General features: G+C 40.8%; 4 protein-coding genes across 7 annotated transcripts; 1 reads left to right on the top strand and 3 right to left on the bottom strand.

The window, feature by feature from the left end:
- The first annotated feature begins 7,740 nt into the window (after positions 1-7,740).
- lancl2 (LanC lantibiotic synthetase component C-like 2 (bacterial)) lies at positions 7,741-30,676 on the top strand. Its single transcript, XM_026180132.1, has 10 exons — positions 7,741-8,204; positions 8,973-9,175; positions 12,233-12,350; positions 13,115-13,322; positions 15,397-15,544; positions 20,758-20,904; positions 23,206-23,388; positions 25,618-25,794; positions 26,796-26,868; positions 28,196-30,676. Exons 2-10 carry the CDS (start codon positions 9,011-9,013, stop codon positions 28,270-28,272), a joined length of 1,296 nt encoding a protein of 431 aa, XP_026035917.1. The 5' UTR covers positions 7,741-8,204; positions 8,973-9,010; the 3' UTR covers positions 28,273-30,676.
- A 5,521-nt stretch (positions 30,677-36,197) lies between these two features.
- On the bottom strand, positions 36,198-55,223 carry vopp1b (VOPP1 WW domain binding protein b). Its single transcript, XM_026179886.1, has 5 exons — positions 54,937-55,223; positions 48,318-48,376; positions 45,924-46,001; positions 43,610-43,743; positions 36,198-40,733 (listed from the first exon to the last, which is right to left on the bottom strand). Exons 1-5 carry the CDS (start codon positions 54,985-54,987, stop codon positions 40,528-40,530), a joined length of 528 nt encoding a protein of 175 aa, XP_026035671.1. The 5' UTR covers positions 54,988-55,223; the 3' UTR covers positions 36,198-40,527.
- A 12,206-nt stretch (positions 55,224-67,429) lies between these two features.
- stk17a (serine/threonine kinase 17a) lies at positions 67,430-117,478 on the bottom strand. Its single transcript, XM_026180291.1, has 7 exons — positions 116,963-117,478; positions 89,901-90,113; positions 73,773-73,920; positions 73,152-73,278; positions 73,013-73,061; positions 70,382-70,561; positions 67,430-69,356 (listed from the first exon to the last, which is right to left on the bottom strand). The coding sequence occupies exons 1-7, from the start codon at positions 117,142-117,144 to the stop codon at positions 68,984-68,986; spliced, it is 1,272 nt and encodes a 423-aa protein (XP_026036076.1). The 5' UTR covers positions 117,145-117,478; the 3' UTR covers positions 67,430-68,983.
- A 755-nt stretch (positions 117,479-118,233) lies between these two features.
- On the bottom strand, positions 118,234-209,797 carry hecw1a (HECT, C2 and WW domain containing E3 ubiquitin protein ligase 1a). Of its 4 annotated transcripts, XM_026179143.1 has the most exons (30): positions 207,888-209,797; positions 197,534-197,591; positions 193,651-193,972; positions 192,349-192,456; positions 176,502-176,596; positions 171,282-171,357; positions 169,084-169,253; positions 155,667-155,809; positions 155,252-155,352; positions 153,468-154,429; positions 152,424-152,994; positions 146,325-146,423; positions 141,348-141,501; positions 140,337-140,440; positions 139,691-139,797; positions 139,292-139,477; positions 138,267-138,401; positions 136,410-136,524; positions 136,226-136,322; positions 135,789-135,872; positions 135,586-135,692; positions 132,628-132,742; positions 132,019-132,132; positions 131,266-131,418; positions 129,874-129,972; positions 129,582-129,711; positions 129,178-129,324; positions 128,918-129,032; positions 128,233-128,431; positions 118,234-125,001 (listed from the first exon to the last, which is right to left on the bottom strand). In XM_026179143.1, exons 2-30 carry the CDS (start codon positions 197,558-197,560, stop codon positions 124,890-124,892), a joined length of 4,947 nt encoding a protein of 1,648 aa, XP_026034928.1. In that variant the 5' UTR covers positions 197,561-197,591; positions 207,888-209,797; the 3' UTR covers positions 118,234-124,889. The 4 variants fall into 4 exon arrangements, with proteins under 4 accessions (XP_026034928.1, XP_026034930.1, XP_026034927.1 ...); XM_026179145.1 differs by lacking the exon at positions 146,325-146,423; XM_026179142.1 differs by lacking the exon at positions 197,534-197,591.
- Between the last annotated feature and the right edge of the window lie 23,414 nt (positions 209,798-233,211).

Raw genomic sequence — 233,211 nt, 5'->3', positions numbered from 1 at the left:
ATGAAATTAATAGAAATCTTCCTTTGGTATTCCAATGTTTGTTCAATGATCATGCGAGGGTGAAGATTTGCTCGACGCATGACCGGCCACTCCGAAACCCAGCCTGCTCTTCTCGCAATCGTTCGTTCACTGCGTGTCGTAGCCGATTCAAAAGAGCGAGGCAAAACACTTTCCCGGGTACCGACAGCAACGTAATGCCCCGCCAGTTGTTACAGTCACCCAAATCACCGTTAGCCGATAATGAGATTCACTTGCTGTTTCCGTAGCAGTTGGAGTTTTTACAGGGTGGGGTTGCTAGCCCCACGCCCAACCCTCCTCCTTTCTCATCTTGGGCTTGGGACCGGCAATGGCAGAGTTAGTCTTTATTGAGTCTTTATTGTTCCAATATTCTCATGAGATGCATTGTGCTCTGAATGCTCTGCATATGAGAAAGATGGGAAAACTCTCACATTGACAGTGGATCAAAAACATTGCAGAAATATATAAATTTAAGGCATATCCTAGTAGCAGACAGACAGGCAAAGCCATGTCCCATGGTTCCAAAACAGGGCACCAAGGTTGAAAAACAGCTTGCACTTAAAGATGGACAACTACTGACCCAAAGAGAGCACCATAAAAGACTGGAATGTCAGTTTGGGAAAGCACAGCGCAACCAATTCAGAGGGTGCAGTACTTAAGTTAAATATCAAAAGACCTAGAAGAGAGAAAGCCAGATCTCTCATTACCACCATTACATGTTCCAGTCCAATTAAACCACCTTTTGAAATTTGAATGTGAGATAAAAGTTTTAAAGGTCACCTCAAAATATTTACAAAAACTTGATCAATGTCCCAGAAATTTAAATAATATGTATTTTGTTGGTTTTTTTTAATCTATCAGCTAAACATCAGAAGTTTAAAAGAAGAAAAGCAAGAGTCTCCTAAAGTATTTTATTTCCCTTTTTTTATGGTAGTACTTGTATTCACTGAAGTGAAAAATTAAGTACAGAGTAATTTGGACACTGCAACTTAGTGTGACTGGGGACTAACGCTTTAGTGGGAAATTTACACCATAGCTACACTGTAACCGCAACCCCCTCTAAAACCCTGAGGCGAAACTTGACGTGGACCTCCCTGGAAATCTCCAAGTCTACAAATATAGTGACTGTGTAGTACCGTCTATTCCTCCTGTGTAGGTCTGACTACCTTCTCCCATGCAATTTATTGACATTTTAATAACATGCAAATATTTCATAAAGCTTAAATTTGAAATATGTTGGTGTTGGGAAAAATTATTTATTAGACATTGTACATTTATTGCGAAGTGAAGCTCAATAAAAGCTTATTGTTGTTAGTTTTAGCAATATTCATTCACTCCTTCATTTTTTTTTATTTTGGTCTGGTCATAGCAAAACAAGGCATATTAAAATAGAAAAAACTGTATTTCAGGCAAAAAGGGTGTAGGCAGAAATTATGCTTACATGAGTTATGAGTCAGCATCACCTATTTTAACATAATGTCCACAACAACAGCACCCCCCAGCGGTCATAGTAAACACAGCAGAGAAAAATATCTTGAGTGTGTGACGCTGTAACGGTGCCATGAGGTAAGTCTGTAATTTACCTGATAAACCAGGATAAATTTCCTGTTTTTTGTTTGTTTTTTAAGATCACATAGTGACATTCTAGCCACTAATGGAACTTGTTTCTAATTAATTATTATAGTGACAGATGGTAGCTCTGCCGTTTTTCTAGAGTAATTCAAATGAATGCTGTAAATAGAGGTGTAATTACTGTTTGGTGTCCATCCGTGCATTCTCTTCCAATTCAGGGTTGGAGCCTGTCCAGCTACCACACACACCCTGGACAGGACAGGGCTAATACATAGAGACTGACAACCATTCATACTCACACCTATGGGCAATTTAGAATCACCATTTAATCTAAACCCGTTAACTAATTGATATTTTCACCAAATGGTCTTTTCTGTCTGCCAGTGTGTCATGCAGTTTTCAAGATTAAAGACCTTTGCAAAGAAAAAAAGTTGCCTGCTCCAGCTCCTGGAAATGCATATAACCTTCTTATCAATAATATTTTCAGACAGCAATTAATTATTAAAATTTTTAATAAAAAGCCTTCTGCCTGGTTTTATACCTTTGTCTTTCTGTAACATAGGCCGCAAACCGACATTTTCCCCACAACTCCACCCATCAGCTCGTCTCAATCTGGAGTCGACCTGCATACATCCTGTTCAGTCTGTCAGTTCTTTCGCACTTACTGCTGTTGAGGAAACACTCCCAGGTTACCTGGTGATAGTCACAGTTTAGCGTGGGCAGCCGGATGCTCAATATAAGACAACATCATTATCTTATAATTACATTAATGTACTTTGTTTCCTTAGCTCAGAACTGCTGGAGATTGTGTTCACCCTCAGAGGGACATATCTGAATTAGAACTGATAAACGGGCTTTAAAAGGAGGGAGCGATGGACACTGAGCATCATATCAGTCAGTGTAGAAACAGGCCATAAGTTTCAGGACCAGGGGTAATTATTTGCTTGTCATCATTTTTGATCTGACTCAGGGGTGCTGGCTTAACTTCTCTTCTGGATACATCTCTCCTTTACATGTAGGTCACAGGTGTAGAATTGAATCGAATCGAATCGAATTGAGTACTGTGGCTTTATTGTCTGATTGTCTGGGTGTCATAGCGGAGACAAAAACTGATGCCCAGATAAAGACACCCAAGGACCCAAAGGAAGGATGCAGCAGCAGGTCTCTCTCTTAAAGATCTAACACATGATGAGCGCATACAGTGGCAATTTAACGTTATTAAAACAGCAAATAGCTTTTATAGGTGTGGTTAATTTTAAGGTTGACTTTCAAAAATGGCACTCTTTTCTAAACACAGAAGAAGCTCATTTCAATATCAAGCAGAAAAAAAACGAAGACATACGTTTTGTTTTTTTATTTTATTTTAAAAATCAACACAGTTAGAACTAACCGTGTGTCGCAAACATTTATAGATCATTCCACCTGCTTGTTTTAACTATTCTCCTTTCTGCCTTATAGGTAAGCCATAGGGACAGACAGAAAATCTCAGATTTCCCACCTCGTACACCTGCGTGACACGTTCATATTGACCCACAGTTGTGTGAAGCTGTAAAGTCTGAGTCTTTAATGAGGGTCTGTCCAGCTTTGGATTCTGTTAGTATGTGTTTGAACTGACCTGAACCTCCTCTCTGTGGGCAGAAGGTAAAAAGGGTGATAAAGTCGTGCGTGCATCAATCTTGCAGAGGGTCTGTGTAGCAAATAGTCAGCAAGAAGAGGTGAAAGAGGCTGATGGCAGTGAAGAGAACGTGGAAAATAAAGGTTTTCTACCACTTTTGTGTGAAAATGGTTTTAGGGTAAATGTAGAAGAGGGATGAATCATAAAACATTTAAATCAATAGCCCACATAGCAAGGAGGTCTGGCCCGGATCTGGTGTCAAACCGGCACAACACAGCTGGCTGACTTCTGGCATGATAAGACGTATGTCATCAGGATATGGGCCAGGTGGCATTGATGGCACTGTTTATGTGATGGCATGCCATATCTGGCTCGATTGTGGTTTGGTGTATGTGGCCCAGGCTCATAGAAAACAGGTCTGGCCCGGATCCGGCATCAAGCTAGCACTTCTGACTGACTGGTGTCATGGCAGAGTGTATGTCAGCCAGATGTGGACCAGGTCTGGCATGATGGCACTATTTATGTTCCTATTTTCCTATTTTAGTTAGAAGATCCAAATGCCATGTTGCAATACTATACTGCTATGGTAGCCAACGTTTCAAATGCAGGTTTGACAGGTTTGTTAGTGTACACTTTATCCAAAACCTGGTGACGGTTTACTCATTGTTACCAGTGGGTGGCTGTAGCTCAGGAGGTGGAGCAGGTCACCTACTGATCAGAAGGTTAGTGGTTCCGATCCCTGGTCTGCATGTCAAGACTGTGAATGTGTTTGAATGTAGTTAGGAAGCACTCAATTTAGAGAAAGTATGTGATTGGATGAATGTGGCATGTTGTATAGAGCACTTTGAGTAATCTGTTAGACTAGAACAGGGTTATATAAGAGTCAGTCCATTCACTGTCTGAACAGAGTTTTCTTATGTTACTTTTGCACTGTTTTGCGTGTTCTGGCACATGTTGTTATTACATGGCTTGATTAAGGTACACATTAGGCTGACATCTGGGGCCAGAGCTGAAACTGTTCTGGGCCAGCACAGGGCCAGCAATGTGTCTACAACTGGCCCGTGGCTGCACACAACTTACACATGGCCCACATAACGCAAAGAATGATGGCCCTTTGGTGGCCCAGATCAGATTTGCCAGATGTGGCCCACACATGGGCCAGCACAGGATCACCAGTGTGTCTGCAACTGGCCTTGTGCTGGCCCATGTGTGGGCCACATCTGGCAAACCTGATCTGGGCCACCAAAGGGCCGTCATTCTTTGCGGTATGTGGAGAAGGACAGTCTGTCTGCAGAGCTCGCTCAGCTTCAGAGAAAACTAAATTTGTGTGCACTCTGCCAAAAAGTACAGTGGACGACCTTATTCATGTTAGGACAGCCTGCCTAAACACTGTGTGAAAATCAACTTTTGAAACAGGATGCAAAGACAGCCAGACAGCAAATCAAACAGCTGATGGCCCAAATTTCACTGATGCGCACCAAGTTGGACTAATGTGAGATCCAAGCTGGAGAACTCACTGACGAAACAGTGTCACACAAAGTGCAAACGAGCAGCGCCACCAAAGAATAAGGGCTTGTTCAGATCAGGAAAAGACCAGCAACTTTGAGATGAGCCGTCTGAAAGAGCAGCTTCAGCAGAGGGACAGCGAAATCCTGATCCTGAAATGGGAGAAGGACAGTCTGTCTGCCGAGCTCGCGCAGCTTCAGAAACATGAGCCCTCTCTGAAACAAACTATGTGGAATGAGAAAACACAGAGAGGGAATCTGGAGCAGGAGAATTAAGTCCTGGAAGAGCAGAAAGTGGTGAAGGGCACAAAAGAAATGCAGAAAAAACTGGATGAGCAGAGGAAACAATTAGCGGAGGCTAAGACAGAGACAGAAGAGGCGGCAACCCCAGATTCCTCCTCATCAGAAAGCCTCAAGTTGTGTTAGAGCGCAGAGAAGAGCAGTCTCAAAACACCACCAACAACAGATAACCACGTGAAAAAGGCACTCAAAGAAGAGACAAAATATATTGAACTCGCAAAGAAAGTACGAAAAGGCAAGACAACAACTGAATGAAGCGCAGACAGCACTGTCGAAGGAGAAAAAATATTTTAAAGACACAGAGAAGCAAATTCAACAGTCAAAACAAGTGTGAGAAGAAGTGCCGATAGTATTTAAAGGTGAGGTCAATCAAATACTGGAGACAAAGGCTGAAATATTAGGACTGGGGAAAACACTGAAAGTGGGGGGAAAGTTGTGTGTCAACAGAGTTATTCAGTTGGTACAAAATGTCCTTAGAGAACATTGAACAACTCAGCCTGACAGTATACAATGAACTCCATGACAGGTGGCCTCCTCCAATACTCTTAATGAAGTCAAGTGACCCAATGGTTGATTAAGTATCATCAAAACCTTTAAAAAACATGCCAAATTTGTCACGGTTCTGGGTCCGTTGGACCCAGTATTTTGAGTTCATTATGTTTTGGTACTTTTGCATCATGGATTTTCCTTTATGTTTCTCTGGTACTTGGTGTTTCAGTTATCTTGGTGTTTTTCTATATTATGATTTATGATCTGATACTGTTGTGATTATGATTATCATTTAGTAGCCTTTGGTCAGTGTCAAGTCTGTCTCTGTCTAGTCTGTGTCTTAGTAAAGTGTGTTTTGTTTCCTGTTTTACTTTGAAGGTTCTTGTTCCTGTCTGATGTTAGTATGTGCAGCTTTGTTCCCCCTGTCTCGTTAGCCCTGATCTCTCCCAGCTGTGTCTCCCTCCTGTTGCCGATTTCCCCGTTACTACCCTGTGTATATAAGCCCTGTGTTTTCCCATGCTCAGTGTCGTGTCGTACCATCAGTTTATGCCTGTGTGTTCTTGGTCTCAGTGTTCCATCCGCACTTTATGTTTGTTTTCCTGCCAGCAATAAAGCTGAGGTTTTTTGAGTTACATTCCATTTTCCGAGTCCTGCATTTGGATCCTCATCTCTGCCTGCCCGCACACAGAGCCTTGACAAAATTGAAGAGACAAAATATGATCACGCTAAAATTTAACTGACACGCGCACGCGATTATGTGACAAAACTCTTAAACTGGCTTAAAATATTAATTTAAATTGTGCATCTAAATTGAATTTTAAAACTAGAGTGGTTGAAAATAACCACTCTTCTTCTCCCATCTTCCTTTCCTCATCGCCAAGTGGCCATGGCAGATGCCACCCCGTCCTAGAGCCTGATTCTGCCGGAGGTTTCTCTCTTTTAAAAGGGAGTTTTTCCTTCCCACTGTCACCAAAGTGCTTGCTCTTAGGGGGTTGGAGTTTTTGTGTATTTTTGTAGGGTCTTGACCTTACAATATAAAGCACAATATAAAGGAAGTGTTGTTGTTGTTTGGCGCTGTTTCTTAACTTAAAATGTCCAATTACAACAGGACATTTTAAGTTAAGAAATAGCGCCAAACCACAAAATTAAATTAAATTAAATGAAAAAAGCTTTGAATTTGTGCTTCGTTTCATTTGCTATAAATTTGCTAAAAATGTAATATCAGATTAGAATAGTGTGTCTCAATATAATGTATCATTGGTCTACAGGATGATGCTGTGATACATGATACATTTGAAGTAGATGTCATAGTAATGTCTTTCTGTATGTGTGAACAAACCAGTGGTGAAAAGACACCAGAGATACGCAAAGAATAACTGATGTTTGAGGTTAGCTGGTTAGATTCGTCTAGATATTCTACTTTCTGTGTTCTATTGGAAAGGACCGATTGTATGCTTTGCTAACAACTGCAAATGTGACAAATGTGTTACAATAACTATGTGTGTTGTTTTAGCAGCAATAATATTAAATGAAAAAACGCTGAGAATGACTAGTAGTAGGTGACACTGAATGCTTGCCGTGTGATGAACTGTTACTACCATTGATTGTGTGTTTTCTACCATAAACTGAGAAGCTACACTTTGTATATTCACCAGAATAGAGGAAATAAAGTACCCAGCGTTCAAAATTCTCCTAAACTCAATTTAACCTGTCCATGGTGCTCAAAAAGACGTTTACTCCCATGGATGACTCTTATTCAGAAAAATCTTTTAGTGATCATCAGTTTCTTTGGCTGAAGAGACTGAAAGGTTCCCTGGAAAGCAGTTTCAAACTGCTTTAGAGGTCCTGCAGGATATTGGGATGAAGCGGTGCTCTGGAGATACAAGGGAAAAGACAGATGTGGAAACAGCTGAATCAAAGAGCCATTAGTGCTCTGATTGCACTAATAGTTATAGCTTGTGGTCAGCTAATTCAAAAATGGAATCCAAAAAGCATTTGTATCTCTTAAAGTGCAACCGAGATGCAGATAAAATGTGAATCCTTAGAAGAGCGACAAAGTTTTGTCTTCTGTTGGAGGTAGAGCCTTTTCTCTAATGTGTTTCCTTTCAAATCTTAAAAAAAAGAAAAAGAAAAAAGGAAAGAGGAAACAGGATGAATAGACGAAAGAGGGTTGTGTGTGGAATTTGTTAGGAGGGAGAAAGGGAGGGGTGGTGGTTTGTTATATTGCTTAATCCGGGCAGCACGGTATCACACACTAACACCATCTGTCACCATTTACATAGGAGTCAGCTACCGAACTGGGCTGCTGGGTACTGACGGGCACCGGGCGGCTGCTGGAGGGGAAGTCTGTGTCAGTGAGGTGGTTACGCCCGTGGTCTGTGTACAAACCGTCGGGGTGTGCGTGTGTGTGTAGGGGTGGGGGGTGAGTGTTACTGATTTGGCATCGGCAGCAATCCGATGTGCGCTCAGTGAGGAGGATGCTGAGGAAGGAGAGGCAGGGCGAGACACGGTGATGCGGTGACACATGGCTGCCTGCCGGTGCACTTAGACTGCGGCTCACACTTCTTTCCATTCACCGAAAAATAGGAGAGGCTGGACTCCGGGTTGCCTAGAGACGCTGCTCGGAGGCTGGAGGCTGCCGCAACCGACAAACGAGCTGTGGAAGCCCCGCACACTGCTGATCGGACAGCCTGCTGATCCCTTTGGTAAGCCCAATTTTGGCTCCACCTGGCAGTACCTGCAGCATTTTAGCATCGCAGCTGCTGTTGCTAATATAACGACCTGCTGTTTGGGCTACCACAGTAATGCCAGTGTAGCAACAATTGTTCTCCTTTTCCATTCAGACGTCTCATTGCGCAAACTTAAGCGTCACACTTGGTTCCAAAGAAGGTGTATTACTCATGGCATTATTTATTAATCTCTCAATTTAACAACAGTCCAAGGTGACATTCATTAAAGTTTTTTTTACCCTCGGATGTTAAATGCAATACTTCGTGTTTGTAAAACTTGATTTTGAACGTGTTCAATTTGTTTGTGCTCTATTTCTAACTTTCAGCTGAAGTTACATTCAGTATTCTTTTGGTCTGTGCGATGCAAAGCAAAATATATTTCTGGGGAATAACAGAAACAGCAGTGAAGAATATGCCTTTAAAAGTACTCAAGGAAACCGAGACTGAATGAAAAACGAGGACTTTTAATGTAAAATGAGTAACTCCAAGCTTTAAACGTCATTTTGTGTGAATCAAAATAACTTTTAAAGGGTAGCTTTGCATGCTTTTTTAATTTCGATTAATAAAGGCATGTTGTCCTGTGGCTTCTTTTGTATGTCAATGGCATTAGACAAAACATAAATACACTACTCGATCCTTTTAATGATTACATTCCATTTACATATTATTTCATGTCACTTTAGTGTGGTTTAAAACAATATTTCTGTAAGGCGATTTTTTATTTCCACTATATTGGCTCTACAGCGTACTGAGATATTTGGCCTTGCCGAGCCGCCGTAGAGATGGGAGATAACATGTCCAAGCGACTGAAGCTGATCTCGGCTACAGACGCAGAGATGGAGGAGCGCTCTTTTTCAAACCCATATCCCGACTGGGACCAAGGAGTCCTCACCTCCAACTCTGGAGCGGATGTAGTTTGCAATGACTCCCTTGATTCGGAAGGAAAGGTGAGATGTTTTCCCTCACTTTGGTTTTCACATCTGCTAACAGAAAGTAAAGCTAGCGTAGCCCAGGCTTGTTGTTGATACTACGGGACTGTTACGGTGTGGGAGTACCTGACATTGAAAGGGGTTCGTTTATGTTAGCGCATATAATTTCTTAGCTGTGGTTTGCGTCTGTCATCAGTCTAAATGCAATAATATTACAAAGCTAGTCACGTTTTGTCAAAGTAAGTAAAAAATACAGTTGTTTTTTGTTTGTTTTTTTTAGTCTGGGTCCTCTGGGTACACATATTACAGTACAGTAATAATCGGTGAAGCTGGTGTTATGGTCTGAAATGACAGTCAGATCTTGGAGGTTTCTTTCACATAAACAAAAAATAAATAAATCTGCAATTAAATTCCACATATTTTTTCCCACTGACAGGTATGCTTCACCAAATATAATCGTATCGTAAGTTTGGTAGTCAAAGTCTAATTTTAGGCTGTTTTTGAATCCTGCAAGTGAAAGTAACTAATTTTTTCATTGGCTCATATGAAGATGGTTTTACCCAACAAAATAACTCATCTCCAGTGTTTTTAGGAAGGTCATAGAACAGAATATAGAACATTCAACGTTACGTCGTCTGTTTTTAAGTTATTCAAGTTAATATCTTTACATCTTTATACATTTTATTAAATTTATACCTTTAATATAATTTACCTCTGCACTCTTATTCCTGTCTTTTAAAAACAAGAAAAATATTAAGAGTTTGGAGTTGGTTACAAAAAGAGAGAGAGAGGAGCTTCGGAAAATACCTGGATTTCAATTTTCTGGTCGTCAATGAATTTTCAAGAAGGCTCGTTTGCTGTTATGTTGAGCTTTTTGTATTTTCACACAAAGCTTGGCTGCTGTAAATGTTACAGACATATAGTTGACCTGTTATAACACATTTCTCTCTCTGTATTTTGCATCTGTAATGTTGTTGTATTATTTCGCAACCATGTCATGAATTCAGTAAGACTTATTAGATACCCAAAGACTGCCCAAAGACTTTATGATTCTGTGAAACAGAATTTAACAGCTCCAGAAGATCAAGAACGTAGCAACTTATCAATTTGTTGCGGTAATTGTGAAACTATGTTCAGAATATGTGCATGAACATACTCGCACAGGATTGGCTGAGACGCTGTACACAGCCGTTTGCTGACTGGCAGTGCCTGAAATTAGATGGAAAGCTCAGGAGCTAACACTATAGCACTGTATAATTGTTGGCTGTTGAGGTATATCAGCAGCCCCCCTTCTTTTCTTTTATTGTATTGAAAGTTTATTCGCCAAATCAATACAAATCACAACAACAGTCTCCAAGGCGACTGTTGTTGTGATTTGGCGTTATATAAATAAAAGTGAATTGAATTGAATATTCACTGCTAACACCAGGTGCACTCGCTCCTTGTGTTTCTTACCTTTACTCATGTTGTGGTCCATGATATCATTCAGCTGTCTCCTCAGTAAGTATTTTGACCCACAATAAGACAAAAATTCAAGTCCAGCATCGTGGACTGCAGCAGTTGGAATGCGCTTCGTGTTCATTGAAATTCAACAACAGGAAGAAGCTCATCAGGCAGGCTTAAATATGCTCAAGTATTTTTTTTTAATTTAATGGCATTTGCCAAAAAATCTCCAGATATAGAAATTTACAAATATTTGCTAAAGTGGATCCATTACAGATGTTTGCTAATGAATTGTAAACACTGTTATATTGTGTTGAAGTCAGAGCTGTAGATTTTTGTGTCACCGTCATTAAAGGCCTCATTCTCCTCTTTGGCTGTTCTGAAGATTTCATTGTTATGCAGAACAGCACCATCTATTCATGTGTCTGTCACTGTGTTCTTTTCCTTCACCATCGAGCTCCTCGTCGAACTGTTGCAGAGCAGAGAGAACAGACAGCCTTGGTCACAGTTCTCTCTGGTCAGGCTCTGACGCTCAAAGCCTCACCAAATATTGACTTTCAATCTTTTTTGTTGCACTTAAATGTTTCAGTTCATCAAACAAATTTAAATGTTAGACAAAGATAACACGAATAAACATAAAATATAGTTTCTAAATGAAGGTGTTTGTTATTAAGGGGGGAAAAATCCAAACCTACATGGCCTTGTGTGAAAAAGCAGTTTGATTCAGAATTTTGCCCTGCCCTACTTTTCAGCGCATTCACGCTGTAGGTGATTCTGTGTGAATGGATTCTGTAGAGAATTAGTTCATTTCACATCCACAAGCAAATCAGCCTTTAAAGCATGGCCTGACCCATGATGTTAAATTAGTAAAAAATTGGGCCTTGTGGAAAACAACCTAATTAACATTTGCTTAAATGATTCCTAATGATAAGAAGATTGGACCATGAACTTATATCTGAGCATTTATTAGATTTGCCACTGCTGCTATTAGCAGATCACATATAGACATTGAGCTTGCTCAACCTATGTGGATGAAAACATTAGATATTGTTCTAATCCTGACTTGGGAAACTGAATTGGGTGTTTGTGATCGATTCAACTTGGTGTCAACAGCAGAGAAAGGAGAAAATGGCACGACTGTGAGCATATTCAAAATAAAAAGTTACTCATCTGAAATGAAACTAAGCTGAACAACATACTGGTTTTTTTTCACTTCTCATTTTATTTATTTTACCAAGACATTCAAATTCAGTAAATGTAAATGTATGATCTTGGTACATTTATTTGTTCCATTTTCTTTTACAGCATCAGGAAAGCAATGTTTATGTCCAGCCTAATGTTTCTTTACTGTCCCAGTCTCTGCGATTCGTATCAAATCAGTACTCAGCAAAAGCCGATACCCATACATTTATGTCCTTGACTCAAGACAGCCTAACTCATTCATTGCTGTGTATAAACAAGCTTAAATATGATTCTGTCTCCCAGTGCATGTTACTTAACTTCCTGCTGCTCCCTCCCTCCTCTGTTGTTCCATCTGTGCTACCACAGAATCAGCATTTAGCTTTATAGCTGATGGATAGTGCAGCTCTTGAGTCTGACAACTTGGAGTTTATAAATGTATTCTCTCTTCAGGTTAGCACATCCTTTCAGAAGAAGGTCCAGAGTAAGATCAAAGATCTCCTCCAGCAGATGGAGGAAGGCCTAAAGACAGCCGACCCCCATGACTTCTCCACCTACACCGGCTGGACAGGTGTGTCCCTGACTACTCTAAAAATGTGAAGAGAGCACAGTTCTGTTATCCATCCACCCAAAAATATTCTCTATTTTATACGCTTAGGTCCATAAGTATTTGGACAACGACAAACACTAATGTTCTCTCTGTACACAATTAATAGATATTAAATTAACAGTTAACACTGAACTGAAATGCAGACCTTGAACTTTGATTTAGGGATTTAACAAAAGTATTGCAATAAAGGAATTGCAGATATTTTTTGTACATAGTCCCCCATTTACAGAGAAAAGTTTAGAGGTTTAGTCTAAAGTTCAAATTAATAATGACACAAAATATGTTTCAAAAGCAACCCAAGAGTTTATTAAGGCAAATAAAAAAAAATCAGTAATTACCAGATGTAAATCATTGACCTTATCTATGGTTTACATGATTTACAGTAGAGAGAGCATTTTAGTTAATGAAGATAAAACTGGAGCCAGAGAGAGGATGTGCTGCAGTGTTTGGTGGCACGTTTGGTGATTTCTAGACTTCGGGCAGTCACTGGCTGCAAAAAAAAATAAAATCATCCAAGCATTAAGAACAGGGCTTACATTTGTCCTGTAACTGAAAATTAGGGACTACGTACAAAAATGTCTGTGGTTAGTGGAATACATCTGAATTAAAACTCAAAGTTGCTACTCAGTCACATCTAGACTGTTTGATTTAAAATCCACAGTGGTGGTGTGCAGTCATTGTCCAAATACTTATGGACCTAACTGTGTCTTTTCTTTTCACTGCAGGCATTGCATTGCTGTACCTTCAACTGCACCGGGTCTCAAATGAGGCCTCCTACCTGCATAGAGCCCTAGACTACGTAAAGAGGACCATGAGGATCCTGAATGGGCGCAAAGTGACATTTCTATGTGGTGACGCGGGGCCTCTGGCAGTGGGTGCGGTGGTCCACCACAAACTGAATAACACGACTGACAGCAAAGAGTGTCTGTCCAGGTTAGACGGATTGCTTGAGATGCTCGATCTTTATCTGAAAGAGTAGCAGAGTCTCTGGTGAAATCGTACTGCTACTGTGCACTATATAAACCCCATATATACAATGAAGATTTAGTCAGTGACATAAGTGTAATTTGGCATCCATACAGACAGGATAGCTTTCCCATCCCCATGTAGGCTTTGATGGTAGGCTATTTCCAGTTTTGCTTTGGAGTGTGTTTGTTTTTGGGTCACCCCACTGGGCGGGCAGTGTGAACAAGCAAGTTTGTGAAGGCAATGACTTCAGAACGAAGCAATAAAGAAGCAATGGAAGCTGCCAGTATTTTTTTTTAATTGACAGCACATTCCCTGAAAGGCCCGTGTGGTAGAAAGGACCTGAAGCCCACAGTGTTATGGACACCTGACTGACTTTATTTACGATTTGTTTCTTACTCATGCAGCTGCTCTTCCAGCTGCCTCATTCCATGCGGCACAGCTCTCCCATCAGGTCCCAGTATCCTACTGAAGTAGGGCAGGCATGGTCAGGTGATGGAGAACAGCTTTGTGGGCCAGCCTCCCCTGACACAACAACCTGAACCTACTTCTTTACTCCTGCCACCTCATACCCCCATTGCCCGACTCAGGGCGCCATCCAGCTTAGCCTTTGAAGAGGGAGTCGACCCTCCTCAGGCACTCCTTCTCCACCGTGCTGTACTTGGCCTCCTGTTCCGTTTCCTGGTGATGTATACAACTGGGCGGTCGGGCCCTTCTTTACCTACTGGGACAAAACTACCCCCAGCTCTCCGTTTGAAGCTGAATAAAAGGGAGAGACAAGTTAGGAGTGTGAAGCAGGGGTTTGTTTATCTGTACGACCACCCCCTCGCACTGCTATAGCCACTGGACCAGTTCTGGGGCTTCCTTTCGGGTGAGATCAATCAAGGAAATGATCGGGTCCACAAAGCCAGGCACAAACCGATGGTAGTAACCAGCCAGCCCCAAGAACTGTCTCACCAGGATACGATGGCTATTTTTTGAGGCGGAAATGTTGGAATTTGGCACCTCCAGCCCCAACTCATCTCTTTTGTTCACCAGGCTCACCATTGTAGCAGTTTCAGCCTCTCTCCATGCTTGGAGGAGTTTGAGGTGATATATCTGTGGGGCTCCTCCCCTGTCTGATTGTACCACCTCATAGTCAGCGTCCCCCGCTCACCGCGAAGGAGGGAGTGATACAAGCCCTTTATCTGCTGGTGGAAATTGAGTCTAGCCCTTCTGTTGCACAAGTGGTGCGACTGTTGTTGTGATTTGGCACTGTAATAAAATTGAATTGACTTGAATTAAGGGATGCGTCAGGCATGGGATTTTTGCGTATGTCTGCATGCACACACGACAGTTGATACTCCGCTAGTGTCACTGCTGCCTCCAATCTTGTGGGCTGGTGGCGACGCATCCACTCTGCCATTCTGGCTGGGAGCCCCTTCACAAACTGCTTAAGCACCAACCGCCTCCACCAGGCGCTCCTTCCCCTCCTCAGGGCTGGGCCACAGCCACCTGGACACCGTGTCACTGCCTGGCATAGGCGAACGGCTAGTCATCCGATCCCCTATGAAGCTTTGATGGTGGTCCTCCAAGGCGAGCTTCATCCGATCTACAATTATATGCCGGACATCCACAAAATGGCCCCGTGCCGTCGCAGGCAAGCTGAGAGCCGCCAGCTGAGCCTCCCCCCACGGTCTTGGTCATGGCATGAAAAACCTCCAAGAAGGCTAAATCTTAACTGCACTTAGGATATTTCATCTTTGATCGTATGCTCACATTGGAGAGCTATGTTGAAATTGTAATCCTGAGGTAAAATCCGATATCATGGATACTAGAAGACCACCAAGATAAAATAATGAGTGTGTCAGTAAGAATAATACGGGGTTTTTAAAATTCCTCAACCAGTGTATTAATCCACATTTGCTGGTGCTGTGAGGAGCTGCAGTATTTGCGGTCAGGATAGTGAATGAATATTATCCCCCATGGCTCAGGTGGAAAACAAATCTGTGCTTGATCCGTACCCCAGCCTCATGCAGTGATTGTTGTGTTTTTCCATCAGGCTTCTTCAGCTTCAGCGGTCTGTGCTGAGCCCAGACTCTGATATACCAGATGAGCTGCTGTATGGTCGTGCTGGATACCTTTATGCTTTGCTGTACGTTAACAAAGAGATCGGCACTGACGCTGTGGATGAGGACACCATTACAAAGGTGAGACTTGCACATGTCATATGTGCTTTTTCAGATTAATAATGATAAAGACATGTCTGACAATGTTATGTCACGTTGTTTGTTAACATTCTCCATGTTTTGCGAGGGTATTCTGCTCGTGTATGGTGTTGTAAGCAACACTGTACTGAAGTGTTCAGCCCTGAATTGGCTCATTGTCACCAATATCTGATCCAGCTTTTTGAGGGAGGATAGGATTCATATTAATGCTCCAGATACCTGATCTATGCAAATCAGGATAAATTCCTTATTTGTCCTTAAACTTCATTTTGAGACAGAAATCTTCATAATGCTGCATTTTGTTTACGCCACATAAACGTAGTCACCATGCTGTCACTTAGGTCGCACACAACCCTTTAGTTACTGGCCTGTTGAATTTTTGGAGCCACAAGTAACCATAGTTAGACTGAAAGGTGAAGTACTGAGTTATCAGTTTGACCAGTGATGTACCAACACCTGTAGAATTAAATGATTCCCAACAGAGGGTTTAATACCAGAACAAAAATGGTCAACTCAATTACTTCAACTCCTTTAATAAAAGTTGCTTTAAAACACTGACACCGTAGCAGATCATTCAAATCGTAGTGTGACAAGACTGATACTGAAGTGTTAGGATAGTTGCAGAGTAGCCTAGTATTGTTGCCGTTACATTAAGTTAGTATAAGTATTTAATGACAGCCATGCCACCTTTTACTCTATGCAACAAAGGTGATGTCTCAAACAAAGTGGTGAGGTGCAGTTCAGGATAAGGTAAAAATAATAATACTTTGGAAGTTGTTCCTGACTCTGACCTTCTTATTAGCAAAGACTTCTTGGAGAGGGTTGGCAGTGGACGGTATCAGAGCACAGAGGACATGGGACCCAAAAACACAACATGCAAACTCAAACACACTGTGACTAATAATCTCTCATATTTTTTGGTTATTTATTTAGGAACACACAGTCACTGCAGGACCAGCTGTCACCATTTGGTGTAGCGCCAGACTGAAATACATATACTGTGCCCGATTTCTCACTCGCTTTCTCACAAATACACACACAAAGTGAGGAAAGGGGTGAGAGAGTGGGCAGTAGCGGACGCACACAAGCTATCGTTGTTTTCAGAACCGGTAGATAAAAGTACTTTCATGGCCAAATAAGGAATAGAAATCGGATGCCCCAAAGCACCCAGTTTCCTGCAGTGCTGCACTGCTGTTCATCTCATTGTCAGCTGTGCTCGTATACCTGTCACCACACAACAACACTCAGCACTCTGGAGGCTTTACCAAACAGTGGCTCTCCTCCAGGACCCGCTTTATAGATGCTTTTATTTCTTTTTCTCGTGCTCAGATCTTTGCTCTCTGTTTTCAATCTTGTTCTGCTGCATTGTTGTCTCTGTGTGTATCAGTTATTAGAGAGATCTCTGTGGTTTGCTAGTTATGCGTTTTTTCCCCTTACTGATTCCCTGAGTAAATGTGTGTGTGTGTGTGTGTGAGCGAGCATGTATTCATATCTTTGTGGGGACCAAAGTTCAAAGTTTACTATACTTGTGTGGACCAGCAGCCCTTATGGGGACCAGAATCCTGGTCCCCACAAGTTTGAAGGCATTTTTAAGACTCAAAATGTGTTTTTAGTGACAGGGTTACAGTTGGGTTATGGTAAGGGTTAGGCATTCATTTTTCTGGGTTAGGGTAAGCAGCTAGGGAAAGCATTATGTCCCCACAAGATATGAATACCCAACAGTGTGCATGTGTTTGTGTTTCAAATGCCAGCCTGTCAGGGTTTTCTGTTCTTTATAGTGCGATGTTAAAATAATTTAAATTACAAGATGGGTTGAGAACCCTGTTAGAGTAGCAGTGGTAAATTATTAAGCTAAACCAGTCAGTCGTAAGGTCAGCTCCATAATAGGAAGGATTCTGCCACAGGGAAATGGACAGCTGCAGACATGACACACATGAGTGGTATAGATCTTCATGGAGCTTCATAGATCTGTGTAATGTATAACACATTCCCTGTGTAATGAACAGGGGATGTAAATCTGTCCTGCCATGATGGAGGCAGTGCTGCTGCTGCAGAACTGTTTTTCTTCACTCTGTCTTGCTTGGGGACATGATATACTGCTGACTCAGAACCCCGAGCCCCTTCAGTTCCACATATAGGCTACTGTGTATTACTGCATATATCTAAGCAGAATGTCCAGAAAACATGACTATAGAAAAACACAGTAGCTTGTCAAATATCCTCAGCACAATTTTGGGATGTGATTATTACCATGAGGAGAAATCGTCATCTCTAAGCAGTTTAGACCATTTGTGTTGGTGCAGCTTGGTGCAGGCATTTGAATATTACGATGGTTATGATAAAGCTGCAATTTTGAACTGTGAAGTTTGAGTACAAGCTCCAGGTTCCTTCCCCATGCTTTTTTGCTGTTTTCGTCCTATCAAGCAGAAGTGTAGCTAACTTGGGATCCATCTTCAATTCTAAATATGGAAGCGCTTCCCTGAAAAACACATCATCTGGATGGGATCCACTACAGAGGATGTTGTGTCCATGTTTTCAAAAAGAACTTCAGATTTGGGATTGTCGTCTACTTTGTCTCAGTCCATTTTAAATGAGCTTTGGCCCCGAGGAGGTGGCTGTGTTTCTGTGTTTCATACACAATGGAGTGATCTCCATGACAGGATCATGCTTGTTTTTAGGCAGACCACCTGAAGTTCCAGAGATCGCAAGCAACCAGTACTGATTTCAGCCTCCTCTGCAGAAATGTTGCTGTTTTGATGATATTATGCACCGTAGCTACTGACATATTCAGTCTTCACAGTTTTATGTTGAGGAACATAAACAATAAGTCCCAGTTGTCTCAGTTTAAACATTTGATATGGTTTCTATGTTTGGTAGTGAATTAAACAAGGCTTTATGAGCTTTGCAAATCACAGCATGCTGTTTTAAATTGTAACTCTTCCTCTGCCAGGGTGTCCAGACGTAAAAAAAAAGAGCCAGTACACCTAAAGGTGGAAGATTAACACATAGGTGTTCATGTTAGTGTAAATGTGTCTTCTCTCCTTTAAAGAAAGTAAACAGAAACATATCTGAGGCTGATCGAGCAGCCACGTGTCATCCTAATCACCTGCTCGACCAATCAGTGGAAGACAAACTTCTGCTCCTTCCACATGGCAACGCCTCAGTTTAATCCAGGTTGTTTGGCTTTGGAGAAAGTGTTCCAGCTTATAGCTGTTCCTAAATGGAAGAGCATAAAGAAATCCCTCGTATAACACCCTGCTGCACATAAAGCTTAGTAGCTGGTGTGCAGCAGTCTCATTGAATTTAAATCCCTCAACCTCTTAATCTAACCCAGATTTAATGTTATGGATAATTCTTTAGCTCTCAGAGGTTTGTGTCATATTAGTGAGCTGATAAATGATGTTGTCTTTCTGTTCAGAAGGAAGTATTTGCAGACAAGACATAAGATGCAACACCCACAGTCATAATGTCAGGCATGCAATGTTGTTGTCATAGACACACTGAGAGCGGTGGCCAGAATTAGTTATACAAGCATAGTTAGATGAAATATTCCAGGGTTTCTGATTGTGTAGTGTAACTGACACCACTAACGCACAAACGCACGTTTCCAAAAAAGTGATCCTAATATTCTAAAATAAGAAGCTAACAAAGGCTTGTTGTGTTCTACGATTTTCTATTTTCAGACTGTGATTTTTATTCTTTTATTCTCTCTTTTCTCTTGACAAGACACTCTGACAAGAAATAGCAGTAAAAAGCTTCCTGTCATCGGAATCATTTAGCCATCCATTGCCCATCCTCATCTGTGCCCTGTAGGCTGATGTGTGTGTCGTTTTGTATGTCTGTCTGCTTTTTGCTTGTCCTATTTAAAGTATTATTTTGTGTTATGTTTTATTGTGATGAAAGATTGTCCTATATGCATCAAATGATTTTAAATGGATCCGTACTTTATTGTGAAGGAGGCTAATCGTCTAATAAAAGGGAATTTTGTTAAGTGACGTGAGATGGTTGTTGTAAATTGGCACAGTGTAAATTAGACCACATTTATCTAGATTTTTATCATATGGGAGGCTCTGTGATCAAAGCATTTAAAATCGAGAGAATTTAGTCATGTTTGTTTCCTACGTTTGATTAGAAATGAAGATGAGAGGTTTGCCTGAAGTTTAACCTGCCTACCATCTCACATGGGAGACATGTAAAAATTTTCCAACTGACGACAGGTGATATATCCACGCAGGTGACCCTTTGATGGGCGGAGCAATGTGATCATCCACAGACTGATTTGCGGGTTTAGAATTTATACAGTTTTTTTTGGAGGGAATATTTGAGCTTCTTGTCTTGTTTGTTTCATTATTAATATAGCTACTTTTTGTGGATTAATCATTTATTTATTTGAGATGTGCCAAATCGCACAAAAAACAACATTACATCAGAGTTTTTCTTTTGTTTTGTTTTGGGGTTTTTAACGTTCGCTGGAAGAGAAAGTTTGATTTTAAACTTACTTTTTGTTCAATTATGTATTTGTTGTTTTGTCGAGTGTTTAAGACAGATAAACACTGGAACAGCCTGTAAACACGGTGGGAAAAAGAAGCCAGTGTCTCTGTTTCCCTCCCCACCATTATTTTTTTAAATTTATTTTATTTAAATAAAATGTTTTCGTTTTTTCCTGAATGTAGGCTGCTGCCTTTCTTTCTTTCTGTTATGAGTTTGAGAAAACAAATCGCTGCACTGTGAGGAGGGTGTCATTAAAACAGCGCTATTATTTTTCCGTTGACCACTTCTCTTTCTTCAACCAACATTATTAGCAAACTTACCCAGGGGCAAAAAAATGAATCACTCTTGTAAAAACGATCGGTAAAAGGCTCAGCCTATCGTTCATAGTCGATACATTCATCCAGTCGCCTACTGTGCCCTCTCTCTGCCGTCGTTCTATCCATGAGGCTGTCAGACAAATAATAAAGCAAAAGTATAGTTTTGCACCAGTAGAAATGGTGTCTCCCAGGTCATGTTGTTCTTATAGTTTTATAATGAAACTGTAGGTTTCTCACTTTGTCATTTTGAACCGAATGCTAACACTCCACTCTCTCAGCTCTGTAGTAAAGATGTTATATCAGTTTCTGCCAAACTGTGTGTTTGGATTCAAATGTGAGCTCAAAGGTTCCTTTATTTTTCCCACTCTTTCTCTCTCCAAACGTCAGGTGGTCACAGCCATTGTGGAATCTGGTAAGAACATGTCAGCAGAGCAGAAGAAGACTGATCGCTGTCCACTCCTCTATGAGTGGCACAAGAAGCAGTACATCGGCGCTGCCCACGGCCTGGCCGGCATCTATTACATGCTGATGCAGGTAGGAGAAAACAGAACGCGGTCTGTTTAAAGTCAGTGGGTTTTTAAAAACGAAAGATTATTTTATTCCTCTATATAAATAAGTTCGAAAGTATTGCTAAAGCTAATGTTATCTGTCATGTAGTTATTTATGGAGAAACACTCGAAGCTTCTGATCTTCTGGTTGATGATGCACAATAAATTGTGTCATTTTGCTACATCAGAGAAATGAAAGTATTTCTTATTGATGTTTTTTTCCAAATAGACTGACTTTCATTCTAGAGTAACATTTAATATCACTTGTATATAAGATCACGCATTTATATACTGTAGCCACAAACACACACGCATAAATGCACAAAGTGACATCCATGTAAGTGAATCCAGGTAATGTGCTTGCAGTGTCAGCGTTGTTGAATCTGTATTTTTGCTGACAGCTCTCGCCTGCAGCCCGTGCTGCAAGCCACCTGCCACCTTCTTTGTGAGCACTGCAATCTAATTATTGAGGAAAAAACAATGAAGAGAGGCCAGAGACTGGATCCAGATTTCTCTGTACTCATTTTTTATGTATATGTTTACTGAAAAAAATATATAATAAAAGCACCAAGTATGAATTTTACTTTACCTGAAAGAATGAAGGATTATTAGCTGGAGGATTATGTTTTCCTTAGTGCTGTTATATCAGAATGGGCTGAAATCTGTTATTGATTATAGATTTGGGCAGATAGACTCTTTATCAGTATTCGGCATTTGGAAGAAGAACTGTTTGATTAGTGGTGTTGGCAATCAGTAAGTCATTGATTTAAGGTTTGCTTAATGTCTGTTGTTTCTTACTGTTCTGGGCTTAAAGCCAGTAGAGGAGCTGAGACTTTCTGCAGGCAGACATCCTGTAAGTGTTGTTGGCGGCTAAGATGAAGCAGTTTTGTGTGAAATCCTGCCGAAGCATGGCCTACAAAGAACGACCAAAGTGTTCCCACTGTGCATTCAAATGCTACTGGGTATTGTTAGCAGCTAGAAATGTGTTTTAGATATATTCATATATGCACGCATGTCAAATTCATGGTCACAGAAGGACTCGAGCTTATCCCAGCTGTCACATGCATACAGTATGTTACTGTGTGCATGTACCATTATGGGAAAAGTCATCATTTATCAATTTTCAAGCAATGTAATTCTGAAAATAGTCACAACAAATACATTACTTAACAGGGCAGCCACACTCCTCAGTTCAGATGTGTCTTGAGATTGTATTGTGTGTGTGTGTGTGTGTGTATGGGCTATAAATGCTTACTTAAACCTTGACTTATTAGGCTTATTAGACTTATTAGACGTTGGCAGTCAGAAGTTTAAAGTAACCTAATGAAACATGTTTGACCAGAAGACAAGAATTCATACTCTAATTATGATAAAAGTTGACACTAATGTCAGCACAATAAAAGGTCAAAGATACAGATAAGGTCTGGACCGTAGAGAGACATGAGCGACCAGCCAGGGACTGGAATCACATGATTTTCAGCATTTCTGGTGCTGGCCAGGGATTGGCACACACCGACAAAAAGTCGTACGCACCCTGACGGCCGCACACTAACATGTCCTTGTAGTGAAGGTATAAACTGTTCCAGCTAGTTATATAAATCTATTGGACGTGCTGTTGTTTGAAAATTCATTGCTGTACACTCACCTTTACCTCAAATTGTTTCCCTTACAATGTAATTGTTTGTACCTGTGGGGTGCCAGTTTAGCTCAAGGGGTGAGCCATGTGCCGTTTGGCAGGGGAGCAGCGCTTTGCCCCCCTCTCCCTCTTCCAGTTTTTCTGTCACTCTTTGCTTTCACTGTCAGATAAAGGCAAAACATTTCATATGGCCAAAATAAATCAGAAAAAACTGTAAGTAGCAAAATCTGACTGAGTAAGAATACAAAAAGATGGGTGGCAACACAGCAGATCGCCATGGCAACAAAGATGATTCCATTATTCATCTTGTGATTTATAACAACAGCAAAAGCCTGATTTAAAGTAGCTCACTGAAATCTGTCCACAGACTTTTGTGTTTTCTCTGCTGTTCACTGATGTTCTCATTAACACATGAGAATCCATCTTTCTCTGTATGAATAATTCATGACTGTAGCAATCAAAGTATGTGTTGAGTCCGTTTAGATCTTATAAACATCTGCTCTGAAACATCTGCTCTGAAAAGCTGTGTTTCACCAGCTTTTCTGCTGCCATTAGGAAAGGTGATAGTCACCTCCTTTTGGGGCATTTAAAGAGAATTCTGTAAATGTAGAGCTGAACAGTACAATTGAAATTAAACACTGTCCCTTTCAGTCTGGAGCAAAAGTCCATCCAGACATCCTGTCAGAGTTGGTTCGCCCCAGCATCGACTACGTCCGCCACAAGAGGTTTCGTTCAGGAAACTTCCCTTCATCCCTGAGCAACGAGAGCGACCGGCTGGTCCACTGGTGCCACGGAGCGCCCGGTGTTATCCATATGCTTATCATGGCCCATAAGGTGAGAGTTCTGCGGTCAGCAGCCACCCTCTCTGTCTAACACGCACAAACAACACTGTCACCTTGTGGCACAGCTCTACACTGCATGAACAGTTTATTGTGTTAAACATATTTGTGAAGCATGTATTATTTGACACGTCAAAGAAAAATCATGTTGTTGATGGGATGTTGTTTCGCCTGGCGTCTAACACTTTGGCTAATTTCGTTTTTTTTCTTGGTCCATTAGGAAGCTACATCACAGCCAACATGCTGCCATTCTGGCATTTTGCTCTTACTAATGAGACTCTGCTTTTTATTTTTTGCTGTTGTTTTGGCACAGTGAACAAAGCACTGCACTTAACAATGTTCCGCTATTAACAGAACACAACAACTGTGCCGTTTGTGTCACGCGTTTAAACATTTAAACTGCCACATGTTTTGTTAGTGGCAGATTTCAGGTCGGCTGTTGAAACTATGCTGCATGCACACGTTGTGCTCCCACTGATGGAGTTGTGTTTTTACAATAATGGACGGCAAGTTGAATGATTTCAGAAAATACGATCCTGTTCATGAGGCAGAATAATGGTGATGTATTATCACAGAGGGATGCTCCATTATTAGGGCTTGAAGTTCTCTTTCACTGTGCTGGATCTCCATAAATGTGATGTTTGGACTAATTTCGCAATTATTTGACAACAGTAGGCATACTGTGTCATATTCATAGTCTCAACCAAGACCTATTACATTATTTTATGGCTCTGACAGTGTTGCTTGAATGCAAAGAAGCAGCCATACATCAAAATGATCCAGAAAACACTGCTTTGTTCTGCAGTCTGATGACTGAAAAAAATGGATGTCACATCCTTTAGACTAAAGAAGAGAGGTACCTCCGACATGCATCACTGCCTCTGATGGAGGGCTGCGTTAGCGCCTATGGAACCGGCACGTTGGCAAGCCACCATCAGCGGCTTTTAAAGGAACAGATGCTGCCATACAGAAAACATCGTGTTCATGGACAGCCTTCCATATTCGATGATATCAACTGATATCACTAAATCCATACAGACATTAAGTTGTTTTCAGACAGTCAGGGGTCACTGCTTCCTAAAATAGCCGGTATTTTCCAGCTTGTTATCACCCCTAGTGGAGTGTTGGTGAGCACCCCTGCAGGTTACAGTGGAAGAATACATCATGAGTTAATTTTAGCAGCATCAGAGTTCACCACAGAGACATGAGCTCGTATAAAATCAACATGGCTGAAGTTACTTTAACCATGTAGCTAAGGATTCGTCTGCATGTCATATATGGTCGGGTTGTAGGAGTGGATCTAGTTGGTAGCTGTAATAGGTGACTTGTGCCTTGCTGTGTGAGAGGAATTCTCGGGATAAGTAGGAAAGGCGAGGGTACATGGTTCTGCTTTCAAAGGAAAAGGAGAATTCTGAAACAGAACGTGAGCTGCTGGTGTGTTTGAAATGAGAGCGCAGCAGCAGTTTATAAGATTGGCTGGTTCCGTGTATTCAGGTGGAAACAGAAGGAACTGTCACTGGGACGAGTTTTTAAAAAGCGCAGGTTCTTAATAGTGGATTGTTTCTTTCCTGCTCCTTTCCTGTAGCTGATGTTTCTGTGTTACAGCTAAAAGCTAATAATAATAACAGAGAGAGGTGGGGCCGGATACAATTTCTTCTACATTACATGGCAGCTCTGTAGAATGCAGCTTTTCAAAGCGCTCCCTGCTTGACGCCATCACGGACCTCACACAGCTGTGGGAGACTGGCTTATATAATCACATCCAATCAGGCACACTATCAGGTCTGCACTGTACTCCTACTGTGTCCTGTCAGCTTCATACCTGTCTGATAGGTCGTCTGTCACCTCAGTTATGAGTTCAAGTCGCTTCGCTTTAGATTAATTTATTTCTTTGAAATGAGATCTGGATGAGTGGTTTAGTTTTCATGTAGGCAGAGTCTTTATCTCTTCTGCGAGGACCATACAGCGTCAGGTTTGTAGATATTATATGGGCTGTCTGATACAGGGGTTACATTTACTGCTGGTTGCCTTGAGTTGACGATGCTTTCAGCTTATGAAGTGTTTTCACATACAGAATGCAGTTTGGGTTTTGTTTTTTTTTAATTGCTACGATATTTAACAAAAAATGTCAAAATGCTGACTGCATCTGTTACGAGTTGGCAGTAGCTGTTGAAAGGCTGACAAGGTTTGACTATCCTGTCGGCTTCATCCTGTGCCTTGCCAGATTTTTAAAGAAGAAAAGTACCTGAAGGAGGCTGTAGACTGCGGCGAGGTGATATGGCAGCGGGGCCTGCTCAGAAAAGGCTACGGTATTTGCCATGGAACCGCTGGCAACGGATACGCCTTCCTGTCTCTCTACAAACTCACCAAGGAGAAGAAATACCTGCACCGCGCCTGCAAGGTAAGACCGAGGGTAAACAAAACAAGATTCTCAGTAGTAGACTAAATATGCACAAGCAAGAAGTGGCTCTAAAGATGCCGTGGTTAAAACTGTTGTGGATTCATGCATGATATGATTTTTTCTGAATAATTTAAGCTGCCCTGTTTAACAGACATAACGTTGGTCATGGCATTAAATGTATGTTCGTATTGGACACCAGAGCACCGTGAAGCCTGTTGAGAGGAGACCTGTAATGTACAGTCTTCTTACTCGTGTTTCTAATCATATGACACAGCAGCTTTTCAATGTGTGTAGTTGTGGTAAACGTATACGCTTTGAAACACCAGTAACTGCAAATGTAAAAAAGTACACACCAGGCAGCATGGTGGTATAATAGACTGTTAACAGCTGATCTGTGGCTAAGAGACGAGCTGCGTCTCCTTTCTGGAGGTTTTGGTTTCTTAAAAATAAGAGGGAACTGGGTGGCCTCAAGCTGACATGTTTTGCCTTAAAAGGAAATCTTGTGCCACTATCTTTGAAAAAACAAGTCCAAATTGAGTTTTTTTATTCCTGGTTTCTTATATTACGGCTCACTATATGTCATGATGTACTGGGGAACTACAGGACTCTTTAACAATGCCATGGAAATGTTACCATACAGATTTTTGGTCATACTGCACTGTCTTTGTCTCACGTGAGCTTTTTCTAACAGAGATCCAGCATGGGATTTATCATGTAGTCTTTCCACTCTTACCTAGCTTGGTTAGCTCAGTGCATCTGTCATTACTATAGCAACCAGACTGTAAACATGTTTGTTTGCACTGTGAAAGTTGGGCTTTTTGACATGTTTTTAAAGTGACTTGTTGACAACCAACTTAATGAGCCAATTTTATTACATGATTCATGTGTGCCCCTCACATTTGGCAGAAGGTTGAACACTGAAGACTTATAAAAGGAAGTCTATTTTGTTGTTTTTAAGAAAGAATGATGTTCGCGTGTGCTCTGTTTTTATATTCTAACAGTTTGCTGAGTGGTGTTTGGACTACGGGACACATGGGTGTCGTATCCCAGACAGACCATACTCCCTTTTTGAAGGTACTTAATTCGTATTGATTTAATATTTCACATATCGTCTGTGTCATATTCGTCTGCATCTTCTTCTGTCTGTGTAGCAGCTACTCAGCTGTAATGGGTGAAATTTTCCTTACATTTCCACACATGTGTAATGTTACATCAGGAATGATGGAATATGACTTTATTTCAACCATTCACCCCTGTAGCACAGTGTGGAAGTGGTTAGCACTATGGCCTCATATCAAAAAGGTTCCTGTGTGGAGATGTGGTGCTTCTTCCTGTGCCTGCACAGGTGCTATAGATTCATCCCACAGTCCAAAGACAGTGGTTTTATTTGTGAATCTAAACTGCCCATGGATGAGAGGTAGATGAAGTGCTTAAAGTAGATAAAATAAATATAAAATACATATAAAATAATATAAAGTATATAAATAAAAATATAAATAAATTCAATATTATGAATTATGCTTAAATGTGACTTGTAATCTGAAGTGCTTTGCATAGTCAGTAAGAATAGAAAAGAATAAATGCAGTATATGAATAAAAGTTCCTCAGTAGATAAGCCTTTGTGTTTACCTAATAAACATTTTCTGTTGCTTGGAGGTCTGTAATTTAGTAGATGTCTGACACGTAGCCACATGCAGTTGGTTGGTTATTTGGTTGTGAAACAGTTATGATTAGATCACAACATCCACTCTAGGTACCAGGTGATGTACAGTATATGATGCTTCTCATTAAACTCCGTCTCATCGTGTGTTGCATGTTAAGCTTATTTCTACGAGCCTCTGGTCGATCAGAAGTTACTGTGATCTATTGCAGCGTGTTAGCACAGCTGCATTATAACAAAAGGTTTTAATCTGTTGGCTGTCTGTGGAGCTTTCAGAGGTCTGAAGGCAGAAGAGCACTCTTTTGCTCTCCAACCAAAAATAGGTGTAGAGGACACGGCTTTTTCAGTAACTTCAGCAGATTGCTTTTCACCTTTCACTTAAACAGCAAAAATGGCAATTTCAGCTCACTCTTCTTAGCAGAAGATTTTTAATTCAGCTACATCGGACGGTTTTCAAGCATGAACAGTATGTTTAAGGTCAAGTCAAAGCATCTCGACCTGATTTAAGTCACTTGATTGGTCACTTCAACTTGCTGGTGTGTTTTGGATTGCCGCATAAGTCGAGTGAGCTTGAGCTCAGGGGAACGGACTGATGGCCGGGCATTGCCCTTGTGGATTTTTGGTAGAGAGCAAAGAAGAGAAAAAGAGATAAAGAGAAGAAAAAAAAGAAAGAAAAGGAAAAAAAAAAAAAGGCATACGGTGAAATGTGTATCCAGCAGTAATGACTGTTTCTCCACTTAGGTATGGCAGGAGCCCTCCACTACATATCAGAGATGGAAAACCCCGAAGCTTCGTGTTTCCCTGCCTTTGAACTTTGACCTGACAGCCCCTGACTTTGGATTACGAAGGGGAGGCTTAATATTTTCAAGTTAACTTTCCTTTAAAAGTACGCTGCTCCAAAAAAAATGAGGGGAACGTTTAAATCACACATTGGATCTTGATAAATGAAATACTCACTCTGAAAATCTTTAGTGTCATAAATTTTGTAATTATCTTGAGAACAAAATGATCTACTAACAGTGAGAACCAATATCATCCACCCTTTAAGGGTTTGAATTTAGAAACCACACCAAAAATCCAAGTTAAAAATAGGCTCGTCTGACCTGCATCATAGTGTGGCTCAGCAGTATGTGTGGTCCCCATGACCCTACATGCGCTCTTAGCTGATGTCTTTAAATCTTGTTCTGGACTTGGATCAAGGCACCAGTAAACTTCTGGACAGTGTGTGGCACTGTTTGGTGGGTTTCGATGGACCAGTGCATAATTTTCCTGAGAATCTTCATATCTTCATAACTGGCGTCAGTGCCTTCATCATCCAGGAACTGCCTTCATTCTCGCCAGCGGAGGACAGACATTGTTGTGCACCAAGAGGATCCCAGGGCTTGCTCCAGCATGAAGTCTGACATTAGATATGTGGATTTCATCCTGATACCAAACATGCAGGTCTGTTTCACTATTTCCCATGTGAACATGCTGTCATCATAGGGCACTAGTGTGAGACCTCCCAGTTTCGGTGGTATCTGAGAAAAATCAGTCATGAGGATTAAGAGGAGAGCATTGGTCTGTGGCTGCAACCTGCAAAACCATTCCCATTTGGGAGTTGTCTTCTTGTTGCTTTTCCATTGTTGCCACATTCATGGCACCAAAACAGGTGAAATTAGTTGACCATAGTTTATGCTTCCAAGAATCCTTGAAGCTTAATTGACTGTTTTATTCTGAGATCATAAAGTGTTCCCCTAATTTTTTGAGCAGTGTATTTTGATAAAACTTTCAGCCTTGGTCATGCGTAAGTAGTGACCAATATTAGACATTCAAACTGGAAATAAGTGCAACTGATTAATTATTTGTTGGATTAAAGACATGGTTAGCTTTTCTGTGATTAAAAATGTACAGAGAATGTTTTTGGACAAAACTACACATTCATTTATGGAGGTGTAGTAAAAATAAAAGAAGCAGTAGATCGATGGAGCGCGACCATCGTATTGCCTCTTTTTCTCTTGCTGAAGATAGACACTGGATCTGATGTTGGAACGCTGTCAGAACTCGCCTATAATGTGCTGAGAAAAAGACATGGACCTCATGGCTCCCCATCAACACATTATTGCCAGCTGGGCTTGGTCACAGGAGCACATTCTAAGCACTCAGCCTTTAATATTGTAGCACTTAGGCCAAGAGAGCAAGTGTGGGTGTGTGTGTATGTGTGAAGATGTGCATCTCTGTCAAATGAACTAAAGCTGTTGTGGCATGCTCACTGTTATTGGCTTTTGGTGCCTCATTGTGTGTCAGTGTAGTAGTTATTCTTCCTGTATTTAGGTGTGCTGTTTCAGTTCTTCATGTGTTGATCGCATAGTAGGCAACATGTTTCTTTGCCCTCTTTTATTTTATTAACAAGTATAAAGTAGCTCCGTGCTCTCAAGCTGACCGTCAGCTGTAAAGTCTGTCTGCAGCTTTTCTGTTATAAAAATACATGTTCCAATTATTGCAGTGATTCACAGTTTTAGTGTCAACTTTGCAATAGATGTCATAACATGTACTGTATATTTCGGCAATACTGGGCTTTGACTAATTTCGATCTTTTTAAAGGCTGAATAATTGCCTAGCATACATCTCAAAGAGGGAAAAAACATGAGCCAAGTGCAAAACTGAATCAATTTGGTTTTTGTGAAATAAAAACAGGGTCAAACTTGTATGTACTGGCTCAAAAATGTTCAAACATCTGCTTGGATTATTCAGCCCAGTGCTAATGAAAGTGTCAAAACCTCTTCAATTCCTCTTAGTGACTGGCTGTATGTGGTTTCTTCTTTTTGTCTGGTTTTGTTTGACACCACTGAACAACTTAGTAGTCTGTGTTCAGGAAAAAGTGTATTTCGGATCTGAGTTATACAAGTCAGGTATATTTATTAAAGAACTATAGATTCAAAAATCAGCTCAAACAATTGGACTACATCACATCCACTTTGCTATGGTCTTAAAAACCTTTCTTTTCTTTTTTTTTTTTGCATTTTGAACCAATTGCGGATGAAAATTACTTCTTCATTTATACAAGAAAAAATGATTTGCAGTTCCTGGTCACAATTCTTTCAGCACTGGTTTCATTTTGGTAATGGATCTGTTGGAAGAAGCATGACTATAAGGTTCAAATGGTTGAAAGTTGAACAACATATAATTCAGTCCATCTTCTTCTGCTGATCCAGGGTTGTGCTAAAGCAGAGAAGCCCAGACCTCCCTCTCCCCGGCCACCTCCTCCAACTTGTTGGGGGAACACCAAGGCGCTCTCAGGCCAGCTGAGAGATATAATCTCTCCAGCGTGTCCTGGGTCTGTCCTGGGGCCTCCTCCCGGTGGCACATGCCCAGAACACCTCACCTAGGAGGCGCCCTCGAGGCATCCTTGTCAGATGCCCGAATCACCTCAACTGGCTCCTTTTGATGTGGAGGTGCAGCGGCTCTACTCTGAATCCCTCCCAAATGGCCGTACTTCTCAACCTATCTCTAAGGGAGAGGTCAGCTACCCTTCAGAGAAACCTCATTTCCGCCACTTGTAACGCGTTCTTGTTCTTTTGGTCACTATCTACAGCTCCTGGCCGTAGGTGAAGGTAGAGACGTAGACCAACCGGTAAATCGAGGGCTTCACTTTTACACTCAACTCTCTCTTCACCACAACGGACCGGTGCGCCGTCTGCATCACTGCAACCGCAGCTCCAATCCGTCTGTCGATCTCCCGCTCCCTTCCCGTCACTTGTGAACAAGACCCACGAGATAGTTAAACTCCTCCACTTGGGATAAGAACTCATCCCTGACCTGGAGTGGGCACTCCACCCTTTTCCAGCTGAGGACACATGGCCTCAGATTTGGAGGTGCTGATTCTCATTCCCACTGCTTCACAGCTGCAAACCATTCAAGTGCTAGCTGGAGGCCATCACCCGATGAAGCCAACAGAGCCACATAATCTGCGAAAAGCAGAAATGAGATTCTGAGACCACCCAAGTGAAAGCCTTTCGCCACTTGGCTACTCCTAGAAATTCTGTCCATAAAAATTATGAACAGAATCGTTGACAAAAGGCAGCCCTGGCGGAGTCCATCACCCACCAGAACCAAGTCCGAATTATTGCTCGCTATGCAGACCAAGCAGCAGTTGTATAAGGCTCAAATGGCCCGTAGGAGTGGGCCAGACTCCCCATACTCCCAAAGCACCTCCCACAGGACACTCTGAGGGACACGGTTGAGTGCCTTCTCCAGGTCATCAAAACACATGTAGACTGGTTGGGCAAACTCCCATGAACCCTCAAGTGTCCTCTAGAGGGCAAAGAGCTGGTCCAGTGAACCACTACTTTATCGTGGTGGAGGGGTGTGTCCCAGGGATCCTAGGGGCTATGTTGTCGGGGGGCTTTTGCTCCCTGGTAGGGTCTCGCATAACATATTGGTCCTGGGTGAAGGACCAGACAAAGAGCGATTCAGAATACCCCAATAAGTATAAAATCAAGGGAACAGTTCACCCTGCCCGGGATAGGGTTGGTGTTGGTGTGTCTATGGCGTTATTTTTGTGCCACTATTCTGAGCGCACGTTTAAAAAAAAATATTGTAGGTGCAAGTGTTGCACTTTGAGGAGAAATTTATTTTGAGCGAAGAAAAGAAAAATTTGAACAAAATTCATTGCTGCATGCAAAAACTGTATTTCAGTGTTTGCTATTATCCACACACACACACACACACACACACACACACACACACACACACACACACAATAGCAGCCCCTCTCGCTCTGGTTTTGCATTTGCGCTTGCTGTTGCTCGCGCTCTCAACATTTCTGCCCGTGCGCGCTCAACTCTTTCTCTACGCTGGTTTTGTGGCACAATCTGATTGGCTGTTCTGGTCTCCATTTCGGAATCCATTTCGTCCAAAACTCAAACAAGGCAGTGGCGGAGGAACACAGAGTGGCGGAGTTTGAAATATTATTCTTTCTGGGTCACAAAACAAACTTTTAAGATATTTTCATGCCAGAATGGTGCTGTGTAAACTTCAAATATCTGCTCGATTTATCAAGACATCACATATTTGCATATTTGCAGGAGTAAGGCATGAGACTTCTTCTGAAAGTCTCATGCCTTAAACCCTCTAGTAAACAATCTACAGTGCATCTGGGAAGTATTTACTTTGTCCACATTTTGTGATTTGATAGCCTTATTCCAAAATTAATTCAGTTCATTTTTTACCTCAGGTTTACACACAATAACCCATATTGACAAATGAAAAAAGTTTTCTTGAAATTCTTGCAAATGTATTTAAAATAAAAAACTAAAATTTAACATAACTTTTCACAACATTTGCCATGACACTCAGAACTGAGCTCAGGTACATCCTGTTTCCTCTGATCATCTCTCAGATGGTATGGTATGTCATGTTACAGAATAAGGCTGTAACATGACAAAATGTGGAACAAGTGAAGTGCCGTGAACACTTTCCCAATGCACTGTAGGTGCTGCAGTTCTGAAGTACAACGAGAGAGAGAAGGGTGTGGCTTGCCCTGAGGTGTTCGTATGGGACAACAAGAACAAAGACTGCAGGGGGGGAAAAAGTCGTCATTCAAGCAACAAAGTTGTTAAGTACCAGTAAAGTGTGGTGATCATAATAATAATAATGGATTGGATTTCTATAGCGCTTTTCAAGGCACCCAAAGCGCTTTACAATGCCACTATTCATTCTCTCTCACATTCACACACTGGTGGAGGCAGCTACAGTTGTAGCCACAGCTGCCCTGGGGCAGACTGATAGAAGCGAGGCTGCCATATCGCGCCATCGGCCCCTCTGGCCAACACCAGTAGGCGGTAGGGTAAAGTGTCTTGCCCAAGGACACAACGACCAGGACAGAGAGCCCAGGGATCGAACCGGCGACCTTCCGGTTACAGATACGCTTCCCAACCCCCTGAGCCACGGTCGCCCCACAATCTGTGACCACTGATGTGGGTCAATCAGACCCACATCAGTGGTCTGATTGAGGAATGTCAGGAACCCAGGCTGAGGTGGTTTATATTTGTACGTTTTATAAAAACAGCAGAATTATGAAATTGAAACATGAATACCCGCACAATCACTAAATATCCAAGAAGTTGAATATATGGGTCCGTAGTGATTCCCAGTGTATTAAAAATCTTTCATTACAACTTGATCTACATCATGTCACAAAAGTAGAAAACAAAACGTTGCACATCAAGTGTTGAGATCAGACTGAGGCCTGCATCTCCCGGCCCACAAATCAGTGAATATGTGTACTTAAAAATGAACATTGGAAATTAATATTTTTTTAAATATATCTGGATAAAAGTGATGTAGATCTCTAACTTTGTCTCTAAAGTCCTTAACGAGCTCAGGTTTTTTGTTTTCCTCACCGTTCTTTAAGTCTCGGGCTGTGTGGTACCAACATGGAGTTACACTGATACTTTTTTGACAAATTGACAAATTTTTTCATTTGTCAATATGGGTTATTGTGTGTAAACCTGAGGTAAAAAATGAACTGAATTAATTTTGGAATAAGGCATCCAGTGATCCCGACAGCACATGAATGCACATAAAATGCCTCATTTTTCGCAGAGATCTGTAAATGAATGTCATTGCATGAAAATCTGACTTGTAACAATGTTTGTGTTGATGTGTCAGTGTGTGTCTGCACTCACTGGCTCCTATGTCTAGGCTCATTATGTGTGTGCTGAAGACTGGACATTGAAAGAGACAAAGTTTTAGACACGTGTTTGTGATTTATTTGCCCTCGTTCTAATTAGTGTTCATATGAGTGTCTGTGTTTATTTTTCCTCATTAAACTCCAGGACTTCAGTGACTTAGCAGCAAGTCAAATGTCTTAAATGTTTTAATCTGCTTAAAGTTATTGCTTACAAAGTGACAGAATTGTCTGTGATTTTGTTTAAAATAAAGCTGAATAGAGCTTGTGTACCTCCTTTTTAAAATTTTCCTTGGTTTTTTTTACACATTTAGTCATATATATGTATATATATTTTGGATCTGATAAAGGGAGAAATTTACATTACACTTTAGCTAGTAATGACTTCATGAACTTTTTCACGAATAATTTTTAACCATTAGAGAAAAAAATGCTCAATCATCTCACAGATGTAACATTATCTACAGCTACTTTCAGTACCATTGATATTCATTTTTTCTTTTGTCTTTTTCTCCAATTGATCTTTCTGAGTTAACTTCAGTAATTCCTCCAAACCATCAACGTGTCTTTTAGACCACGTTCCTGCAAGAATGCTCAAAGAAGTCCTGCCATTAATTAATGATTCAATCTTAAATATGATCAACCTGTCTCTAATAATCGGCTATGTACCACAGGCCTGTGCTAATGCTCAAATGTAGAGTCTGACACAACACAAAGATGTGTGTCACATGTGTTGGCAACCTTATAATACACTACTTATAAAGGCACCAGGAGAGTGGCCTACAGCTGAGAGCATTTCCTGTGGAGGGTAGGAAATGTAGGGAAAACCCTAGTGATTGCACAGTGGTTGCCCATCTTTTATATGTACAGTTATGTGCAAAATTATAGCAGTTTAACATTACTAATGTGTTTAAGCACTGATTTTGGCAGAAATGATGAAACAACATGGGAACAAATTCATGACTAGGTGTAGCAGAGTAATAGCCAACCAACAGACTTAACGCACATGGCATGCATGCTGCTAATTGGGGATGTATTCAAATTAATAGCAGTGTGGAGCTAAGTTAGGGAGGTCATTCAATCTGTGAAGAAATGGGTGTCAGTTATGGCCCTTATTTAAGAAAGGAAGGCAGCAGATGCTGTACCTGCTGGTTTTAGCCCTTTGCTCAGTGAGTAAAATGGGTCGTTCCAGTTGCACTGAGGGAAGAAGAACTTTGATCAAAAGGTTGATTGGAAACAGCAAAGTGCCTCATTTCATTTTCAGTTTATACTGTAAATGTTCCAGAAAGGAAAAACAGTTCATGTTTACATTTGGGATTGAATGTGCACAGCTCCCAGTGCCTTTGTACTGTGAGATTATTATATTATCTTATGCCACGTTATACCCCTAATTAAAGATTGTGAAATTATTATGTAGTTTTAGTTCCCATTATTTTACTGAAGAGGTGATAACTATTAGATTTATTAGACTGATTTGTATTATATTAGACTGCTGGTTTATGGTGAATGAATGATATTGTTTTATGATGCATGATACTGCTGAGTTATAAGAAATACTGTTTTCAGAGAATCATGGCCTTATTTTTCTGATTACAAAGAGAACAGAACATACCGTAGAGGTTTTCTGCCCCATCTCATCAGGAGAAGGCCGTCACTTAGGCGCCATAATAGAGAAAGCATGTGGATGCTTAGTTTGGAGGGGGGCTGAAGCTATAAGAATGTGAGAAACGGTCAGACACGTTGAGATCAGGCGGACACCGTGCTCATTTCCCCTCCAGATGGTTAATGCTCAAAAGTGTTTGTATGGAATAATAAGAATTGTATGAATGAAAGTAATTGTTGATTGAGCATTTATACACCGAGTGTTGCTCATCCTTTAGCCCAAAGATCAAAGAATTGGATTATTTAACAGTATATATGGAAATAGGTGCTATTAGTAACATCTGTTGCTTTAACACACTGCTATTATTTTGCACATAACTGTATATATTCTGTTATTGGAGTCATCACCTTCAGCGATGTCACTGTGGTATATAACAAGAAAGATTCAAAGAAACAGGTCAGTATACCATCTCATTAGAAGTGACCTTTATTTACATATTTCACAATGTACAATGTACGTCTGAAAGCAGATGAAAAAGAGGTAAATGTGGGAGGAGAAAAGCAGGATCAAAATGCTTCACCTATTTCAGTATCTATTGCATAGTTTGAGATGATTGAACTGAATACCTTTCTAATATTGTGCTCCCTATTCCCAGCCCAACTGCTCGACACCAGAAACAACCCAGAGTCAATCTAAAACCTGCTCCCGGTTACCTGTGGGAGCCCAACACTCCCAGAATCACACATGGCCTCTAACTTCACACAAGTGTGTGTGTGCACATTGCAGAGGTTAACAGTGTGACAGCTCTCAGAAATCTCATGAAACAGTATTCACGATGTTGTCTTCGTGTATGTTGTGCAAACATAAATCCAATGGCAGTTTGGGCTCTGCTATTCAGCTGTACAATTGTTTCATGTCTGCTGTCAACCCAGAGGGTATCACATTGTTCTGTGTGATCGAAACGCATGGTGCGAAATTATAAATATAACTTATCTTAAAAGCATAATTCAGTTCTTTTAAAAGCACCACCAATGGTTGAAATACAATATCGATGAAATGTTGATCTCAAGTCAGATTACACACACACGGTTTCTAATTTCGCACAAACATACAATGCTTTATTCAAGTGATGAGTTGCTGGTTAACCATGTTTAAAAATGTCTTTATGTGCAGATTTTTGACCAATTTCATAAACAGCAAGGACTGGTAACGCCTGTCTAGGGATCAAACCTTGCTACCTTATGCTGGTATGATTATCTAGGAGGGGGACAAAATATCAGCAGCTACGAGTACTTACTGTACTGCAGTAATTTTGTTCTCAGACCTGCCCCCCTTCAGAAGCTAAAGAAAGATCCCACACTACAATTTTTATCAGTCATCACAAATAACAAAGGATCCACATTGTAAAAGTGAGAGTGTAGCATGACAATAGACACAGTAAAATCACAGTGATTCACTTTAGTTTCATGTCATATTTTTCACCTGGTGGGCCACACATCACTTATCGTCATCGATTGATATTTATTATATCTTTAAGGACAATTTTACATTAAAGCAAGCAAGTCCTGTGGATCTGTGCCTCTCCTCGCTTTATTTGTAATTCCACATGCATGAACTTTCAGATTTTGTAGCAACTATCATAATTTTGAGAAGCTGAATCGCTTAAACACTAGATTCAGTACCTGGTCCAAAATAGGCCACACCTGTTAATGTTTGAATTCAGGTGAAAGAACAGGTTGATCTAAAGAGCTCCCGAATTCAAGCATTGTACTGCAATGGGATGCCAGCGCAACAAGTCAGTTTGTGAAATGTCTTCCCTCTTAAAAATTCCACGAACAACTCTAACTCGTAGAATTCTGACTTAACACTCAGAATTCTGAATACTGAGTTTAAACTCAGAATTTCGAGTTTGAGGACAGAATTCTGACTTTTTTCAGAATTCTAGTTCCACTATAACCAGTTATAGTGGCTCCATGTCAAAGTGGTTTACGCATCTGTCTGTCAAGCAAAAGTTTGATCCTGGGAGAAAATACACAAAACTGTTTGGGGCCCACCAAATCAAATGTGTGTCGCTACCTGAAACAACCTAAAGTAGATTACTGCAGTTTTTGCTGTGCTTGTGGGTTTCCTGCTTCTTCAGCAGTGAATGAGCTACAGCCTCAGTACATACTCTGCTGAGAGTACCTACAATACCAAAAAGGGGGGGGGGGGGAAATCACCTTTTCCAAATTTTCGTTATATTCAGCCATAATTACTCAGAGTATGTGTCAGAATATGTATACAGTGAGTCTGGAATATCATTAGCATACCGAACAGTGAATGGTTTGACAAAAGGCAATAAGGAAAGGTTCTTATCCTTGTAAATGTACAATATGTCTTTGATGTCATCACAAATCATGAATTAGTGCTGTGACACTGTGTGTTACACTGAACATGACTTTGGACAGATAATATTGTAGATCAAATCGTGGTGCCCTGCTCAGTGCTGACACTGATGGGCAAACCATATTATGCTCACAGACAGGTTCATGTGAACTAATGAGCATGTCCCAGTGTTCAAAACACTACTTAGAGCATCACTTGTTTTATGTTCTTTGTGTGCAGATTGTGCTGCTGCTGGCTCTGAGGTTTACTGACCATCGTGGTTTTAGCTCGATGCATTCTACAGCATATAATGTTGCATGGTTCCTGTACACTGTGCCCCAATACTGCTAACGTCCCATTTTAGCGTGCACTTACTGTCACATACAACCTTTAAAGGAACATCACTCAGTGTGAAATAACCAGATAAAACACAGTGTCCAGATCCCCTGCCTGATTAAAAAAATATAACACTAGCAGGGCATGCATGCTTCAACATGTAGGACTGATGGACATTCGGCAGCATTTAACTATTTAACACTCAGAGACAGCCTGAGATCTGCCCGCCACTCTCATGCAAACACACTGAGCCAGTAAATAAATTAAAACCACAGCATCAATAATACATAATTCCATTTATCTTCATCATCAGGTACCAGAGGTTGTGCAAGAATAAATCATTTGAACAAGCATCAAATCAAATTTTACTGCGCATAAATAATCAAGAATTGCTAAATAATAATTTAGGTCCATGTATTTTATAAATCTGCAGCTCTAATTTTAGGGGTTTTAATAAAAATGTGCAAACTAAGGATTGATGCATGTTGCAGCAATGTTATGGAAAAATGAGCATCGTAGCAAAAAGCTTGTTAAATAGAGGAAGGTCACATTTGCAGAGTATATGGACCATTAACATCCTCAAATAAGATGAATGCAAGTGATGGTTTCCTAGATGTGCCTGTGCTCTGCACACACAGTGACTCAGCAGGTCTGACAGAGGATAGAAGAGCATCGCTGCTGCATCTCCGACGCTGCACCATCCGTCACACAGCCATGGAAAATGCTACCATCCACATCCTGCATTCAGCAGTTCTGAACTGGCATATGTTGTTGCAGTGGTTATGTTAGTGTTCTGGTGTGCTGCTGTGTCTTCTGAATAAGTTTTTCTGCTTTCACTGATACACTGTTAAATCTGCCTTTGTGTTGTCTGACAACCTGACAGTCTGTAAGAAATCAGGCTAGACTGAATTTTACGAGGATGGAAAAGACATATCACTGCTGTCCCACAGACACACACAGTACTTTCACTTTAAACTGGGATGTAACTGTTTTAATTACCTGACAAAGAAAGGCCAATAAATGTAGTCAAAACAACAGAACCCAGAATGATGTAAAACTGAACGCATACTGACCCCAACCAAGCTTGACTTTTGACTTCGACAAAAGCACAGACGAGCAGTCAGACACAACAAAAAAACACCTTGTGTGTTCTTGTGTCAGTGGGACTGCGGGCTAAGGTATATATATAGGTATAAAGGTATATATGTTAACTTAATGGTGTACTACAGGCCATGTTGGTGAGTAATGCAAAATTAATGTAGCGAGTAGCATGACAAATGATGTGATGCATGACTTTTTTGAATGAGTACACAAACACTGCTCCCAAAACAACAGTAGGTGTTCCTGTTCTTACACATGTGCTGCCTCTCAGGCACACACATGTACCCAAAGAGCTCATCTCAGTGAAACTCAGAGAAGTGACACGCCCTCTCGTTTGTCCTCGCACTAAGAATCAAAATCTGACGCTGATGAAAAGAGTGACAATATAAATTGTGTTGAGGCGAAACTGTCACTGCTTTCAGGAAAATGAGCCACTGCCTGCTCGTTATGTCTTTACATGACTGGGAAAAACATCTGTAACATAAAATGGATCGTGATCTCATCGTTATGTAAAGAGCTGTTGCACTAAAATGCTGGCTACAGAAGGCATTTTCTAACTGACCTTTTTATAATTATGGAGCTCGCTGTCAGTATTTTCAGTTTTCCTAATAGAAGAAGAACCTTTAAAAATCAAAATGTTGAATGCACATGGCAGTTTCTTTTTCTGAGCGAGATACTGAATGAAACCTCCGACTTACTCCGTCCATCCTCACTTATCGTCAGTTCAGAAAGCTGGTACATACATGTGGATTCAGAAAAAGGAGGCCTCAGATGAATGTGTTTGTGTGTAGTGTGAGCTAGAAAGGAAATGGTGAATGAGTGACTGGTTACTGTGCTTTTTCAGTCTTTTCCACATGGGAGGAGAGTGTGTGTCTTCCAGTTTTTACATCAAAAAACCGCTGTCCACTGGCACGTGTCCCTGTGTGTCTAAACATCCTGATGATTCAGCCTCAGTGCCACATTCCCTTATTTCGTTTCATCCTCGAGTCCTTGCAGACATCACTTCTTGTCGCTGTTTTTAAATATTTGTTCGTAGGATGGTGGAGGATGGTTGCAGTACGACGGAGGTGGCGGATAGGAACCCATCATCATGTGGGTGGAGCCAGGCTGTGGCGGGTACGGCGGGTGTGTCATGGTAACCCCTGGGTCACCTCCTGCCAATCCATTCACCCCGAAGCCCTGCATGCTCCCTGGCTGCTGGGAAACTGCAGGAAAAGAGAAAAGAAATGATTCAAATGCTTTTCCTTTAAAATCTCAAGTTTAAAAATAGGCTGTTACGACAGCATTCACATGAGCGATTTCATTCTGGTATTCATATGTTAAATATTCAAAACCTTTTTCACATTTACTATAAACAGTAGAGCTCAGCCATCAAAGAACACAGTGCATCTATCCATGCCCCATAATCATGGTAAGAAAGTGACTTTTTTTTTTTTTTGAAATTCTTGAAAATTTGTTAAAAATCAAAACTAAAATATAACAGGTACAAGTACATAAACTGGTCTCATGTTTATAGTAAAAATCTTCAGTGTTATTGTTATTCCTAAAACTCTCTGATAATCAGTAAGGATAGACTGCCAGTACCTCTGAATACCACTTTATTACTCACTGAGCAGAAATCCTCTCCATCGATCGTTTTTCACTACCACAGTTATATCACTGATTCCTTATTTATCTTTCTGCCTTCAACCCAAAGCCTTAAACAAACAGGGTGTCAGAGAAGATTAGAACAAGCAGGCTGAGATGCTGACTTTACTTTGGAGTTCATCAGAGAGAAAAACGAGTAAAAACGTCCTCCTCCGGGTCACCTTTTCAGAGAGTTTGACGCTGTGCTATTATTGGAATGTTCCACTTAAGTTTCTGCTTGGTTGACTGACACAAAGTAAATTTCCATCCATCCATCCATCCATCTTCATCCGCTTTGTCCGGGGCCGGGTCGCGGGGGCAGCAGCCTAAGCAAAGAGGCCCAGACCTCCCTCTCCCCAGCCACCTCCTCCAGCTTGTCCGGGGGAATACCAAGGCGTTCCCAGGCCAGCCGAGAGATATAATCTCTCCAGCGTGTCCTGGGTCTGCCCCGGGGCCTCCTCCCAGTGGGACATGCCTGGAACACCTCACCCAGGAGGCGCCCAGGGGGCATCCTTGTCAGATGCCCGAACCACCTCAGCTGGCTCCTTTCGATGTGGAGCAGCAGCTGCTCTACTCTGAGCCCCTCCCGGATGGCCAAACTTCTCACCCTATCTCTAAGGGAGGGGCCAGCCACCCTTCGGAGGAAGCTCATTTCTGCTGCTTGTATCCGCGATCTCGTTCTTTCGGTCACTACCCACAGCTCGTGGCCATAGGTGAGGGTAGGGACGTAGATCGACCGGTAAATTGAGAGCTTCGCTTTTACACTCAGCTCCCTCTTCACCACGACGGACCGGTGCAGCGTCTGCATCACTGCAGCCGCAGCACCAATCCGTCTGTCGATCTCCAGCTCCCTTCTCCCATCACTCGCGAACAAGACCCCGAGATACTTGAACTCCTCCACTTGGGGCAGGAACTCATCCCCGACCCGGAGTGGGCACTCCACCCTTTTCCGGCTGAGAACCATGGCCTCAGATTTGGAGGTGCTGATCCTCATTCCCGCTGCTTCACACTCGGCTGCGAACCGTTCCAGTGCGAGCTGGAGGCCCTCACCTGATGAAGCCAACAGAACCACATCATCTGCAAAAATCAGAGATGAGATTCTGAGGCCACCAAAGTGAAAGCCCGCTGCATCTGACAAGGATGCCTCCAGGGCGCCTCCTAGGTGAGGTGTTCTGGGCATGTGCCACCGGGAGGAGGCCCCGGAGCAGATCCAGGACACGCTGGAGAGATTATATCTCTCAGCTGGCCTGGGAATGCCTTGGTATTCCCCCGGACAAGCTGGAGAAGGTGGCTGGGGAGAGGGAGGTCTGGGCTTCTCTGCTTAGGCTGTTGCCCCCTCGACCTGGTCCCGGATTGATCTTCTTTCGATGTAAAGGAGACCAAAAAGATGCTTCAAAGAGATGCATAAGAGGCCAGCTAGCATGCATCCAGCAAGCCAGCAAGCATCCATCCTTGAACACCATGCCGATGTGGTGAAGGAGTGAGTACAAGTACCTGGACGCTCACTGGAAGACCAGCGCAGACTGCATACAAGAAGGAGATCAGCAGACTCTCTTTGCTAAGGAAGCTGAGGTACTTCAACATGTGCAGTAAAATGTTGGAGATTTTCTATCAGTCTGTTGTGTCTAGCATCACAGCTGGCAGCACCCAGAGACTGAATGAACTAATCAGGAAGGATGATTCGCTGTAAACGGTGGTGAGGAGGGCAAAACTGTTAGCTTGGACAAGCTTGACCACCCACGGCACGTTTTCTAACAGAGTGATTCTGGACAAGATAAGGACAGATATCAGAAACGTTCCTCCACTGTGCAGCACATCAGTGTTAACATTTTATTTCTACTTTACTTTGTTGATTTTTAAAATATTCCACATACAAATGAATTTCTCTATATCTTGTTATTATTATTTTATTAATAATGACAATAATAATAATAACATACTGTGTGATGTCTGCCTGAATAGCTTTTAAAAAGGAAACCATGTTTGTGCCTGTTTGTCTCTTATGCAAACATTCAGTTCTTAGGGTGCCTGTCATATCCACTTCCCTCATATCGGACTATAAAGCATACTTCGGCAGTCCAGATGGCTTTTATCTACGATGGCCTTTAGAGCTCATAGAGTAATACAGTTACATGTTAGCATAAGTACATGTTAGTCACACCACCGCGTTCATAAACAGAGCCACACGGCTGCCAAACTTTAATAAAAGAAACATGTGCAGAATGTTTGAGTTAAGTGTGCTGGTCCTCAAAACGTGGGCCTTGTACTTTGGAGTACGTTTGATGCAACCATGTCTTCTTCTTCTGACTTCACTTTCTTACACTGTTCAACTCAACGGTTTTCCATGGTAAACACAAATCTCACACTGTTTTAATTTTTCTTTTTATTTAATATGAAGTTTTACTGCATCTTAGTTTGTCACTCTTGTCTGTGCACCTGTCACAGCCTACTGTACCTGGTGTGGTAACAGGGTGCCTAGTGAAGGAGACATTGAAGGCTGGCTCGTCTCTCAAAGGAGACGGGTACATCCTTCTGCGAATGAAGAAGCCTGCACCACAGCAGAACAACACTCCCATCATCAGCAGCACCCTGAGAAGAAAACAAAACATATCACTGTAACTACAGGAGTTCCGGCTAAAATCAGAATGATGACGTTATGTGGCAAACTATCCAGCTAGCATGTCAACACTGACATGACTTTGCTACCAAAAAATGTTATTAAGCATGAAAGCTACATTTGCTGTTTCTAAAAGACATCTCTGATGTTATGAATATGTTGTCGGTCATCATTCCATTTATTCACTTTCTGCTGATTCGGGTTGGAGGCTGGAGTCTGAGTAGACAAACCCAGACTCCCTTCACCCCACCCACCTCTTGCAGCTCATCCGGGGGGGACATCGAGTTGTTTACTGTCGTGATTTAGCTGATGGTGGCGATTAGGACCCACGAGCAGACTCACAGACTCCCACAGGCAGACAAGATTAAACAGGAGACAAATAAAGGCTGATGCAAGGATACAAAATAACTCCAAAATACAAAGGAAACAATAACTTCACTAACAGAAATCTATAATGAAAAAAAAAAAACCAATAGAGACACTAGCAAATAGATATTCGGAGGCTAGGAGACAGAATATTTAAATAACCACTAAAGGTCCAAAATCATAGAGGCACTAGGAACACAAAACACAGGCAGACTGGTTAGGAAAACACCCTCAAATATCCTTGAGCTGGTCCAGTCCTCCTGACTCCTACGTTCAATTAACTCATGGACTCTCCTCTCCTGTATCCTGGCACAGACCAGAGAGGCTGAGAAGTGCGACTCCCCCTATAGATAGAGCACACCTTCCATCCCCCCTTCTAATAAGGGGGGGCACCACCTCAGTCTGCCAAACCAGAGGTGCTGAGACTTGTCAGCCAAAATAAAGCCACAACACCCAAAGCCTCAAGGGACTAAGGGAGAACCACCTCCCCCACCCCGGGGTGTCTGCCACCAAGCAGTTTTTAACTACATTAGTGACCTCACCCCCAGTGACAGGCAAGTCATCCCCCTCATCCCCAGTCTCTGCTTCCATTACAGAAGGTATGGAAGTGGGATTAAGGAGATCCTCAAAGTGGACTCTCCACACCCGACAGAGTAATACAGAAAGTGCGGCTGGTCCTTTTTCTGTTTGCTTTGTTGTTGCTGGGCCTCCCAACTCTGTTACTTATGTTCGTTCTTTATAAGTAATCACACTTTCATGAATAAAAGTTTGTTGAACCAGAACAGCATTTTGGCATCTTGTGTGTTAGGTCCTTTCGAGCCATGAATTTAGGAACTGTAACTATTATCACTGTGGACATTAAGGGGGTCATAATGTAAACAATTATCATGTTGTATTTAATAAGAAAACACCATAAATTTGTCAGTAAAACTGAGGAAACTGATCCTATGAACTAAGAGCTGTTTTATAATAGCCAGATTTTTTTAGCCACTGGAAAAACATCTAGTTAAGTCTCTTAGCATCCACCAATCACTTAGGGGTAGAGTTAATAGATGGAAGTCTAAACAGCTCGCCAGCAATCAGGCAGATGTTAAGAAGTCAAATTTCAGAATGGGAAGCTATTTTTAACTTTTATTTAAAAAATGATTTCTTTCTCCTAAAAAGTTTGTAGCGAGACCTTTGATCTTTTCTCATTTTCAAAAACCTTGGAGCTAAACACATCTTTGCAAAGCAGTTGCTGCAACATTATGCTAACAGAATAGCCACTGAAATGGTTGCTGAATGAGACCAGCATGCAGTATATTTGTACACATAAGTGGTGTTTATATGTGCAAAAGTTAAAAACAGACTTTTTTTTTACCAGTGTAGAAGAAATTACTCTAACAGTGATGAGTACCTGCTGAATTTTGCTTGATAATTAAATAACTACACAGTCTACTGTAGTCTGTAAATGACACAAACCCAGTGTGAAGTTCTACCCACTGTGCTCAATAAAAGCAGAGGACACAAAATGATGCTAAAAACAAATTACAGCCTCTTGTTTTGCCTGTAATTCAGTCAGCCCTATGTCGAATGTGTGCGCCAGAAGTCACCACTGAAAGAAAGCTCAGTCCACATATGCTGCACATTCAGTGTAACCACAAGGTAAAGCTCTTTAATGTAGCTACACCTGCAAAACAAAATGGTAAAAATGTGCACAAGTTTATGATTGTGTTATTTGTTTGTTTGGTCTTTGCTCGTTTTCACAGCTGTGCACACATAGTAAACCCAACACACAGTAACTCACCAGAAGTACCATAGTCTTTGGATGGACAGGGCTCTCACACAGCAGCGAGTCCCACAGCAGTCCTCGTAGGAACGGCATCTGCAGCAAGTCACACGGCAATGAGTCAGCAACAGCATGGAGCAGTTAGCCTCTGTTATTGTTTTACTGTTTAGCTACTTGGGAGTGGTGAATTATTGTTAACGTTTTAAGAACATTATCCTATTCCTTCTTTTCTGCACCTGCGAGCTGCTTTGCAACCCACCTCTTTCTTTCTTGCTGTATCTGACCTCAGATATATATCTGCTGTCATCTGTTCCAGGATTTTACTGCAGCTCTCCCAGACTCTGGCTTTCCATGGAAGGGTGAGAAGAAGAACTCTACATTTCATTTACGGCCTCGGTAGAGTGTAGAACCATGCCACCAAATATAAATTACTACAGATGGAAATATCATTCTTAACTTATTATTAACTTCCAGTCAATTTTTTTTATATAGCAACAGATTACAACAACAGTTGCCTCAACCGTTAGGTAAAGACCTTACAATAATACAGAGAATGCCCCAACAATCCAAGGACCTCCTATGAGCAAGAACTTGGTGACAGTGGGAAGGAAAATCTTCCTTTTAACAGGAAGAAGAGATCGCTCCGATACATATTTTGGCGTCATGAACAACAACTCGAGTTATAAGATAAATACGATTTAGCCAGCTCACATTCTTTCTTCTCAACAGGTGAGTGAGTCCATAGTTTTCAGTCTGACACTGGTGGAGCCCATCAGCAAAAAAGAAAAGTCTCCTCTTACAGACAGATTTCACCTCTTTGAAATCAATTATTTATTCAGACTTAGAAGCCAAGCAGTTGCTTTCAAGGGTAAAAGCTCTGCAAGTACAGAAGGAAGTTGATGATGGATGGAATGTCTTCCTTTTTATTGTAATGGTTTTGTGTTGAACTTGTGTGTTTTTGAGCTTATTGTCTCCAGTAATTAGGACATCAGAGAAACTCCATATAACTCCAGAGAAAAAACATCTGTGCCAGATATTTTAGTTGTTCAACTGCAAGACAGTTAAACACTGTTTTTACCTCAGTGTACTACAGAGCTGAGGAAAAACTGTCCTGCCACACACAGTAAATTACATTAGTCTGTATGTACAGTAACATACTTTTTTTATTGCAGTACAGAGAGTCTCGCTACAGTTCCCTGACATTTCCACCATAATTTGCAATACACACAGGTGTATTTTTGCATTAATCACACTTTCTGCTTGGTAAACAAAATTTAAAGAAGTTTCCCTTTAACTGACAACCCAGCAGCCTGGGAACAGTCAGGACAGAGGCCAACTGTGGTTGACCAGTCTGAGAAGTGCAGCAGGAAACTGGAATTAATGCAGCTGGGAAAAAAAAGTTGTCTGCAGTGCGTGTGTGTGCATGTGTGTGTGCGATAGATGACTATGGACAAATCAGCATGACTTCTCATGCTGGGCTCTCCCATTCCTAGCCCTTCTAGCATTTCAGCGCTAGAGCTGGGAGGCTAATCAATGTCCGCAGGTGCTGCAAAGCATGCAGCGAGCAGTGTTTGCATCACACCAGATAAAGTTGATGCCAGTTTCTGTCACACTCCTTGTGTGTAGGTAGCATAATATTTATACTCTCTATGCATTGGCACAAAACATTTTACCTAAAAAAGGGTTTTTGCATCACTACTTACAAAAATACTGATTCCATCACATATAAAAATTATATGTTATCATTCTGTTAAGGTTTGAGGGATATTACAGTTTCCACAAAGATTTAAGAGGTGCGAACAGGAAACATAACATCAGGATCAAATCTGTAGGCCAGAGCCGGTCTGAGAGAGGCAGTTCATTTACAATTAATCCCACTGTATAGAAATTAGTGGCTGTTAAACGATGACAGTACATCATTAAACATAATAAGATAGCATTCGATGAACAGAAATTAATGGAGTGAACAGCCCAGGTAATAAATGATTGCAAAGCTGCAGCGAGGTGCTCGGGCTGCATGCACAGCCACTGCAGCCGTTACTGCTTCTCTGCTGAACAGTCAAATCGCTTGGATTTCCACAGTTTTTAGGACATCAGCAAGAACTAGTCACCACATGCCACGCCTCTGCCTCATGCTTCTCCATGCACGCCATGACTTGTGATGTAAAAGTGGAGTTTTAGTTTTGAAGTCCTAATTGTCAAATATTCTCCCAAAGTCATTTTCATTTTTTATTATATAAAAACAGTAATGCATGAGAAACTCATTTTAGGGTAACACATTTAATCTACTAACATGTTTTCATCTCATTCTTTTACAAACATCTCAGACCTACAAAACGTTTACACATGAAAAGGATGGTCAGTGACCACAGTGGACATCCAAGGGTTGAGCTCATTGGTTTAAAAACTTACATGAAGTAGATGGGGTATCCACCTTCGAAATACCAGCAGTACTTTTTCGCCTCTACACACTGTAAAAGAGAAAAAGGTGATGATTAAAAACTTGCAACTCTTTCCAACTCACAAAATGAAGCTCAGTTAGCAGCAGCAGCTCTTGCTGGGTTCTCAATTTTTCAAATGGTCTTAAACCTTTGATCGGGAGTGTATTATGTGTGGTGTCGAGCAGGGGGGTAATTAATGTTGCCTGAGCAGTACAAAGAAGTTTGTAGCTGGGACATTCCAGCCAATAGCTGACAAATGAGGGCTTAGTAACATAAAAAATCAAAAGGTAATAAAATGATTTATAATGAACTCCATTTACTGCAAAGTAAAATGGGTTCTAGTATACAGATTCACTGACTGGTGCTTTACTCGTGGAATATTCCACTCTCATGCTAGGGTAAAACTTCTTACCCCTAGAAAAGATCCAGTGTGTTCATGGACTCATTTCCTGCTCTTCCCATGAGAATAAAACCATTTTAAATTGTATTGGAAAGAGAGAGCCTCGGAGGGTTTTAAAAATATCTTTAGCCTTTGCATATCCCTTCCAAAGAAAACCTCAAATAGAGTCCAGGAAACTGCTTCTCAAAAACAGCTTAAGAAAGTCACTCTGTGTATACACATTGTGGATGAAAGATGCAGAGACATTTTCACTGTGACTAAAAACCTGAAACACGGGCGCCAGCTTGGCTCACTGGGAGGGGCGGGTGGCAACGTGCCGTATGGCTGAGATCGGTCGGACCTGTTAAAAGGGATTTTTTCCTTCCCACTGTCGCCAAAATGCTTGCTCATAGGATGATTGTTGTTTTTTCTGTATTCTCTGTATCATTGTATGGTTATTACCTTACAATACAAAGTGCCTTGATGCAATTGTTGTTGTGATTTGGTGTCATATAAATAAAACTGTCTCTTATCTCACATTCATCTAGACAACATAAGCCTTTATGACTCAGTAAGCAATGTCAGTCACCTCTGGCATGAGGGATATGAGTGTGAAATAACAGAACTATTCCACTGTTATATCCTGTACAATGGAAGAAACAGGAGAAAACTACAGTACAATTTATGACATTATCAATCTGAAAGTGTATTTAAGATATTGCTGGAAAAGGAAATGCGCAATTTCACAATTTTTAACTTTGTTACCATCTATTCACTTGTATTTGGACCTAATTCTCATCCTGTCTTCAACCCTCTGCCAGCCATGAATACAATCCAGCTCTGTTCATTGTCTTTCTCTAATTAGAGCTGGTTGGAAAAGCTGACAGTGGAGAAAAGAGTCCCTCTGTGCTCCCACAGGACAAAAATGACCATTACGCAACCAGAGGATGTGTTTTCTTGCTTTAAAAGCAGCTCAGATGGCTTTTGGATTGAGGACGCCGGGAAGGATGAATAGTTCAAATGGTTGCATGCTGCACTGAAAGCTTTTAGAAGCAGCGAAAGTGTTCGGGATGATCAGGAAGGGAAGAGCTCTGCAACAGTCGGACATCCGAGAACACCACTTTGCTCCAACACAGAGCCATCAATCTCATTTGAATTTTGCTCACTCGGACTGTGTTGCAAAAATTTCCTGATTAGACATAAAGCAAGAAAAACTTTCTTCCAGTACTGATATGAAAATAGCCACAGAGAGCTTATGAATGTTGTTGCAATACTCATACTTGTCTTCAGTTTTTCAACTATTTAATTAAATCTAATATTTTGTTCCATCTCTTCTAATCCTCTATGTCCTCGGTCATGGTCCAGACCCAGGCTTCTTTGTGGAACCAGACCTTTTACTAGGTTTTGATAAACCTAAATTTCTATATTACTCTGCACAACTTTTCCTGTATATACACAGGATACTAAGTCAAGCTTGTCAGCCATCCAAAGCATTTATTCAGAGCACATGGGAAAGCAGAAAACTCCACAAGGACACGAGATACTGAAGTCCGATGAAGTCAGGGAACCAGGAAGATTAAAGCTGAGATGGTTTCCATGTGAAATGTAGAAAAAGAACATTTCAAACTTCACCTTTTCCAGCGCCACTTCACATTGGGGTCCACATATCATTCACCGCATGACACACTTGAGGACTTTTACTGTTTTAGTCTGTACTAAGCTCTTTGCACCCATCTCCATCATATACCCAAAACTATAAGGAGCCATCATTTCTACACTCACTAACCACTTTATTAGGTACACCAGTTGAACTGTTCCCTAATCCAATGCACCAACATGAAACTCAACATGTCAACAAATTTGGAGCAACTGAGTGATGCTATCATGTCATATAAAGTAAAATCTCTGAGGAATCTTTTTAAATCTATGCTATGAAGCCAATTCTAAAGACAAAAAGGGGGCTCCAACTAACTACTATTAAAGTGTGCCTAAAAGTGCCAGGTTAGCAAACCTGGGGTTGAAGTACTTATCTTTGTCAGTTTATTGTGAACAACTAGCAACAATCAGAACGCTAAGTCTAGGATCTGGTTGCAGTCCTATTACATCAATCAACAGTATTGACCCCACGGGTGTTTCCTTAACTGTGCCAGTTCAAAGTTGATATTTGCAGAACCTGGTACCACCCATTTGGTTGTTCCCAAATTCCAACAACTGCTCATACCTAACACCTGTTTAACTTCTTCTTTATGTTTATGTCAATAAAGGCCGTGAAGCCCACTCAAATCTGAACATCATACAACAATAGAGGTCACAATTAGTTTCTAAGCATTTCCTGAATATAGAAGAAAGGTGAAATTACCATGTGTCACACAACTGAGTGGCAGTGCCTTCATATTGTTATTATAGCCACAGATAAATCCTTTTCTGATCAACACGTGGTCTCTTTCTAAAACAAACTTGGAAATTTGCCTATTAATTGAAAAACTAGATGGTGTAGAGATGCTCCAGGATAGGCAGAGATATGGAGACACGAGCAGAATTGTCAGTTTTTTGTTAAAGACGATGCTTATGTCGCCCCACCAAATAAAACTGAGGTATGAGTAAACACATGGCCAAAGAAGTTAAGCTATGAGCCATAATGGGAATATGGAGAATTTTTGCATCCATAAACTTTTGAGTTTGGCAAGAAATTACAGTATGTTAGTTTCTACAATTATTTGTATGACTTGCAATATTGTTGATGGTTTACAAGGGCAACATGAGGAAACTTCTACGGTCCAAATACTCTACATAGACTAATATAGTCTATTTGGAGCTCGAGGTTTTCCCAGAAATCCACAAAACAAACTCAACTCAAAGCAAGAAGTTTTCAATCCGTTAGGTAATACTGAGCTTAACTACAGGAGTATGAAAAGAAAAAAAGTGATGACCAGGCTTTTGCTTACTTATTATTACCCTGCTGCTGTAGTTCTTAAAAAGCTGATAGTCTCAGGGATGTTTTTGCTGCATCGACAGATTCCAGATGTGTGAAGAAGGTGCTGTATCTAACCAGCTGTTTACCTGATGGCACCACAGTTACAGTAATAATAATTTGAAGAACTGTGGACAGATTATTCTACTGCAAGCAAATCACAGCAATATCAATCAAAGGGTGGCAGATGAACACACAGAACTTCCACGTTACACAGTCAGTAACTACCAACCTGATGAGAAAACCCAGACTCGAGACAACAAATAAAACAAATGTGTAATATTACTGGAAACCCATAATATATTAATTTTAATAGAGAAAACAACATTCAAAGTGAGCTTTCAGATTTAAGAATATGCCCCCAAACCCCACCCTGTTAGCATTTAAGGAGACAACAGCACTTATCAATTAACCTCAAAGACAAACTGTAGCTTCTATTTTATTGCTCTATTGCCTCTGAGTATCATGCCAAACATTTTAAACCAGATGAACCATACAAAATACCAACCTCTTTATATTTACCCTGAGGCCACTATCAAATTGACTCCAATGTTTCAGTTGTCTGTCATGCATAGTACTGCATGTGATATTATTGAAAACCTCAGTCATAGGACTTTGAGAAGCTCTGTGTTTTTAATTAATTAACTCAGCGTTTGTTTTGCTGCCGTTTTAATGCCAACTTAACCTTTGTGCTACACTGACACCACGGTGTAGAGGCTGGAACACTCACTTCAGAGGGTTCTCGGGCTGGATCACTTGGTTAGCTGAGGCCTGCCTGTGTGTACACTGAGGCTTCTCTTCCTGTCTTGGTTTCTAAACTAAATTCATTAGTGATTCTAAACTGCCAATTAGTGTAATTCATTTACATAGAAAGAGCTTACTGTAAAGTCAGAAATTTGAGCTTTGCCAGACTTCAAGTACTTCCATGAAAGGGCATGCACTGAAATAATGAATCTTTCTCCACAAATATGCAAACCAGAAGATGGAGCATGTTTAGGAAGAATGGGGTCTCTGCCCATGATGGAGTCAGCTCAGAGATGGAGGAAATGTCACATAGCCCATTGTGTTGTTGGATGGTGTCCTCACGTTTGGTGTCAAGAATACAACAGGTCCAGTTCCCACAAAGTGTTTTAGAGTACTATGCAATGCCTCTCTAGAAATTTTAAGTGTAGCCATGATTTGACGATTGCTTCAATCACATTTCTGAAGACATGTTTTCCATTGTCAGTAAGTAATGTCCTCTTGGAAACTTAAGGCAATATATGACAACTAGACAGGAAAACTCAGCAGTTAATTTGCTTGAACAAGCCTCTGATGGGTCCACTAATCAGTTTTAATCTGACTATTTGTTAATCTTGATATAGTCAGTAAAAGGCACATTAAAATCAGTTTGGTACTTGCACTGCTATAATTCACTTCACTGGGTTTGAGTCTGCCCTGGAACATATTCTGTACATCGTACCCTTCACTCTGGCCTTTCTATTAAAGTAAAAAAAATTAAAATGTCATAATAAAGAACCAGTTAGAACTGGTTTGACTGCCAAAGCACCACTATAATGTTAATCAACAGTCCCTGATAATGGTAAATATAATTTATTGCAGGCTTCATAGCTCATACAGAAAGTTTAAACCCCCTACAAGCACTGATCATGCAAAAAAGAGAAAAAAGCCCTGAAGCAGAGCCTTGTTTAACTGTTGTCATCTGGTGTGCATATATCAGTAGCTACCATCCAACAGAGAGCACATGAGTGAGGCCCCACAGGCCACGATGAGAGAATGAATTCGTTTCCGCTTTAAGGACATTTTAATATCTCTTCAGGTGAATTTACACAGTGTCAAAGTGTGAGTCTCACACTGTGTGAGTCTGTGTTTTACTAGTGTTTTCAGGCCCAGCAAACAGTGAAAGGGTGACTCCTCCTAATCTGCTTTCATCTAACAGAAAGCCGATAAGATAACAGGATTCATTAGTTGCTGCTTCTGTTGCAAAACAGTGCTTCAAACCCACTAAACAGTACTTAATATAGCTTACTGCTGCCTAATATTTATTTTATAAATGTTTCCCAATGCTGCCATTTCCGGTTCCCAATGTCAATCAAACACTGGCATCACTGGGAGCTAAAAACAGCCCAATTTCTTCTTCTTAATGATGCGTGCATCCATGAAAAAGACGTTTTATTGAATTAGAAATCAGCAGGAAGTTAGCTTGCTTTTCAGGGATTTCGTAAAAACCAAAATGTTACAGCTCTGCTATCACTTTGTACATAAGTGAAGAAAACTAAACAGCACCACTGTTTGTAGGATTATTATTCCCCCCTGAGGAAGCATGTCCCAGGGTCTAAAGCGTGCTTTCTGTGAGTCAACGCTGTTATAAGTGACACTAAATATCTAAGCTGTCAGGACCCGTCCTCAAAGCGGACACTGCAGGAGCAGCACAAGGTCTGAGGGCTTGACTCCTTCTAGGCAGCCTGCTTGAATTCAAAATGAATGTGTGCTCACTACATCTGCTGAATGAAATAAAATAGTAATGATGAGGGTTAATATTACATGAATAGACAGGAGTGTCAGCAGTGCACGGCTGATAGAAAGAGTGAGCTACATTTAGAGGCTGTAAAATTAAACTGGAGCTCGTTTTCACCTCTTTTTAAATGATTATATCCCCAACAAGTGCAGAAGGGTACATCAGAGGAAAAGACCAACACCACAAAAAAGAAATGTGACTGCGTGCACACTGATTCAGACTGCTGCCGTGTGTCCTACAGGCCCAGTAACCTACTGAGGAGTTATGGGGTCTGAGCACAAAGACAAAGGATGGCAGAATCACAGGTAGCTCACCCACTCAAACAATCCGATGTGGGGGTAAAAGCCATATTACTGTTCCACACTCTTTTATTCTGCACGAACACAATCCCACCAGCTTCGCATTTCTCCACATTTCTGATTTTGTTGCCATATCCCAGCTTAACGTTGAGCTTTTACAGATATTCGAGCGTCTCTCGCTGTGACGTTCATGAAGTTGACAAAGAGTGCCGCACGTACAGCGGAGGTCCTTTCTCACTGAGCCGGGCATGCCGGGTTCTGTTAGGTCTGATCTGTCTGTATCGGAACTACAGCACAGTCAGCCCCGGCACAACAAGGCACGAGCGAAAGCCTTATAAAGGTACAGCCAGCGGCGTCACCCAGAACCCGCGCCTGTCCGTCACAGCTCTATTAATACCACAGTAACACCGGAGGACACCTCACCTCTACAAATAGCCACAATGTCAGGGCTGCATCGAGCAGTGGATGTCTCATATCTCCGTCGGTAGGAGAGTGGGAGCAAAGCTCCGCTCGTGGACAGGAGGACGCGGGGGGGATGCTCCGTTATCACTATGTCGGTTTCATCCCGCTGGCGGACACAGACAGCAGATCCAGTCGGTTTGACAGGACGGATGAAGGCAAACCGGGCGACGGTCAAACAGACCAAAAAGGGAGATTAAATGGCATGATGGGAAGCTGCATTAGCCTGTGATGTTGGTTTATTCCACGCCCCTTTCCCAGCCCCCCACCCCCTACTCTGCCTTACAAACACACACACAAACACACACGCACACACACACAGTTTCCTCATTTCATAGGACATTACACTTCCCCGGAGAATATTAGAACAATGGCTATGACTTCATATCCAACACATGTACAGTACAGTGCAAAAGCTTCGAGTCACCTTCATACTTTACTAGAGAAATAGATGCAGTACTCTAAAACATCTGCAAATATACATCAAAAGCCGGAACTGTCTTGAGCAAGCTTTCTGGTGATTTCTTTAAGCAGGAACAGTTCTCCAGGCTTCTTGAAGAACAGTTCTTTGGAGCTGTCTTGTTTTCTGTTCTCTGTCGAGATGATCCCACACTTACACAATGATTAGGGCAGTGCATGAGTGATGGTGTTCAGTTGTGTGTCTTTCACTCCACCGGCAGTGTGTTTAGGATCACCGTCATGATGAAAAACAAAGTCTGTCTTCCAGAAGTGATTACATGGAGGATCGACATCTTCTCCCGAGCTAACTAAAGGCGTCTCACAGGGTTCTATTCTGGGACCTATTTGATTTTCAGAAAAGGGTGGGTGCGACTCCGGATTAGGGATGTTACTGCCCCAGGTGGAGAAGTTCAAGTGGCGTTTATTAGTATGGCTTGAATGGAACATGAGATTGACAGCTGGACTGGGATGGTGTCCATAGTCATGTAAATACTGTACTGATCTGTTGTAGTGAGGAGAAAGCTGAGCATAAAAGCAAAGCTGTAAAGTTACTGGTCACACTTGCACAGTGGGACAGGGTTAAAAAGACTCAGATCAGGTCCAGGTCCTATTCAGTTCATTTCCATCAGGATCTGATTTTGGATCCATTCACAGTGGCTTTTTTTGTCCCCGACAATCTGCATCTGTATTCAAAATAGCTAATTTTTTCAAAATTATACTGAAATACCTCACTAATAGTTGACCAACATATAGATTGCTTATTTCTTATTACATGTTTCCCTTAACTGATTAAACTTCAACATTCAAAAAAGACAGTTACCCTGCATTTCTGATTTAAATATGAAACAGGTACTCTAACGTAACTCAGTAAAGATCTGCTCTGGCTGTAAGAGAGCCATCATCAATCAGTGAAGGCTTGTTTTCAGTCCCACAGAAAAACTTGTCTGTAAACAATGTAACAGACGGTATTCTGAGACATCTAATATACCACTGCGGCTCATTGTGAAGTCAAGATTTTTTCTTACTTGAAGGCAAACTTCAGTGGTAACAGAATTCCTGACAAGGTCAGAGCACAGCCATAGTCTTTATATAAAGAAAAAGCATGCTTCTCATTTTAAAAAATGAAGTCTATGTAAAAGTGTCTTTTACCTGCATCAGCTCCAGTGGCCAACAGGAACTTCTGTGGTTGTAGAGAAAACCCAAAGAAAATGATTCCACTGCTCCCTTAATCTCGACGAACTCTGGTAAGTAAAGTATGGCCCAATTACACAACAGACAGTAAAATGATGTATGATTGAAGGTGCTTTGTGATTGACAAGTCACTAATGCATGCTAATGTTAAGTTCTTAAAATTGGACTTAATGCACAAAGTAGAGTGGGAGAAATATGCTTTTGTTCCCACCAGACGCAGTGAAGATGTAGTCTGTAGACAAAAGGGTGTAATAATGTAACTCTGTGGCACTTATCTGAAGAAAGTTATTGGATTTTTACATGCATGTTAATTTTGGCTCGAGTTTACTTCTGTATCAGTCTCATAGTTGCTGCTGAGATCCGTCATATTCTGCAGGTAATCTGCACGTTTTAGTCAGGCAGTGGTGATTTATCACTGTCAGAACCTTTTATTACTTTGCCTCCCATTCCTCTCCTCTCTGTCTGTAGCTACTTGCAGTTTGTTCATACTTAAAGCTTCGAGTACCAAATAAAGTACCTCTACACTTACAAAGCAACGATGTCATTTCACATTTCACATAGAGATATAATACATTTAATATTAAATAACAAGCATAGTTTATTCTGCTTCTTTTTACCAAAACAATGGTGCTATCAGAAGAGATGCAAAGGTTCCAAGCATTTCATTGGTGTAAGTTATACGTCACAGTACTATTACAGGTCATAGTGAAAATTGGAAGAAAAAAACCACATCACAGACCAAAAAATCCAACATCATAACAGAGGTCAAATAGAAATAATATCATTGGATATGAAATTTGACAATTGTAGTTTATAATTTATACAGGTCCAGTTTTTATGAGCATGTAAATTTCCCATGTAAAAGTGTGTTTTAATCTGTAACTGTTGGACTGTTTTTCGTTCAGCTGTGGCTGAATAGTTTAGGGAGTAGGGCCGGGTGGCATTACTTGGATTTTTACAGAGTATTTGATAGTTTTTTGCTCGAAATCTCAATATGAGGTCCAAAGAGATGTTAAAGCAAGTGAAGGAACCCATCAGTAGGCTGAAAAAACAAAATAAACCTATCAGAAATTGGCACATTCAGCAAAGGAAGGAATACAGCTCAGCAATTTTAAAAGGCTTGAAAGACCACAGAAGAAAATTAAGCTTGATGATTGCAGAAAAATTTCCAAGGTGGTATGCATGTCATGGTTTTTATGCAACACCTGACTACATTTATGTGTTGTCAAAGTAGGGGAAAATAATCTAGCATTGAGTCCTAAAGGGTAATAGTTATCACGAGGATAAAACAGTAGTTGAAAAATCTCAATTACACAAATTTATTAAGTTTATCAACAAACATGCTAATATTTCAGGCTTGTGGCATTCGTCAGAGCAAACTGGAGGTCATATCATGTATATCAACCCAGTATCACTGCAAAGCGTGTAATAGACACAGCGGTCCATCATGTCCATTTCACGCTTTGTCTCTCCAGAACATAAAATAGACGCACATGCACAAGTTGCAGTAAATTGCATTAATCTGCAGTGCCAGCAGAGGGAGATATTTTATTTCAAGTCAACATGAAAATAATCACAGGACGTGTTTAAACAGACATTATTAACACATTTACATGTAAATACATATTAGCCATCTAACTTAATTGCTTCTAGGTGTGAATGCAGCATCACGCCAGGGTGCATCTCAAAATGGTGCTTATGAGATTGGTACAAGGGGGGCGGACCACATCTGCAAAATGTGTCAATGCATGCTCAATCATCCAGGAAATGAAATTCTGTTCATCTGGACGTAGCGTTTTCAGTGGGAGAAACGTCTCGTCACTCATCCAAGAGACTTCTTCAATCTCCAGCTGACTGCAGCTTTCCCCAACATTATAAACAGTACGTTTGCATAATGACCGAAATTAGCACCATTGGTGAACAAAGGGCTCTGAAGTCAGTTTCTTGATCAACAATATGCAAATTATCATGACCATTAGTCAACAACCACTGATCAAAGACAATTGATTAATAATAATTGATCATGAGTACCATTCACAGAGATTTGGGGAATGGCTGCACTGTAAGATGATGAAAAATGTGTCCTTAGGCCCCTTCCACAATTCACAGATGGTTTCCCTTTTCGTGTAAATGGCCTCCTTGACTCCCAAACCATCAATATTATTTTGCTTTGTTTCTTCCAGTGTGGAGGTCTTAACCACAATCAGTTGTTACCAGTGTTGGGAAGGTTACTTTTAAAATGTATTCCACTACAGATTACAGATTACATGCCCCAAAATGTATTTTGTAACGTATTCCGTTACGTTCAATGAGAGTAACGTGGTTACAGTGGTTATTATTATATTTACATGCTTCCAGCTCCCGTTTCTGCTCGATGATAACTCTACTTTTTCACTCTCCTTTTTCTCCCTCCTCGCGCTCACAGACACATAACGGGTCCATTCTCCCTGCAGCACGACTACACTGCCCATCAGGCTACATTCTTTAGGGAGATGCCTGTAGCATTCTGCCTATTAGCTTAGCACAACAACAAAAAGGCGCTCTCTCACCCAGGAAACACACAGTGGCAGAGAGAGCGTCACCCTGTAACCATGGCAACCGTAACGCTGCAACAGAACAGATCAAACATAACCCGAACAGTCCTGACCCCCGACAATATGAAACAGGAAAATACCGCCATGTAATCCATTTATTTCAACAAAGTAACTGTATTCTAAATACCACCTTTTTAAACGGTAACTGTAACAGGATACAGTTACTTGTATTTTGTATTTTAAATACCTAACGGTGGTACATGTATTCCGTTACTCCCCAACACTGGTTGTTACTGCCTGGTCCAGCCTTGAATCTCTTTCTTCTGGCTGTAGCCTTCCAACATTGTCATCTTTTGAGATATACACACTAGGGCTGGGTATCGTCACTGATTTCTAGAATCGATTCGATTCCGATTCACAAGGTCCCGAAACGATTCGATCCACAATGCGATTCAATTTGATTTGTATCTGGGAAATTTTGCCTCAGACAGTCAGAAATATTCTAATTCAGATCAGTACATTTACATTTTCTTGTATCTATAAAAAGGAAGCTGACACTCGCAAGACTTTATCAAAGGTGTGAGCATCACAGCAGATGCCTTTGTGTCAAAGTAGCTGAAGATAAAACACAGAAAAACATGAAGGTGATTTTCCAGGGATTTTATAAAAATATTCTGCAGTAGATCAAAAACGAAAGAAAACCATTAATCAACATATGAACATTGCCTCTGACGTTACAGCGGTTTTATTAGAGACAGGGCTGAGCGTTTTGCATTTTGCATAATTTTTCCTTTCCAGTCACCTTTCTCACTCACTATGTATTAATAGACCTCTCTGCATTGAATCATATCTGTTATTAACCTCTGTCTCTCTTCCACAGCATGTCTTTTATCCTGTCTTCCTTCTCTCACCCCAACCAATCACAGCAGATGGCCCCGCCCCTCCCTGAGCCTGGTTCTGCCGGAGGTTTCTTCCTGTTAAAAGGGAGTTTTTCCTTCCCACTGTCGCCAAAGTGCTTGCTCATAGGGGGTCATATGATTGTTGGGTTTTTCTCTGTATCTATGAAGTGCCTTGAGGTGACTTTTGTTGTGATTTGGCGCTATATAAATAAAATTGAATTGAATTGAATTAAAAAGTTTCAATTTGTTCAGAAGCCCACTGAACAGCAGAAATTAGGTTTTCTTTTCGGAAGTAAGTAAAAGGAAAAAACAGTGGCCGACAGCCTGTAAACAACGGTAAACTTGTGCGTAACAAGCAAGCGAATAATGCAGAAAACTGATTTTTAGACAGGAAACTGTTCTTGAAGTACAGAGAAGGAGAGGGAGAGAGAGAGAGCTGTGCATGACATGTGATTTTTATCGTGTTGAAAGCAAAACAGCAAAAGTCAGAGTGAATCCATGATGATGTTTATGTGAAGCGTAGTTTGGATCTTCTTTTGCTGCTGTTCGGTCAATATTGTTTGGAGAGAGATAAAACTAACAGCTTTAGAATTAGCGCAAAAAGGGCATGAACACAAAGCTCAGACCGCCGAAACATCAGAATCAGCAGCTGTCAGCTTTCAGCCGCGACCGTGTCCGTGCCGTCGGGTGAGAAAGGCGACATCTCACTGATTCTGATGCGTCGGCGGGTCGGCGCTTTGTGTTTACCTCTTTGTGCAGAATCCGTGTTCCTGCTCTCATTCACTGTTTTAGCTGTTTGGTGGTTGTTGAAATTTTGTGAGGTTTCACCTGAGATTCTGGCATTTCGGGCAAAATAAATTTATATTAAAACATCGATTCAGGGTTTTAATGAATTGATATCACGTTATCCAAGCCAGAATCGATTTTAATCGATAAATCGATTATCAAAACCCACCCCTAATACACACCATGTTTCACCAGGAGCTACTCTAGCCACAGGATAAACCTCTTTCACTGTTCCTGTGGTGCAACAAGAGGAGCATAAAAGAAACCTAGGGTTGTTCTTATTTTTTTCAGTCACTGATTAATGGTTAGATATACCAGATTTATGGAGGGCTTTTTATTATAGAGCAACAAACTATTCCAGTAAAAAAACGTTAAATGCAGATCTACTAGATTCGTGAGACGCCATGTCCTCTCCAGCTTATGACTTATCTGCTTTAAGCTGCACGTTTTAGAGATATACCAGGGAGTCAAGTAATTCAGGTAGCTGGTAAATGTTGAGGCTGTCATTTTCAGTGTCTATGGATGATAAAATCACAAACAATAATTCTTTTTCCTGATCTCAGCACAAAATCACATAAAAGTCTGAGAAATCTGATAGAAACTCTGAACTAGTTCCAGGTGGAAGATAGATAACAACAAATAAAACAGGTTTTTGAGTTATCGGGATACTTTGCAACATGTGTTTCCATGTTTCCAAGGCACAGATTCTTTAGGGGCCTGGAAGCAGAAAAAGCCCTCCTTGTGCAGTACTGGTGTAGCGAAGGATAATACTGACCCCTATCCTGCTCGTCTTGGCCTCCAGAAGGTTGATGGCTTCTTGATCCTCTCTGGTTCTGGTTACTTGTTCTCACAGTACATAAGGAAGGTAAAAAATCAGGCTGCCATAGTTTTTCCACAATTTGTTTCAGTTCTAGCTCTGCCAGGCACTGTTATGGACAAGCCGAGTTGGTCCATCCAATGTGAATCTTCATGGCAGCCGGACATGCTGGTGGCTCAAGAATTACTGGTGCAATAGGTTTTATAACATGGCTTTGATCAGCACCAACAAAGGATGGAAATGTTCCAAGGACTGCAAGGGAAGATCTTTGAGGTGCTTATATTTTGTCAGAATGGCAGCAGGATAGGAATGGTCATTCAGGCCAAGGAATTTAGCTGTGAAAGCTGCAGTGTCTGGAAGGTCTTATGAGACTTGGCTGCAGGAGATATCTGGAACGATAGAGACGGGCTGCTAATAGTTTGGACATCTTGGTGGCTCATGCTTAAGGCCAAGCTGTTTTCTGCACCTTAGATACCAAGTGTCAGTGTAGCATTGGAGAGGAGCATGGTAAGCTCATCATGCTGATAGATGTGTACTTTAGTTGTGGAGCAAGTCTCTGAGTATCTTAAGGAGGACTCCTTTGTAATCTGTGGGCTTGTCCAGATATGTTCTACAGACCTTTAGAATTTGTATGAGCTTTCCTCATGTAAGATGTGAAGGTGATGGACCTTGCAGATACTGCATGGCTTCTTCAGTCTGCACTGGGTTGCCTGGTGACTCGGCAATCTGATCCCTATTGAATACCTTAAGCTGGTGCATTGACTGAGGTAGTGGCCATCTTTGTTGCAACAGGGTAGAAGGTCTTGGATGTTCTTTTCTTGCTGACTGACTGATTAAGCTTAGTGGACCAAGACTTTGAGACAAGCTGGGAGGCTGCAGGAAAGGTTGACAAGCTGGGTCTGGTGTGCAGTGGAGCTGAGGTGAATACTGATCCAGTGATACCGATGTTCCAGTGGTAAAAGTTCTTAGAGGTGTCTGAGCTCCTGAGTAGAGGAAGATGGATTTATTCACAGGAGCTTCCAGCTGATTTTAAACAGAAACTTGGAACACAACCTGCTGCCGACAGTTTTAGTCTTCATTCTCTCAACTGCAGAATCTTCTTCTGCCTAAAAGAAAAAAAAAATCAAGGAATAAAGTTGTGTCTAAGAATCTATATTTATTTCTTCCAGGACTTCCAGGAACTGAAGACCTCTACAGGGAGCCTTCCAGTTGGAGAATTGACTGGACAGTAGGTGGTGATTTCATACCTGTCCATCTGTAATCTGTGAATTGAATGTGTTCTGGAGCAGGTTAGATTCCTGATTAAGAAGTGAAACACTTTTGTAATGCAGAAAACCCAAGGCTAACCTCAAAGTTACCTGGATAAGATGAAACCCTGCCTTGTTAGCCTCTGATATGGGTTGAATGGGTTGTAGTGCTAATAGGAAAAACAGTTCTGGGTCAAAACAATCAGAGACAGACAGAGATATCTCCTCACGGATTTCCTGTCTTTCATTTCCGGCGTTTCCATTACATGACTGAACCGTGATGCAGTAATTACTGGGACTCAGAGGATGTAAACACTCCAGTGTTATAGTTAACCCCATAAAGGATCCCACAGGAGCACAAATGCAAAACAGAAAGAGGAGGAAATAGAGGAGGATAGAGAGAGCAAGAGAGAATGAATTATGAGATTCAGCTCAGACAGCAGAGATCTGCAGAGAAAGAATTAATGGTAATGTATAAGTCTAATGAGGGAGAGAAAGGAAAGAAAAGCATAAAATGAAACACAGACAGCGCTGCATTGATGTGATACTAAAGTAAACATATATCTCCATAATCTCCATTTGGCTGTGACAGTGATTTATGAGTCTGGCGTGACAGGCAGTTGCAGCAGTCGAGGGTTTACGGATGATTGCACTCTTGAAGATGATTTTGTCACTTGAGATTATTTGGGCTCTTTGTCACAACCTTCACGTTGTTATTTGATTTATGTGCTTCGGTCTTGGGGAATGTAACTTTTTGCTGTCAGGAGAAATATAAATAACTGCTGATAACAGCCCGACTGTCTTTTTACTACCTTTATTTAGATGCTCGATACTTTACGTGCCTTATCAGAGAGACTTATGTTTGATAAAAGTGTCCCTTGTAAGCAAAAGAAAAAGAACCTTTTTTAAATTGTACTTATTTGCAGCCCCTCTCTTCAAAGGTGAGGATTGATGTCACACAAATCTTTGTTTTTCTTGCTGGTCCAGTGCAAATTACTCAAGTAGTGAATTTTCTTTTTCTTTAACTTATTATGTTTTATATCCTATGTCCAAGACAATCAAATGATTGGACAGACAGGTTCCATGGTTTATCACATGTTAAGAGCTTTTAAAGCTTTGGGTAGATGTCTGAATGATTTCTGTGTACTAATGCATTTAGCACAGCATTTTTATACATAGCAACAGAAATATAACAATAAGAAAGAACACCAATACCCAGTAACATCGAAGACATTTAGCAATTGAGGGTTTTTTTTTTGCCATGCAAGATTTCCAGTACAAGACATTATCTTGGCACATCTACTGCTCCAAGCAGCATTATGTTCTCTTTTTATTTGATAACTGTAGTTATTAGCTGCTTTTCAATTTAGAATGACATCTAAAGGACACATTTATAGTGTCCAGAGATTCGAGCCTTTTCATCTGGCCTTTACTGCACTTTTACAAGGTCTGTGACCCTTTTGAGGAAGATTTACAAACCATTTAGAACCACAGATAATCTGCCACAGAAACATGCATTTGTGTGTTCACCATCAGTTTTCCTGCAATGCTGACCTGATGCTGCAGGCATGGAGACTGTGAGCAGGCGTTGGAAGAGATTCAGGAATCTGGTGCCTTTTGCAGCATTTCTCGTGGAAATATCTTATAAATAATATTACCTGCTCTGAGCTGCAGACTTGAGTGAAGTTCTAATACATTATTAGTCTCTTACTCAGCACTAAGTAGCAAATACTGAACTTTTCCTTTGTTTCTGCACAACAACAGCATAGTTGCCATTATTGTTAACCCAGGCCTTGAACAACCCAGTGTGGAAATCTCACTTTTGATGATTTACATATTTGGTTTGGCAAAGATTTTATGCTCTTTCTAATGCAAGCCTCCTCATTCATCTGGGCTTAAGTCTGGCACTAGGAGCGCACTAGCTTGTGGCAAATGCATTTGTCTGTAAATTGCACACCTTCACGTGTGTGCGCTTGCTAACTAAGCCTGTCCCTTTAGCATGTTTTTCAACATGTAGGGTAGTGCCATAAGCTTCCATGGATGTCCTTAAAAGTCTGAAACACACACTATGAGACCATGTCCCGATTTTCTCTACCAGAGTTGTCAGCAGGAGTGAAAATGGAGAAGCCTGCTGGATGCAGTTATCAAATAGAAATCACTCAGTGCTTTATGTCAATGAAGAAAAGAAAACAACTCGTAGAGAGAAACTCTACTGTAATCAAACATTAAGTCAAACGCATGCAACAAAATAATCAGCATTACATTAAAGATCCATGCAGTATTGTTGTGGGTGGCTATAGCTCAGTCAGTAGAGTGGATCATCTACTAATCAGACAGATTGAATGTTAGATCCCCAGCTACTCCACCATGCATGTCAAAGTGTTACCGGATAAGATGGAGAACTCTGTGTTGCCCTGATGCGTCTGCTGGTGCATGTTTGTCTGGGAGTGTTAAACAAGGTGCTTAGGTGGGGGGGGAAAGCACATTTGTGTGCAACTGGGTGGATGAGGATTATAGCAAAAAGTGCTTCGAGTGCTCACTTAGAGTAGAAAAGTGTTATTTAAGTACTGGTCCATTCACTATTTACTAATGAACAGCAGCGTAGTAAGGAGACAGAAGCTGACTAGAGCTCAGCATCATCCTGCTAACACTGGGACCAGCTGAGAACACACTCTGTGTGTGTGTGTGTGTGTGTGTGTGTGTGTGTGTGTGTGTGTGTGTGTGTGTGTGTGTGTGTGTGTGTGTGTGTGTGTGTGTGTGTTGCAGGGTAATTGGTGTCAGCTTTAATTAGCGGCTCCGTGCCTGACACCATATAGAGCTGCTGAACTGGTGACACTATAAAACCAACATTTATACATTAACTCTGAACATGTGGAAGCTGAAGAAGGATGGATGTTATGCAGAGTTCAGGGTGGAGTGGGTGGAGATGGGGGGTGATATGTGACAAAAGGATGGCAGAAAGAGTGAAAGAAAGGGTTATGCGATGATAGTGACACCTGCTATGACGTGACACGTGAGGCTGAGCTGCAGGTATAAAGATTTTTACTGGGAGTGTCCGGGACGGACGGGATTAGAAACAAATAGATCAGAAATATGTCGGAGTGTGTCAGAGCAGGCAAGGCTGAGATGGTTTGGACATGTGCAGATGAGGAACGGTGGAGAGGAGTATGGAGCTGCCAGGCAGGAGCAAAAGAGGAACACCATGAATGTAAAAGATTCATGAATGCAATGAAGGAGGACATGCAGAAGGTTGGTGTGACAGAGGAGGATGCTGGGGATAGGCTGAGATGGCGGCAGATGATTTAGATCCCTAAAGGAAGTAGACAAAAAAAGATTTAAGGGGGAATGCAAGTGACGCTTGCATTTTTAGTATTTTAGTTTATGTGGAACTGTCCTTGAATTTTCAGATTTAAATAAAGACAATTCCACTATAAACAAAACCCATGCTCATGAAATTTGGTAGTAATAGAAAAATATATACAATTAAAATGAGATTATCATTACAGGTAAAAATACGTTTTTAATCTTACCTGCCACAATATATGGACCATGTCAAATAGAGACTTCTGCTTCCATCTTGTGGCCGTTGGGGGAAATGCTCCAGCTCAAGACATGAAAATGAGAATTCTGCATCAAGATGATGGGAGAAGTAGGATTGTTTGCAAACGGCTACAGTCATTCAACAGTTTATACACATTTGAACATTACTGCACATAATTCATGACACACATGCGTGCTTCTGTTTTTGCTGACAAATAGCACCCTGCTTCAACAGTGTTGAGTTCTGGGCTGTGGGGAGGCCTCACCATGGCTCGCTGTCTTTCATTGTGTGTGCGTTTTAATCCAAGTATGCTTTTACTATTTGGGATCATTATGCTGAAAAACAAAGCCGCTGCCAATCAGACATTTGCTCCAGTGTCACAAAACAATAAACATCTGGCCAATAGAAAGTGGACCCGTGACAGTCACAGCTACAGTTGTGGGCCACACACCCACTTCTAACTGGGCGAGTATAATGCTGTCTCTTTTGTCTTGTACATGCAGTACAGTCTATGCTCTGATTGGCTGGATTATCTTCTGACTCAGTGCATTCCCATGATGCACGAGTATTTCTTGTTCACTCACCTGTCTGTGCTGAATCATACTTGTTATTAATCTCTGTCTCTCTTCCACAGCATGTCTTCCTGTCTTCCTTCTCTCACTGAGCCTGGTTCTGCTGGAGGTTTCTTCCTGTTAAAAGGGAGTTTTTCCTTCCCACTGTTGCCAAAGTGCTTGCTCATAGGGGGTCATGAGATTGTTGGGTTTTTCCCTGTATGTATTATTGTAGGGTCTACCTTACAATATGAAGCGCTTTGAGGCGACTGTTGTTGTGATTTGGTGCTGTGTAAATAACATTGAATTTGGAGTACAGAGCATTTTATCTGGATCTTTGCATTTCCACAAGCTTTTAAAATACAGTGCAAAAACTACAGAGCACTCTCCACAGAACACTTATTGGTTTAATCAGTAAACAAGACAACTTTCAGCACTTTTGTAGTGTTTATTTACAGCACAGCACATTCATGTACAAATCTGTTTAGCTTAGAATTTCACAGGACAGACCCAATTGAAGCCTGGAGAGTTCATCGCTTCCATGTCCAAGCTGGAAATGATCCGTGTCCACATCAGGAAGGACTGAACCCTGAGGAGACCAGTCTGTTTTCTAAAAGGAAGGTTTTCTATGTGACGTGGGTCTTTAAATCATATTGTTTTACACTAACACAAATTTTTGAAAAAATCTCAGTAATATTTGTAACATTATACAGAAATACTACTACTGCTGATAATAACCATGAAAAACAGCAAGAAGTGAGGCCATCGTTCTCTGCGCATGGCACTAAATACAAATACACACAGGAGGCTCAGTGAAATGCAAACATGCCAACAGAGATTTGATCGCTGGCAACTGCACATCGCTTATGTGTGTGCTTTATTTAGCCACCACCCTCCTGCTGAGGTCATGAGTCCAGGCTGCTCTGAGGGTGCAACACATTTCCTGTCAGTCACTCTGCATGCTCCAACTTTTCTGAAATATTTTGCTGGCATCAAATTAAAAATCTTAAATATTAATAAAATGAGCGGAAATAGAAACCAGAGATCATATGTTTGAGTAATCTTTATCTGAGAGCTAAGGTGAAATAAATAAAGCTTGCAGAGTCATACAGTGGCACTCATACTCAAACCCCATTGGCTCACAGGGGGCCTAAGAGGAAGGACCACAGCACGTGTCTTCAGATGCTTCTTGTCTGATGGCTCACACGGAAACTCTGTTTGAATCCAGATATATAAACTACACTGCATTACTTCTAGAGAGCCAGCTGCAAGCGTACAAGGACTTTTATTAGTCATATTAATAAGAGAGCAGGAACAATAATGGCTGCATTTAGAAATAATTTAGAAGCATAGCACCAGCATTTTATATCTTTCCTTTATTATGCAAGCAGTTCTTTAAATTGCATTTAACTAAATAACAATAAAAAAGCTGTTCTGTAGCTTTTTCTCATATGACAGTCTCTCGTGTTTATGCCCACTGTTTGTGATCCAGAACTACAAAACAGGCGTGGCAATCGGTGTTCTGTCATCTTAAGCCAAAAATGAACTTTCAGTTTGAATCAGTGTTGGAAACGTTTGTGTACAGGTCTGCGTGTACGTATCTGTGCTGGTCTTTGACAGCTTTTACAGCTCCTATTCCCAGAATGTGAATTCTGCTCAAACACACTGAGGCGGAGGTCTCTCTTTTGGTATCAAATGGGAGCAAACAGTGTGTCATGCTGCCGCTACACTCTGTCAGTCATTACAACAGCAAACCAAATAAAATGCAACATCAAGCTACAGTAGTTACTTTAGGAGGTGTTGAGGAGGAGGAGGGTAAAGTGAAGTTGGCTTTGCAGGTTCTTAAAAAGTTCCAACAGTTGAAATAAGAGACTGACTGTGCAACAGTATCTGATTATATACTTACAGTATATATTTAAGAGGGTTTGTGTGGTAATGTGACAGCACTAAGTTGTCCTCGGTGAGATTGCTGGTGCGTGTAATGGGTCAGTAGATGAACTCTCCAGGGACTTCCTGCAGAGCACTGAAGGGCTCCTCGAACTTGAAGCGTTTGGAAATGGCTTTCTGCTCAGCAGTCAGGGCCGCCTCCTCCACGCTGGAGGCGGAGGACTGACGGCACTGACCCAGGGTGTAGGCTGCCATGACTATCAGCTCCTCTGTCAGCGGGCCATGAACTTCCCCTGCATCCTCTTCCTCAGCTGAGCTTGTACTTGTGGGAGGTTCGGGACTGCTGGTGGAGCTGCTGGTGGAGCTGGGCTCTTCCTCCACAGAGAGGATCTCCTCCACTGTCTGGTTGTCCTGAGGCTCAGTGGGCTGAAGCCACGGATGTGTGAGACAGTGCTCGGCTGTGGCCCGCTCCCTGGATACAAACACAGACCCACACGTGAAACAGTTATCCATGTCATACTCTCCAAAAGTTGATTCTGTTCATCTGGACGTAGCGTTTTGTGGGAGAAATGTTTCGTCACTCATCCAGGTGACTTCTTCAGTCTCAGCTGACTGCAGGTTTCCCCAAATCTTATAAACAGGACATTTGCATAATGACTGGGAAAAAAAAAAGAAAAAGGTCCACCCCTAAAGATCGGGTCCCCCGACACAAACAGAGTATTGTTGTTTACGCTGTTAAGTGCCAGGATTTATACATCAGGTAAACCAAACAACCTCTGGTGAAGCGGATGGCACAACACAGAAGAGCCACCTGGTCAGGCCAGGACTCTGCAGTCTATTTACACCTACAGGCCAGTGGACACTCTTTCAAGGATGAGGATGTAACATCCTGAAAAGGGAGGAACGCTGGTTTGAGCGCGGAGTCAAGGAGGCCATTTACGTGAAAAGGGAAAGACCATCTCTGAATGGAGGAGGGGGCCTAAGGGTGCATCTGTCACCATCTTACAGTGCTGTGATTGCAGCCATTCCCCAACTCTGTGAATGGTACTCATGGCCATTGATCAGTGGGTTTTGATCAATGGTCATGAGAATTTGCATAATTATGATTAAGGAACTGACCTCCCAGCCCATTGTTCCTTCAGTGGGCTGGTTTCAGTCATTATGCAAATGTACTGTTTATAAGATTGAAACCTGCAGTCAGCTGAGACTGAAGACGTCACCTGGATGAGTGACGAAACATTTCTCCAACAAATGCTACGTCCAGATGAACAGAATCAACTTTTGGAGATTTACTTACCTGGATGATTGAGCGTGCATCAAGACATGTCATACTCTGTTTCAGCGGCAGTCAGCCATTTATCTTAAACTGGTCATAGCAGGTCAAATGTTATAAAAAATGCTGATTAAGCTCCAAAGATAAGAGAAATACACAAAGGCAAAAATGATACCACATTCTGAGGCCACATTAGAGTGAACTGTGTTGTTTCTGTGACTGACTGTGGGTGTTTGCGGAGCAGCATTTGGATGAAGGACAGAGCAGCTGGGTCCAGCTGCTGAAGCTCCTCATCACTGTAGCTCACACTGAGCTGGGAAATGTTGAGAAACGTCTCCTGCTTGTCTTCGCCCAGGAATGGAGAGATTCCTGTGAGCATCACATATGCCAGCACACCAACACTCCTAAACACACAAAGCAAAATATTCAGGCTTCGAGTGCGATCAAACGCAACACTTAAAACAAGGAATACTGTTTCTATGACAACAAAGCTAGAAAGGTGAACAATCAAAGTTCATGTCTGGGATCTCGGCTTCAGTTTTGTTGGTACTCTCGTAGTTAACAGTCCAACGATACGACGTACATGCAGATAAGCAGCAAAAACTGATGGACGGCATTCACAAACACTGATGTGTGTGTCTCAGTGTTTGTATGATTCAAGCCTTTTGAGACTTTGTAAAAGATTCTGATGTTTTTTGTGATGAACATATTTATTAGGGGTGCAACGATATTTGTATCGATATTGAACCGTTCGATACGGTGCTTTCGGTTCGGTACGCATATGTATCGAACAATACAACATTTTTAATTTATTTTATCAACTTTCCTTCGGATGATGCTGTCTGTGTTGAGCGCTCAGTGGATCTGCGCTCGACAGTGCAGCCTAGGCGGAGCAGTCGAGTGCAGATTCACTGAGCGCAGGGCAAGCTAGCGAGACAGAAGTTAAGCTCTCCTTGCAACATGGACCTCCCCCACCCTCATTCAGATCTGGTGTTTGAAATTATTTTGGTTTTCATGTGACGTATGACCCTGAAGGTAAGCGAGTCATGGACTAAAGTAAAACAGCATGTTGGATGTGCCACGCAATGCTCAATTACATGGGTGGGAGCTAGTGTGTTAGCGCAGTTAGCTCGTTAACGTGTTGGCCGTCTAGCCCCACCCTCAGGGCGATCCGCGGTAGCTCGTTAACGGAGATTTGCCGTGTTGTGGCGTTAACGTCATTTCAACGAGATTTACGCTGACAGCACTAGTGGGAACACAACGAATATGACTGCACATTTACTCCGACATCATCCTAGTGCAAAGACAAGTGGAAGCAGACAAAAACAACAAGCATGCATGCTACAAGCTTTACCCGAGTCATTTAGACAGCTGTTAGCACAGGATTCTCCTTATGGGGACCTGATATGTTTAATATGCTGCTGAGAATATAGCCCAGAAGAAGCGGATAGTATAGCTTTTATTTTGGAAAGAGCCATTTCTCTGTAATAAACTCTCTTTTCCAAAGATGAGTGATTCCTCAATCAGATACAGGGCTCGCAATATCGCTAGCCCGACGTCCTGGGGCTAGCGATTTTTCCAGTCGGGCTACCAAAATCTATCTCTGCCCTGCCCGTCGGCCTATCGTAGGAAGGAAAAATATATGTCAATGCTTTTGCATTCTTTCGGAAATGTAGCTGGGTAATTATGTCATTGGCATCGATGAGCCGCTGTCAATATGTGACATATTGAAATCGCGTTTGAATTTGCGCTTGTTTTTTGCTTTCACTTTGCAATCGTGCGAACTGTGTATAGAGAGCGACAGCACTGATCTGTGAGTGATGATAATTTGTGCACCAATTCCTCTGACATCGTCTTATTAATCGTTAGCTTACTATGCAAACATGACAAGTGAAATCTCCCGCAGCTTAAACATGTGAGAGGTTGATCGCGCAGAGAATCGCTGAGCTTATGTGAGTGCGTGTGTAAAAGCAGCAGGATTTATATTTTAGTTCTGCTGAGCCAAATAAGACAGGTCAGGGTGAAGAAGTGACAGCCAAAGAAAAACTTACCACAAAACGGAGAAGTTATGACAAATCAGACTATAAGGCAAAAAGAAAGTGCAGCTTTATGGTTTCATGGACAAAATATTTCTGTGGCTGCAATATGACGAGCTAAATAACCAGGGCTGCACATAAGTGGTCCGCAGGTGCGCATTCGCTGTCAAAAAAAAAAAAAAAAAACACGCACAAGATAAGAAGTTGCAACGTGTGTTTGCATACATAAGATTTTCAGGAGGAGGACAGACATTTGTTTAGAACTCTTAAAGATGTCGAAGAAGCTCCTTTAAGCAATTACTGTGATGTTCCTCCACCTCCAAAGAAATGTCAGAAGGAGTCCGAACCACAAAAGAAGCACGTATTCTCGGAAAAGTAGTTGCAGGAGGTGAGCTGGCTTCAAACAAATGATGAACGCACAGAGATGTGGTGCAGAATGTGCCGTGAAAATTTAATAAATGACAAATTAAAAAGGCATGAATATTTTTTTTGTATCGAAAAAATATCGAACCGTGACACCAAAGTATCGAACCGAACCGAACCGTGAATTTTGTGTATCGTTGCACCCCTAATATTTATATGTATTTTAAGACTGCTGAAGACAAGCACATTGCCTGAAAATCACCCATACTGCCAGTAGGGGGCAACAAAGTTAAAAGTTCTACTCAAATGAAGCTCATACTGGAAAGAAAGCTGAGGAAATTGTTTGTGTGTGACTGCTGCGATAGGTAATTAGCAAAATTCATCAAATACAAGTTTTCAAAACCTTTTGTTCCACATGAAATTTATCTCAGTATACCACTATAGGACTTTCCTTACCACATGTCTGTTGCTGTGCTTATTGGCTCATAATTCAGAATCTCAGGAGCTGTGAAGACGAACAGACAGTTGTTGTTTAGAATCACCCCAGTGTTCGATTCTTGTAAGGTGGTAGCAGCAAGGCTGAGCAACAACTCACCAACATACTCTGGGGTTCCCATAATCTCTCTTAGTTCTTGGTGGCTGCTGACCATCCTGGACAGACCAAAGTCCACAATCTTAATGTCACCCAGAGGAGAAGTGCTCGTCAGCAGGATGTTCTGAGGCTGACAGGACAGCACACGTGTTATCGTTAGACAGCTTTTTAAACTGTGTTAACTTGTGTGTGTTTCATGGAGTCCACTGGCTGACCTTCAAAGCATTTTACTACAGAGTGAGAACTGAGTAGCACTTCAAGCACTTCCTATCACATGCACAGTTATATTACCTAATAATTATGTGTTTGAACTGTGTTGTGGGATAACCCAGGCAAACCTTAGCCTGTGCAAATGTTGCCCATCACTTTCACACAGGAAATACTCAATTTGTGCTTTAAACTGATTTCACTGGGGCAGATGTCATTCAAAATACAGATGTTTCCCTCTGCCTCCACGTGAGATAGAAGTTCAGTTGTTGTTAGACTCATATAGACTTTTTGTGTCATGGTGATGTTTACACAAAGAATGTATCAGGGATTCGTTTACAAGATTGAAAATGTATCAACTACACAAGTGACACAAAGTAAAGGAGACGGTGGAGAGTCACGAGTGCGTCCACAAACCTTTAGGTCAAGATGAACTACATTGTTCTGGTGGAGGAAGGCCACTCCCTCCAGGATCTGTCTCATGAGCCTCTTCACATCTTCCTCACTGAAGGCCTCATCCTCTTGGTCTGACACACACTGATTGAAAATTTCTCCTCCAGCCGCACTGCAACAGAAGACACATGACGTGGGACAGATCAGTTGCAAATCTGTTGACTGGCCCTCTGTAATGTGTCAGTGTCAAAGTATCTTACACCATTCAGGCCTGCAGACCTTCAAACATTTCAATGTGTAATTCTGGGGTTGGCTGTAGGAGGGAACTGCAGCAACCCAAACTACAGACTGTATGCTTGTTTCATCCATAATTTGACCGAAATGAATATGAAGCTTTTCCTACGTGATTACTTTGTATGGTGAATCCCACAAGACCCAGCAGAAATAACCCCCTCTCTAACCTGTCTGTGTTCTGACTTGTTGGAGGTGGAGGCAGAAATAGCACATCAAATCCAAATATAGCAAACTAATTATGAGCTTGAATGGGGCCATTTACACTGTTGGTGATAACTTGTTATTTTATTCAGTCGCACACAAATAAAAAGGGTTGTAATCAAAATACAAACAGTCAAACTTACTGAACCTCTACATCTAACTTAAATTTCTTCTGACCGGATGTAAACTCAATAAACTCGGTTCAAAATATAAAGTGAGGGCAGTCAGGAATAGACAACGGGTCCCCTTAGGGTGCTGGTGAATTAGGCTTTATCTCAGAGGAAGGCAGAGAGGAGAAGGAAGAGGTTTGTGTGACTGCGTTTTTGGTTTGCAGGTTGGGAAGAAAAGTCTGGGTTAGAACTGTTGAGTCCTAATCAAAGCCAAATGTCACAGTTCCTGACAGGAAACCCATTCTGAACACTGACCAAGGTGTGAGGCACTACTGAAGCCCAGCTACAGTATAACTACGCACTTCACACATTGAGATCCAGGACCTGAGTGAAGGGTTAAGTCAAACATTTCCAGAAGAGCAATTCTGGTTTTTCATTTGTAAATTCCCAAACTTCAACCTGACCAACAGATTCCAGTCTCCAAGACCAGTCTACTTTTCCTGGACCATTTTTAAAAAAAACACTGGATATCATAAAGCTTCAAGTTTAAAAGGTCTGCTCATGACACTGAAAAACATGTTTTTTATTTATGAATGCTACAAATCTCACCCCATTAACACTGTTTCTAAGGTTGTGATACATAGTTGCCAGCCCTGACCTCTCGTCCTCTCTAAGTGTGTGCCAAGAGTGCTGGCAGTGGTCTCTGTCATTTTTACAATAAACAGTATAAAAGATGGACATATGGGTATTTAGGCACTTGTGCATTGGCTTTTTTTTTTTTTTTAAATAAATCAGCCAGGTAGCTAGGTCCATCAGCTACTGTGTATTATTTTCACACTGAGACATGCATACAGACAGACAGACGAGCACAAATACACCGTCCATGCTTGGCAATGGTGGGAAAACATCTAGAGGTGTGGTCATACCAAATGTGTTTTTGTCTCAAGAACAGTACATAAGCTAGTTTTGTTTTTTACCCTTTTCTCTCCATCATGGCATCATGCTGAGTGCAACAGAAAAATGGCATCAGCTTAAAGAAAGAATGAATAAATCTTACACTTCCTAAGAAAACAGCATGCTTTGAAGCCAGACTTGTGCTTTCCAGTGGAGCACCATCAGCATTGTCTGCCCATCTGCAAATATACAGACAGGGGAGGTGGTGGCTCATCCATTTACTGAAATCAACAGCAGACGGAGTTTCAAGTTTCAGCCCATCAAAGCAGGTGCACCATCACTTTCAAAGCCAGTAAACAGTATCTGCAGATGGTAAACGGACTGGTTCATAAGTAGCACTTTTCTACTCTACCTGGGCACTCAAAGCACTTATGCAACTTGTCCTCATTCACACAGCGAATGGTTAGAAAAGGCACTTGCTGGGTACGGTTAGGGTTAGTAAGTAAGTGCTTTCGTTTTAACATTTGCACACGCTGATACTCTGACAGATGCATCGGAGGGCAATTTGGTGTTACCATGACTGGAACAGCCAGGTATCAAACCACCAACTTTCCAATTAGTTTATGACCTACTACACCTGAGCTACAGCAATCCCATGCAGAGAAGTTCCCTTTAACTTCAACTGCAGGATTTCACTGACAGCAGCTCCTTTGCATAACAGAAGGTGAACTAAGAAGTTGCAAACTCACTTTTGTACAGAATTCTGAGGTAGGTGATCAGGCAGGTGTCTGGCACTCAGTAGGTGTGTCTCTGGGGTTTGTAAGGTGATTCTCTGTATATTTTTCATTTCTCTTTTATGTAGTTAACGGCCTTTTTCATAATGATTACATGGAAAAATGGTTGCATAATGAATGAATGTTTGTGCTACAGACCATTTCAAGATGTGATACTAAAAACTGAGACAAAAAAATAATTTAGCAAAGGGGCACACCATGGGTATTAAAAATGTGACAAATCTATACAAAAAATAACGTCAGTGACACTATTGTTGTTGTTGTTTCATCTAGTGTGGGGAAAATACATATGTGTCAGATGTTTAAAGATTCTTTGATGTAATACAAAGGATCAAAAGAACCAAAACAACATTTTTAGGTTGTCTGAGGTAGTGCTGTGCTTCTGCTGATCTGGCTGCATATTTCATTGCTATATATTTCAAGGGGCCATCACAGTGTTTGAGGCGGTGGTGTTGTTTGACCTGCTGCCCTCTGATCAGCGCCTCAGGTCAATCAGATCCCACACCTCCAGACTCCTTGTTTGTATACATATTTCTGCTGTTTGTTATTTATTCCTACTGTCAATACGATTTATATTTTATTCCCACAGTTGGTGTGGAGCACCCACAATGTCACTGTTCATTTAAAATGACAATAAAGCCCTATTCAGTTTTATTCTATCTAGCTGCTGGTAGACTTTTCTCAGCTTAAATCTGGAAATTTAGAAGAAACATAAGACTTTGTAGACACAAATAATGATGTTTTCCTGTTTCATTAACTGTTTACTACAGTTACAAATGGCCAGTCCTGATAAAGTTTGCTTCCTAGCGCCATTATTATTTTATTAGCCATAGCTGCTAGCTCCTACCCTTGTGTCACGTCACTATTGGGTAATTTCTAATACGTAAAGGGCTAATGTTAACTGTGTGTTGGCTGATATTAATCATGATTAATAATTGTGATCAACTGTTTAATACTATAATCTTGTTAAAGTTGTGCGTCATATTTATACTGTTGCAAATTAATGTGTAATCCAAAAGTCATTCTTAGTATTGAATGAGTATCGCATTTTTTGGTTTATGAATCAAACATGGATAACGCAGAGCCTACATAATGGGCACGCAGTGGAGAAACTCTAATATCCGTTTCAGCTCCACAACCACAAGGACATATATAAGATTTTTAATTATTTAATTAGATATTTTAATTATTTCTCCCCCAGTTTGAATCACAAAACCCCACAGATTTCACTTAAGTGACAAAGGCCAATAGCCCACTGTTTTATGAAGGCAGTGATGCAGCTTAAACATCAGTGTCTTCATAAATAACTTTGTGCAGAAAGCAGTGTGTGACTGGAGAAAGTGCCAGAAAAAAATAGAGCACCGGAAATGAAAAATTAACGATTAATAACTAGGCCAAAGCAGAGGGAATGTTTAGTGTTAAGCTGTTGGCCACACACCTGGTTAACAACTGCAGGTGCATTCAAAAGTTTGAGAGAAACCTCATTTCTCAGAGGATCAGACAGATATGAATGCAGTGTGGTGCCACACACACTGCTCTGCTGTGAGAAGTCTGATACGCCAGACTTAATACATTGCAGGTGTATCCAGGTCATTTGACCCTGGAGGACAATGAAGAAGAGTAACACTTTCTACTAAAAGTATCATTCACCCAATTAGACTCCAACATGCATACAGTGTATTTATCCATACCATAGCACTTTTATCTGACACACACACACACACACACACACACACACACACACACACACGGGGCAACTCAGGATTTAGTATCAGTATTATCCCATAATGGGCCCATGAGAATGGAAAGTTCTTTGAGTGATCTAACAGTTTTCCACTTTATGTACAAAGATGCAGTTAGTTCACTTCAATAATCACCTGCAGCGAAAGCAAGTGGCTCGAAAGTGAACACATGCAGGGGAGAGCGAGGGAGCCAGTGATGTCCTAAGAAAATTAATACAGTGTAAGAGGAGGTTTTACAGGTGTTTGTGTATGAGGACAAAATGGAAGATAAAATAAATAACAAGAGGCTGAAGAAGAAAACAATACGATTTTCAATAAGGGCCACTTTAGCTCAGGAGGTGCAGTAATTAGAAGGGTGGTGGTCTTTTTACTTGATGTAGTTTCTGAGGAGAGGATATCAGCAAAGTTTAGTATTGTGGTCTAGACCAGCGGTCCCCAACCCCCGGGCCTCGGACCGGTACCGTCCCGAGAGTCGTTTGGTACCGGGCCGCGAGAGTTTAGGTTCAGGTGTGAAATGTATAGTTTTCAGGGTTTTTATCGGTTTTCAGCGTTATTTTGTTATCGTTTTTATCGTTACCTCGGTTTTCCTGGGTCTTTTCACGTGTGTTATGAATAAATCTTTTTTTTGGTACCGGTACTGGTTTTATTTTGTTGTATTTATCCACGACACCTTAAAGGCCGGTGCATGAAAATATTGTCGGGCATAAACTGGTCCGTGGCGCAAAAAAGTTTGGGGACTGCTGGTCTAGACAACCCAAAACGGGATGTCCACATAAAAAAAAAAAAAAAAAAATACACATCCATGCAAAACATGTGAGTCGCAAAACTGACACTGTGCCTCTCGTGTATAGCTTTAGTAAATCAGTTATTTTTGCAGTTGACCTCATTACATTTGTATTGTAGGAGCGCCACAGGAAAGGCACAAGCCTTACACAAGCAAAGACCCCCCTGCATTTAGTCATTACTTATTATTAATATCTGGCTCCTTTTACGTTGTAAACTGTTTAGATTTTACTACATAAAATAGTGCTCATCACATCTTGTTGACACCAGCTGATTACACCACTCCGTCTGTCCACCTGACCTGAGGAGGAAACAAATGTCTGACCTGATCTTGTCGGTCCAGTGAACCACCGGTGCACCTCAAGCACTCCTCAAACTGTCCTCATTCATAAAGTCCTCTACAAACACTCACATTAGGGGTGACAGCTGGATTTCTACATTTCAGTGCAGCTAGCCAGCAACGAAAAACAACTTACTACTTGAGACAGAGAGTGAACTTGAACAGTATATTCTTGGTTTTAACAAAAAAACTCATTGCTGCAGCCAAAGACAGTGGAGAAGTGACCAACTTGTTTTCCACTAAGTTATCATTTCTGTCACTTAGCTAACATAAAATAATGTAAGTCAATAAGCAGCAACCAACCAAACCCACTGGTGTCACATTCTGTACTGCCACAAGATGGTGCTAAACTTGTCCCAAAAACTGATTTATTAAATCCAGCTTCAAAGATAGTGTTCAAATCTAACAGATATTTAGAGTAGCTGTAAATTAGTCTTCATACATGTAGCGTTACATGTTCATTTTATTAAATACCTACTTCATACAGACTACTGATGTGTCAGTTGCAAACAAAACGGCTCTTAGAGCCGACTCTTTGAAGTGAACGACGCAAGCCGACTCCTTATTGGGAGCCGTGGGTTTGTTTTTTCCCCCCTTTCTCTCACCCTATCTCGCACTGTTTTCCCCGCTTCACTCCGCACAGAGCGGGAGGGAAAGAGAGAGAAAGAGAGCCAGGGACAACAAGGTCACATTAGAAAGGTATAGTAATCATCCACAACTATTTTCAGTTGCAGATGATAAAGGATTCAGAAAGTTTATTCATGCAGGTCCATATGACAGAGGATGTGCATCTTCTTTTTGTTTTCATATTTTTATTTATATTTAATTGTGTTGTGGTTTGCAGTGTTTTGTGTTGTTTCACTTTAAATTTGTTTAAAAGTTGAAATGTAAATAGTTGGGTTTGTATAATATGATTTATTTATAACATTTTATGTGGAGTGAATAAATAAGAGTATATTTACGGTGGCCCCTAGAGACAAAACACGTACAAACTCCAAAACACGTAAAAACACAACAGAAGTGCTCCAGGATGCTAGGGGGCAGTGTTGAGCTTTTGTTACCTAGAGGCTACACAAGCCAGGAAGTACCAACAACTGGATTTGGTGTGTGGTAGTAACAGGTAAATAAACAGTTTTTTAAATTATTTGAATATATATGAGTGCTTGTGTATAAATACACAAACAATACACATATGCTTTCATGCTTTTGATTGTGTAATTTAAGTGATCTAGGCAGCTCTGTTTTGAAGTTCAGTTCATGCTAGAAATGTGTTTTGGAGTTTGTACGTGTTTTGTCTCTAGGAGCCACCGCATATATTTATATATAAACATATAAAATTAAAGCCACAGGTTTTTTTTTACATTAGTAAGTCCTTTTGTGCATAATTTTATATTGTTTTTGATAATAAATTAATTAAAGCAACAAAACAACCTGAAGAGCCTGTTGGGAGCCGAAAGAGCCGGCTCTCTAAAAAGAGCCGGAAATCCCATCACTAATACAGACCCCATCTCCAACGCCCCCAAAAAACAAACAGTGGTGATGTGCAGATTTACACATGTGGGAGTTACAGTGTAACTTCAACATGCAGAGGAATCAAGATCTGAGTTAAACTGTGACACTTAATCCAGCAAATACTGATAAGACTTTCATAACAGGCTGCCTGGCTTCTTAAACAGAAGTAACCTAATCAACTTAAGAGACAGAAGTCTCACTAAACAAGCGATCCACACTTCCAAAATCCCCAGCCACACACTGACACTAAAACCACATTTTGAGCCTCAAAAAGGCCTTCAAATTTGTGAGGACCGGTGAGTGTGTCCTCACAAGTGACTGTTGGTTCTCACAAGTATAGCAGAATGCAGATTTCGGTCCTCACAAAGATAGCTAGACAGGAACACACACACATTATATCAAACAAACACAGATTGGCTAGCTGCCTGCTTGTTGGCCTGACAGCCTTACAGTAGACCCTGTGAGATGTCAGGTTGACCCAGAGGCTGGAGGGCAGTTTGAATTTGATTAATGAGTTGCTAATGTAATTAATGCCAGCACAGTCCTGTGGGACTGAATCAATTTAACTTTGGTCGGCCATCCGTTACCATCAACTTCAGATGATTTGTTGAAAGGAAAAAGAAAACAAAATCGCTAACACAGAAAGACAGAATTATTCACACTAACATTCACACCTGTGGACACTTTATAATCATCAGTTAATCTAACCCCACTGTGTGTGACAGATAGAAGGGGAACAATACAGTCAGACCGAGTGCAAATGAATGGAGCAAAGTGACCCTTCATAAAATATTCATGTCCAGAAACCCGGAGTTCCCCACATCCTAATGGCTCCATTTATTGGTGGAAAATAGAAGCTCAATAATTTGCCTACATGTCTGTGACCTGACATCATTAATTAACCTCCTACAGGCTTTGTTCAGCCTTTGACACATATATGTCATTTGTATAAAACCCCAATGAGTTTGACATTTAAGTTAAACAGTCTTCTATTTAAACAAAAAGAAATGACCGTACCCAACAGCAGCATGACATAAATAATGAGAAAAGGTGTTACTTCATTAATCAGTGTCTGTACTGTCCAGCTTCAACATATCAACAAATGATCAAATATCACATCATCAAACCAAATTTAAGCTGCAGAGTTCTACTGTTGACTTAAACTGTTAAACACATCAGTGAGCCTCACAGGGTGAACATACATCTAATGCATGTTGATTGTCATGTTCACATAGAAATTTTATAATATTTTGGTCAGATTACAACTACCAAGCTGCGTGCATGTTGGAGCTCGACTACTTGCGCTGTCAGCAACCTGCTAAATTGTGCTGCTGTTCAGAAACTGGCACACTTTAGTAGATCGCCTGCATGACTCCTACTTTACTTTGTCACTTTAATTTATTCTACTCAGTAAACCAGCTCTCTAATTCTTCCTGTTTGACCACTGTTCAATACAAATATAGTGATCACTGGTTGTGGGAAACTATTCACTTCTTTTTAAATATATTTGTGATGATGTCTGTGATCCACCCCTCCGCTGACTGTTTTTGGGTATGACACAGTGAAAGTAGTTTAATATGATAATATGATGATGATATTATGATGATTCTCAGAGGATATGATCTTTACAGTATCAAACCAGTTTATAAACCAGTATGTATCCATTTTTTTCAGTACGACTGGGCGAGGAGCCATACTTGGACTGATCACGTGCACTCGTGCGGCTCAATACATAATGAACTCCCAGTTGGAGCTCAGCCAGCAGCGAGCGCATGGAGCTCTTTATTGCTCTCATTCATTCTCTGTGGGTAACTGTCCTCTCTCTGGTTAATGATTCTCTGTCGCATTTACACTATTCATGTCTCAGTGTTATTCCCCCTTTTCTCTCTCACTCCCCACCCTCTGCAATGTCATGAATAGATTTCTATGACCCTCATTCGTAGACTATTTGCCCCCTCCTCCCTCTATCCTTCAATCCTCCATCACCATTTGCCCCACTGCCCGAAATATCTGTCAGCTGCTGGCCAAATAAAAGACGGGGAGAAAAGAAAAAAGGAAAGACTGTGTTGTCAACATCCCATGTCAGGAAGAATGGAAGCATTCTGCTCTATTGCCCTCCCATATAAAAAGGATAGCGAAAAGAATGGGGGACAGTACATAGACCGAATAGCAGCAACATGGGCCTAGATTTCCTTGTCTGTAGTTTTATTATGAATTTAGTAGCTTCTTCTATTCAACAGAATTTAAAATAGAAGATATGGATGCTATTCTACAATCTTCTTTGAGCAAACAAGCAAGGGGAAGAACAACTTCCTTTTAAAAGAGAAGAGTAATCCAGCAGAAACAAGCAGGGCTGTCATTGGCCACCACCACTTCAAGGGGTGAAAAGAAACAAAAGACAAAACGGAGAGATGAAGAACAGCTAACAGGACAAAACTCAAACTATAGGCGGGTGTAGACAAGTTAATAACATGTAATCATGGCATAAACAAATCAGAGTAAAACAAGGGCAGCCTGAGCCTAGAGCAGAATCAGGGTCACCTGATCCAAAACTAATTATAAGCTAGATAGAAATACTGCATTCCTAAACACATAAATGAACAAAGAGACAGACAGACTGGCAGACACAAATATTTCTCGTATCGTTATACTTATACATCTACTGTTAATTTCATATAACACCAGTCAAAGTGCAGTATGGTTTGGTCTGTGTGTGTGAGAGATGTGTCCGCATTCAGGACGGCACTTAATTCTGTGATTAGCCTTTATATGAGCAATGGCTGGGACTGGGATTACAGACTGAGGTGGGCTTACTCGAGCACTTAAAAAAACGAACTTATGGGATCTTCTTAACTGGACAGATTGCACTGTATGGCATGTGCTGCTGACAGCACATAATCCTGCAAAACACTATAATCTGTGAAACACTGGCAGAACACACACTCATCTCTCACAGACAGAGTGAAATATGAGGCCCAGGCTGTGGACATGACATTACATTTCTTCAGCTACTGACAAATTAAGCGCTAAAAAACTGCATTAAATGCAACGAGTTTTGGTCAGAAATTTGTCATTACTGCTTAGATGTCAAAGACATGATGCAAACATTCTAAAGCCTGGACAAAAAAATCCTGCTGGCTGTGAAACCATGACCATGTATTAAATATTTGTGGAGAAAAACATAATGGGGAGCACCACTTTAAATCAAAACCCGCATCGGATTTCACCTTCAAATTAACTGGTAATCCTAAATGTCTGCATACTTTGACTTTTATTAATAGACCATTATCCTCAATAAATAACAAAGTCTAATATTTATGTGTCACTTAAATATTAAATGAGTTCTCTTCAACTGTTGTTTAGAATTTTATCTTTTTAGCCATGTAGCACAGGACACATGCATGTGTACCACGTAGCTACTTCATCATATAAATACTATGATATAGTAGCTCAGTACGAGACCAAGGGAGGAATCAGTCTTCAGTTTCAACCCTTCTCTCCTTGTCATCACAGCAGTGGATTCTTGTCCTTTTTGGGAAGGCTGAGCAGACTAAACCTTCCCAATAAAGTATAGACACAGCGAACACCATGAGACCGGACAGTGTGCGCACCGCGGATGACGTCAGTGCGCACACTGTGTCTGAGGAGGATGTGCGGAAGTGCTTCAGGAAGGTGAACGCACGCAAAGCTACTGGTCCGGACGGGATTCCCGGCCGCGTCCTCAAGTCATGCGCGGCTCAGCTGGCTGGAGTGTTCACACACATCTTCAACCTTTCCCTCTCTCTGTCTGTAGTCCCAGCCTGCTTCAAAATGGCCACCATCGTCCCTGTACCCAAATCCTCCACCATCTCCTCATTGAACGACTGGCGACCTGTAGCCCTGACCCCCATCGTAAGCAAATGCTTCGAGAAGCTGGTCAGGGACTTCATCTGCTCTGCACTACCCGACTCACTGGACCCTCTACAGTTTGCATACCGCCACAACAGGTCCACTGATGATGCCATAGCCCTGACACTACACACTGCCCTGTCACACCTGGAGAAGAGAGACACGTATGTGAGAATGCTGTTTGTAGATTACAGCTCAGCATTCAATACCATCGTTCCCTCGAAGCTGGACAGGAAACTGCAGGATCTAGGACTGAGCAGCTCCCTCTGCAGCTGGATCCTTAGCTTCCTGTCTGACAGACGCCAGGTGGTCAGACTGGGCAGCATCACCTCATCCCCCATCACACTGAACACTGGTGCTCCACAGGGGTGTGTACTGAGCCCTCTCCTGTACTCACTCTACACCTACGACTGCACAGCCACTAACAGCTCCAACATCATTGTGAAGTTTGCGGACGACACTACAGTGGTGGGTCTTATCACCAACGGTGATGAGACGGCTTACAGGGAGGAGGTCAGCGCCCTGACCCACTGGTGTCAAGACAACCATCTCACCCTCAACGTCGCAAAGACAAAGGAGTTGATAGTGGACTTCCGGAGGTGCAGAGAAGTACACACCCCCATCACCATCAACGGCGCTGCTGTGGAGAGAGTGAGCAGCTTCCGGTTCCTTGGCGTACACCTGGCTGAGGATCTTACGTGGTCAGTATACACAAACAAAACAGTGAAGAAGGCGCAGCAGCTCCTCTTCTTTCTCAGGAGACTGAAAAGATTCGGCATGAGCCCCCGCATCCTCAGGACCTTCTATCACTGTGCCATTGAGAGCATCCTCACTGGATGCATCACCACCTGGTATGGCAACAGCACCGCCTACAACCGCAAAGCTCTCCAGCGAGTAGTGCGGTGCTCTGAACGGATAATTGGAGGTGAGCTTCCCTCCCTCCAAGACATCTACAGGAAGCGCTGCCTGAGGAAAGCGGGGAGGATCATCAAGGACTCCAGTCACCCCAGCCATAAACTGTTCAGACTGCTTCCATCAGGAAGGAGGTTCTGCAGCATCCGGTCCCGTACCAGCAGACTGAGAGACAGCTTCTTCCATCAGGCCATCAAACTGCTGAACACTTCATAGACACCTCAGCTTCACTACTGGAACTTCAACATTATGCACTCCACACTGTATATAAATGCCACTTGTTTTGCACATATTCAACTCTGTATATTTTATATATTTTATTATTATTATTATTATTTTATTTTATTTTATTTTATTTTATTTTTTTACTATTTAATTTGTAAAAATGTGTATACACACACACACACACACACACACACACACACACACACACACACACACACACACACACGTAGGAAAATATTTAGTATACACATCCAGAAATGCATACACTATTATATATTGTACATATATTTATTAGTTTCAGGTTGGCCATTCTTGTATTTTGCTCGTTTGTGTTGTTGTGTTTGCACATCTCTGTTGCTTGTGGGGCTCGCACACAAGAATTTCACTCGCATGTGCTGTGCCAGTGTGCCTGCACATGTGATGTGACAATAAAAAGTGATTTGATTTGATTTGATTTTGATTTGATTTGATTTAGTTGGTTTCAAGAAATGACACATTTGGTTAAGAGAACTACACAAGAGAAGAAAAATAACATAAGAGGTGACCTCATATGTGGGATTCCTAATTATTCTTAAAAGCTTTAAGACTCACTTGGACTTCCTAACAATTGGGATAACTGGCATGTACCATTCTGTCTGTGCAGTGAAAATACTAGTACAATCCTCAGCACTGTCAGAGGTTCTGTGTACACATGACAGCTGATCCAGAATGTGTCAATGCCATCTAATCTAGCAGTTTGCTCTCAACTGGTTAAACACACATTCTGTGCGTCTGTGAGTATGCACGCACGCACGCATGCATGCATGCGTGCGTGCGTGCGTGTGGGGATGGGGGAGGTGGGATTCACTATGGTCTGGCATGCAGGCAAAATCCAATATGGCATTGGCTGGGATAGAGACAAGGATAGACTAAGAGATTGGAAGTGAGAGAGACCTTAATCAGCCTGGCATGTCATGAACTGACACACACACACACACACACACACACACACACACACACACACACACACACACTTAGAACCAGGTCAAGCATACCCAAACGTGACCAGTGAGATGAGATCAACAACTCATGCAGCTACTGCAGCCTAAATTACAGTTTCCCATTTATGTGTAATAATGCCACGCTAGCTCAGACGGAGCTGTCTTTCAGTTTGTCTCTATTACTGCTGTCTGTCTGTCTGTCCTCCTCACCAGAAGACAGAGGAAACCAAATCCATATCCTATAATGCAAATGGCGTGTGTGTATACATAAGAAAAAAGCAGAGCACATTGTTAGAATAGCTAGTGTTTGCTGAAGCATTAAAGTTTGGCCTGAAGCTTTGTAGGACTAGAAAGCTCATTCACACCAATACCCCTCTGTTTAACCCCACTATGTACAATAGTAGTCCATAAGTCTACTATTCCATGGCAACGTGATCATTCAAAATAATACAAATATTAGTGCATCTAAAAATATTTATAAAAGAAAAAAAGCTTGAAAAACTAAACTTTCATTTTAGAAAAATGAAATTTTTAAAATTAATTTCATTTTTAAAAATTGGAAATCATTCGATCCCTATACAACCGTTGCAAGAGCTTGGTTCGCATTGCCGGCAATAAGTCGGACTCGTTCCCGGTGGGTGATGGGCTCCGCCAGGGCTGCCCTTTGTCTCCGGTTCTGTTCATAATTTTTATGGACAGGATTTCTAGGTGCAGCCCAGTGGCGGAGGGCTTTCGCTTTGGTGGCCTCAGAATCTCATCTCTGATTTTTGCGGATGATGTGGTTCTGTTGGCTTCATCGGGTGAGGGCCTCGCACTGGAACGGTTCGCAGCCGAGTGTGAAGCAGCAGGACTGAGGATCAGCATCTCCAAATCTGAGGCCATGGTTCTCAGCCGGAAAAGGGTTGAGTACCCACTCCGGGTCGGGGATGAGTTCCTGCCCCAAGTGGAGGAGTTCAAGTATCTTGGGGTCTTGTTCGCGTGTGATGGGAGAAGGGAGCTGGAGATCAACAGACTGATTGGGGCTGCAGCTGCAGTAATGCGGACGCTGCACCGGTCCGTCGTGGTGAAGAGGGAGCTGAGTGTAAAGGCGAAGCTCTCAATTTACCGGTCGATCTACGTCCCTACCCTCACCTATGGCCACGAGCTGTGGGTAGTGACCGAAAGAACGAGATCGCGGATACAAGCGGCAGAACTGAGCTTCCTCCGAAGGGTGGCTGGCCCCTCCCTTAGAGATAGGGTGAGAAGTTTGGCCATCCGGGAGGGGCTCAGAGTAGAGCAGCTGCTGCTCCACATCGAAAGGAGCCAGCTGAGGTGGTTCGGGCATCTGACAAGGATGCCCCCTGGGCGCCTCCTGGGTGAGGTGTTCCAGGCATGTCCCACTGGGAGGAGGCCCCGGGGCAGACCCAGGACACGCTGGAGAGATTATATCTCTCGGCTGGCCTGGGAACGCCTTGGTGTTCCCCCGGATAAGCTGGAGGAGGTGGCTGGGGAGAGGGAGGTCTGGGCCTCTTTGCTTAGGCTGCTGCCCCTGCGACCCGGCCTCGGATAAAGCGGATGAAGATGGATGGATGGAAAATTGGAAATCCATTTTCTCTAATCGTTACAGTATTTCATTTTGAGTGTGAGGAAATTACTACTCAAACAGTATAAATTCAGTTCAGTACAAGTAACTGCAATCATGGGATGAAGTTCAGTGACACACCTCACAAGGTGCTTAAGCGACAAATGATCATTGATGAAAATGATTGGAAACTTAAAAATTGTTGTAGGACAGGGCTCACAAGGAACAGGGATGACTGCATCATAGAGAGGATTGTCAACAGGGCTGCCACAAACGATTATTTTGATAGTCGACTAGTCACAGGTTATTTTTGCGATTAGTCGACTAATCAGATCATGTAAAACGTACAGCTTATTGCACCAGCAGCATCTGCTCTTATATAACTATCATTAGCTTACAGCTTTAAGTGTTTAAGGTATGTGCTGACTAAAAATAAAGACAAGATGATAGTTTATTACATTTTAATGAAATTTGCAGACTTGCACACTTCTGTTTAATCAGTTTATTGACGTTTATTCAGCTGTGTAAAACCTATAACTTTAATCTCAGCCAAACCAATTTACTCAGGAACAAATAAAATACTGAAAAAAGACAAACAATAACATTTTTAAGTTATCTAAGTGACTTATATATCATGTTTAACCTGAGTAGCGAAAGACGGCGGTGGGTTTGAAAACGATTTGCCGGGAGTCCGGTGTTCTCACCGGCTCTAGTGAGCCTTAAACCCCGGCTAGCTATCGAGCTGGTGGGTAACAGACGTCTCCGAAAACGGCGGAGCACTTCTGAAAATATGTGGTGTCTTGATAAACTGAGCAGATATTTGAGGTTGGGGTGAAAGCCACCACATACAGATGTCCTGAGGAAAGGAGCTACGACTGTCACATTCCTAATATCAAGTCACTCTTGAATCAGAGACAATATCAGCCCAAAGTCCTCGTTTCAGATGGAAGTAAATATATTTCATTTGGAAATCACATGACGTTTCTGTAGTCTGTGGTGATATGGGGTGTCATGTAATCTGCTAGTGTGGGTGATTGTTGGTTCACTGTGTCCTGACCTAAGCGCCACAGGGAATCTAAGGGGCACTGTCAAGTAGAAGAGGAGAAATCCCTGACCCAAAAATACAGATGAGATGAATGCTGCTACAAAAACATGTCACACTGCTGAAACTGAAATTAATAGTAAAGAAGGTCCAGCCAAGTTTGGAGTGTGGAAATAGTACTACAACTTACCTAAAAACTCTTTTCAGACGATGGATATTTCCGGATTGTAAATCCTTTTTCATTAAATCTTAAATATTCTAACAATTTGAGATAGTGGATTTCCTGAGATTATCATTTTGATGTAAATAATTTAAAATGTAATTTACTTTTTTCAAGATATTTTGAGAAGCACTAGTTTTTTTTGAATAAGTGGTGATTTTTGAGACTAAAAAAAAAAAAGCTTAAAAGACCCTGAAAGAGATCTTTATAGCAAAACAAAGAATTTTCATAAGATTTATTCTCACAGTAACTGCCAGTAACCTTAATATAATTAACAATGATTACAAGTTTACTCTGGATTATAAATCTTTATAAACAGTCTATGGTTAATATGGTGTCAAGCAAGTGTCGCCACTTGATAGCCACTGTGAAATGCTTCTGGGCACTTACTACACCATTACTGTGGAGCATTATCTAAATTATCATTAATTCATTTTACCGGGATAAAAACTGGATGTACAGTATTTATCCTAAAATGTTTGCTAACTTTGTGCCAAAAACAATTTGAAAATGCAATTTTTGCCCCTTTACGTTTTTGCACTTTTGAATTGCCATTCTGTTTCTTTGCAGTATGTCTGCTGGTGTTTCCCAGTAGGTCTCCATTTCTAAACAACATGAAAGGAAAGGTTTCAACCTTGAATTTTTGACACTCACAACTCCAGAACTAGCACCATCTCTGAAGCCATCTCGTAGACCTGGTGGAGGTTGACCACATGGGGACAGGCGCTGGCCAGTTCAAGTAGTGCAATCTCATGGATGATCTCCATCCGGCAGTCCTGCCCTTTCCGTCTCTTCCTCATTATCTTAGCAGCGTACTCATGACCCGTGCACTTCTCCACACACTTTCTGACCACAGCAAACTTTCCCCTGAAAGAAAGGAAGACCATCAGAACTATATTCATAACAGCCACTGGTAGATGACAATATAACACTGACACTGCATGCTCATTGCACTGACCAATTAAAGAAACGAAAAAAAAACAAAAACAAAAAAAAATGTAAATAATTTAATGCAATTTTATTTATACAGTGCCAAGGTAGGCATAAGGTACACCCTACATATAGATACATACATATAGAGAAAACTCAATTTAATGATTCAGTGCAAATAGTGAGTGAGAAAGGTGACCGAAGAAGAAACACTCAATGCATCATGGGCAGCAGCCTACACCTATTGAAGCATAACTAAGGGAGGATTTAGGGTCACCTGATCCAGCCATAACTATATGATTTAGCACAAAGGAAAGTTTGAAGCCTAATCTTAAAAGTAGAGATAGTGTCTGTCTCCCGAATCCAAACTGGAAGCTGGTTCCAAAGAAGAGGGGCCTGAAAACTGAAGACTCTGCCTCCATTCTAATTTTTAATACTCTAGGAACAACAAGTAGGCCTGCAGAGCGAGAGTGAAGTGCTCTAATAGGGTGATATGGTACTATAAGTTCATTAGGATAAAATGATGAATAGATGATGATACATCATCTGTTCCCAGATTCATTCCTATTTTCTATTATTGCAAAAACAGAACAAACACTGAAGGTTCTTCAAAATGTTCACAAAGAACAGCATTATTGAACTCTGTGCTGTAGGGGTAGTTATAGTTAGCCTAGAGCAAGAAGAGAAGCTGTGAAATTAAAATAAAATTGATAAAGACTTGTAAGACTTGTACAGCCCTGTGCCTGAAGCAGTGAACCAACTTGCTTCATTCTCAGCTGGTGGTGCATGTGAGAGTCATGGGGCCGATGCTGCTGGGAGCTACAGATTCCAGCACTGATCCGTGCTTTCTGCCAGTGTGATCCCATGACAAAAACCTGCTACACATCAATTACCATACCATGCCGTCTTTATTTATAAAGCACTTTATGAACCCTGGTTTTAGTTTAAAGTGCTGCACATATACAAATAGCATAGACAGGAAATAAAATCAAATATGTTAAAAAACAGAATTATTTAAAAAAAAAAAAAGTCAACCTGTTTTAAGAAGAGCTTTAAAATCAGAAAGAGAAGAGGTCTGCCTAACCTACAACAAAATCATGATCACCTCTAAATTTACGCTTGGTTTTGGCACCTCAAGGAGCTGCTGACTGGTGGACCTAAGGGAGCAGGCAGGTGTATATGGCTGTATTAGCTTGGAGAGGTAAGAGGGGCCAGGCCATTAAGAGACTTAAAAACAAATAAAAGAACTTTTAAAAAGGACCCTATAAAGTACAGGCAGCCAGTGGAGTGAAATTAAAATGGGTGTAAGTCCTCAGTTAAATGACACATGGCAGACGCCTAATGGACACATCGCTAACCCAACAATAAAGTGCGTTACAGTAATCGAGTCTAGATGTAACAAAAGCGTTGATGACCGTCTCTTGACAAAACAGGCTTTATTTTGGCTAACTGCCTCAAATAAAAAAAGCTAGCTCTTAACAACAGCTCTGACCTGGTTTTCAAGTTTAAGATTTGCTCTGCCCAAGCAGAGAAGCCCAGACCTCCCTCTCCTCAGCCACCTCCTCCAGCTTGTCCGGGGGAACACCAAGGCGTTCCCAGGCCAGCCAAGAGATGTAATCTCTCCAGCGTGTCCTGGGTCTGCCCCAGGGCCTCCTCCCAGTGGGACATGCCTGGAAAACCTCACCCAGGAGGCATCCTTGTCAGATGCCCAAACCACCTCAACTGGCCCCTTTCGATGTGGAGGAGCAGCGGCTCTATTCTGAGCCCCTCCCAAATGGCCGAACTTCTCACCCTATCTCTAAGGGAGAGGTCAGCCACGCTTTGGAGGAAGCCCATTTCCGCCGCTTGTATTCGAGATCTCGTTCTTTCGGTCACTACCCACAGCTCGTGACCATAGGTGAGTGTATTGGCGTAGATCGACCAGTAAATTGAGACCGGTACCGAGGGACACGGTCGAATGCCTTCTCCAAGTCCACAAAACGCATGTAGACTGGTTGGGCAAACTCCCATGCAGCCTCAAGTATCCTCAAGAAGATAAAGAGCTGATCCAGTGTTCCACGACCAGGACGAAAACCGCCTTGTTCCTCCTGTATCCGAGGTTCGACTAACGGATGGACTCTCCTCTCCAGCACCCTGGCATAGACTTTCCCATGGAGGCTGAGGAGTGTGATTCCCCTGTAGTTGGAACACACCCTCCGGTCCCCTTTCTTAAAGATGGGGACCACCACCCCAGTTTGCCAGTCCAGGGGTACTGCCCCTGATCTCCACGCAACATTGTAGAGGCGTGTCAACCAAGACAGCCCTACAACATCCAGAGCCTTCAGAAACTCGGGGCGGACCTCGTCCACCCCAGGGGCTCTGCCATCAAGGAGTTGTTTAACTGCCTCAGTGGCCTCGCCCCCAGAGATTGCTGGGTCATCCCCTTCGTCCCCAGACTCTGCTTCCGCCACAGAAGATGTGCAGGTGCGATTGAGGAGGTCCTCCAACTATTCCTTCCACCGCCCGAAAATTTTCTCAGTCGAAGTCAGCAGCACTCCACCCGCAATATTCACAGTGCAGGTAGAACACCGCTTTCCCTTCCTGAGTCGCTTGACGGTTTGCCAGAATCTCTTCGAGGCAGTCCGTAAGTCTTTTTCCATGGCTTCTCCGAACTCTTCCCACACCCGAGGTTTTGCTTCAGCCACCGCCCGCTGCCTCCGGAGTCCCACAGGCTAACCAAGCCCGGTAGGACTCTTTCTTCAACTTGGTGGCTCCCTTCACCTCCCTCCCTCGAACATGGTGTTTGTTATAGCCAAACTGTGGTTTGCACAGAAGTCCAATAACAAAACACTGCTCGGGTTCAGATCCGGGAGGCCGTTCCTCCCAATCATGCCCTTCCAGGTCTCGCTGTCATTGCCCACGTAAACATTGAAGTCTCTCAGTAGGACAACAGAGTCCCCAGGAGGAGCACCCTCCAGTACCCCACCCAGGAACTCCAAGAAGGCTGGGTACTCTGAACTAAGTGTTATGATACTCTGTCTCTCTTCCATTGTTAATTGCTTTTTTCTCCTTTTTGTAGCAACACACTTTCTGCAATACAATACTGTTCAACTGATGCTCACCAAAGTGTGTTCAAACACTGCTTTTATACAGACACGGGGTTGTAAGTAATCCAGAAAAGTTGAAACACCTGTAGGAATTAGTAGCACCAGCTTTCAAGGCTTGATCAACCTCCATTGCTGCAGAACAGCTTTAAATTGTTAACCCATGTTGTGTTCCCTGAAAAAGGCCTTTTTAATAATTCTGAAATGTACATTATTTTTCAGTTTTGGGTAACCTTACCTTTCTTTTTTTAAACCTCTGGCAGTTCACCACTTAAATGTGTACCACTTCAAGATATTCACTGAACTTGAACAACTTGAATTGCAATAAATAACTGGAAAAATTGGGGTGTTCTAAAACTGTACAGTGTATGTACAAGTAATCCCACATTAGCCCCATCCATTAGCTCTTCAAATCTTTAGTGTAATCTCTTCAATCAGAAGAAAACTGGCTTAAACAGAGAGGGATTGAAATAAGGGGCCAGTAAAACATGAGTGAGGATTATATTGGAATTTTAATTCAATTCAATTTTATTTATACAGCACCAAATCACAACAACAGTCACCTCAAGACACTTTATATTGTAAGGTAGACCCTACAATAATAGATACAATTTGAATTTGATTCGAATCATTCAAAGTTACTCTAACAGAATTCAAAAATAAAAATACTGAGTTTTGCATTAGCATATTAGTTCTGCGATGTGATTTTTTTGGACATGCTGCATGTCAGAATCAGAGAGACTTTAAATCTAAGAATTACTACCATACTACCAGGATAATGTTAGTTTACTTGGTAATTCTAAATTGGCCAAGCATGACAGACATGAAGTGCACAAAATTAGAATCAAGCACTGCATAAATGTGTGGTTAAATGTGGCTTGTAGTCAAAAATGCTTTCAGTGGTCAGTAAGGCAATATATGAACACCAGCCCATATTACTTTATGCCTGTTCTCTTGAGATAACATTGTGTTCAACTTGAAGCTGGTCTCATAATATAAGTCACTAAGATATTTTAAGAAACTAACTCCTTTAGCATGCACTCTTCTACTTCACATTTCCTTTCATTAAGCACTTTCAAAGATTTATACTAGAAAGCAAGTCAATGCCTTCCTGTTACAGTGAATGGGAAACTTCCTCAGAGCCTACACTCAGCTTTTTCTGTCCACCACACTAAGCGGTTCTGGCATTTCCTTTTTATTTTGTAAACCTTTCATCTATTCAGCTGTGCACATGAATATTGCAGTGAACAGGAAACAGACAATACTGCACCAACTGATTGACCGTGTACTAGAAAACTGAAGATTTACTAACTTCGATGACGATCGTATTATTTTGAGCACCAGCTCTCAGCCAAATAAACTTTTGCATAAACATGCAAAAGAAAAAAAAATGTTATATTTAAAATAACAAGTAGCAGGGGATGAGAGAGGGAGGATGGAGAATTGATCAGTTATTGGTATCGGAAAGTAGTGCACTGGAAAGTTGTTGGCCATGCATATTAATTAATGAAGGTTTATATTGGGATTGCTTTAAGCAGCCACCCTTAAAAGACCTCTGGGAGCAGTGCGTCACGTTCTAGCAGTGGTCTTGCCTGAAAAACGCAGAGAGACGTGGTTTAGTTTGGAGTCTAGGCCTGCCTTTCAGAAACCATACTGGGCCACCGCAGCCTTTTCTAAAGCAGCGTCAGCACATTTCCAAAGCCAGCAGCCTCATTCACAGGCTACACCCTGAAAGAGATGGCTTTTGTGCATGTGTGCAAGTCCATGTATATGTGCACACACATGCACCAAGCCAGAAGTGATGAAATGGTCACAATTATTGAAATAAATAGTCTTTAGGTTTAACAGGTGGATTTCTGAGGTGCTAAATGGCCTGTATTTGTATAGTGCTTTACTTTAAGAAGAAGAAGAAGAAAGTGTGTACATTATTGTACTTTATTGAGCCCCGTGGGGAAATTGCTCTCTGCATTTAACCCATTCACTCAGTGAAGCAGTGGGCAGCCATTGGGCGCCCGGGGAGCAGTGTGTAGGGACGGTACCTTGCTCAGGGGTACCTCAGGGTAGCTGTTAAGGGGAATCGAACCCCCGACCTTCCGATCATGGGGCAACCACTCTACCTACTGAGCTATCCCTACTTGGTCCCTAAGGACCCCAAAGCGCTTTACACATTCAGTCAGTCATCCAACCATTCACACACACACACACACACACACACACACACACACACACACACACACACACACACACGTGATGGTAAGCTACATTGTAGCCACAGCCACCCTGGGGCGCACTGACAGAGGCGAGGCTGCCGGACACTGGCGCCACCGGGCTCTCTGAACAGGTGAAGTGTCTTGCCCAAGGTCACAACGACCGAGACTGTCGGAGCCGGGGCTCAAACCGGCAACCTTCCGATTACAAGACAAACTGCCAACTCTTGAGCCACGATCGCCCCCTGGTGCTATGCTATAACAGTGATTTTGCAGCCACCATCCTATCCAGCTGCTCACAGATATCTCACCAGCCCATCACATGGCAGCAAAGTAATACATTTAGGCATGAAGACATTGTTAAAATCACTGCTGAAGTTCAAGCTCTAGTCATCAAAAATGTGTAGGTAATGTAGGTTTTCTACCAACTATTAGCCATCAGTAGTTGGAGTGTATCAGTGTTCTGGCTGCGTTGTCATAGCTAGTCCCTGTGAAAGGGTGCCCTAGATTCATTTAATGAAAAAGATTTTCAGGTAGAAGGTGGGACAGGTGTTAGCACGATTACCTCACAGCAACAAGGTTGTGAGTTGAATTCCACCATTAGCTTGGGGAATTTGCATGTCTATTCGGCTTTCTCCCACAATCCAAAGACATGCAATTAGTGGGTTTAGGTTAACTGGTTATTCTACATTTCCCAAAGGTGGTTATGATTGCCTGTCTCCATGCATTAGACTGGTGACCTGTCCAGGGTGTACTCTGCCTCTTGCCCTAAGACAATTGGGATAGGCTCCAGTGACCCCACTAGCTCAGCGTCTAACACTTCCACTACCATCACTGACCAGTTTGCATCCAACCCTAATCCATTTGGATTAGGGTTGGATGCAAACTGGTAATGTTGATTTACTGACATCAAAGATGTCACTGATCCTAAAGCTGAAAAAACATGACTTTAATAAATGTGTTTTCAGACAAGTAACTTTTGGGGTTGGCAAAGATAAACTCAATCAGGATTGCTGATAAATTATTAAGCCTTGGCCTTGCCAAGTTAAAAGACCCTGTAGAATCTTCAGCACCACATTCAAATATTTAAGTGAGTGCATGAATACTTTTAACCATGTGTGGATTGTTGTTTCTTAAAGTTATTAAGCATGTATGCTATATATTCAGCCCACCTTGGAAAAAGAACAGTTTAAAGAAATGTTTAATAGCCCAAAATTGCCATGACATTCATGCTCATGATGAGCTGAAATCTTCTAGCCACAAAAGTATTGCTTTTAGGTCCCAAAATGTTTCAAGCTACAGTAAACATGTTTGTAAACATGTTTGTCCCCCAAACATGTTTATGTATAAGGTAATGTGAGCTGTGGGTCCCCTTGCCACTTGCTCTTTCATCAAGAACCTTGGGATGACTATTTGACTCAGTTTTCACGTTGGATGCTAACAATCAATTAAGAAATATTGCCAAATTGAGTTACATGCTGTCACACTCTGAATTATTTAATCACATTTGAATTACTGTAATTCACTTGTCTGAGCAAACGTTTAAGGGTCCACTTTAAGATTCTGGCTTTGACTTTTAGAATATTGCAGTCATAAATATGCATCGATTGGTGTGTAATTCTGTCTTCCAAGACATCGATGCACTCTCATAAACTTGGAATTACCCTATTAAAAATATATATGAGCGGGCACCGGATTTGTGGAAGCTGCCATGTTTCCCCATCAATCTTGAATACAGTGGTTGAGATGGACATCGCCATTCCACCTAATTTCATTTTCTGTATATGACTAGAGCAGTGGTTCCCAAACTTTTTTTGCTAGACCCCCCTTTGTTTTACAAGAAAAATGTTTGCGACCCCCCTCCCGCGTGCACACACACATCCTCCAACCACACACACCCATATTTTGCTCCATTTATTTCACACCTCAAACATTTATTAAACAATTAAGCAAATACAAGTAATCTGCAATAAATTACAGGTAGTAATAAAATAAACTACTAACTCTTTTACGCTACGTCCACACCTACACGGGTATTTTTGAAAACGCAGCTGTTTCGTCCACACGTAAACGGTGTTTCGAATCACAGAATCACTCCTTTTTTGCGTTTACGTGTGGACGAGGAATACAGAGTTCGTCACACGACGTCAAAGGTATGTGCCTTTTTTCACGTCACGCTGTGTGCCACGTTATTGTTTACATGAGATGAATAGCAGAATGGCAGATAGAGACAAAATACTGTTGATCTGAGTATCTTCAGGTTTTACAGGCTTACATACACACGCAGTTACTGTCCCTCCATTTACAAAGACAGAGGCGTCACAGTGTGATTATTTTACATGTAGTTGTTTTTTTCCTGTTTAATAATATTCAACATTGCTGTCAATGCATTTTTCAAAAAATGCCTCTCTGTGCAAAATGGGTTTAAAAACAAACAGCTGTGGGATACTGTTTGACCGGGATTTGAACCGGGGAACAAATCGTGGCAGGATCAGCCTGATATTATTTGTATCCCACTGTAACTTCACTGTATAAAGAGCTAACATCTCCAAAATGTCAGGAGTAGTTAGTCATTACAACAAGTGTTTGTGAACTAAAAATCAAGAATGTGGGATACCGTTTGTCCGTGATTTGGAGAGCCCAGCGCTGCTCCCGATGCAGGGAAAACCAATCCTGCAGGGAGACCTACCTCAGCACTTGTGCAGGTGAAACCAAAGGGAAGACATGCTTCACCATATTGTCTAGTCTTTGGCTTAGAATGAAGTTGCTTTGCGTTTGTACGGGCGCCCCATGCTAGCAGTGTGCAAGCGTTTTGTTTTTTTTCCCCACTTTTCATACCGTGCCCCCCCCCCTACAATGGCTCCACACTTTGGGAAGGTCTGGGCTAGAGAATGACAACATAGTAAGACAAAGGCAGCGCGGAAGGGAACTCGTACGTGTTTTTGTGCCATGGCGGCAAATATAAATTCATGCCTATACCATCAAGTTATGAAGGGTCATACTTCTTTTTTTTTTTTTCTTTTATCTTCTTATTTGGTGGGGGTCCTCTTCACCAAAGAAGTGAAAACACAAGGAAAGAGACGACAGAGTAAATATTGGCACAGCAGCCTTTCAGAGAAGATGATGCAGAGAAAGAAGGATTTTAACAGTGACGATAAAGTCGCTTGCTTTCTGCTTGACAGGTAAATCAACCTAACAGCCTAAAATTTACGTTTTGGTCTCTCTTGGCTGACTAAAGCACAGTCACTGGTGTAATGCTCTTTCCAGGACCATATGGGCTAAGTGAGAATCCCTGTCTGTCACTAAAACCCATCAAGGAAAAAGCTTTGGGTCTTAACCATATGTAATTCAGAGCTTCGCCATAGTACAAGTTACAAAAGGAGCTTGGGTGTGAGCCATCTGGGACTCCCACCGCATAAAAGCAATACCTCAAAGCCCCCATCGTCATCCTACTTCCACCCCAAGATATGAAAAGTAGATCGTTAATGAGGGTCTGAAAGCCATATTAAAAATGCACTAATTAATTAATAGCAAGCTTTCAAACTTCAGGCACGTCTTGAAAAATTACATACCAACACCAAGTCACTCATTTTCATTTTTAAAGCTAAACGTTTGCATGGATACAAGGTGATGTAAAGTGTACATGACAAACAAGGAAAACTGGAGACACGAAAACATTTTATTTACATTTTGAGAGACAGCAGCAAAATGATATACATCACCAAGAAAGTGCTGACCTTTATTCGACATGTATCTCTATATTTTCTGTTAACTGTTTATTTACAAAATGAAAACTTTCATGCTAGAAGAATCAGAAATCCTCAGTGCCTGTTGTACGCTTCTCGTTATTCGACTTATGAAGGTGGGCGTTTGCATGAACAAACTGAGGTTAGTGTGGAGGTTCAAAGCATACATTTGTAAGCCCATACTGGAACTTGAGGTAAACCATAAAGTCCAATAATGAAATGTCATGAAACCCCCAACTTAAAAAAAAAAACAACAACTAAAAGGACAAAAGCAAAAAACAAAGGAGTGAGTAATTAGGTGTGGAAGTCAAAAAATGTGTTCCAAATTCAAAAAAGTGTAATTGCAGAGGTAACTTAACCTCTTTGATACATTTGATCATGTTCACAGTCAACAAAACACAACTCCACAGAGGAATGCATGGGCAAACAAAGCCAAGTTTACAGCTGAGCCTTTAATCCAAAAAAGCCTCATGAATGAAATTCCACCACTAAGTTCAGAAGGCTCATGCAGAGAGTAGGCTAAGAGTCAGTTACGGAATAAACACAACTTGTATGGCTACAGAACAACAACACCTTCATCTGTTATTACACTGACTAACAGAGCCTAACCAAGTTATTGCTGTATGTTGTCTGTTATGAGAATGTATATCTTTACTTATATAGTGGTTTACAAATCCACCTAACAAGTGATAGATCCCTGGTTCGATTCCAGAAGGAGACAAATCCCTGAGGGTTTGCGTCAGGAAAGTCATCTGGTGTAAAAATCTGCCAAATCAAACATGTAGTTTCAGTGTGCTAATGCTCTAGACTTTTGATTATTGCGAGCTAAGCTTTTGATTCCTATTTTGACTTCTCTATTATTCTTGGACACTATGATCTCAGCTGTTTGGTTCCGGTGTTCAGCTGATATAGCTGTGCCTTGCTCTCTACCTCTCTCCATCTCCCCAATCAATGGTTTTTAGTATGCCCACACATAAGTCTGCATTTACATCAAACCAGTGTATGACTGTGTACACAGTGTATGACTGTGTACGTGACAAATAAAATTTGAATTTGAATTTGATTTGAACCACTGAGCAGTGCCTTGGTGAACATAAACTTGGACACATGACCTTTTGTCAGCTGATCTTCTACAGTGCTGTAGGCCAGAGTGGTTCTGCAGATTAATGTAAGCTTTCATGTTGTTCTGTTGCAGCTAATCTCAGTCACAATGTCAGGTCTGTGACATACAGACATAAACAGCCTTTGTTGTGTAGCTAAGATTGTAGCTGTGCTATAATCAAAGTCATTCTAGAACTTGCCACTCTACAGCTATCTTGGTAACATCTCTAGGCAGTTATTTCAGGTACAAGAACTTATCTAAATGAATGGAGAGAGAACCATAACTGCAATTTCAGTGATCACTTGCACACAAAAAGATGTTGGCAAAACTGGCCAACAGACCTGGTGTCTCATTTTAACCACAGACTATGTATGTAAGTATATAGCATGAAGTATAAAAGACAAATGTGCTGTGTGCACTAGCAAAAGGAAGGTTATCCAGTAATCAATAACAGCATTTACATCTAAAGACATGTAGGAAAAGCTGAGCGTCATCTGAGAAGCTTCTCGGGTGAGAGATGAAATGTCTTCAAGAAACGTATTAAACTACAGTCACTTTTCTTTCCAAGCTCCTTAGATTACCATGACCTGGGTGACTGACAACCTACACAGACAATACCATTTACACTTTCTAACAAAACATAACATTAATAAGCTTTAATAAGCTTGTCATCCTATGGATGAAGTGCAGCCGGTAACAATAGTCCTTGTTCTGCTGTGCAACTTTATGGAACTTTGTGAAGCAGAACCAGTTCTCCACCTGCTGCAGGTTTGCAACCACTTTGCTTAGACTGGACACTATTTTGTTCTCCAATGTGTGCTTTTCCCTTGTTTTGTATACATTTCTTCGGTTTGCTTTTTATTCCCACTGTTTACTCATTATATTTTATCAAAGTGCAGTTGGTGTGGAGCACATTGTACATGTACAATGACAATAAAGGGCTATTCTATTTTTTGGCAGAACAGGATCTCACTGCTATATAGCTGGAATCCAAAATCGTAGAGTTGGATTAAAATTATAACTTGCATTATTATAAGAGACTCTGGCAAGTGGCTGGATGACACTGAGAAGCAGTACACCAGCAACCAGCCAGAAAGGTGGCAAAAGGACGTCTAGTTGTATAATGGTCTATTACCCTCTGCTCCCTAATTCTATGAATTCAATTCACCTACATTTTATTTATATAGTGCAAATTCACAACAACGCCTCAAAGCGCTTTGTATTGGAAAACTATTAGAGAGAAACCTAACATCACATGACCAATTATGAGCATATAATTGTTGACAGTGGGAAGGAAAAACAAAATAGGGAACTATTTTGCATTTTGTCCTGTGCAAAATGCAAAATGGGGGGGGGGGGGAGAGAATGTAATAGTAACTAGGGCTGCACGATATTAGGAAAACCTGCGATGTGCGATAACTGATCAATATTGCGATAACGATATGACGTGCGATAAAATAAATAGCAAAAAACAAACAAACAAAAAAAAACAAACATCCTTCCCGGTCTCTAGAATTAGTTTTAAATAAACATAACTTAAATTATACTGCAAATTATCTCAATGCAGTTGTTCATCATTTTACCACTCACCAAGTAGTTATGATGCAAGTCAAAACTGGAGAGGAAAATTTACTGTAGTGCTGGTGTAGTTTTCAGCTTTGCTCAGGTCAAACATGACGGTCCAGTGGCATGTTTCGTACATTTGTGGAATGGCGACATGGGAAAAGTAGTTTCGTGAGGGGATGCGGTATCTCCGGTCCACTTTATGTATCAGACTGGTGAAGCCCTCTCTGCTAACTGTATTTATAGGCATCATGTCTTTAGCCAAAAAAATGTGTAATGGCCTCTGTTATTTCTTTGTAGCGCTTCAACGTTTTCTCATAAGGAGTTCCACTTGAAAAAGTGGCTGTTGGACTGCTGTGCTCTTTGTCTTAACATTAGCAACCTTTGTTTGGCTAGCCCTGTCTTTCTGGAACTCTTCAAACAGTTCTCTGTGGTTGTATTGAAGATGATGGTGGAGATTAGTCGTGTTTCCTCTGGTGGTTGCCACGAGTGTTCGGCAAGTTTTGCAGAGCACCTGTGTTTGGAGAAGGTCGTCTTTATCAAATCCAAAGTACCTCCAAATAAGCGAGGTACTATTTTTTTTTTCTTTTTTCTTTTTTAAGGCACGAGTTCATAGTCAGCGTTCTCGTCATGCGTCTCGCTGTCAGCCATTACAACTCTGACTCGTTGCTGCAGCGTTGTTCGCTCCCCACCTACGTAGGAGGCAGGCCTCTAATCCATTTGATTGGCCGTGAAGGGCTCTATACGACTGGTCAAATGTATAAAGGGGTTTCTTTGATTGGTAAATTCTTTAAAGCACGTGTGTAAACATTTTAAGGTACCCAATTATCGCAGTTTACGCCGTCTTTTGCGATGGGCCCATCGCACATGCTGGTATCGCGATGACAATAAATTTTCGATTTATTGTGCAGGCCTAATAGTAACCAATGACCAAATGCAGCAGTAATGTATAAACACAGAGAGTGAAAAGAGATGAGCTTTATTAAAAGCTTTATTAAAAAGAAAACTAAAGAGGGTGTCTGTCTCCCGAATCCAAATTGGGAGCTGGTTCCACTGCAGAGGGCCCAGAAGCTGAAGGCTCTGCTTCCCATTCTACTTTAAAAAAGCAAGCCTGCAGTCTGAGAGCAAAGTCCTCTGTTAAGATGATAAGGTACTATGAGGTCTTTAAGATATTGCGGGGCCTGATTACTCAAGATTTTGTATGTAAGAAGAAAAAGTTTGATTCAATTCTGGATTTGACAGGAAGCCAATGAAGAGAAGCCAATATGGGAGAAATATGCTCTCTCTTTCCAGTCCCTCTCAGGACTCTTGCTGCCAGTGGCGTGTCCAGCGGGGTGGCCTGGGGGGGCACAGGCCACCTCCCCAACCAGACTGGCCACCCCAGGTGCCACCCCAAAGGTAAAACAATAAAATTCAATCAAATATCAAATGTCCGATTATGTTTTCACGGTGAAGCTCAGATATCCGAGTGTAAGTGAATGCAGCATCGGCTTCTGCGCTATGTGCATCACGTTAGCAAAGGTAGGAGAGCCAAGCACGAAAGACGGCACTGCAGGAAACTATTCTTCGGTGAAAGAAAATGAGGACAGAATAAATGTCCCGGTAAGTAATATTGAGTTTGTTGAGTTTAGTAAACTTCGGTGAAATTAGAATCCCAAAGAAAAAATAACAGTTAAAGAATTATTGCAGCCATCGAATATATCAGACAGTATGCTACTGAGGGCAGCTAACATAAGAGTTATGAGTTATAAGATATAATCTAAGTCGTAACATTGCTGTATGGAGCTGCAGATTTGTTTGCAGGTTAACATAGCTGGACTGGCCATCGGGCATACCGGGCATGTGCCCGGTGACTTATTTATTTATTAGTGTGAATGCTTGAAAAGCATTCACAGTATTGTTCTTCTAATCTTTATTATTAGTGTGAATGCTTGAAAAGCATTCACAGTATTGTTATTCGAATCTTTATTAGTGTGAATGCTTGAAAAGCATTCACAGTATTGTTATTCTAATCTTTATTATTATTATATTTTATTTTTCCGTACGTTTTTTGAAAGCCTACTCCTTCAAAACCGTTCAACTTAGAAAAACCATTCAAACACCGTTAGATTCCTATTATTTTGGACAACATTGCTTCTATTTTTCTCATTTTTAACATTTATATTTTTAATTTTATTCAACTTTTTTCAACAAAAATTTATAATGTATTTCAATGGGGAGACCCTTCAAATTCTCATTCAACTTCCTCCTCTTTAAACTGTATCTACTTCCACATACATTGACATAGAGCCACCATTCAAACTTTAAAACGAAGACAAGACATTCAACTATTCAACTTGTATTTATCTTTTCAATATCTATTATACTTTTTCTTCAGTTCCAGTTTAAGTTTCATGATGTTTTTTCACCCGTTTCAGAGTTTATAATGGGTGTCTATGGGACGGAATGTTGGGGCTAGAGTGAGGCAGCTCAACTGCTAGAGTGAGAGGAGCAAAAAAATTAATCTTAAAATCTTTTTTAAAACTGCTGCTGTGTCCACAGCGTTTGCTCTACAGGTATGATTTTACCCTCAAAACGTAGCCATGGCTGTCCTCTTTCATCCAATGTGTTTACTATTGTACTAGGTGTTATGGTTCTTTCATAAATGTCACCAATGCACAGCCTCCTCCCTCCAACTCTTCCATAGACTCTAATGTTAAAATGGCTCAGAAGGTTCGTTTGAAAATCAGAAGAGCATGGTGTCTTTACACTGTCACCACGTCCATATAATAAACTCCACAGGCATGAAAACTGAGAATTAGGTAGACTAGACATGGCTGTCGCTCACGGTGAAAGAATTTTGTCAATACGACCTATACTTTTCATTTGGGAAGAATTTGTTTGGGCCTGACTTTTCTGTTCATTTTAAGCAGCAAAAGTGAGGTGCATGTCTGTGTACGTGTGTATGGAGCCATTGGGTGCAGTCACTATAGCAACCAGGCTCACACCTGCCTGCTTAACGAGCTCTCTCTCTCACTCTGCCAAGATTCATCTTAAGCACTTCTCTTTCAACTGCTGCTGTGTCCACAGTGTTACAGCCATCATTTTACCCTCAAAACGTCACCATCGTTGTTCTCTTTCCAACATTGTCTTTCAAAGCTCAGACTTTTACATTTTTTAAACTGTGTGGATCCAAGCGGAGGGATCACATTTTAGTCATTCAGTGATTCAAAGAATATGAACTTTTAATGTTCTTTCAGATGTTTTCTGACTCTGAATTTTCTTTTCTCAGTTCTGAGGTTTTTCTAATTTACAATTAAAACATTTTCAGCTTTTTTCCAACTTCTTCTTCTGTGTAACCTTCGGCTTTTAGCAGTTCAGCACTTTTGTTTTCACGTTAAATTCGGATTTTTTTTTATCTAATTCAAAATTTTTAACTCAAAATTCAGCAATTAATTCATTTCAGTGCATACATTCAGATTCAAGCATTCACACTGCAGTTTCTTCAGAAAATGCACTTTCTAGTTAGTGTGAATGCTTGAAAAGCATTCACAGTATTGTTCTTCTAATCTTTATTCTATTTTTTTATTAGTGTGAATGCTTGAAAAGCATTCACAGTATTGTTCTTCTAATCTTTATTATTATTAGTGTGAATGCTTGAAAAGCATTCACAGTATTGTTCTTCTAATCTTTATTCTATTTTATTCTGTATTCCGTACGTTTTTTGTACTCCTACTCCTTCAAAACCGTTCAACTTAGAAAAACCATTCAAACACCATTAGATTCCTCTTCTTTTGGACATGACTGCTTCTATTTTTCTCATTTTTAACATTTATATTTTTAATTTTATTCAACTTTATTCAACAAAAATTTCCCAAAATTTCCCATGTATTTCAATGGGGAGACCCTTCAAATTCTCATTCAACTTATTCATTTTTAAACTCTTACTACTTCCACATACATTGACATAGAGCCACCATTCAAACTTTAAAACGAAGACAAGACATTCAACTATTCAACTTGTATTTATCTTTTCAATATCTATTATACTTTTTCTTCAGTTCCAGTTTAAGTTTCATGATGTTTTTTCACCCGTTTCAGAGTTTATAATGGGTGTGTATGGGACGGAATGTTGGGGCTAGAGTGAGGCAGCTCAACTGCTAGAGTGAGAGGAGCAAAAAAATTAATCTTAAAATCTTTTTTAAAACTGCTGCTGTGTCCGCAGCGTTTGCTCTACAGGTATGATTTTACCCTCAAAACGTAGCCATCGCTGTCCTCTTTCATCCAATGTGTTTACTATTGTCCTAGGTGTTATGGTTCTTTCATAAATGTCACCAATGCACAGCCTCCTCCCTCCAACTCTTCCATAGACTCTAATGTTAAAATGGCTCAGAAGGTTCGTTTGAAAATCAGAAGAGCATGGTGTCTTTCCACTGTCACCACGTCCATATAATAAACTCCACAGACATGAAAACTGAGAATTAGGTAGACTAGAAGCTGCTGTCGCTCACGGTGAAAGAATTTTGTCAATACGACTTTTACTTTTCATTTGGGAACGATTTGTTTCGGCCTGACTTTTCTGTTCATTTTAAGCAGCAAAAGTGAGGCGCATGTCTGTGTACGTGTGTATGGAGCCATTGGGTGCGGTCACTATAGCAACCAGGCTCACACCTGCCTGCTTAACGAGCTCTCTCTCTCACTCTGCCAAGATTCATCTTTAGCACTTCTCTTTCAACTGCTGCTGTGTCCACAGTGTTACAGCCATCATTTTACCCTCAAATTGTCGCCATTATTGTTCTCTTTCCAACACCGTATCTTTCAAAGCTCAGGCATTTAAACTTTTTAAACTGTGTGGATCAAAGTGGAGGGATCACATTTGAGTCATTCAGTGATTCAAAGAATATGACCTTTTAATATTCATTCAGATGTTTTCTGACTCTAAATGTTCTTTTCTCATTTCTTAGGGTTTTCTAATTTACATTTAAAACATTTTCAGTTTTTTTCCAACTCCTTCTTCTGTGTAACCTTCAGCTTTTAGCAGTTCAGCACTTTTGTTTTCAGGTTAAATTCGTTTTTTTTTTTTTTTTTTTTTTTAATCTCATTCAATATTTTTAACTCAAAATTCAGCAATTAATTCATTTCAGTGCATACATTCAGATTCAAGCATTCACACTGCAGTTTCTTCAGAAAATGCACTTTCTAGTTATTATTATTATTATATTTTATTTTTCCGTACGTTTTTTGTAAGCCTACTCCTTCAAAACCGTTCAACTTAGAAAAACCATTCAAACACCGTTAGATTCCTATTCTTTTGGACAACACTGCTTCTATTTTTCATATTTTTAACATTTATATTTTTAATTTTATTCAACTTTATTCAACAAAAATTTATAATGTATTTCAATGGGGAGACCCTTCAAATCCTCATTCAACTTACTCATTTTTAAACTCTTACTACTTCCACATACATTGACATAGAGCCACCATTCAAACTTTAAAACGAAGACAAGACATTCAACTATTCAACTTGTATTTATCTTTTCAATATCTATTATACTTTTTCTTCAGTTCCAGTTTAAGTTTCATGATGTTTTTTCACCCGTTTCAGAGTTTATAATGGGTGTGTATGGGACGGAATGTTGGGGCTAGAGTGAGACAGCTCAACTGCTAGAGTGAGAGGAGCAAAAAAATTAATCTTAAAATCTTTTTTAAAACTGCTGCTGTGTCCACAGCGTTTGCTCTACAGGTATAATTTTACCCTCAAAACGTAGCCATGGCTGTCCTCTTTCATCCAATGTGTTTACTATTGTACTAGGTGTTATGGTTCTTTCATAAATGTCACCAATGCACAGCCTCCTCCCTCCAACTCTTCCATAGACTCTAATGTTAAAATGGCTCAGAAGGTTCGTTTGAAAATCAGAAGAGCATGGTGTCTTTACACTGTCACCACGTCCATATAATAAACTCCACAGGCATGAAAACTGAGAATTAGGTAGACTAGACATGGCTGTCGCTCACGGTGAAAGAATTTTGTCAATACGACATGTACTTTTCATTTGGGAAGAATTTGTTTGGGCCTGACTTTTCTGTTCATTTTAAGCAGCAAAAGTGAGGCGCATGTCTGTGTACGTGTGTATGGAGCCATTGGGTGCGGTCACTATAGCAACCAGGCTCACACCTGCCTGCTTAACGAGCTCTGCCTGCCACTGTACCAAGATTCATCTTAAGCACTTCTCTTTCAACTGCTGCTGTGTCCACAGTGTTACAGCCATCATTTTACCCTCAAAACGTCGCCATTATTGTTCTCTTTCCAACACCGTATCTTTCAAAGCTCAGGCATTTAAACTTTTTAAACTGTGTGGATCAAAGTGGAGGGATCACATTTGAGTCATTCAGTGATTCAAAGAATATGACCTTTTAATATTCATTCAGATGTTTTCTGACTCTAAATGTTCTTTTCTCATTTCTTAGGGTTTTCTAATTTACATTTAAAACATTTTCAGCTTTTTTCCAACTTCTGCTTCTGTGTAACCTTCAGCTTTTAGCAGTTCAGCACCTTTGTTTTCAGGTTAAATTTGGTTGGTTTTTTTTTGTTTTTTTTAAATTTCATTCAATATTTTTAACTCAAAATTCAGCAATTAATTCATTTCAGTGCATACATTCAGATTCAAGCATTCACACTGCAGTTTCTTCAGAAAATGCACTTTCTAGTTTATTATTATTCTGTATTCCGTACGTTTTTTGTAATCTATCTCCTTCAAAACCGTTCAACTTAGAAAAACCATTCAAACACCGTTAGATTCCTATTCTTTTGGACAACACTGCTTCTATTTTTCTCATTTTTAACATTTATATTTTTTATTTTATTCAACTTTATTTAACAAAAATTTATAATGTATTTCAATGGAGAGACCCTTCAAATTCTCATTCAAATTCCTCCTCTTTAAACTGTATCTACTTCCACATACATTGACATAGAGCCACCATTCAAACTTTAAAACGAAGACAAGACATTCAACTATTCAACTTGTATTTATCTTTTCAATATCTATTATACTTTTTCTTCAGTTCCAGTTTAAGTTTCATGATGTTTTTTCACCCGTTTCAGAGTTTATAATGGGTGTGTATGGGACGGAATGTTGGGGCTAGAGTGAGACAGCTCAACTGCTAGAGTGAGAGGAGCAAAAAAATTAATCTTAAAATCTTTTTTAAAACTGCTGCTGTGTCCGCAGCGTTTGCTCTACAGGTATGATTTTACCCTCAAAACGTAGCCATGGCTGTCCTCTTTCATCCAATGTGTTTACTATTGTACTAGGTGTTATGGTTATTTCATAAATGTCACCAATGCACAGCCTCCTCCCTCCAACTCTTCCATAGACTCTAATGTTAAAATGGCTCAGAAGGTTGGTTTGAAAATCAGAAGAGCATGGTGTCTTTCCACTGTCACCACGTCCATATAATAAGCTCCACAGGCATGAAAACTGAGAATTAGGTAGACTAGACATTGCTGTCGCTCACGGTAAAAGAATTTTGTCAATACGACTTTTACTTTTCATTTGGGAGCGATTTGTTTTGGCCTGACTTTTCTGTTCATTTTAAGCAGCAAAAGTGAGGCGCATGTCTGTGTACGTGTGTATGGAGCCATTGGGTGCGGTCACTATAGCAACCAGGCTCACACCTGCCTGCTTAACGAGCTCTGCCTGCCACTGTACCAAGATTCATCTTAAGCACTTCTCTTTCAACTGCTGCTGTGTCCACAGTGTTACAGCCATCATTTTACCCTCAAATTGTCGCCATTATTGTTCTCTTTCCAACACCGTATCTTTCAAAGCTCAGGCATTTAAACTTTTTAAACTGTGTGGATCAAAGTGGAGGGATCACATTTGAGTCATTCAGTGATTCAAAGAATATGACCTTTTAATATTCATTCAGATGTTTTCTGACTCTAAATGTTCTTTTCTCATTTCTTAGGGTTTTCTAATTTACATTTAAAACATTTTCAGTTTTTTTCCAACTCCTTCTTCTGTGTAACCTTCAGCTTTTAGCAGTTCAGCACCTTTGTTTTCAGGTTAAATTCGTTTTTTTTTTTGTTGTTTTTTTTTATCTCATTCAATATTTTTAACTCAAAATTCAGCAATTAATTCATTTCAGTGCATACATTCAGATTCAAGCATTCACACTGCAGTTTCTTCAGAAAATGCACTTTCTAGTTATTATTATTCTATTTTATTATTATCTATTCCGTACGTTTTTTGAAAGCCTACTCCTTCAAAACCGTTCAACTTAGAAAAACCATTCAAACACCGTTAGATTCCTATTCTTTTGGACAACATTGCTTCTATTTTTCTCATTTTTAACATTTATATTTTTAATTTTATTCAACTTTTTTCAACAAAAATTTATAATGTATTTCAATGGGGAGACCCTTCAAATTCTCATTCAACTTCCTCCTCTTTAAACTGTATCTACTTCCACATACATTGACATAGAGCCACCATTCAAACTTTAAAACGAAGACAAGACATTCAACTATTCAACTTGTATTTATCTTTTCAATATCTATTATACTTTTTCTTCAGTTCCAGTTTAAGTTTCATGATGTTTTTTCACCCGTTTCAGAGTTTATAATGGGTGTGTATGGGACGGAATGTTGGGGCTAGAGTGAGGCAGCTCAACTGCTAGAGTGAGAGGAGCAACAAAATTAATCTTAAAATCTTTTTTAAAACTGCTGCTGTGTCCGCAGCGTTTGCTCTACAGGTATGATTTTACCCTCAAAACGTAGCCATGGCTGTCCTCTTTCATCCAATGTGTTTACTATTGTACTAGGTGTTATGGTTCTTTCATAAATGTCACCAATGCACAGCCTCCTCCCTCCAACTCTTCCATAGACTCTAATGTTAAAATGGCTCAGAAGGTTCGTTTGAAAATCAGAAGAGCATGGTGTCTTTACACTGTCACCACGTCCATATAATAAGCTCCACAGGCATGAAAACTGAGAATTAGGTAGACTAGACATTGCTGTCGCTCACGGTGAAAGAATTTTGTCAATACGACTTTTACTTTTCATTTGGGAGCGATTTGTTTCGGCCTGACTTTTCTGTTCATTTTAAGCAGCAAAAGTGAGGCGCATGTCTGTGTACGTGTGTATGGAGCCATTGGGTGCGGTCACTATAGCAACCAGGCTCACACCTGCCTGCTTAACGAGCTCTGCCTGCCACTCTGCCAAGATTCATCTTAAGCACTTCTCTTTCAACTGCTGCTGTGTCCACAGTGTTACAGCCATCATTTTACCCTCAAATTGTCGCCATTATCGTTCTCTTTCCAACACAGTGTCTTTCAAAGCTCAGGCATTTAAATTTTTTAAACTGTGTGGATCAAAGTGGAGGGATCACATTTTAGTCATTCAGTGATTCAAAGAATATGACCTTTTAATATTCATTCAGATGTTTTCTGACTCTAAATGTTCTTTTCTCATTTCTTAGGGTTTTCTAATTTACATTTAAAACATTTTCAGTTTTTTTCCAACTCCTTCTTCTGTGTAACCTTCAGCTTTTAGCAGTTCAGCACCTTTGTTTTCAGGTTAAATTCGTTTTTTTTTTTTTGTTTTTTTTTATCTCATTCAATATTTTTAACTCAAAATTCAGCAATTAATTCATTTCAGTGCATACATTCAGATTCAAGCATTCACACTGCAGTTTCTTCAGAAAATGCACTTTCTAGTTCTATTTTATTATTATCTATTCCGTACGTTTTTTGAAAGCCTACTCCTTCAAAACCGTTCAACTTAGAAAAACCATTCAAACACCATTAGATTCCTATTCTTTTGGACACTGTTGCTTGTATTTTTCTCATTTTTAACATTTATATTTTTAATTTTATTCAACTTTATTCAACAAAAATTTCCCATGTATTTCAATGGGGAGACCCTTCAAATTCTCATTCAACTTACTCATTTTTAAACTCCTACTACTTCCACATACGTTGACATAGAGCCACCATTCAAACTTTAAAACGAAGACAAGACATTCAACTATTCAACTTGTATTTATCTTTTCAATATCTATTATACTTTTTCTTCAGTTCCAGTTTAAGTTTCATGATGTTTTTTCACCCGTTTCAGAGTTTATAATGGGTGTGTATGGGACGGAATGTTGGGGCTAGAGTGAGGCAGCTCAACTGCTAGAGTGAGAGGAGCAAAAAAATTAATCTTAAAATCTTTTTTAAAACTGCTGCTGTGTCCGCAGCGTTTGCTCTACAGGTATGATTTTACCCTCAAAACATAGCCATGGCTGTCCTCTTTCATCCAATGTGTTTACTATTGTACTAGGTGTTATGGTTCTTTCATAAATGTCACCAATGCACAGCCTCCTCCCTCCAACTCTTCCATAGACTCTAATGTTAAAATGGCTCAGAAGGTTCGTTTGAAAATCAGAAGAGCATGGTGTCTTTCTACTGTCACCACGTCCATATAATAAGCTCCACAGGCATGAAAACTGAGAATTAGGTAGACTAGACATTGCTGTCGCTCACGGTGAAAGAATTTTGTCAATACGACTTTTACTTTTCATTTGGGAGCGATTTGTTTCGGCCTGACTTTTCTGTTCATTTTAAGCAGCAAAAGTGAGGTGCATGTCTGTGTCGTGTGTATGGAGCCATTGGGTGCGGTCACTATAGCAACCAGGCTCACACCTGCCTGCTTAACGAGCTCTGCCTGCCACTGTGCCAAGATTCATCTTAAACACTTCTCTTTCAACTGCTGCTGTGTCCACAGTGTTAAAGCCATCATTTTACCCTCAAAACGTCACCATCGTTGTTCTCTTTCCAACACCGTGTCTTTTAAAGGTCACACTTTTAAATTTTTTAAACTGTGTGGATCAAAGTGGAGGGATCACATTTTAGTCATTCAGTGATTCAAAGAATAAGAACTTTTAATATTCATTCAGATGTTTTCTGACTCTAAATGTTCTTTTCTCATTTCTTAGGTTTTCTAATTTAAAGTAAAAAATTTTCAGTTTTTTTCCAACTTCTTCTTCTGTGTAACGTTCAGCTTTTAGCAGTTCAGCACCTTTGTTTTCAGGTTAAATTCGTTTTTTTTTTTTGTTTTTTTTTAATCTCATTCAATATTTTTAACTCAAAATTCAGCAATTAATTCATTTCAGTGCATACATTCAGATTCAAGCATTCACACTGCAGTTTCTTCAGAAAATGCACTTTCTAGTTTATTTTGTAATGGTATGAACAATGAGAGGTGGTGGATTGGCCAGATGCAGGTCAATGTGTAAAAATAACTCAGTTGTTTGGTGGTGGCTATGGCGGGGCTTCCACAGAGGCAACAGGTGGATGAGGGAAGGGGAGGCAGGAGGAGAGCCCCGAGGCATCCGCCAGTCCGAGTGTCAGGTGAACTGAACTTCAGGTAAGAAGTTATGACCTGCAGTCTCTCTGGGTCAGATATAAACCAAGTTTAGGTGGAGTTTATTTTCGTTGTGCTGACTTTTTACAGTCAGTTAGAATAACTCGTACTGCGTACTAGCTAGCATGACGGAGTTTCTACACAAAGGGGGGCACAAAGAAATACTGTTCTTTCTTATTCTCATTTAAAATATCTAGCTTTTATTAAATAATTATCTAAATCTTACAACCAAAGTTTTTATCTGACGTAAAATGTATAGAAATCATACATATACCAACAAGACTGTACATCACTGTCACAACAGGGTTTGTTTTCAGTCAAAGGCTTTATGGCTTTAATACCTGGTGGGCCAGTCTGTAGTCAAAATGCCAGATTTTCTGTCCCGGTCCAGCCCTGCAGGTTAATACTGGCAGTGTCACCATGCCAGCTGACTGTATTTCATCATCAGCCAGTGTTGTTCTTTATCAATATTACCAAAGTTTACCATAAGGCAGCATAGCAAGTATTTACTTGCTTTCAGGTTTTATTCAAATGTTAGTCTTTTCATTTGTTTCCACACTTTTTTCCTGTTTCAAAATCAAACACCAGTTTGTGAGAAGATTATCTTCTTTTTTTAAATAGGCAGATAAAATTTTACATTGGCATTGGCTAATTTGTCAATTGTTTGTTACAAATGTTCGTATTTTAATATTAAAAAATGTTTTTGCCCAAAACATATGTGCACTACATGTCAGTAAAAATACTATGCAAATATTGCTGTCCTTGACTGCTGAGTAAACACTGACAAAGCACTGATTGTATCTCTTGTACTTTATCAACGCAGTATCTAAAAACTTTGCACCGTAGTGGTTAAAATCTCATTCTAATAAGAGTTAAAAGTGCATTCGGTTATTAGGTTTATAGGGTTATTGAATTATGGTTAATGGTTGGTAGAATTTTTTTTAAACATTATCTGCCACCCTTCTCCAAATCTGTGCCCCTACCTGGCCCCCCCAACAAAAATTTTCTAGACACGCCACTCCTTGCTGCAGCACTCTTGAGCAACTCGAGGCTTTTCAGAAAGCTTTTAAAGCGGTCTGATAATAACGAGTCACAATAGTCCAACCTCAAAGTAATAAATGCAGAGTTACAGTTTCAGCATCACTCCAAGTCAAGATGTTTCTAATTTTAGTGATATTGTACTGATAAATGAAATCAGTTCTACATATTTGCTTAAGGTGCACAAATGGTAAAAAACGACAAACATGAATCTGTGATTGGCTGCAAACTGGACACATTTGAAGCTGTGGTGGTAAGAACGTCAGAGGACAAACTATTCTCCATCCTCTGAAAAACATGCTGAGAACCTTCTCAAACAGAAACATCTTTTATGGTTTACTGTGATGTTGTAAACTTTTTTGTTGTGTTTGAGAAAAGAGAATATTTTATTGCATAAAACAGTGCTGATCGCATTTTTCAAACATCTGCTTTGGCAGCTGACTGTGGGGCTCGGTACACCCGGCTTGGCGTGGAAAAACAGAGTGTGCGACTCCAGCTTCTCTCTAGTCTGATGACTCAAACAGGCTCTCCCCCACTCTGTCATTTAAACAGTGCTTTACAAACCTGAACATTGGAGCTAACAGCTGGATTTTCCTGTTTCAGTGCAGCTGAGACAGGAGACAGACAGTGAAAGTGGACGGTACACCCTCGGTTTAACACAAAAACTCATTGTTGCAGGCAGGGGCAGCACAAAAGTGACCCCTTAAACTGATTTTTATTCCAAGTCCCCCTGTTTTCCCCTGAGTTATTGGTCCTGTTACTATGCCTGTGAAGGTTCTCAGTCAGTCAAGGAGCTTGGAAAGAGAAGTGTCTGGACTTCTTTAAGTTTCCTTATTGATCCTCTACCTCGTGTGATTAGGTAGAGGATCAATAGGGGGTCCATGACCCTCTTGGGGACACTCCCATAGGGATTAAAATCTGGGACTCGCCACCAATTGCTCTTAGAACTGAAGAAGCTTCTCCACTGACAGGTGAAACGTCTTTAAGGAAATTTAAAGAGGTCCAGACGCTTTTCTTTCCAAGCTCCTTAGACGGTTCTGTTACTAGCTAGACTTACATTAGTTTATTTTAGCTATTAACCACAACCAACCAATGGTGTCACGTTCTGTACTGAGAGAAGATGGCGCTACACATTTTTTAGCACTTATTTCTTAAATCCAGCTTCACAGAGTTACATTCATGGCTGTTTTTGAGAGCAAGGCTCCATCATGTAAATGAGTCTTTACACATGAAGTGTTTCAGGTCCACTTTAAGCATAATTAAGTACCAAAGAGTGCAAAGCCACTTACCTCAGTGTTACTGGATGTAAGAGAACATATGAAAGTTGCATGTATACTTAAGTGATGATAATAACGTGCATTTACCTTCCTTCATTTCAGTATCCATAAGAGATGAATTTGTCCACTATAATCAAAAGGATACAATGCTTTATGGTGAGCTGAGTATACTGTGTATTCATTGCTCCCGAACTTTACCCGTTATTTGCAGGGATTTAATTTCTATTATTGTGGCCCCATCCCTAGGGACTGTAACGGTATAACCCTAACCCAATATTCCAATCATGTATCTATCTATCTATCTATCTATCTATCTATCTATCTATCTATCTACTTAGCACTTTTAATTCTTATTCTCATTTTTATTTTCATGTCCATCTAAGCTTAATTTATAACAGTATTTATAACAGTATGTTTGCACTGAAGCACCGCAGCAATTTCCTAATGTTGTAAACCCGCTCAACATTTGGCAATAAAACCCTCTCTGATTCTGATTCTGACTCCACTACATTCATGTCACAATTTTAATTAATTAATTTACAAAATTAAGACACAGAAAAGATCTTACATCTCCAATAAGCTACTTTTCTTTTTAATTATTTTACTAATTTGGAAGTTAATTTTGATGTTCATTTGAGCTCAGATGTTTATTTTAGAAAACAAATCAACATTGATTATAATTATAATCAGCAGATCAGTTCGTGACAGAAGTACTCACTGACTACATCAGTCAAATACAGCTTTGATATTAGGAGAATGCAAGAGTTATCAACATGTAATGTTTAACACAGACTGCTCTCTCAACTGAATTCTCCTGATATATTACCTCAACTGTGAGTTACATGAATTCACACAGCCTAGTAATTAAAAACGTAAACAGTAAGTAAGTTAATGCAACTCGAACTGGATTTCCTTATTCGGTTAACACTGGTTTAGTGCTTGGCGGTGACCAGCACGTGTGAGGCAGACACTGACAGTGTATAATACACTGTAATAGTGCAGGGTGTGTGAGTGTTATTTTCTGACTTGGGCCAACAGCCCCCCATCCAGCCCGAGTGGTTGGGCGACCAGACCAGTTCAGAAAGTCTGGATCAGACCCGACAGACTGCTTTGAGCACATTCTCGTGGGATTACTTGCACTTTTTTTTCACTTACGGGACATTTTCAATACAAAAATCAGAGATGTAAAGGTCTATTTCACGACATTGGTGCTTTTACATGACCTCTTCCACCACTCGTATGGGAACAGTCCCAAAGCTCGAGCAGTCGTGCCAAATAAAAACAGAACTATTTCTGCTAGTCTAAGCTGAGCAAGATAAGAAACATACGAAACTAAACATAAACTCAGCTAAATTTACGTTTAAGTGTGCCATGTTCTTACCTTCCGAGCTCTCTGCCGGGAATAACAGTGTAGTGGTCGGCGAAAGGTTCGTTGTGGATGGCGGTTTGGATTTCGGACAACAAGCCGCTGACACTGCGGCTCTGGCTCGGTCCAGCTGCGTGGTTGTGATGAAGGCGGCTTCTGCTTCTGGAGTCCCCGGCAAGCGGGCATTCGGGGATCATGGCGTCGATTAATTGGACCGGTTAGTTGGCTAACGTTAAACACTTCAAACAACGGTCAGCACAATTACATTAAATGACGCCGCTTACTATTCTCCGAACGACAACAGAAACCAAACAAAACCCAAAACATTAGGGCGACAGAATAATGTCACGTCTTCTAGGCCAAGCTTCAAATTATTAGCTCAGTCTAACATTGTAATAAAAACACAGCTGGAGAGCTCATTTTGATCACTCCACACTCAGCGTCCTGCCTGTCAGCCCCTCAACTTGCTCCTCACTTAGAAGCTGAACCGGTGCTGCGTTTTCTGTAACCATGGTAGCACGTGTTGATTGACAGGCGTGCCTGCCAATCGGAATGGGTTACAGAGAGAGAGGGGGAGAGACTTCTGTGTTGATCGGCGAATTAAAAATTAAACGTGAAATATATAGCGGGACCAGTTTTCACGTCCCTTTTAATATAAAAAAAATGCATACAGTGTATACATTTCTATTGCTTTTAATAATAAATATTGATAGAACTGTAAGTCTCTTAAAAAGCAACACAAATGATATGTAAACTACAAAGAACAAAAGCAACAGAAAAGCTAACTTAACAAAAGAGAAATAAAGGCACGCAAGTAATTACACAAAGAAACAAAACATGTAGAAAGAGACGAAGAAGATTAGAAAGAGAAACAAAGCATCTACAGAGGAAGGCTCAGGAAGCAGAGTGGATGGTTGGTGGTGGTCCTTGGCTAAGATACTGAATGATACACTCATCAGAGTGTGAATGTGTGTGAACGTTATACAGAAAGCCCTTAGATATAGAAAACTGTTTATGTTGTATAAAATGCTTTTTGAGTATTCAAGTAGAAAAGTACTTTATAAGAACCAGTCCAGTTTTTATGTTGAGTGGGGAACTTCCAGGTGGGTTTTAGGTCTCATATCCAATACCTTCTTACCTGTATTCAGGGCACACATGAATTTGAGGACTATCTCTACTTAATATGTAATATAAGGCTTATAAAAAATAAAAACCTTTTATCAAAGATCGACAGTGAACCTTTTCATTTTTCACCCCTTTGTCTGTAGAATGAATACACACAGCAGTAACAAAGTGACCATTTTATTAAGATCCATATGGTAAGGTGGGGCAATAGAACAGCCTGAGTATTTAGAAACCTGTTCTCAGTCAAATATGAACTTTAACATTATGTACATACATGTATAGTAACCACACATGAAACTGGAAACAAAAGAAAATATCCATGTTTTAGTGTCACCACCTGGTCTTCTCCTGTCTACTTCTGATCAATTCAAACACACACACACACACACACACACACACACACGCACGCACGCACACACACACACACACACACACAAAACAGCAGCAACAATTTTCCACCACCTTCCCTGTCAGTAGACAGCCCATCATCATTTACTTTTCCTATATTCTGTTTAAACTTGTATAGCTTCTATCAGCACATTTACAGATAAGTGTTACTGGAACATTTGTAATCATTCCTTTCCCACAATAAATATCAGTGTTATGATGTATGCATTCATCATATCAACCCAACAAAAACAACAAATCAGTAAGCTCTCTTTACATGTTCACCAAAGCACATACAAAAATCATTAACTGCCCAAAGAATAGAGTGCTTCCTGGATTCATGTGGCTCTGACATTTCTAACAGAGTGAGCCACAGCTGACATTAACCTCAATAATGCCACCAGCAAAAGTGGTGAACAGAAAAAGAGGAGCCAAATGGGAACAAACATCACAGTTTCCCCGCAGAAAACCAAAAAAAATCAGCCAGCTTATTTTAGAATAGAAAAGACACAAATAAGAACCCAAAGGCTTCAAATTCAAAGGCAAAATCTTCCACTGATCCTCCTAATTACATGATTACAAAATAAAATAGAAAGAAAACATTCAAGGAAAGTTTCAGGACTTCCCCTTGCTTATAAATACAATACTGTATAAATAAGAGTACAAACGATTGTAGAAAAAGGATGAGGAGAGCAACTAAATCACAGCCTTGTCCTTGTGTGTGTTGGGATGTGTGGACAAGATGTTGCCACACCAAACAAAAACTGGAGTAATTATCGATCTGACTCACAGAAGTGTGGGTAATCTCCAAAAATCTCAAATTTGTGTCAATCAAAGTTCTTTGGATTCTTCTTTAGTGGAACCTATCACTGCAGTTTTTCTCCTCTATACGGAAGCGAATTCATGACAGTATTTTAAATGAAAATAAAAAAAGTGAAATTCTGGAGATATAGTCAGCTTTTCAAACATCACACCATGTTGGGAATAAAGAAGCCTAAAATTTGACAGGCCGCTGAAGTCAGGGATCTTTGCTATGTGTCAAACTTTGACATGTAGTTGATTTGTGAGTAACAACAGTGTTGACCCAGGGTGAGTTTGGCTACAAGTTCAGCATTCTGTGATATCTGGGCCATATCTGATTCACACCACATTTGCTGGCACCACAGCTGAGCCTTAAACTCTTCCACCAAGTCACTGGTGACACATTGGGGGTTAGGGTTAGGCTTGGGTTGAGTTTGAGCTGCATGCTAAATAGGCAAAAAGTCAGACACTAGCAGATGACACGTTTTCAATGAAGTCACATAGTTTTGGCATTACAATCATTCTGGGTGTTCTAAGCAAGCACAAACTGTACAAAAAGGGGCGCATGTTAACCAACCCTAACTCTAACCCTAGATTGGCTGTCAGTGACCCGACAGCCCAAATTAGCCCCAAATGTGATACCTGGAAAGTGATTTCAGCCAACTCATCTCACACACGTCTACTTGAGTTGCTGATGGTTCATGAAGGTGAAAAGTTCCGCTGTGGTGAAAATCTTTCACACGATAAGATGTGGACAATTGACACACACATCAGTCCTACTCTGGACCAGAAGGTGGATTCTATCCCAGCATGCTTTGGGTGGACGATAGAGAAGCACAGTAAGACAATGTAGAGTGGCAACAATGACAAAAAAAAATATATCTTGCTTTAAATACCTACATCTGCACACAGCAGGACACAGACCAGTGAGGGCCAGGTTAGGGAAAGATTGTCACTGGGTAAGGGTATGGTGGGGATTAGGCAATTAAGTAACGACAGATTGCATTTTATTAACCCTAAACACAAACATTAAACAGAAATTCTTATTTCCTATGTCAAAGTTTGATGCTCTGTACCCATAAACCCAGTCTAGACATAAACCAACGTCTGCTGCTTACACTGCAAATCTGACTAAACTAACAATGTGATTGAATATATTTTTATGTATACTTTACCACCACCCTCTGGTGGCTATCCACCTAAAGCTTTTTGGAAACTGGCCTGACTGAGTTGCACCAACTCTTCATTTAGTTAGGTAAACTGGTTTTGAAGAATGACAGATTTTTGTCCAAAAAATTCCAGTGGATAATGACAGAAATATTTTCTTGGTTAAGAAAAACACAAGTCAAGTCAAGAACACTCTCACGGAGGTAGCTGTACCATTGTCAAAAGCCGCAAGTAAGTGACGACTTAATGTCTTTACACGGAAACTGTGTATAATTTAAATAAATATTCTGAGAAGTGAAGATATGCAGAGGTTCACCAATCTGCAAAAAAAGCACATTTACAAACTGTGGAACAGTTTAAGACCAGCGTTCCTCAGCGTAACATTATGAAGATGCTCAATATCTCATCAAGAGTACACAATATCATCAAAAGACTCTGAGCACCTAGAGAAATCTCTGTTTGCAAGGGTCAAAATCAATATTGGATGCCTGTGTTCATGAGTTAAAAACAATCCTTATGCTGGAAATTACTTGAGTTTGTCCAGTTCTTTGGGGAATTCATATAGGGCGCTCAGGTGGACTAATAGGGACTGTATTCCTAAACACTCTGTTGCTCCATTTTCTCTGTATCCATGCAATTTAAGTATGTGCTGCCTTCTCATTTATTTATTTTTGCATATTTGTCACACGACAGGTTCCAGATCATCAAGCAAATGTTAGACAAAGACAGCCTGAGTAAATACAAGTTGCACTCTTTAAAGTATGATTTGATTTGCTAAGGTAAGAAAGACAGCCAAACCTACCTGCTCACATAGGAACAGGCGTTGCTATTTAGCTAACATTTATCGACATGCTCACACGGATGCATCAGGGACAAATTGGGGTTCAGTATCTTGTCCGAGGATACTCCCACATGCAGACTGGAGGAGCACGGGATCGAACGTCTAACTGCTAGATGACCCGCTCTACTTCTTGAGCCACAGCAACACGTTCTCACTCCACAGCCACCCCTAAATCTGCCAAGTATTAGTATTATGTTTGTGCTTTGAAAACTGTTGTGTACCTTCTATGCTTAAAATAAAAATAATGGCTTTTAAACCTTATTTTGGGGCAAAGTTGTCAGACCTTTTAAACTTTTTTTGCATTCACAGCTCTTTACCCAATTATTTTAAACGGCCTTGGATGATTCCAAATAACTCCCAGGAGAATTCCCAAAATGCCTGCCAGGTAGTAGGAAGTGAATTTAAAGACTTTCATGTTAGCTTTTTCTTTTTAAGCTGTTGGTTTTGTTGCTTTGTTCACTTAGCTGTATGCCAGTTACACATGGTGGTTAGTGGGTATAAATATTTAGTAACAACTAATCTCTGTGCAGAAACTGTCATTGTGCTGCAACCAGTTGTAGTTTCATCTTGCATAAAGTGCCACTTAGCAAACACAGGGCTAAGTTTGAATTCATGAACAGCTGGTGCAACTGGCTTCAGTATGAACTATAGATTCACAAAAACCTGAACAATTAATCCCAACACTTAGAAGCAGAACAAGAGATCTCATCTTTCTCATTGCACACAGTTGTCTTCCCTGCAAACACCTAGCATTTATTAGCACAACAACAATTCTCTAAAAGCACAGTTTGGTTCAAACCTTGAATTGTCTTTAGAGGGGAGCAATAATAAAAATCAGTGACAAACATTCTTTAATCAGAAGTGGATCAAACAAAAACTACACTCCATGATTCAGAAGTGTTTCCAGTTCATTCGTTAACTGAACTGTTCCACCACTGGAGTCGTCGGCTTTAACTGGGAATTAATAAAGTTTACAAAAAAAATTTCCGGGAGATGTAAATGGACTACAATATTGTGCACGTCGTGATGTCAGTCATGGGTTTCAGAAACATTCAGAAACCTGGTGCTTTGACCACTGACAGCAAGGTTGGAGATTTGTGTCTAGCCTGCGACAAACATACGCAACTCCACAAGAAAGCATTTTTGCCAACTTTTCTCAAGTTTTATGAACATTGTAGCTGTACTTGAAATGGTAAAACACACTTTGATGTGTAAGCCATTAGTTCTCTGTTAGCCTTACAACTCATTCAACAGTTAGGTTAACAAAAGCCTACAGCTTGGGAAGAGTAGCTACAAGTGTATCTGTCAAATCCGGCGAAAATGTGTCAGATTTCCAGCCAGCTTTGATGCCTCCTGGTTCTGTTTATATTTGGCATTGCTTATATCAGGCTAGTTATCTGCCCACAAAGCTACATCCATTGTAAATACAGTAATCAGTGACTATTACCAATTAACCTGACTTAAAAAAAACCCAAGGCAAATGACTTTCCTTTTGTCAGTACTACCCCCACAGGGCATGTATGAGGCAGAAAGTAACTGAGGCACAGCTTCATCACTCAGCTAGAGATGCAGGCAAGGGGCTGGAGATGTCAAGGGTGCACTGCAGTCAGTCAGTGTCTAAAAGAATATGGCAGACTGTGGAACAGATTGGAGTAAAGGTCTCAACTATTGCATATGTTACACCTGTTTGTCCCTTTACACATCACACATTTCTACCAGTAGGGCCACATCAGTTCAGGGATCTGTTACATTGGTCTGAGGCCACTGGAGATTCCACACGCTGCTCTTGCACTGGTCACTGTGTTTGAGACAGCAAAGAGTTAAATACTGGAGTACCGGCTCCATACAAAGAGCGGCACCAATGGTGCATGGTCAGAGATGACAACTTCGTTTGTGGAAGACTCGAACAAGAGTGTGAGAAGCTCCCATTCAAACAGCCAGACCACAGGCTGAAAGCAGAATCCCACTTTAGTCCTCCTTAGCCATCTGGAGAGCGTCCAAGTATAAATTCTGTCGTGAAGAGTCACGAATCACGGAGCTCACGTAGCTTGGTTTGACGTAATCGCCCTTAGTCTCCACAAAAGGAATCCCAGAAGCCCTTGTGCTGGAATTGATGGCTGCTTTTGCATTCGCAATACTTGACATCATTGCCTCATCACTGAGCTCTATGCAACATAGAGTGTCTGTGGAGTGTCTGTGTCCAGTTGTTGTCATCACTTTAAAGGGAGGCACAGTACCGGAAGCTGTGGGCGCAGATGCAGGACTTCCAGGATGAGTATCAGAAGCATGTTAGTACTGCGGAGTCTTTAATTGCAGGGAGGGCCTGTCTTTTTATGCGAGTACAGCCTGGATGCTGTGAATGTATATTTCTTGATTTCCAGTGTACCAGACTACTCTTCACATTGCTTGAAACAGAAACTTCACTGCTTTGTGGCTTGCCCATTATTGACATTCATTTCATTTCCAGATGTTCAGTAGTTTCTGAGTTTCTGAGCATGTGTTATTCACCTTGTCTTCAGTGCAGTTTTCTTTACCTGTTGGGAGTTTTTTGAGTGATAATCAGTCTTTCTCTCTTAATTGTCTGCAGCTCGTCATATATTTGCCTTAACCTCTTATTTCCCATTGTGCTGCAGTTCTGTTAAGTCCTCAGGCAAGTTCCTTTTGGGCTGCTGCAGTCCAGACAGATACATATTGGTATTTGCAGTATCTCCACTAAAAAAAACAACAACAAAAAACCCAGACAATTGTTCCTTTGGCTTCAGGGCTACTAAACTTTGCATTAAACTGATTGAGGTGTTTTTCTCTTGAATTTAAACTTGCATTAGACATTCTACATGTCCACAGCAGGAAACCACCTGAGGATTTGTGTAACAATCTTTGCATACATCTTTTGATAAAAAGAAGATTTCTGGATCAAAGTTTGCAATGACTGTAACATTTTTTAGAGTAACTAATAGTATTTAATTCTATTAACGGTTTTAACCCATTTCTTTCATTTCTCTTTCCGATTTTCTTTCTACAGTAGGTTGTGATGGTTATTAAATTATTATTTAAATATTTTCTGTCTATTAAAGATAACTTCCAGCATGTCTCCAAGCACATTGCTGTTGTTATTGTCATATGGAAAATTACTGTTTTCAGTGTTACTGTGTTGCTCATATTGTTCTTATTTCTGTACATTACTTTTCACCTGTTGCTGTACTGAGTATAAACACTTTGCTTTTGCTTTTATTAGCCAAAGCATTTTCATTGTCGGATGAATTGTGGTACATGCAACAAAAGTTTTTGATTCGATTTGACAGACTCATTCTTCAGGTACACACAGACTGATCAATATTAATTATAAAAAAGTCTTTGTAATTGTTTCTTATTTTCTAATGATTTATAGAAAAATAAGTGCTGTGACGCCGTGAGTGTTGCGTGCAATCGTAAAGATCCTCATGAGTGACAGACTCTGACGCACAGAACCGTAACAGTGACAAACATACTGTGTATCCAACATGATCAGAAACATTTCCAGTACAATTCCGGGATCTTTAAGACAGGTTAGGCTGCGCTCCTTTCACATTTTGGCCCAGCCAGTGTTGGACATAGAGGCGTGCAGTGTTTGATTTGTCTGTCTCACTCCAGACCAAATGTGCTGGTTTCTTCCACAGCAATGAGCAGTTTCTCATACAGCATGGTGTACGAAGGGTAGGGAGGCAGGTCGAGGCGGTTAAAGCAGGTGTGAGCTCTGAGAAATGAGAGAGAGAAAGAGACAGACATTTTAAACAAAATGGAGCTTGTCTTTTATCCACTTTAACAAGTACATTCCATAAATAGAGCTGAGAGCCAGAATATACAAGAGGTAGACAAGCAGACGAGCATGCTCATTAGCCTCCTTTTCAGCTGGGCTGGTCCCAACAGTCTCTCAATTAAACCCACTTTAATAGACAAGATGATGTACAAATACTACGTGTGAATAAAGGAGTTATTTGAAACAGTTCAGATTAAATGTTGGTGTGGCAGTTTGCATTGTGCATAACACTGCACACACATACAGGTGTTAGCTAGCAGACTAGCTTTGCTAGCGATGCTAGCAGCAGCAGCCCGTTTTCCTTGCAGGCTAAAATCCATAAACCCATGCAGAATGTGGTTACTACAGTCAAGAGGTTACATGTCATTAGGGCGACCGTGGTTCAGGGGGTTGGGAAGCTCATCTTGTAACCGGAAGGTTGCCGGTTTGATCCCCAGCTCTGTCTGTCTTGGTCGTTGTGTCCTTGGGCAAGACACTTCACCTACTGCCTACTGGTGATGGCCAGAGGGGCTGATGGTGCGATATGGCAGCCTCCATTCTGTCAGTCTACAACTGTAGCTGCCTCCACCAGTGTGTGAATGTGAGAGCGAATGAATAGTGGTATTGTAAAGCGCTTTGAGGGTCTTGAAAAGTGCTATATAAACACAATCCATTAATATTATGTCAGATTCATCTGAAATGGCTGACACGTCCCACAGAGATGTGGTGCTATCTGCAAGGTAAAAATCTCTGGCTAGCTGGGGGTGACCATGTAAATTACAGAACAAACAGTCAATGTTAAAATACTTAAACGTCTGAATCTGAAATCTGAATGTGTCAGCTTCGTGTCTGATCAGTTTTCTATAAAAGACGGATGAGGCCGTCCAAAAAGATCAGCCCTAGAAATGCTTATGTACCATTTACAGATAACACATTATTATTCTGTCTTATCCTGTCCACCTCCCCTCATTTCCACCTGTTGCAACACATGTATGTCTCTCCCTGAGCCTGGTTCTGCTGGAAGTTTCTTTCTCTTTCTGTGTTGCTGAGTTCTTGCCCACAGGTTTGATTGTTGGAGTTTTCTCTCTGTTATCGTAAGGTCTTTACTTTACAATATAAAGTGCCTTGAGGCAGCACGTCTTGTGTTTTGACGTCATATAAATTCAGTAGAACTGAACTGAATTATCAGCGCAGTGCAGGCAGTACCATGAACATTGATAGCCACATACAAAATGAGTCTTTTGGAGTTACACAGCTGATTTAAAAACAGGACTGTTCTGAAGAACATCTTCTGCATTACTGCCACCTACTGGATTGCTCAAAGTTGTAACGCCCAGATTAATGTAACATTCAATAAGCCAGTGACTGTTGACTGATATATTAACTGGTCTGGAGCAGTGAGATGTGTAGCTGGTGTAGCTGCATCAAAAATAACACGTAAAAACACTTTTACATGACAAGATTGACTGCCTAATAGTTAAAGCTATTTAGATGTAGTGGAAAGACAGACAACTAATGGTGCAGAGGAATCTTTTAGTTCCTTGAAAGAAAGTTCCTGTGTCCTTTCAGTGCAAATACTACTATGGTGACCTACGTCGGAAGTGATTTTGAAAAACTTAGGAGGCTGTCAATTTGAAGTATCCCACGTCTGAAAAAGGCTGGACACAGTCCCATACACACCATGTCCACACTTCCTATTATTAGCTGAACAACAGAACGATGTGAGTGCTCCAGGCAAGCATCAAACACTGGCACCTTTTCCCTCCTTTGCAGTAAAACCTGACTCTTGCATACTTTCTGCTGAGCACTGCTTGTTTATCAAATTAACATCTGACTCCAAGGTCGGAGAACAATTTCTCATCTAGCTGCACTGCAGAGGTGGGAGAGCCAAACAGCCTCTCTGCTGATCAATGTCAACACATTTGAACTGTATATCCTGTATACAGTGCCTCAACAAAATAATACACAGCTGCAGTCAATCAAAGTCCAGGTACTTTGAGATGGCAGACAGTTTTACTGCAGCTTTGATGTCAAGGGAACAACCTTCATGACCTCAGGTGACTTTATTACACCCAAAATCATGTAAGGCAATCGGTATTTACAGATACTGACATCAATTACAAACATGTTGTTTACATGTGTTGGATTTCAGCAATACGTTAATAATGAAAACACAAGACACTGGACAAATGTTACGGTAATATAAAAGATGCACACTATGTTGAGATGTAACCAGCTCTTTGTAATTCACACCATCTACTTCATCCCCCACTCACATATCTGCATTGAAATGTAGTAAACCTCAGAGATGGTCAGGCTCTGGCAAGATAATTACATGGAGGAGTTAAATGACTGTTTTCCATCTACAGACTGGGATGTCTTTCAACAAGATGATGACATGGTAGAGGTGTTTACAGGGTATATTCACTTGTGTGCTGACACTGTGTGTCAGAAATATTCATTACTATCCAACTATATCCAAACAACAACCAGCACAACTCCCGAATTAAAACAATGCATTAGAATAAGCTTTCCAAAAGAATGGGAAATGGAGCTGAAAGCAGTTTAAAAAGACCTCAAAGGAAAATTACCAAAAAAGCATCACTGACGAATCAGAGAAGACTTCTCAAGAAAGAAGTCAGAAATACCGCATGTTGTAAATGAACTGGTCCTATGACAGCGTACTGGAGAAATGTGTCTATCTGTTAGTTGAACCTCAGATTCAAGAGGAACAACGCAGTTCCTTATCCTGGTCGTGGAACAACAGATCAGTTCTTAATCCTCTTGAGGACATTCGAGAGTATGTGGGGGTTTGTACAATCTGTCTACGTGTATTTTTTGGACTTGTGGATTTCTGGTGGGTGTTGGACTCTCCCAGGATTCCCCTTTGTCGCTGATTCTGTTCATGGTAGAACAGGTACAGCCAGGTGGATTGTCATAAAGGTTCAGATTTTAGCTAAATAGGTTTTTAGTTCCATCATTTGGGAACTATTTTTACCAGCTCATAAATCTACATTTTGGTGCTGAAGTGCCATCCTCCTGATTGCTTGTTTTAAAAATACACACATGCAGGCTATGTAGAAAACTGTGCTGTGTTGTTCCTGGTGGCCAGGATGAGCTCACTCTACTTGAACCATGTTCCTTACTGATTGTAAAGAACAGGTAGGAGTGCAGAAGAGGACGAGATACCTGGGTAGCGATGTCACTTTGCCCCACTTCTCAATGCAGAAGCGCCGGAGGCCATTCGAACCTCGCAAGGCGGCAAAGCCTTCGTAGGGAACGCTGGATGTCCCCGTGACAAACTGCAGCAGACGGAGGCGTTGCTCATTGTTGAAGCGCTCCACTGCAGCCCAAAACCAGCGCATCACTATGTGGCCGTCATGGTAACCTAGCATGTGTGACATCACATTTAACTAAGGTTACACACATTGACCAACACAAAACAAGCAATGCATTTTACTGTGCCATTTTCTGTTATTCATTCGCAGTTAAAATAGTGGCAACCCATATTTGACTTAGTCCAAACTGCTCTAAAACTTGGTTTCACACAGGATTTTCTACTGTTGTACAGCTAATATACTCATTTCTGTGCTCACTGTGTAAGCACAGAAATCCCACACACCTGCTGTATTTTGTTTACGAGGGGCAGCCATTCTGCAGAAAGTTGGCTTAACGTGAGCCAATGTAACGTGAAGACTGGAGCTAAACCATCTTGATTCAGACAGAAGACAAACTCATAATAATCCTTAAAAGGGATTATTTTGGGAAGAGCCCCAGCATAAAGGTAGTAGTGCTAAAGAACAAAAATAATGAGCTGCAAATGTGCAAATATCAAGGAGTCAATATTTCTTTCTATTTTCTTTGTCTAACACACCTCCTCTATACTCGGTGTTGTTTCTCCAGTCACCGAGGTCAATCTCCACCGTCCCAGCAATGACCAGCTCCAGCTCCCGTGCATCGAATACCGACACAAGCCTGGAGTCCACCACCTGGAAAGGAAGGAACAAAAGGTTCAGTTCTTTGTGCTAACATTTATTTCCATGTGTGTATTATGATGCTTTGGAGGTTGCAGGCACTGGAAGTGAACAGTGTAAGCAAGCACTGACGAGTTGTTGAAAACCTTGTGTTGTTTACCTCGTAGAAGCCTCGGACCAGCGCCTCCGTCTGTTGCACCACTCCTCTCTCCACCCTCCACTTGGCCATTCGCTCTATATAATCCTTCTTGTTCTTCTCAGTGACTTGGAGGTTGGCGCCACCGGACTTTAGCTCACGCTCCGTTACCTGGCATCACAGTTAGAAGAGTAAAGAGGTAAATAACAGCAGTGTGGAATGTCAGTGACATTATAGCCTCGACGGGTGAAAAACAAAGAGGAAATGAGCAGGTGTTAAACTTTACTCCGCAACAAAATGTAAAACAAATCACATTTTAATTGGCTTTTGATGCTCTGATTAAAAAGTGTTCATCCATCTGCCGCGACTGGTGGTGGGTCAGTGACACACTCAGATGGACACACACACACACACACACACACACTGACCTGGCCAAACACCTCCTCGTTGACAGTGAAGGTTAGGTCGAGGATGTCGGTGATGTCGTTGTCTTTCATCCACTGTAGAGACTGATGAAACTCCTCATCCAGATACTCCAGATCAGACAGGTCCGTCGCCCTGAGACAGACGCAAAAGTCAAAGACTGACACACAACTGCCCCGCTTCACTTGTTCCTCAAATGTTCATCACTAACACACATTAGCTGTAACTGTTTCAACTGAACATAAACCCGTGAAAACACATGAACAATGCTGCAGGTGTGTACGTGTGTGTACTGACAGTCTGAGCAGGGCCTTGTAGAACGGTCTAGTAAAGAAAGCGTCCAGCAGATACTGATGGATCAGAGCCAGGCCCAGGATGCGACCACTGAAACGGAACCTGGAGACACACAAACCCAACATTTGCTTCAGAATCACACAAACAAGCCCGGGTGGCCCACTGGCTTGGTGGTGTACTGTCACATTATGGAAAGAAGGGTCTAGATTGTAATCTCATGGTCGCCTGGGACCTTTCTATGTGGAGTTCGCAGGTTCTCCCTTTACCTAATGAGTTTTCACCAACAGTGCAGAGACATGTTAGCTTAATTAGTGTTTTTAAATTGGCTGACAGCAACTTTCTTTCACTGTTGTACTTAACTGATCACAATTTCAAGGCAACCCAAGTCTTTTAGGGGCACAAAGACAACCTTTGCTAATTGGACAGTACCTAATTATTTGGGAACAAAGTGGTTTCTGCAACCCTCACCAGATTTAGAGTAATGTCCAAAACACCAGGCCTTGAATATATTTGTATGGTTCCTCCTACTTTTATTTCCGTGTGCATGATGCTTATTTTTTGTCTCAGCATCCTGATTATCATGCACGACGCTCAGAGCAAGGATCAGCTAATAGAAAGATGCTGATGATGCCTGTGTTTTCATAAAAAGTGCATGTTGAACAAGACAACTATGGAAGGCGTTCACTGTTGAACGACCACAGGGAACGACAGGAACACAAAAGAACGAATGCTGCTCCTAAAGTTTATGTTAGGAGAAATCCTGCATCACATGTGAGGGAAATACTGAAAAATGGCGTCCTTAGGTAACATATAGCAGTGAGCCGAGGGCAGTCATGTCTTGGACTGAGACTTTCTTATTGTCTTCATTATGACAGGACAGCCCACTTGCCACGGCACTTTTAAACGCTTCTGCTGTGGACAGACGACTGTTTCTGAAGCATGCTTTAAGAACCTGTCTTATGTCAGTGACAGCTTTTCACATATTTCATTTCATGCTTGTTTGTTCACATTGTAAAATGTGTAAGGAACTGAAAGGTTATGGCATTCATTGAGTGTTCCCAGTCAAAACACTCATCTGTGGTCTGAATATATTTATAAAAGAGGCTTTTTATTATTTTCAATTCAATTCATTTTTTTTTATACAGCGCCAAATCACAACAACAGTTCCCTCAATGTGCTTCATATTATAAGTTAGACCCTACAATAATACATACAGAGAAAAACCCACCAATCATATGACCGCCTATGAGCAAGCACTTTGGTGACAGTGGGAAGGAAAAACTCCCTTTTAACCGGAAGAAACCGCCGACCGAACCAGGCTGAGGGAGGGGCGGGGCCATCTGCTGCGACCGGTTGGGGTGAGAGAAGGACGTGAGTATGCATCACACAGCTTACCATTCCAGATGGTTCTCAACAAACGCTGACATGGGGCTGATCTGCACGGTGTAGGTGTCATTGGCTGAGTATTCAAACAGGCCGTAGTATGGATTGAATAGCTCCTGAGACAAGAGGAAGAAGAACTCTCTGGAAGGACCGCTGTAATCTAACCTGAAGAGAGAAGATGCAACTTCAACTGACAATACAGGCTAATACTGGACTACTAAACGGTGTTTAAGTAGTCGACTGTGAACTAAATACGACTATTGATCGGATTTGTGCTGCACCTGAGTACAGGAGTGAATGTAAGCATTTCTGAAGACGCCAGTGCTGCCAGAGCTAAGCTGCCAGAAACTGAGAGGTCACTGAGCGTGTACCGCTGGCTCTTAATACCGCCATCACACGGGGCCTCTACCTTCATGCATGAAAACTCATTTTCTGCGCTGAGGAAGATTCTAACTGCGGTGCGTGCAGTCACGGTGTGAGCTTGTGGAGCACGTCCTTGGTACACTTTGTGGTCATGTTTCTAGATGACAGCACATACAGTATGGCCGCATTACGCATTCTAGTTTTCAGTGGATTCATCTAGTGATGCATTGTAGTTGTATGTGTGTAGTTGGCATGGATGAGCACATGTCCAGTGTTCAGTTAGTGTTTATACCACTCAGCTTCTTCCTCACACAGTTTGAGGCTTCTACAGTGTGTGACAGCAGTATTGTAGGCACTGCAGTGGTACGTCCACGGTCACCTGTTCGTGTTTATTTGTCTTACCCCTCCTCCCCAAGGAACGTGACATAGAGTTTATTCCTCTGCAGCTCTTTGCGTGAATATGCCATCACTTGGTTGAAGGTTCCTTCCAGTAGATGTTCTCTCCTGATGAGCAACCTACAACAAGCAGGACAGCTGAAACGCACCGATATACCCCAAAAAACCTCACCACTGTTTAAGCAATGCTGACACATTCATACAACATAAGTATCATTTCTAAAGGGGCGCTCTGTTTGATTACTGAACAACACATTTAAAAAAAGAGGACTTCACCACTCTCCTTTATAGCTACGACCATGTCTCCATGGAGTAGACACAGTGAACAAATATGTCTTTGGACATATTTTAAAGTTGCATCAGGACCTATGCTGATACATGTGCAATGTAAATAAATACATATTATGTCTAATGGGCATCAAACTCTGCCATGATAAAATGAGTTGCGCCATTTGGGTCTTACTTCGATTCAGTTTTATTCATATAATGCCAAAAGTTACCTCAAGGGTCTCAAACCTCGAGGTAAAGAACCCCAATAATAGACAGAAAACCCCAACAATCAAAGGACCCCCTATGAGCAAGCACTTGGCAACAGTGGGAAGGAAAAACTCTCACTTGATCTTTCCTGGCCCCTGGGCGTATCCTTTAGCTTCTAATTTCCTGTAGAAGTTTCGCAGTTTGGCTTCAAAGTCTCTGCGGTAAGGAGCTGGAGCCCTGGCCCTCTGCAAGCCTGCACACAGAACACAAGTTGCATTACTCTGCCAGTCAGTAAAACTGCAGTTACAGTTACACTCAGCCAGTTATGTGAAGGGAATCACCATGTAGTCCACCAAACAGTCTAACAACAGATTATGAAACCCTCTGAGGCAAAACCTTTTTCAAAGGAATGCCAAATAAAAATGACTTGAATGAAATGAACTGGTTTCTGCATACAAACATTTTTTCTATGTAAGTGTTTTCTATGTAACACTCACTCACATGTAGGTCTCCCAGATGGACAGCAACTTGGGGTTAATATCTTGCCCGAGGATATCTGGCATACAGACTGGAGCAGTCCGAAATCTAAACCATCAGCCATCCAATTAGTAGAGTACCAGCTCTTCCTCCTGAGCTACAGCCACCACCGTTCTGCCACCCAGTTCTTCTGCATGTGTCACACTGAAAATATGTGCTTCTTGCACAAGTTGGGAAGTTGTTCTACCAACTTTGTTCAAAGTGGGAGGCAGGGTACAGCCTAGGCAGGTGGCCAGGCTGTCACGGGCCTATTGACTTTATTTCATATCTCACTGCTAAGAAACAGCAGTCACTAGTCTTATCAAGCTGTTAATCACTAGAATCCCCTTTACAGTAATAACTGCAGCACGGTAAACAGTCAGCTCTATTAGATATCATCCAGCTGCAAAAAAACAACCCACACTTGTTCCTCATCTTGTACACACTGTGTGATAACATCTGCTTATTCTTACTTGTAACACAGAAAAATTAAGCACACGTTTTTCTTTGCTGAGGTTTGGGTTTTACTCTCCTGGTGGCCACTGGCTAACACCTGGCATTTATGGTGATATAGTGTTTCCCAGATTTTTCACTCTTCTTCTCTTTGCCTGTGTGAGTTTATTGCTAATCGGCTCTCGTTTTACTTCCTGTCTTGTCCTGAAGGATCGTTTCTGTGCTCACCTCCCTTTGTTCTTTTCATGCCTGCATTAGTGTCTGATTGAATTTACCTGTTCTCTTTGTTCTTTATTATTTAGTCTTTCCTTCTGCTGACTCACATTTTTTAAAAATGATTTAGTGTAAGTAAGTTCATTGGCTCTTCCTGTCACAGTGTGACGTGGTGTTTAATTAACTGTGAGGCTAATTATAGTTCCTTGTTTTTCTACCCATCTGCTGGCTCCTGCCTGCACATTAGTTGCTCTCATCTGTGACAGTCGAGGCTTTTGCCTTCATTCATTTCCCTCCTACTCCAATCTTGGTGCTAAAGTTATCAAATTATAGCAAAAAAATCCTTTCCAGCATTAAAGGATCAAACATGCTTCAAGGGTCAGTAAGAAGTAAGAGTAGGCAGCGACGGATAGTTCTAACGGTGAATGAGTGATATGAAACGGTTCAGTGCTCATCGTTTCAACAAAGACAACAGCACAACTAATGAATGAAACACATTTACAGACCAGGCTTCCCTGCTGTGACCTAGTTTCCTTTTATAGAGTCTCCCATCAAGAACACGCACACCCCAAATCACGCTCACAAAAACACTGTTGAGGCCTGTTAGAAGTCTGCTGGAGCTCATTAAGATAAGATTAGAGCAGCATCGCATAGCACAGCAGGTTCTGTCATACAGTGTGTCTATTATGAGTTGTCACTGTGTGTGAGTGTCTATTGTGTGCACTGTGATGGGCTCAGATTTCATCACCTGCATATGTGATCAGCTTTTCTGTGTTTTTTGCACACATGGTTGCTTCAAACAGCAGGTACACACAAGCACACATCCATGAAAATACCCGACAGCAAACACCTCTTGCTGTGTGATACAGTCCAAGAATTCAGTTTTGTTGAATGAAATTTTATTCTTTAAATAGAATTTTTACTTAACACTACTTAGCGTGCATGCCTGTCTGCTAGCATTAGCTAACAACGTAGCACTCCTACTTCTTGTCCCAAAAAAGTGAAAGAAAGAAAAAGAGAAAGTTTTGATAAACAAACATTAATGTCGAGACTTCAAATGAGTCTAAAACCAATAACATCACAGTGGTTATGTCCATCTTTTATATACAGTCTACTGTATTATGGTCACCTGTTATTGGTGAATGCCACATGCATCCTGTTCCTCCATTTCTAGGCTGGAATGCTAAACCAGTAGCATATCACAGATCATACCAATGTAGGGACATAAATAGGTAGTTTCATGGTTACATGTTATATGTCACAGTTACTATAATGTCAAGTGCTTCTTTTTCTTTCAGCTGCTTCCTTTAGGGGGCGCCGTCTCACCCTATCCCCAGCACCCTTCTCTGTTACACTAACCACATTCATGAATCTTATCTGTGTTCTAAGGCCCTAAGGCGCTCGCTTGACATCCGTAACTATACTTCATCATCAACACTGTCAAAGCAAACTTTAAATCTGTGGAGCTCTTTCTCAGCATGAAGCCATACTGCTGCTCACTCATCATCACCCCTCTTCTTAACTTAGCTTCACCAACTCTTTCCCACAGCTTCTTGGTACGGCTGATCAGCTTGATCCCTCTCTAGTTAGCACAGAGGGAAAGAACAGCTCTCTTAATTCTTGTTTCCTTTTCTTGCACCCTCCACCCTCTTTCCAATTCCACCTTCCGTGTAAGTAAAAGCCCATCACTTGTACTTCTTTTTCTCACTTCTTTGGGGGTTATAAATTTGAAATGAAATAAATGTCAAAAGAATATATTAAAACTAAACAAAACAACGACAATAGCACATGCTAGCATAATTGTGACACAGAGCCACTATAAAAGTTGCGGCTAGGAATTAATTAGTGAGAATTTGAAAGAGGAAGTCATTATAAAGGATGCAGCATCGTTAAAGGAATGGTAACAAGTCCTACCGGGAGAGTTCTGTGGCGACGAGGCGGGGGAACAGCGAGGAGAGAAGCTGAGGTTGTGATGGATGGGGTGAGGTGGAACACATGACATGATTTCCTCTTCAAATAAACTGCAAGAAACAGAGCAGAGAAGCAAAACTTTGATTAGTGGCGTGAAAGTAGACACTGGGTTTGAAGCTGAATCCACCTGAATCCAAGTTCTTCACCTTAACAGGATGACCAGGTCAGCATCACATGACAGCTTCTCCACTCCCTGATTTCCTTCAGTCCTGACGTAGTGGATCTTCTCCCTGAACAATCGAGAGGGAAACGAATTGGTTTGTAATTTGTCTCTTTAAAGATATCTCATCCCTCCCTCAGGTACGACCAGTCTGTCTGCTCCTGCTGCTGAGAGACAGCGTGATGCCACCACCTCCAACATCTCAGCAGCAGTCATGAGTCAGGCAGAGGGACTTATGAAGCATTGTTAAAAAACACCAAGACAGAGAGACCAATACACTGTGCTGATTATCTACTCATTTTAAGCTTTGTCCGGTTCAAAGTTATCGTTGCCTCTACTTGTCTCTTAATCGTATAAAACAAACCCTAACATGATTGTTAATGACGCTGGCATCAGGCGGATATTTTACGTGAGAAAGCGTACCTCAGTGCATGGTTCCTAGTCAGGCTGGGCTGTCGCTCCTGTAACAAGTCAAATATGTTTGGCTGTCGAAGAAATGCCACTATCTTGTCATTGTAAGCTGGTGAGAGAAGCAGTCAGACATAAACACGGTAAAAGAACGACTCATCAGTAAAAAATACAAACAATGTGCCGGTGATGGGCTTACATGGAGCGCTCAGCTGCTGTGAGTCAGCATAATGCTGACTTCGTATAGCAGCTACCAAGCTGTTTCCTGGCCTGGCCATCAGAGACGCCCCTCGACTCCTGGACACATCAGAGGCCTGAAACAAAAACAACATAAGACTGCTGTCCAAATATAATGAAAGATTTAGTCGTGGACATTTTTTATTTATCTCCTGATTAGACTCGACAAGGGAAGAAGGGCGCATATATATCCTACACTGAGCAGTGTGCCGTAACCGTGAGAAAAACAACCTTTATTGTCATTTCTGCTGCAGTGGTTTGTCATCCACGTTTCTGCTCTTGCACTCTTGACAGGGGCACCCACGCGGTTGTTATACTGATATACTCCAGGTACCAAAATATGTTTTTCCCAGAGCTAATTTTTACAGTTTTATATGTGAAAAAGTTTCTGGTTTTTAAGTTAATTATGCACATATGTTAATTACCATTTTGTTAGAGTCCAAATTGAAAATAAAACGGGTCCAGATTCAGTGAAGTATTTTGAGGTGAGTGCCCCCAAATCTCAATAATACTGTATCAATGAATTCTGAACCTTTAATTTCAAAGATTGAATCCTTGTTTAGGAATGTGTCACGGTCCTTTGGCCTCGTGTTTCATGTTTTTGGCTGTATTTGAAGTCTCAGTTTGTCTCAGTACTCTGCTGTGACGCGCTGCTGTGCTGCCATGTTTTCCCTGATGTTTTTTGGACTGTCATTAAAGGTGAGCCTTTCATTCATTCCACCTGTGAGTCAGCATTCTGCCCTTATTCAGCCTCACATGTATATTGCACAAAGAGCAGAAGCTGTCAAAATAAACATATTACATTGTAAGACTTTACAACTGGCTCTTTAAAGAGCACTGCGTTCATTCGCTGCCAAATATAAATGTTTTAATATCTTACCCAACCCGTCCAGCACAGTGGAAAGATAGAGGGCCAAATGTCATGTGATATTTCACTACAAGCTATAATAAGCAACAGCGCCTTGGCCAAACTAATCCACGGATGGAGACCCCACTTAAAATTTGGTTTGATGCAGTCAGAGAAAAACAAAATAAGGAACACTGATAAGCAGTGCATTGATACAGTGCTCTACTTTGAATTATTTCTTATTCAAGCTTTATTCCCAACAAAACAGATTGCCAGTCCTTCAGTAAAGACTAAGGGGCTTTGATCTGGAAAAATTGGAAAAGGAGGTGAATTTCCTCTTATGACTGGAAACATGAGGAAAATTCACTAATAGGTGGAAAAGCCCATCCACTCAGTTTTGGAGGCAGTTTGGATGGAGAAGCTATTCAAATAACGATGGCGTTGGACGTCTAGTTGTGGAATAAAATGTTTCAGGACATGACCACTACTCCAGCGATTCTTGTTTAAGTTAAAAACAGACATGACTCTTTTGTCTTTTCAGACTCTTGTCGCGCGGCAAGGTCTGCGGTGACGCTGCAGGTGACGCACCTGAGCAGCATCCGCAATCACGCCTCGCTGGCTTAAAAGTCTGTGTCTGTCTAATGTGGTTGTTGTTCATGTGTTCGGCGGCTGACCTGAAAAGCTGCAGCCGAGCCGTGTGATTGTGCACAGCGACCGCGTGCGGAAAGAGTAAATAAAGAAAAGCAAAAAGTGTGGTAGGGTCGTCATCTGTGTCACATTGGTGCCGAAACCCCGGAGGCGGCATGGTGGAACCGTGACCGGGCCAGCCAGGGGAGGAGCTGGCCCAAATGCTGCCACCCAGCAGGATCGAGCAGGGCGTGCTGCTAATTGAGAATCTGATCCGGTCCTGTCCAACACCGCTGCCATTTTCTGAGTATTTGTAAACCGACAGATGCAGATGGGTTAGAGTACCTCCCCGGCGCTGTAGCTGCGTAGTCTCTGCAGGTGCTGTTTGTGGGCGAGGTGGCCAGGCAGCCGGCCATTCTGCAGAGGTATCCGAGGGTCGATGAAGGTCGTGGCTCGGCTGTTGTGATCTACAAAGAAAGACTAAGAGACAGACAAAAAAGGACTGAAGCAAACATGTTGATTGATAACAGAAAACACACTCATATTCTTTGCTGTTGTTAATCATTCAAAATGAGAGGTTCCAACTGTTAATGGCAGCACCAGCATAAAATAAATAAATCAAACTTGAACATTTGCATTAAATACACAAAGGTAATCTGGAGAGCACTGAGCTGGTTCAGTGTAGTCACATAATGGAAAACGAGAATTATTGTAACGTGTGCAATGGATCTGTGATCTTGTTGACTATCAAATAGTTGCATCAAAGAAGAGGACCAGGTTGGCGAGCACTCAGTCAGTTGATGTCTTCAAAGCTATTTCGGTGTGTCAGAGAAGTCAAACAGATAAATCTGCTACTATATTGAATTTAAATGGGGTCATGCTGGCAACTATATGCAGTCTGAAAACCTGTTTCTGTCTAAATACATAGAAATTCCCATGAGCCCTTACTTACTGTTCATATTTCATGCCTTAACAGTGCGGTCCAGGTCAACTTTGACCAGGGCCAAGAGTTTCGTCAAAATAAGTGTCTTTATCAAATTTTCTACTATTGAAATATTTAGAAAGTGTACATTTCTTATTTGGCATTAATAAATGGATCAGTAATGCTCATTTAAAAAGAAAAGAACACCCTAGAACTGTTGGGATTCATTAAATATCCACGTAAGTATAACAACTGTTAAATGCCATCCTCGGTCTATATCGTAAAATAAATTCACATAACCACCATGTGGTGGAAACAGACAGTGCTTATGAAGGTCCTCTCAGCTCCATGACGTATCGCTTCACCAACATTTCCAAGCACAAGGACTTGCTGACTATCAGGCGCTGACATTTGCTGAAAGGGCATTCATGTGGGCGAGTTGTCCTACCTTGCCCTGGGGGTCTGTTTTGATTTCCCAACCCCTTGGCAGCTCCAGCTGACTATCTGCAAACTTGTTGAGGAAGACCACAAGGTCCCTGTTATGTTGGTAGCGCTCAAAGTTTCTGGCATCACGGCGCACCTTCAGGATCATGTGCTTTACACAGCTGCTGCTGGTGAACATCCGGTACGCTGCCTATAGTCACAAATTATAGTCACCAAAAATTATCGAGCGTGGGACTCTTAATAAACCCATTAAACGACTTAATACTACAGTATTTCACCCTGGATAAGAACAGTACTGTGACAGCAAGATATCCACATCAGTGAAAAAGCCCAACAAAGGGCTCCTGGTTCAATAAACATATAATATGTGCTTGTACGTATCTTTTTGTATGTTTATACTCACATAGTTGCTGTGCAACACAGTAAAAAATTCTGGGTGTGTGATGAACTTGACAGCAGGAGACTGGAGGAGATGGCTGATCTTCTGTTGATTGACAGGGGAGGCGGGGCCTGCAAACAGGCAACAGGCCATTTAGGAAGCTTATATAATGAAATCTTTACTATTTATTACTGTTTTGTAAACCAACCCATGCAGTTTGATGTACATTAAAGTGCAACTGCTACAGTTTTTTTTCATCATTTAAGACAATCAGGTAATTTCAGCATCCCAACTATACAAGAGCGAATTATAAACCATGTTCATGTAAAATATTAGAGGGTTTACAGGAATATGATTGCTAGTGTGTCAGATGGAGGCGGAGGACAAGCTGAATAGGTGGTATTTTCAAACTGTTGCTAACACAACATGATTTTTGACTGTGATGTCATGTACTCTGTGCCAGTGCATACATATAGCATCAGTCCACAACATTTAAAGCATTGCTTTAGAAAACAGAACCTGCAGTAACACATACACATAGGCAGGACCTTCACAATTACACAACATAACCCAGCACACATCAGGACACTTGTCTTTCATGCGTAATGACGGTGGTATTAAAAGGCGCAGGCCGTGTGAGTGTAAAGCATGAGAGGGCTCAGTGCTGTACCTGTCTGAGTGGAGTCAGGATCAGTTTCAGTACTGCTGCTCCGCTCAGTCCTCTGACTCCCTCCACTCTCTTCTGTGGCCATAGTCCTCTGTATGTTCTGGTACCTGCATAATAAACGACAGCCAGGAATCTGAGAACCTTTCAAAAGTGTCCATTTCTGTCTCATGTCACATCATATTTACTACTTCATGTTTTCGATCCCTTTTCCAGACACCAGATGTCACCCTGACTCCACATTAGTTTATCTTACTGCACAGGCTCAGACTATTGAGTGCTACCTCACCTTTCTGTTCAAACTGGTGGTTTGGCTGCAATTTGTACTTTACATAGATAGTTTCAGCTACACTATATTTCCACTTCTAATTTGTACATTATTATATTTTTATTACAAATATTTTAGATATATCTGACTAATGTACTTACAAAATAAAGATCTGACACAGAAAAACACATTTACTTCTGTCAAAAATGTTTATAAACTATGTTTATAAATTATGACATGGATAAAGACTAAAAATCCAATTGATTAAGAAATGTATGTATTCTGGTCATTTTAATCGAATTACTATAAAGTACATTTCATTGAGAAGATACCAAGTGTCTCTTCTCTTCCACACTTCATTCATAATCCTTCCATGTTTTATGGAAGTAAAGCAAACATAGTTACTGGCAGGACGAAGGTCCATTATAACCTGCGACCCACATTCACTGATCTCTGTGCTAGCCCACACCAGCTGATCACTCAAGTGATCCACTTCCCTCCCTTTTCTCTTCATACACTAACTGTGCATCTGCAAGCCTCTTTGCAACCGTCTGGACTCCAGATCCTCCATCCATGCTAACTTAATAATGAGGCATTCTTACTGCTTGCTGCATAGCAGGCGGAGGTACCAGAGCAATACCAACGAATATAAATCACTGCAGTTAAGAAATGTATCTTATTTTGACGGGTCTAGACAGAACTGCTGCAGTCTTACACTTGGAGTTTTCTCTGCGTGTTCCTATTCTGACCTTCTGTTGAGCTGCTCCATCTGATGTGTGGACCCTGAGCGAGGTATGCCATGGTTACATTTGGTAGCATGGCTCGGCCTCTGCCAGGTTGTGGTCCGGTTGACATGGTCCACGTAGAAAACTCTGCCATGGCTGTCAATCCGAGCTTCCCAGTCTGTGGTGACAGAGGGCAGTTTATTACATAAAGTTATTGGCGGAAGCACAGCTCCAGTGTCCACACATGAAGCAATTCACAGTGACAGGGCGACCAGGCACCATAGAAAGCCAATGGCATTCTGCGACTTCAAGCAACGGCAGGCAAAATAACTGCTGGCAAAGCAAAGAGGGCAGATCTTGAGCTGAATTTCAACACAAGTGATTGAAGTGACTGCCAGAGAGAGCAAAGGATACTGTTGATTGACATATGATATGGTGATAAATATGTCAGGGTGTTACCTAGGCAACCAGACTGGAAATGTCTTCTAGTGACAAAAAAAACAAAGAAGTAACAGAAATCCAGCTGCCTTGTTTACTTATTTTTGCAGGTTTAATTTAATAAACTACAGCTACAGTTTGAAATGTACATGCATTCATGGATGCCAAACTTTGGCTGCTAATTTTAGGGCACACTAATTTTGATAATTAGTGTGACCTGCTCTCTTTTCAAAGCTCAATAATTGTACCAAGCACATTCTTAAGAATATGTTACACAAATTCAAATTTATTTTTGATATTTTGAGATAAACACTTGGTGAAAATGAAGGTTCCAGAATGGCGTTATCAAAGCCAAGGTCATAAAATGTAATCATTAGTTAGCAACAATTACCATGCTTGTGACCATAATTGACAACAGCTGGTACCTTCTACTCTACAACAGCTAAAAGGTGTGTTTGAGGGCACTTGTAGGACTGACAAGCACACAGTAAAGTAAAACATAGCAGAAACTCTGTGCAGTTCTGGGATGGAGTGCTGGAGATTTAAACAAGCCAGCAGTGTCTCTCAAAGAAATTTTAAGAACTGCAGATTCCAAAATCATCCGAGCTAACAGGTATACAAGTTACTGGGAGGTGCAGCAACTTCAGAGAACCAAATGGTCAGAAACAACCAGGAAACCGCCATGACACAGGAACGAAACTGCCTGAACAACCAGTGTCATGGAAACAAAGATATTATTATCATTATTGATGGAGATGGTTCCGGTAAGAAACCTTACATCCAAATACAGCACACTGACAATTTGAACAAAACCTCCAGCTGACCACATAGACAAAGGAAAATCCTTCTGGAAGACATTTTTAATCTATGATGAGATTAAAAGTATTTCGGGGTCTTGTTCACAAGTGACTGGAGAAGGGAGCGGGAGATCAACAGACGGAATGGTGCTGCGGCTGCAGTGATGCAGACGCTGCACCGGTCTGTTGTGGTGAAGAGAGAGCTGAGTGTAAAAGCGAAGCTCTCAATTTACCGGTCGATCTACGCCCCTCCCCTCACTTATGGTCACGAGCTGTGGGTAGTGAGTGAAAGAACGAGATGGCGGATCGGCAGAAATTAGCTTCCTCCGAAGGGTGGGTGGCCTCTCCCTTAGAGATAGGGTGAGAAATTCAGCCATCCAGGAGGGGCTCAGAGTAAAGCCACTGCTCCTCCACATCGAATGGAGGCAGTTGAGGTGGTTCGGGCATCTGACAAGGATGCCTCCTGGGTGAGTGTTCCGGGCATGTCCCACCAGGAGGAGGCCCCGGGGCAGACCCAGGACACGCTGGACAGATTACATCTCTCGGCTGGCCTGTGAACGCCTTGGTGTTCCCCCGACAAGCTGGAGGAGGTGGCCAGAGGGAGGTCTGGGCTTCTCTGCTTAGTCTACTGACCCCGCGACCTGGCCCAGATAGGCGGAAGAAGATGGATGGATGGATGGATGGATGGATGAGACAAATGTTGAGTGCTTTAGTTGCCAGAGGTTTGTTTGGAGGAGTAAAGGTAAGGCTTTCAATCCTAAGAAAACTGCCAGCTGGTGCAATAAATATAAAATGAATCAAACCAAAAAAAAAAACATTCAAAGAAATAAGCCAAACCCTTGACAGCAATGTCTAAGATGAGTAAGGTGTAATGGTGTGAGGTCCTTTCTGACATGACAAATGACAGATGATGAGATAGCAAATGTCTTCAGTTTGTTATATATAAATATTAAATGCTATTACCACATAGTCCTAACTATATCGAAGGCAAACTTTATTAAGCACTCAGTAGTACTTTTAGGACTACAAGAAACTACTACTACCCAACTTCTAGTCCATATTACCTGAAAGATGATTCCCTTAAAACCAAACACATGTAGAGAAGAGGTTCAGTTCTGAGTGAGGCTTTGGAGTAAACACCAGCTATTAGAATCAACCTGTCAATCAAAGCCTTTGAAGCCAACCTTAAGTGGCAATTACAGAAACTGCATCTTTGGGCAGTTCTAGGTTTGCTTCATTTTTTTTTGCCCTGGAGGCTGCTGCTTGTTGTTAAATGTAGCTATTCGGTCGTTAAGTGATGACGTGAGTGAATCCTACTTCCGGGCCTAAAGTAGTCTGCGTTTAATATGGCTTTTGTGTTGTTAACATGTTTAATGTTATGTATTTTCTTCTATTTGATCTCAAAAAGCTCCTAAAACAGTCAGTGATCACTGTTGACCTCCCTCGGCTTTTATTACCACTAATCATTTATTTAAGCTCAGTTTTTAACACCTTAGGATGTAAATACAGCCCAGCCCATGCAGCAGTATATGAATGACTAACCTCGTATTGTGGATGGATTATCTCAGTTGTTCTCCTGGCTGAAGTTTGGTCCTTTTACAGCATCCTGCCATGCGATTACATTTGTTCCTGACCACCGAGAACACTCACGTTAACTTTTAACTGTAGCTCAGGTGGCAGAGCAGGTCAGCCACTAATCAGAAGGTCGGTGGTTCGATCCCAGGCTGCATCCTGGCTGCATGCCAAATATCCTTGGGCAAGATACTAACCCCATGTTTGCCTACTGGTGGTGGTCAGAGGGTGGCGCCTGTGTCCGGCAGCCTCGCCTCTGTCAGTGCGCCCCAGGGCAGCTGTGGCTACAATGTAGCTTGCTATCGCCAGTGTGTGAATGTGTGTGTGAATGGGTGAATGACTGAATGTAGTGTAAAGCGCTTTGGGGTCCTATGGACTAGATAAGCGCTATACAAATGCAGGCCATTTACCATTACCATTTTATCGAGTGGAAAAAAAGTTAGCTTGTTTATATTATGCTAACATAGCTGTGTCGCTAGCGGTCACGTAGCACATCATTATATACCAGCTAGCCAAACTTCAGTAACCCTACAAACGTCACTGCTGTTTAGTTTTCTGTCTTCATTTATGCTGGAAGTGATAACAGCTGTACGTTTTAATTTGTTTCCAAAACCCCGCAGTCAGGACATGCTATGTTGTATTTAGATAGAAGCTAGTGAGCTAACTCCCTGCTAACTTCTAACTCCGTTAAATGTCATAAATTCCGTTTTCATGGATGCCTGGATGTTAAACTCAATTGTTACACCTGGTAGAGCAGAACGCTGATCATTTTATTAAAGATGAAAGACTTTAGACAGTTTTTCAACTCTCAGTAATGCCATAGTGATCGTTTGATATATGGACCTGCAGCGGAGTTTAGACCCAGACACGGCTAGTGACGTCAGACTTAACGCCCGGATAGACAGCAGTATCAGTCTTGTAGTGCCACATCCGGGATTTGTTTAGCCCTTTAATAGCGATAATGTGAACGTGTCGGACTAGTACCACTGCAGCTTTCCTCAGCTCTGTCTAACTGCTTTGGGAGTAGGAGGAAGATGAAGAATGCTCCCAAAGGACGAAAAACCCCTGTGTTGTTTTTCATGACTGCTCTGCCTGCCCACGCGCACAAACACTCTTGAGCAGCCTTTATTAGCTGTCCTGACTGTGTTTAGGGAATTAGTATCTCTAATCTAGGTAACAGTCTTGTTCTATTCTGGGCTCTAGGTGGTCTGGATCAGATTTTAGTGATTGAATAATGTCACTCACCTGTTCTCTTCAAAAGAAAAGATATATTATAAACATAGTACTTGACTGTATGTGTTGTAAGACCACTACATCCAGCCTGTCTGCAGAAAGCTTCTTGAATCCACATACTAAACATCAAGAAGGAATTAATATTGAAACTAGAGTGTGGCTTTTATGAATTACAAAATGAAATACTTTTAACTCATGGTCATATCTGATTTTCAAAGATAAAAGATTCTGTGAGCTCTGTGAGCAGTGCACAGATGAGCAGGACGTCATGACAACTGATTGGAAGTCAAGTGTGGTCCAAAAAGAGTCTACAGCACTGGAAAAACCAATGGCGCAAATTGCAAATTTGACATTATTATAGTCCTCAGGAAAACATTCCCAAACAATCCTTATTACTAATTACTCCTCACATTTTTTGTAGGCTTTCAGTTCACTCCATATTTACATGCTGGTTTTTTCTGGCTTGTAGGGATATTTATCAGACCAAGCAGAATGGATGGATGAATGAAACAAAAAAGGTTTGTGATGCTGTAAGCACAAAAACATTACAATTGGAAAAAACTCAGCAGCAGTTTCTCTTTTACAAATACAGTACTTTTACAGTACTGTGTGAGAAAAATGGTGCTTGCAGGGGAAACAGTGATTGGGGACTCTCAGTGATGATGTAACGGCTCGGTTGAGTTTAGGCTTTCTGACAGCCTATCAGTATAGGCCAGCGAGCCATCCAACAATCGTACTCAGAGTAAATCTCCAACCATGTACCATGAAGCAGAGAGCAGTATGAAGCTGTATGTTCAAAGCTCGATGAGTACGTAAGGAGAGACGAGACAATGATAAGAAACACAGAGGAGAAGGAATGTATTTGGAAAGCAAATAAATGTGGCGGCATGCACACACAGCACAAACACTCAGAGTGTTAGCATGAGACTCCAGAGTAAGACTGGGAGCTGTTGGTTCTTACTTGGAGGTAAGGCTTGGTCAGTGGCAGCAGGAAAATGGTTTAGGTCATGGCTGGGTCGCAGGACTGGAAGATGGCCAACAGGAGGGGAGAAGCTTGAGCCTACAGGACATTAGAGAAACAGCACGGGGTGAATTACCATAGGGCCAAGGATATTCTGTACCAACTATAAGACTGGGAATAAACTGGACTTTGCCCACATAGATGTGGAATCCCCATGTGTTGTTAGTTAGATATGTAAACACTGAGGCTGTAGACAGACATGCCCAATGTTTCATATATAGATGTCATAGAGTTAATGACATGTAATGTTAGCATATATTTGGCTAATGCTACTGTAACTGTTTATCAAATCAATAAGGTTAAAGAAAAATCAGTGAAAGCTGAAATACCAATGTGTCAGTTTACCAATGAAAGGTTAAAAAAGAATATTTATTCTCAACAATTTTAATAACAAATTCATTTTGTTTTCGAATCAGAACATTTCCTGTTGTTAAATTTGAGAACCTGATACTTGTCTTTATCTTGCTAGTTTTACATTAGCTTAATATACAGTTGGGGTCATAAAGGTGCTTATACTGATGAGCATGAATGTCATGTTAATTTTGGGTTTTAATAATAGGAAGGTGAAATGACTGTGCAGCATAGGTCTTTAGCAACTCAAGAATTGGGTGTAAATAAATCTGTACAAGTTGCATCTCAAAACAAGCTCCTGGCATAATTCTCACTGGATATTTGACCATTCGTCTTGGCAGAATTGATACTGTTTATTTAAATTGGTTTCTTGCCTGGCATGAACTGAGCACAAATTTTCAAATGTTATGAGTATTGGTCAGTAAATGCTGTCAAATAAATCCTTTTGCTGGCAAAGAGAAACTACCAACAGTGTCCCAAATTACCATGACATTCATGTTGCAGTTATGTCAACTTCTGAGATTATAATCTAAATCATTTTTATTTATAATGAAATTGGTAGACAAGAGTATCTAAAAAATGAAAATATTTCTTGGAACATCTTTCATGCCCTGCAGACACATAAACAAATCATGCCCATCTGCCAACCACATTCCTTTAATCTCTTTTTGAACTACTCTACCACCAGCACCAATAACAAGAGCTAGAAGTTAGTCTTTCAGCTAATTGCCCCACCAACAATAAACGCTGTCTCCATTTACATATATATATATAGTTACTATTACTTGCAGACTGTTTTGAAATAGTCTCTAACAGCTTTTCCATCAGCTAGTAAAATGGTAAAATGGTGAGTGAGTATGTGGTCTGGATGAAGGAAAATGTGTGTTAATGCGAAGTGCAAACAGACATAGCATGCTTTGAGATGGGATTGTGATAGGATTAGCTGGAGTCAGCCTGAGGGAAATGTAATCCATAAAATGCTATCACATTAATGAGCAAGCTTTCCTTCCACTAAAAAAGAAACATTGATCACCAAGGAGAAGCACTGATGCTCAGGCATCAAATGTCTTTAACATGAGTACACACTGGCTGTACATACATTGCAAAACACAGAAACATCACTGTTGAGGTAGGACTGTGACGGAAGGCCATGATATGCATCACTGTGTGTAACTCGTTAATTGAGATTTGCCACATTAATGCAGTTATGGCGTTAACGTCACTTTAACGAGATTAACGCTGACAGCACTAATATATATACATTAAAAAAGAGAGGTGAGATGATTTAAGGCTTCAGTGCTTGGGCTTTAGGGTGGAGATGGCCAATGTCTATCATTACCTCTTGTAAAATATAGTTGGAAGGCAAAGCTGGACGGATCACCTTTGCCTTAAAGGTTCTCATAGGCTGAGATTATAGAAAGCTCCAATTACAGGCTATAAAGTTTCTATAGTGGAAAAGCAGATTTTAATAATAAAACTAGTCTAAAGTTCCAAAAGCACACAAGTTAAAGTAAACCAGGAGAATCCGAAACAACATTCTGGCACCTTCAATTAATAAGTAATCAAATCGAGCAGTTCAGTAAAGACAGAGGAACATTTCTTCCTGCTGATGTTCATGCTGGTAGATGGCAGTAAAGTTTTAATCATGGAAATTCACCACAGAGGTGACTAGCATTACAGAAGTGAGTGAGCACATATGAAGTAATGTTTATAATTGCTTCAAAAATCTCAACAAATACCACAAAACACAAACTTTTTGTGCAGTTTGGAACACAATATGCTTGGGAGTTAAAGGTACAGAGGCTGGATTTCCCAGAAGTTAAAGTGTGCCAAGGACAGTAATCAGTGATCAGATGTAAGAGAGAGAGAACGAGGAGAAAGATTAGAAATTTTCAAAGTTAAGGACTGGCATAGTTAAAATTGTTTTTCAAATCTTTAAAAATATGAAAAAACAAATTTAAGTAATATAATTTTGTTATTGAAAGGTTAAATGAGAATACATGACAGTTTAATGTAGTTTATTGCCAGTTAAAAGCATTAGTTTGAAGTGTGGTAATAAAGTTAACAGTAATGTACTACAATGGACTTGTCAAAGCAGCCTGTGGTGCTCATGGTCAATGTTAAATCAAGAGTAGCAGACATAAATTTGAATTCAAGCTGATCTGTCTGCTTAAATGTTATAGAATTCAGTTACACCCACAAAGACCAGCAAACCTAAGAGCAGCAGCACAGTTCAGCTTATCCCCATATGTAAGGAAAATACCTAAATCTGCTGGAGCTTACAAAGCAGATTTTATGTCTTATTTCAAAGTTGTTGTTTTCCCGCCATTCTGTACTGCTGCACTGGATATTAGTGTTCCTCCACCTGCCAAATTCCATTTTAACCCCTGTATAGGCTTGCAGTGTTCCTCTCCATCACATCCAGTTTCAAAATATCAACATGGCCTTACAATAACATGGCATCACAAACTACCAGGGGATACTACAGTGGCGACTTCAATCTTTTATGTGGTCCTAGAGCTGGGCGATATATCGAGTTTTTAAAACATATCGATATATTTTTATACGAGATATAAGATGTGACAATATCCTTTATATCGATATAGTCTATGTTACGTTATAATTATAGTTGTGGAGCCGCAAGTTTGCCTCTCTTTCGTCCACTTTTGTCTCTACGCAACGTTACTCCGCCTCGCCTTCACTGAAGACAACTCCCCCTCCTACCCCATCGCTTCACGTGCAGGCAGCGACAAGACGGACACGGCAAATCTCCGTTAACGAGTTACTGCGCATCGCCCCATGCGTGGGGCTGGACGGCGTCAACGTGCTAACGAGCTAAACATGCTAACGAGCTAACCGCGCTAACCCTAAAATCCTTTCATTCTCTCAAAAGTTGATAGCGCGCCTTATGTATGAATTCTGGTTGTGCTTGGTGGCCGCGAACCGATTTTATGTGGTACACGGCGTTCAGCAATCTGTCAAAAATGTTTGAGTACGACTTTGGTAAGCTACGGAGCTGCACCGCTTGATAGATTGTCGGCGCATTACGGCTACCGAGGAGCTTCGCGGAGTGATACGTACTGTGCATCAACGTAATATTACCGTATTGTGTGTGTATAAGGACCATAAATGGCACCTGTAAGAGACGTGGTTATGAAGCGGATTTCAAACTCCAGGCTGTCAGTCACACAGTAAAACTTGGGAACAGAGCAGCTGTAAAATCTGTCTGTCTTTGTTATTACGCTCAGCGTCTTTTAGTTTACATTTTGACTGCACAATTGTGAGCTCTTTGTTTAGCACAAAAACAACCTTGTTTTCTTTTATTTATGGAGCATTATTATTTAATGAATGCTCATAATTTAATTTTGAGTAATTTTTCATGTACATCTGTGCTGTATGTTAATAAAAGTGCCTGTGTGACATCTGGGACACAGCTTTGACTAAGAACTCTCTTTTTGTTCTTACTTTATGGCTTAAAAAAAAAATCGAGATATATATCTTATATCGCCATCCAGCTAAAAAATATCGAGATATGAATTTTGGGTCATATCGCCCAGCCCTATGTGGTCCTATGGTTCAATGACCCAACAATCCATGATGGGGACCTTGCAGGTAAAACTAACATTGGCCCTGCATGGGCTAAACCGCAAAAGGGTAAAACTGCTGTGGGAGCCACATGGGCTAGCCTACAAGGGGTCCACATGGTTTTTGAAGCTGGACTGCCTCCAATTGGGGCCAAAACGGGATACCTGTGGGTTTGCTTTGCCCACACAGCCCCACAGTTCACCCACAGATAGCTGCTGTGGACGCGCAGGGGCATGATTGTTGTGGATGTGGTTATTCTAAAAGTGTGATAGAAAGTAAGAGCCTGTGAATGACACATGGTTCATTTACTCACCTGCCTGTCCTTTTCCAAAGAGTTACCAAGGACAACTGTCCAGATGGTTCGGGGTAACAAACCATCTGTTATAACAGGTAAGCAGTCCAACACACACCCACAAGGCCAACACAAACTTGGTCCAAGAATAAATGGCAAATGGACTTATGTTTAAATATTGCTTGTCTGCCCAATTTAAGCACTCAAATCACAAATACTACAGCCTCATTCATCCAGTCACACACACAATGAATGCTCTATCCTAAGCTGCCCGACACATTGGCATGCAGACCGAAGGAGCTAGGGATCAAACCTTATGATTAGCTAGTTACAGTCACTCTAATAGAGGCAACCGAGGAAACTCCACTCTTGTCACAGCACTACTCATTCACTTTCTTGTTTATTTGGTCTTCTGCTCAGTTTCCATCATGCTAGCGGAGGCTGAACACCCACACACAAAATCTTCCCATATATGTTTTTGTAGATCATTCACACAAACTCGACACAGCACCCACACTTGACAGAAATTCAGATCTGGATGGAGAAACCCATGGTTTCATCAAGCTCTGAAAATTGCATAAATAACCAAGTACTGGTCCAAGTCTTAAAAACCCAAACACACTTAAAGGTTTCCCATAATCACACAACCAAATTAAATATCAGAGAAGTGATAAAAGCAGATTCAAGCCAAGAGCATTCAAATCCAAAATGGGGGGAAAAACAATCTTTGTGTGCAAGAATATAATCGTAACAAGCAGGAAGAAGAAAACTAGACAGCTATCGAACTCTGCAGAGGGTTTGAAAACATTTTAGTAAAAGGAAGTCTTACAGGGTTCTGCAAAACTGTGTGTGTATCCAGCTTTCACTCTCTACAGGCAACGTCATGTAAAAAATACAAATATACAAAAATGACCAACATAGTAAAAAAAATCCAGTCAAACACAGTCAATCAGTTTATACTTAAATATATACGTTTACAGCTTATACTTAAATAATTTGTCACTTCAGAATTTTCCTTTCTGAGGAAGTAAAGTGAGGGCCATTAACAAGCAGAGCCTGAATCTCCCAGAAGGTAAACAGAAGCCTTCGGTGAAAACCTGGTAGATAAAAAGTTACATTAAATTGGCTAAAACGAATATTAGTAGGAACATGTATTCATTTGGGCTTCACTTGAACATTGAGGCACCGCTCCATGAAAACAACCCCCCCCCCCCAATGACAGCTATGACCCCCAGAAGAACAATGCTTCATGAACATGACACGGCTGAACCTAAGCTGCTGAGCTGACTGAACCTCTGCACACGAGCCTGAGACAATCCACAGAGACCCATCTCAACACTCACAGATCTCAAATGATTCTCTCCATCATTCCACACGCTCAACAGGACATCCCCTGGATTTCCACTTCCCCATATGTCAGAGCTTTTTTGGAGCCATGGGAGGGACCCACACACCAGTGTTAGAACAGCTAAAAGTCATCGTACTGACTAAAGAAGGAGAAGAAACATAAAAAACATCCAGTTGAGTGTCTTGGAAATTAATCATTGTGGGTTCAATTTCATTCTAGAAATGGCCAAACAACAAAAAAGAAAGTCAATTTTCTCCTCATGCCAGACAATGAGACAAGAAAGCTTTAGAGAAGCGTGAGCTAGCGTATTTGTCTCTATAAGAATAGTAGGCATTGGGGGAAAAGCTTCACTTTATATATGGCCGGTAAGGCAACTTCCTGCGAAGCTGAATGTGTTGCTTGCCTAGTGTTCTAGTCTAATTTGAAAGCTGGAGGTGAAAGAGTTATTCTGAGACAATCTCACCGATGCTGTTCTGATCACTGGGCCCCGCCACAGCTGGATCCCCCTGCTCTCCGCTCCTGGTCTCCTTCCATCTGCCCGTCCTCCTCTCTGCCCCGCCCTGCTCTTCTCCGTCAGGGCCGTGATTTCCATCAGGTACTGACTCAAAGGCGCTCTCCTCATCTTCCTCTTCCTGGGAGGAGAACACAGTGCTGCTGGAGAGCCGGTTACTCTCCACCGAAGACAGGCGGGTGTGGCTGCAAAACCGCCCCCTCCCCTCATAGCCGGAGTTGCTGTAGCATGATGTGCTGTAACAGGAGGTGCTGTAGCACGAGGTGCTGTAGCAGGAGGTGTCACAAAACTCGCACTCGCTTTCACCTGGAGCTCTGTGGGCGCTGCCGCCAGCCCTCCTTCCTCCTCCATTGCTGGAATCCCCCTCCTCGCTTTCTGGACAGGAAGGGGAGATCCTCCTGACTGCTGTGTGGCCTCCTCCAAATCCTTCACCTTCCAGAAGTTGATTCAGCTCAGAGAGGCGCTCAATGGAGAGGCTGCGGGGCAGCGAGCGCCGACAGCAGGGGCCCGGACACCCCAGAACCTGCACGAGTTTAAAGACACAGATCTTTTATTACTCTTCAGCAGAGGTGAATCAGAGTGAATGAGTGGGTTAGCCCTTCAGTATGTTAAGTGCAGAATGAGAACAGGATTTATGCTGCCACAGCTTTCTAAAATAAATCATGCATCGTGTGAGCAATCCCAGCACATCAGCTGATCTCAGTGCTACCGGGCAATTCCCTGTCTCATAAACAGCACGCTATTCAAATTCAGTTGGAACAATTTAATTTGGATCATTTTGGTTTATAGCTAACACTAAACCAAAGAGACAGTATGAGCACAGAAGATCGAGAAAAGCTAGCTTACATGCTATATGTGCTAAACAGGTGTACTGCCAACACTTCTTGGGGGAACTCCAGCTTAAGAAGCTCCACTGCATACACCACATAGTAAGAATGACTCCACAACATCTTCTGTTTGTTAGCAAGTGTCTAACCAGCCCATTACTGCCCCTACCTGAGAGGGTGACTGTGATGTATCCTCTTCTTCATCATCCTCCTGCCCCTCCTGCTCTTTGGAGGTTTTATGTGTTGGTGATGTGCTGTTTGTCTCCACAGTGCTGTCTGTATTCACTCCTTCCCCACTTTGCTCTTCCTCCTGGCTGGGCGGTCTGTGCTGGGCCGAGGGAAGACTGTGAAGGAGGTGGTGAATCCGGATGTAGTGGGATCGTGGCGTCTCAGGCTCGCCACAGGCCGAGGCAATCACCGTCTCCAGCTCTGACACCGGGAGGGAGCAGGGGCGGGTTTTACGGCGTGAATGAGCATTGGAGTTGTAGTTCGACAAGAGAGACTGGCAGGAGCAGGGGGCACAGCTTCTTTCCCCTCCCTCTCCAACCTCCTGCGGGGCCCCTTCAGCTGGGCCTACAGGAGCCTCCTGGGGTGCAGTGTTTTCCTCGGGGGGAGCCTCCACAGCAGTGGTCTCATCGAGAGTCATTTCTGCTACGGCACAGTCAGAGTGTGGCTCTGACTGTGCTTCATCCACAGCCTCTCTTCCTTCTGCTGTAACCTCCTCCTCGGCTTGGGCTGCAGTCTCCTCTCCCTGCTCCACATCTCCTTTCTCCTGCTGCCCCTCCTCTCCTCCCTCCTGCTGCTGCTCACCAGATTCTCCCTCCGCCTGCTCCACCTGAGGCTCAGGAGTCAAGGGTTCCTCTCTCACCGTGGTCTCCTCTTCCACACTTCCTTGCTCCTCCTGTGACGTCGCTTCACCCTGCTCCTTCTCAGCGGGTTGGACCTCCTTGGGTGCGGAGGCTGCTTCAGGTAAAGTCTCAGGGTCAGGAGGAGCATCCAAGGGAAGATCAGGCATGTCAGGGCCCACGCTCAGTGTGTCATCATCGGGAGCATCAGCAGCATGGTTGACATCTGCTGCGTGTCCACCCTCAGGACAGGCCGCCTCTATGACTAAGGAAACCTCCTCATCGTCTAAGAAAGAAAGGTACACGCTTTCATCACTGTTTCATAAGTTTCATTTTCAAGTTGCTGCCTTCAAACTGAGCTTTGTCTTCAGTGTGCAGTGACTTAAGTGAAATCACAAATTTTTCAGAGAAATACTGGGTGTGTGGCCTCTGATACAGAGCAAAGATTTACCTGCTAATTAGAGACTAAACTTTGAGCTGCTGGTGCCTTTTGCAGTATTTTTTACTGAATCATCTGACAAATAACACGACAGACCGTGCGGTACAGCTAATGTTCTTTAACTTCCTAGAACCTGGCGTCCACATATGTGAACATCACATTTTGGGTTATTTAGACCAAAATACTCAATTTTGCTCTACAAGGGCCTGATATGCACTTATGAGGACATTATACTGCTACTGTTCTATCGAACTGTTTTAAACGAATATCCTCATCTGGTAATTGTTTGTTTTTATATTCATCAGGACCCAATCAGCCCAAATATCAAAGAGAAATTAAAAATGCATGCCTGTAACTGAAGTGTCACCACACAGTGCAAAAGTTGCTATAGTACGGTTAAACATCATTTAGTTAGCCAACAGTGGAACATTTGATGGATGTTACTTTAACATTAACCGCCGGTATAAGTTCCATTTGAAGGCAGCAACTGGGTACAATGGTTGTGCCATTACATTAGTAGCAGTTTAAAATCTTATATTATAAAATGTATTATGGAGATAAAATAAATCTTGCAGCATATCCAAGTCCTTTTCAGTCTCTTACATAATCTACAGCTACTAATTCAAGGTGAACTGTCCATACTACTACATAGCATTAAGCCTGGTGTACCTGGGTGAATGGAGGAGGTCAGCTCAAAGCGGAACTGCAGCTGGCCACAGACATGATCTGTAGGCAACCTGCGACCTAAGGAATAACTTACTACTCGATCCCTGGGGACAACACAGAGACAGGCGACAGTTAGAAAGGGTATGTAAATGAGAGAGAAGGGAGAAACTCGGTAAAAACATACAGTAAAAAAAAAGTAAAAATAACATAGTAGCTAAAATCAGACTGTTACATGGCTTTTAAAGCAGCTATAACCACCCACATCATTTACCTCACAGACAGCCTGTGTGGGCCAGTTTATGTAGGAGAACTTTTACAGCTCTACAGATTGAACCATTGAGCACAAGCAAACCCCTGAGCTGATGACAGCCATGCTGCATTTATTTAAACAGGGAAAATCCTCATAAATGTGTTTTACCCGATGGCATGTTTTTCCAGCAGTCTCTGGACCGGGACCGAGAGCTTCCCCAGGAAACGCTTGATGATTGGTCTGCTCTTGGCAAACTTATCCTTCACCTCAATCTCCAGGACATCAGTGGGTAGGGACACAAAGTTAAACCTCTGGAGAAACAACAGAGGACAGAGCAATTTCTTGTTGGATGTGTGATATGTAACACAGGCAATCATTTACAGCATTCAGCATTTAAAGCACTAACAGGAATTACTATAAAAAAGGAAAAAAAGCAGGCAAAAAACTTGATCATCCAAATTTGGCAAACAAGAATATATTATTAAATGAGATGTCCATATTCTGTAGACTGACTTGGGTCTGAGTGTTGAATCTAAACCAGCACCGTTTTGTGCTTAAATGTGCCAATTCTTGAATTCTTTGCTCGCACTTACTCAAACTGCCCTAATCCATACACCTAAAACCAACACATATCTGGCAACCCTTGAAGAGACCAGACCAGAGTCAGTGCCAGCACATCAATCCTCATGACTCACCAAGATAACTGTGAAAACTTGTTGGGTTTTTATATTTGCTATTCAAACATAGCATGAGTAAATGGAGTGCCTGCAGAATGAAGGGTATGAGCAGAACACCAACAACCGTATACGTACCCCCAACGTATATCATTTATGCATGTGACACAACAGCAACAACTTCATTATTTATTTATAAAATACAAACTGCGTTCTGCCACATTTCACACAGGCGAGACTGATTCAAACTAAAGTCACTTTTTGCATTTGTAATTAAATATTATAGTTATTGGAATTAAGCAATACAATCATCTTTATGGTTGCACAACTACTATACTAAGAAACTATGATTACATTTTGATATTGTTAGAATAAACTAATGAATGAAATGAACTAACAGTGGTAATAAAGTGTTTCTACTTGTATGCTATTTTAAGTTCTCCCCAGGTTACTAAAAACGACTTATCTCAAATGAATACTGGAGACGTGATTGTTAGAGTTCAAATTTCTGCAAATATGTGGGAGGGTTAAAGTGCTCCCTCTTCAGCAGATAATCATTAAAAGAAACTCTGCACATACAGTAAGGCTCAGGAATCACAACCATGTAACTCGTCCTGGATTAAAACATTTCCTGGTAGCTTAGCGTGCCTAATTTGGGGTTTATTTTTCTTCCTCAGTGTTATTTGTACTTTATTTATTTGAGAGAATCCAATTCCCCATCTTTCTCTTTCGGGGTTCTGATGACTGTCCAAGCTTCTTATACACTGCTTGGAGAGTCCAAATCCTCCAAAGCTTTTTATTCACTCTTACCAAGATAGATTTTAGAGGGAAATACTGATTGCAGCTTAAAGCTCTTTGAGACAAGCTTCAGAATTTCTGGCACCAAAAACGTTAAATGCTTAAATTAGTACTGGCACAAACCTGTTAGTTGGTTTTTATCAAAGAACAAAACAACAACAACAAACCCATGATGGGACTTCCCTTCTGCATTTATACATTTTATTCAAATGTCAATACAAAGACCTCTTTTCCTTGTCTCTGTCTTCACCTGCATTTCAGAGTTCTTGTAAATCCTGTCTTATGTCCGCGTCTTCATTTAAGGTTAACACTCCTTGAAATTATTATGATGTGGAAGTAATGGGCATCAACAGGCACATTAAAACCACCTGCCTAATATTGTCCTGAGGCTTTGCCCTGTTGGGGAATGCACATAGGACCTCTGGGTGATCACAGTGGTGTCTGGCACTGGGGCTTTATCATTTGGATGCTGTGGAATGGGGCATCAGCCTTGTTCTGATGATATACTTCATCAGGATCTGGGTGTTTTGAAGATGAGGCAGATGATCTTTGTTGAGTCCCTCAAGCAATTCATAAGCAGTTATTGCAGTGTGGAAAGTGCATTGTGTACCTAGGGCCTGTCATTGCAAAGAGAATGGTCTTAGTCTAATACTAAGGAATTAGGGCTGGGCTATATCACACTGTTCACGGTAATACTGGTATAATGTTGGGCAACGACAAGAAAATGAAATATCGCAATAGAATATGGGTAAAACACGCATGCGCACTGCCTTTGTTTTCATACGCACATGGTGGAAAAAGCATGGCGGCGACGCAGAATGAGAAGGGCGAAAGCGGATCGTTGAATGAAACGGATGAACCAGAACTGGTTAGTAAAAATGCTGCAGCTTCAGTGGTGTGGAACTGGTTTAGCTTTCGTCCGTCAGATACACAACAAAGCACTATTTTTGGTAGCACATGCTAGCGGGCCGTCGTTATTATCGTGTTGTTTGGAAAATACGGCACACTTAAAATCAATCCTTTGATTTTTCTGACCATCGACAGCGCCCCTTATAATCCCGTGTGCCTTATGTATGAACTCTGGTTGTGTTTACTGACCTCGAAACGATTTTATGTGCACGGCGCTCGAAAATCTGTCAAATGTTTTAGTACGACTTTGCTGAGCTACGAAGCCGCACCGCTTGATGGCTTGTCGGAGCATTACGGCTATCGTAGGCAGGAGCCTCGCGGAGTGATATGTGCTGTGCTTCAACATAATATTACCGTATTGTGTGTGTTTAACCTCTTTTAAGTTTTGTGGATATTATACCTGGTTGTGCTGAGGATATGTCGGCCAGTTTCCACTGGAAATGCCCTTTGGTTAAACTGTCAGTGAGGAATTTGCATTTGCACTGTTACATTTGTATATAACTTAATGCACATAAAAAACAGCTGCTTGTTTAAGTGAAAATACATTGATGTTTTTTGGGGGTTTTTTGCACTAATAAAGTTGTGGAGTTGTAAAGTAATTTGTCTAATGTCAATTATATCGTCAGTTATATCGTTATTGCAAATTTTCAGATGTATATCGTCATAAATATTTTTGGTCATATCGCCCTGCTCCAGTAGGAACCAAGGATTTCCAATAACAACCTGCATTATGACGAAGTAATCAGTGTTCTTTACCTCATCTGTTAGTGGTCTTAATGTTTTAGCTGATATATGTTGCTCTGCCTTCAGTGTTTGATGCTTCAGACAGTATTCGGACTAACTTCAGCCTCCTCACTCTTTAAAGTAGGATAATTTGCAGCTGAGGCTCTGATGCAAGGAGCTCCAAAAACACCCTTTTTTGGGTGTAATAGGCTTGTTTGAAGCCTTTATTCTGAGAGTATTTCTAATGTTTACTTCATGATGGTCATGATGAAGTATAAAGAAACTGCAGCTAACTCTTTATATACTGGTGAGTAGAAACATTTCGTCTTTAATATGCTTTTGACCTTGCTCACGCCAGAATAACAACTCTGACTCTTTGAAGCGTGGACTCAGGCATCAGTGCATTAGCAGCACTTCTATTCTGCAAGCTGAGACGTGCAGCCATCATGGAACCCATTTGTTCCAGTACTTCTCCACTGATGGTCTCAAGTGTCTTTATACAGCAGTTATGAGCTAATCAACATTATTTTCTTCATCTGTAAGTGGTCGAAATGTTTCTTCTTTAGTGTCAGATTAGTCAACAAACTCATTAATATGATGCTTAAAATTGAATTCCTAAGACTTCACTGTGTAAATCTAAATGCCTAATTTCCTATACAATAGATGCCCACATGAATAATTCCTGTGAAAACCTTGTAGAACAGGTCTTTCTGCAACCATACTATTAATACAAAGGAGCCTGCTGCAGTGAGGGACTTCTGAATTAGGAAAACCTTCATTTTTGCCAACAGCCCAATTCCATAGGTTCTTAATGTCAGTCTAAAGTATGGATTGCCCTGAAGCCGCCTCATCAAAGGTATCAGAACATCAAAGGAAGATTCTGGTGGTATACACAACAACTAAACCTGTCATTAAAAGTACCTTTCCTTTTTAAATTAAACTTAAAGACTCCTTCTGTAACATAGAACAGTAACATAACGATATTTCTTTGGATTCTGAAATGTTTGTGCTTAAGTAAGACCAGCACTGGCTTTAGTAATTATTTTAGCATTTCTGTCCCTACAGGTAATATTTCGACAAAATGTAACCCCAAGGTTAACTATCCTCAGCTATGTGTACTTTTCTGAGGGATCATTTAAATGTGTGGAGGTTTTTAATTTAAAGGTCTTAACAAAAGTACAGCATATTTGGAGATTTTCAGAGGCTCAAAGGTTACAGACAATTGACTAACAAGTAGTTTCATAACCAGCTGTTCTATTCACACCCATCACAACAATTACTCAGTCTATAATCAAGTGATGCTTTCATGAAACACAGAGGCTTTACAACAAATGGCGAACACTATTTATGCTCAAGAGGAGGAAGGGCAAATTAGACTTTGCTTTGGTTTGCTGGATTTCCTTTGCAGACTTTGCATTTCTGATCAGTTTTGGAGCATCCAGAAAAGGGCAGGGTTTTTTAGGTATATATTAGCAAAGAAATGCTCTCTTTAATGGCCTTTAAGCCATTCACATGATCTTAACAACCACAGCATGCTTTTAAGTCACTGAAGTCAAAACTAGCAGCAAACAAGGGTGTGTTTCTTTGGAGCGTGCTGGCAGAACATGTCAAGAAAGGAAATAACACTTGCTGATGTCCGTGGACTCTACACATTAGCCAGTCCTTGACTCCAAAAGGTTTTCATACAAGTATTAAAACCAGCCCTTAATGAAAAATGATAAAACTATTAACTACGAAAAAAGTTAATTTCACTGTTTAAATAGCATAAATAAACATTTTACTTTTTATTTACTGTTTAACATTTATTTACAAGGTCATTTACGTTCTGAGACTACAGGATACGATGTAGGAACAGTAGTTTTTGCTCGGTGCTGTGTTCTTGTAAAGTACCATCCATATACACTTATTCTCCCTCTTCTCTCTCAGCAGCAGATTTTACATTTTTGGGTTTTCCTTCTCTTAATATCTTAGCCAAGTCTCTGTATATCCATGTGTGTTTAGGTGATTGGAAGCTCCAGGCTACAACTTCCTTTTCCCTGCAAGTGCAGTTGGACATGATGAAATGAAACCTGAAGGGGTGACACTAAAGTTTGATTGGATTAGTGTGTGTGTGTGTGTGTGTGTGTGTGTGTGTGTGTGTGTGTGTGTGTGTGTGTGTGTGTGTGTGTGTGTGTGTGTGTGTGTGTGCGTGCGTGCGTGTGTGCGTGCGTGTGTGTGTGTGTGCGTGTGCATGTGTTGTGGCTGCTACATTACATTCTATCTGCTTTGCTACCCTTGCCAGTGTCTCAGACAATGACTAAAGTGCTGATCATGTTGGCTGCTGTTTTTCCGATCTGTTTCACTCACTGTGTTCTTGTGTGTCCCTGATAGTTCTTTTGTGGGAAGGACAGAAGGAAAAACATATTCACTCAAGAAATGAGAGCAGAACAATGTAAAATGGATCTGACTGCATGGGATAAAATGAAGTGGCAAATGCAGGAAAATGAAAACCGGGAAAAAAAGAGTTAGCTGTGGAAATCTGTGTGCAGAGTAGGGATGGGTATCGTTTAGGTTTTATCCAATACCGGTGCCAAATCGGTACTTTTGAAACGGTGCCGGTGCTCAAACGGTGCTCAAACCGGTGCTTAAAGAATGGAGAACACAAAATTGGTCCAAAAACCTCTCATGCTCAGCTGTTTTTTGTAAAAAGATAACAATGTTAGCCTTTTCTGCAGCTATGGGGCATATATGGTATCACTCTTGGCTGGAAGCAGTGCTTAAACAATGGAAAAAACACAAACTTTGTCCAAAAACCTCTCATGTTTAACTGTTTCCCACTTTTTCTTTGGTCATTTTAGCCTTTTTAGCCAGGGTGAAGGGAGTATCTGCCATCAAACAAGAGGACAGCCGCATGTAGCTATGATGATGTTTGCTAGTTCACCTTACATGCATTAATTTAATAACGTGGTTAGTGTACTCAACGTAAATTACACACGAACAACATTAAGCTACTCACGCAGAGAAGAACGGCTGCTGCTGCATCATCATCCTCATCATTTCTGCTACACTGGCAGGGCTAGGGGCCAGGACTCTCCTCTTCGGGTTTTTGGGGGATGTTGCATAACAGGCACCACACCCGCAGAAGATGCGCTCGGTGTGAGGTCTCGCAGCAAGCTATCAAATACGGCGCATTTCTCGGCTTTAAAAAAAACGCTATGCGTCGCCAGGTGTTTCATCGGATTTGAGGTGTTACCTCCTTTGACAGTATCACAGTATCAGCTTAAAGCACTTGTTGCAGGCTGCTGAGTTTGCATCTTTTGCTGTGAAGTACAGCCAGACTTTTGACCGCTTCGCCTTGGACATTTTTAATCTGTAGCTCTGCTCTAACTGAACGTACGTACCTGGGCCCGCCTACTATTCTCGGAAACGTAAAATGATTGGCTAGAAGTGTATCACAGCTCAGGAAAAAAAAGCACCAAAATAAAGCACCGAAATGTGCGCTGCTTTTCGGTCTGGTTACTACCGTTTATGTCAGAATGGCACCGGACACCGGTACCCATCCCTAGTGCAGAGAGATAAATGAGGAGGATTAAATGGAGAACGAGTGAATCATTTACAAGAGCAGGCAGAGGAAGGTGCCAGTGGGGTTGCACAGGATGGACGGGAGGTGGATGTGGGGTAATGTGGGTATCGTGTAAATAATTACCTGTTTTATCACAGCAGAAATAGCTCATAGAACCCAAGTTCAAAGGGAAACAACGCCACCAAGGTATATATAGTTACTGTATATACTGAATGTACTGTATTTTAGAGTAGAGAGTAAAGTTGCTCTGGGTCATTCATCCATCCATTAGGCTTATACTTATCAGCGCTATGAGGGCTGCGGTTCATGTATTTTTAAATAAGAATCCCACAAATCCTTGACTCTAAATTTCACATAATTCAGCCCTCCTTGTCTGTCATCTTTCAGAGTTATATGTTAAAGATTTAGGCTGAGCTCACAGCTGCCTTCTGCATTTCACCAACTACCAGGCCAGAGCCCCCCAGCTCTGACAGACTGTCCACCCCCCTCCCTTGACCCCCACCGGTTTGCTCACAGAGCAACTCGGTCCACGGAGGATGCCACCACCATCACCCTTCACAGATTGCTGAGCCATCTGGAGAACAGGAAGAGCTAAATGTGGATGCTCTTCGTGGACTACAGCTCAGTGTTCAACACTATAAACCCAGACATCCTCACCACCAAACTGGACCACCTTCAGATCCCGCTGCCACCTGCTCCTGGATCAAAGACTTCCTAACCAACCGGCCTCACTCAGTCAGCCCCACCTCTCTCCCCCACTCTCACTCAGCACCAGATCCCCGCAGGGAGGCGTTCTCAGCCCCCTTCTGTACACCCTGTACACTTATGACTGTAAACCAACCAACGTCATCGTCAAGTCTACCGATAACACCACCATGGTTAGGTTCATCTCTGATTGACAGCGTACAGAGGTTGAGTCTCACAAAAAAAAAAGGCAATTCTATTCTATTTTATTTGTACAGCTCCAAATCACAACAACATTCACCTCAAGCCAAAAAAATGCTCTTTTCATTTCAGCACCACAAATCCACCACGCAGGAGGAGCTGAAGCGTCTCGACATCAGGCCATTGATCCCTACAAGGTCATACAGAGCAGGTTCACTGGGCTGTCCACTGTATTTAAAGTGAGTGGTTATAAAACAGTGAATGTTAAGGAGCTGGCAAACGGACAGCAGCCAGATTAATTACCTTAATCTCAGTTTTTTGTTAATTGATTAGAATCAAGCCAAAATTAGCAATCTTGCCTGGTCAGGCAGGCTAATCGTCCCACTTTAATGTGACTGATGAACTGGGCTCCTGTCCTGAGGCCTGTACTGTCTTATCCAGGTAACTTTGGTTTCTGTACTACAAAGTTGGTTTATTTCTCACAGGTGTAAACTGCCATGTGATAGATCTACAGATCTATAGGTATGAAACCACTGCCTACTGACAAATCCATTGTCTAGTGCCACCATTCCTGGGCAATCTCTTGCACCTCTGGAGAGAGTAGAAGGGTCCAAAGTTTCCAGTAGCATCTAAAGTCTTTGTTTCCCCTGATGAACATCTGCAATAAGAAGATTCTTACAAACACCTTAATTCATTTTTTTTCTTTTTCTGTTGCCAGGAAACAATTATCAGTTTTATAGACATGAACAGTGTCACTGTTAAAGCGCTAGGCAACAGAACATTAGACACCAGGTTAGGTGTGAAATTCAAGTGAATGTAGGGGTATGTTTCTACTTCCTCACACAGTGCTTACAACATTCGCTCTTGCGCTGGTGCCATTAGCTAACAATCCTGACCCAAGAACAGTTCATCAAGCAGATGGACTGCCTAGTTCCGTCTAGTGGTAGATAATCACAATCTTCCAGTGTCATTGTGCTAACTTGCCAGTGTTTGTTACAGCCCTCAGTTCTTTTCAGTGTTTTAACTGTGTATTGTAGGCTCTTTGCTCTTGGGTCCTCCACCTGTTTTTCATCTTGACTTCCATTCCTGTCTACTACTTCTTCAGTTCCTCCACAGTTAGTTGGATCTGTTTAAAAGCATTATTCATGGAAGCTGTGGATTTTTGTGAGCAGCTAGCCATGGCCTGGAAGTTACTGTTAGTTACATGTGTTCGCTCATGTCATTTGCTTCTATCCTTCTTCTATTGTTTGCTGTTTTGCTTACATCCCTAGTTTATTACTTGCCATTGTATATGTCCTGTAGCCTGTTTTGTTGATTGACTTGGACGTTAAATCCGTTACATTCAGGTCAACCTCTGTTCGCCTGACTTTTTAGCCGTTAGTTCAACCTTTAATTGTTACTAATGGTTTCTTACTCTGCTTCTGCTCTAGTTTAATCAGGCTTCATTTTAAAACACAATTATCTGTTAACAGAGAATTGCACACCTTTATGTAAACAACAGAGTCTGCTTCTACAGACAGGAAGCCATATTAAACATTCAGTTTTGATTCAAAATTGTGTCTCATACAGCGCAGTGCTGGACTGCAGTATGGAAAGTCTGCTGGATGAGCCAGCATGTTCCATTAGAGTTGACACAGTACATCACTGCCAAGCAAGCTGAGCAGCTCGCTCAAAATGGGATCAGTTTGGAAAAAGGAAAGTGACTTAGAGCTGAGTGGATGCTGTCAACTGGGACACCACATTAAATCTCTGTATGAGTCTCCTGAGGGACATAATAAAGATAGAGACTGTGCCACAGCACATCCTGCGATCAGTGGAGCTTGTGCACAAATCACAGGGTCACAGCATAGTTATGCCTGTTCTATTCCAGATCATGTAGAAGCTTAAGCACAGAACAGTGCTGATTGGCATCACCTCATTTATAATCTCCTATTGAAACAATGGTTACTGCTTATTCACATTTTGTATTGTTCACAATGCAGTCCCTAAACCATGTCAAATATCTGGCTACCTCATTTATCCACACCTAGTCAGGTGTGGATAAAAGCATACCTGAGGCAAGCTTCCCAGAGAGCTCGCTTGTCTTTGCCTCGGTGGCACCAGCCATTTTAGCCAACCTGGTTTTCCATTTTAAGATAAAACCTCTGCTCACCGACACTCTGGTATTCGTCTCCTTTTTTATGTTGTGGCTTTTGAGCCGGGTCGTAACAAGGGCATATAATCAGTTCCTCTGTTAGAGCTACTCCCTGCTTGTGATGTCTGGATACAAAAACAAAGGAATGAATCTAAAAAACAAACAAACAGATTTAACATAATATATTTTGCACGAGTGGGGAAATTAAATGTAGCGGACTCTTTTAACATTAACGTCATATTTTGTTTTTTACATTTTTTGTGTTCTGTTTTCCTCCTATGCCGCTCATTTGCTTTGTCCACAACAGATTGTAGAGTAATTTCCAGCAAGTCTACAATAATTAGGTGCTTTTGCTTTTCACAAAGCAAACACGATTTTCATGGATTACACTGATTTCACCCTAACTATCCTTTCTGGTGCTGTACGGGGCGCAGCAGGACATTTTGCTTTGTAAATGCTTCTGTTGTTTCAACAATAAGAGAAATTATATAATACGACAATTTGGGGAATGAAGAGAATTTTGATTCTATTCAGCTGTGTTCCCCAAGTTTCTCCACTCTGGCCTAATCTTTATTTAAACCCTCAGTTTGCTTCTGTTTTTGTTTTGTTGTGTCGTCCTGCTTGCTGTGTGCCCTGTGTGAGCTGTATAACTGTAGCTGCTTCCAGCTTATTAGTCACACAGTCAGTTCCTGGTTTCTGTCTAGTCAGAGTTAAACTCTCGTCTTGAGAGTCCTGTATTGGGTTTCACCTTCTGCCTGCCACACAGTGTCATGTGACAGTTGGAGCCAGCTGGTATTGGCCATGCTTCACCTTTGCTAATTCAGGTGCTGGACTTCACCATGTTTTTGATTTGGGGCCTTTTGGATGATTTTCAGAGAACTAAAATGTTTATTATTAACATTGACAGCTGCAGTGTAGCTGCCACCACCAGTATGTGTGAATGGGTGGATGACTGAATGTAGTGTAAAGCGCTTTGGGGTCCTTAGGGACTAAGTAAAGCGCTGTACAAATACAGGCCCTTTACCATTTTATATTTACCATTGGTACTTTCAACTGCTTCTTTAAGAGGTCATCACAGTGGATGTATCCACAGCTTTGAGTTGGTGCAGATTCTAGACCAGACGCCCTTCCTGATGCTAACCTTGAGACATTAGCCTCACTTGACCCCATGACACTGGGTTCGTCTCCTTACTTAGGATCTTCTATGTATAAGGTGGATGTGTTAACCACATAGCCACAAGTCATTAATAATATTAATGATTAATAGAATTTATTTTCCTGACTTTTTTGTGGTACACCATCCAGACAGTGAATTTGCTTGAATAACTTAAATTTTGCTCATTGTATTATTATTGTATTACCCGTCATGATTCAACCAAACTAACAGATTTTCAGGCTACATTTCTTCAAACATCACTGAAAATAAGACCAGAAGCATTTAGTTATCTGAAAATAGCAGGTTGACTAAACTTAGTGCATGTTTGGAAATAGTTTCTCCCACAAAAAAGAAGAAATGATTATGTGAAGTCAGTGTGATTCAAACCTTTGAGCTTTTTCAGAATCATTTTGCTTCTGATTGTACAGACTTGACTCTTCTCATACTGGTTTTCTGTCTCTTTTCACTGTTTTTTTTTAATGATTTTATTGTCTTTCGTGTTATATGCCATCCAGTAATGATGATTTTGTGTCTTTCTGCAGACATTCTGAACATCCCATTCGCATCCATTTGTGTTCATTTAAAATCTATTTTTACTTCCATCCAGTTCCTGTTTTGTTTTTTGCTTATTTGCAGTCGTTCTGCATTTAACTGCATACATTTTTCTTCACTGCCTTCTGCGGTTTCTGGTCATATTTCCCTTGTATGTTTGCCTGTTTTTACAATTGCACAATCCTTTTTTTATTTGTTTTTGTAATTTGGGTGCCTTTGTATCAGTTCTTGAGGCACTTTGTGTCTCCTTGTGGTCAAACAGCTTCTCTGTAGCTCTAATACTCCTCTGGGGTTACACACAGTAGCCTTGTTCATAAATCCATTAATAACAACTTAAAGCAAAAAATCACATCATGTGGAAACGGTATAACATTCTGACATTTTGTCACTGGAAGGAATGTGTAAGCTTCACAGTTCCTATTATCACTACAGTAATGCTAAATTTTCGTGGCTCAAAGAGTTGGCAGTTCGTCTTGTAACAGGAAGGTTGCCGGTCAGAGCCCCAGCTCGGACAGTCTCGGTCGTTGTGTCCTTGGGCAAGACACTTCACCTACCGCCTACTACTGGTGATGGCCGATGGTGCGATATGGCAGCTTCGCTTCTGTCAGTCTGCCCCAGGGCAGCTGTGGCTACAACTGTAGCTGCCTCCACCAGTGTGTGAATGTGTGTGTGGATGAATTATAAATAAGTAAGTGAAATTGCATTTATGTAACACCTTTCAAGATAAAATCACAAAGTGCTTCACAGAAGCTAGAACATAAAAAAAACGTTTAAAAAGATGAGCTTTTTAAAAGAACTGACAGAGTCTGCAGATCTCAAACTCAACGGGAGACAGTTCCAGAGTCTGGGAGCCACAGAAACAAAGGCTCTGTCACGGTTTCTTTAATCTAGTGTGCTGGCCTGCAAGCCCTGGTCACAAGACCTCGCGCACCTGCTGGGAACATAAATACACCGATATGATAGAGCTGTGCGATGTGACCAAAATCTCATATCCCGATATAAAACATTTCTCAGCCAATAACAATATAATTCACAAAATAGTCAATTTTCTGTAAATTCTGTGAATCTCTGGCAACTTGACTTGTGTGAAGTGTTTTCCGCTGAGCGTCGTGTACCTGGAGTTGAGTGTTTTGACCGATGCATGAAACTATATATTTTTAGATATGTTTTCTTTGTATTTATCACACGGTGTGCTGCGAAAAGCCTGTTCTAACGTTTAAGTCTAAGGTTTATTTGGAGCATCTGACGGCTCTCTTTTGCGTCACATCCGTAAACTATCTCTATATTCTTTCACTTGACTCTTGCACAGGTGGTATGAGAGGTTTGTCATGTTTGAGTCTGTGGTGGGGACGGTTTCCTGCATAATTTGTACACAATTAGTGCAGTTTTCTGGTCCGTGTTTAGGAATAAGGTCCTCAATTTGTTTTGAATGGTCCTTCTGTTTAGCAGCATCCATTTTAAGATGTCAGGGAGGCTGAAGCCCATCCCAGCTGTCATACAGCAAGAGGCAGGCTATATCCTGATTAGACCACCAATCTATAGCAGCACAAATAAACAAGGGATCGTTACATGCCTTTAATGAAAGCTGTTTCCATCTTTCACAGCATGGCACTAGAAAACACTTGTTGCTGTTATGCACTGTATTGGCGGCTAAGCTTAAGTTTAATGCAGACATTCTCTAAGGAGAGTTGGTCTGTATCACAAACACAAACAGCATGTACTTGTGCATGAACCACCACAATCTGGTCTAAATAGGAAACAATGCCTTTATGCCAGCATTCATTAGATGAGAATACCATCAAACATGGAGACATGTGAAAGCTAAAAAGAATGGAATATAAAAACAAGCGAAAATATCTCTATGAAGTAAATCTTTGAAGATTAGACTGTAGATCAGGTGATGGTGTTTCCATCTTTGAAATGCTCTCAACAAAACGTATCTACGAATATGCTGTTTAATCGCTGCTTTTAAAGCCAGAGGTGATAGAAGTAGTGTACTGTTTAAAGAATGCACATTTCCTCCTGGTTAAGTCAAACTTACTCAAAACATGTGATTGACTTTAGGTTTCCAGCTTTAAGCCTGCATTTTGCAGGAAAGGCCAAGGATGGATACTGATACTGTCATTTAAACACTCTGAGAGTCTAAAGATGGCATGCAAGCAACACACAGGAGAGAAATTGCGAAGGCTTGCCTCTGTGCTCCACTTAGGGTTGACAGTGTTGCAGACCACTCCGGAACGTTTCTCCTGGCCGTGGTGTGGCAGAGACGGGAAGATGCTGTGCTTTCCGGGCTGAATGGACAGCTTCAGGTACGGGTCTGGATTGAAGAACATCCCCTTTTTCAGTCCCACTGCCTGGAGGTCTGAAGATTCACACACACAGTTTTGTAAAATTGTGAAGACACACGTGTGTCTGGTTTCTATTAGTCTATGATTCCGATGTTCATTTAGTTAAAGCTACAGCTTGTTTAGACTAAGTATTTTTAGAGGTAATACGTTTAGAAAGATTCTCACCAGACAAAACCACAGATATACAAACTACTCTGAATAAAGAGATCATGTTCAGTTTCTGATCCCTGCTGTGCTCCTGGAAACACTCACAGCTTTAGCCCACCCTCAGCCTTACTGATCTACACGTCAGCACAATTACATCACAGCAGTCCACAGTGAGGCTTTTTCCACATTTATTCTTTAGCTAAATCCCAACAGTGCGCTTACACTCGATGTGTGACAGAGCATAAAACACATTGTTTAAAAACATTCTAAGAATTAAAAATCAGCACAAATGGACGGCTGGGAGACTTCCCCTCTATAGCACCAGCACAAATAAAGGTTTTACTCTGGAAAAAATAAAACAGCAGGCTGCCCAGTCTGGTCTTAAACTACAAAGGGGGAAAAAACATGAATTACATAACCGCAGAAAGGAGTGAGGGCTGACACGTCTGAGTTACCCCAAATTAAAATAACATCAAATAGGCAGCAGAGAAATCACTACAACAAGTCCAGACTGCCTCGACACGAGACCATTAACACATCAACGTAAGGTCACGGGCTCACCTGGGGGTTTGCACAGACTCACAAATGTAACCGTGGTGGAAAACTGGAATATCTGGGCTTTCTCTGTATTCCATTTTTTCTTTCTAATAAAACAGACATTCCAGTTACAGACACTGCACAGTAGCCTTTGAAGGTAATATATGATTTACATAACCTGGAGGTTCCCCTGCAGAGAAAAATCAGGCAGTGCTCAGCTGCAGATGGAGAGCACAGAGACATGCTGTGGCTCATCCTCTGAAGTCAGTATATGCTAAGTAATGTGTATTTCTGAATATAGATATAATCTAGATAATGTGGAAGAACACTTTGAAGTTAATCTTACCATTTTCTAATAACAACAGGCTAACATTCATGTTAGCTTAGTGACTAATCCTGAACACCAAGTAAACAGCTTTCTGCTCTCAGCCAACTTCAGCTTGGAAATCCTGGAGATGGCAATAAGTGTTTAGAAACATCAGGTCTAAAACAAGTGTGGGAGTATTGAGGACCCAAAGGCAAACGAGTGCAGTGAAAATGCAGCTTTTATTAGGCTGATGCAGTGTCCAGTAATTCCAGTTCAAATCATCCTAGAAACTAGTGCTGAAAGAACGTCATATAGTGTGCTGAGCACTGTAACAGCGACACAGACAGACTTCCTACGACTGTCTTATGACATCTTTTAATGATTTAATGTATCATTTCAAGTACTTTGAATCCGCTTTCTGGAAAATACTGAGATACTGTACTGGCTCCAGTGGCTGAAGACTGAAGTAATGCATGCGTTGCATACTGCAGCACGACTGTCACTTACTGTTAGAAATTGTAAAGCCTCCATAAAAACATTGTTCCTAACGTACTGCATGAGCCTCTGTCAGAACTGTCACAAGAACATAATGGCGTTAGCTGAGAAAGCTGTTAACTTGGTGATGAACAAAATGCTTCGGATTAACATAACCAGTTATTCCAAATTGCCTGGATTATATCGATATTACTTTGCATGTACTCACTCCAGAGGATGAGCCACAGGGATGTGCAACCATGCTGTTCTCTCTCTGCAGCTGAGCACTGGCTGACTTTTCCCAGCAAAACCTTCAGGGTGTAGCAGCGGCTTATTTAAACCGTCTATTAACCTTCACAGGCAACTGTGGAGTGTCTGCAGTTGGTAAAACTGTTTTCTCACAACGAGCTGTTCTATGTATCTTCTGTTTTGTTAAACGGCACAGGAATGCAGAGGAAGCCAGATGTCAGATTTGTGAAGCTGAACTTAAATTTTTACTATATATTCTAGTTTGGATATACACATTAGTAAAGTTACACACAAGTCACTGTCCTGTAGCTGAAGTGAAGCAGCCTACCTGACAGGTTAAAGTTAATAAGTCTTCTGTTGCCCAGTCCATGGTTGACTTCAGGACTGACCACTGGCTTCAGTACCTGGACGCACACACACAGATGTGAAGAGTTAATAGGTGTTCGTAAACAAAAAGAACACGGTGAGAGAAACGTAATGATGCATGCGCGTTTAGGCCTGCTTCATTTCAACAGTGTTTGCTAAAGCTCCGCTTTCAGTGAGGCCGACAGCGTGCTCAGATCAATACTCTGTCCTCATGATCCTGGAAATGGAGGGGAGTGTAAAGCCTCCCATCGTTCATCTGCTTTAACATATAGCACCCATGTTTGACTTTCCTTACATGCCAAAGCAATAGGAAGAGGATTGTAAGGATATCCAAGCCGTTTCCTACTAAATTATTAAAGTCAAAAAGCTTATGTTAAATAAGTTTTGTTTTTCTGAGGATAGAAATGAAGAAGGATTTACTACGTTTAGAGCATGTGGTTAAGAAAATGTTGAATTAATTTACAAAATATCTGTATATCACAAGCACTTGATGCTACAACAGCTGAGAAATGACAAGAGTTAACAGCTGAGCAGCTGTGTGTGGCTGTAGATGGTAGTTCTAACCTCAGTCCTGATCAGTGCAAAAGTCTTGAGCCACCTCTCACTTCTTTATACATTATACTTTATACAAGTTCTTTCAGTGTTTTCTTTTCTTTATCGCACTTTGAGACAGATCAGTTTCAAATAAACAACCAGTAGTTTGAGGAGGCATCCTCGGTGGTTGGGCAAACAGATAATTCTTCATTGTATAGTGTAGTATGATATGACCCAGTCTTGTTGCAGTAAACAAAAGCTGATCAAATAGTTAGTCTGTGGAAACAAAATAATTATTGATCTTATGGATTCAAAGGAAAAAGAATTTAGTAGTGCTGCCACGTTTAAAGCATTAGTCAGGAGGCAGCACTGTGCTTAAACTGGACACTTAAATAAAGACAAGGTCTACTGAAACATAGGTTTACACAGATTTATGAGTTTTGTATGTACAGTTACACTTCTGTTGCATAAAAGCTTTTTTTTTTTGTCAGGCTGTCAGAATTTTCCACAACGACACACAAAATGCTGCATCACTCTCAGTGCTTATGCAACTGACTGGAAACAAAACAACAGAAACAATTCCAGCAGAGAAAACAACAAGATAAAGGGATGAAGGAAATGACAGATGTTTAGACCAATTCATTTTAATGAGATGCTAATCTGCCTTGCTGAGTACAGTTATGGAGAGAAGTGCCACCATGGGTCTCTGCAGTGGGTCTAATCTCACGATAAACCAAATGACAAATGCATCCATCTGTGCGCTCTAAAGTGCGCTCACTTTATATCATTTACCACCCACTTCAGAGAAAGACCAAACACTAAGACACTAAAAGTATAAAAGAAAGGAAAAGTATGTATAATTCATGAGCATCCTTCAAGTGTTGCAAGAATCTTAAATGATGTAAGACGAGACTGATTCTATGGAAATAACAGTACCCCTCTCTCCAACCATTGCAACCCCGAAAGAGAGCTTACATTTACAAAGTGCATCCCCATCTGATTGCAGGTCAGATACACCCTGGTATTAAGATATTTTAATACACCCACTGCCTTTGAAGACGGAAAGTCTGAGTCTGAGCTAAATCAGTTAGCGTGGATGAGCAGAGAGACAGGGAGTGGGAGGGTAATGTTAAGTAGGTTATGTCAGTTCAGCGTTGAGAGTAGGGCTGGTGGGGGTGGACGGGGAACGCCATCATCTAATGCTGATCTGTTGGCTGCATTTTATGGGACTGGTGCTTTTTGCACTTCAGTTAAAATGACCCAGGAAGTTGCTCTGACAGTGCATTTCATAAATGGAGAAGCGTTGAAGTAAATGTGTTTTATCTTTTAGCTGGACTCTGCTGGTGGTGGGGGGGGGGGGGGTGGAGGCAACACTTCATGTCGCGACCTAAAGAAACTCAAGAACATCTAAGAAACAAAGTCACTGGCATCAGTATGGAAAGAGTTACAAAGCTATTGCTATGGCTCTGGGACTCCAGATGATAGACATAACCACTATATAGTCACCCACTGGTTTCTGAAGCTTCAGCATTATCACTTTTGCTTTCTTTTTTGAGACAAAAGTAACCATATTTGGACATGTTTGGTGTTTTTTTTTGGTGATTTGGTTTTGTAGTTTATTCATCAATCGAGTATAATCGAGTAGGTCTCTGCTTAAGAATAGAAAGGTAGTAATCTCATTAAGCTGCCAAAGAAAGGCTATCAACAAAAGAGCACCACTATCTGTCCTAGGCAAGATATTCTTTAACAGAAAGAGCTGACTGATTGTTACCTCTGGGACCACTCTGCTAGTTTTTGCAAGACAGGGTCCTCCACTAACCACGCAGGAAAACTGTTCCCTCTACACATCAGCATTATAACCATGAGAAAGCAGCCAGGCCTACAAAGGGATGACATACAGAGTACTCCAAGGACAACGAATCAAAAGTTCTTTTCAGGAATGGAAAAGAGACACACATGTTGTCTCCTTTCCTGTTCTGCTACCATGTCGAAGCTATGGCAGTAGGTACAAGGCTATACCTGGAGAATCCCAGTTCTTGTCTAAGACAGTGGTCCAAGGAGAGCTTTTGCCGATGACCTGTCTCAGGTAAGGCTAAATAAAACTATGCGATGCTAAAGCACAGCATTACAGCATCATCAAATAAACTTCTAATGAAATTTATGTTTGGTCAATTTCTTTGTTGTAACAATGCTTCTTCACAATAAATCTTATACCAGTGGAAAGCCTGTTTATTTCCTCTTAAATAGTGCCAGGCTTGTAAGGAAAAGGCTTTAAAATGAATAAGGTCCTCAGCAGCATGAGAAAGAACCATGCACGGCTCCAACAGCCTGCCATGTCTTGCTCATGCTGTCTCTGGCTTGGTTACACACCGCTATCCCATTCTTCAACCAGCATTTCTCTCTTATGAAAAAAGCTCTTAAAGTACCAGTGTTTCTTGTCTCTTCGAACCTCAATCTTCCAATCAAATGAACAACACCAAGCAAGAGTCAATAGCAGAATGAGCTGTTTGGCACCAGAACACAAGATTTGGGAGATTTTTCATGGGTATAACCCACATACTCAATTGCGCTGCTCAACCCATGAATGCTTGGAGCGCTCAGAAAAAGTAGAAAAGCACTATTTACCATTTAGGTATAAGATTTATTGCCATTGTTACAACAAAGAAAAAAATGACCAAAAGCAAATGTCCTACTTTTTGTAATACATTTTTTTAACCACTGGCTAGGTTTTGTGCATAATAGATCAGACAATGATCTACATATGACAATGATAAGCTGACTCTATGTTTACTGCATCACAATCAATTTGACACGTCTATTAAGCTGATGCAAGTAAACCAAAGAGATGAACAGAAAGGAAACACATGAACAGGTTGGAATAGATATGTACAGTTACCCATGTTATCCAGCCTAGCCTTGTCCTCCTACCGCTCCTGTTAGGGTGACTGGGAGACAGTAGCCCCAGCTGGAGACACATGCCATCCATCACACACGTACACAAACAAACACAATGTCTTCTCTCTCTGCTGCATCTGACAGTTTCTGACTGGTGACAGTAAACAAGCTCAGACGATTCACTCTGTAATGCTATCCCGGCTCTCCATGTCCTTTCTTCTCGTCTCCAATTATTTTCCTTCTTCTTCTTGTGATGTGGGAGGCTCCAGCCGCATTAGCACTTGTCTCCAAATACCTGAATGACTTACCTGAACTGGACAGGATTTCTGCTCTCTCTACTTGTTCCCTCCCTTCCTGTCTTTTTTCTGTGGTGGTTATTTTTATTCCTTTGTCCTCAGGAAGCAAGTACAGATCAGGTTCTAGGGCCATCAGCATTTCCAGGGTCCCACAGCAGCAGAATGGGAAGGGAAACATGGAAATCCAATCACCCTGTCGGGCACCCTCTTGATGACAGCAACTGACTGATACAGACCTTAGGACAATGCTGTGTGATACACTGATGAATAATAGGATTGTTAAAAACACTGCATTTCTACATAATTACTGCTTATACAGTGTTCACGCACTATTTGACAGCATGAGATTTACACCTTGAAAAGTCACTTAGTGCACAGATCTGAAGAAGCTTGAACAGATGTGCCTTTCTTACAGCAAATATCAAATACGAGGTGAGGTTCCTCTGCTAAAAAGGCAGTTTGTAAGAGTTAGCAACATTAAGAGATGCATTTTAACCACAGGTTGAGTCATTTGGTCTGCAAGTATTTCTTCTTGCCTACAGTATTTTTGGAGCATCCTAAAGTGGATGTATGGACAGCAATCAACAAATAAATGAAGCTCAATAAAGGTTACAAACTCAAATAGTTTGAAGGACTCTCTTTCAACTATCATTTCAAACATTTTGTTCATAATGGGAAAATACTTTTGGCAGTAATATGAGAATGTTATAACCTTCAAGTTGTAAAGTATGAGCTGTGTCGGCTTGCTTCCAGCCCTCGACAGTGACACTGTCTCCCCTCTCCCATTTAAGAGGCTTGGTTAGCATTAGCTTCATGGTAAATAAGCTTCAGGAACTAGACAACGACAGCTTTCAAATTAAGTCTCCTACGTGCATTTTGGCCTCACTGTTCTTCTGTCAAACAATTTCCAGTTGGATAGGTGAAAACTTCATGTAAAGGAGTAATTTGAGTTTAACCCTAGCCCTTGCCTTTAACCCTAAAAAGCTCAACTGGTGGACACTGCAAGGCTAAAATCTGTCCTTAATAATTACTGTGTCGCTTGTCTATAACACCCTTCTATCACCATGACCTTCCCATGACACTAAAGTCTGGGTACTGCGATAAGGTCTATACCAATAAGCATCTCTCCGTATTTGCTAAGTGTTAAAGGGACAAATCAACTCTGTGCTGTTTAACCTCTGTTTGGGGTTTAACTGTAAAAGCAGTCTGTTTAAGACATGTCAGATGCAAGTGTACTCAGCGGATCAAGTTCATTCAGCATAGGTGCAACTGCAGCTAACTTATTTTAAGAGCAGCTTGTCTCTTCTCTTAAAACTTGAATGACTGACCTAACCGATGGAAGTAAGCGCTAATGAATAAACCGAACTGTCATTCCCAGCGAGCCACGAGACACTGAGTGAGAATCTCCACAAAGCTGCATGGGTCACAATAAGGAGATAAAGTGATGAGAGACTCACAGGCGCTGAGCCCTTCTTGATGATTACACTGGGTGTGGTTGCCCTCAGTGCCCCAGTGACACCATGGTAGTACCTGAAGCAGACCTGGGTCTCAGCTGTGGAGAAAAAAATGGGATTAATGATGATGGGGAAAAAACACAATGCATAAAATACAATACAAGATATATGAATAGAATCTGGTAGTGATGGTTGCTGCAGAAGGATTTAAAAACATCTTTAATTCCGATCAGAGAGACGATCTAACAGGTGTTTTTAAATGAATCACACAATTACATTCAATTTCCAGTTGTACATGGTCATTTATTGGAGATAACTATAACATCTTGCAGCAGAGGGTTGTAGATTTTGGCTCAGCTTCAGGAGAAGAGATGGGGAGCACATGTGCTCCCAGTCTAATCAATTTTCCCTTTAAAGTAGGGGTGTCCAACTCCAGGCCTCTAAAACCTACAGGACACCGGTCTCGAGGCCTGGAGTTGGACACCCCTGCTTTAAGTAGTGAGCTGGACCCAGCTGACACACGCAGAATCTCTGAGTGAAGTTTTCCTGAACTGGGGTTTGAGAATTCGTGTGCTTTGCCTTGCCAGGTAAGCTCCAGAAGAACACAGACTTTAGATTTCTGTAGTGTAGGCCTGTGCAAAGTGGTAAAGTAAACTCTGCTGGTCAGCCTGGTCCCTGCTTGGATCTGTGCCGAAGTGAACCCAGAGGCAGCCTCTGATTATGAAAAAAGAGATTTGGTTTGGATGTACGTGTATAAAACTAAACATTTATCTGTTTAAATTAGTTTATTTGTTAACTATTCAGTGACAGCAGTGACAAATCACTTGCTGGCTACTGAGAAACAAGAGAAGGACAGGGCTTGGGTTGTATGTGTGTGCGTTTGGGGGACACACACAAGCAGATTAAGGTCATACTAAAGCTCCATGTTTTTCTGCTCTGTCTCAAACATACTCGATGCTCTGACAAGGAAAAGGGAGCAGCAAGACCGCATGCAAGCTTAGTTCATGTTAACTATTCCAGTCGTTTGGCTTCTGAGTGACGTGTGGGAGAGAAAGTATTCGCAAATGGCTAGAATCTGGAAAATGCACTTAAAATAATTAAAGTAAACATATGCTGTGGCTCTGTAATTGTCTGTAACACATACTATCATTAGGTTCTTATGGCTCGTACATTAATAGAAAAGCAGGACTTTACTGTTGTTGATGTTGTTGCTTTTGAGCCAGTTGGTATCCAGCTGCAAACAGGGGATCATTTTCCACATGAATTATTCAGACTACCATCACCATTTCTCTAATGACTGCTTGTTTCTAAAAATACAGAACATGGTGAAAAAAGCAGACTCCAAAGAAACCATTACTTACTGGTGTTCATTTTGTGCAACCAACAATTCAAACCTCAGTGTTTTTAGAAATACAGTAAAATGATAAAAATTACTGAGTGACAAAATCCTTAAATTCTCATTTACAGTTTACCATTTTATGTAATTACCAAATCCCTGCATGCATTGCAACCTTCATATTACGAAACCAGTTAAAGTGGTCAGCATAAGTGGACACTGTAAGTCTCAGCTTCTGACTGGAGAAGATTGACTGAGAGTACTGCTGCTTTTAGGACACGACGTAAAACCTTTTCTCCCGACTCCTTATCAGAGGCTGAGTCCCAGCTTTTTGTGTTATTCTGTATTGTTGATGTCTTATGAGATAATGTTTAGTTCTAGTATTATTATTAGTTTGTCTTGGTCGAGTTTTAGTCTGGTTTATGTTTTTTCTATGCTTCCCCGTCAATGTAGCGTTCCCTTGTGTCCCTCTCTCGCTCCCTCGGTCTCTTGTGTCAAGCTTGCTTGTCCCAGTTCATGTTTTTCCATGTTTCCTGTTTCATTTTGAACGTCTCTTGTTTCTATGTTCACGGTGCTTAGTTTTACTTTCCCCCTCATGTCCACTTCCCTTATTACCCTTCTGTGTATTTAAGTCCTCCTTCTGTTCTTTGCCGGGTCCTCTGTTGTTGTCATGTCAAGTCTCGTCAGGTTTTTTGCTACTGCTCATGCTCATGTTGATTGATTGATTGAATCTTTATTTTGAACATGTTGAAAAAGTACAACAACATAGAATTAAAAAGAGACAAACAAACAAAGCAAAGCAAAAGGAAAACGAGCAAACACAACTACAAATAGAATAGAATAGAATAGAATTCAACTTTATTGTCATTGCACATGCACAGGTACAGGGCAACGAAATGCAGTTTGCATCCATCCAGAAGTGCTTTAGTGATATAGATATATTACAATATATATTATCAATAATATAGATATGTGAGTATATTACAGAAATGGGTCTATTATGGTATGTTATAATGTACACGGTATGAAGTATGTTGTGAATATTCTATAACTATAAGTATGTACAGGCTGTAGTGAGTACAAGCTATGTACAGGCTATGAACAGGATATAAATATGAAAAACTATACAGAATATGAAATAAATAACTTTACAGAATCTGAGATATACAGCTATACAGAAATGTGAACTATGCAAGTTGCAAACAGTTGTAGGATTAAAGATTATCGAATGTACAGAATGATTATTTACACAGAGCTATACAGTAGTGCAGTTAAGATAAGTGAGGGTGTAGATAGTTTCTACAGAGGCTATATAAAGTGCTAGTGGTTGTGAGTGGTGGTTCAGTCCATGTTATTATTGTGTTTGAGGGTACAGTTGTCCATTGTGGGTGTGTGTATGTTCAGTCCATGAGTTTAACGTGGGTCAGATGTCAGGAGGCAGAGTTCGGGAGTCTGACAGCTGTGGGGAAGAAGCTGTTCCGGTACCTGGTGGTCTTAGTCCGGAGGCTCCTGTGGCGCCTCCCAGAGGGCAGGAGGGTGAAGAGTCCATGTGATGGGTGACTGGGGTCTTTGATGATTTTCCCAGCCCTTTTCAGACACTGCTTCCTGTAGATGTCTTTTATGGCAGGAAGTGGTGCTCCGGCGATGTGCTGGGCAGTTTTCACGACCCTCTGCAACGCCTTCCGGTCCGAGGCAGAGCAGTTCCCGTACCAGACTGTTATACAGTTGGTCAGGATGCTCTCGATGGTGCAACGATAGAAGTTCACCAGGATGTCTGAGGACAGGTGGTTCTTCCTCAGAGTCCTCAAGAAGAAGAGGCGCTGGTGAGCCTTCTTGACCAGCTTGGAGCAGTTGGTCGTCCAGGTGAGATCCTCGGAGATGTGGACTCCCAGGAACTTGAAGCTGCTCACACGCTCCACAGCCGTCCCCTTAATGTGGATGGGTGGATGTGGGTCAGCATTCCTCCTGTAGTCCACGATGAGCTATATATAAGTTTCATGTTCAAAAAGGAGCAGGAAGAAGCATAAGCTTATTTAATCCCACCCCTTTTCCACTATCTAGTAATCAATAGACTACAGAAATACCTCCTTGCAATTACGTTATATGTTACGTGTATTTTTATTTATTTATTTTATACATATATCTTTCTATCTATCCATACATACATATATACAAATACACATATATACATATTTTCAATAACCCCAGTAACACCTCAAAGGATACACAACCTACAGATATATATACCCATACCAACATGCCCGTGCACCTGCACACACATGAAAGTATTGGACAAGGACACCCTATCAAATCTCTACCTCGTTTCTGTGCCCTGCAAAACCCAAATCCTTAAACGGCTTTTTAAACTGCGCCATGCTTGGACATTGCTTCATATCTTTACTTAGTCAGCTTCACTCCACACACAGAGATGCAAAAACTTTTTAATGTTGTACGGATACGAGGATGTTTTAAATTTAATTCCTCCCTCAAATTGTAGTGGATTTGTATGATCTCTGTAACCAGTTTTATGGATTATCCTTATGGCCCTTTTTTGTAATATAAACATTGATGTTAGCAAACATTTGTAAGTATTGCCCCAAACCTCTGCACACTAATGCAAATACGGTGCAATCAGCGAACAATAGAGACTGTGGAGTGATTTGTGGTCCAGAATGTGTGTTACTTTACTCAAGATTGAAACACTTCTTGAAATTTTGTTATGTATATGATTTATATGAGACTTCCAGTTTAATTTATCATCTATAATCACACCAAGAAACGTATGTTCAAGTACTCTTTCAATTTCCACATGATCTATATGAATCTGCACCTGTGCACTTCTAAGGGAATTCCCAAAAAAGATTATTTTAGTTTTACTTAGATTTAGCGATAGTTTGTTCCTGTTAAACCATTTTTTCATTTCTGAAGTAATTGTATCCAGCAGCTCCTTTAGATTCCCCCCAGAACAAAATTTTTTTATTTCATCTGCACATAATACTAATTTTAATATATCAGATGCCTTACAAATATCATTTATATAAATAATAAATAATTTTGGACCCAGTACAGAGCCTTGTGGAACACCACAAGCAATGTCTAAGCATGATGAGGAATGGACACCCAGCTTCACAAATTGCTTCCTGTCACTTAAATCATTTTTCACCCAGTGCAGTACAACCCCCCTTATCCCAAACCGTTCCATGTTCATGTTTCACATCTAGGTTCTTGCTCATTTTGTTGTCACAGTTTTCATTGTTAATCTTAGTTTATTCCAGTGGAGGTTTCAGTTTAGGTTTTCCCTTGTTTGGCCTTGTTGCCTCTTTATGTTATCAGCCACAATAAAGGCTCACTTTTTATTAAACCTTAGTTCATTTCTCCTGTGTCTGCTTTTGGGTCCGTTTCATAAATACACCAGCGTTCCTCGCCATGACACTCCTGACATTAGAGACAGTTTTACTGATGACTTCTATTGATGTTAGGCCAATCAGAAATCCATCTTTGATTGAACCCCAAGTAACTTGGGTTCTTGTCACCTGAAACATGCATTCTGACAATTCTGAAACTGGGAAAAACTTACAAATGACTGCAATGTCTTACTTTCAGCCCATCTTTCTATACTGTAGTACCTATGTTAATGGCTAGTTAAAGCATGGTAGTTCTATGAAAGCTGAAATGTTGAAAAAAACATTCAGGTAATGAATGAACTAATGAACACACTGGAACAATTAGAATAATGTTATTCATTCTGAAGATGTCTGAGATCATTATTTCATCCCACTTCACACTGTCAAAATTAAATATTTAGGTATCATCCAGCAACACACTCAGACAGAAACTGGTTCACCCGAAAGACAAAACTCCTAAACTTAACTTAACTGTGGTGTATGCTGAGAGACCAAACAGCCACTTCACAAGCGCATGGCACAACATAGAAGAGCCACCTCCACAGGACAAGACTCAGCATCCATCTTCATCTTAAGGATAAAGGTCACTCTTTCGAGGATGCCAATGTTCACATTTTGGACAGAGAGGACAGATGGTTTGAAAGAGGAGTGAAAGAAGCATCTATGTCCACTGTGAGCGACCATCTTTGAACAGAGGCGGGGGTTTACGACACCAACTCTCTGCCATCTATAATCCAGTTTTGAGATCCCTTCCCAGACACCTTAACGCCCACTCACATCCTGGGCCATCTGACCTCAGGAAATCACATGATAGGGTGGGGCCAGGTTTCACAATGAGCTCACCCGAAACCCTGGCTGATTGGGACCCACACCCACTTTCACACCTTGGCTCATGTGATTAGGTAGAGGATCATCAGGGGGTCCTTTGTCCCTCTTTGGGGGGAAACCAAATCTGGGACTCTCCACCATTTGCCCCTTAGAACTGAAGAAGCTTCTCGGATGAGAGGTGAAACGTCTTCAAGGAACTCAAAGAAGTCCAGACGCTTTTCTTTCCAAGCTCCTTAGACTACGATGACCTGGATGACTGAGAACCTTCACAGACCTTTAGGTATCAATATTTCTCCCAGACTGTCACAGCTTGTTAACCCTAATTACACCCCTCTGGTAAAAATGCTATTCAATTCAAATCACTTTTACTTGTATCACATCAAAATCCCAACAACAGTGGCCTCAAGACAAATATCTGTGGCGTAAGAGTAGACTAGTAGTCAAGACCGCCAAGACCAAGACAATACCAAGACCAGAGGGTATCGAGACCAGGACAAAACCAAGACCAAGAAAGACCGAGTTAAGACCAAGACAAAGTCGAGACGAGACCAAGACAAAGACCAAGACAAAGACCAAGACAAAGACAAAGACAAAAAAGTCTTTAAACTGCAGCCAGATGCTGCTTCGTTTACAGGTGTCAGGCATATTTATGTGTTTTTGCGACGCACTCGCACAGCCCTCCTCACCGCTGTCTACTGTCTCACTCACTCACTGAGAGGACAGACACACGCTCCACTTGACTGTTGTGTCTCTCACCCTCTCTGTTTTTCACATAATGATATTATCCTATATCCTCGCATGTGATTGGACACAATATGGAGAATTGGAGCATAGCTGAGCCACTGTGTGAGAGCTGAGCAGCAAAAGGAAATTAAGTGAGGAGCCGGCTCTCGCTCAATGGGAGTCGACTCTTCTGATTCACTACAAAGCACTCTCTAAGCACGGCTCTTAGAGCTGATGCTCTTGTGCATGACACGTTATCAAACGTTACATTGTGTGTCATGGATACTGTTGACTCCAAATCTCCCGACCACTATGTCGATCTGAGACAGCAAGACCGAAACAGCGAGACCAAGACAAGACCAAGACCAAAGTCCGTCGAGACCAAGAGAAGACCAAGACCATGTAAAAGTAGTCTCGAGACATCCAACTCTACTTAAGAGGCGGAACACGTCGTCTACCAATCGAAGGTCGGTGCCCCCCCCCCCACCTCCTCTAGTATGCATGTCAAATTATCCTCGGGCAACATACTGAACACACTGTGTGACTGGGTGAATGAGGCTTATAGTAAAAAGTACTCTGAGTGCTCAGAGTAGGAACATATCAGTCCTTTTACCATAACAAATAACTGCGTACATACAGAAAACAATGAAAAACCGAAGACAAATTGATGATTGCATCCTTGCTTAAGAAAAACACTTCACAACATCCATCCAAGTGAAAAACACTCTCAAAGAGGTCGTTTTGTGTAGGTTCTCAGTAATCCAAGTCATGGTAGTCTTAAGCGCTTGAAAAGAAGGTGAATGCACTTCTGTGTGTTTTCTAAAGACATTTCAACTTTCATCCAAGCAGCTTCTTCAGGTCTAAAACCAAAAGAGTCCCAGGTATGTAAACCGTAGTGTGGGTTGTCCCTTATGAGGTGGTCACTGACCCACATTCACAGCAAGAGTAAAAGATGGCCTCTTTCGCTCCTCTTGCAAACCGTCTGTCTTCTGTGAACACTGGCATCCTCGAAAGAGTGAGCCTTATCTTTTACCTCGATAAGGGTTAGTCGAGCGTTTAGAACAAGGTTACACTCAAGAGCAAGAATGCCAGATTAGAAAATACCTAAAAGAGTAAGCAGCAACTCAAAGCTGTTTGCATTTAGCAGACGCTCTGCAGAGCGCTCAAAGGAGAAAAAGAAGCATTTAATATACATGGGTCTCTGATCAACAGCAAGCAGGGCAGATACTCTGACTTCCTAACTGTACTTTCTTACTTGAAAAGCTGGCGTTATTAGCAAAAACAAAATAACTGTACACAGCAGTTATAGCTGTGCTGTGATTCTGTTTATATTTATGTGTAAAATGATAACTCTGGGAAAAAGTTAAAAGCAACAAAAGGTCTCTTACTGTTCAGTCAAACTGTGCACAGCTGCTCTCTGTCACTCTGATAAGCCTTGCTGAAAATGAACACAACAGAGAGAGCGGGGGGCTTTTCCTATGTTAGGAAAGCAGCACTTTGTTGCAAAGTGTAAAGATACTGTCTACAGACTTTCTCCATCGCCATCCACTACACTGATATGAAAAGGCTAAACTCTAAAAGCTGGCAACACTGAACACCACAGTAATTAAATGTCTGAGTACAGCCCTAATATTAAATCAAAACATTCGTTTGTTTTGTCTTGGGTTTTTTATGTCTAAACTAAGCAGTTTTTATATGTTTTTATATGCCATTTTTCATATATATTTATATGAAAAATGGCTAACAGGAAGATAAACTACTGGTTATATCAGCTAACATGTTGGCTGTAGCTTAAGGGGCAAAAGCTTGGCTAATGCTGTAGGAGTTAAAACCCTGGCATACAAAGAAATGTGTTAGTACCAGTCGCACTCTATCTATCTATCTATCTATCTATCTATCTATCTATCTATCTATCTATCTACATGTAAACTATGTAGTTTGTATTCAATTAGCTGTTTTGGAGGCTTCTCCATGCTGACGAGAATACATTTCAGAGTAAGTTGAACAGATGTCTCAGAGATTAACGTAGCATCTTCAGTCATATGAAGGTGAAGTCACAGGAAAAATTGACTTCTACTTCCTGTGTAATAGAGGTTAGTGGGAGTGGAAACACCTACATGACTTCATGGTGATATGGGTATTCTGTGTTATTTGTATCTCTCTTACTCCTACGCACAATTCCCACATTCCTAAACAGAGTCACTGTACACCATTTATGAATGTCTGCCTGCGTTTGCTCTCTCGCTGTCATGCTCGCTCTGTCTCCATCTCTCCCTCACTCTGATGATGGGACTTGTGGCTGGTGTCTCTGTAATACCATTACAGTACTAAGTGCCTCACAGGCTCAGTGCACTCTGTCCTTTGTTCATTTAGACTTTATATTTCAAAAGACCTCAATCCGATATCTCCACATTATTTTAAAAACACAATCACAATGCAGTCCAATCGAATGGGCCAGGTTGGTTCATGGCCTTCTTCCTCGTTTGTTTGTTTTAGCCGGTGCTAAGATTGTCAAACGAAAAAAACAAATAAACAAGAACAACATGATATTATTCAATACTAAAAATCTATTCTGAATTATATATAGAAACTCATTTACAATAGTATCAATACCATTTCAATACCAACTGCACTATCTTTGTCTTCTCCAGCTGACAGTTGAAAACGGCAACGTTAATGTGCTACACTGAGCTACACTTTAGGAGGAATTTCAGAGGTCGGTAAATCTCTCCTTTCAAAAACAATGACGTATTAAACAGTTATTATAAATGTTAACCTGGCCAGCAAACGCATTAACATTAGCCATTCAACTATTAGGAACTACCCGATATTAGCCATCTGTTTTCATTAAGGTAGAGGCTAGCAGACTGTGGTTAGATGAATCACTATCCCTGGATGAATGGGTTTTGGATGGAGTGGATTATGGACCCATGGAGAACCAGGCTGGTTGCAGACTGTACAGCACAGCAGGTGAACTGAGTGTGGAGAACTAAACTGAGCAAGTAAAGAGTTAAATCCAGAGTGGGACAGGCAAAATTCAGTACTGGCGAGCAGAGCTGAGGATGTAAGCATTTGGAGACGGACAGAGCAGGGTGAATGATGGATGAGAGATGGATGAGAGGCTACAGTTAGATGTGCACAGGATGATTGTGGTGGGAAGTGGTTGGTGGCTCAGCTGCAGGGGAGGGGGTGGAGGAGAGGGTTTAGGGTGTGGTTTCAGGGGAGGCTGGTCATCACGATTGGAAAGCATCACTAATGTGCCGGGGCCAGAGAAGAAGCGAGGTGGTAGTAGTGAGAGGAAGGAGCTGCCAAGCACTGAGGAGCTGAAAAGCTGCCGGTGAAAGCACAACAGTACTGAAAAGCACACTGTAAATAAAGACTCGCCTCACACTGCCGAGTGCGGGTCATTCCTGCTACGATCATAAACGTTAACTTTTCTGTTAGAGCCAACAGTGAGGTCAGCTTTAAAATGCAGGCAGCGACCGGTGAGTGCATCTTTTTGTTAGCATAACTAATACCGCACTGTCCCATAATGCTCTTCTTCTACATTAGATTATTTAGATGTGTTAGGGTAGAGCAGCACAATAACTAGGCTTATTAGTAGTTTCTTGAATATATTTTAACTTCACAATCTGTAATCAAATGACCTAAACCATTTTCTAAAATGAATAATGATAATAATTTAATGTTAAATACTTATTTTGCATTTATTAGTTAGTTAACATATCAAGATATGACTTGTTACTTGTGCTGTTGCAGAATGGGGTCAAAATCTTCCCCATGGTACTGAAAATGGTATCGAGTATTTAGTGTCTTCCTTTGTATCTGTATTTACTTTAAAACTCGAGTATCGTGACAACAATAACCAGTGCTCCTATTTTGTTTGTGTTTCCTTTGTAATTAACTACATTTCATTATCATAAGGTGGAGTGGTAGCAACATTGGGTTTCTCTGAGCTATAAAATTAGGGACCAGTTATTCTCCTCAGCTAGATACCAGATGTTATATTTAAGCTTCGACTTCTCAAAAAATAAAAAATAAAAAGCTCTTCAGCACCTACATCATATAAATATATTATTAACTGTTCTTATTATTTCCAAAAACAGCTCAGGCACAAATTCAATCTAATAGAAAATGATATATGGAGATAAGAATATAAAGCCATTTAAAACAGTATTGGTCCAAACTGACATAAACTACAGTACAGTGATACTGCCACTGATTTTCAGGTATACTGTGCTGTGAGGTATTATCACCACATTACTCAGCATTTATGCTGAAACTATGGATGTGCAAACAGGCTCAAAATTATATCACGATATTTCAAAGACATTTGTGATAATGATATTTATGAATGCAGAAAGAAAACACACACACAACATTTTATTGGTGACTGCAGCTTGCAGGCAAACATACTGACGCGGTTCGAGGCTGGTAGCGGCTCTGGTTGAGCCATAGCTCAAGCTTGTAAAGTCAAGTTAAAACTGGCAGTTAACTTCCAATTCACACACAGTATAGCTGTCACTTGAGAACGCACCATGTCAGAAACAAAATAATTTTTCATCCTCAGAAAGCAGGGGATGAATATACAAAGTTATCACAGATTTCCAAGTGTCAAGGACTGGAGTGTGAAGTAAAAAAGGAATTCAAAGAAAGCCACACGGTAAAGAACAAGCCTGCCAGGGGTAGGAAACAAAAGATTTTAAAGACCCTGGATTTGGATTTCAGTACAGCAAACAAACATGATATTACTAAATATCATCAACAGGCTAAATGAACTTCTGTATCCTTAGATGAGTGAAATAAATTAGCAAACAAACCAACAAACTAAATGATTTTACTATTGCCAAATCAAAGCAATCTGTTGGTAATAATGGTGCCACTCTGCGTGGTTTGAATTATATATATCTAGACTCTAATTTGTCCATGTAAATGGTCTTCCTAACTCACTAAGGTTAATTATGGAGCTCCACAAGCTTCCATGCTAGGACCACTTCTATTTAGATTACACACTGTTTTTCAGGCTTCCCTTAGAGTTACGTATTATCTGCATAGCAATGAAAATGTGTGCTCTCCCTCAACACGACACATATTAAAACATTCCTGCAGTTTAACAGCAGAAATGTCTTAAAAGGTTAAAGGCCCGATGACTTCAGTGACACTGTGAGGGCTCCTGAAATCATTGTTGACTAGGACATGTTCTTCAGTGTTCACATTAATGCACAAATAGGAGACACACCAATTAGTTAAACTGCAGAAATGTCTTTAAGACGTAAAGGCCTGACCTCCCATTTTCTCCTTCTAAATTCAGATAAAACTCTACTTGGCCCTTAAATTCTCAGAAATATGGTATCGAACCAGATGCTTACTCTGGGTGGCATTACCTTGGCCTCCAGTAACACAGTGAGAAATCTTGGCGCCATTTTTGACCAGGCTATGTCCTTCAGTGCACATATTAAACAAATATATGGGACTGCTTTCTTGCATTGGCACAATAGCTCTAAAATTAGAAACATTCTGTCTCAGAATGATGGAGAAAAACTAGTTCATGCACTTATTACTTCTAGGCTTGACTACTCCAACTCATTATCATCAGGTTATCCTAACAACCCCTTGAAAGGTCCTTCAGCTGATCCAAATTGCTTAAAGGCCTCCTTTACCACCTTGTAAACACATCACTACTTTCCATCCACTGTTTCCTCTAATAATAATAATAATGCATTTTATTTGAGGGCGCCTTTCAGAAACCCAAGGTCACCTTACAAAAACAAAATCAATAAAAGGAACAGTAGTCATAAAATACATAAAATAAGTTAAAATTACAAAACAGAGCTTGACAACAGATAAATTCAGCATTAAAGCAAATAAGCCAGTTTAAACAGATGTGTTTTGAGCTGTGTCTTAAATACGGAGAGGGAGTCAATATTTCTTAGTGCAGGAGGAAGAGAGTTCCAGAGCCGAGGAGCAGAGCGACTGAAAGCTCTGTTCCCCATAGTAATAAGGTGTGAGGACAGAACAGTAAGATGAATAGCAGATGATGATCTGAGAGGGCGGGAAACAGTGGTGATATGGAGCAGGTCACACAAATATGAAGGAGCAGATTTATGGACACACTTGTATGTAAGAAGTAAGATTTTAAAATTTATCCTGGCTTCTACGGGAAACCAGTGAAGCTGCTGAAGAACTGGGGTAATATGAGCACTTAACGGAGTGCAAGTTATGACCCGAGCTGCAGAATTTTGAAGAAGTTGGAGTTTATGAAGGGACCTTTCAGGGAGACCAAATAGAAGGGAATTACAGTAATCAATACGGGACGTAATAAGACTATGGACAAGGATGGCAGCAGCATGGGGAGTAAGGAAGGGACGGAGTCGGTTAATATTATGTAAATGGAAGTAAGCAGACCGGGTTATGTAATTAATGTGAGACTGGAATGAAAGAGTATTATCAACTATGACACCCAAACTCTTAACCTGAGGGGAGGGAAGGGTGGGAGAACTTTCAATGTTAATGGAAAAGCTGTGGGATTTGGTTAAGATAGATGGTGTACCAACAAGTAAAACTTCAGTTTTATTACTGTTAAGTTTGAGAAAATTGGAGGAGAACCAGGATCTAATCTCAATAAGACAGTTTGAGAGGGAGGAAGGTGGGAGGGATGAATTGGGTTTAGAAAGGTAGAGCTGGGTGTCATCGGCATAACAGTGAAAATTTATATTGTATTTTCGGAATATATATATACCAAGAGGGAGCATATAAATAATAAATAAAAGAGGCCCTAATACTGAACCCTGGGGCACACCAGCAGAAACAGGATAGAGTTGAAGAATGGGATTTAAATTGGATAAACTGAGTGCGGTCTGAGAGATAGGAGGTAAACCAGGTAAGCGGGGTGTGACTAATACCAATGGAAGCTCACCGGTTCAGGAGAATATTGTGAGAAATGGTATCAAACGCCGCACTAAGATCAAGAAGGATGAGGATGGATAGGAGACCAGAATCAGCTGCCATCAGAAGGTCATTGGTAATCCTTGACAGAGCAGTTTCTGTGCTATGATTGGGGCGGAAACCAGATTGAAATGGTTCATAGAGATTATGGTCATTGAGATGTAAATGAAGCTGGGTGGCGACAACTTTTTCAAGAATTTTTGAAATAAAGGGGAGAATTGATATAGGGCGAAGATTATCAAAGTTATTGGGGTCTGCACCAGGCTTTTTGAGAGTTGGGATAACAGAAGCCTTTTTCAGTGCTTCAGGAACAATCCCAGTGTTCAGAGAGGAATGAATAATACTGGTTATGAGAGGTGCTAAAGAGGGAAGACAGGCTTTAACTAACACAGTAGGGAGAGGGTCAAGTTGACAGGTGGATGACTTAGATTTTTTAATGAGATTAGACACATCAGTTATGGAGGGAACAGTAAAGCTTGAAAATAACTGACAGGAAGACAGTGGGGGAACCGGGAAGTCTACTTCAGAGTCAGGAGCTCCTAAAGAGTTAAGTTGACAGTGAATGTCTGAGATTTTACAAGTGAAAAAAGAGATAAGAGAGTTGCAAAAATCAACAGAATACATGTGGGAGGGGAATGTGTCTGGAGGTTTTGTAATTTTACTGAACAATGAATAGAGGGACCTGGAGTTACCTTCATTAGAACTAATTAAACCAGAGTAGTAAGCAGATTTGGCTGAGGCAATGCAGTCCTTATAGAACAGAACATGATCATTGTGCATTTCTTTATGTACAGTAAGTCCGGTTTTCTTGAATAGACGTTCGAGTTGGCGTCCTTTAGCTTTAAGGTGACGCAATGAGACAGTTCGATGTTTAAGGGGAGCAAATATGTTAAGAAGGTTATGAAGGTTGACATTATAATGGCAAACGAGTTCATGAGGGGTTGAGGAGCAGTGGATAGATGGAAGGTCATGGACGGCAGATGACAAAACAGCTGGGTTAATGTTACTAATCTTCCTAAAAGTGATATTACGAGAGATACAGGTTTTGGAAGCGCTTATGTTTGCATCAAAAGAAATAAACATATGATCAGACTGGGGAAACAATGTGGCTTTACAATGGGTGGGGGTAATGCCAGAACAACAGACCAAATCCAGGATGTGACCATTAGAATGGGTAGGAAATTTTATGTACTGTAGAAGCCCAAAACTTTCCAGGCAGGAGGTAAAATCTCTGGAAAGAAAGAGGGATTTTATCATTGTCCATATGAATATTGAAGTCACCAGCAATGATCAGATTTGGAGAAAGTACAGTGAAATGAGTGAGAAGAGCAGAAAATTCATTTAAAAACTCCTTGTTTGGCTTAGGTGGCCGATAAACAGTACATATGATGGTGGGGGTAGATCCAGGGAGCTGCAGTGCAATGTATTCAAATGGATGGGAGGGAGGGGCAGAGACAGGGAGCACTTTCCAGTGCCTCCGGTGAATTATCGCGAGACCTCCGCCCCTCCCCGAGATGCGAGGTTGACAGGTGTAAACAAACTCAGATGGAGTGGAGTCATTGAGAGAAACAAAGTCATTGGGCTGTTGCCATGTTTCAGTCAAGCAAAGAAAGTCCAACTTACAATCACAGAGGAGATCATGGACGAGATGTCCCTTACCAGTGAGAGAGCGGAGGTTTAATAGACCAAACTTGATGCTGGAGTTACCATGCTGGACAGGAGGCTTAGTCGATCTAGCCAGGTGGGCCAGCACATTGTGGTCGACAGCCCGGTCAGTCTTGCGGGGAGGACAACGAGTTTTTCACCAGATGGACAATATTGAGTTAGTGTCACTGATATTGAACTTCCGCCGAAGCCCTCGGTGGATATACCTGTGGCGGGGCTGGAAGGCGATGTCCGGGTAGAAGTATAGAGCCACAGGTGGAGAGACAGCCAGGCAAAAATGGAGCCGCAAAAGATCCATAGCAGAGTACTGGAGAAGACCTGTCGCCGGGTGATGAATGATGGATAAAAAAAACCCAGGTGAGCACGAGCCACACCAACACCCTGTGGATCCGCATCTTAATCAGGGCCGAGCACTGAATACAAACGGAGGGACCGAACAACCAGCTGACAGCTGCAGCGCAAGCAATAGAAGCCCGCAAATGTTGCGAAAACAAGTCAAAACAGGGTTGCGCCTTAGATACTTGATTTAAATTGTTGTCAGCAACTTAAAAAAAATTATAATAAAAATAGTAATAGTAGATAATAATAACCGGTGAGCAGCGGCAGCCAAGCGCGGCAGCGTTCACTCGACCGGAAGCCACATCTATGTTTTGCCTGTCATATGGAGCAGGTGGTAGAGTCGTGCTTGTTTGAGATATTTGTTTTCATTTGGGTCACAAGTCACCAGCTGCTAATATCATCTTGACTGTAGTTTAACACTAAAGTTTTACCTTTTTGACACGACTGACTGCGTATGTCCACAATTCCCCCCAAAAATCCAATATAACGTGAGTGACGTGGAATCGTTTGTTTTACTTTATATTGTGAGCTGTTTGGTGAAAGACATTCACATTTTCTTAGAGACAAAGTGTTCCCTATATTAACAAAAAAAACATTTTTTATTACTCACGTTCACTGAAGTGGGAGCTAGAATCAATTTTCCAGACTATTTGTCCTTTGTGAGATCCATTGATGCCTCGGTTCTTGTAGTCCAGAAAGTTCTCCGATAACGTCTCATCTGGAAAGAGAGATGAATGAGAGCTCAAACCATACTGCACGTCCAAGCTTCTGAATTTCTTTCTGTAATGTATTGGCAACAAAATAAAATGATAGCTGAAACTACTGGTATTCACTTATACAACTGGACAAGTGGAAATCCTTTGCTTTGAGATAAAGTAAACTCTGGTTTTACATATCAGGACATGATTATTTGGCCCTTAGCACATCTGAAAATTAAATAAGCGCTTTATGTATGAATGTACCAGTCTGTTGTATCGTTGTGGAGAAATGTTGGCCCACTATTGATTTTAAACAATGCTTAAGTAGTTTTAGGTTTCTGATCCTTCGCTTACGTACGGCTCTCCCGTGGTCTTGCTGCGTCATTTTAACAACACCACCATGTCCACCACGAATTCTTCTGTGTACCAGAAGGTTTCCCAAAGTGTTACTTTATTTAAGTTACAGCCCACTAAAGGTGGTTATACAAGATACTGAATCATAGGGTGTAAATAATTTTTCACTCACTGCTTCTGCATTTGGCTTAGTGTTTATTAAATAAATAATTTATGATATAATAATACAACAATTATTTCTTCTAACATAACAGCTCATGTGCTGTTGCTCATCTCGGGTTGTATTTACCTCATTTTAAGACCTGCCTGATATGTAAAACCTTGGAATTAACTGGGTGTACTTTGTTTTTAATGTGACTGTATGTTTGCAGATATTGCCTATCTAGAACAGACTACCTGATGCATGACATGCCTGCTTGAATGAAAATCTATATCACAGACTTCAGAGCTATCAGCTTTTTCAGAGAAGAGCACTGAAGTTACATTGTTGCTTTGTGTCTTAAAGCTTCATTAGCAAGCCTACATGTTACCATTAGTCAAACAATAACATAAATACATACAGAAAAGTAAGTAAGGTAAATGACTACAAGTGGTTTGTGCATGCTGTAATATCCAGTTTCTAACTAACCACTTGTGCTCTCTATTTACACACATCTTTGATTTATTTTCCACCTCTGGGACTTATGCTGCCATTTTTAAACAAAGACAAATGGCACTAAAATCATGACGTGATAACCATCACAGCAGAGGACAGCAAACCAGAGTAGCATACTGTACAAAAACAAATAAGATTTTTTTAACACTACTTTCAGAGTCAATATATTTAAAACTCTAAAATCTCAAAGCACGTGACATCTTACCAACTAAATACATCCCAATCCAGTCTCCAGCATCCACTTCTTCCTTGATGTCCCATGTGATCACCAGGTCTTCGGACTGGCCTATGATGTAGTGGGAAGAGCTGATGGTAAGAGTGGAACGTGCATCTGGAGAGACCAGATCAGTGTCGCTGGTGGAGCGTGACAGTCCCAACATAAAAGCATCCTGGTTCAGGCCATTGACAGCAAAGGACTCAGGGCCATAGCTGTGCCGAACCGCATCCTTACAGCGCTGGCGGGTCTGGCTGCTGCGAGTTGGGGATGCCATGGCCGCCAAGCCCAGGAACCGATTTTGGTACAAGTTCTGCAACGACATACACAGAAAGAAGCTTTTAGCAGAATCAAAGCTACAAAAACACGAAGTACCTACAGTGGTTGAAAATTTGTGGCCTCTTTAAAATGTAAAAGTGCATTTTCATATACAATATAACTTTATTTGACCGGCTTTTGTAAAAACAAAATAAAAAATAGAAATCTGTCAAAAACTTGTTTAAAACAATAAAGTGACTGAATTCACGTTTTTATACACATTTTGATCACTATGGTGGTCAGTGCTCTCTCTTATGCTGCAGCTTGGTGGACACCAAAACAAAAAATATCCTCAATATCAACTCGATCACACAGTTGCACAACAATGCAATGATGATGCGCTGATAACAGAAAACGGTCATGTATTTTAATGTTGTCTGATGACTGACGTCAAACACAGATCTTCTTCCAGCTAGAAGCAGAGCAGCTTGTGTTTGCTAACACAGCAATATTCTGTTAATCGTTTAGCAGATTGTTTTTTAACTGTGACCAACAGCTGAAATGCAAGCTACTAAATCAGTGTTAAATCAGCCTGCCAGTCATCCTGTGCCACTGTAGGGACCCACCACTGCCTCTGCTCTTCTAATTTGACACTTCCAATCGAAAAAACAATCGTGGAATTTACCTTCACCTTATTATTATGTGTGTATAGTCTGTGCTTTATCTCTTAGTTATAGTAAGTCTGTGTGCCCTAAGTTAATATGCTGATGTGTCAGCTTGTGGGTCCCATTTGAACACTGACAGTGAGCCAGTTAGATGATGACACAGTTTTTGTAATTCTGTCTCTGTACTGAAGCTCTTAACAGTTTTTAACAAAAGCATGGCATTCAATTCAATTCAATTTTATTTATATAGCGCAACAACAGTCACAATCACAACAACAGTCGCCTCAAGGCGCTTTATATTGTACAGCAGATCCTACAGTAATGGTAGGATCACAGTAGAAATTACAGCCATTCTGAGATATATAACCACATTTTCAGAGTCTCAACAGGAATTGGTCAACTGATGTACAAGCTGTTTCATGGTCAGGTCTATTAGGTCTCTGCCTATTATTCCTTGGCAGCCACACAAATAAAATATATGTAGGGCACTCTGAATGTTCAACTTGGATGTGTCAGGTTTTCACCGAGGCCATCAATATGCTGAAAAAATAAAAATAAACCTATCAGAGAGAAAGCAAAAACTGGCCAGTGCTTTCTTTCTGTTGTATCACTTACATCCAGCAACACCAAAAGGCCTGGAAGACTCAGAACAAAACTTATGTGGGCGATACCAGAATTCTTTTCTTGATTAAGAAAAATAACTTGATGTCCAAAGTGTACAATCAAGAGACAGAGAGGGTTACAAGAATGGCAAACCACTAGTTACCCTCGGCAACTGGAAGAGCCTGCAAAGTTCTACAAAAAATTAACTTGCGCCAGAATGATGGGAAGAAAACAGCATGGAGGAGGAAAGGCACAACTCGTGATCTTCAGCATACCATGACATCTATCAAACATGGTGGAGACATGGGCACACTCATCATTCTTTGTATTTACTTGGTTTATTTTTGTCTCATATTAGAATTTTTGGATGATCTGAAACATTTCAGTTTGACAGACTGTACATTCACTTGACTGTAGAGAGGTGGTGCTGAAGGTTCTATGATGTCTTTTATATTTGTGAAAGCCAAGGCCTATTAACTTTTTGTTAGTATGATTAACTACAACTTTGCCAGCATAAAAAGGATTTGTTTGACAGCACTCACTGTCAATACAACGGAAAAGTCCAAGGAGCTCAGTGAAGAGCTATGAACGAGGATTGCAGATTTACACAAGTTGTGAATGTCTCTTAGAGCCATTTCTAAGCAACTCCAGATTCCAAGATCATCAGTCCAAACAACTGTATGAGAGTACAAGTTATTTGGATGTGTCACCGCTTTGCCAAAGTCTGCAAGAAGACCCTCAGATTAGTTAGGGTGTTCAGGAACAACTCAGGTCAACTGACATGAACTTAAAGCTGCTGCAACACTAGTCTCACTGTTGACAGTGAAGCCAGTTTTACATTATTATGGACAGAGGGTGCTGACCAAAATAACATGAAAACGTCTATCGTTTCATTTTACGCTATTGTTTGTGTCGTGGTGTCGCAAAATAAACTGTTTACGGCAATATTTTTTCATCGTTTTGATGGACACTGTAGTTGCCATATTAATTTTTTAAAGTTCTCTCTTTATCTTATATTTAAAACAGACAGGCGACTGTTTTCACGCGTTGCCGTTAGGAACAACGGCGGTAAACCCAGCCGCCGTCCTCTTCTTTATTTTCCACATAAACCTTTCACAATAAAGCTTAAGATCCTGTTGAGATTTTTCAAAATAAACTGAAATGATGACAAACAGAAGGACCGGTCAAAACAATACGAGGACCTTATTTCTAAACGAGGGGCTAGCATGGACATGGTTCTGAAAAGTCTGACACGGACCAGAAAACTGTACTATGCAAATTATTAAGGAAACCGGTCCCCACCCCAGACTCAAACACGACAAACCTCTTCTACCACCTACGCAAGGATCACGTGAAAGAGTAATCAAAGAGAGTTTAGGGAGGAGAAGCAAAAAAAGAGCCGTCAGGTGCTCAAAATCAACCTTAGACTCAAACATTAGAACAGGCCTTTCCCCACAGCATGCTGTGTAATAAATACGCACAAAGAAAATGGCCATTACAAACTTGTATCTAAAAATATGTGGTTTCATGCACTGGTGAAAACACTCGACTCGCAGTACAGGTAAAAGCCAGAAAAATAATTCATATGGACTCTACCAATTTGAAAAACTGCCTGTACCGGACTCCAAGTGAGACCACAGGATGCTTTGACACTGCTGACGTCAGCGGATACAGCCCAAGGTTCAAAAGATGACAACATTGTTGAGAAATTGGGGAATTGATTATTTAAAGTTCAGGAAAGAAGCAGAGCAGCATGCACTGACTAAAGTAACTGACCTTGATTACAACTCACTGCCCACTCTATCGACACAGTACTGTACTTCATGTGAACAAAGGTGTACTGTTTAAAGAATAAGCAGACCAAAATTAGGTGCCAGTTTTGTTTTTGTTCTCCTTTCTTTACATTTGAATGTTTCTACCCAATAACTGAAAACTGTTTGTTTGTATACAAAAAACTGATGCCGTGTAGAGGTAGTTTTTTTTCTTGTACTATGACTACTTTATTTCTTTGGAACTGACCAAAGTTTTAAGTTTTCAGTTTGTGAGTGTTGTTCTGTAGCACTTTAAGCTGTAAGTCGAGTCAATTAAGGTTTTAGTTTATCATATATAGCTATGGTATTTATTTAAAATACAGTTGTGGAGTTTTTACAGTTTACAAATAAGATTTTTTTTTATCGTCCAACCAGTGTGTGTGTGTGTGTGTGTGTGTGTGTGTGTGTGTGTGTGTGTGTGTGTGTGTGTGTGTGTGTAAAATTTGCAGCAGCTTTCGTAAATGCACAACAGAAGCTGGGTGGAGGTACACATACAAAGAAGCTGGAGAGTGATTGCAGGAAGGAGGGGGCACTGACCTTGAAACTACAGAGCTGCATCAGCATAATGACCAGTCAACCCAAAGCAGACCAAAACCTGAGGGAAGTGGGAGGAGAACGGTGGGGTGTTACAAACCACAGAAACAAAAAGCAGAAGCAGTGAATGCAGAGGAGAAAGTGAAGTAGGGTGTTAGGGGGGGAAACATCATCATCATCTTTTCATACTTCATCTTTATCAGATAAAAATATGAATACTTCAAGAAAAGAAGCACAGATGGAGAAACAAGTGGAAACAGAGACATGGAGAACACACAAATATAGCACAGATAGAACAGACAAATAGACTCAACACAGTTACAACACATACAACAAAAATCACTTTTCATGTGCATCTGCAGATGTTCACATGGTCAGTGTTCCTGCAGGGGAGAAGCAACCCTACAAAAATTAACAAGAAGTCTCTGAATGTTGTTTTCTGTGAATTCATCACAACCTGAAAATATGAAACTTCAATAAAAAATAAATATCAGTAAAAGAATAGATAGGATGAAGACTAACTATTATGGGATGACTGGGCAGTAGCTGTGTCACTCTACGTAACCAAGGGTTAACGGACTAGCAAAAAAGTGCCACGGATCCTCGCTCGCCACACAGCCCCAGGCCTACTATCACTGTGTTATATAAGCAAACAGCCACCCTGGCTCATAAAATGTCCCGAGGCACTGAGGGAAACACACCATTAGTGTTACAATATACACAATAACTTGCAGTTTCAAGCAAAACGTAGCATTACTTCCACATGTGGGGCAACAGCGGAAAAAGTGTTGATTTGTAGAAGCAAAACACTAATATATGCTCATTTGTTCAGCCTTGAAGAGAGCATTTTCTGAGTTTTCTGAGATTCTGAGAAGTTCTGGACTATTTTGTTGTTTTTTCTACCTCTGCTATGGAAGTTACGATTTTGGTTTGGATTTTCCATAAATGTCTGTCTGTAAAGGTGAAAGCTCAGAAAGTTTAGAAAGAAAACATTGTAGAGGTGTAGATTGGGCTCAACAATCCATTAAAATGTAAACATAATTTCCTCTGGGATTAAAAAAGTATTCTGATTATGAAATTTGGCTTACATCTTAATGACCTTGAAGACTGTGGCCTACAACGTAAGATTAGCCTTACTCAGGGCAGATACACATGGAGACACAAAAAAAAAGGAAAGAAGAGAAATAACAATTTAACATAAACCAGTGACACACCCCTGATCACCCCTGGCAGGGCCTCCTTGGATGAGGGTGTCTAGTCATAATGGCCGAAACACCCGATGAATACTGACGATGTGTCCCAAATTTTAATAAGATAATCTAGATCACATCTCTAATCACTAAACCTAACCGAAAAATTGCAGATTAGCTTGGGTAAAAGACCGAAAGTTGAGGCACACAACGATGTGTCCCGTTGGTAAAGTTTCTGGGCTGCCTTTCCTCATAACAGCCATCCCTCAAGATTCTCTCCATTTAAAGCAATGCATTATCAGGGACTATAACATCTAGTCCTTTTACTGAATCATGTATTAGTTGAACATTGACAAAAAGTCTTGTAACCATTATTCTAACAAATGTTGTATACAGCCAAAATATAGAAAGTAATGCATAAGGATTTAAAATATAATTCCATATTCCACCGCTAACATCTCCTCTAAGGTCACCAGATTGATCTGAAGGGCAAAGTGCTAATAATGCCATATACAGCTATTTAAAACTTACTGCCACTTTTTATATTGACAACAGAGAGTAATACAGGGAATGATATGTGGCCATTCTAAATATCATGATATGTTATTCTGACTTTGTTATGTACATCAGAGTAACAGGTTCTAACCATTTAAATACATAACAATTTGAATACATGCGCACTGTTCTGAATAAATATACATTCTGAGGGTGAAATACTTTTTTTTAAATTTGATATTTATTATTAAACATTTTCACCTTAATAAAAAAAATGTATTTAAAAAAAATAATTGTATTGAAATTTATGTCAGATATATTAAAATTGGTTTCGATTATCTCTTTTATTATCTCCAGTATCCTTTTGTTTCTTGTCTAGTATTTGTCTTTGTTTTAAGTGTTTCTGTCAAGTTCTCTTAGACTCTTTTGCCTTATTTTTAGTTTACCCCCCAGTGTCTCCTAGATTTAGTTCAGGTGTGTGTAGGTCCCCAGGTGTCTCCACCTAAGGCCCACCCTAAACAACACCCTGATCTGATGGCAATAATTTATGAAATAAACAATCAGATGTGACACCAGCTATGAAACCATCAACTAAGCAGCAAAGTATTTGCGTAGGTGACAGGTTATTTTCCCATTGACTTATACACAACCAAACTTTATTATGCAAGCACAAGAGCTGCCTCCCTGCAAGTTTGCAAAATGTCTGCATTCCCACAAGCACACCCAGCAGAGCCCCTTAAAAGGAGAATGAATCCAATTAAACCATGTCTTCTTCCTGCCCTACGACAGAACTTTGCCAATCAAGTACCAGAGACTAACCCCCAACATGTAATTAGGAACAATTCAACCCTCACCCTAAAGTATTTCCGTGCTTCTGTGTTTATTATTAGCCCAACAATAGCTCCAAAGATAGCCATGCAATGGCATATCATTTTATGTAACTAGTCGAATTTCAGTAACTCTCCAAAATCTGGCTTGAATTTCGCCTCTAAGTCTACAATGTCACAGTCATAAAGCCGGGACTATGCGCAGGATTTTTCACTGTGAGCTCAGCCCCTAGTTCCACTGTAACATCCTCACTTAGCTAGAGGAGGAAACTTACCGCAAATAATCAGAGCTGGTGTTGGCAAGCAGGAAAAACATCACGTAGGCACCTTTTCTGGAACACCAACATAAACTTTGCTCACCAGCTGGACCACTTGCCAGATTTGCCTCCCTGCAACTTTGTCCATTTGCCAAAAATGAAAAGCAAATTGAAGGATTACTCTCTGGCCAGACTGCAGAGTATCTATGAGAAGCAGAAGACCAAGAGATGTAACAGGACTACTACAGACTGACCTACTACAGGAAAAGCAGCTATGCTAAAAACGGCCCAGAGGTTAAAGAATGGGAGACAAAAATTTGAATAAGACAGAATATGATTGAGCCTGCAGCAAGAGTTTAATTTTCTTCCATTAATCAGGATAAACAACAAATCTTTAAATGCACTTGTTCTATTTCTGTGACTAAACACAATACAGTAAAAGTTTATGTACTCAAGGACAGTCTGACATCTGCGACTGGAGAGTCAGGTCATATCTGCACGTCAGTGTGAATGAAAAAATGATCAATATTACATCCCAACACACTGATACCTTATGTTCATATTTTCTTACTCACCCTTCTATTTTCTAACAGCCTGACTAACAGTTAAAGATACACTGAGTACACACTCACTGACTACATATGCATCAAAAAAACAATGCTCATGTGTGACACACATATGCAAATAAGAGAGAAGACAAAAACTATACAGTCACATTCAAATCCCTACAGTGCTCATTAGTTTCATAGCTACACATCAGTACAGTGCCATAGCTAGCTACACTAAGGCAAAACTCTCCTAGGAAATGTCCCCACTTGTACTTCCTGCTTATTCTTACATTTGCACAATTAACTGGTATAATCACATTCAGTCCAGTATGGGAGAGATTTGGAAGCCTTTACTGTGATAGCACTACAACAGAGAGCTCCCTGACCAATATAAGCACATGAGAGCAACATGGACTTAACATAATGATTTTCATGAACACGTTTCATGAGTTTCATGAACACAGTATTGCAAAACACAGTGTACTACAGAACTAGTATTAATCTGAGTGATGACCTGACTATCATCAGGAATGTGGTCACTTAGTAGAGTCTTCACTTCATCTCAAAACTGGCCATTGGCTATGGTTAGGATTGGATTTTGTATTAGGCTCATAATAAATAGTCACTTTCGAATGAAGTTTCATTCATACAATCAAATATTCTTTCAGCACAGCTTGTAACACTAACTGAACCCAAACCCATTAATTTTGTAACAGCGCTAAATTTGACCCCCCCACCCACTGGTGCTTTTAAACTAAGACTGGACCCATTTGCTAATGTACCCGTCGATCTTATTGGTCCCTGTAAATAATGTACTGTAGACCTATAAACAGAATCAAAGCAAATTGCTAAAACGACTTAATACAAAGTAACAATCCGCTCAATTCTGAATCAGAAACATGACCTGTGCTCTTGGTAAAACCTAATAACAAACCGAATATCAATACTTCTATTTGTACTTTAAACAGATCGAGAGCAGATTGCTGATGCAGTGAAGTCTTAGGCTATACCATCAATGCGGAGCTCTAATGGTTTTCCCAGCAATGTCAAGCAGTTGCTGGGGAAAAGGACATTTTGAACTTGGTTTAAATATAATGTAATGTTTTTATTTTTAAAAGTAAGTTGGAGTTACTCCATCAAATTACTCTATCATTTAACAGAACTACACACAGTACAATACAGGAGAAAAGATCTGCAGATTGATTACAACATTGCAGTGTCAGTCTAGTGTGTTTGGTGTTGATGTATGTCTTTTGTTGGAGATCATTTTATGTACTGTAGCCAATAACAGTTGAGAATAGGAAAAAACCTAAAGTGTACTGAAATGATACAAGAGGTCCTGCCCAGAGAAGGTTAGACTCCTGTTGTTCTCCCATGTATTTGGGACACACAAACATTGAGTGTATCTGCTACAATATACAGTACAAAAACTTTGAGAACTACAATAGAGTTCCCATAATGCTTAAAGGTGTACACAAACTCCAGTGAGTAAGTCCATGCAACTTCAGTTCTGTTATTTAACTGTCAAGCAGCAGTTTTAGATGCGGATTGAATATTTTGACTGATACTGTTTGCACGTAATGAAACTTGCAGATACTAGTTCTTCCTGTTAAGATCTGTTTGTGTCCCTACATTTCCATTCTGCAGAATAACGCCTTCCACATGAGTGTTTCTTGCACACAAAGCTGGTAAGCTGACAAAGTAAATTTAGCTTTTGTTTCGTTTTGTTTTTTATTGTTCTTGAGTTTTTGTCTGTGGGATTAAAAATTCAATGGAAAGACAGCTTAATGAAACTGAGGTCTACCACAATACTGACCACAGTTTAATTTCTTAAGGAAAAACACTTTTAGGCCATAAACAGCATGCTATGTTTGCCCTGATGCTGTGTGTGCAGTAGTGTTATCCAAGAAGTAAAAGAAAGAAAAAAACGGGTTGTGAGATACTAAAAATCATAACAGCATGCCGATTTATAATAGTCTTAATACCAACAATAGTCTTCTCAGGCTGTGCCATATCTCATCATCTGTGATAATACTGGTTTAAATTGTTGCATGGTATGAAAATGTCATACTGCAATCACTTCTATAACAACGCCATGCACTTTCTATAGTGCACGCAGCAGCAACAAGACAAGCCGGGATATATCTGAGAGCAAGAGCCACATGTCAGCCTCCGATGAGTCGAAAAAGACAGCTACTTCAAAAACCTCCAATAAAGCGCATTAATTAGCAAGATATTGTTCCCATTAAAGGTGGAAACAACACACAACTGAGCTACAGACGAGGACACACTAACAGCTGGTGATGTTCGATATAAATGTAAACAAATAACTCCACCAAGTGTGGCAGGAGCACTCGCAATCTGCACTCCATTAGACAGAAAAAGTCAAGAATGAATGGAATTTACTAACGTAGTCACATGTAAAAAAGGACCTCTTTAGGCAGCTGCTTAAAAAGTTGGACCAAGACACAACATATTTGATATTATATTATATTGTGCAAATGACCCTACAAAGTGGTGGCAACAAAGTCAAGCAGCACAACGAACCTCCCAAAGCATTCCTCATAAAGGAGTTTGAGAGGTCAGTAAAGCTCCAGTTTCACACTAAATTAAAGAGTTCTCATAAATGCGAACGTGGTTGGCATGTTTTTTGCACTACGTCAGACATCTTAAATGGTGCTGTTACCGTGTGTTATTCTAATCTTTTCCCATTTTTTTAATAACAGCATTTTTTGCTCTGTTTTCCCCAGTGGCATTGCAAATGGTATTAAGTAGTGGTGCACCGGATCAAAAATCTCACAGTTTTAAGTCACGGATCGGATCAATTTTCGGATCAGCAAAAAAGAAAATTTTTTAACATTTACTTATTAACTTTTTAAGTATTTTTTGCCTGTTAAAAACATTCAACTCAAGACTCATTCCACGCAATTATATAAAAACTAATTAAGGTGCAATATAGGGCAGTACAGGGCTTTATATCTACCACTCCGCTGTGATATAATGAGCGGTCACGTAGCTTTCCGTTGACCTGGAGGTCCACCCGTTTGTAGTTGGGCAACAGAAGATGCCTGGGACAGTTCAGCCATAACTTTAATCTTCTCCTGCTCATACATGCCTGGGTACGATCTTGCCACTAAAGCAGACGCGCATCATAGCGTGGCTCAAGCACATTCATCATAGTTTAAACCCCTTGTTTTGCACAACAGAATACGGCCTCCCGTCTGCAGCTAAACACCCCAACAGCTTCTGTAATAGCTTTAGCCCGGTCGGATTGGGCAGCAAAGGGCTGCTTAAATGCTGCAAACTCCTCTGCTCCTCTACTTGGACTGCTAGCGCTGGCCATAACTATCGCTTGACAGACCCACCACGTGCACCATACACATACTTTTTTCTTCTTTATCGAATCTTCGGATCACGTGCGTGCCGAACCGTGGAGTGGGATCGGTTCGGATTACGGATCAACCGTGATCCGTTGCACCACTAGTATTAAGTATCTTTTTTTCCCTTGGTTTCAGCACAGGCTTTAAAACTCTAGTGTGGAGGATCAGATTGGGTCTGTTGTGCTAAAAGTGGTAAAGTAGCGCAAGTTATTTAAGAGGATGAGTCTGGGGTCCTCCCTCTGTAGACACTTAACACAGCCCATTTTGATGCACAAAATCAAATTAACTTTCCTGGGAATAAAGAAGAATTAATTCCTTCCATATTTTATTTAGATGAGAAAAGTCATTAAAATCAAATTATCTCTCAGCATTATTTGAATCGTTCAATATTAAAATATCCACAATTTAGCCATGATAAAATTATAAAAGGGATGTTAAAGGACTGAAACAAAAAAACTGCTATTGCTACATCATTAGGAATAAAGACCAATGGCATACTCTGCTTCTTATAATGTCCCAGTAAACTTGATAAACATGTTGTACAGTTGTCGCTACTGTCTAAATCAAACCAAGTGACACAAAGCAGTGACTGCTAACAAACACACACAAAACTGAAAACACTGAAAATCTTTACCAGTCCCCAACTACACACAATTCAATTGCAGATGTTGTTTTTGTTTAAAGCTTGCAATACTAGGACAATCATATTAGAGACAGAAATAATCCATGATCAAACAATTTCCACTTTATTAATCAAGTTAGTTGGTTGCAGCAGTTGCTGTCATCATGCAGTAAATGGCCACTTTATGATAGCTTGCACACTTTTTTCTCTCACTTGAAAGGTTAAACAGCTAGAAAACAGTGTAAGTGTTGCTTACGTTGAGTTTTTTTGTATTGTGAGCTTTGATACTCACCAAACTATAATAAGTGCTGGTAGAGCTTCTGACTGCGTATAACTTTTCTCTGCAAAACTCACTAAAAAGAAACCTTTAAACTACCTTTAGTCCTTTAAACGTCTTGAATGAAAAAAGCTACAGGCTACACTTCTCATGCAGTGATAATCTTCTATCAAGTACACTTTTATTACTGGAAATCTGCCTCTTCTGTTTCTTGCATATACATTTAAGCAGTGTCTTTTAACAGGCTGAAGTATGAAATGATTACATTACAGCTAAGTGGCAGAAGCTGCTGCACTTATCCTAAATTATTCCATTTTTCATATTTCTTTTTAAACTATTGTATGGCTTATTTACAGTATTCCTGCTTGCTTAGATCAATTTTTATGTTGTCTTTTATTCTGCTGAAAAACTGTCAGGTGTCAGGACATAATGTTAGGCAGCCAGCTGTGGCAGGAACATCATGGTAGTTTTAATTATTATATATCATTACCTGATCACTTTGAGGAGTTATCCACTCAACAGCATTTTCCCATATTGGGTGTTGTTTTGATTGTATCCGAGTTGCCATGACAGTTAGCATGAGCAGACAAAGACATGTTTAACCTGCTCTTGCTACAGTAACTGTGTTGCTCCTCTTTCTGTACATGTTGACCTGACTTGGCCTCTCTCCAGCCAAACAGAAAATGTTGCACTTCTATTTGCTTTGACAGAATTCTCTCGATAAATCTGACTTTCTTCTTGCCAGTGTAACTAATATGTTTTTACATATGCAATCCACAATGATGCTGAATTATGTAAAGATAATGCAACATTCAGCTGATTGGATCAGAACTTGTGTTACATTTAATTATGAATAAAGAAAATCTGGGTAAAGTGCTTAATTTTTTTTTATTTTCACTATGAGATTATTCTGTCTTGTGTTTTAAATCAAATGAGTGTTTCACCTTAGCCAAAAGTCACTCATTGTTTAGTTCTGTTGGAACAAAACAACAAAGTTTTCATCTACCTGGTGTATCCAAATGTAATCTCACAAGTGAAGATCTATAAAGCCAAAATGCATGGAAGAGAATTCATTTGAAAACAATTAATTTCAGGTTTCTGAAACTACACTTGGTTCGCATGAAACCTAACCCTACCCCCAAGTAGTTCAACATCCACCTGGTGAATGTTAATATTAACTAACAATCAAAATAAATAACTGAGAAATAATTATGATTATGCTTTTTTCAATAATCAGAGACCCCAATCAAACAGAAGAATGGATTGGTTAAGCAGGGATTTCCCTTAAAATAACAAAGTGCTTTTCTGGTTTATCATGCTTTAAATCTGACAATCCATTAGAAAAATCCTTTTCACTTGAGCCTGCTTGATTAACATTTCTTAGCATAAGAAGGTGAACCACTCAAAGAAAACAGTGCTCGTCAATTTCAAATTGCTTATCGTTTTACTTATTGCAATGCCCACAGAAAGATAAACATAAAAAGCTTATCTTCAGAGCTCAGGTCACAAAGATGTGCTCAAACCTCTTAGGCTTTCTAGTAGAAACATTATTCAGCCCTGTGTGACTTACAGTGGAGTGGGTGATACATGAAAACATCAGGGTCTGGTTCTCATATTCATCATAAACAACCTGAGTTCACCTCTGGTGATAGCCAACCACTGCAGACTTGCATGCAGTTAAAGGAACTATGAACATCATTGACATTATACAACAAAAATACTGCATATATGAGAATATCCACCATTAATTAGTACCAACCATACCTATGTGCATAATTATGAATATGTTAAAAATAGCTGGTGGCAAATCAGTGGCATCCATTCAGAAGCGGAACAGAAAACCCAGCAAAAAATAGGTTTGCCCTATTGATACTGGAAGATCTGAGTTCATAGTAAGAACCAAATGGTAGTGTGCAATACCTAGTAAACGTTGCCTTTTCCCCATTGTTACAGGGATTTATGTGGGTCACAATTTACTCAGCAGCTTGACAGCTAGACAAACACCATCACTGGTGATATGCATCCCTTCGTGGCTATACCTTTTCTATTATTATTATTATTATCATGTCTCCAAAGAACAGAAGCAAACAAAAGGAAATACACAGATCATGTGTGGCTCCAGTATTTAAGAGGATTTTGTGGATGGGAATCCTCGCACAAAGACCGGAGGGGGTAAGCCTTTCTCTTGTATAGCCTGCTCGTGGTACATTACAAATAAGGAGGAAGAACTCAGTGCGACGCTGTAGGGCCCCGACATCTTCAGCGCCAATACATTCACGCCAAACATCATTCAAGAAATTAATTAATTTAATGCAGCGCTGCTTACCAGAGAAGGGCAAGGTTTTCACTGAAACATGGCTTAATGTCTTCATACAGCAGTCGCCACCCTTCAATTCGGCACGTGTAATACAGCTGACACAGTCTCAATTTAGATGTTTTATTACACAAAATAACAACTTTAAAGGATGTTACGCCCTTGCAGCAATAGAAAATTAAGCTACTGGGGAAACACGTTTGGCTTTAAAGTAAACCGCCTCTGAAAAGGCACTGTGTCTAAATGCTGCGGCTATGTACTTGATATTTTTGCTGACGTTATGTACTGTTACAATAAATCACTCACTGTTTAAACAATTCAGCGTAACGTTTCCTCCACACGGAAGAGAATGACATAAATGCGGGTTACCGAACGCTGGGCCCGCTGCTGGAGACTGGCAGGATATGACACTACATCAACGTTAAGGCAACAATGGAGGCGACCTACCTGGGATAAAATAACCTGCCGGTGGATCATTCTCCAAAGGTAAGGGTGGGAATTCAAAGAGGTACACGCTTGCTAATTTCCATCGAGCTCCATTTCGTAGGCAAAGTGCAGTAGGAGTGTACACAAACGGCGTAGTGAGTCAGGGCCGATGAGGCACGCGAAAGAGGCTTCAGTCACATCCTTCACTCTTTCTCTGGACCAAAGTAAAGCTAGCAGCAACCGCGAGCACGTCCCAGGATGCGGCCAAAACACGCCGTCAGAAAACCGAATACCGCGAAGTTTTTGGTCAGTATTTTCCGAACTCAGCTTATCTGATATAATGAAATGTGACGTAATACTTTGTGTGGAAATCTATTCTATCCCAAATATTATTTTCTTACAGTTTGTTGCATGACAATGTAAGAATGCGATTTCCGGTGGAACTTCCGGTCGTTTGAGGCGAATTTCTCGAGCTTCACTGAGCTGGGTACCAGTGTCTCTCAGCCAATCCGAAAGTGGGTTTTCTGCCTCGCGTGCGCTACCTCCTCATCTCTACTCCCTCCGCACATGTACCTAGTTACGCGCACGCGATAGCAAGCGCTCGCATTACTCCCACCGCCAAAACAACAGAAGCTAAAGACGGAAAGACGAAAGGAAAGCTGGAACTTAGTTCAAGCAGGAAATGCGACTCCGTCCCAGGCAACCGTGTTCGCATTGTCGATGCTGTGCCTGCAGAACAGACATTTTCGTATGTATATGAATACAGGTTGAGGATGAGTACAAGTGAAAGCTGGAAATCCCGTATTTCTGAAAATGTTTTCGTGTAAAGCAGTGTCGCTTTCAAGCTGCCAGCTAGTGACTACAGCTCCGGTTACCTAGGTGAGCCGTTAACGTATTTACTAGCAGGTAGTATGTCAATCAGCAGTATTCTTTGCTTTCATTTATGGCCACTTCAGTCTTTTCAGCGAACGTTTATCAAGTGTCACCATTTGTCACTTAAATTTGCCAAATACAATTCTCTTTCTGTCTCCCTGAGCCACACACTTCCAGTGTTGACCTGGCAACCAGACACCATTGATAAAGCCGCAGGTGAAGTGGGCAGGACGTCATAAACTCTCAGGGGAGCCACCGAAGGCACTACCAATGAAAGTGTAATGCAGTGGAGTCTTTCTGTGCAGATAAACAGCCCCAAAGCATAATGTTTCCACCTCCATGCTTGGACTGTGGGGATGATGGGTTTTTTTGGTCATACTCTGCATTTTTCTTCCTCCAAACATGGACGGTTCAATCAGAAAGCTAGATTTCGTTTTCATCAGACTGCAGCACTCTCTTCCAAGCCTTCTCTGAATCAGTTAGCTGTTCATTGGCAAACTTAAGGATGAGCTCGTACTTATGAAACAAGATCTTGCAGGGAGATCCGGACTGAGGGTGATTAATCGTCATTTTTTATTTCTTCCATTTCTGAATAATCGCACCAACAGTGGTCACCTTCTCATCAAGTGTTTTTTGCTGATGGTCTTGTTGTCCACCTCAGCCTCGTGAGGGTCTCCAATCTTGTTCCTGACATCCTTTGACATCTCTTTGGTCTTGCCCATGGTGGTGGAGATGTTGGACTGGAAAAAATGGATTTGTGTTATAGACATAACAAATTGACATCAGGAGTATTTGTAACTGATTGACTGATCGTAATCTGTGTGCCATGTGGGCTCACAGCAAGTCTGTGGGAGCCAGAATTCTCAGTGGTTTGTAGAAGATCAAATACTTATTTCACTCAGTGACGTGCAAATTAATTTAGAATTTCATGTATTTTCCTTTCTAGACCTTTTGGTTGTTTTTCTGTCTCTCTCCATTAAAGTGAAACTACTGTAAAAATTAGAGGCTCATCATTTCTTTGTAAGTGAGAAAATATACAAATTCATCAGGGAATTTTTGCACCCACCTCCCAAACAGTAAGAATACAAAGAAATTGCATTTTCAAATAAAACCAGGATGCATTCACAGAATTAAAGCCTCACCAAGGCACCACACTCTCTGAGGAGTATTTAGTTTTATGTATATTCATTTTGTTTTCCTTGTTCTTTTTTAAACATACTTTAAGAAGTTTGTAGTGCAGTAAAAATCAGAAAAGGGCAGCATGACGGGTGTTTACTCTGATTACACAAACATTATGTAGGAGCAGGAAATGGATAATAGGTGTTGATTCATAAATAACTGGACACAAATAACTTGAGCTTCTTATATAATATTATACTACAGTATATTTCTAACCCACTAGGCAGCTCATTTTTTGACAATACTACAAAACCTTACGGGTTCAACTTAAAGAGAAAGCAGATGTGAAATGTAAAAATGAGATCAGAGGTCAAATGTGACGTGATATTTGGATGCAAACTATCCATCCGTCCTCTTCGGCTTTTCTGGGCCAGGTCGCATTGGCAGCAGCCTAGAGAAGCCCTGACCTCCCTCTAAACCACTAAATCGAGGGCTTCGTTTTCGTTCTCGCTTCACCATGACGGACCAGTACAGCGTCCACATCAGTTCAGCCGCAGTACCTATCTGTCTGTCGATCTTCCCTCACACGTGAACAAGACCCCAAGGTACTTAAACTCTTCCACTTGGGGCAGGAACTGAAAGTTTGACCTTATTTGACCTTGAGGAAGATGTTGGAAGCCAAACGTAATTTGATATTTAGAATCCCGATATCTAATTCCCTATATGTCTATATGTTGTCATTTCAAACAATGGCAGCAATAAACATAGCATACTTGACAGAGGTCAGAGGTCAAATGTGACGCGATCATACAGTGAGATTTGCTGGACGCAAATTTCCAAATCGTTTGTGTTCCTCATCACAGCTTTCCCAACATTATTTTGCATTCCTGAACTTGACTTTTCATGAAGACAGTCTCATGCTGTATCCAGTGTTTAAAGGGCAAAGAAAAAGTCTAAAAGGAGGTTGGTTGTTTAGAGACATCTTGACTTTCACCACACTCAGGTTTAAGTCATTCATGTCTCAGATGTTTTTACACATTATTTGTATGATTTCCAAATACCTCATTAATTACAAGTATGTGGTTTTGTTAGGTTTAGGCATTAATCTACTGGGTGGCATTTAAGAAATTACCATGGTTTAAGTCAAAATGTAACAGCTGTCACATCTTTCAAGACTGTGTTGTCCTGGTTGCCATAGTGACACCTCACCTTTCACTAACATACACACACAAAATGTTACAATTTGCATCCATGAACACAAAAATATGTTACATTTTTGTGATTATTTTGCAAGCTGCCATGAGGCAGAGCTGCAGTGAGAGGGGATATGCCTACTTTGGTCATTTCTTGCACTGTGTAGTGCCTCTGGGCAAACCTCAGGCTCAAGATTTTGCATTACCAGCATTAATTCACACACCCAATCTACCTTGCTGTCATAGTACACACTGCTGGTTTAATGGTGCACTGTTAATAAACAAGGTCTTTACCTAATTTAAATGAGTGTGTTTAACTGTTTATTATACAGATATCTGTGATTTTTGCCCATATTACTACGTTTTTTATAGTTATTCCACCGAGCAATTTGCACGTGATTTTTTTCCAAGTCAGGAACACTTCTACAACAACAAGCATAAAGACAGTGAATGCCTACTGTCAAATCTTTCATTTATCCATGCTGTTATCATTATTTCAGTTGTATTTTGATTTAAATTCACAAGCATATGTTTTGTGGTTTGTGGGTAGGGAACAGTGTCAAGGCTTGTCTATTAACATACCTCTATGACTTCAGGGTTCGTCTTCAGGGTTATTCAAATTTCAGTAAAAGTGTCCCTACACATGTGCAGTATGTGGGGCACATAAATGCACCAGAAAGTGAGATCACTGTCTCTTAGTATGTACCTGATATTAAGGAACAGAGTGAGGTGTCCCTTAAAAGCCAAGCCTGAATAAATGAGAAGGGTTGGAGTAATCGAACATGAATATCATAAAGAATGAGATTTCTATATTGAATCTGTCGGGGCCAGTGGTGTCAAAGGAGTGCTGATGAATGTTATCCGTGTGTTTTTATACCTCACAAGATTTTGGGAATGGCTGTGGTGCACATGTACTTTCAGAAGAAGGAACATGATGTAACATATAAGATTGAAGGAGGTGCAAACAGGTGGACTACAACTTAGAACACAGAAGCCTTTAAGGTGGTGATAGGGGAGAATGCAGCTAGACAGCATCAGACTATAGGAGAGGAAGTGAGTGAATGCAGAGCCAAGGTTAAATGGTGGAATTTGAAGAATGTTGCACAGAGTTCAGGAAGGAGCTGAGACAGGCTCTGGGTGCTAGGGAAGAGTAACCAGAGGACTCGGAAAGTACAGTTGTGAGGAAAACTACGAAGATTTGGTGTATAATCTGGACAGAGGAAAGAGGACTTGGAGAAGCGATGGTGGAATGAGGAAGTACTGGAAAGGAAGTACAGGAAAGTATTCAAAGGAAGAAGTTAGAGAAAAATAGCAGGACAGTCAGGGAGATAGGCAGGAGTATTGTGAGAGAGAGACACGGCAAAGGCTTATAGTGAACTGTAGTTGAACTGAAAGAGGAAGATGGATGGAGCACAGTTACTGAGTCAGGAAGTGCAGCGGAGTAAGGAGGAAGTAAACATAGATATGAAGAGGATAGAGAGTGGAAAGGCACTTGGTCCAAATGGCATACCTGCAGAGGTACGAGAGAGCGCAATTTAACTCAGTAACACACAATCATCTCAACTGGTTTGAGAACATGACAGGGAGTTCTGTGGTTTTGAACAGGCATGTCCATATTCAAGTTTGGGAGCAAGACAAAAACATTGTCACGCTGAAATTGTCCAAATTCTTTTAATCAGCCTTTGATTTTTTTTTCCTTTGTTTTTGGGCGACATCAGTAAAATAATTCATATAAAATGAACGAAAAGTGGAAAAAACCTTTCAGCTTTGAAATGTAACCCTGAAATGGTCTGAGTGCGACTCAGAGCTTGGACTGTTACTCTGATGCCATCTGGTGGACAGAACCTGGTGATGCATCAGTATTACACTACTGATTGTTTTTGGTTCATGCAGCTCTTCATTATCTCTAAATATAAATGAGCAAACACGGGCAAATAACCTACATGTGAAGGACTGAGTGTGTATTCAGCCTGTGCTGCTGTGTAGAAAGGAGAGGGAGAAAGTTAGAAAGAGGAATGGCTACAAAGAATGTAGACGGGTAACCAACACTGGGTTGGCTTAACTTGCAGTCCTCTGATATCTCCCCATCTTTCTGTGCAGTTTCACCCATCCCCCCTCCTCAGGTTTATGTGTCACTTTCTCTTCCTCCCTCCTGTTCTTGGTTTCATATTCCCAGCCCCTCTGTCAGCTCGTTTCTATTAAGGTTGATCTGTTGAAGAAGAAAGAGAAACAGCTGGCTATTCATTTTATCAGCGACTGAGGAGAGGAAGGAGGGAGAGATGTAAAGATTACTTCTTTCCTGAAGTCCAGTTGCAACAACAGGAGGCTGGACTTTGTCTTGAAAATCAGAAATGTGTTCGTAGAGAAAAAGACAATAATTCACATCCCAGCAAAGAAAACAAGAAAACATGTATAGCCTGTAAATTAAAAAAAAAACAGATTTGGTAGATTAAAAAAAGTATTATACATTTTTAAATTATAAATATATAAATAATATAAATTTCCAAGATGAAAGATAAAAAGGTAACACTGCCAACTAAAACCCCAGACATCTCAAGAAGAAAAATAAGGCAGGACAATAAGGCATTCAAACCCACAGATGACTCTTTAAAATACTCTGCAGCCACAGTGCAGTAATAAAATTAGGTATAATTTCTGCTGGGATTGAATTTACGCAGTTCTTCAAAGGATATCATAACATGAGTGTAGACGATGCAGATCTTTAAAGCTTTTCAAGTCTTTTTAATCGTGCTTTTAAACTGTAATCTTCTCTTTCTCGGGTGAGAATCGGATTGTGGAGCAATACTATAAATCATATGTGTACTTTAAAAAACACCAGATATTAGAAAAGACATAAAAAAATTACAGATCAAACAGGAGGAAAAAACATTACTGTATGAGATATGAATAAATTCACAAATGCAAAAATCTGCAGCCCTGAGAGCCCGACTTCAATTTTTATGGGAATTTGTTCCAAATATGTAGAGCATAAAAATGAAATACTGCTTCTCCATGTTTAATTCTGACTCAGAGACAACAAGCAAAAACGTGCTATGGCACTAAACTATTCGGTACACACACACAGTCATTTTCATATCTCCGTGAGGGCATCTAACTGACATAATGCTTTCCCTAACCTTCCAAAACGAATGCCTAAACCCAAACACAACCTAATCATAAGCTCAGAAACGCCAATTTTAGGTTCCCACAAAGATGTCTAAACATAGTGTAGTGTGTATGGAAGTGGGCTTGCTGACATCTTCTATATTGTTGTAATTACAATTTCACACCATATGGCTGATTATCATTAATTTATCAGCTGACCACACGAGGCAATTAATGTACAGGCAGCAGTCAATTAAAAAGCAACACAACCCAGCAGGTGTCATGGGGGTGATGATCTCGATGCTCCCAGTTTAATTATTTCATGCAGGGGAAAATTAAATGAACTTATACAGTTAATTACGCCTGGAATCTAAAATGTTTGAACTGGGCTTGTTATTATGTGCTGGTTTTCCAAATGCAGCCCCTGTAAAACAAATAACTGTAGATCAGATTTAAAGCAAGTGTCAGGAGAAATGTACATGGTAGGCATTGCATTGTATGTATTGTACATAAGGCACATTCAGACCCCTTAATTACTGGTAATTACTGGTTATTGTGCATTTGTCATTAATATCACATACTTTTAAAGAGAAGAGTTTGAGTGGCAGAAATAAGCAAATTGTGCGTAGACTGCTGTGGTTAGACAGATTAGGTAAAATAGGATAAGATACATTATTGTAAAGGGGATTCCCATGATGCATTGAGTATTTCTTCTTCAGTTACTATGTATTAATAGACCTCTCTGCACTGAATCATACTTCTTATTAATCTCTGTCTCTCTTCCACAGCATGTCTTTATCCTGTCTTCCTTCTCTCACCCCAACCAATCACAGCAGATGGCCCCGCCCCTCCCTGAGCCTGGTTCTGCTGGAGGTTTCTTCCTGTTAAAAGGGAGTTTTTCCTTCCCACTGTTGCCAAAGTGCTTGCTCATAGGAGCTCATATGATTGTTGGGTTTTTCTCTGTATGCATATTGTAGGGTTTACCTTACAATATAAAGCGCCTTGAGGCGACTGTTGTTGTGATTTGGTGCTGTATAAATAACATTAAACTGAAGTGAATTAAAGACTTCAGTATCACAAACTACAGCCATGTTACTATAAGCATCCACCACAGGATATATTTTCCATCATATATATATGATGGAAAATAAAAAGCAGAATGGCTCCCTTTAAGGGAAAAAAGGTCCCAAACGGTGTGTATATCACAGAGGTAAGCAGGCACATTTGAATTTATTAAAATGCTTACCTTATATCTTTAGAGACATGTAAACTTATTACACAAATCTAATTCCTGCTGTTTAGTGCCTCTGCACCGCAGCCTCCTAGACAGGTGAGTTTTCTTGTACTTACAAGGAAACATGGATAGTGTGGGAGTGATGAGACTCGGAAGGGCTCGCATAATGTTAAAAACACACTAAGATGAATGTTTAAGAACCTGCATGCTACTAGCTATCATTAATTAATTTGTGATGCCAAATGTATTCCAGGACTTGCTTTGTGATAATGGCAGATAATGATTTTCCCCCTCAACCTTGACACATCTACTCCAGCAGAAGTGTTTCCCAGAGTGCCTTTCAGCAGCCATTTAACATGATGCTTTAGATTAATAAAACATTGTCTGTATCAGCCTCCACCGTGGCTCCAAGGGATGTCGATATTTTGTTTCACCACCCATTGGAAAAAAATCAATCTAAGCAGTCTAGTATACTGTACATAATAAAGTGAAGCACGTTTCTTTGTTTTTGGTGAACAGCAGCCAGATCAGTGAGATGAAGATACAAAAGGACTACATTAATTACATTAATTGAATTAGAAAAACTTTTAACTGAAAAATTTTCATGCCAACATTTAGGATTTGTAATTTCAAATATTCTAGTTTCTGAAAATATGCCTATTAAACATGTGGCTAAAACAGAACTCAAGCCAAACCCTACGTGGGTATAAGTGACCAGTTACAAGAATGACATGCATAAAAGTCAACAGATATTTGGAGAGCACTGACCCAAAGACCATTTAAAGAGACGTGGATCCCTAACAACACTTCACAGGTTCTTCCTTTACCCAACGAGTTTAATCAAGATCAGCCTAATCATTTTTGCCCAACCTTGGCTGATAGACTGCACTTATAACATTCCTCCTACTCTGCTCTTGCCTTGGCCAAGGAATTAACCAAGTGGTCCATGACAGTTTTATGGTGTAGACACAGCCAGGCCATCCTAGGAAGTCTTTATCATCCATTCTGTCCAGGTGACACAGAGACAGACACGTAAAAGGCAGACAGAAAAAGAAAGAGAGAAGCCACTTGTTATCTTGTTGGAGTGGGTGGGATGAAATCATCTGCAGTGTTCCCAATGTTATACGTTCTCCCGGCACTAGAGGGCAGTATTGTTCTTCTTCACAGGTAAAACAGTGCAGGGTTTTTTTTCCAAACTGGTTTTGAAGTAAAGACTTGGGGTATGTTTTGTGTAACATCACATGCTTCTATCCATCTCCATCTCTCACACCAGTGCACAATCTTGTATTTACATAGGAGGTGTGTGTGTGTGTGTGTGTACTAGTATACTATCTGAGTGCCTTGTTTGCACTGGCCAGTGGCAGTGAGGTACATCATTTGCTGAAAGGAACAGCAAACGTCCACTTCTTGTAGCACCACGAGCCTTTGCTCGCTGTGTCCTCCCTCTGCTTCGTCTCGTGTATTTCTCTTGTTCTTCCTCAAATTCTGCAGCACCGAGAAGGCAGCGTCCCATTGTTAGCAATCAAAGCTCAAACCAATATTTCAAAAACCTTGAATAGCAGCCTAATAATTTTACTGCTGACACACACTGTTAATACAACTGCTGCTACTAATACAGCCATGTTACTTCTGTTATCATTACTCTAGTTCCAATATCTCTGCTCTTGCTTATTGATAGTGTACTAAATACTAAACACCTTACTACTGCTGTTATAATGTGTTCTCATTTCCAGAGAATCAAATTCTGCTGCATGTAAAAGTTGTTGGTGTCTCACAGAAACCAATACTTCTTTTTGATTCAGCATGATGACACATGTTTAAGAAATATCACATGGATGCTTGTAAAAGATCCCCTTATGTCCCATGTAAACACACTTGGTGAGTGGAATTTTTCAGTGGATGTTTTTTACTCCAACGCTAACCACAGAACTCTCACTTTGTAAATCAAACCAAGTAGTTTTGCAGTATATGAAGTGAAGGCAAAAGAAAAAAAAATGAAGTAAATCAATGACTGAAAACAGACAAAACACAGAAGTCCAAACAGGGCACAAAAACTTCAACTGACCATCAAAATAAGAACTTTTTGCTTCTATAGAGATAAATCTTAACTTCTAGAATCTACTATTGCTGCAAAAGGTGCATGAAGGCTCTGATACCAAAGGACACCTCACACGACTGAATTTTAAATGAATGGCACTTTACAATTTACCAGTGCTTGATGCCTCAGGATGAGATTGTTCTTTCCCAGCCAACAATAATAACAATAATACTGCTCATCCAATTTTATTGGTTATCACAATAAAAAAAGAACAGATGAAAAAAACGATCTTCAACCAGTTCAAGAGTAGGATGGAAGGAACTGTGCAGCAAGTTTGGAACACCAGAAACAACACCCAACGCATCCGAGCATGTCGTGTTAAATGCCACGACAATCTGCTTATGTTTCAAATTTTCCAATGTAATGAAATATTGGCTTTTTTAATTACTAAATATCAGCACTGATATAAAAGTCCTATAGCAGTCATGTTCTACTGCAAATATAATTGTTGTTAATGTTGATACTAAAATTAGTTCTGCTACTACGGGTATTATAATTGCTACACATGCTACTTCTGATTCTACAGCTAAGCCAAACTGTGCTTTACACTACTGGCACTGTCTGTCTTGCATTGTTCTCATTGCTGTCACAATAGTTACTCCAACCACCAAAACTGCCATAACTGCTATCAGCTACAACCAGCGGTTCTGTATTATTATTATTTTTAGATCACTACAACAGCTGCTGTACATCCTACAATCAGTACACATTGCCAGCTTTACCTTAGACAACTTCAAATGTTTCGCTTCTGATACTAGCAGTGTTGTATTCCAATACTCCCACTGTTGTTTTTCCCTTTATAACAACTGTTAACTCATCCATCTAGATCCTGGAAAGGCTTCAAATTAGAGGCATGGCTCATAGCCCTCATCTATAACTGAAGTAAATGAATTGGACCTCTCTACATGTTTGTGCTGTTGGGGCCTTCTGGGTCATTTTTAATAGAACTGTCTCTCAGGTCTATGTCCTGATGTCCGGTAAAGACCGTTAAGGAATTTTGTATCTCTTTTTTAATAGTGTCTTCCTTATACAAAGACCTTAGTATGGACACAAATACCTTATGCAGGCATTTGGCCCTATTATAAAATCTACTACTGCTGTTAAAATATTTAAAGCTGTAAACATTAGTGCTCAGATGTTGTGACTCCATCGTGCTGTCAGTGCAACTAATAGATCTACAGCACTAAGTATTGCTCCAGTTTGTAGCGTTATAATTATTTCTCAATCACCATCTGATATGTTTGCTGTTTTTGGTCCAGCCATGACTGCGACAGTCAAAGGGTGAATGTTTATACACCACTTTTAAAATCTAGACTAAACGCTGCTTTTGCACTAACAGCTGTACATTTGGTGAGTCACATTTACAAACAGATGGTGCATGCACCACATGCATTGAACCACAGACTTTGTAATTAATATAGTCCTTGTGATCCACAGACACTTTACTAAGATAAGTAATAAAGCTGAGGCGAATGATGCTACCTGACCCTGCGGTCACTGCTGCTCAGTAGGTTTGGGACATGTTGAGGATGTTGTGAATTGTCAGCTTCTTGCACAGGCTTGTCTGTGCCTCGAAGCACCTAACAAGGTGTTGAGTAGTCTCGATTAGAGGTAGGCTTCATCCCTCCATTCAAACAAAATCATTCAGAGGAATCAGAACGTTGAAGACTGACTGGCAGAGCAGCAGCGTGGCAGCATGCAGTCAGAAGTGCAGTCAGCTCTGCTGCCATAGGAAATTTTACCTTTGTAGACAGCACAATTTGCAGATGGAAACTGTATATGTGTAGAGGTCTTTTATGGCATGACCCAGTTTGGAGACTCCGTTGCAAAGCAGTTACATCATAACACTGATATATCAGCAGTTTGGAAAGCAGACTGATGAACTGCTGATGGGGCTGGACGGATAAGGACGTGAAGATGAAGATGAAGAGCACAACTAAAAGTGAAGACATTCTGGTCTGATGAGTTGAACACAGTATATTTTCACTTTACAAGTCATTTCTGACGTAGGAAACCTATTGCTGTTTGTTTGTGTGTTTGTTTCTGTTGTCAGTTGTACATCCATTAAGTCATATTTTATATCATTATTTAATATCGCAGTTTTTTGTCTTTGTAATTGGCCATTTGTTCAAATTCATTCACGTGTGGGACAAATAATAAAAACTGAATGCTCATCAATCTCCAGAAAGAGTGTCATCGTTTTTTATGTCTGTGTTTGTTTAATATTTATCTCACAAATTCTATGCTTCTCTGTCTGTATTTACTTTTCTTTTTCGCTCAGGTAACTTTCTTATTTTATCTTATTTTGGGACTTTCAGACCCTCTTTTCCTAACAGTCCATATACAGGAACTGGTAAATCAACCATGCACAAATACCATTTATCGAATATTTTCATGCCTAAATTCATTCGTACATTAGATACAAACAAATGAAGGCCTGGCTGTCCTGACACATTTAAACACTCATTGAATTTAAAAGCCTTTGAAAAGAATTCTACTACTTCTACTGCTACTAATGATGGTGGCGATTATTATTGCCTTTTGGTCATTTATATATCACAATTACAATCAGAAATAGATTGCATGTAAAGAAAAATCAATGCTAAAAATGATTTAACCCAGTTTAAACATATTCCACTTCTGTAGCTTTCATTAAAAATGATTTCTATCCTTGCTAGATGTCATCACTTGTCCTCTTTCTTGGCATCATCTCATGTATGCTGATGAAGCTGCACCCGCCCCCAGCTCAAATGAGTTTCTCACATGCTGCTTGTCCTCCACCTCATTTTCTTTTTTCTTTTTTTGTATTTTTAGTCTTTTTGTTATATCAACTTTCATTCCAAACTTCTTTTTTTCTCTCTGGGAAACATTATAAAGCACCTCTGTTATTACATATAGAGAGTGTTGCTTTTTGTTTCTTTTTTAACTGGTCATTTTGTGGAAAACACTGGAAAGATGAGCCCTTTCTGGCTTTCTGCTTGGATTATTTAAGTCATTTAAGTATTCTGGACACACATTAATAACTGAGGCTGAATGACTTTTTGGGGGGTTTCTGTTTAGTCTATCTGTAGTCCAAATAGTATTTGACCAACCATATGAGCATAGAGTGGTTTGCACATTTGCTTTGCTAGCGAAAGGTTGCTGGTCCATCTCCAGCTAGAGATACAAATCCCCCTTGGGGTTGCATCAGAACGGGCCTCTGATGTAAAAGTTTGCCAAATTAAACATGCAGAGAAGCATAAAAGCAAGTTTTATGCTCCATGCAATAAACACAAGAAGACCAAAAGTGAAATGCTTTGGCTGAAATCCACTCTAAAGCAACTATCAGTGGTTTTTATTTTTTATCTCTCCAGCATTAATATTGGAAAGCAAACAATGAAAATGCAATATATATATATATATATACATACAGTGGGGCAAAAAAGTATTTAGTCAGCCACCGATTGTGCAAGTTCCCCCACCTAAAATGATGACAGAGGTCAGTAATTTGCACCAGAGGTACACTTCAACTGTGAGAGACAGAATGTGAAAAAACAATCCATGAATCCACATGGTAGGATTTGTAAAGAATTTATTGGTAAATCAGGGTGGAAAATAAGTATTTGGTCAATAACAAAAATACAACTCAATACTTTGTAACATAACCTTTGTTGGCAATAACAGAGGTCAAACGTTTACTATAGGTCTTTACCAGGTTTGCACACACAGTAGTTGGTATTTTGACCCATTCCTCCATGCAGATCTTCTCGAGAGCAGTGATGTTTTGGGGCTGTCGCCGAGCAACACGGACTTTCAACTCCCGCCACAGATTTTCTATGGGGTTGAGGTCTGGAGACTGGCTAGGCCACTCCAGGACTTTCAAATGCTTCTTACGGAGCCACTCCTTTGTTGCCCGGGCGGTGTGTTTTGGATCATTGTCATGTTGGAAGACCCAGCCTCGTTTCATCTTCAAAGTTCTCACTGATGGAAGGAGGTTTTGGCTCAAAATCTCACGATACATGGCCCCATTCATTCTGTCCTTAACACGGATCAGTCGTCCTGTCCCCTTGGCAGAAAAACAGCCCCATAGCATGATGTTTCCACCCCCATGCTTCACAGTAGGTATGGTGTTCTTGGGATGCAACTCAGTATTCTTCTTCCTCCAAACACGACGAGTTGAGTTTATACCAAAAAGTTCTACTTTGGTTTCATCTGACCACATGACATTCTCCCAATCCTCTGCTGTATCATCCATGTGCTCTCTGGCAAACTTCAGACGGGCCTGGACATGCACTGGCTTCAGCAGCGGAACACGTCTGGCACTGCGGGATTTGATTCCCTGCCGTTGTAGTGTGTTACTGATGGTGACCTTTGTTACTTTGGTCCCAGCTCTCTGCAGGTCATTCACCAGGTCCCCCCGTGTGGTTCTGGGATCTTTGCTCACCGTTCTCATGATCATTTTGACCCCACGGGATGAGATCTTGCGTGGAGCCCCAGATCGAGGGAGATTATCAGTGGTCTTGTATGTCTTCCATTTTCTGATGATTGCTCCCACAGTTGATTTTTTCACACCAAGCTGCTTGCCTATTGTAGATTCACTCTTCCCAGTCTGGTGCAGGTCTACAATACTTTTCCTGGTGTCCTTCGAAAGCTCTTTGGTCTTGGCCATGGCGGAGTTTGGAGTCTGACTGTTTGAGGCTGTGGACAGGTGTCTTTTATACAGATGATGAGTTCAAACAGGTGCCATTCATACAGGTAACGAGTGGAGGACAGAAAAGCTTCTTACAGAAGACGTTACAGGTCTGTGAGAGCCAGAGATTTTCCTTGTTTGAGGTGACCAAATACTTATTTTCCACCCTAATTTACGAATAAATTCTTTACAAATCCTACCATGTGGATTCATGGATTTTATTTTCACATTCTGTCTCTCACAGTTGAAGTGTACCTCTGGTGCAAATTACTGACCTCTGTCATCATTTTAAGTGGGGGAACTTGCACAATCGGTGGCTGACTAAATACTTTTTTGCCCCACTGTATATATGTGTGTGTGTATATATATATATATATATATATATATATATATACACACTGGAAGCATTGCATATAACTATATGTCGTGCCTCTCCAACAGAGTGCTGAGCCAGTGTCTACCTGTGCTGTCAGGCATAGCTTCTACTTTTGATCCCAAACCTGCTCGTGACATGCTCAAAGCATGTGGGCCACATGGCTCATAAGGTGAGCCTGATATAAAAGGTTGAAATACACATTATCTGGGCCAGATATGGCCTGAATGTTTATTTTAAAATGGGGTCTGAACAAAGTGCAGATCAAACAACAGAACAGATTTAAAGAAGAAAATACAGAAACTAGGCTAACATGCACACTGCTAATAAAACACAGTTTTAAGTACATCAAAAGAACACCTTGATGTTGGAATAATAACTGGTGGTACATTTAAGTGTAACATCTTCCATTCAAACTGGCCTAATGAACTATGATAGCAGGAAGCAGAGAGTTGTCATACAACTTGATGGGTAAGACAATATAAGGTTCTCTTTTGTGCACAGAACGTAATAGGCTCTAGTAGATTACCCATACCTTGTTATACTTCTATACATATCTATCACTTTAAAAAAATAAATAACTTATAGATGTCTCTTTCTATAGGAATTCCTCCAAAAGTGAAGACACAAAAATGAGCACACGTATCCTGCAGTAACAAAGAATGGATATCAAGCTGTAACATCCAACTAGTAGGATCAGTGCAGTGCCCACGGCCCCAACTTTAATTAGAGAGGTGCCGATAATTTATCAGTAAATGAATGTGTGGAGGTGTTTTATTTGTAGATGGGTAAACAGAGACACGTGTTGCAGCTGATGAGTCTGGAGAGGAGCCTGCAGTCACTTCACCTCCTGCAAACTGAGCGAACATAATCCCTACTTACAGCCCCCATTTAGACAATGATTGTGCAATAATATATAGTGATGCATTAATTTATGGTTGTTGGGCTGGTTCTTATATACTGCTTTTCTACTCTCCTGGAGTACTCAAAGCACTCTATGCAACACGCCGCATTCACCCCATACACACCCATTCACACAAGCACTACTACCTATACTCTGTGAGTGCTTTCTAACTATCATTCACACGCATTAATACTCTGATGGATGCATCGGAGGGCAAGTCGGGGTTAGTATCTTTGCCAGGGATATTTGGCATGCAAACTGGGGGAGCCAGGGATCGAACCATACAGAAAAACAATGGATAATCCATCAATATCTAGAAAGAAATATGTATTTATAGCATATTGATCCCCGACTGAATTTGTAAGTTTTCTCACAAAGTAATGAAAAGTCTCCAATTTTCATGGTAGTTTCATTTCAATGCAGAGACACCAAATGTCAACCACAAATCTAGACAGACACACATTACATGAACATTACAAACTGATTGGCTTGTAAATGAGTCACTAAGTATTTGATCATCAAGGAAACATGATTTGTTACTTGGTGGAGAATCCCTTGTTGACAAACACAGCAGTAAGAACAGTTACTGTGTAGTTACCTGACGTTACTCTCTAAAACAGAAATCATGGGGGAAACGCGGACCAATGCATTATGGGAAGGGAAACCCATGAATTTAGGCAAACACTTTGGGTTTTCTGTTCCACAAAGAGAGTTGATTTAAACAGTTACCAGGGTGACAGACTCTGTTAACTAACCCAGGTGACCAGCAGGTTTTCTTTAACAAGCTGAGTTTTCCCTGCTGTCCTGAACAAGCTGACAGATTTGTTCCTTCTCTCTATCCAAAGTGCAATGTCTGTCACAGCTGGGATCCTGAAGATTAGTGAAGATGAGGCTGAGATGACCTTAAGACTATAAAACAAACTGAACAGAGTCTGAACCTAAACATTTTTCACCTGAAAATAACCTAAACTGGTCTCAGTGGGTCCGCCCAGAACCAGATTCGTGTAAATGGTTAGGTATGCTCTGTAAAGGCTCAATACACAGTGTCACAAATGGGTAAGGGTCACATATTGACAGTGGATTATCCCAGCATTAGTAACTCAGTAAAACATCTCTGTTATGGCTATAAGAAAGCTGTCATCTGTCATGACGTGTGAGATGAGATCAGCTTAGTAATGTTTAAGTTGGAATGTAAATCTCATTAAACATTTTTATGCAGTAATGGCAGAAATGATGAAAAAAAGGAAAAAAAGAAGGTTGTTGCAAAAAAAAAAAAAGTAATAAACTTAAAAAAAGAAGCTTTTATTTAATAAAAAACAAAAGCAAACTGGGAGTGGATCCATCACAGAGTCTGTTGCTGTCTTGGTAACTAGTCCAGTCAGTAAACTGTGTCTGATCTGTTTTTCCACTTCCTCAGTTTCTGACACCTTCATTTTGTTACCGCTGAATAATCATGCAAAATTAGTATTCCAGATAATTCTAATGAACGTTTGTTGGGTAAATGATAACCATAGAAAGTTCTGACTCACATACAGGTATGTGTCATGAAACTTTATACTGACTGTGATGATGACAGATGAACCAAGCTAATTATAATGACCTATTTCTCTCTCCTATTTTTTCATATCAAATTCTTGGTTTGTTGAAACAAATTTCTTGCTCCATTGGATTGAAGTGGACCTAAAACACAAAACACACAAAGACTAATTTACATTATGGAGCCCAGCTGTCAACAAATGACATGTATGACGTAACACTGTCTGTGAAGCTGGAGTTGAACTTTTAAACACGATTAGCTCCATCTTCTGTCAGTGACAACAAGTGGTTGGTTTGTTGGTTGCGGCTAATAGACTTACATTAGTTTATGTTAACTAACTAGTGACAGAATCTGACATGTCCTTCAGCATGTGCAATAGAAAATATGTTTAAGTGCTTTCTTTCATCTGGACAAAATTGCTAAAATCAGAGCTGTCTTCCTGAAAAGCCTTCAGTTGACCAAAAACAGTACAGTGACAGTACTAACAGAGCCAAGAAAGAGAGAGGGTTTTTCTTGACATTTCTTTTCATTAGCTACCAGCACAACACTAAGATTACACAATACCAATACCAAGTTCCCAGATTGTGCTGGGCTTGTTTAGGAGGATGGAGTATTCAACAAAGAAGTTTACTGGAAACAGACCACTACCTACACTATAGTGCAAAACATATTCAGTTGTCTGCCTTCATACGCATGTGGTCTAAACGTTACATTGGACGGTGGTCTAATAAATCAATGCAGCGTTGTATATTACAGCACAATCATTGTTTATGTTAACTAACTCTTGACAATGACTCAGAGGAAAATAACAAGCGTGTGTCGTGTGTCTGCCTTCACACGCATTCATCTTTATGGATCTTGCTGGTGCACAGTCACACAAGAAGACGCCATCCCCAAACTGTTCCCAAAAAGCTGGGAGCATGAAATTGTCCGAAATGTCTTGTTATCCTGAAACATGAAGGGACGAGCCAAACTCCTGAAATGTAACCCCACACCATAATCCTCCCTCCACTAAACTTTACACTTGCACAATGCAGCAGGACCCACGTCCTCATTTTAGGTTTGGCAGCGTTTTTAGTAGGTAAAGGCGAATGGCTTAATTAAAAATTGAGCTGCGGTTTGGGGAATGTCTCTATTGGGACTGGCAGCAGCTCCCAGGCCTGGCAGATCCTCCTGTACTAATGAGAAGTGAGGACGTGAATGAACTGAAAAAAGGGGAGGGAGGGTGGGGCACGAAAAAGAGAACGAACAGCTTGTAGAACTGGGGGGTCGTATAGAAAACACCCAGAAGGGGTGTGTCTGGAGGCGTGGTCCCGCTCCTGAAATTCAGATAATTTATCTTCACAACTGGACTTGTTGCACAGGCTGCATACACAGGTGGCACCACGCTAGAATTCACTGTGCGACCCATTCTTTCACAAATGTTTGTAGAAGCAGTCTGCATGCTTGATTTTATACACCTTGATTTTGGTCATAATTTAGGCATCTAACTTCGTATAGTTTTAGTCAAATAAATAGAGATTTATTTGACTAAAACTAGATTATCATAGACTAAATCTGAAGCCAAGTTGTTTTTTTGTCAGTAAATTGCTCCATATGGTTTTCAAAGCGCCTTCCTTAACATCAAATTCGAATTGCGTCCAGATATCATGCTTTTCATGTCTTCATGAGAAACAGGAAGCACGATAACTCCCCTCTCTCCCACCCTGTTTTTTTTTGAAGTTTCTGTTCCAGCTTTTTATTTGGCATTTTTCTTTTTTTTTTTTTATTGAAAAAAGAAAACAACACAGTACTTGCAGTTACCGAAATACAATTACCCTTTCTTCATTTTCCTAAGTAAATATACTTATATATAGAAAATAACAACTAAACAAAAACACTCTGTGGAAAGATTTGGCTGTGCAACCTCTCAACGTATATTTCATTTTTTCAAGTTTTTAAAAAAAACATGACATCTTTAAGGCACTGGGAAATAGTAGGATACTTAACAGACTTCCAATGCAACAATATCAGACATCTCTCTAATAGGGATGTGAAAGCTATAATATCCTTTTGTGTAGAATCAAGTGTAAGTGAGCAACCAGAGGACAAGGAGGAAGAGTTACCCCAAGAACAGTTGACATAATAGCAAAATACCCTGTCCAGAAAAAACATGTGGCTAAGGTGACAAGGAGAGCCGTGGCATTTATCACATTTATTTTCCACTTCTGGATACAATTCAGAAAGTGTAGACTTAGAGAAATGCGCCCTGTGTATGACCTTAAATTGAATAAGTCCAAGACGAGCACAGGCGGTGGAAGACCGTACCCTCGCTATAGCCTGTTCCCATGACTCCTCATGTATTTGAATTCCTACTTCCCCTTCTTTTTTTGAAAGTCGAATTTCCCAGAGGAACCCACCCGAGGGATTAATAAAGTTCTATCTTATCTTCCCATGTACACTTAAGCTTAACATTTAAATGGTTACTAAAAGACAGGATAGTATCATAGAGTTTGGAAATGGTTCCTCTCTCTCCCACCCTGTTTGTTGGTGGCAGATCAAGTTGTGCGTCTAACATAAAAAGATTACTTCTGATTGGATCTGTTCCAAACTCTTCCAAACCGCTTCCACCCAGTTTTTCAGTTTTTAACAAGTGTCTATGCATTTCATCATAGTTTTGTTCTCATCAATTAGTTTTTATTAATTATTGACTTGTTTTCATGTAAAAAAAAAAAGGTTGTTGGCAAAAAGTTTGACAAAAATGATTGTTCAACGAAATTTACACTGGAATGCATACATGTAAAGAAATATCTTAAAATGTGGTTTTCGTGACTTTGCCTTCCTGAAATCAGCAAAGACACACAGAAAAGAAGGCCAGGCACCAACAAGGGAGAACCAGAATGACAGATGGAACACCACTGCGATCCCTTATGTAGCCGGATTGTCAGAGAAACTCAGGAGAATTTTCTTCAAACATGACATTCGCAGACAAAACCTGGTTCATCTCAGGGACAAAGCTCCCAAACAAGCTGAGCAGCATAGTGTGTGTTGTGCAGTGCAGTGAGGACCTCTACATAGTAGCCACGAAACAGCCATTCAACAAATGCATGGCACAGCATAGAAGAGCCATGCCAACAGGAGCTGTACATCTACACCTAAAGGACAAAGAACACTCTCCTGAGGATGCCAGTATTCACATTTTGGACCAATAAGACAGATGGCGTCTTTACTTCTCCCCCAAACTGTCTATGTTAACTGTGAAGGGCCATTATCTAACAGGAAGGGTGACTTACAGCAACAGTCAGCCACCTACAATGCAGTCTTGATATTCCTCCCCAGGTACTTTAATCCCCAGTCACACCTTGCCTCTGGTTACCTCAATATGACAGGGTGTGGCAATGTCCCACAGAGATTGCACCCTTAACTCCAGTTGATTGGTAATAAGCTATGCCTTTTTTCATACCTTGACTTATGTCAAGCAACATAGTGTATGCTGACCTATTTCAAGGCTTGGGAAAAGGTGTAGGCCATTTTTAGAACTGAAGATGCCTCTTGGATGGGAAGTGAAATTTCTTCACAAACTTTAAAAAGACCCTTAGACGCTCTCGGTCAGGTGAGGAAGAGTTGCTCTTCTAAGTTTTATTACATTTTGTGCTTAATGTACAACCACTGTGGTCATGTGCACTGTCACCAGTAGTAATTTACTGGTTTCTTTCCTTTAGCTCTAAATGCAGATTTAACTTTACTTAGCATTCCTACTGACAAACCAGTTGCTCAGTGTCTATGACTGAGCCTCCTGCCATGCTTGACATCAATGAACCCTTTTTCACATTCCCTTAGAATTGTTCCTCTTGTTGACACAAATCAGGAAACACTGCTTACCTGTCCTGTTGTATGTTTTTGGGATTCAATTTATTCACATTTTTCATTCATTTGTGACTCTGGGTAGGCTGGGTGAGATTTAGGGTTTTTGGGGCCTGTATATACTTACTTTGGTATACTTTGTGTGTTTGTGTAAATGCATTTATTTAGTCTACTACCTGATTATAAAAGACCATATGAAATCTAAATTACAGACGTTGTCAATGAAAGCAGTTACAGAAAAACGTATTCTATACCTGATTTCAACATGCACTACACCCAGTAGTATCTGCACCCTTAACAGAAAATGGCGTTCAATACACCGAAGTTCATAGCTTGTTCAGCTTACTAATTTTTGCAAAACATCTTACCCTCTTCGTCAAAAAGACTTGCCATATCAGGGCTTACATCCTTCCTGCTGTCTTTGTTGTGGACCTTTATTGCACCCAATTTCAGTCTAAATTTGTTGATTTGCTTTAGGCTAATATCACTGCATGCTCTTATGAATACCAAGTTACACATAAGACCCTCATCCAGTCTCCTTGACGTTATCCCCACAAGACTGTCCAGACAGATAATAGAGGCCACACACTCAAATGTGAATTAGCTGTATGTCTTTTCTGGATGTGTTCCAGCCCATTTTGAGGGACTCTGTGTTTCATTTGCTGCCCAGAAAAACTGGCATTAAACCTAGAGACATTAAAAATGTAGTCCAAATATCCTAAACAGTATCCAAGTTATGGATATACATCCTTTTGTAGTAAGCTACAACAGACAATTGAGGGGACCTATTTCCGAAAAGTACTCATTTGTTTTTATTTCAAAGAAATGTTGTGTTGTGGATAAAAGCCCTGGCTTCAACAGTGTATGTATAACCTTATTTCCAAAAAGGTTAGTACTGTGTTTAAAATGTAAACACAATTAGCAATTAAGGTAGTTATATCATTTATATAGCACATTTAAAACAATCAGAATTAACCAACTGCTTCACAGGCAGCATAAAAAAAATAAAAAAACATAACAATAATTAACAAAATATGAAGGTTTAGTTCAAATTAAAGGCCAGGGATGAGAAACAACTCAAAAGTAAAAATGGTTTGGCCAGATCTAACATGAAATGCTGAGACAATCCAGAGACTTCGGTCAGATCAATTTTTAGGTCTACATCTTACAATATTCTTGATCAACTGAATGTGAGTGTGAACATAACTAAGAGCAGATAAATGCAGTGGTCCTAGGACATTACAAATTATTAATTAATCCTAAAATTGACAGGAAACCAATGAAGTACTGAGTACATTTTCATCTCCCAGTTAAAAGTTAAGCAGCAGTGCACCAGCTGAACTGAACGAACGATCGTAAACTTCTGTACAAAAATTACAATAATCCAGTCTTGTCATGATAAGACCACGTGCAACATGTATGACAAAGTCAATATAAGAAAGTGCTTCAATTTGTCCAAAAATCTCAACTGGAAACAAATAACAAATAACCACAGAACTGATCTGTTCATCAAGGTTAAACAAGCTGCCAACAATCACATACGAATTTTTAACGGACGGATGGATGCATGACCATAAGTGGCCAAGAGAGTCAGCACAAGCTGTGATGGACTACAGTAAATAAGTTGATCAGCATTATGTTTTTTTCTTTTGTTTTTATTCCCCATGTACTGACAATTCACGTGCTTAACACTGGTCCTTGAATCAAAGTATTTGACTCAGGTAACAGATCTTTCTCTTTTTTGCAGCTTAGCATCAGATATCAGATTTAACATTTGTATCTGGATAACTTGCACCAATTACAACTGTATTTCTTTGTAGGTTAACCTTTTTTGTAAGGTCTTAGCTTATACGGAGGTACAAAAAAAGACCTCTCAGTAGTAAGCTTTTAGGAGTTGGATTGTCTTGTTCTACTTTATGATGGGTCAAAAGCCCGGCCCAGCTACTTTTAGACCCTTCACAGATATACTGAGTTTTCTTGAGAGTTAATATCGGAAGCAGTTCATGAAAGTCTGTGCAAGTTTACAACTTTAGGAAAAGATGACCATGCCTGCTCCAATGTTTGTTCAACCATTTTTCTTGGTTTTATCTCATATTCCATAATGAGTGTATCTATACTTAATCCATCTACATCTTGAAAAAAAATTCTGCAGAAGAGCAATGGCTCTGCTTTGCCCTGGTCTCTTGGTAATTTCCATAAAAATCGTGATACACTTTTCTTGTCACACACCTTAAAAATCTCCAGAGCAGATTTGGTGAGCACAGACGGAACGAGTGCAGAAGAAATATAACAGTCACTCATGACAAATACCAAAAGACGTTTTTAAAAACCTTCCTCACTGATGCGCAAGAATAGTTTAGCATCTGATTTGATACTTGTGCCATTAAAATGATAGCACGCTGGGTTTGAGTACTTCACTTAGTTTAAGTAGAATATTACTTTGGAATAATCAGGGTGACATATTTTTGCGTAACCATAATTTTTCAATTTAGCAAAGCATATACTAAAGCTGCATATGTAAATGAGTCCAGCTGCAGTTCTTCTGATTTGCATAGAAATATGCTAAATAAAAGCTGATATTGCTGGGCTTTTTTGATGCATGTTTAGAGCTCAGCTGATTAAGGACATTTTAAACATGCAAATATGTGAATGAATTAAGCCGGACAATTAATAAAAAGATCAGCAATTGAGTGCCCACACTGTAAACCCAAACGCTCATAGTACTTAAATCAATTAAGTAAACTTCTTTATTTTAAAACAGTCCTTCTAACTCGAAGTTCACTGAACCTTTTCTTCCATTTAAGTTAGTTCAACTTCAACTATTTTGTGTATTAAGTACCTGCTACTTAAAGAATATAATTTCATTTTACTAATTTATTTAAATGACATCACGACATTTTTGGCAGGTTTTGATTCCTGGGATCAGCTTGACCCCAAACATAAAGCTGGATAGATTTAGATCCTGAGAAAATGGAGTAAAAGTAAAATGTCTCGATCTTTTAACAATTCTTGCACTAAATTTGAACAAAATTTAAGAAATGGCACCATGGTGGCACGATGGTTCAATTCCACCATCAGGCCGGAGTTTGGATGTTCTCCCCGTGTTTATGTGGGTTCTAGTGATGTGTCGGTCATGAACGAAACGGCTCTTAGAGCCGACTCTTTGAAGTGAACGACACGAGCCGGCTCCTTATTGGGAGCTGTTTTTTCTTCTTCTTTCTCTCACCCTCTCTCTCGCACTTTTTTCCCGCTTCACTCTGCACGCGAGCCTTGTGCTTTGCGCTGGGAGGAGGGGGGAGGGGCGGTAGTTACACTGGCAGTAGCACAAGAACAGAGCAGGAGGGAGAGAGAAAGAGAGCCAGAGACTACAACGTCACATCAGAAAGGTATAGTAATCATCCACAACTATTTTCAGTTGCGGATGATAAAGGATTCAGAACGTTTATTCATGCAGGTTTATATGACAGAGAATGTGCATGTTCTTTTTGTTTTCTTATTTTTTCAGATTTATATTTAATTGTGTTGTGGTTTGCAGTGTTTTGTGTTGTTTCACTTTAAATTTGTTTAAAAGGAAAAAGCTGAAAATTTAAATAGTTAAAAGTTGAAATGTAAATAGTTGGTTTTTGTATTATGATTTATTTATTACATTTTATGAGGAGTGAATAAATAAAAGTGTATTTACGGTGGCCCCTGGAGACAAAGCACGTACAAACTCCAAAACACGTAAAAACAGTCAGTTTATTTAGATTAATTTTTTTTAAATATATAATTATCTTCTAATGAAGACTTCATTAGTATATTCTTTTAAATTTAACAGGATTAAGTTAATAAATCCCAAAAGGTTGATTCTGTTCATCTGGACGCAGCGTTTTCAATGGAAGAAACATTTCGCCACTCATGCAGGTGACTTCTTCAGTCTCAGCTGACTGCAGGTTTCCCCAACCTTATAAACAGGACATTTGCATAATGACTGAAAAAAAGGTCCACCCCTAAAGATCGGGTCCCTCGACACAAACAGAGTATTGTTGTGTACGCTGTTAAGTGCCAGGAGGATTGCCAGGATTTATACATCAGGTAAACCAAACAACCTCTGGCGAACACAGAAGAGCCACCTGGTCAGGCCAGGACTCTGCAGTCTATTTACACCTACAGGCCAGTGGACACTCTTTCAAGGATGAGGATGTAACATCCTGAAAAGGGAGGAACGCTGGTTTGAGCGCGGAGTCAAGGAGGCCATTTACGTGAAAAGGGAAAGACCATCTCTGAATCGAGGAGGGGGCCTAAGGGTACATCTGTCACCATCTTACAATGCTGTGATTGCAGCCATTCCCCAACTCTGTGAATGGGACTCATCAGAATCAGAATCAGAAAGGGGTTTTATTGCCAAATGTTGAGCG

This window comes from Astatotilapia calliptera, chromosome 9, assembly GCF_900246225.1.
Source record: "Astatotilapia calliptera chromosome 9, fAstCal1.2, whole genome shotgun sequence".
Taxonomy (NCBI): domain Eukaryota; kingdom Metazoa; phylum Chordata; class Actinopteri; order Cichliformes; family Cichlidae; genus Astatotilapia; species Astatotilapia calliptera.
Note: the sequence above shows the minus strand (reverse complement) of the source record. Positions and strands in the feature narration are given on the sequence as shown.

Excerpts from the sequence above, each read along its gene's own strand:
- stk17a (XM_026180291.1), bottom strand. The coding sequence starts at position 117,144 with ATGATCCCCGAATGCCCGCTTGCCGGGGACTCCAGAAGCAGAAGCCGC. Across the intron at positions 90,114-116,962 it reads CCCGGCAGAGAGCTCGGAAG|GGGAAAGTTTGCTGTGGTCA; the intron begins GTAAGAACATGG and ends CCTTTCTTTCAG. Across the intron at positions 70,562-73,012 it reads AGCACAGCAACAGACATGTG|GAGTGTTGGTGTGCTGGCAT; the intron begins GTAAGGAAAGTC and ends TTGTGTGTTTAG.
- hecw1a (XM_026179142.1), bottom strand. The coding sequence starts at position 207,917 with ATGATCCACCGGCAGGTTATTTTATCCCAG. Across the intron at positions 155,810-169,083 it reads ACCCTAAGTGGAGCACAGAG|AGGTTTAACTTTGTGTCCCT; the intron begins GCAAGCCTTCGC and ends TTGTTTCTCCAG. Across the intron at positions 152,995-153,467 it reads CATCACAGTCACCCTCTCAG|GTTCTGGGGTGTCCGGGCCC; the intron begins GTAGGGGCAGTA and ends AAACTCGTGCAG.
- lancl2 (XM_026180132.1), top strand. The coding sequence starts at position 9,011 with ATGGGAGATAACATGTCCAAGCGACTGAAGCTGATCTCGGCTACAGAC. Across the intron at positions 15,545-20,757 it reads ATGAGGACACCATTACAAAG|GTGGTCACAGCCATTGTGGA; the intron begins GTGAGACTTGCA and ends TCCAAACGTCAG. Across the intron at positions 25,795-26,795 it reads ACCTGCACCGCGCCTGCAAG|TTTGCTGAGTGGTGTTTGGA; the intron begins GTAAGACCGAGG and ends ATATTCTAACAG.
- vopp1b (XM_026179886.1), bottom strand. The coding sequence starts at position 54,987 with ATGAGACATCCACTGCTCGATGCAGCCCTGACATTGTGGCTATTTGTA. Across the intron at positions 48,377-54,936 it reads CATTGTGGCTATTTGTAGAG|TGTGTAGAGGCGAAAAAGTA; the intron begins GTGAGGTGTCCT and ends TCTCTTTTACAG. Across the intron at positions 40,734-43,609 it reads GCACCCTGTTACCACACCAG|TTTCCCAGCAGCCAGGGAGC; the intron begins GTACAGTAGGCT and ends CTTTTCCTGCAG.